Genomic DNA, 284,846 nt, shown 5'->3' with positions numbered 1-284,846 from the left:
TCGACTCTCCGATGCTTTCTTTATCTCTCTTTGTTTCTCTGAAATATAAAACAAAAAACTCTCCCACTCTCCTCCTCTCACTCATTCACATCTCTTTCTCTCTCCCCGTCCCTCTGACAACAGTGTTTTGTTTACTTCCTCTGTTGGCAGTGTACTTATTGTATGTGCTGCTCTGTAAATATTTTTCTCCTTCCCTCATCCAACCACCCCCCCATCGTCCTTTCTCTCTCTCTCTCCCTCTCGGATAAAGGGAGCAAACAGACTCCACCCCCTCTCTCACCCCCTCTCCCTCTCTCTCCCTCACTCTGTCACACACACTCACTCTATCTCCTTCTTTCATGCTCTCTCCCTCCCTCTCTCTCTGTCAGTGTCATTCTGTAGTGGAGATGTGGAGTGTCTTTCTGTCTCTCTGTCTGTTTTTTCAGCCCAATTCAGCTGAGGAAGGTAAGAACTAAACTTTAAACTTGATTTTAAACCTGCGATTGCATGTGTGTGTGCGTTTATGTGAGTGTAGCGGGATGGAGACTTTGAACAGTGCTCCCATCATGTGCTCATAATGAGCCCACAAGTGAAGGATGGACACTTGGTATGCTTCTGTAATAGCTCTCTAAGAATGTGGCTCTCTGGGAATGCTGGGTACTTTGACAATGTGTGAAACTGTGGCACCAAAGGCCGCAACACCACGAGAAAGTCTGATTAATTCTTCAATTTTTGGGGCCCCACCTCCAGCTTGGGACCCCCTAAATAATTACCACCTTTTTCCCTCTGCTCACACAGCCCTGTGTGCATTGGTTCTGTGTCTGAGTGCATCTGTGTCTATGCATATGCATGCAGATGCTTGTGTGTGCCACTGTGGCAGCACATCAGATAGGACTTTGTTGGCATGGAGTTGCCAGGTGCGTGCCGGGGCCTATCAAGCTCCTGCAACAAAAGAATATGGAAATGAAGCTGGAGACAAATGAATAATAAGTTGCATAACCCTTTTCTCTTTGCCTATGTATTTGGTGACCCCCCCTTCCTCGGCTCCCGTGTCACTCATGATCTCACTGATGTGACAGCCAGAGACCCCTGCCCCCTCTCCCGTACTGTTGAGCCCCTTGTCTGCACAGTCTCCTCAATGAATGTGCTCTTAACTCTCCAGACTTTGTCTATTTACATGGAAATGTTACATGTCTTTAAAAGTGCTAGAATGAGTGAGCAGGCCATTAATAAAAAGCGAGTCTGTCTGTAAAAGCTGATAGTTAACTCCATCTATGAAGTGTTCTGTCAGATCAGAGTGGGCTGAAGCCTGACATTAATTTAATGACTCAAACTGCTGTTAAATGTGTGTGTGTGCGTGCGTTTGTATTCTTATAGGTGCGTCTGCCTAAACATAGCTCCAGCTCCTACATCCAGTCCCCAACACTTGACAGGGTTTCAGCAGTCAGCACGCAAATTACTTTCAAAGGATTTGGCTGCACGTTGGAAAAAAGCTGCACCTGTTCACGCTCATCTCCCAATGGCTTTAGTTTACTGCGAGGTGTGTGTCAGTAAAAGTCTATAACAGAGGTAACTTATATGTCAGCCTCATGCCACAGCTTCGAACTGCATTTGTAACAGATGGCCTGGACTAAGATGAGACAGAATGATAGAGAGCGAGAGAGGCTGCACACACAGTGTTACTGGCCTACTGACTCTGTTTGTGTAATTGAAATAGAGCTCTTGGTAATACAGTATTAACCCAATAGCATGGACGTCCATATAAATCCACATAAATTGAAAAATAGTTATGTCACGATGGGAGGATTTGGCGTCTACCTCGACTTTGATCGCAGTAAATGCCGTGTCTGTCTGGACTGACTGTTAACTGATATGTTTACTGTCTGTCTTTTCTATTGTTTATTGTCTGTCCACTGCTTTTGAAGTATATCTGTGTATCCACCACTAACAACCCCTATTCTTGTCTGCTTTCACACCACAAACCATAAAGAAATGTCGTTTTAGCCTTTGTTTTTTTTTTGCAGTTAAGACTATAAAAGCTATTTTTCTGCCTCTTTGCATGCAGCAAACTACAGAGCGTGTGAGTGACAGGGTGTTTGATTTATCACTCTCGCTAGCTGCCTGTGTAAGTGTTGGTGCGTTCGCCCACATGCATTGTTGATGTGAGGTACTGATGTGAAGCCACATGGCTGGCTTCTAAATAGTTGGATCTGTGTCGAGGATTGCGTGTTCACATTGAATCTACACAATGCACTGAAGGGAAGTCTGTGGAGGAGGCACACCTGATGCCCCGCCGGCTCTTCTCGTCATGGATGAACGGTGATGCTTACTGGGCTATGCATTTGCAGGAATTAACCTTGTATCATTAGTGGAACTTATGTCATACCCTGAAAAAGTAATCTAACTTGATTTTGCCAAAAGGCAACAGGCTGCAAAATCAGTGACTAAAATGTTTACCAGTACAGAAAGATATTAAAAGGACTTTCTCTGTATAAAAATAAGATCAGTTGAAAAGTTTTGCAGGTGTTGCAGTGGTGTTAAACCACTAAAGACTCCAGCACGGCACTTATGTTGGCTATAATTATATATATTTTGAAACATTTCTCTTTCCCAGTGCTTTGTACTTGTAGCCTATTTTCTCCACTACATTATAGAGGGGAATACTGTACTTTTTTTTTTTTACCTCACACATTTATCTGACAGCTTCTCGTAATTTTCAGGTTAAAACTGTACATTAACGACATACAATGAGTTAATAAAATACGATACATTATTGGAGATTAAAGCAGTGGACGCCAGTGTTGGGCAAAACCTCTAGCCACGCCACTAATGACATAAAGCAGCAAAAGTAATGTTACGTTACTCGTTACTTAACTTTCGTTACTCGGTTCAGCACTGTCAAAGATATCTTTATTTCTATTTGAAAGTTACATTTAAAAGATGGGGCGTGTTTAAAAACATTTAACCCATAAGAACCCATGGTGACATCCGTGTAACAAACACTTTAAATCTTCTGGACTCTCCCATATTCAGCTTTATGCTTCACATTAACTCTTTAAATCCCTAAGCGACACATACTCAACACCCTGGTGTGGTGGTCATGTGACTTTGACAAGAAGTGTGTGAAATGTGGGTGTGACTGGAAACAGAAATGTGAAAAAGTAGCTAATTTCAAACAGCTTATTTTTTGTTATGAGGCCAAGTTTAAACCCATTTAACAATTCTAATTCATTAATAGGGTGTCCTGTACTGCATTTAACTTGTTCTGACCATATTTCCGGAACAAATGAAAGTCTCAATTTTGATATAGCCTATGTTATGGAGATGCAAACAAAAAGGCAAATAGTTATTTGTTTTTATTTATTATTGATGTATTCTTATTTTGTTACTTAATAACAAATCTGACAAAAAATTAGTTGTTAAACAGCACTATTAATGTCACAATTTTGATACATGTTGTGGAGATGCAAAAAAAAAGTCAAATTTGTGTTTCTGTAAGCAGAAAATGTGTCTAGTTTAAAAAAAAAAAAAAAGAAATATCACCCAATGTAACATTTATGTCACATCACAGATCTTTGACATTTAGGAGTAGATTTAAAAACAAAACAAAAAAAACCATCATAAATGTGTTCTATGTGGTCCACTTGGTTTGTGGTATATGTATCCCCCATAATTTTCCTTTAAGAATCACTGGGTCTGGGTTCTTATGGGATAAATAAATAAAAAAATATATTGTGGTTTAACAAGCAGCCCTACGAGGTTAAACTGACCATCCAAACGATGGTTTAGTCCCGGTGACAGCACGCACAGCTCCCGGGAAGTTCCGACCTAAGCTTGGCGGTTACGCCCTCCAACTAGAAACTAGGCGACTAATGTAAAATGCCATACCGTTGGCTAACGTTAGTATGCCGGCTAAGAACACATAACATGTGAAAAAGACAACTTTGGAGTTACCTGGAGGCTTGTAACTGGAGAGTCGCCGGTTCGAATCCCAGTACTGACAGGTCATGGACTGACGTTCCCTTGAGCAAGGCACTTAACCCCCCTGCACAGCTCCCCGGGCGCAGTAATGTGTAAAAAACGATGGTTGAATTTCCTCATTGTGGGAAGCTAGCATGTTCCGGACCAGTCTATCAACTGAAGGCACCCGTCTAACTCCCGGTAAGACAGCAAACAAGCAGACGAAAAGTCAAAGTAACTAAGTGTTTCTAACTGTAATGTAACTGCTAAACTACAAATTCTGCGTCCACAATTTATCTTGAACACTTTAACTCTTATCTTTTTACTTACCTTAAACGTATTATTACTGGGAATAGTTTTCACTTTACAGTAACCGTTACAGTCCAACACTGGAATTAACTTGGGGCTTCTTGTCATGTTTCAGATATTCACGAGTTGTGCGTTGTTCCACAACTAATTTAATTTAAATATTTGTTTTATATTTAAAGTTGTTAAAATAACCGAATACATCACAAAACAAAACAAAGACCAGATAGAAGTTTAAAAGAATGAATACAAATGTGAGTAGCAGTTAAGAGTTAGCCCAACTGATTCAGGTCAATACTGACACCTATGTTTGGAAGTTTTTAAAAAAACTGATAAGATGACTCATATTTTTTATTGATAACACTTAACATAAACAAACAATCTTGATATTTTTTATTACATTAGCTGTACTGTTAGGAGTTTTTAATTGGTTATGAAACTCTGTCTCAATTTATGGGTTATCTATAAGCAACTAGACCTTAAGCAAGAAAATTGACTGTTTCTATGTAGTTACTTTAAATGCCTCTCACAGTGCCACCGGGTCGGATTCCAATAAAATCATGCAGCATCACCAAAACCTCCTTCAGCCCAGACTCCAACAGGGCCTTGGCAGCTGCCATACTGCCGTGGACTGACTCAGATCCGGTGTAGCAGCCAACTTTAACCCCAGGTACAGTCTGGGGAGGGGGGATATTTTTGGCTGTCACACCAGTTTTGCTGCTGTCTTCAACCTGCAGCAGGAGCTCTTGTGTGAGGCTTTGGGTTTCCAGCCGAAGGTGGCCCCAGCCAGCTTCCTGGTAGCCAACACTGACACCACGCTACTAGAGGCCCACACCGTTTTGCGTGGCTGACTGGAGGAAAGTAATGCACTGGAGAACCAGAACTAGGACTTATCGGGGCAGACTGTCAGACCCTGCTCTAGTAAAATGAGAGGTTTTCTAATGGCAGTGTGGTGCACATGGAAACACTCGCTGTTGTCCACAGAGGCAGGCAAACTCAGCAGAAAATAAAAGGTCCTTATAGTTTCCCTAACCCTAAGTCATATAATAGTATTGTGAAAAAGATACATGTATCTTTTTCACAATACTATTATAAGGGTATGTATACTGGTGTGTATACCTAGTATGTATACTAGGCTGGTCAGTGCTCTCTGGTGGACACACTATGTAATGGAGAAACTTAATTGCCTCAAACCTGGTTTGGCATTTTGTCAATTTCTTTTAACTTATTGACCGAAATATATACTGATACCAATAAATCATATACCGGCTAAAAATATTGTCCAGGCCAGGTTATCGTTCTGGCTAAAATTAAGGATCTATTAAAGTTGTATGTATAATATTACATCACATATTACATCACAAACAGGGGCCATTTTTAGTGATTACACCACTTAGGACTGAGTATTTTTACATTAAAGTACTGGCACTTAAATTAACAGATGTGAGTACTTCTTCCACCAATGCTTATGGTACAAAAGTATAGAACCCAGACTCTATAAACTTTCAGCCTTGTTGACATTCTCACTTTAAGGTCATCGGGGCCATCTTTCCTGCCGTCACTTGTTTCTGGCTTTAACTGGGTATCAATTAGGCAGATTACTATCCTTGATCCCGCGTGTAGTAAGCCGCCTTTTCAGGACATGATGAATTAGAGAAAGTGTGATAAGAAAATAAATGGCATGCTTGTCACAGTGGGAGTGCAGCAGGACGGATGCCACTAACAGCCCTGAAAAGCTTCCTGTTCTCGTCCCTCCTGCCTGTATGAGCACCAAGCTGCAGAAAGAGAGAAATCACATGGTGCTGTGAAGTGGAGGAAGCAGCGTCCCCATCATTGACACTGCAACACTACACTGTGACCAGACGTTATTTTTAGCAGTGGTTTTGCGTGTAATTTTAAAAAGCAACATCATTTTCTGCATCTGTTAAGAGCTCTATAATTCCTTATATGAATCACATATCTGCCATTTATGATATGAGAGGTTGAAGCCGTCAGGTGGCTGTGAGCCAAGACTGTCTGTCATGGCAGATAATGTCACAGATAATACGCCTTAGCAGACAGGCAATGAGTTAGAGCCAAAATGTAATTGAAAGATGAACGTCTGGTACGGACTGCTATGACAGAGGAATGTAGTTTGGCGTTTTGAATTTCACATTAAAACTGCACTTGGTCGTTTGTGTGTTGGCATTGACTAAACAGCGTGACAGCAAAGTTTGATCGGTGAAGGCTTCACTATTCAAAAATTACACAATGAGATTACAGTAAACTGATCCCTTCTCAGATTTACATTCCTTCTTCTTAGTGGCTGTTGAGGGTGGAGATGGTGATGAAAATATGTTTGAAGCAGGTTCTGTCTCTGATAAGGAAGTCTAGATTTCTTTTGTGGGAGAACTCAGTGCTGTTTGTATTCAGCTTGTATTTTGCTTGGTTGCTAGGTTTTAATTCGACATTTCCACTACGCAAACATTAGTGAACATTTAAGTAGAGGGGGAGAGACAGACTTCACTGCCTCGTACCACCATTGGGCAGTATTTTTCCACAGTCTTTATTGGATGTTGTTAAACTCAGCTTCTTTCTTGACAAATCCAAACATTCCTGAGCCTAAAACAGAAAAACAAAATGTGTGTGAACTGTTTTGAAAACAAGTGTCCTCTGTTCAAAGAAGAAAGCTAGGAATATTTAAACTGATAAAAGAGTGGCTTGATAATATATTTGTTAATAGGCTGTTCTAATAGAGAGTTAGATGACAAGATTGATGGTAAATATGAAACCACAACTTTGCTAAGCATAAAGAAGGAAACAGCTAGACTGGCTCTATAGCAAAAAACACCTTCCAGCACCTTTTAAACATGTCATATATAATTTGTTTGATAAAGAAATACTCAATTTAGCTGTTTTTATGGATTAAATACACAATGTAGCACTTCATTTATGAAATTTAGAGGTGCTGGTAAGCAGATTTTGTTACTTACTGACAGAGCTAGGCTAGCTGTTTCCTGTCTTTATGCTGAGCTAAGCTGACAGCTATGAGCGGTGGCTTCCTATTTAACCAACAGAATTTAAAGTGGCATTAATCTTTTCATCTGAAGACATAAGTTTACTTTTCAAAACTGCTTCTCAGACGATGGATACACCCTTGTACGATGGGTTGACCTTCTCCCTCAGGTTCCCTTTTAAATTTGTAATGATGCAACCATTGCTTTCACTTTTTGTGTGCACAACCGGGTGTAACACTATCAAGGAGAGACTGTTATATGTGTTGACCCCATATTTAAACCATGTCGCGTCTCCCCACTCTCTATGATGACCAACTTTTCACTTTGCCTTTCGAGGGCAGCCGTTCGGAACAACGGGGTCAGACAACACGTCATATGCACTAGTTCTTTCTAGTTTAACCTGACCCTAACTTATGCAAACGTGTGAATAAGTGTCTTTCCAAAATGTTTAGCTATGCTTTTAAGATGTAGTTCCTCAGAACCATCTTCCGGATGATAACCAGACTTTTTTTTGCAGACGTCATGTAATCAAGAAAGAATTGTGTGAAATGTCTTCCTACCTGTGCCTGTTGCTGCCTGTTTAGAGATTATTGGAGACGTTGCTCTGTCATCTAACCTGGCTTTAAGTGCTGTTTGCTGCAGCTGCACTTTCATTCAGTTTAACCGCCAGAGAGTTTTTGATAACTCCCTTTGACATGTGCATGCTTATTTCTGGAATCGCGTTAATCCCCCTCTTTCCTCGCTCCTCGCTCCTCCACCCTCCTGCTCCCGCTCTGTCTTGGCGTATCACTCTCTCGTTGTGGTTGTTTGTAATGACGGTTTGGTGTAGGCCTTGTCCTTGACTGACTGTCTGTGGGTGGGAGCATCTGGAGTGTATAAAGAATGGGTGGAGATGGGTGGATGAGTGGACAAAAGACAAAACACGACCTGACCACTGCTGAGATCGTTTGCAGGCACTGTGGGAATGTTTGGGTGAAAATGTGTCTACATGTCTACATCTGTACTCTTTCCAGGTGCATTTACCTTAGTGTTGAAGCATATTACACACTCACACCACTCTAGCCTGCGTTAATATTAACACAGAAATTCTTTGCTGGGTGTCAGGGGGCTGTTTTACCTGGAAAGTGTGTGGTAAAGTAGCATACATGCACCGTCAAAGAGGCGTGACATGAACAACAGCACTACACTTAGCGCTGGAGAGTGTCGGTGCATGCATGGCCACACAGAGAGGCAAAGTGTTAGGCAAAGAGAAATGCATGGGGAGAGGGTCACTCAGCTGAAGTGAACACTTCAGCGGCAGAGGGGACAGTCATGAACTAACGCAGGTCAATTCTGCACAATGGAGAAAAAGCATTTGCACCCACGCCACAAACAGAAAGAGAGGGGGAAAGCATGAAAGAAGCACATTCATATGCACAAACGCAATCCTATCATCCTCTTCTCATTCCTGTCTCATAATCCTGCCTTTTTTCATTCTATTGTCTCCTATTTCTCTCTCTTCGAGTATCAAAGCAGTTCCCAAACAAACAGCCGATCTGGCATCAATAATGGAGCAGAGACTTTTCTCCTTATTTAACGTACAGAGATAGATGCCCTACCCTGCTGTCACTTTTTTGATGAATAATACACACATGCAGAAAGGGCGGAGATGAAAGGGACAGGGGACAAGATGGAGGTAGAAAAGCAGGAAAGGTATGGAGTAGAGTGAGTAAAAGACCAGAATGGAGCAGGAAGACGTGAGAGACGGCGTGCATTAACACAGCACTCAAGTCCAGATTGCAGACTCAGCACTTCTCCAAACTGTCAGGGACAAACTTTGAGTGTCTCAGCCCCTCAGATGGACCAATAACAGAGATGCTGTAGCGCAGTTGTTGTCCGAGAGTTAAATAAAGGGGCTTTTACTGCCAAGTGGACCTGCCAGCAAATGTCCCTCTCTTTTGTTCAACTCTGTCCCTCACACACACACACAAGATCCGGTCATGATGCCTCAGCTCAAGCTAATCCTTGAAAGGTGTGTGTAACACGGCACTCAACGCGTATCTTAGGATGTCGAGGTGAATTATTCAACATGCTAATGTCACGCAATGAGACATGCATGAAGCTCTTTGAACACTCTTCCATGTAATCCTCATGTACAGGTTCGCTGCAGAAAGAGCGGAGGCAACGTGAGGACCTGGGGTCCCCAAGGCCTCACGACAAGAAGTTAAATAGTAGAGGCATAAATATTAATGTCAAAATAGTTTGCTGTATATTATTTATGCATGACTCTGCCCCGAAGCAGAGGGTTAATTGAATTTGGGACGACATGTTTGCTGCATTTGTGTGTGTGTTCTTATCTGATATAAATAGGATGGTGCTTAATGAGGTCAGAATGTATGATATGTGAGTGCATGCGTTTCATGCATGACATGTTTGTACATATAAAGACAATTATATATTTCGACAAATGAAGGATGATTCATGACAAGAGACAGATAGCTTACAAAGCGAATCAATAGGCTGTTTCCATGTGATCACATAAACTGATGTTATTATTTCCTCCTATTCTATGTATTTATGTTAATGAGGGCAGGTTGAATAACAGATACACCTCTTTATATAATGCACTACAGTCCACCACAAACTACATCCTCCATAATGACCATAAAGTTGAATCATCACCTGTCTAATGCTCTCTCGTGTGTAATAGAGTAAGCTCCTTGGCATTTCCATTAGCTCCACCCCCAGACTGCTCGGTCTCATTCGAATGAACAGAGGAAGGAAAAAAAGTCTGATTTAAATAAAGGCTATTTTTGTGTTTTTGAAACTTTTCCCTTGCAATGAGTCGGCTCTTTCCAATGTGAGTCTATGGGGAAAAGTGTTTTTGGGCCCAATGCCATCATGTGATGGACCCAGAAGTTGTAATTTCACTGTTTGGCCAGTCAAATTGCCTTCAAAGCATGGTGCTCTGCCTGGGGGCTCGGGGAGCAACCAGTCAATAAATACTGCATGTCTCAGGTTTTAGCTACCGCTAACCAGAAGCAATGAGTCAACAAGCAAAATTGCAAAGAAGATTAAAGCTGGTCATGAACCGCTTTCCGGCTGCACAGTCCCACTCTGAGCTGGTGTACCACCAGAACTTTGTTTTTTAAAAAAAGGAAAATATCAGCGAAATGGAAATCTCCATTCTTTTGAAAGGCTTTAAATATCCTGGCTTGTTGGATTTAGCCTTCTCCCTGTTGCTGATTTTATCCTGATCGGCTCTGCGATTCCAGTCGCCAAGCTGTCCAGACATACGCTGCACTAAAAACTATTTATTCTGATGCCTGTGGCTGCATATAATCCTGAGCTGTCACAGTTCATTTGTATTCTTTTCTTGATACAATTCATATCACTCAAAATCCTGGAGGACATCCATGGAAAATGTGTGAATTTAGAAAGATTGACATAAAGACAAGCTAGTGGGTGAAAACAGATAGACAGACTGGAGGGGAGGGGGGCTTGTAAACGGAGAAAAAAAGAGGAGCGAAGTGAAGGATTGGAGGACAGATTTGCAGGGTCTCCATCTGTGAGTATAATCCTTAAAAAAAAATCTGTTTACAGCACAGTCAGAGAACAGAGAGGTAGGGGAGAATTTATGTCATAAGCCACAAATGATATCAGTTTCTTGTTTGATTTTTCAAGAAGACAAAGGGATTCAGCGTGTGTGCACAAGCCTGTACACCTGAGAAATAAAAATTTAGCTATCTCAGTGAGTCACTGGTGTGTTTTGGTGAGAGAGGCCTTTTCAAAGCCCATCCCATGTGTGATGATTATTTAGATAATATATTTCTGTCGCTCTTTGTCTGCTTGTCAGAGGGAGAAAAAGCGAACCTCCTTTCTCTCTGGTGAACGATTGTGTGACGTGAAATGGAAACGAAAGCATAAAAATTGTATGACAACAATGAGAAGAATTATTTATCTGTAAACAGAGGCGGATGGCTGCTGCCTCCCACAATGCTGCTTGTGTGTCAGAAGCCCTTTAGGTGATTAGTGCTGTGCTAGATGAAATCAGGCGCTGTGTGTTTTTCTCCATTAACTCAGTCTCTGCGAGCATTCAAACCTGAAGTCTGATGTTTTTGCCACCTCTGTGTGCACGAGAAACTTTGGCCTGCGTTCAATCGGCGGCTCCTCAACAGAACCGAGCGCAGACTGTGCCAGACTGAAGAAACGGCAGCCACCACAGTTTTGGAATACTAATGGAAAATTCAAGGGTTTTGTGTGGGAAGCTGCCGTGTGTCAGCATGCAGCACTCAGCAGTAAAGTCACATTGTGTGTGTGATTTCCTTGCCAGCTTGCTTTTTAAAGCACTTAAACCTAAAAGCAAATTATGGGGAAATACACTCCAACATAAAAGTCTATTCTCATGCTTTCAGTAGATCTCTGCAAATGAGAAAATGTCTGTTAAAACCTGAAACAAAAGGGAAACCAACACTGAACATATCGCCCACCACAAAACGATGAGGGTTTCCTTCGGGCTACACTACAAAAAGCATCAGCACGCAAAGTTTCAACAAAAAGTGACAGTAACTGTTATGGCCTTTTAAAGTTGGAAAATTTGACCTTTAATCACGGTGCCCCATCAGGTCAATCAGTTTAATTTTTTAAACACCAGAACATTGTGCCAAAATGCATCATCACTCAGAATCAGTTATTAGGTTTGACAGATGCACACAGCTGGAGCACTCCCCGATTTTATAGCATGGGGGATAAAATCAACCGAGGCATGTTCCTCCACCAGTAGACCGGCTGCCAACTACTTGTGGTATTTAACAAAAGAATAAAAGACTGTTTGATTGTAAAAGCTCCCCCAGACAAGAATACCTCACAAAGTTTATCTCAACTTCAGCATTACTGGAGCAGATCCAAGTTTAAGCCCTTGATGGCAACACACAGTCTGTGATTCAAGCCTTGAGAGAATATCTTATTAATTAGAAATTCAGTTTCACAGTCAGTTCGGTTTTATCACTCACTCTGTTCAAGTTTAAACATTTCTCAGTTAAGTTCTCTTGAGCAGCAATCAATAGAATCGTGTTTGTCTGTTTTCTAACATCTTGTCTTTGTCTGTGCTTCCTCACCTGCCAGTGATGCTGCTGGACACAACAGAGTCTACCTCAGAGCTGGGCTGGACCACCTATCCAGACACGGGGGTAAGCAGGGAACTCACTCTCTCAATGTGCTTTCCAGCTGTTGGCACATTAAAGCAGTCATGTTGGGGGGGCAAATGTGTTGCACACATGTTACACATGGGTATGTTTTAGGTGTAAGGTTATAATCACATTGTTTGTTGGACTTTGTGGTTTGACTCTAACGAGGGATTTTGCACAAAGAATATTCAAAAAATGGCCCTGTTTGGTAACTGATGTTAAGGTAAATATTCAACATACTTAACATAATATTCTTGATTAATCAATTTATTGTCTTATATAATAGGAAGAAATGCTCATAACCATTTCCGGGAGCTCAAGGTGACTGATTCAAAATCTGAAGTTCCCCTTAAATGCCACTTGAGGCTGACTCCAAGAACTTAATTGACCTATGGCTAAGCCCCGCCCCCTCCACTCACTCCGACAAACAGTCAACACTGGGTGACAGGCGCTATGGCAGCTGTCACAGTGGGAGACATTTCACAGGAGGCAATTGATTATTTTTGATTTTGATCAGAAAGATTATATATCATCTCGAAGTCACCAAAAGGGCCTTAGCTATGCATTGGAGGGTTATATTAATAATTTTATTGTTGAGAAGGTCGATGAAAAGCTTCAACTCCAGGCAAAAATTTACTAGCCTAACGTTAGAAAGGATTAGACTAACATTAGCTAACTTTAGCCTAATGTTAGAAAGGGTTAGGCTAACGTTTTAAACTTAAAATGTCAAGAAAAAACATTAAAAAATGAATGAAAACTGACTAACTCTAATGCATTTCAATGGACGTGGAAGCAGAGAATGTCCAAGTGTATTGGGTTAGCTATGCGCATTGTGATTGGCTCATCACGTTTAGGGGCGTGGTTTAGCCATAGGTCAATTCCTTTTGACCCCCATGTTAAAATGTCCAACTTTACAGCAGAAATGCTGACAGGGACTGGAGCCACCACAATGACCTTCACTTTTGCTCTTGAGACACCTATGGGGGAGGTCACAGAGACAACTTCCTTTTTTTTTATACAGTTGATGGTCCGACCAACAGTCCAAAAAACAAATATATAAGAAGATATAAGAAGTTGAAACCATCATGTTTGACATCTTATCTTGAAAATGACTAAATCCTACCTATTACATTATAGTTACAATGTAAGGATGTTGGTTTTGGAAAATAAAAATAATTTTCTTATCTACCTCCACAGACAGTTTTATCAAACCAATCTAAGGTGGGCTGCCAAAAAACACAAACACATTTACCGTGCCTAGAGATCTCTATACTCTGCTCTGTATGTTGATTCAGCTCAGACGTGTCCAAGCTCTTAAAGTCTGTTTCAAATAGAGACAGTAGAGATATTTAAACATCAAAATAAAACATTTTGATGCAATTATACAAATAAACCACATTATTTGACTCTCATTCTCATAAAGGCTGAAAATTACTTTCATAATAGATTCATCTGCCAACTATTTGCTAGATTCATGTATTTTTTTCTTCTACAAAAATGCCAGAAAATTGTGAAAAATGTCCATCACAGTTTCTGAAACTCCAAGGTGAAGTTGCTGAACAACTTGTTTTGTTGGTCTCAAAACCCTGAGGTTATTCAGTTTAAAATGATATAAAACAGAAAAGCAGGAGGTCAGGATTATTATCTTGCAGGATGCCTGGCATCTGACATTGATTGGTGGAGCTTTTGTCAAACACAGTCTGAGAATAAGCAAAGTCTCACCTTGTCTTCAAGACATCCTTGAAGGCTAAAATGCTTTTTTCCATTGGTCTCTACTGTGTGTTTTCATCTGTGATGATGAGATTGCAGTGATTGAACCATAGATCATCCAATCTTGAGCTGCTTTTTATTTAAGGTTGTCGCATCGCCTTGAGCTCTGTAAATATGTGCCTCTGTGTGTGTGTGTGTGTGTGTGAGGAGGGGGGCGCGGGTTACATGTGTGAGTGCATGTGTGCTTGCGTGACTGTGCGAGGGTCAACTCCCGGGTCAGTTAAATCCATTCATCTGTGAGTGATTGTGGCTCAGTTCTAATATGGCTCATAATTACACACACACATCGTCTTCATTGTCATCATCTTTGAGATATTCAGTCAACCTTCATGTGAGAAATTTGAGGACAGCACTTGTTACTGTGGAGAACATTCCTCTGCCAATTACTGGAGCAGCACAGAACAATATTATCCTTAGCCGCAGTCCATACATGGACGATATGTGAAAAACATCTGATGTAGAAATTTAGAGTATTATACAGTGCATGAAATGAAAACAAGCCATAACTAGCTTAACGCTACATTTATACACACTAGATCTGGCAACGAGTGAACAGCCACCACCAGAATTTCACATGTTGGCAGCTGAGAAAGTAGCAAATGAAAATACAGTAGTCTCAAACCAACATCTGGTGAACACACACCCTTTTATCTCACTTTACATTAAAGTTTAGCTTTACATGCTGTCATTATCACCCCAGTCTGGCCTCCATAATTCTACATGATGCTTGATTAATTAGGACCCCGTGTGTGTTAGGAATTTGTGAACCATGATGGCAGCTGCTAATAGGAGGCCATTCATGTGTGGGTGGGTGTGTGTGTGTGTGTGTGGGAGGGGGTTAGTGTGTGTGTGCGTGCATGAGTAAGTCAAGCATTTGCATGAGGGCTTTTTTTTTTCTCTTTATGGTCCCTGGATGAGAAGTGCTTCTGAGATGGAGATATGGTTATTTGACCCGGGGCACCAAGCTAAGAAAAGTAGAAAGACAGACGAGAGAGGGGGAGAGAACGAGGAAGGTTGTGTGTGTACGTGTATGTGTGTGTGTGCGTTCTTTTTTTAACCCTTTCCTTACTTTTCTCTTCCTATTCCATCTTTTCTTTCGCTTGAGGCTCTGTGGATATTCCTTTCTGTTCTCTCCTCCTGCTTCTTCTTGACGTCTTTCCATTCTTTTAATGTACCGACAGGCAGCCCCTCTGCTTCTTTGTCTCTGCCTCTCTCTCCCTTCTTTTAATCTTTCCTCTCTTTGCCCTTCACAGTCCCAGAGCCACTGGGTCTCTGCTTCATAGTCTTCCTTTTATCCCCCAACTCAATCTCCACTCTGCCCCTTATTTCCCCTCAGTGTCAAACCAGCAGACTCTCGACTTCTTACTGTAGACTTTTTTTCCCCTCGCTGTGTTTTCACACACTACTCCTCCATTGTGTGTTTGCTCTGTGTGTGCACATGCATATGTCTTGGGGTATCTGTGTGTGCCTTTCTCAGCTCCTACGTGTTCGTGTGTGTGTCTGAGGCCTTGCCCCTCCCAGTGCTCTGTCACTGGAGAGATTGCGTGGCTCTCTGGCAATTCGGTTCAAATTAAATCACAAAGATGAGTCGTCCCTATTTTTTTCCTTTCTTTCCAACGCTTCATCCACCCCCTCCTCCCCAATCTGCCCCGTTTTTTTTTTTTCATTCTTTCTAGATAAGGGAGGGAAAAAATGAGACAAGGAGAAATAAGGAGGGGAGAGGAGAAGAGGGGAGAGGTGGGGGGGTTGGGGTCAGAAAACAAATGAAAGCTGTGTTTTTTCACAAAGCTACAGAAGCAAACTGCACGCAATGCCACACACGGGTACCAGTGGCCGCCTGCTCTACCTGAAAGTCCCCGCCTTTTGCCACATGGCCAGGCTTTTGCTGCAGCCACCTGACCTCAAACACATACACTCTCCTCTTGCTACTCTCCACTTTTCTCTCACCCCCCTGCTCCCCATCTGATTCCCTTCATCCCACCATGTGCTCTCTGTTGTCCCCTCCATCCGATTCCCCTCATCCCCATGTCTGACAGAGAGTGAATCACGGCCCGGGAGAGAGAAAACTGTCCTTTCACTCCATTAGACTGACAGCGCCTCAGACTCTTTCGATCTGCTCACTGATCTTATCATTATTCCAATTGGACCAAATATGAATGCACTCCCTCATGTGTGATTCTACAAAGGTTTTTGTTCATACTGGCTGTCAGAACCACACAGAGAAAGAGACATGGGCATGCAGAGATACACAAATACAGAATCACACACTTACACACCCTGATAGGGTGTCAGGACCTTTTGTCCTCTTGCCATTGTTGCACAGAGAATAATGATGATGAGGCCTAATGCATAATTCCTCTGTGTTACAACAGAAAAGGGCCTGCTTGTCACTTAGGGCTACACAGGCTTAAAGCAGAGCCTTTTCATCCTCAGAGGCACCGTACTGTATAATTGGTGAAACTAAACCCCTCGCCTACATTTACATTTTGACTCATCTGACAGAGTCTCATTCAAAGCCGTGTCTCTGCGCTGCTTGTTTTTCTCCCTATGAAGCTACAAAACTCAAGCATTCAGATTCCCTTAAATACGACAAAATCTGCTCGTTTTATTACACAACAGCTGCCACAAGTCAGACACACAAGTGTTCGCCACCTGTCACATGGGAACAGTGATACATGCTAATGCCAAACGAGTGCAAGACAAAAACTAACCACATGACACATTATGAAACTGAATTATTGTTATTATAATACATTATTATACTGCTGTAACCATGTGCCATTTCTCTTTTCCTTCTAAACCTACTTTTTCACATACTATTTTTTCTTCTCGAACCATGCAAACAGGTTTGGTTTTTTTATGTGCTGAGAGTTTGAAATATGTGTCTCTGATATGTCTGCCTCCATCCTATTGTAATGGACGTGAATTTTGTTTGTGGTGTTCAAAGCTTGAAAAATACATTTAAGAAACTCAATATTGAAATTTCTTTTCAGATGTGTTATTGTTGCCACAGAAAGTATGGTGAACACCCATTATTTGTAGTGAAGAATAGTCCCTTTGAAAACCACCAACATTTTATTCTGTGTATTATCCGATCAGTAATCAGGACACATTTCCTGAAAAGACACACACAATTTCAGCTTTGAAGATGGCAAAGTCCATCTGTTTGTCAGTCAGTCCAACACTTTCAACAACTGTTGGATGGATTGCCATACATTTTCATACAGGCATTTAATTATAAAGGCATTCATGGTCCCCAGAAGATGAAACACTTTGGCGATCCCCAGACTTTTCCTCGTAGGCTTTTACTTGAGACAAGGAGAAATAAGGAAGGAAGGGGAGAGGAGAAGGGGGAGGGGAGAGGTGGAAGATTTTCTAGTCATAAAACACATAAAAGCTGTGTTTTTTAACAAAGGTACAGAAGCAAACTGCACGCAATATCACACATGGATACAAGTGGCCGCTTGCTCTACCTGAAAGTCTCCACCTTTTCTGTCTTCTCTCTCACCCCCTGCTCCTTATCTGATTGATTCCCTTACTTTTCCTCCAACCCCAAGCAAGAGAAAGTTTTTACTTCTACATTTCAATATTTGCTTAATGGATTGTGATATTTGATACAGGCATTTCTGGTTTCTATGTATCCTTTGTTTGTGATGAAAGTGACTTTTCCTGTAACACCACCGTGAGCCCAATGTCTTGACAGCTATCGGATGGATTGCTATGAACTTTGTTAGAGACATTAATGTTCCCCTTAGGATCAATTGTAAGAACTTGATACTCCTCTTGACCCCTTCCTCTGGCAACATCATCAGGCCAAAAATTCAGTTCGTTCAATACTTAAGAAATATCACACAAGAGGGAGTGATGTTGTACTTTATATCATCACAGCTGTGATTCGTCATAGGCACGAGGCAGCAGGCCAAGTGCCGAAGGTAATCACAGCATTTAGCTCAAAGGACAGCCGCACTAAGCTCCTAGAATGGATAAAGACTCCTGCACCATAAACAAAAATCAATTTGCCTCCATTGTACAGGGTACAGAAGAAAATAACTAAAATTATCTAAATGGCTAGCTTCCAGTAGAAGTGGGAAAATGTGTTTGTTTTTGTCTTCTTTTTGACAGAAATTAATTATCTCTTGATCATTACAGTTTTGTCTGCAACACTTGAAACGTGTTATGCTCTAAGCGAATGGCTCAAGTGATTTAATTAACTACTGGTTTAATGATCATTGATTACCTAATTAGACAATGGAAAGTCGACAGTGGATAACTAGGACATAGAGACGACCTACATCTTTGGGGACGGTAAAGAACAGTGTTTCCCATGTGGATTCAATATCGGTGTGTGTGTGTGTGTGTGTGTGTATGTGTGTGCATGCGTGTGTGCGTGCGTGCGTGCGTGTGTGTGTGTGTATGTGTGTGCGTGCGTGTGTGCGTGTGTTATATCAGAATAAATCAAACATCAGTGTGTGATGATAGTAAAGGACATGACCCACATGTCAGCAACACCAGCAAAAAGCTCAATATTTACCTTGTAACATGTAAACCATCTTTTAAGATATAAAGAAGATTCATAACTGTGGACAAACCATAAACACACCAGTGTTCCTACAGTTTACACAGAGCTTCCTGCTGAAGATCATGTTTCTCTTAACAAAGCTGAGTTTACATAAGCTCATAATATTGTTTCTGTGTCTCTCAGTGGGATGAGGTCAGCGTCCTGGACGACCGGGGGAAGCTCATACGAACCTTTGAGGTTTGTAATGTCAACCAAAATCCCCGACTGCAAGACAACTGGTTGGCTACGCCCTTCCTGTACCGGCACTCTGCTCCACGGGTGTTTGTCACGCTGCGTTTCTCTGTGCGTGACTGCGCCAGCCTGCGATCACCATCACCCACCTGCCGGGAGACGCTCACCCTGTACTACAAACAGGCTGACTCCCAGAGAGAGCTGGAGAGGACATGGGCTGCTGAGGTGAGGCAGTGTTCCGTATTTTTATTTTAATAACACATAAATACAAATGGTTGTTTAACATTGTTATTAGGAGCAAGTTACACATATAATCATTTTATTTTGATGAATGAACCCAACAAGAATCTGACAGATTCTCTGACAGAAACTGGGTCAACACTATGTGGTATAAAAGCAAAGCTGTGCATAAGACTCTCTTCTCACAAACACAGATTAAACATTTTCCAGCTTTTTGCAAAACAACCGCCCCAGTTTGAACGAGTACTGCAGTATAACAGACCCTTAGTCCCATTGGTGAACATGGAGCCATCCAGCTCTTATGGCGCAGGAGTCCAGCTGCTGTTACACTGGCTCTTTGTTACTAAATGAACTTTCATGTGTCACTATATTAAATAGTACAGCACCACACAAACTAATTATTAGGTAGAGATTTAGGTGTTAAAAAAGATTTACACCTGGTAACTGACAATGGTTGCTAACAGTTGCATAGCTAACTGAACTATGTATATCTGACCTGACAATGGCATGATTTTAAATTGAATTTTACCAAAATAATACAATATCAATATCTGAGTCATCGGCTATCTGTCTGACAACAATTTAGCCTTTGGGGGCAACAGCCAATATTTCTGGAGATCTTGTGTAGCCAAGAGGAACAATGAATAATGGACATTGGGGCCAAGAATTCCTCTTCCATTAACTTGAAGCAAGTGAATGGAGTTTGAGATGAGAGACAACATCTACAACCAAATTGTTTCTCACATATGAATGCAGATACATTTTAAAAAGCTAATAAAAATAATATAAAAAGAAATATAAACTACCTGACATTACAACAGGTTATGGTGATTGAGACAGACTTAGTAACTAAAAAGCATTGGTTACTTGCCAAACTCTGAACTGTTTGAATAAACAAACAGATGAATTGGACATTTTAAAGGTTGATTGAGTTGCATTTGATCACAACCACATGAAATGAGAATTAATGTCTTTCATTTTTTAGCTGTTTTTTGTCACCGCTTGAAGCAAACAACCTTCAGAAAGAATTATTAAGCAATTTAAAATACTATTTTTTTTTTGCCATGCTCATGTTACACCAAAACAGCAAGACCTGTCATCATCTCATCACAAGGAGTAATTGTATAATCACCCTGATTATTGTTGGGCTTGTCAGTGAAAGCTGCTGAGAATAACGGCCTGTTTGGGACACACTGGTGTGAAGCACATACTTGTTGATGACTGTGGTTTACAAAATGCAAAAATGTGCAACTGTGGCCTCCAGAAATGTCACTTCTGTCCCACTAATTACATCTTTAAGACATACAATTTACAACAGTGGCCATTTTACACTCACTGTAGGATATTCTCTGAACCTCATTTGTTGTCAGCGGAGTGCGTTTTTTAGTGACAAATACTGTCCAAAGATGTTTTATTTATTTATGAATGTAGTTGTTCTTTTTTTCCTGTGACATTTTGAGCTACCGAGTCTGAATTGCCTGAGCTACATGTGCAAACGCAGTCACAGTGGGAGGGATGCAGTATTTGTATAGATGAATGCATTTCTCCTGAGGGAAGTGAGACGCTTTTTAAAATGCAAATCAAAGCCTGATGAGGAATCAGAGGAGAGTCACAGAAGAGTCAGGAAGCACTGCAGCGCTGAAAGTCCTCACAGGGACTTGAGCACGAACACCTACTGAGACCTGCATACATCCAAGTCAACGTTTACGCTTCTCACTAAACCACTTCATATTGTACATGTGCCTGGGAGAAATACAGCAAAACTCATCTTGTCTTGTCTTTTAGTTTGCCATTTTCCATCTTATTTCTGCTTTTTCTCTTGATTGATGCACTGTATATTTCCAATCCTCATCCATCTATCAACCAGCTTATTTTAACGCCCATAATTTTACTCTTGTTTACTTGTTTCCTTCCTGTCAACCACACATTCTCTCTATGCTATTTTGTTCTTGTTGACCACTAATTATCTTTCCTCGCTGTCCACTCTTTTTTTTTCATTTTCACCACAGCCATCCAGCGGAGAGAAGGATACCAGGGAGGGCTGGGTGAAGATCGACACCATCGCAGCTGATAAGAGTTTCTCCAAGGTGGAGCCCAGTTCACCTCACCAGTATCAACCCAACAGATACAGCCGAATCAACATCAAAACACGCAGCTTTGCCCCGCTTACACGCAATGGGTAACCGTCAATGTCAATGTGTTGCTCATGTTTGACTAACACCATCACTCCCCAGGGTCTGAATGTCCTCCATCTTGACATTTGACCCCCTTTTCAGATTCGTTCTGGCCATCGTCGACAGTGGAGCTTGTGTTTCCCTCATGGGCGTGTCAATCTTCTACCGGCGCTGTCCAGCCACGAGCGTGTACTTGGCATCCTACCCAGCGACTCCCTCGGGGGCGGAGCCAACTGCCTTAGTTCCCCTGAGCGGGACGTGTGTCCCCCACAGTAAAGCTCAGGGAGGAACGCCCCCTCGAATGCACTGCAATGCTGAAGGGGAGTGGATGGTTCCTGTGGGAGGATGTGTCTGTGATGAAGGCTACGAGCAGAACCTCAACGGGTCTGCCTGCTTGGGTAAGTCTGAGGAAAACAGCTAAATGTCTATCTCAGCATCACGTCCATGTATAATTCTCCATGTATGCAACAGGCAACCCGCAGGTCACATAGTAAGCCTAGCAACCTCCAATTGGCCCTGCAGAATCAGATCATTTATATCATATATTATATAGGTTATTCTTTCTATCATTTGTAATAGGTTATCAGCGTCCTGTCAGATTTGCCTGTGGCTTACACAGAAAATAGACCAGACCCTGAAATATCGATGCAGATTGCGAGCCGCATCCTGTCTGAGCAGCCTGATTGGTTAACACGGGCGCAGAAAGAAAGCTGGCAGCGCCTCCCAGCCCTACAGGCACCTCCGCCTCCTGTCTGCAACTCCCATGATTGTGTTTTTCAAATTATGTATAATACCACATATTTGTCAACTGTGTCTAAAGATGGCAAGACAAATGAGCAGACACTCGCACGCACACACACATGTCCAAACACACAAGTAGACAAGTTTTAAATAGGCTGCTGAAAACTTGGTCTACATTTTGACGTTTAAAATCTGGCCAATTAAATAGGGATAGCCCTGATGTGTAGTAGCTACAGTATTTAGTTTACTTATGGGGCACCATTACCTGCTGTGGGTCAGCAGACATTTTATGAATGACAGGCTTGTTAGGCACATGCACTGTGAATTCCAATACTTTTCCTGTTAACTGACTTTAATCAGTGAATTCCCCCTTTAAATACACAAAGAAGTAACTTTCTTCTGGAGAACTCATTTGAACTCAGATGTCCAAAAACAAACAGTGGTAATCAGTCAACTTTTTGGGCCAATCTTGACTTCCTGTCAGTTCTCTTCTTGGTATTTGCTGAGATACGAAGCGTCTGGATCAATACTGAAAGGAGCTGCTGTCACTCTGATACACAACTGTGTTTGATGTAGAGAGCAGAGGGAAACGAGGGCGGGTAGGGCAGGTCGGGTCGGGTTGTGATGAGAAGCGGAGAGGCAGTATTATACCCATGCAGTGCCTGTAGTGATGTAACTTTTTGCATATATTCTAGTCATAAATAGAGTTATACAGACATACCTTCAGGAGTACAGAGCTGCTATATTGGCCATTTTTGTGCGAGGAGAGGAGAGGAGAGGAGAGGAGAGGAGAGGAGAGGAGATGAGATGAGAGGAGAGGAGAGGAGAGGAGAGGAGAGGAGAGGAGAGGAGAGGAGAGGAGAGGAGACGAGGCAATGGTCAGCAACTGCAAAACTGGACTAAAAAAAAATTCACTCAAAGTGGGTGTGAATGGGGGGAAAAATGAAGAAGCAGAAAAAAATTGAGAGCTGTCCAGACGGACAGGAAAGGATATAAGGAGAGTGCAGAAGGAGGGAGAGAGGAAGAGAGGGAGAGAGCCATAGTGAGAGGGATGTGACACATTTAGGTCATGGCGATGTAATGGCCACTCGTCTGTGAACAAGTGACAGAAACCGCAGGGGGAGAGAGGGGGAGTGGAGGGAAAATAGGGAGCAGTGGAGGCAGAGTGAAAGATAGGAGGATGCAAGTTAATGACTTAAAGAACTGATCAGGCAAAAAATTCTGAGGGCACAATGGCAAAAAGAGTGGATGTGTGTCTCTTTGTGCGAATGTGTGAGTATGCACAAGTGTATCTTGCTACTGATATGTGCTTTCCACATATGTCTGTAAATGCTGGGATTACAGTAAAAAAGTGAAGTCCAAGAGGAATTTCAATGGCCATAATTGCTCAGTTCCCTCGCATGGGGGCCCTCAAAGTCTAACTAACTCCAGCACAATTAATCCTCCAATCCTGCCAAGTCAGCTGTGAAATGCTCTTTTGCTTTACATCTGCACTCTGCACGCCACTTGTGTTTGTCTGCATTTGATTGATATTTACTGACAAATCACCCCTTGAAACAGCTCAGCTGCAGGAGCAAAGGCTTCCAATGACTGTGTATGAATGATCTAACACATTGCTGCCCACGCTGCTCCGCCTTTTTGTTCCAACTCTCATTTGATTATGTTTTGTTGATCACTTCACTGACTAATGATGTGGACTGGCATCATTACATTGTTGTCCTCACTGGCTCCCTGGGAATGTTGAGAAAAGAGGCAGATGGTTAACTGGCGATGGAGTCGTCAAGAATTATTAACAGTAGCCGATCCTTATTCTCACCAGAAAGTGGAGCACTGAACTTTCTTAACTATTGGAACTTGTACATTTTGTTCTTGTTTGAATTAAGCACCAAGGACATTTAATAATAGCACAATGTGAGCAAATGATAGGCTGTACTGCACTCAACTTATATATTAGTTGGAAGATGTAATTAAATACACGACATTCTGCAAATTGTTAGTTTTTCTGGCGCCAGCACTTGGAACAGAGAAGGAAAAAAAAGTGAAATTACATTTATTTCTACTTAAAAGTGTGTCATCTTAACCTGTATGCATTTCATTAAACACATTATTAAGCATACGAACCAGCACCCTCTGAGAATGCATTCTCTTCTTTTTTCATTATTTCATTGAGTTGTTTTGGGCTTGTTTAGTATCCATGTGAGAATACTGCAACATCCAGCACAGCTTTGTCCCCTCAAGCAAGACATTTTTTAGGGACAAATAAGAGACTTGAGATACCTCCTCCTCTCGGTCTCATGTGAAAATGGACGTCAGAGTTAAATGATTGCCTTTAACTACACACAGCTCTAATAGCTTTCTATTTTAAGATTCAAAGGGCCCATAATGTATTTCTTTATTTGTGAAAATGGATTATTACAGCAAGGATTTAAGACTCTTAGACAGAAAAAAGGTAGAAACCAAGTGCACAAAAAAACTATCATTTTGTTTTGTACATTACTTTCATTCAACATCAACATGTGACGCATTTGTCCAAAGGGAATTATTTTTTTAACGTCGCTACTGCCGTGGCTTCATGGACGTTTATGTTTGGTTTTCAGTTGGTCGGTTGGCCCACTACATCTTAACAGCTATTAGATGATTGACGATGAAAAATATATTTTATTCCATATTGTTTGAAAAAAAAAAAATGTAGTACATGACCACAACTTGCTTGAAACTCCGAAACATATATTCAACATTTTGGTAGATTACATCCAACATATTCCAGGCAGTAACTCGGCAAAAACGGGTGAAGATGCACCGCTGTAAAGGAAAGCTGCTTGTTTTGTCTTATGACACAAGACCAAACAAGCATGCATTCTGAAACAAAATGCAGCACAATTATCATATTTTTATGACTATCTTGTTTTCATAATAGTTGGAAGCGAAAATTGTAGTTGAACATGAAATTTGATTAATCTCCCATGTCTATTTTCTAGTGAGTGAGTCCGCTGAATTTTCCTCTCGCATCACAAGGACCCTGTGTCTGTAGTTTGATCAGATCTGACTGAAAGCAACATTAAGGAAATAATCTCATGAATGCAAATACTTTAAATCATGTTTTTCCTATGGAGTCCCACCACCATCTAAGACCTATTGCTCATAGTAAGAAGCTGATTGAAGAAGAAACTAACACATTTTTTTACTTTAACTTTAATGTAAAAACATTTAACATGATTACGTCATTTCCTATTTTCATGTTTTGGATTACAGCGCAGAACATACTTGTTTTCTTAATATCATTATGTTAAACATTTGAAACTACGTATTTCAGAAAAGAGCACAGTTCAGGTTGGAAAGAGGTGTGCGTGTACTCTTCAGTTTATAGACCACCTCACATGGAAGACTCCTCTGTGGCGATGTGTTTCACTGCTTTTTTCACCCGACTGTGTCCGACGAGAGGCGACAGAATCGTCGGACAGTGTGTGGGGGCCTTTAGACTTCAACACATGGTTAATGTTGGGAATTCATACAAAACTATTTGGTTACGTTTCGTCAACAAAACTACCTGGTTAGGGTTAGGAAAAGGATTGTGCTTTGGGTTTTACAGTGTTTATTTGGACACATCCAACCAGCCTGCCCGACTCACTTCTGAACTTTCACGCTCCCCCATACTGTCACCCGTCTTCCTGGCAACCTCAGTGCCACCAAAATATGGCGCTAAAGACATACCCGGTGCATTAAAAAGTGATGCCAAGAAGGTTCTGAACAAGTGTTCACATGTGACGAGTTGGGTGTGAGAACCAGTTGATGTAATAATTTTTACTTTCAGTTTTTCAGCCACTGTAAGATCAGAGGATCTCATCTGTTTGAAATGAAAATGAATCACTAGTTATGACAACAACACTTGAGAGGAACAAGTGTGAAAACTTTACAGTCGCCTGTTAATCTACGACATGTGTGATGCCTGTTTATTCTGATAAATCAGACTCACCAAGCAACACTCCACCATTTGGACTGATGATAAATTAAATAGCCAAGTGAAACATCAAACACTCACAAAAACACAGCTGGCATTTTGGCAGACAGACATTAAAAGATCATTCCTTAATAATTGATAAAGCTGTTTATCACAAGCAAGTCTAAAAGAACATCCAGCTTTAAAATGATCGCTGTGACATTCAAAGCTCAGTTTTGGATGAAACCCTGTCTTCAAAAATGATAAGGACAAAGGCAGATGACAGGCAGCAGCTGTCTGATGTTTTTATCCTTTGACATTTGTATCCCACAAGGGATAGGCTAGGCACAGAGAACAAGCGGAAACACGGCCGAGCATGAGACACAATTACACCTGTTCAGCCAAACATGAAACAGTCCTTTAGTTTTGGGCTCCTCGAGCAGGTCCGAGCTGGCAGTACATCGTCCCCAGACAAGCTTCTTCACTCTGTTTGATTCCTCTCAAACATTAAGCCACCGTCGAGGATTTGGGACAAGGATTAGTGCTGAATGCTCAAATGGGCTCTGAGTTAATTTGGACCCATGTTGGTGTTTTGTGTGGCGTGCAAGTGACAGTGAAATATTCAACATGTCAGATTGTCCTGATGTATCTCCCCAAACACTCGCTCTCAGCTCAGACACGTCCCCTAACTGTCCTGCGGCTCGTTGTGGTGGGAAACAAGAACATTTGGCCAGGGGAAGAAGTAAAAGAGCAAGTGTGATATTATTTTGAGTGTGATAGGTGACTGTTCTCTGAAAGCAGACACAACTAAAGCAGAGTTTAGGCCCGGATTTATTTTTCTTTTCCTTTTCTGATTGAAATATTCTACTTTTTCTTCACGGTCGTTTCACACCATGATATTTCAAGTGGACACTCATTAGCAGCGTTGACATTCAGTTGCTTTTCCAGTCTATTAATAAGGTCAAGCTGAGTGAACTGATCAATGATAACCAGTATTGACTGTTGGCTGGACCTCGCTGTGAGGGAGTAGCCAGGCGATGATGACGGATGAACCCAATCACACTCCACTACATCAATATATATTATATAAATATATAGCCAAGATGCTTAAGGAAAATATTTATGTAGCCAAGATGCTTAAGGGAAATATTTTCAAACCCCATCACCCCCCTCCCTCCCCATTTGATACATTATTATTGATAATAGAAATACATCAATGACATGTGAAGGTTTGATCTTTGGCTCTTTGAGTCTACAGAGAATATCACCTGACTCTGCAGTTTTTCTGTGCTTTACAGAGATTTATAGTAAATTTCAGCTCTTCTTTAAGCTGTATAGCAACTTCACTCTTTTGGTTCACTCTCACTGTTCTCATAGTGTTGTTTACTGCAGCAGCAGGCAGCTGTTTTTAAAGAAAAAGCTCTAAAGACCCACTGTACTCTGCACCAACCAACCAAGAAAATAAGTTAAAGACTAATGGAGCATTGAGCAGCTAAAGAGTCAAACATTTCCCTCAGGAAACCGAGGTCAGAGCTAAAAGAGAGTGAATATTGGACTTTAACACCAGAAGCATGACTCCCATTGAATGATAATAATTGTTTATCTGTAACTGCTGGAAGTGTGGATGGTTTTTATCTGAAAGGGTGAATAATGTGCTTGCAGACTCCAGCTGGGCAGGTGCAGCATATAAAGGATAACGAGAAGAAGTCTGCTCACTGAAATAATCAGAAAAGTTAAATAATGTATAAGGTCTTAGTCAGGCAAATATCCAAGAGAAAGAAAAACAGCCTATCTATATACATAAATATTTCACAGCTCCCTCTACAATTAGTATAATTTGCGTTATGTAATCTCCTTGTTGTAAGTGGAGATGTAATTTTTGTCCGCATAGTTTTTTTTCACGGTGTTGTTTTCCTTACAAAGGCTTTGCTGTTCAAAAAGATGCCTCATTAAAACTTTTGGGAACTTGAAATATTCAGTGTGCTAACTACAGTATGTTTAATGAACAGTTAGGATTTGTAGGATTTGTCTCAAACATGCTGTAAATTTAAATATTATTATAATATTATTGTTTTCAAAATATGTGCAGGAGAGGAAACTATTTTCTGTTTTAATAATATCCACACTCTGTTTTTGCTTTGCCTTAGTTCATGTGTTTGTTGCTCGTTTATTTGAGATAATCAAAGAATTTCTTGCTTATACATGCAGCCTTGCGCTGTCGGAGCTTACATAGAAATGTAAGATATTACAGAACATGATATGATGAATAACATATCATTCAGTAATTGTTTGTTGTTTCCATCTGCACGCAACAACAGAATGTAGAGAAAATGATGGACGGAGAGACGCAGAGGAAGATATTTACAGTTGGAACTGTGTGTACTCATCTATTCTGTTGTGTGGTCGCATCTGTGAGCTTATGTGTGTTTGTGTGTGTGTGTGTGTGTGTGTGTGTGTGTGTGTCAGAGAGGGAGAGAGAGAGAGATTATGCTGCAAGCCAAAAGAGGGAATGAGCGCATGAAACAGGGAGAGAGGAAGAGAAAAAGAGAGAAATTGGGTCAGTGATCTACAAACCAAAGTATTATGCTAACATCACATTACTCACCTCATGGCTGTCTTTCCTAGTTTTGTTTTTCTCTTCAGAAATTCATTTGAATGTTCAAGTGTATTTATTATTTTCCTGACATGATTTCATTTTATATTCATCTATCTATATATATATGTTGTGTTATCGTCTATTTTATTTTTCAAAACCATGATAATGTTGATAAATTATTGTTGCACATGCCATTTTTTCCCCAATTAAGTGATTTATTGTCAAATGCTTATTTTCATTTCTGGAACCAGAGATTTTTTGGAGGCATTTTGCTTGAAATATCACTGAGACTATTTTTTTTTCACAGTTTTGTTTATTGATTTAAAAAAAATATATAACTCTATTTATGAAGCGACAGAGTGATAATAAATATTAAGATAAAAATGAATAATTCAAAACAATTAAATTAAAAATAATAACGAATGCATAATTCAAAGGTTAAATTAAGATGAGGACATGCAAAAATGTTAATTAATAGACACATATAATTAAAATAAAAGAGAGATAGCTAAAATGGCAAAACAAATAATTATAAAGTAAAGTAAGTTGATTCAGTAAACATGAATTACAACCCCTAATTCCAAAAAAGTTGGGACAGTGTGAAAAACATAATAAAATCAGAATGCAATAATTTGCAAAGATCCTTCAGGACCTACATTCAGTAGAATACAGTCCAGAGATAATTTGACTATAACTTTGTTTTTTATAAATATATACAGTCATTCTAAATTTGATGCATTCTGTTTTTATTTATATTTTATAGTCCTAACTTTTTAGGGATCAGTGTTGTACTTGTATCTGTCATTGTTTCTGTAACGGTAACTCCTCTGTTCTCTACTTCTCCTCCTCCCTGTCTCCTGACTTCCCCGAGTGTACTGATGTATGATTTAAAGCCATCTGTGTCTCTGCTCATCATGGCCATGAATTGTCTACTTTATAGCAGGGAGATGGGTGGATGTAGCCGGCTGGGGGGGATGGGGGTTGCAGATCAAGTAAGAGGGCAAAGGACTCTTCCTCTCATTGGCTGCTGTAATCAGGTGGATAAAGACGGGAGGAGGAGGAGGAGGAGGAGGAGGAGGTTAGTTGTTGCCGGAGCTGGTAACGGCGATGAGAGGCTGTGTAGCAAAGTCTTGCTGCGTGTCAGAGCTGTAAGAGAACACGTCTGATAATGTGCAGCGGGGGCATAAATGATTGAGGAAGAAGGATATTTTCTCTTCTTTCCCTCCCTGTTTCCTCGTTTTTCACCCATCATCTGGCGCTCATATACATAATCCCACTGTTCAACCTACAACGGTCCTGGGCCATCCATCTCCGTGTTCACTTCTTCCCCTTCTCCGGTTTATTCTCCCTCTGTGGTCTCTCAACATCCTTTTACTTCCCTCCGTTTCCCTTTTTTCGCCTCTTCACACCTGTTTGAAAGCAAAGTCAGCTCTCTGAGACAAGTGAGAACACAGAAAGCCTTTTATCTGTTTATTCCTTACCCTCTTACGCTTCTTACTTCTTATCTCCCCCTCCCCGACACCATCTAGTATACACACATGTATCCACACACACATACAGCGTGTCAGCTTTAATAGATGTTCTTGACAAGGTTATATAAACAAGGTGAGGGGTTCACTCCCTCTGACCATGAGGCACACACACACATACACACACATATATCCTCTCTCATCCTGTTTAAAAACATATGAGAGGATCCTTCTTTAAAGCTGCTGGGTCAGGTGTTATCATCTGTGCCATTTACACTCAGAAATACAAGAAAGTCTCACTGTATGAGAATACACACTCTCTACATTTAGCTCACAGACAAAGGGACCTCTTTTTGAACGATGCAACCTTTAGTTGACACTGCTGTAGGCGTCACACACACACACTCAGTGTGAAAATGGCAGCAGACCAACACGGAGGCAGCTCTCTCAATGTTCTCATAGTCCGGCTCAGGACGAACACTCTGGGCTCCGGCAGGCAGCAGCAGGAAGTGTGCGTTACCTTGACCTCAGCGCTCAGCTGTCCTGCTGTTGACATTAACAATTGGCACATTTCACAGATTTTTCCACCGTAAAACACATCGGTTCAGGATAACAGCCTGCAGGTTCAAATGGTATTTTCAGGGTGTGTGTATGTGTGTGTGTCAAGTGACAGAGAGCGAGAGAGAGAGAAAGAGAGAGAGAGAGAGAGAACTATGCATGCTTTGAACTTAAATTGATTTTTAATGGATTTTATCACTTGATTTCAGGATAATCATACACTTTATTATTACTGTATTATTAATATGATCCCTATTACGTTTCTGCTCCATTTCCTGTTTTATGAGGAAGAAATTATACATATTCTACAGTGACTATAATAGGATTTGGTGAAGATATGTTTTAAAATTTAATTAAAAGTTTCCTTTATGGGTTGAGAAAGTTATCCCACATTTTTCAGATCTTAGTTTTACATTTTGGGAAATATGATTTCTCACTTTCTGGTGTTTTATTCTATTATCATATCCGTGCACTAAATGTAAGGCTAAAGCCAGCTGCTAGTTAGCTTAGCAAAAAAGCCTAGAAACGGCTAGTTGGCTCCCTCCAACACAAACAAACTGCCTACCAGCACCTCTAAGCTCTAATACTAATTAACAGGTTGTTTATCATAAACAGTCATTCAACAAATTTGTACAAATTGCAAAAATGTCGTCCAAATGCTGTTCCAATTTCTGTGCTAAGCTAAGCTAACCAGCTGCTGGTTTAAGCATCATGTTGACTCTATGCACCAGAGATACATGGATCTTCTCATTATTCTCTCTGCAAATAAGTTTATTTCCCAAAATGTGGAGGTTTTTCCTTTGAAACAGTGATACAGGGTCAGAGTGACCTTTTTTCAACTTGTCACACAGATGTTCAAAATGGCCACACTGACCCTGGCTGGTGGTTTTGCTGCTGTCTGCTTACACAAGCCACTTCCTCTGTAAACAGAAGTAAATGACTGTGCAGGACGAAGCCACCAACAAACAACAGGCCGCTGTGTTATAGATGAACTTTTGACTCAAAGGGAACCGCAAGCCAAGACCAAATTGATGCTTTACCCTAAAATAGTTTGTGGTGTTTGACTTTGTCCCCGGACCAAAACAATAAAACGGGACAAATTAGAACTACGCAGACACAAAACATTGTATATTATTCATGAAGCTCCAGTTTTTATATTAGGTCTTCTGGGCTGAGAGGAAAATACGGATCATCTTCATAAAACTTGACCTGAAATACCAGTTTACAGAAGTTAATTGATGCTTGGATTTAAAAGCTATCTTTGGTTACAAGTTCAAAATAGTTATTTTATGTAAAGTGGAACTTTAAAATGTTTTGTTTATTCAACTATTGTGCTTTTTTATGGTATCCAAAATATTTTCTTCTTTATACATTTATATATTCATAATCAATGAATCTGTGATCATAAATCAAACTTAATACTGATGATGGACAAAATTATCTTATCTCCTGGTCCACATACTCACTTGTTCTCAGGTCAAGATGACGTGGAACCATAGATCCTCAAACTTTCCATTATCTACATTTCTATGACAGCTTTCATGAGATTTCCTTCAATTTTTCCCAATTAAAGTGGTTTTCCATGTCTGGAGCAAGGTTGAAAAGGACAGAGAGTGATGTATTCTCTATAGATTGTAAAGTCCCTTGAGCCAAAATTGTAATTTGTGATTATGGGTTATATTAACACAATGGTCCTGACTTGACAACTGAGCAAAAGCAAGTAAGTGGACCTTGAGTTAAGATTGTTTTGTCAGCGGCTGTTTCCAAGGTAAAGAATTAACTGTCAAGCTCTGATGCTGATAATAATGCTAATGTGTTTCTGCTGCAAATGACGGTACTGGCAGTTTTTGTTTAGCTTGAACTTTATAAAGCTTTTCGTTTTGTTCTAATCTATTTTCTGACCCTATGCTTTATAAGTAAAAAAAAAAATCACATCTTTAGTTAGATGTGATACCACATTTATTATTTTTGTTTTTTGCTCTGCCCCACTTTTCAGTGTTCCTTCTAAGCCTTTCAGACTCTCTGGGGGAAGACGTGTTACAGTAATCATTAAAACCAGAAAACAGAGACACTGTTATGTAGCTTTCAAACCCGGCAGACTCCTAATTGGCATAGTGGACACCACAAACCACAGACTCAGAGTGAACGCTTTTATTTATTTATTTGTCATCCATGTCTCCCTGCAGCTTGTCCGGTGGGCTACTTTAAGTCTGTTGCGGGCTCCGTACCCTGCTCGGTGTGTCCCCCCAACAGCAGAACCAGCCAGGAGGGATCGAGTGTGTGTGAATGTCGCAGCGGATTTTACCGAGCGGCCAATGACGCCAACGCTTCTGCCTGCACAAGTGAGCTTTGTTGGTTTGTTTGTTTATGCCTCGCTCTCTGGGAGGTGTTCAAGGGGCCTCAGTAGTCATTTGTCATCTACTCAGACTGTGAGAATGCTCAGTCACTGACCACAATCTTTTTTTTATCACAATGTACTGGAAATGTAATTCCACCAGCAGAAATAAAGCTGTTAAGTTTCTCTGCTCACTAAGCATAAATTGTATCACAGCCAAACTTTGTTTTATAACTTTCTTCCATTACTTAACTTGCTGAAATGTGTTTGCCAGCTTCTTTCATATCTTAAACTTTTTAGCAGATGCTTCCATCTAAGTGACCACCGCTTACATTATGTATGTCTAACCCCTCCCTTCGCTCTGTCCCCTTCACAGCTCCTCCATCTGCTCCGGTCTCTCTGTCCTGGGAGTATGAGAGCGGTGACGGCGGGGTGTCCTTAAGGTGGCGCCCTCCAGTGGACATGGGAGGCCGCAACGAAGTGTGGTACGGGGTGGTGTGTCGTATTTGCCCCTCGGCCACCTTCACCAACCCAGCAGCGTGCTCCTGGTGCGGAGAGGGCGTCACCTTCAGCCCCTCCCAGACCAACCTGAAACAAACCAAGGTCACCCTCAACAACCTGCTGACGAGAGTCACTTATCTCATACAGGTACTGTTGAAAAAACTGTCTGTTGAAGGCACAAAACACCTTCTTTTATCACCTTTAAAAAGTTTTAAACTCTCCTCAAGAGCTGGCTTCTGAAGAAATTACTGTTTTTTTTAATTTCTTGCTTTTGTGAGTTAAAGTGTGGATTAAATCGATCGACCCAGTTGGAAGTTGTTTTTCAGAAATTTTCATGGATGGTAAAACATTTCAAGGATGTGCAACATTCACTGAAATTAATAAAAGAAAAACTGTGTCCTTGTGAAACAAACATGTATTATTTGGACTCAGCACCTGGTCACTAATAGCTGAAATATTTCCTGGAGCCACAGATGAGGCAGCTCCCCTGTGCTGTATTATTCCATAAGCTCCACATCAGCAAATACACAGTAACATTTATTATTTATCTCGGGGAAACTCTACTAAATCATAGCTTATTTCTTATTCATATTGCTCAGATATTTCCCATTTACTGGTGTTTGTTGACGGGCCTACACAGCTGCATGTGTCAGGCTTTGTTTCTCAAACACGGAAGCACGCCATAAAAGTAAATAGAGAAAAGCTTTGAATGTCATGTCTGTGTGTTCTTCTTATTGACAGGTGCAAGCCATGAATGAGGTGTCAGCTTTGAGCCCTTTTCCAGCTCGATACACGAGCATCAATTTCACTACGAGCCAGTCAGGTGAGCACGGGATGAAAAGATGAGATGAAAGAGAAGAGATGCTCTGATGTTGATGTTGTAGAAACTGTGTCTCTCTCTCTCTTTCTCTCTGTGTCTCTCTGCTCCATCTTTTGTCTTCCTGCTCTCTGGACAGGAGGTTGCTCGGGGTTATAATATCCTGTCACATCCCATTATAGTCAGTGTGGAGGAAGAAAGGGAGAAATGAGAGATGGGAAGACAAAAAGACAGGCAGAAAGAGAGATGACAGTAGATGAGTGGGGAGAGGAGAGGAGAATGGAGCATTGTGCAGACTAAGTACACCATTATGAGATTTTCCAAGAAAGTGATCAGGATAGATTAAGAGTCTGTGATCCTAAGTCATCTAAAACGTTCACGTGTCTGCTCACAGAGTTTATTGATTAGATGAAAGGAATGCCGGAAAGTTCCCTTTAACTGGTCTGTCCAGGCAGCACAGTGACTGTAACTAGATCCTGCTTGGCGCTCCATAAACACGCCACTTTCATGCTCTACTAAATGTCTCCTACAAGTTCTGTAACACTGCCCCCTTCTGGTCACCATCACTTCAACACAACTTTGCTGTTTCATTGTGATGGGTTGAGGGGGTTCAAACATAACATCTCCCGCGGGAAACTTCACATCAGCTCATGCATCACTCCATCTGTTCTCTCCAACAGTTCCCAGCACAGTTCCCATGATGCACCAGCTGAGCCGAGCCCCAGACTCCATCACTCTGTCGTGGCCTCAGCCTGATAGGCCCAACGGAGACATCCTGGAGTACCAGCTGAGATACTATGACAAGGTACATTCAGCAAATAGTCGCATGCAAACATGCTGGGCGGCCACCTGAAGTGACACAAAACAGAGAGTGAAAGCGAAATGTCCTTCTGTGTCCCTCAGGGTTCAGACGTGGACAGCGCAGCGAGCGTGTACAGTGAGACGAACACGGTGACCGTCAGCACTCTGATCCCCGGCTCCATCTACGCCTTCCAGATCAGAGCTCGTAATGAACGAGGCTACGGCCCCTACAGCAACACCATCTACTTCACCACACTGCCTCTGGGTACTTTTACTGTCATACCACTCACATCCAATAACACACGACTGAGCTGGGGGAATAAGTATACAGGCTTTAATTATGTACAGATGATCATCATGAGAGTAATATGAATATTAGGACAGTGTGATCAACTTGTTACTTGTTATTAGAGCTATTTATTGAACAGGGAAATGAAAATAAATTACATTTTGCTGTATTTGATCTGCTGAAGATAAGTGGCTTTATAGCTTTATTGCAGTGTGTTTAATTATTGCAGCCAGCTCTGGCTTCTGATTGGTTAAAAGGTAAAATGCTTGTTAGATAATCATGGAGCCTTGAGAGCACAGCAGTGTCGACTGTTCTTTACATGCTAACTGTTCTTGTTGGTTTTGCTGCTTATGATGCTAATTTAGTACGTTTTTAGTGTTTTGTTACTATTATTATGTATATATGAAGTTTTCCAGTAAACAGCTGTAACGACAAACATGAAGTACTTCTACAAGTTTTATTTTCTACTATTTCCTTAGACTCCATAGCTCAAGTGAGCATTTTCAAAACACTTTTTGATTTAAATCTTTGCTTCTGAATGATCTAAGGAGCATGAGATGCAGTAGTTAAGAGTACTAAAATAGTACCATATACTACTGAAGTGGTTGTTCAATGCAACCTAAAATTATAAAAGTAGCTGTATTAGAATTATTAAAGCTGTATTAAATGTTGACCCCCCCGATATGAACACGCAAAGTAACGATTCAATGCTCTCTAAAGTGGTTTGATCATCTTTTATTATTAGAAAGCTTCCTGAGTTCAAGTCAGTTCACCTCAATTATCTTTATTTCACCAGGATAATCTGCTCAATATGAATCCTCAGAGATTACTTTACAAGGGCAGAGGTTCAGAGTAAAGCTACATTTCTAACTGGGTTGAGTGCGACATTCACTCCAGATTCTACTGCAAGTGGAAAAGATAATAGCTGGTTTTAGAGTTTACTCATTAAAAAACAAATGAAAAATATATCCAGTAATAGCAACAACAGTGTTTGTAATTTTCTGAAAACAATAAAAGATAAGAACACAATCTCTATGAGGCATCAACAGCTGATGGTTTTCTCACTTTCTCTCCCTCAGAGGAACATTCACAGCAGATCCAGAATAGACTTCCTCTGCTGGTTGGATCAGTGATGGGTGGAGCAGCTTTCCTCCTGGTGGTGGCAGCCATTGTGGTTGTGGTCGTATTTCGAAGGTAGGCTGTCAGAAATTTGATTACAAAACAGAACAATATGCGTAATAAAATAAAATAAAAATGCTAAAATAGCATTACTTATGAAGACATTTTAATTAATAAGTATTATTTAGGATTTCATTGGTATTTTGTATTAGTGATAATATTCATCTGTTACATCATGGTAGATGCACACAGAGGCGGTCTATTTCTGTCTTGGTTGTGTTTTCTATGTGTGTATTATTATGTGTTATGATAGTGTATTATACTGAGCCCCAGAAAGAAAAGCCGGGGATCTTTATAAACAAACACATGAGCATAGAGTATGATCTATTATTGAATCATGTGCAAATGTATGCATTTTGTTTGCTTTTACATGGCAGTAAGAGGAGGGAGAGTCCGTACAGCGACAGACTGCAGAGATACATCAGTAACCGAGGTCAGTATCTAATTTAATGAAATTTTATTCAGTTTAAATTGTATTTAATTGTTATTCCGTACTGCTAAGTGAGATATTTACTTTGAGCAAAAGGTCACCTATTATAACATTATTTTATATGATTTGGAGGTATTGCACATAATTAAGCTGTGTGACTAAAAAGGTTTGGTTTTAATTTGTTTTGTTTATTTTGCAAATGTATAACCAATGGATGTTGTGTAGATGTGAAATAATTGAGATTTCTATAGAAACAGTTCTTTAACCCAAGGTCTTGGGTCTTTTATTTCCAGGTGGAGTGAAGTATTATGTTGACCCATCCACTTACGAGGACCCCAGTGAGGCAGTCAAAGAGTTTGCCCGTGAGATTGATCCCACTCATCTCAAGATTGAGGAGGTGATTGGAGCAGGTAAGCCATTACATTGTATTACACTCTCTTTTCTTTTAAATATTCCTGCAATTATGTGATAATGATCAACAGAGTGTGATCTGTTCCACCTCCTCTCTACTCCAGCCCAGTTCGGGGAGGTTTCTCGGGGCCGCTACCGTCCGCTGGGTCGCAGGGAGGTGCTGGTGGCGGTGAAGACTCTTCGCTGGGGGGCGTCTGAAAGAGAGAGGGGGATGTTCCTCAGCGAAGCGGGCGTCATGGGACAGTTTGACCACCCCAACGTACTGAAGTTGGAGGGTGTGATCACCCGTACCCCCCCAGAGAGGATCGTCACTGAGTTCATGGAGAACGGGCCCCTGGACGCCTTCCTCAGGGTGAGACAACAACACGCCGTCCTTATCTTTGTTAGTGACCATACACGCGCATCATTCACTTGATTATAGCCCAAAATAACCTTCTCATTCTCTCCCATCCACCTGCCTCCATCCTGCCCTCCTGTCAGGAGAACGAGGGCCAGTTCAGCATCCTGCAGCTCATCGGGATGCTCAGAGGAGTTGGTGCAGGGATGCGTTACCTCTCCGAGAGAAACTTTGTCCATCGGGACCTCGCAGCAAGGAACGTACTGGTCAACTCCAACCTGGTCTGTAAAGTGTCAGACTTTGGCCTGTCCCGACTCATGAGGGGCCTCGACCACAACATACCTACATACACTGCCTCACTGGTACGTACTGGAAGTTTTTGTTGATGTATTTTATTTTTGAGCATCAGTAGGGATATTTTTGGCTTTTTAATAAAAATTCCTTTGATCATTTTGAATGTTTCAATGCACATAACATACATTTTGTAGTTCTTGGGTAAACAAAATTATTTATAAGTCTATAGCACAAACTGTGTATCCAAAGTACAGACACGTAGACCCTCAAGGACAAAAATTTCCCCACTGAAACCAATTAAAACCACATTTTTTGATCCTGTGGCCATTTCAGCATGAAATCATACATTCTCTTATATCACAACTTCAGCCTTGCCTTCAAAACTGTAGTTTTTACTATTTTTCACCAGAGTTGAGTTTCCACTAGGATTTCTGCTGCTGTATTATGGAGCACTGCCGTGTTTGATGCAGTGCCTCACGATCAATGTTGTCGGCATTCATTGACATTTCTCACAAAATTGAATCAAAATTGATTGATTGAAAAATCAATCCCCCTAGTATTTCGCGGGGGGAATAAACACCATTTAATGGGTTAAACATCTGAAAGCGAATTAATATTTGGTAGTTATGACCAGGTATTTAACTCAGTGAAAGTGGGAAATAATAATATATTTTAATGGTAGACTTCTGCTTCTGATGCAGCATTGTTCACTGTCTGTTCTGGTCGTCCATCAGGGCAGTAAGATTCCTGTTAGGTGGACGGCACCGGAAGCCTTTCAGCATCGCAAGTTCAGCTCAGCGAGTGACGCCTGGAGCTTCGGGATACTTATGTGGGAAGTGATGTCATATGGAGAGCGTCCTTACTGGGACATGAGCAATCAAGAAGTGAGTATGTAGAAGAAAGTTGCATGAGCAGAGGAAGTCGTGATCAATTAGTTGTGGAAATGCACTCATATCTTTTGCTTAAGTGCAAGTTTTACTACTACAGTGTAATAACACGGCATTAGAGGTCCTGGAGCGCCCTGGTGGCACCAACCATGAGCCGCAACGTCCTCTGTTTGCATGCAGACGGAGACCTCTGCTGCATCTCGCAGTCCAACTGTCTCTTCTCATATTATTTCAGCCAAGAAATAATGAAAAAGTATAAGTCCTGCACTCAACATCAGAGTTGTTGATTAAAGAAGTATTTGATGGTGCAACAGTCCAACACTTTACTGAACACCTTCACACTTGATCTACACAGATGACTACGACAAGTATCACACTGATCACTTGCACGACCTAAAAGCACTTGTGTCCTAATGGACTCAAACTTAACCCACGGCACTTACTCTTACTATGTTTCTTGACTTCATCTTTGCTTGTGTTGTATTAACTCTCATTTGTACGGGCGTTCCCGGTGGCACACCTGGTAGAGCGCATACCACAGAGGCCCAGTCCTCGTAAGCGGGCGGCCCAGGTTCGAATCTGGCTCGGAGCCCTTTCCCGCATGTCTCCCCCTTTCACTCTCAATATCTCTCCTGTCAATAAAGCTACAAAATGCCCAAAAAAATATCTTTAAAATAAACAACAACATCGCTTTGGATAAACCCGTCTGCTAAATGACATTGTAGAATTGTAGAACATTTAGTCTTAAAGTCTTATAACACTAAAGGAAAGCACCAGTGCATCAAAGTTGCAGACAGCTACTTAAATAAATGTACTTCACCATCATCATCCCCCTCTTCTTGAGTTAACAGACACATTTAAGTGGTGACAAAATGCCAAGCAGTTGGAATTTGCATAATTTTCTCTTAGTCACTCTTTATGAGCCTTCAGTGGTCTGTGACCTTTTACGTAAGATAATTACACAAGACTTCTTCTAACCATCTGGCCCGCTTATGTCTAACGTCTTGCCTGCTCCCTGTGCAGGTGATGAAGGCTGTAGCAGACCAGTATCGTCTCCCTGCCCCCCAAAACTGCCCCGCTGCCCTGCACTCTCTGATGCTTCAGTGCTGGCAGGCTGATCGAGGGGACCGGCCAGGCTTCGACTCGCTCCTGTCCTCCTTGGACCGGCTCATCAGGCACCCCGCCTCCCTCAAGGTGGAGCCAACTCGGTGAGGCACCAGCTTCTGGCAAAGAAATATCAGAGGCAGCAGGTCATGAAAAAATCTGCTGTATTTATGGATTCTCATGCTCTCGTTTTTGACATTTTACTCTCCTTTTACAGAAGCTGCTCTCAGCCGCTGCTCAGCCCCACCCCCACAGACTTAACAGCAGTGGCAACAGTCAGTGATTGGCTGAAGGCGCTGAGGATGGAGAGATATCAGGACGAGTTTGATCAGGCAAACCTGGACACATTAGACAGAGTCAGCATGCTCAACATGGAGTGAGTATAGATGGCCATTACTGTAACATTAAAGAACACTGGTTCTTATGATCCGCAGCAGGCAGCCTTCTGTTTTTTTTACACGGTTATGTCACAGAATTTGTGAATGAAGCATTTTTTGGCAGTTCTTAAATCTTAAATGTCAGACTATCCTGAAAGGTTCAACCAAAAATAGAGTCTCAAACTGACTCTCAAAGCATAGCAATAGATGTTAAGTATGCACAATTTGTATGTTGACATAAAAACCAAAGCTAAAGGGATAGTTTGGATTTTCTTTTGAAGTGGGGTTGTATGAGGTACTTCTCCATAGTAAGGATTACCTACAGTAGAGGGCAGCTGACATGCCGCGGGTTGGAGAAGCAGGCAGGAGTACTAACACAGACGCTAAACAAAGTACTACTGTGGACGGGGGCAGCAGTAAAAAGTATAAAAAAATCAACATCAGTTTGGTTTTTTGCTACATTTATAATATTTTCATTGCTTTGACCTTACTGACAGTCCTGTTTAAGTCCACACAAAGTGAACTGAAGCTCTGATCTCCCTTGAAAGCTACTGTTCCAGACTACATTGACAAAAACATTAATTTACTTTGCAGACACAGGAGTTGTCAGTCAACCGCTACCATGCTCATTTAGTTTGTTTGTGTTATCGTCTGCCTTAATTAATCCAAACAAACCCTTTAAAACACCAAAGTCACACAATAACACAAACAAACTAAAAGATCGAGGCAGCGCAAGACCAGCAACCCTCATGTTTCTCATGTTGCATAAAAGACAATAAAACAATGCAGGTAACAATAATCGAGAGAAGCAAAGACTAAAAGTGCAAACCTAAAACAACTTGAATCATAAGATCATAAGTTATACAACAGGAAATTTGGAAAAATATAATTAAACCAACAACAGATTAGAAAAGAAGGATGATGTTAAAAACAAGTTAAGAAATACTTTATGGGGCAGCCTCAGATTGAAGTTAATGCAAGCGGGGAAAAATGGGTTTTTCATAAATGTAGTTTAAAAATGAAAGTGATGGATGAAAGGCTATTCCTGAGCCTGGGGGCCTTAACAGAAACAGCTTGTCGACCTTTGGTTTTGAGTCATGCATGAGGGACATTGAGGAGTGTGACCTGAATGACTTCAGGACACATATAGAGTTAGCAGGTCATTATGTATTGTGGAGCTAATCTATTTTATACATTAGATATAAATAGTAAGTTTTTAAGATTTATTTTGTATTTAATTGGTAAGCAATGCAGGTTAGCCAAAACAGGAAGGATGTCTTTCCTTTGTTACAATGAGATACTCATCCCTGTTTCTGCTAAAGCATATTGGGCATTATGTCTGTGGATTGAATCTATTTATTTTTTTAAGTGAGATATTAAAATCCTTTCATAAGTAAGTCTAACTATGTATATGGCAAAATTTAATAGTAGGAAAGCGGAAGTAAATTACAATTTAAATAAATACATACACGGTTGCCCATAAAGTTGGAATAATTTTGTTAACTGTTCATTTTATTTGTGATATGTACGAAAGAGATTGATTAATACAATTATGAGAAGATATACAGTCATGGAAAAAAATATTGGACCACCCTTGTTTCCTCTAATTTCTTGTTCATGTTAATGCCTGGTACAGCTAAAGGTACATTTGTTTGGACAAATGTAATGATAACAACAAAAATAGTTTAATTTAAGAGCTGCTATCTAGCCATTTTCCATGGTTTTCTTGATAATGATTTTGGTTATTACCAAGAAAATTACCAAGCTCTTAAATTAAACTCTTATGAGCTATTTTTGTTGTTATCATTATATTTGTCCAAACAAATGTACCTTTAGTTGTACCAGGCATTAAAATGAACAAGACATATTTTTTCCAATGACTGTATTTGTTATTAGTCAAGAATAAATCACATTGTCACAATCATTTCATGGAAACAGGTAAAAAAATATATATTTTATTCCAACTGTATGGGCGACCGTGTATATAAAGGTAGAGAGAAGCGTATGTGTCTCACTTTAAAAAAACATTGCTCTGGAGTCCTTGAAGGACAGAAATGTCCATTTAAAAACACAAACACACCCTGCCAGAATGTATACCATATGCAGTAACACAGCCAAAATTAGTGAAAAGCTAAAAAAAAAAAAAAAAGTGAGGCACAAAGGTAAAGACAAATCAGCGTGAGCATCAATGAAATGCCTGAGCTTCCCACCTGCACTGTAGAATATCAGGTAGGACAAAGAACATCTGAAGCGTTGATCTAAACCTCCCGCTTCATCTGCTCTCTCCTTCAGCGACGTCCAGAATCTCGGGGTGAACCTGCTGGGACACCAGAGGAAGATCGTCAGTGCGGCCCAGCAGCTCAGAGCCTATCTGACGCAGGGGCAGGTGGAGGTGTGAAATCCGCCTGCAGAACAACCTGTGCCATGGATCTCTGTGGTTTTCACATTCCTCTGCTTGTTGTGTCCGGTTTCATTCATTTTCATGGAGCACTTTTTAAACCAAAACAAAAAAGAGAATCAGCTTCTGTTTGAAGAAGAGCATTGAGTGCCACTCCGCGTGCTCTTCCACACTTCAACCGACACGACAACCAGAAGGCGTGAAAAAGACGATCGGACTTCCTGCCAGTCACTCACGACAAATAACAGAGGAGAGATGCACTATGGGAGCTGCAGTCCAGGTCAAAGTGAGGTTAGGGAGTTGCTGAGGAGAAGAAGGACTTTAAAGATTCCTCAATGTTTTTCCACTAAATTTCACTTTGTTGTTGTCTGCTTTCTTCTCTCCTCACCCATCTGCAATCCTACCTCTCACCTTCTCTTCCACTACTGTCCCTCCATGAAACTTTTCAATTCCCCACCCCCATTGAGTACAAAAAAATACATAAAAATGATTTTGTTAACATTCTTCTGGAGATCTCTCCACACAAAGAATTGCGTGAAGACAATCAAAGCCTTTTTCTATTTTTTTTAGTTGTTTGTAAAGTTGTATCACTTCCTCTCTACTTAAAACGCCAAATGCTTAAAAAAAAAAAAAAAAAGGAAATGGTGTACTACCTAGCAGCCCACGGTTTGCCTCATAAGGCATTAGCTTTCAGAAAAATGTACAGTTTGATCAATTGTTTCAACAAAATGCTGTAAACCACCCGTCCAAGATAATCAGTGCTCCAAGCCCTGAGGTTAGATATGAACCACTGCCATGAAATGTTTAAAACAAAAATGAGAAAAAAAACACCCTGTAAGCCATGTTTTCCCCTCTATAAAAGACATATCCAGGGTTTGAGAGCAGCCCAGTTGGTACAACTCACTCTCACTCTCGTGTCTCTCAGCGACAACAGAGCTCATGTACTGTAAAACTACAAACTTCACCTCAGCTGCAAACACAAACGTCCATCTGCGACGAAGATGGAACCGAACAAGCACCCACCTTTTATGTGTACATTTCACACTTCACCTCTTTTTTTTGTTTGATTGCTAGAGTAAAGACACTGAGTCATTGAAGCGTTGTGAATGTGTGAAATGGGAAAGACGGACAAAATCGGATCTGATTTACACTTGAAGGAAGAAGGCGAAATGCTTTGTAAGTATGTACCCGCGTGTCTGTGCTGTAAATGAGGCTGTTCATGTGTACATCAGGTATACGCTGTACATGACGCTGTGTGAGTGTGTGCGTGCGTGTGTGTGTGTGTCTGTGTGTTTGAGACAAGTGTGTCAGGCTACACACATTATTAGCTGTGTTTACTTGTATGAGTGTTCACCACTATTCCATAATTGTGCAAATTTGTAAAATAAATGATATGATTTTATTTAATATATCGCTATTTATTTCTTTTTTTGTCCGCTATCCACCCTAATCAGACTTAAGTGTTTTAACAGCTGCTCGAGTGTGGAAGAAAGGTGTAATTCCCGTCAGTATTTGTGGATAAATTGGTAAATGGTAAATGGACCTGCACTTATATAGCGCTTTTCTAGTCGCTTTGCGACCACTCAAAGCACTTTACACTACAGACTGACTGATTCACCCTTTCACACACACATTCATACTGGTGGCAGAGGCTACCCTAAAAGGTGCCACCATTGGGAATTCATTCACACACCAATGAACAGCAATTTGGGGTTCAGTGCTGCGACGGTCAGGGATCGAACCACCAACCCATCGGTTGGGGGCCAACCAACTCTACCAACTGAGCCACAGCCACCCCTGCATCAACTGCGTCAAAGGTGAAGAGGACCAAGAGTCCTACAGCCACGTTAGCAGCTCTGTGAGGATTCACTCAAACACTCGAGGGATGGGAATCACTAGGCTCCACGATATGATTTTATCACGATACTTAAGTCACACTACAGTATTAGTGCCATTGACAAGTAGTATTGTGATCATCGCAGTATATGATGAATTAATACCTTTCCAATCGGACATTAAATCACCAATGGAAAAGGAAAATGTTGCCATCTTTATCCAGTAAGATAAAGTTCTGTTCATCTATTTTTGTCGCTGCAAAATGACATGTTGAGCAGACAGACTGGCCATCACTGTTATAATAAGCTTTCACACATTTTCCACCTGATTTCACAGATTAAAAAAAAAAAAATAACTTAGTGACATTATCCTGGCAAAACTTTATTTTTTCATTTGTTTTATGGATGAAAAAACGAATGAAGGATTTTTTTTAACCTGGTAAAAACGTTTTCCCTCCATCTGTTTCAAATGTGGAGGAACTAACACAGTAGAGTAAAAGATAAATAAATGAGACTAAGAAAATGGAGATGTTTTTACTTCTCGCCTTCCTCTCAGGGCTTCTGTAGCAATGTATCATGGAGATCCACCCAATACCTGTTGAGACATTTCACATAAAACCAAAAATGCCAACCTCATGGTGGCGCTACAGGAAAGGTCAGTGGACAACCAAAGTAAATAGGCCAGACAGACTTTTTTCACCATAGACATTTTGAAGGTAAAGCACAGATGAAAGTGATGACCTTAACGATGGCTCAGTGTCAGTAAGCTTCTCCAGTGAGCCAGCAGGCAGAGTTACTATTATTAATGTTCTTAAAACCTGTTCTGTTTCTACTGTGACAAAATATCTGCTGTGAAAAAGGTCTGTCCTCTGGGGACCAACAGCAACCATCCAATGATTGTTGAGATATTTCAGTCCGTACCAAAGTGGCAAGCTACTCTTATATGCAACAAAGGATTAATATATATATATATATCAGTGGTGAAAGAAGTATTCAAATCCCTTACTTTTTCACTTTTTACTTACTAAGTAATTATACCACACTGTGAAATTACTCCTTTACAAGTCCTGCATTCAAAACCTACTGAAGTACAAAAGTATCAGCATGAAAATGTATTTTAAGTATCAAAGGTAAAAGTACTTGTTATACAGAATGGGCCCACTCAAGATTGTTTGAGTATATTATTTGTATTGATGCATTAATGAAAGCAGTGTTTTAATTTTCTCAAGGCAGGGCTCATTGTCATAATAGTCATAATACTTTAAAATTAATCATGTTTCAACCTTGACCTGAAAAGTAACTAAAGCTGGCAGCAAAATGTAATGGAGTAAAAAGTTCTACTTAAAGTTCTTACTTAGTACTTAAAATGTAGTGAAGTAGAAGTATAAAGTTACATAAAATGGAAATACTCAAGTAAAGTAAAAAATGTAGTTTAGTACAGTACTTGAGTAAATGTACTAAATTACATTCCATCACTGCTCTTTATGCTTTTGTATTGAACACATTGAGGAAACACATAGGTTAATGAGGCCCATTTATCACTTTTAATGTCATCATTCAAAATAGTTATTTTAGCAGTAAGCAGATTGGTGGATTATCAGAAGAATGAGACATTGTTTCAGGAAAATCAGTGGTAAAAAGAACAATATTTTTTATTTATTTTGCTCATCTAAAAGGTTACAAAGTGAAAAATATGAGATAAAATTAAACATTTTATTTATTTATCAACACAACCTGCATTTCTATGTTCAACACTTAATAAAGGACAACATACAGTAGAGTTGGAGCATTTACAAATGAGCATTTCTTAATAATTAATATATCTATCTTGGCTTAATGGCTTGCATTTTAATAGACAACAAATGAGGAGATCATGGTTCATAAACATTCTGTAATGTTTAATAAACAGGTTAATGTGGTTAAAACCATAAATTGATGCAGTGTCATCTAATTCTGCTTACATGTCTTTTTATGCCAACCAATTCTCTATGTGGAAGCACAGCACCTCAGAAATATATGAACTTTTACAACAGATTCAGCTTTAACCCTCTAGAGTCCATGAAAGCACCGGCACATGACTTCTTCATGATGTGAAGACATAAAAATGAAGCAACATTGAGTCTCTCCATCAGCTTCCCTCTAAAGTTCTGGCTTGAAACTCCATACCAGATTTTTTTTGATGATATTCAGCCGAGTAAAACCAGAGATAATGTCAAATATATTTAGTATAAAATATAGAACTAGAGATTATCCTCATTTTACCTGTTATATGTAATATTTGGAACCTGTATTATATATATATATCATATTTGCAACATTTAAAATTCTGTGTTTTGAAATATAATTTTCAAGATCAGATTTTATGTTTTCCTTTGTTTCTTTTGGGTTCAACATTGTTATAAAGTAAGTCAAAGTTAAAAATATAGGTGAGGTAACGCTGATAAAACTGATGCTAACATGGCATGGTAAAGATTTTTTAACATATTTTTTAAAGGAAAGCTACTAGACTAATAGAAATGTATTCACCTTGATGTGCTGATATCACCTTCAGCGTGTTACAGAGTGAACTCCACGTACTTCAGGTTCCACAGATCAGCAGGTTTAAGTTAAATCTGAGTCTGGGATCTGCTGGGATCAGCAGCGGGACATGTGGGAAACCAGTGTCTGGACTGCTGCTGATATCACAGCAGATCTGGACTGATAGCAAGACCGCTTACGTATTATTCTGCCAGTCTGATCCCGCAGGCACAGTGTCATAGTTTACTGCATCAGGCTGCAGTGTATTAACTCAATGTCACACTGCTGGGTCATTTTTACAAAGGAGCAACTGTATTTAATATTTCACTCCAGGGAATTAAGTTTCCAAACACAGAAAATATCCAATGACTGAAAGCAACTAAGAACATCTTCTAATAGTAATGCTGGGGTACTTTTTTTGTGCAAAGATAACATGTTGAAATATTACATATAACACTTGCAGATTTTTATTTCACTTTTTTGGACGATTACAGACTAAAGCAAGAACTAAGTACATTTACTCAAGTGCTGTAATAAAAACAGCTTTGAGGCACTCATACTTTACTTGAGTTTTAACATTTAATGCATTTTATGAGGCAAATATAATAATAATAATAATAATAATAATACATTATTGTCTCAGCCTGAGCTACTTTGCAGATTGAGATTATTAATACAAAGTATAAATCAACTAATAACATATGACATATTATATTGGATGAGGCTACCCTGCATTATATAAAGTAATAAAAATTAGCTCCTTAAAGTGATGAACATGTCAACACATCAATAATTATATTCCAGTAATATCATAAATATTATTCTACATAACGAGAATTTTTACTTGCATCTTTACCCTGTTGTATTACTACTTTTACTTAAATAAAGATCTGAATATTTATTTCACCACTTACAATTTATTATATGGAGAAATATAAGAGTTATTTATAAGATGTGGAATTTTCCATTCAATATTACTGTGTATCAGAAGAAAAAATACATTTTAAAATTATTTTGTTCTACAATTTCAGTAATTTAACCTTGATATAAATGCGTCGAAGGATAAACATTAAGAGTATTATACACTTAAAGGTGTATTAGAAAAACAACTAAAGTTATAAAAGTGCTATATAAATCTTATCAATCATTACTATTATTATTATAAATGAACAATCCACGTTGAACCTCTTGAACCTATGATGTGTGCTGCTTTTGTTTTGAAATAATAACTGAGCTGTATTGTGTTAAGTCACTCTGAATAAGAGCACCTGTTCGCCGTCATAAACGTCCCCGAGCCGTCTGTAATAATTGTTTTCTGTGGTGTCCCGACTCAAATTAACAAAGTGTTGTGAAAGAAACAGTAGACACACAAACCACAAAATCATGTTTTTATGGTGTTATTGTCTCTCTATAAAGACATTAACAGAGTGGAAACCACCGGTCTTTATGACACGACTTAAAGATGGTGCTCTCCGTCCGGTAAACAGCTATTATCTCCACAATACTAAATGATGACCACGTCGGCAGCCATCATCAGGGCCTCCTATAGAGTCTCCCTAAACCTGGTTCATCCTGTGGCTGACCGGCCTGTTAGTCATGACCTATAAATGGTGCAGCAAAACACCTTCGACAAGACATCTGAGATAACCAGAGGGGTTTTAAAACTTTACTGATTCAGCAGTTTACAAATAATTCACATGTCGAAGTGGTAATCTGTGATTCAGGTTCAATCAGTTGCTTTTTTTTTTGCCAGGAATAAAAGATTATCATTTCACAAAACAGAATTCAACATGAGCTTTGTTTTCAGCCTTGAGAGGAAAAGTGACATGATGTTTCCAGCCTCCAAATGCTCATTATGGTCTTTGTAATGTGGCAATTACTGTGTTTGTGATCAAGCCTGTTGACACATCAATGGTGCTCAACATGTTAAATCATTGTGAATGAAAACTAGCTTTTCTGTGCGTGTTTGTTCACAATGCAGAGTGTTTGGAAATATCACACATCATGTCTGTATTCACTCCAAATGATCCCAGTTTCACCTGGAGAAATCTGCCCTCTAACAGAAGTCATGCAGCTAGGATAAAATCATGCTTTAATATCAGGTTTGAATTACAAACCCGGGTTCAGACATACAAGCTTGCAATTTCCAAACAGGTTTCCTTTAACGGTTCACTAGAAACAATGTGTTGGCTGTCATGATGTTGCAGAATTTTTATGGTGGCCCTGCAGGTTTTGGTGGTAGTTGGTGGAATGCAGACAGGCCAGGGAAACATACTGGGATTAGGGACTGGACCATTGTACACTTCACTTTTAAGGTGACAGAATACAGACAATAATTTCAGATCAGCATGATAAAGGAGTTCACGGTCCAACTGTAACTTTCCCTGTGGGATTTGTGACCTGCGGTGAAAGTGTACCTGCTCATTACCGCGTCACTCTCGCTGTCTTACCTGCCGCTGCTCACTCATCCTGCCTCTCCGCCCATTCATCCTCAGGCATGTCTCCTCCCCTCGTGGCCGGGGTCATATATAATGGTGATGCCACAGGGATTTCACTTCTCCTCAGGGACATTTCACAGGTGTAGTTTCAAACTTTGACAGAGTGTTATGAGTGAGGATCACCAGAAGTTGAGGAGCGGCGGTTTTATTGTTTAAGGGTAAGATTTACACACTTTCTTGTCCTTTTTAGATTACATTACATTACATTACATGTCATTTAGCAAACGCTTTTGTCCAAAGCGACTTACAATAAGTGCATTCAACCTGAAGGTACTAGACACAGGAATCAAGTAAGTGATGTATTTTTTGTGGATTTTACTTTGAAAAAGGTACAGCAAAATAAAACTCAACACCTAAATGACACCTGTCTGATTCTATTGGTTTATTTTGTTATTTACTGCTTGTCTTTTATCTTTCATGTCTCTTCCAGTCGAACAACAGGTGCCAATGTCTCCATCTCTGGCCAGATCTGCTCCGAGTGAGCTCAACCATTGGTGGAGCCAGCTGAGGTTTCGCCTTCAAAACAAGAAAGGATGGAACGAGATGTTGGATGAGACGTTTCTGCTTCACACCAAATAGTAAGAAATTCTTATTAGATTCAATTTTACACTGCTTCCAGTCATAAATTAGATTAAATCTTAATGAATCACATGCTGGTGTAAAGCATAAAAATAATAATGTCCTTTTTCTTCTTTTCTCCTCAGCATTAATGACATTCCTCTCTTCTATGCGGCTAAAAAGAACAGTGTCGGTTGTATTAAGAAACTGCTGAGTTGTGCATCCACTAATATCTTTGAGAGAGGTAAGGCCCTTTCTTGTGAACTGTGAATTTTGTTATTTCACGGTAGTGCCGTTATAATGTGTGAAAAAAATTAAAAAACGTATAATCCTGACACTCAGGAGCTCTCGGTGAGACGGCGCTTCATGTTGCTGTGATGGCCGATAACCTGGAGGCCGCTGTGGCTCTGATGGACGGAGCTCCTGAACTCATCAACGAGCCCATGACTTCTGAGCTCTTCCAAGGTTCACACACACACACACACACACACACACACACACAGCATGCGGCTTAAATTTTATTCTCTGTGTTCACAGGTTAATGTTTCAATTTTATGTGCAGCAATGAAGAAGATTAAAAAAAAATTAGATGTGAGAGACAAAGAGGAAGCGTTTTGAGCTACATCATTTATCAGTCTCTTAAAATCTCTATTAGCTTCAAATATGGACGTATTGCTCAGTTTTGTTTCATCAAACCAGAAAGTGCCATTTTAAACTTAAGCAACATTTGATGTGAATAGTTAAGCATTTAAGATTTAAGATTATCTGTAAAATGTAGGTTTGCCTCAAAAATCTATTTGTATTTATTACAATTTTAAAGGAGTCAAATATGATAACTGTTCACAGCCCGTAATTCAACTGATTAGAAAATGTGAGGTGTTTGGGTGTGAATGACAAAGTTGCAACAACAAACCTGCCCACAGAGTAGCTTTTACTCAACTTTTACTCCAGTCAAACCACTTTCTCACTTAATTAAAAGCTGCATCCTCCATTTTAGGAGATTACATTGGTGCACACATGTTGTTTGGACAGCCAGTGATGGAAAGTAACTAGCATATATACATATATAAATAGTATATATAAAGTATATTTGCTCAAGTACTATATTTAACCTTAAAATGTTTGCATGTTTTAGATCCCTCCCTGCTCTGACAGCTGGTTTAAATGATCAGTTTATCAATCAGCTTCAGGGGTTCGTAACGAGTTGATCATTTGGATCCGCTGTGATTGAGCGCAGAGAGTTTTTAAATCATGCACGACAAGTGGTGCTCCAGGAGGGGTTTAGGAAACATTGCTCAACAAAACAAAAAAAACACCTGCCAAAGAAATTGTATATTAATATTATGTTCAACTCCAACTATTCATAATTTGCCACTGAAATAATGTGAAAAATCAAATTGGGATAATTGTGAAAAATCATTTTTGCCGACCTATATCAGTGATTAGCAACGATTCATTTTGATGCATTGTGTCAAACACTGCAGTGCTCCTTAATCCAGCAGCAATACCTTTAGTGGAAACCAGTAAAATAGCATGGAGTTGCATGATGTTATTCTTTAATTGTGGTTTTAGACCTAATATAGGAGCTGAGGCTGAACTTGCCATATGCCATATGCATTCACATATTCAATGTGTTCAAAAAAATAAAAAATGTGCCTTGTAATATACAAATTTGAATTACTTTATTGCTATTTTATGCTACTTTATACTTTTACTCCAATTCATTTCCAAGGAAAATACTGTACTGTATACTATACTGAATTTATCGGACAGCTAATGTTACTTTAGTGTAGTATAGTATTGCTATGTTTACTTGAGTTAATCATTTTAATGCTTCTTCCACCACTAGTTACAGATAACTTAGAAAAAAGACTTGAGAGATGAAACTAGAAACAGTTCATTAACAGTGGGTTGATGCTCTCCCTGCTCTGTCTCAGGTGTAACTCCTCTCCACATCGCCGTGGTGAACCAGAACATAAACCTGGTTCATCATCTGATCAGTCGCGGGGGTGACGTGGCCACGCCTCGAGTCACCGGTCTGTACTTCAGGAAGAGGATCGGAGGACTCATATATTATGGTGAGGAGGTATAGTGGGGCGGCTGCAGCCACAATGAACCCCAAGTTGTTCCTCATGAATGTGTCAGAAAAAATGCAAAAAGTGACACAAAACAGATGTTTTGAAAACATACATTCAAGGAAAAATTAGACTATCCTTGTTTTCTTGATTAAATTTGTTCATTTTCATACCTGGTACAACTAAATGTACAATTGTTTGGACAAATATAATGTTAAAAACAAAAATAGCTCATAAGAGTTTAATTTAAGAGCTGATATCTAGACATTTTCCATGGTTTTCTTGATGATGATTTTGGTTATTATCAAGAAAACCATGGAAAATGTCACTATTTTTGTTGTTATTATTATATTTGTCCAAAGAAATGCACCTTTAGTTGTACCAGGCATTAAAATGAACAATAAATTGAAGAAAGCAAGGGTGGTCTAATAATTTTTTCCATGACTGTACATTTGTTCAACAGGTGAGCACATCCTGTCTTTTGCCGCGTGTGCTGGGAACGAGGACATTATCTCTATGGTGATTGATGCAGGTGCCAGCACCAGGGTGCAGGATTACAGAGGTATGAAACATATCCTCCGGGCTTATTTTGCATCTGTCTGACATTTTGAATATTAATGGTCTTCTTTTCTTGCCTGCACACTCTTTTGTTTCCTATTTAGGCAACACAGTGCTTCACATTTTGGTTCTGCAGCCCAACAAGACGATAGCGTGCCAGGCCATTGACCTCATTATGGCACGTGATGTGGAGCTGGACCAGTCAGTGCCACTTGACATGGTGCCCAACTACAGAGGCCTTACACCTTTTAAACTGGCTGCCAAAGAGGGAAACATTGTGGTGAGTGAAGCCGGCGGGGAGGTCGGGGGCTCACAGGGTGAAAGCCAAACATGAAAGGTGGAGCAGATTATTCCACTAATCCCGTCCTCACTGCTGTTCTTCCCTCTGTCTCTCTCAGGCGTTTCAGCACCTGGTTAACAAAAGACGTGTAGTCCAGTGGAGTCTGGGCCCGCTGACCTCTAACCTGTACGACCTGACGGAGATCGATTCATGGGCAGACAACATGTCAGTGATGGAGCTCATCGTGGCCAGTCACCAGAGAGAGGTACGACACAATAAACAGTATTTTTGTCAGAAATAATGATGCAAATGTTGCATACAGTAACATGAATCTGATGTGGTTTAGTACCAGTAGGTCCTGATGTGGTTTAGTACCAGTGTCAAAACCAATGTTTGACTTGTGCTTTTTATTATTTTATCTTATTTGTATTTTTATTTCCATTTCCCTGTTTTAATTGACTGTTTTTACTGTTTTCAATTGTGTCTTGTTGTTTTTAATGTTTATGTAAAGCACTTTGAATTATCTTGTGTTGAATTGTGCTATACTAATAAACGTGCCTTGCCTTGCCTATACAGTAAGAATTTAATTTTGTTTTGTCCTTCAGGCCAGAAGGGTCCTGGAGGTGACCCCTGTGAGGCAGCTGGTGAGTCTGAAGTGGAACCTGTATGGAAAACATTACTTCAGGTAAAGTTTGATGTCTGAAGTCAAATATCTGAACTGAAAACACGTCCAGTCTTGTTTAACAGCATTTTTTTCTCTCCTTCTGTTGCATCAGGCTGCTGCTCTTACTGTATCTCCTGTACATCGGGACCTTCACACTGTGTTGTTCATATCGCCCTCTGAAGGACGCTCCGGAGAACTACACAGAGTCAGAGATGGACAAAACCATCCGGGTCCAGAAATCACTCCATGTGTGTAAATATATAAATGATTGTTATGATATATACAGGAAAAAAATATTAGACCACCCTTGTTTTCCTTAATTGCCTAGTACAACTAAAGGTTGTACCAGGCATTCGTTTGGACAAATATAATGATAACAACAAAAATAGCTCATAAGAGTTTAATTTAAGAGCTGATATCTAGACATTTCCCATGGTGCTCTTGATACTGATTTTGGTTATTATCAAGAAAACCATGGAAAATGGCTAGATATCAGCTCTTAAATTAAACTCTTATGAGCTATTTTTGTTGTTATCATTATATTTGTCCAAAACAAATGTACCTTTAGTTGTACCCGACATCAAAATGAACAATCATCTAATCACTTTTTCCATGATTGTATAATACAGGATCATAAACAGTGGGAATTATAACCATATATAAATACTTAACTAAACAACTGAAGCACACTTTAGTTGAGTACTTCAATTCTATGACTCTTACTTGTAATGGAGCATTTTTCTGTGGCATTGCTACTTTTACTTAAATAAAAGATCTCAACACTTCATCCTTCACTGGACCCCAAAAGGCATTTTGCCTCTAATTACATTTGTGATAGAGAACCCGTTTATGCATAAACATGTAAAATAGTAAATAATAAATAAATAAGAAATAGTTCTTATGATAAAGATGAAGTACAACCAAAATCTAATCATGCAAACACTCTAAAACAACAACAAAAAACTCTACAAAACTGTATATTGTTCATGTGTAAATGTCAAACTCTGCACCTGAATATGGCATGAAGTCTAATAATAATGTGCTTTTAATATTAATGCATTTATATTTCCCTGCTGCAGGAGAGTTATGTGACACATGAAGACAGCCTGCGGCTGGCGGGCGAGATCATCAGCGTCCTTGGAGCTTTTGTCATCCTGTTGCTGGAGGTGAGTTTATGAAACATGCTTCATCTTCTTACATCCTGTATAAATATATATATAATATATATTCACACCCTCCTGTACTCTTCCAACAGATCCCTGATATACTGAGAGTGGGGGCAAAGAGATATTTTGGCCAGACGGCACTGGGAGGCCCGTTCCATGTTATCCTGTGAGTAGAAAACACAATTTAGCAGAATAATGATAAAACTGGTTTCTAACCTCGGGGTCACAGCCCCCAATAGAGGTCGCCCAAGCTAAACAGGCAGTTGTAAGGCCTTCTTAATATTAAGGCAACTAGAAATATAGTCTCTCTATATACAGTATGCCTATATGTTGGCATTACATTCATCAGCTCTGAGAATGCTCCTAAATGAAACGGTTACTTTTGAAGATGATTATTTTTTAAGATGTAAAAAATCTTACAGCATAAGGACTTTGGAGATCTGAACACAAGTTTTATTCACAGAGCCTTCTCTCTCTGCTAAACAGCCTCGTCCTGCATCAGAAAAGCATGCAGACAAAAACAACTAAAGAGCTAATTAGAAGAAAGGCAAAGCGTCAGGAAGAGCGAAATACTGAATTTTCCAAAACAAAAGAAGAGTATAAAGCATGTATAACTGTTAGAAAACGTTTTAGTTTCCAAAAAATGATTTCAGCTGCATTTTTCACAGGAAAATTTTACTCAAACTTCCTGCAGTTTTTGCATTTTGTATCAATATTTGTATCAATATAATCAATATTTGGATTTATTGTAAAGTTTTCACTGGTTATGTACTGTTCTTGTTATGTAATGGATTTAAAATGAATTATACATATAACATATCTCTTTGTCAGGGTGTGTCAGTTACCTCGTTGATAGAAAAGGGCTCCCTCAACCTCTTAAAACCCACTTGCCATTAGAGGAACTGTTAGGCCAGTAAATTATGTAGAATTGGTTCGTTTTAACCAGATACTGAGAGAGCAAACATTTGCAGAAGCTAGATGATGTTACCTTTCAAATAAAGCCTTATAACTGCATTTTTGCCTTTCAGTTCTTCTGTTAAAAGCTTTGGCTCAAAAATATTTCTTTGTTGAGCCAACCCTAACCCTGCCCCTTTACTTACTCCCTTTAACCTCTGTGTTGTTGTTCTGCACAGTATCAGCTACGCATGCCTGGTGGTGCTGCTGTGTGTGTTCAGAGCCTGCGAGGTGCAGGGGGAGGCGGAGGTGATGGCGGTGTGTTTAGTCCTCGGCTGGAGCAACGTCATGTTCTTCGCCCGAGGTTTTGAAATGCTCGGCCCTTATGTCATCATGATACAGAAGGTAGGACACAGACACTGCGGTGCTCGCTATAGAAGCTCATGAGTCATGTAGGAATAGCAGTTTGTTCTACACACACACACACACACACACACACACACACACACACACACACACACACACACACATACAAACACCTGTTAATGTTTTTGAAGCAGATGTATTGAGTTGTTGTTTTGGTTTTTGCGGTCCACCTATTTGTGTTTGCAGACTGACCCGCCATGTGTCTCATTTCCCTCTAGATTATATTTGGAGACCTGACAAAGTTTATGTGGCTGAGTTTCATTGTGCTCATTGGTTTTTCCACCTGTGAGTATATTCTGGGTGACATGTACAAACAAGTATTTAACCCTCACATAGCTTGTAAGAAGAAGAAATTCATAAAATAACATGATTTAGCCTTTCTGCTCCCTCACACACGTATTTAATTATTATTTTTCCTCTCAGCCCTGTGGATGGTGTATATGACCCAGGAGCCGGAGTCCATTCCTGCGTATCGCTCCTTCCCCATCACCCTCTTCTCCCAGTTCGAGCTGAGCGTGGGCCTCATAGATCTGCCTGTGGACCACACCATCGCCACCCCTCCGATAGTCCACGTGCTGCACTGCACCTTCTCCGTCGTCTCCTACATCCTCCTGCTGAATCTTCTGATTGCAATGATGAGTGACACACACTGGAGGGTGGCCCAGGAGAGAGACGAGCTCTGGAGGACTCAGGTAACACATACATTTAAGAACTTGCACAACAAAAACGCAAACATAAATGTGTAGAAACCCCTCATCATCATGTCCCTGAGCGCCCCTGTCTTATGGATGATGTTGTACAGGTGGTAGCCACAACTCTGATGCTGGAGAGGAGGCTGCCCCGCTGCCTGTGGCCTCGGCTCGGAGTGTGTGGGCTCAACTACGGTCTGAGGGAGCGCTGGTATCTCAGGTGAGACACTATTGCAGCCACAGGAACAGAAGCATTAAAAGGGACATATTTAGGTCATTTTCGGGTTCATACTTGTAGTAAATGTTTGTATATGTATTTTGTATATTGTACGTATTTTTATTTTTTTGTTTGTTTTTGTTTTTTGTTTGTTTGTTTGTTTGTTTGTTTCGTAATTCTCTGCTTTTTTACATCATGGACATGGGACTACAGATGAAAACTAGCCTTCTGGCTAACTCTGGCTTTTTTAACCATGTATAATCATGTGTTTTAAGAAATTGCACTGTCCCCTTTTAAATAAACTAATAATAATAGTTTGGGATTCTACTAGAACATGTTTATGCACCTTAATAAGTTCAAAAAACACATTATTTTTCTATGGTGTCCTTCAGGTAAATGCCCTCTCTAGAGCCACTGTTTGGTTTTGTCCATTCTGTGCAACTGTAGAAAAATGGCGATTCAGCATGCAGGTTTGTATGCTATGTAGAAATAAAGGGCTCATTCTTGGCTAACAAAAACACAACCATTCTTAGTTTCAGGTAATTATACAATCATGAAATATTCACAGTTATGAATTTTATATTCCATTCCTGCCAATAGATTTCCCTAAAATAACCAAATACTGCGTCTGGATATTTTACATGCAGTGACATCACCTGTAAAAGCTTTTTTTAGGCTTACTATTTTTGCTCAAAATAATCATACAGAGGGAGGTTTGTCCACGGACCACAACCTAAGTAGTGTTAAATGCAGCCACAGGTTATGTTGAGCTGTGAGTAAGAAGCCCAACTCTCACTCTCACAGATCTATTATTATCACACCTCCTCCAGCCACATACAGCTTCTCACATGGTATCTCATGCGTGCTACTGAAAACCATATCATAGAGGCACTCTGGTAATTTTACATATCAGTTTACAACTCATGGGCAGTAACACTCAGCCTGTGAAAACAGCTGTATAATGTCTTGACCTGATAAGGATTTTTGGAAGGTTTTTGGAGAGTTTTGAGTTCGAAACATGTGAGTATTTGATATTTAAGACTGCATAAGACAGTGTTATCCAAACTGGAGTACCAATTGTCCTGCATGTTTTAGATCTCTCCCTGCTCCAACACAGCTGATTCAGCTTCAGGAGTTCCTAACGAGTTGATAATTGGAATCAGCTGTGTTGGAGCAGGGAGAGACACGTCACCAATTTATCTCTGAAGAGTCAAAATGAAGCTCGTGTGGGGCCAGATGTACCCAACTCTTAGCTCATGGCTAATCCAAAAATGGGTAAAAAGATACCACCTGTAATGGCAACCTGTACCTGTCACCAGCGACCATGTCCTTTGTTTTACATAACTTTAAGCTTTAAAGCTTAATATAATTAAAACGGATGACTTAAATAAATAAAAAATCACCTTCTTTGTTGTCACAAATGGGCAAATTAACTGTAGAGATCAAAAAATGCGTTTTGTACCAGGCTGTAAACATGTTTATTTCTGCTGTAAAGTTGGTCTTTTTTTTAAAGATAATTTTTTGGCATTTTACTGCTTTATTAGATAGTGACAGATAGAAAGGGGGAGACAGAGGGGAAGACATGCAGAAAAGGTAAATCAGGTCGGGTTCAAACCCGGGTCCGCCGCAGCAAGGACTCAGCCTTAATGGTACGTGCCCTACCAGTGTGAACCACCAGGATGCCCCAAGTTGGGCATTTTAACATGGAGGTCTGTGGGGGTTGACTTGGTGTTGGAGCCAACCTGAGGTGGCCATTCGAGGAACTGCAGTTTTTGGCATTTCTGGTAGTCTGCATTTTTTAACCTTGAACAACAGAAGATGCTATTTGGTTACATGGGAATATGACCCATTCTAGGGACCAAAAGACAGGATAGCTTGACTTTTGCTTCAAACTTAACCTCCTACTTTAGGAGAGCAGTACTAATTTAGAGCACCTCTTTAAACATCATGTTGATAAGTAAAATAGTAAAAAGTGAAAGTACTGAACTTGTTTTTCACTCTACCATCTTTGCAGAGTTGAAGACAGAAACGACCCAATGTTGCAAAAGATGCGCCGTTACGTCAAAGCTTTCTCCAAAGACGAAGAAAACGAAAAGGAGGGACTGGAAAAGACTGACCCAATAAAAGGGTCCATGTCAGGAACCCCCAAGCTCAGACCTAAAAACAGAGGAGGTTATAACAACAGGAGGTCTCTCACAGGGTGGCAGATGATTCGCCACAGCGCTTTGGGTTTGGAGATGGAGCCGGATGAGCTGGAGGAGGACCAGGACATTAAATTTGTTTAGGAAGAGATTCTGCCTGAGCCTGAAGAAGCCTGAAGAAGCCTGAAGAAGCCTGAAGAAGCCTCAAGAAGCCTCCTCGAGGGCGATGAACAAACTTTTGAGACGAGGATGCAACCTGCTCAATCTGTATATGTATATATATATAACGGTGCAATTGTTCCTGCAGTATTATGCTATAGAGAAGAGTGAGTTATTTTTATAGCAACATAAAAAATGTGTAACAGTAATGTTTGCTAAGATAGAATAAAGTGAAACTTAGACATTCAACTTATTATGTAGTTGCATGAACTTTTTATAAGAGAATAAAACCTTGTTGAAGCAAACAAACAAACTTACTGGCCCTCGTTTTTTAAAAAGTCAGACAGCTGTTATTTGAATCATTCAGTATATAAGAGGGAAGTTCTCTGATAAGAGCTTAAAGGCATAGATGTGACATGGTAGAATACAAATAAGGCAGCACAGTGCTACAAGAAAATATAATATATATATAATAAAATAAAACATGAAATCTGCTCTCAAAGCATCAATATAAAACTATAAACTATTACAAATACAACTATAACTAAAAAGCTTTATTTTCTTACTTGCTGGATATTATTGATTGGAGTGTAAAGTAGAAAGAGACATGATTTTAAATGTTATGGAGGAGTTGATGCAGAGTATTGTTTTGCTCATTATTCTGATGAAAAAGAGACAAAGGCTTTCAGAGATGCAGCTGACAGATGAAGTAGCTGGAGAGTTCACAGGAAGCTCTGTCCCAGTTCTTCTCAGGTGGACTCTCAGTGTCGAGTACCCCACAGTTCCCTTCTGATGTAGGGTCTGCCCAAAAACTGCAAACAAAACGGGATATTGTGGTACTCATTTTTAGATTGAATTCAAGACAAGAGACCTGTCTTTACTAAACTCAAGCTGCTTAGTTATTTGGGTGACATTTTTGGACATTTATAAATTCAGTTAACTTAACACCTTAAAGATAACGTCAGTAATAATCAATCAATATAATAAGTCAATATTCACATTTTTAGCAATGTCAATAAAAGCTGAACATTATAAACTTCACAAATGTAGAAGTGCCATTAACTCTCAGAATTCTGAGATAATTATTATTCTAAAACTTTTTTTCCAAGCCAATGCCTTATGCTTCCTTACAATACTTGAAAAATATCTATATCATGTATACACATCTAAATCTATCATTTCAATGGTCTCTGTTTAATACTTTCACCTATATATCTTATCTGCATTTTTTATGATCTAATTGTATTTTTATTTGTCCTTGTATTAATATGTTTCATTTTAATTCTTATTGGGAATCCCTTCGAGCTTCATCTCTTGTAGGAAAAGTGCTACAGAAATGAAGTTATGTATTATTATTTTTAAACATCACTGGCCCAAATATAAATGAACAACGATGAAAAAAGGGACAAGACCTCCAAAACAAACAAAAGAACAAACAACCAGACTACATGGATAAAGTGTGGTAACTACAGCTGAGCTGATTAGTTGATTCCTTAAATTATTCATCACCTCTCTTGCAGCACAGCGTTGTTGACCCAGGACCATTTGGCTCCTTTCTGTCTCAGCCCGATCCAGTATTGCATCTTCCCTTTAGTAGTCAGGAAACTCTACAAGAGAGAGCATCAATGACATTCTCAAAAAAGAAACATACAGTGCAAAATATCACTATTACAATGAAGTGCATGATTATTGTTCATGGTCAGAAGAAAGGAAATGATATTAGATCCACCTGAACTCTCTTGTTGCTAACAACAGCCAGAGCTCCTCCTCTGGAGCTGCAGTTCCTCTGGCTCTCGTCCCAGCTCAGCCTGAAGGTGGACAGGTAAAAACAGGACGTGCCAAAAGTCAGCCACCCATTAGCACACTGCCGACAGCCGAGATCTGTTTGGAGAGAGGGACCAGTGCAGTAAATACTCCAACAAGAAAAAACAAAAGGTCACTCTGTAAATATGGAATAAATTGCAGGATGGCAGATTTCCTTATTTTTCTCTATATTCAATTAGTTTTGGGTTGTAGAAAATGCATACTGTGTAAAGCTGAAGGAATGTAATGTTACTTTAAAGAGAAAGTTTTTAAAGTGGGGTTGGATGATGTGCTTATTCATGGTCAGTGTATTACCAACAGTAGATGGTGAGCGGCACGCCCCATGCCCTGTTTACCCAGGAAGGAAGTGAAGATTTTATCCATGTCCTCCTCACAGCCACCAGAATTCTTCGACAAAAACAGTAATTTTAACTTTCAGAACATGAGGGTTGCTGGTTTATCGCTGCATTGATTGCGTTTGTTGTGGGACTTTTGGTAAATTCAAACTAACCCTCAAAGCACCAAAGTAACAATAACACAAACAAACTAAGTGGCTTAGGCAATGATAGACCAGCAACTCCTGTGTTCTGCAAGGTAAAATGACTGTTTTTGTCAATTGAGTCTGGTGGCTTTAAAGAGAGCATAGCACAGCTTCATTTCCCCGTTGCAAAGGCTGTCTGATGACATGGAAAAGAGGTGAAAATATTCTAAATAAAGCACACACTTAAACTTTTTAGCTTTATAATGTCCTTTTTGCTGCTGTTTTTTTGACAAAGAGGAAACAATAAAGCTGATTAAACTGGGTTGATTCTTGGCTTAAATTAAATAAAACACTCTCAGTTCTCGAAAAACACAGCACATGAACAAACTTCCTCTGGAGCCTATAAAAAAAACTGTTTGGTCAACTGTGAAAGCAGAACTGTCACCAATAACAAGAAAGTAACATTTGGGGTTTTTCTTTTTAATGATTCTTTGACTTTTCTCACAGGCACTAGCCAGGATTACCCACTGGGCCCATCACCACCCGATAAGAACTGGAAACTAGATTTGTTTGTTGACTACCGGTCACCACTGTTGTTTTGATGATGTTAATAAATACACATAAACAACATATATATGTATGCTTAATTAATTGAATGTATAATGTAACTTAGTTTCTTTAATAACCCCTTTTCAAGTATTTTCACAGTTTTGTTAATGGATGAAGAATTTACCTCCATATGTTAGAAACTTAGTACCAAAACAAAGTGGTACGGAAATAAGGAAAATTTATTTTTATTTTATTTTATTAGCTCTAAATAAAAAAAATTGACATGCACTAAAAGCAAGAAAACATGTGTTTAACATTTGAATCATCTATTTCATAACAAGTAAAAGCAACGATAACATTATTTTTGTTTTAACCATAGACTGTAGGAAAGTAGAACAAATCGCGTTTCCGTTTCCGGTACAGATCTGACAGTGACAGTTTTTTTTTAAAATTCAAATAAACGGATTTTAAAGTGTTGAAATACGACCAATCGATACAGCGTTATTTTAATTTTAAAATCTGATAAATATTGTGATTGGTTGCTGGCTGTGTCTATCGTGATGATGCCCAGAGGTCAGAGGTCAGGTGACAGGGAGCTTTTTGGATCGCGGCGTGTGAAAACTTTTGCCGGTGCCAAACTGCTGATGGAAGCGCTGAATTTTAAACGCGGCCAGGATTAAAACTGAACTGATGAGAGAAACCCTTCCCATAAAGTAGGCATGTGTTTTCATAAGTTTTTATAGCAGCAGCGTTGGTATGCTAGCTGGCTTTGTTGTTTCATTTGTGGTCTCATTTTAACAGCGAATTCATCCAATTCAGTGCCTCATATCCAAGCTACTGTTGGTACTTGTCATTACTCGCTAGTGTTTATTTGGTCGTCATGACTTTGTGAGTGATTGAAGTCCTGTTACTGGCCCAGTTGCTCCTCCTCAAAGTAAAAAAAGAGTTCAGAGGAGAGAGTCCTTCGTGTAATGGCAAATTTATGATTTATGATATTTTGTAAAATTCTTAAGCAACTGCGGCATACAGACATGGACAAAATATTAGACCACCCCTTTTCTTCAATTTCTTGTTCATTTTAATGCCTGGTACAACTAAAGGTACATTTGTTTGGACAAATATAATGATACCAAAAATAGCTCATAAGAGTTTAATTTAAGAGCTCATATCTAGTCATTTTGCATGGTTTTCTTGATAATAACCAAAATCATTATCAAGAAAACCATGGAAAATGGCTAAATATGAGCTCTTAAATTAAACTCTTATGAGCTATTTTGTGATCATTATATTTATCCAAACAAATGTACCTTTAGGCATTAAAATGAACAAGAAATTGAAGACAAAGGTTGGTATATTAGCTATGTTTTCCATGACTGTACACTGGCAACACTGTAGGATTTCTCTCATATTATTCGCACACTATGGTCTCTAATAATTCGGCCTATTTATTTGTTATTAGCTACAGTGGGAAGTAGTCTAGTTGACAATGGTTGTTTTGTGAAGACATAAGGCTGTTGTATTTGCAAGCATGTATGATAGGTTATACAGGTTACATAGAAAATGTTATTTGGTATATCTATGCAGAGAAGTATTAATTGATCATTTTGTGTATGTGTGAGTATGAGTGCATGATGAAATTATTCTGAATCATTAAACTGTATTGGGTGAGGTGGGGAAATATCTGCATGCATCATTGAGCTAAACATTGTATGCTAACTTGATATTGTTGCCACTGGCCCAGAAGTATTGTTGCAATCAGGTGGTGTAAATCCTGTGAGATAAAAGATGTTGACCTTCAGGCTGTTATTATGGACTATAGTCAGTCTAAATCATTTGTGATAAAAGATATCTACAGGTGTTTATATTGTCGTTCAGAATGTGATCATGGACTGTAGGCTGTCAGAGTAAATCATGTGTAAAATACGGGTGTTTCCAGGCTACACTAAAGACCTAGCCTAAAAGTAAAGTTAGACTACTGAATTGCAGTGTTTGGATGTAGTCTGGGGGGCTTCCACCACACTCACGTTGGGGTTGAATGTTGGGGAAGAGAGCCTGGCACTCCTCCTGGCTGCATGTTGGAGCAAATGGAGAAGGTTTCCTCTCTGCTGGTGCAGTTTCCTCTCTCTCTGTGCAGACTGCAGAGCCAGTTTGGATTAGAAAACAAAGCACAGAGTGGGAGGAGTTGTGGGTGAAAAGAATGATGCCCGCTGGGCGCAGCAGAGATATCAAGACACACTTTATCCCGTTTTGGTCGGTTGTTATGAGCAAAAATAGAACACAAGTAAAGTGATTCTGACATATTTTTCTTATGTTTCTGCACCGCTAGTGGAATTTACAATCATCTCATAATCTGCTTCAGTGTTATAAAAATAATCCAGCCAGCAGTTTGTTTTTATATGATCCATGGCTGCAGATACTCACGTTTCGTGCTGAGGACAATGACGACCAGCAGCAGGATCAGACAGATTATAGTGAGGAATAAACACACAGCACGGTACAGACGTATGTTTCCCTCGGTCTGTTTGCCTGAGAAGGTGTTTACCTCGCTCTGTTTGCCTGAGGAGAAAGAAATCAGCTGGATGTTAGAGAGATATTTGAGAATAGGCACAAACACAAAGCACCATCAAGGCTGCGGCCTACCTTTTTCCCCCTCCAGTTCGACAGATAAATCAGAGGACAACTTTCCATTGGCTTCATCCTTTTTATCCTCGCCATAACTGCGCCAAAATTTGATATACATGGAGAAAAATGCCCTAGGATCTGTAAGGAAGCTTGTTTACCCTGTCCTGCTCCGAGCGTCTGTCCTGCTATCTTGCTGACTCACAGCTGAGTGCAGTTAGAAGACGCCCCCCCCCCCCTTCCTTTCTTGTCTTGTCGCTATAGCAACCTGACATTCACTAATTCCTAAATTATTCATGGAGCACAGTGCTCCGCTTGTCCTTGAACTCCTAAAACTTTTGGTGTGTGACGGAGTGGCAGACAACTTCTGGAGACGCTGTGCTCCAAAACAAAAGATAGGACTTGTCTCTTGAGGTCATTTGAGGTGAGTGTTTGTGTCAAACACAGTTCACAGACAGAACATACAGTCCCCACAGATATTAGGGACTTTAGATATGCGATTAAAGTGCAGGATTTTTTTCAGTAAGGAACATATAAACGGAGAACATTTAATTTCACCCAATAAAAAAAGAGAACTGTGCTGCAGTAGCTTTAGTCAAGTCAATGTGAGTTAAATTAGGCACAAAAACTACTTGGTTTGTTCCAGAAAAGACATGAGATTGTTTGGATTAAAATTTCTGCATACTGTCTTTAGGGGTGTGTTGTGTAGTTGCTCATTAGGGTATATAAATTTGAAAAAAATGTTCACCCCGGCCACATTAAAATCTGAACCGACCTACTTGAAATAGATAAATAGATAAATGTAGGAATTAGAGAAAAAGGATTACTGCAATGATTAATGAAGGCTTGTTTACTTACTGCCAGGGCTTCTGTTAATTCAAATTGTCTAAACTTTTCAGTACTAGTTAATAATTTGAGTCATTAAGAAGCAAAAGTGCCCAGAAGTCACTGTTTTCAGTTTGTCAATATGAATATTAGCAGTTTTCTTACTTTTCTAGGATGGTTAACTGAATATCTGTTGTTTGACGAAACAAACAACTTTAATAAGTCAACTCGGGCTCTTGTGGGGACCATGTTTTCAAAATTTTTTATAGAGACTTTAAAATGAATCAATAAACACTGAAAAAAAAATCAGCAGATTAATCAATAATAATAAAGAATGTTAATTGCAGCTCTGCTTACTACACATTTGGTTTGTTTTGATGCTGTGTTGCAAATATACAGTAATAGCAATTATTTAAAAATAAAAATAGCATTAAAATTGTGAATGGAGAAAGGTAATCGGGGGTGAATTGTTTTCTACATTGTGAATTTCATTTCATTCTTCTTCTGAAATGGTTAATTGTTCATACAATGCAGAACAAATACCTTTTACAACTACACATTATTAAAGCTTATTCTAAAGGTGGTTGAACTCTCTAAAGGAAAAGAAAGGATGTTGGAATGAACGATAAGCCAGATCTGCAGTCAGTCAGTAAACAAGTCTCTAGAGCCTAATTAAGAGTCAAACAATAATGGAAATTATCACTCTCATGAAGATGTTATCGCTGATTTGGTTTTAAACTGTCACACCTTTGCTACTGCTTTCTTCTTTTCCATCTGTTTCCTGAGAAATACTTAAGTCATTCTTCTGTATTGTGTTTTTTTATGTACAGTAGCATGACGATGATAATGATGAAACACATCAGAGATAGGGAAGTTGACTTTTATGCTTTTTTTTCCCTTTTTCTTCAAGTTGAAATGTAGAGTGTGGGCCATATGATGAAGCAGTGCTAAAACAAAAATGTATTATAGAAAACCTATGAAGACATTTTATTTTTTCACAAAGACAGGCAGGTGTGATTGGAGGCATGTTGACACTTGCTGTGTGAGAGCTTCAGCAGTACATTAAACAGCGGACACACATTTTATGATAAATATGTACCTGCTGTTGTTTTACCCGCAGCGCCGCTATAAAAAGCTTCTGAATAGACGTCCTCAGCTGGACTTTGTAGTTTAGAGTAGTGGTCTGGTTCTGCTTCCTCTAAAGCCACAGAGAACAGAGACACAATTAAACAGACATAAAACATGTGGAATTTACCTCTAAATATTAAATGCATTGTAAACTAAAATTTTAAATATCTTCTTTTTAATTACAAAGCAACAGAAAAAAAATTATATATAAATATTCAGCAAGACAAGTGTAACTGAGAGTACACAGAGGCTGACACATCTACACTAAATGCATAAAACTGCTCTATAAGCTAAACCGAATAACAATTAGAACATGATGAATACGTGTATGTCTCAGCTTCATTTGATTCCTTGGTCCAACTGTATTCCTAGTCTAATATGCAAACAAATCTAGTGTTTGCATCACAAATGTGATTTTTTTTTTTTTTTTTTTTTTTTTAGACCACCCCGCCCTTTAAATTTTTTTCCATTCGGTTGTATTACTTTGTCTCCATTTGTTCCCCTGTTGCCGTTACAATCACATTTTTTTTGAGTAATATTTTCATTGGGATTTTTGAATATCACACATCACAAGTACACATGTGGGAACGATTGGTAACAAAGTGATATTCAGACTCGTATACAGAATGTAAGCAGTAACATATGTTATGCAATGCTTGCACTCCAGGAAAATGAGCAAAACAACAAAGAAGAAAAAAAGCGAGATGAGAACAATCTAACAAATGATAAAACAGCACGACGACAACACAATAAAATGAATTAGAATAAGAATAAGAATAAGAATAAAAAAAAGAGAGAAAAAAGGGAGAAAAGGGGGGGGGTTAAAAGAGATCATATGTTACACATTTTTAAATATCTTAATAGTAGCTGTAGTATATTTTTGTGCCACAAAAAATGGTTCATGTTACATGTGCCAGAGGAGATTGGAGCCGGTAAGGAGGGGCCTCTCTGACCCTTTGAGGCCAGGACTATCTGGGAGACTCTGGGGACAGGTGGAGATGTTGGGATGTGAACAAAACAACTCTATAGATCAGATAGGAGAAGGGTTGGAATGTCGACCTAAATAAAATTAAAAGGTAAATTTAGTAGTGTATTTGTGCCCCTGGAAGACACGCCCATGCGTTGAGCCATAGAGAAATTTCAGAGGAGAACAGGGTGACATTGGGTACGGGACATCTTTCATTCAGCAGCCTTAATTTGACATAGTTCTCCTCCACTGTTCCTAGTGTATTTTTTGATGAGTGATAATAAAGAAAACTAAAAGGAACTTCAACTTGGTCTTCAATCCATTTTTTCTCACTCAGAAGGGTAATGAACTTACACTACATAGCACTAATGTCAGAGTTTCAATCGGAATATTTGTCATAATGGCCCATAAAGACCATTTTTGTAAATCAACTTATACAGTGCTTAACAAATTTATTAGACCACCTTTGATAAAAACGAGAAAACATAACTATTTAAGAAATCTTTAAAAAGCTTGTTTGAAAATAAAAATGTTATTGTTATTTATTTGTCAAATAGCAAACTGAATTCACCCTTTTATACCCAAATTTGAGCCAGCTCACTGGGATTCTCTGAGAAGTCAGAAATGAATCAAGCTTAACACTCAACCACTTAAACAAATTTTTCTGCTCAGGAATGCAAGAAAATAACTATAATTTGACATTTTAATCAAGAAACAATGATGCCCTTTATTATTTTTAGGTTTTTTTTGTAAAGCAGTAAATTTGAAAATTCATGCATACAAAAATTATATTTTAACATGAAAAAATATATTTTGGGTTATTATTTGGGTTAAAGAGCTTCAACATACTGCTGTATTAACCATTACAGCAACATATAAAATGATTTTGCTAATTACTAATGCTGTTAATTTAGGACAGCTGTGGAACAAACCTGTGGTCTAATAAATTTGTTAAGCACTGTCTATAATATAAGCTTGTGATTTGTTATCTTGTTATAGAGTTACTAATTTAATTAAAGTTTTAGTACCTTCAGTTTTGACCTCCAGCACCGGTTCACTTGCTCCTTCATCCTCGTCGTTTCTCTCCCCCTCTTTGCTGATCTCCTGCATCTCCATTGCGCCTCTCTTCTGTTTCTCTAACTTTCGATTTGCCGGGGAAGTCTTTCAGACCCAGCCAGTCATCTGACAATTGAGTTATGTAACGTTTTGTCATGCAGACACAAATGCAGATGAATTGTGTCAAGATGTAACTTGTTTCTTTTGTTGTTTAAAAGAACCACAAATGCTATAAGTACAAGGTGGTATGACTCATCTTATTGGTAAAGACGGAACACTTCCCCATGAAAATTTTCCTCCAGTCTTTGTGCTTCCCCTAAACCTTTTATATACTATTTATACAAGTGGCTTTCAGGAAAAGGACTTGTGTGCGCGTTTATTGTCTCAACATCCTTTTTTGTTAGCGTTACACTCTGCAATGACTAAGGTTTTTCTTGTAAATGGTACAATTCTATAATGTGAAAAGTGCAATAATAACTTTCAGAAATGAAACTGATGTAATTTTGACCAGATTGAGACATGCAAACATACAGGAATAATATAAAAAGACTGAATCACAAATTTGCATCTTTTCCATCTTTTATTTTCCACAAAAGTTTATGATATTAATTTACAAAAAAAACAGAAAAACACTATTTGCATTAAATACAGATGACTGAGAAAGATAATGAGAGATCTCGCAACATAATTTCAATAACTTCCTTTTGCCATGCATTTATTCTTTCTTTCTATTACACCCTTCCTCTTTTCACCAAATAAGGAATCAACATAACTTGAGTAAAATGCTTAATGCTCATCCCGAAATACTGATGAAGGTAAACCCTCAGCGACCCTTCTGCTTTGTGCAAAGCCGTTCTTCCACCATGTACTGTAGTTACTTATCAGAACTAATATAGAGAATAATAGTGGTGTGAAGCATTACAAACTCTTTATTCCTCAGTCTCATTCTCTCTCTGTCTCTCTCTCTTTCTGCAGTCTTTTTCTCAAGCACCGTACACACTCTCATTACTGTAGGTCATGTAGAGAAACAGGTCCTCTTCATGATGCTCCTGGAACACAACAAAGCAACAGAAAAAAATATATATATAAATATTCAGCACGACAAGTGTAATTGAGAGTACACAGAGGCTGACACACCCACACTAAATGCATAAAACTGCTCTATAAGCTAAACCGAATAACAATTAGAACATGATGAATACATGTATGTCTCAGCTTCATTTGATTCCTTGGTCCAACTGTATTCGTAGTCTATATACTGTATGTGTGTAAATGTTGATATGTTTATGTACATCTGTTTAATGGTGCCTATGTGAGTATGTGTATGAATATGTATATGCATCTAGCTGTTGTAGTTTATTTATTTTTTTGGGTTCGAAAAGAAGAATTAATAAAATGAAAAAAAAAAATGAAAATGAAAAATATGCAAACAAATTAGTGTTTGCATCACAAATGTGATTTTTTTTTTTTTTTTTTTTAAGACCACCCCACCCTTTACATTTTTTCCATACATGGTTTCACTTTCAAAATGACATGCTTCAAAATTATTTGCATTTGTTTTTTTACGTGCATTGTGTTACTGGTAGGCTGTTACTGAGAAAAGTGAAGCAACATAACTGTCTCAGCAGATCTATTAAGCATGGCTCAGCTGTGATGACATTTTGTGATGTTGTGCAAAGAGAGGAAGGGTGAAAAATGTCTGTGTGTAAACCGAAACTTTGCATTTATGTAGCTGTGAGAAGGCAAAGCCACAAATAGATTCATAAGGGGTGTATGGTGACCTGCAAATGTTGGTAAATTGTGTGTGTGTGTGTGTGTGTGTGTGTGTGTGTGTGTGTGTGTGTGTGTGTGTGTGTGTGTGTGTGTGTGTGTGTGTGTGTGTGTGTGTGTGTGTGTGTGTGTGTGTGTGTGTGTGTGTGTGTGTGTGTGTGTGTTGGGGTGGATTCTCCTGTGTCTGGATGGGTGCAGTTACCTCATATACAGCAGAGAGAGGGGAGCTGGATGGGGGAAGGGAGTTGTTGACAAAGAAGAAGAGCGCCTCCTCCGGTCTCAAAGACACACGCTGACGGATCAGGAAGCACAACTGGCCAACTAAAAAAAGGAAGGAGAGAAATGGAGCGAGATGGTCGGCGAGGGTCAGTCTCATTTCATATAAAGAGGAAGAAAACAAGCAACTGTGGGACATGACCAAATCAATGTTGAGACCGAAAACAAAACCGGTGTTTGACCAAGAAATCAGATTAAATTAGAAAGCCAAACAAAGCTACAAACTATAATTTGCACTCACACTAGCCAGAAGAGTCCTGTAACTGTCATTTTGACTTGTCATAGCAGGAAATGCACATGTGGAATCAATATTATTAACAATGACATCTAAAATGTCAAGCTTTAAAATTAAATAAGACATGTAAATCTCACTTTTTACAATATAGGCTCTTTTAGTGAGCCAGTAAGACAGTGAGCCGGCACAGATAATAACAGGAACTCCTCTAAGTGGAATGCAGTCACCATTAATGTTATTGATACACCTGTGCTTTTCCAGCTATAACATCTCATTTATACAGTCTGGGCACAAGATGTTGTGTACTAGAAGCCTCAGATAATAATAGCCAAAACGGGCGTCGTTCAAAGAGAACATTTACTCTCCAATATGCTGCAGTTTTCCAAGGAAGAATGTAGAAAAGAAGACAAACGGGAAATTATGTCAGAAATCGTGTGTTCACGTCAACAATCTCGTTTTTCGACCTATAAGGGTTTGGATGGCGTGTCCAAACCTGATCTCATATGAGTCACAGGTGCCTTGTGTAACTGCTGATATTAGCTTTAGTATAAATATATCAATATTATTTTGATCCATCATTACATAATTTATCCACCAGAGGGCACTGACTGACTTAAAAACTGTGAAATGTCCTTTTTAATTTTTATCTTGGTCATAATTACTTTTTAAAAAAAAAACTATTTAAGGGGTTCATAGCCACATCAGTGTTTTTTATGTTGCGTTTTTTGTTTTAAAAAATTACTGTTTATCAGATTTTTTAAACTTCCAAATATCAATATCATATGAGCCTCAAAAATAAATTGACCAGGCTGTAATAACCATCAATAAAACGGTCAGTGTTTGAGCTGTTCGCATTTTAATCAAGGCCACATTTTCTTTATAGTCTGCAAGGTCTGAGACGTCACATTTTTCTTTTTGCAATGTAGAGATTTGTGCTTTATTTGAGAGAAAAAAAACTGGACGTGTATTTTACCTGTTAAATCTGAGGGCACTAGATATTTCTTCTTGTCCAGTTCAGGAGCTCGTGACCTCGGGGCCCTCTCCACAATGATCTGGTAAAAAAAAAAAAGACCCGAAAGTAATCAGTCATCACTAACAGAAAAATAATGTGTTCATGTGCCAGAATGTAAAAAAACAACAAATAAAACTACACTATAAACAGTTGAAATTAGTCTTAGAATTGATAGTTCTAGTGCTTTATTTGGAGAACTGGCTTTAAATAATAGTCTAAACAACTTTGATGAAATCATGATCAAAAAAACATTCTGACCCAGTTTAATTGACTGAAGGTCACTAACAATAAATCAGTAACACACTATCCAACTGACCGGTATTTTGTCAGGATGTTTGGCCCGGACTCTCTCTCCCTCTGCTCTCCTCACCTCGAGTGGTACTGTGCGCTGGTACTGACTGCCCATCTGAAAACAACAGGAGGAAACAAACAACACAAAAAACATGAAGTCACTTACAATAGCATTATTTACCAAGCAGACAAAGGAGAGAGAGCACAGGCTGACTTCACCAACCAGTGCACTCAGTCAAAGAGTGATATTGACCGCCTGAAGAGCCCGGCATTGTTTACTGCAAGATGAGATGTAGGCCTCTTTTAATCAAGTGTTTTGTGGAGGATATGTTGTGGCTGAGTGGTATGACAATATATAGAGAGAGATATAGAGCATTTCACCTTTTTTACTACTTTTATCTAAAATGGCTTAAAAATGATTAGACAGTGATTAAAAGTGTGGGCTTTTTTGTTGATTGATTCAACTGACTTTGATTGAATCAATTAACCTTCAGTGTCAGATCTAGCATCTCTGAGTAAGACAGGATTTTAGCACCAACTGAGACTTTTATACTTTTTTAATACTCTGATAACTTATTAACAGATTAAGTCAATTTTAAGCCAAAAAAATATTGCAAAACATTTTCTGATATCAGCTTTTAAAATTAGTGGTATCCTGCTTTTCTTTGTCAGACAACTTTTTCAACTCAACTGAATATCTTTATGTTCTAGATATCCAGCTGAACAAAAATAGTCATTTTAAGACATCTCATTCAAGTATGAGAAGGTGTAATGGACATTTTCTCCACAGTGTTTACAGATAATCTAGTGGTTAATTTATCAATTGATAGATTCTCAATTAAGTTAACAGAAAATATGTGCTTTGTATTGAGTGGGTATGATGATATTGTGTTTAGTGATCCTTTAACATTCTCTAAAACACATACATTTTTAAATAATAGTTTACAGGCAATTATTCGTAGCAAAAAGGCTGCTATAATGTTGGATCTTATGGACTGCGAAAATGCAAATTCTTGAATAATGAGTGCATAAAAAGTCAACTTTTTACTCAGTTTTATGCATATGGTGGTATGTTGTTATACTGCTATTATATACTTAGTTATGTTATCAATTTTCCCAGAGTTACATGCAAAATGCAATATATCATAATATACCTATCGTTTGGTCAATGCACAACCCTAGGAAATATATATAACATTGAAATTTTAACAGGTTATAACACGTTTACAGATTTTACCCATATTTCGGATTAGAATAGAACCTTTGTAAACAGAATAACCACAGTTTTCTCTTAATATCAAGAGCCCCAAATATACCACTGTTTACAGCAGAGCTGTCTGTGGGTGGAGTAAACAGAGGTATCGTTAGGTAGAGGGTGACGCTACGACGAAAACACTCATGTACATAATGTCCCCTGCTAAATCAGCCACTACTGACAGCCAAACAAACAAGCTCGTCGTTTTTATTTTAGTGTATGGCTCGTTGTGGTCACGATGACACCAGTTTCTTGGTTCACGGTGGTTTGGGATAATCGTGAAGTGGCCACGTCACTCCTAACAGTATCAGCTGCCTCGCCTTCATCTTGAGACTGATATTGCAGTAAAAAAAGAACATTGCATACATCGTTTGGATTAACAACCTGTAAATGTATCTAGGGCTATAATAAAACATGTAGAGGGTGTTTTTTGCTAACTGTATCTGAAATCAGCTGTTTTGGGTGCTAGCTATCAACGGTAACGCTAACCGTTAGAGCTAACGGCTGGACAAGACGTTTCTGTTCACATACCTTTGAAAAATACAAAAAACAAGTTTTACTCAAAACACGACAAGTTCGGATTTACTCCACTGGTCCACTGTTGCGTCAGGGTTCTCCAAATAATGCCCCGGAGTGACGATTATTAGCTTAAAAAACAGTCATAACCTACGATAATGCGATCGATTTCAAAGATGTCGACTCTTCTGTTCTGCTGAACGAAAACAACAACAAATGCTGGAACGCCCGCCCACCACATCTGCGACCAATCAGAGACGAGTGCGTTGATTGACAGTGTAATGTATCCATTCAGAGGGAGGGAATGCCGTTTTGCAGTGTGTTCATTGGATAAACACTGCAGTCAGTCTACGCATGTTGTTGCCCAGTTTTCTCTGAGTGGGCACAAAAAACCAATGGCAGGTCGTGGAAACTGGGCCAGGCCTACAGGGTCACGCCTTTGGTCACGCCTTAGTCAGGCTACGTGTATTCTCTGTTCTGTTCTTTTTCTTCAGTAAACAGCTCGTGGCAACCGATGCCAGGAATGTAATGCACGTCGCAGTGTAAGCTCACTGTGAATGTGCAAAATTGCTGCTTTTGCACAATTTGTCACATTTATATCTATAAAGGCCCATATCAGCTTTGATGATGAAGAAATAAAAAGAAAGAAAAAAGCCATGTATACATTCAAAAGTGATTTTATTCCACCGATCTGAATTCATTGAAATGTCCTCACTGTTTGAGCTCTGTACAACTTTTAACCATCTTGTACATTTTTGCATGATTTCCGTCAGGTCTCCTACATGCAGGGGCCAACTTTTTAGTAGACATGCACCACACACACTCAACTGTTAGATTCTCTTCAATATACACAAATAATAACACATTTTCCAAACACAGCATTTCTTGGAGAAGGGTGGTTTCCCTTAAAAAAACATGTTCTCTTAAAACACCAGTCTAATGCTGCCTTACAGCACACACAATGTATGCAATGTACTGTATAAAACAGTTAATAGAGTCACAATGTCCTTAATGTCTTTCAGGCAGGCCTCAGCTGTTCAAGCATTGCTTAAGGCAATATATTGTTCCACTGAGCGAAACAACCTAACGCTACATTGCAATGCATTCTCACAGCATTTCAGTTGCTGCACTATTGTGAACAATTCAATGACAGAAATCCCCATTCGGAGCAGTGAATGTCCATAGTCCATTTTCCAGCAGTTTGAAACAGGCAACTGATCTTTCACGGGGCATCCAGGGCGTCCCTTTGTTTACTCTGAGTGTCCTAGTCAAACAGCAGCAGTGGCTGTCGTCAGTTTGAGGGCATCTGACAGGTTTCGTTGTCTTATTTTAGAGTTGGTTATGGTTTCCAAATGCGACTCGGGAATCCATCCACGATGCCGGTCGGACAGTCTGGTCCCCTCTACCCAATCTGGAAGGAAATAACAATGCAACAAAAAGTAAATCAATGCTCATTCTCTTGTAATACCAGGTTGCATATCACACTTTTCACAAGGGAATGATGGGAAGGAAAGTGTAATGCTCTTACGGTCACTGCTTTGTTGGTGCACCAAAATTATATCAGCTTTTTCCAACGACAGCTCATCAGGCTGCTGGGCAACAATAGCTCGGATACACTGCATCTGTGTGAAATCTGTACAGACACAAGAGGAGAGAAGTCAAACTTACTGTCAGAAAGATTACTATGTAATGCTCAAACAGTGAACAGGACTGTCTGGGCCTGCAAAAACTGCACTTCGCTGACATTTTCCTCACTCTCCTGTTATATTTATTTTTTATTAGTACAGTAGTGACATCATGTTATTCCCAGCACAGTTCAACCCAACTTCACCATGACTCCAAGTCTAATCATGCAGGGAAATTGATTTATTTGCAGTGATAAGTGAGACAGGGAACTAGTGTAGCCAAGTACTCCTGATTCCCAAAAAGTTGGGACATTGTCTAACACGTAAATACAACAGGAAGGGTAATTTGCTCACCTTTTGTCACATATATTAAATTGAAAACTGTACAAAGATAATATATTATATGTTCAAACTTATAAACTTTTGTTTTTGTAAATATACACTCAGACTTTGGTATACTCTGTCTTTTTTATATGTTTGTTAGTAGTTAAACAAAGAAAAAATGTCACTGATTTTGCTTTAAAAAATCCCACAATCCTATAATTCACTTTGTCTAATTTCATGTGATAATGCAGCCGTCATGAGGATGCAAAATGAGTCTCTAGTGTTCAGAATCTGAATTTACACACACATTGAGTGTGTATTACGTAGCGAATAAATGAACGAGGCAGGGATTTTAAATGCACAGCTTAACACTTTGCAACATCTAAACCAAGTCGCATACTTTACCTTGTGCAGCTGAAAAATCGATCTCAGAATGCGGCCGAGAAAGAGCGGATATCCAGCGTAGCTTATCACTCCTGAAGGAAGAAAAAGCAAATGTGGGTGTCTCTTCTGCAACTTTTTCCACTTTGTAACATGACATCTGATAAACAGAAAGGCTGTAACTAATGATTAATTTCATTATTAATTAATCTGCCAGTTATTTTCTTCTTTAATCAATTGATTGTGTGCTATAAAAAAGTCAGAAAAATGGGCAAAATGTCTAAATCACCTGGGATTTTTTCATGGAAAGTTACTTTAATGATTCATAGATTATCAGAATCGTTGGCAAACTTATTTTCTGTACATCAGCTAATCACCCTCTTTCTTCAATTTTTTGTTCATTTTAATGCCTGGTACAACTAAAGGTACATTTGTTTGGACAGATATAATGATAACAACAAAAATAGTTAAGTATTTAATTTAAGAGCTGATAAATAGCCATTTTCCATGGTTTTCTTGATAATAACCAAAATCACTATCAAGAAAACCATGGAAAATGGCTAGATATCAGCTCTTAAATTCAACTCTTATGAGTTTAACCAAAATAATAATATAATAGTAATAAGATAATAACCAAAATCTAATAATAATAAGATAATAACCAATATCATTATTAAGAAAACAATGGAAAATGTCTAGATATCAGCTCATAAATTAAACACTTATGAGCTATTTTTGTTGTTATCGTTATATTTGTCCAAACAAATGTACCTTTAGTTGTACCAGACATTAAATGAACAATTAATTGAAAAAAACAAGGTTGGTACAATCATATTTTCATGACTGTATACAGATAATCCCTGCTGTCTCAGGCTCTTACTGTGTGTCAGTCCGTAGCAGCAGGGCTCTTTGTGTCAGGTGCAGGCGGAACAGGTTCTTCTGGAGGGAGTGAAGTTTGACACGACAGTTCTCGGCACGCAGGTCTGATACAGGAGCGTGGTCTATGACTGTGAACCTTCCCCCTCTGGAAGAAGCAAAATCACAAAAGAGAAATGAGACGGAGGAAGGACAGATCGCAGGGGCGATAAAAGGCTGCAGATACCAGGAAAACAGGATGCAACAAATGGAGATTCAAACATTACATAACATGCTTCTTGACTCACTCTTTTTGTAGTGAAAGTAGCAAGTAGTCATTGAATAGGTGCAAATAAATATTCCTCTCCGTGTCCTTTAGAGAGAAATCCATCAGTTCAGTGACCGGGCCCTCCCGCACCAGCCTCCGAGACTGACTGATCAGAGGAAGAGTCTGTAACACACACACGGAAAACAGAGACAAAAGACACATTGGATTATTTTTCAGTGTAAACGTTTTTTTAGGTGTCTTTTTTTTTCAGTGGATATAGAGGTTTGACAAATAATCTTAACTCAGCTCCTTTTCTGGGGCTTTCAACCAGCTCTTTGTGTTCAGTTGTATATTTGTCATATATATGACCACCTGTTATCACATGACTTTATTATAGATCATATAGACCTCAATGTAGTTTAAAAAGTTGGTAAGTGGAACTTGAGCTAAGATCATTTTGTCACATTATTTATTTTATGTGGATTCCATAAACATATTTCTACTACTACTACTACTACTAATATTATTAATAATAATAATAATTTCAACACAAGGAAATGTTGTCATTATTGCTGGAAATGATATTTAGAATCAATGGCCTGATGCATAAGAATCACAATATTGCACAAATTTGCTAAGTAATATGTTAAAAAATTGTATTTGTCACTCAAAACTGGCAAAGCCTTCTTTTCTTAGTTTTTAATTACTGTTTTCATAAGGAGAGAGAATTCCTACTGTGCAAAAAAAATATTGTTATTAATTAATTTATTATTGATTTGTTCAATGTTCAGGAAGTCTCTCTTCTTTTCCCTAAAGACATTTGTGTGCAAGAGCACTTACAGTAAAATTACAGTTTGTGTGAGATCAGTAATTTGGACAATACGATTTAGTAGAACAATAACATGTTATGATGACATCATCACATTGTGATCCCGGTGATTTTCTCCCATCCCTCGTTACTTACCCTGCACTCAAAGTCCACCTTGGCACTGAGACACACCAGCGACTCGATGCTTTTCATTTGCGTGATGCTGTCGTTACTCTCTTGAATCAGCTGAGAGATGAATCAAAGAAAAGAGCAGATTGTCACCAGGGAGTTTAAACACATCCAGGAAACACTGTTAGATATTGCAATCCCATATTAATAAACAGTGTAAAGGAGATGTTTCTGTACCTTCTCTAGAAGTTTCATTGATTTGATGGCCTGAGTCGCCTCGGGAGTACCAGGAGTTGTTCTCTTCACAATGTTCTGCACAGAACAGCAACATAGTGTTATAATGTGATGGACAAATGTTGTGAACCATCAACCTTTGCTGCTTTATAAATTGACACACACCTGGACCAGCAGCTTAATTCTTGTGATCCTCTGAAAGGGAAGGACGAGGAAGGAACGAAGGGGAAGCCTCTGACAGACGGGACTCCTCTCCAGTTTCTCCACAATCCGCCTGAAGCCTTGATTCTCATTCCTGATGGAGAAACAGAAATTTAATGTGAAGTCACATAACAATAAATACAGACAATAGCTGGACTCAGAAGCTTGACTGAGTGTCTCACATGAGTCTCTGGTAGGTGGCGTCCTGATACGACTGGTTGGTGAGGTAGGGCACATAGACCATTTTGAAGCGCTGACAGTGGCGAGCGATGATGTCACACACGGTGAAGTTTATGATGTCTGTTTCCACCCGCTCCTCCAGCTTCGATAAGAAACTAAAACACAAAACCATAAAGAGTTACTCTAAGTGCATTTCTCCTACAGACACAACAACAGACGAATAGGGTAAAAATCTTAACTAACAGAGAGTGTTTTTAAAATATCATTTTATTATTAAATATGTGCTGATTCCCAGAACAGAAATCGGAAGCCTGGAGAAAGCCAGGTTCAAAATGATTTGTTTCATTTTGTTGAAATATTAGAATCATATATTTTTTTGTGAGGGAAATTTGGATATTTTCCAAATTAAATTCAGAATATAGATAGGAATGATGCTACTGAAGTGGAGATTTCAGCTCAGAGTTTGAGAAAAGAAACAACTAATTTGAGGAAGCAGCCTTCAAAAATATGTATTGTCAAAGGGCATAAGTTTTAACAGTTGAACAGGTAAAAGTAATAATAATAATAATAAACACCATCATAACACCTTATGAATACTTACTAAAATTTTATATTCAATTATGCAACTGAGGCATTATCTAATGCCAACTTTTTGTGAATTTAGCAGAAATCTAGAGATGCAAATATACAAAGTTTAGTAAATAAACACCTAAATGTGGTTCTTGGATGTTTTCTTTCCACTAGTCTACAAGAAAACAAAGAAGCAAAAAGCCCAAAAATGTCAAAATTGACCAATGCATGAAAAAAACCCTTTTTTCCTCTAATGTTTCTCTTTAATGTTTGTTTCATGTCAGTATATATCTAAATGTAAATGCACAACATGCTCTTAAGCCCTGTTTAACATTTCTGACCTATGACTGATGGCTCGAACATCAGCGAGCCGTGAGAAGAGCCAGTTCCTGTCCTGAGTAGTCAACAGCGCCCCCAGCTGTTTGGATTTGACAAAGTGTTCGACAACAATGTCCAAACTGCGGCAGTAGGAGGCCTCAGAGGTCACCACCTCAAATCTCACCTAGGAGGAAAAACACATGAAAAAACATCCAGTTAATTATAGCCAATAAACATAGTGTTTCAGCCCTCTAGAAGGATGTGACCGGGGAGGAAGATTTCACAATAAGTAAAACAGTTCCAGCTCAGGCACATCTGTGGTTTTATAGTTTAGAAGGAAACTCCTCCAGTACCCGGGAAACGCAACACGCTTACGCAATCACATCTTCTTGTGAGAGACACTCCTCCGCCAAAAAAAAAAAGTGGATCAGCGAAAGGGTTATTCTGTGATGTGGCAAGTCTGTATATGTCACACTGTTGCAGTTTAAGGTGTGAGGTAATAACAGGGAAGAAAATATGATTCATGTAAGTTGGGTCGATTCACAGAAATCACTGTGTCAAGAAACAATAAAGGAGTTGTTGATGTGACATGATTCTCAACAGTCAGGTCACTGTCACTTTACTGGTAAATAAACACGAGGAGGTGAATCACTAAAACTGGAACAAAGGATTTAAAGCTCTGGCAGTTACATATACAGTATAACCTGTCCTTCCTAGTTTGATCTGCTACATATTCTGCAGGGTGTACGTTTAACATTACATGTTTCTTTTTTTAATTCTATTTAATTTCTTCCTAATGTCTTCTTTAAATCTTCCTCATGTCTTGGTTGATTATAATGTGATTTTTTTTCTTTTTTCCTATTTCTTTTTTGTCTCTTCGCCTCCCCTCTATTGTACAACTTCTTTAGCTGTGATTTAGTTGCAGCCAAACAAAAAAAAAATCTGGTGTTATGCAAACATTTGAAATTATATACTTTACTGGCTCCGACCAATAAGAAAACAATGCATGTCAGAGTAATCAGATAGGTGAAATATGACTGACTGGATTTTCCTGAATTGCACTGATGCGGGAATGTTGTGGCAGCACTTCACGGAAAATGAAACAGAAACAGTGATTCTAACTGCTTAATTTTAAATTTTTAACATCAATGGAGAAATGTAGCTGCTTTATTTAGAAATTTCCACTTTAACCCAGATCAAAATCAGGTTGAAGTAAGTAAAGCTGTGGGAAAAGTGAAAGAGGATCATCTTGCATTTAATTGCTCCAAGGATTCTCCTGAATTCCACTGAGGTGGGAACGTTGTTGTTGTTTTTGGCAACTTTGGCAAAGAATGAAACATAAGCTTTTCCACCTGATATCCTACTGCGTACACCAAAACCTCTGTACATGCACCAACAGGCTCAGGGACGGCTTCATCCCACAATACTTTATCTTTGTATGCATGTATTCATTACAAATATACATGCACTACATTCCTGTGTAAAGTCAGGTCATTTATTTTTTTGCAAATACTGAACACATACAGTATCTACCACAAAATACAATATATATTATTGTATACTATATTGTACAGTATATGTGTTATATTGTATCCCTCTATTGTAATTTTAACTTGCACTATTTCACGTCCAACCTACACTCTGTGAACCTGAGTGAAGGAGCTGCAGGCAAAGTAAAAGATGATGATCATGCATTTAATTGGAGGATTTTCCTGAATTTCTGTATTTGAGGTGGGAGTGTTGCGTCAGTACTTTTCCAAAGAAGCACATGCATGATACATACAAGTTTGTGCAGCTTTTTAGGAGTATAATTCAAGCACTTTCAAGGTACCTAAACCACAGAAACGTCTCTCAAAGCCTTTATCATGACATATCATATCATTAACCACAGCAATCAATTGATATTGACACTGTTTATTTAAGCAGCTGTTCATTTAATCTTTGTATGTTGTGATCATGATTATTTAATGAGTTTGGGTTAGTCTGGTGGGGGAAAAAATCCTCAGATTATGTTGAATATCAAGCATTTTTCAAGGTTTAATATTCAAAATTGAGCATATTTCTAATCTTGAAAGCATGGCAGTTACATTTTTCCAAACTTTTAAAGACTTTGTAGGAAATCTGTGCTTAGGTTGCTTAAAGTTTTTGGCGAAATGAATAAAAATCAGGGAATCAGAAGGCACAATCATGAACTGAGGACTTTCTCCCATCAAGTACTGACTAGACTTTCACACAGTCATGGAAAAAGTGTATTTGTCCACCCTTATTTTCAATTTCTTGTTCATTTTAATGCTTGGGACAACTAAAGGTACATTTGTTTGGACAAAATAATGACAACAGCAAAAATAGCTCATAAGAGTTTAATTTAAGAGCTGATATCTAGACATTTCCATGGTTTTCTTGAAAATTATTTTAGTTATTAACAAGAAAACCATGGAAAAAGTCTAGATACCAGCTCTTAAATTAAACTCCTATGAGCTATTTTTGTTGTCATCATTATATCTGTCCAAACAATTGTACCTTCAGTTGTACCAGGCATTAAAATGGACATGAAATTGAAGAAAACAAGGGTGGTCTAATATTTTTATTCCATGACTGTATGTGCATTAAGACAATGTTTTACCTCCTGTAGTCTCCTCTCGTCCTCTGAGAGCACCTCCAGCTCGGTGCTGTTCCTGACGCCCGGCAGTTCTCGCCACAGTGTCGCCGACTGTGTGAGAGCGATGGACAGACGTGGAGAGGAAGGCCTGCCTTCGCTCCTGTGTGGCTCGGGGAGCGGTAAGCTTTTGACGCTGGTGAGGGAGCAGGTGTGGGAAAGAGAGTGGGGATGCGGGACAGGAGGAAGTGGAGGAAGAGGTCTGCGGGCGGGAGGCGGTGAGGGGGCGGGGGACGGGGTGTTGTCCTCGCACACAGAGACGACATCGGAGCGAGCCTGGCGCAGGATCTCAAAGTTCTGGGCGGCCTCGCTGTACTGCTGGTAGAGCTGGGCGGCATCTGGGAGAAAGAGAGCAGAAGAGACGAGGGGACGACAGAGGAATGAAGTTGAAGAGGAGAGGAAGCAGAGGAAAGAAGACAGATAGAGACAGGAGTCGAGTTAGCCAAGAGGAGCTGTTTGCATTTGACATTCCTTTAACACAAACTTGTCGGAATGCAAAGTCGCAGCAGCAGCTGTTTTTCTCTCAAGTTTGGAAATATGAATACTTGCAGAAACCTGTCTCTGGCTTGCACAGACTCACACACAGCACACACACACACTCCTGCCCAATTTCTCGCAACATCCATATGAATCATCGGTCAAAGGGACGTGCTGCCATTTTAGGTTGTTTAAAGCATTAATTTAAAATGGTGTGAGTCTACACATCCTTTCTGTTTGTGTATTTAATTTAAAGTCCAAGCCAACAGAGTGAGACATAAACAGTTAGTGTGTATTCACACACAGATGAATCACACACACACACACTGAAAGGAAATGCTCAATGGCGTCATGCTTTTCCCACCACAAACAGAGGAGATATTATCACAAGACACGTCACTGAGTTGCCTACAAAGTTTTCTTATTATCAATCATAAGATTTAATCAGAAAAAAAACGGACATGCCTGCTTTAGAATAGGTGTTAATGAAGTCATTGGTTTTCATTTGTTCGTAAGGAGTTCATAATATACCTTTAAGCTGCAGGATCTGAATGAAGCAAAAATGAAGATTTTAACAAAGATACTCACTGAAAAACCTTGAATTCCTTTTCCGTCTGTCGATTGTGTCCAAAACGTTCCTACAAAGGAGCCACAACAACAATTTATTTACAACTGTACAACGATTTTTAAAAACAGTTGACTGCTTTAAGTACAGAACATTTGCACTGAATATACAGAAATATTATACAATATACTGAGTAGTGGGGAAGTGTAACTAAGTACATTTACTCAAGTATTGAACGTGTACTTTACCTAGTATTTTTACTAGTTTACTAGTTTTTACATTTTGAGGCAGATATTGTACTTTTTACATTTAGCTGCCAGCTTTAGTTACTCTTCAGGTTGAGATTTAACATAAAAACATTTAAAATGATTACAAAGTTTTTAAATAAATCTTCATAACAGTTTATTTAACAGTTAAAATTAGCCCTATATCTACAAAGTTAAAACACTGCTTACAAAAATGCATCAATCCAATAATCTTATAATATATTTAGAATATATAAACAATCTGAGTGGGGCCATTCTGCATAATAAGTACTTTTATATTGATACTTTAAGTACATTTTGATGCTGATACTTTTGTACATTAATTTAAATTAATTTTGAATGCAGGACTTTTACTTGTAGGAGTCATTTTGCAGTGTTGTATTTGAACTTTTACTTAAGTAAGGGATCTGAAAACTTTTCCCACCATTAAAGTTTTTAATATCAAGAGCGTTCGATCACATACTTAACCTTTTAATGCCTACTTTTCCCCCCTTTTTTTCTTCTGCTAATTTGGCAAATAGGTTAAGTTTCTGAAAATGTGCTTGTTTAGCATGTGGCTAAACCACAACCTTAACTACATCCGTTCATACATGGCTCAAAAAAAGTTTGTTTCATCACGTCTTTAAGTCATATTTGTAAGACAATAACTAGGAGAAGCTTTATGCCAGAACTTTGCAAATCACTGCATGCCTTCTTCATCTTGTCAACCACACCTGAATAAAATCCCAGACCTCTATCCATGACATTACTGGAGCTGAGAGTTTTTAGTTTAGTCTTTACAAAACTATAAAATGTGTATTAAAAAAGAGAAAAAGGAGGTTTAAGTTAACTAAACAGTCATAGCATGGCACACAGGTGTGTTTTAAGAGTTCAACAAAACATTTTAACACATCATGACTTCTACTGTATTTTAATATGTGTTATGTGTGTGGCTGTTTCACTCACCTCAGCTCTACTTCTCCCCAGCTTTTACTGCGATCCTCCTCATCTGGAAGAAGAAAGTATCCATTCGACGCAATATTATACAAGAGCATATCAGTGTACTATATTCTGATTAACTGACAATGAATTTCAGGAACAGGTATGAATCAAAAATAAATATTTTGGTAATAAATAAAGTAAAGAATTGTTGATTGAGTTAGTAATCCGGTTTAGAAAATCATGACAGGAAAAAAATTAGTGTGTTTCCAAAAGTCTTTCTTCTCATGTTATGTCTCTAAACAGTCAACCGGAGCCTTTTAACTCACACTCTCTCCACCTCCACCTATCCCCGCCCACTACCTGTACTCTCCCCACAACACCGTGACGCAGTTTCCAGATTAATGCAACATAGAGGGGTCAGATCACTGCACTGATAACGTCTATTGGTAGAAAAGAAGTCTGTATCGGATCTCCAGCTCTGTGGTTGAAGTGACATTAAGAATAATAGAAGAAACTTCCAAAGAGCAGAGCAGAGGATATGACTAGAAGATTGTGTTTGATTAAAACTGTGAAAAATCAAGAAATGATGACTTCATTTAAAGGGAAAGTTCACCCCAAGTTTAAAAATACACATTTTTCCTCTTGCCTGTAGTGCCATTTATCAAAAAAGATTTATTTTGTGTGAGTTGGTGCAGAGTGTTGGAGATATCAGCCGTACAGATGTTTGCCTTCTGTTGGATATAATGAAACTATTTGGCACTTTGCTTGTGGAAAAAATTCCATTTGAAAAGCTTGCCTAGTTTCTTATAGTCCGAATATATACAAAGGAAGACATCTCTACAGCCACATCTCCAACACTCAGAAACAATCTAGACTGATAAATAACACAACAAGTAATGTATTTTAGATTTGGCTGTGACCTTTCCCTTCTAGCTTCCTCTTTGGGCAGTCTAGTCTGAAAGAAGTCACCTTGATTAGATTTCTTTTTTAAAGGCTGATTGATTAGACCAAAATTGTCTCCTGGGAGGACCATCGTCTGTCTTTACCTGTTGTAGAGAATATTCTGGTTCTGCGATCCCTTCCAACACCTTCTTCTTCTTCCACGTCTACAAGCCCTCCTTTTCTTCTTTGAGTGGTTTTACGGATCCCCCTTCTCCGAAATCGAGCCTCAGGACCCAAATCTCGGAAACTGCAGCTGCTCGTCACTGTCACCGCTCTCTTTTCTACCACCACCTCTACCTCCCCGCTATCCACCTCCGTCCCCTCTCCCCCCTCCCCTGCAGCGCCCCTGTCCTCGCGCTCCTCTCCCTGCATCTCTTCTTCACTCTCACCTGTTTCCACGTCCTGGCCCTCTCCCTCTTCCTCTCCCCCTCCCTCTTCCTCTCCCTCTTCGGGGCGACTGTGGAGGTCAGCCTCATAATTAAGAATGGGGCAGCTGCTCGGTTTGTACAGCGTGTTGCTCACAGATAAATACATCTCCAACTCCTTCTCGCTTCTTGCTTCTTTCTCCATTTCTGATAATGTGACCTCATCTCCTGTCTGCTTGCTAATCGTCACCTCTACAGCTGCTTTTTCTAAAGGAAGTTGACCGGACAGCTCAGTCTCTTTGTCCATACTGTGATCCTCCTTCCCCTCTGTGTCTAACTGTGTGTCAGCATGAGTGTATGTAGGTGTGTCACCATGCATATCTTTAAACTGGTCAGCATGCATGTCAGCTTTGCTCTGCCTCATACCTCTCAATCCCTCCACCTCCAACGGCTCTTCCTCCTCCTCTGGATCTGTGTGCTCTTCAGGCACCTCTCCAATCTCTTCCTCCTCCTCTCGTTTGTCGTTTTGGATGGCTGCGTCAGTCCGTTCGACCCCTTGTTCTACCTCTGCATTAGGTTCGTCAACAGTATTTTCCTCGGAGCGCCCCAGGATCTCCCGCACCACATTTTTGGCCCATTTAAGGTGGGGGGCTTGGGAATGGCGCTTAGGCTCCTCGGACATGCTCCATGCCCCGCTCATCCGGATCCGAATGGCCTCCACCTCCTCTGGGCTCATTGCTCCGGTGTTAATCCCTTCCAAGAGGGGTTGGATTTGTTCAAAATTCACCTGAGAGCCAACATCACCATAAGGATTACTCGGGAGTGTCTCTCCTTCCAGCGGTTCTTTATTTTTCTCTCTCCACTGTGTGAGGAGTTTCTCAGTCTGCGAGTCTCTTTTAACCGTCCCTATTTCGGCGTACGGGTTCTCCGCTTTGCTCTTCATGCCCTCTGATCTGTATCTGACGTCCACCTCAGATGTTTCTCCTGGCACATCACACTCGCTCTTCCTCTCCGTGTCTTGGTTGCTGATGATCGGCTTCTCGTCATTTCTACTTCCTGTCCCTTGCAGGTCATCATGAGGTTGCTGTGTGGCCTCATCCCTGCAGCGATGACGGCTTTCTACATCCTGGTTGTTTCTTTCCACTCCTCCCATCTGCTCAACTTGTGACTCTGACTTCTTGCCGGTTGTTGACCTCGGGAGCGTTTGCCCAATCACACAATAGACTTTAGGCCTTGGCTGCTGGCCATCTTCCTCTTCTTCTACCGCCTCCTCCTTTCCCATCACCCCTTCCCCTTTCCCCTCCTCGTCTCTCCTCACTGCACCAGGTGAGGGCTCATCACATGCACCTTCCCAGGATTCCTGGCATTCCATAAACTTTTCTTCGTCATCCTCTCTTTCTCCGCCGCTGGACGCCGTGTTAAAACTGCCCTCTTGAGACAGCATTCTGTCTCTCTCTTGCCTCCACCCTGTACCACTTCCTCCTTCGTTTTCAGAGCGGCCCGAATAATCACTCCCAAGCTCTTCCTCTCTGTCACTCTCCTCTGTGTTATCTGTCACGTTCTCACCCTCTGCATCCCTCCGCCGGCCTCCCTCTATCCCTCCATCGCTGTCAGACAAACGTCCTCTAACTTCTTCTCTCCAGACTTCACCCACCTCCTCCCCATCTACACTTACACCCTCCGTCTCCCTCTCTCTGTCCCCCCTGTCCTCATGTCTTCCTCTGCTACTGCTTTCGCCCAAATACCTCTCATCTGGTTCCTCTTTTACCCGCCGCCCCTCTCTTTCCCACTCGGCCTGTGACTCAAATCTCCTCTCGTCTTCTCCTCTCCTCATGTGTCTCTCTCTGTCTTTACTATTCTTGCCACTCTGTGGCGGTAACCACATCCTCCTCCCCTCCGTCATCTCTGCTCTGTCTCTCTCACTTCTTGGTTGACTTCTCGCAGCAGCTGGGTTCCTCTGTTCTTCTACACTCTCTTCATAGCTGTCCCTGCCTCTTCTATATCTCGTCTCACTGTCCATGTCGCTGCTCCACTCTCCGCTGCTCTGGGCTCGTGGGGGCACCCTTGGAGCCGTCTCGCTCTGGGTTCTGCCTTTTCTGTCTGTCTTATCATCCCTCCTCTGATCTGGCCCTTTTTCCTTAGTTTCCCCTTTGCCTCTCTGCTCATACTCTCTGTATCTGTCTGCCTCTCTCCTGTCTCTCACACCCTCCTTCCACCTGTCTTCCTGCCCGTCTCCTCTCCTGTCTCTGTACCTCTCACCTTCCTTCCTCTTGGATCGGTCCCCGTCTCTGTACCCCTGTCTGTCCTGCTCCCTGTGTCGCTGCCTATCTCGATCTCTCTCCCTCGTCGTTCCGCCCTCGTCCCCCTCACTTATGCTCTGTTTATATGTCAACTTCTCTTTGTCCCTCATTTTTTCCCTCCTCCGATCTCTCTCGTCACTATCGCCCTCACTCCTGGTGTCCCTCCTTCCCACTCTCCTTTTCTCCATCTCTTTCCTGTCCGGGTAGATCTCTTTGTCTTTTCTTCTGTGTGGAGAAGGCCCCCTGTCCTCCCTCTCTCTCATGTTGGGCCTCAGTGTGTCTCTTTTTCTACCTTCATCCCTCTCTCTTCTCTCCCGTGAAGCACCCCTTTCTCTTGTCCTGTCTTTAGAATCAGGCTCCAGATACCTTTCCCTCTTCCTTGATTTCTCCTCTTCTGCAGATCTTGTTCCAGTCTTTTTCCACTCTTCTTTTCCTCTGCTTCGGATCTCCTCTCTGTCCCTCTCTCTGTACCAATCCCTCTGTCTTGTCCTCTCTCTTTCTCTCTCCCAGTCCTCTGGGGCCATTCCTCTGCCTGGACGTGGGCTGCCTTTTCTCATTCTGGGAAAAGTGTCGCCTTTATTCATCCCGCTATTTACGTCTCTCATTGGCACCTTCTCCAAATTCGACAGCGGCCTCCCGTTTTTGCTTCTGTTATCATCCTGCCGTCTTTCTCTCTCCCTCCACTCTCTTTCCCCCTCTCTGGGCCGGGGTGCGGGAGCTCTGTCTCTCTCAGGGTATCTATCTCGTGGATCCGTATCTTTATATCTTGCTTTTTCCCTCATTTTCACCGTTTCCCTCTCCCTCCAGTCTTCCTCTCTTGCTCGGTCTCTGTCTCTGTCTCGCTCCGACTGGGCAGTCATTGCTGGCCTTGGACTGGGATCCCGGGAGATTTTTCCACCTGGCTGAAGCTTGCGGTCAGATGTGTTTATGTTAGGTAAAGTGTCAAAGAGGGTGCCGCTGGGCCTTTTAGTCCCCATTGTAGCATAATTTGGAGAACCTAAAAGACAGCAACAGTTCAAATCAAACATTAGGTGTCATGACAAAGCACTGAAATGAAGGCCAAATTAAAGAGAGTTCACCCCAAAATCAAAAGTAACTATTTTTCCTCTTACCTGTAGTTTTATTTATCAATCTAGATTGCTTTAGTGCAAGTTGCAGAATGTTGAAGATACCGGCCTTCTCTCTAAAATAATAGAAGTAAATGGCACTCAGCATGTGGTTCTTAAAAAAAATACATTTGAAAAACTCAACAGCAATATGCATTTTTTATGCAGTTTATTCTAAGAAACACCTAATTTCCCCAAATTTTTATAGTGTTTTATAGTGTAGGAAAGATAGTAGTTGTTATAATGCCAATTTAAGGGATTTTTTTAGCTCCTATTTTAGAATAGGTGCTCTTCCAGCACAAGAGGAACCTTGAGTGACAGAAGTGTAATTTGATTGGTCGAACACAGCCAATGCAGCACCGACAATGGTAATTTTTAAAAACCAACACCAGAAAACACGAATAATGTCTCTGAACTCAGACAAATATAGCGACAGTGAAGTCCAAACTTTACTGAGCATACTATATGCAACAGTGGAAATACAACATATTTTTGACTCGTCAACAACCAACCGGCCTTCTTCACTTTAGCATTCCTACTTGTGGTGTGAATGCAAACCGAAGAAGAGCCCTTGTAGTTCTTGGGGGAGCCCCCCAGTGGGCATTGCTTCTCGGGGAGTTCTGAAAATGTGTGGTCCGAAAATGCCAAATATCTCTTTCCAGATATCATTACTCAAGATAACCCATGTACCCTATTGTGCAAAGTTTCGTGCAGTAACTATACAAGAAAGTTAAAAAAAATTCCAACATGAGACTCCCAACGTGGTCCACAAGGAGTAACTGGGTCATGATTTCTGGGAAGAGACCTGTTGAGTTTTTCAGATACATTTTTTGGTGCTTTGAGGACCACAAGCCAAACGCCATACAGTCCCATTATATTCAAGAGAAATAAGACATCTTTCTAACTTAGATTGATAATAAGAACAACAGGTAAGAGAAAAAATAGGTATTTTTGATTTGGGGACAGCTCCTATAAGCAAAATGTAGAGATCTGCACATTTTACATACTTAATAAATGCCACAGAGTCTGAATTGTCTGATTTTTAAAAAAAATTGCTAACATATTTTACAACCTTTGAAAAAAAACAGATATGTGCAGCATTGTAGCTGTGTTTTATTCTCTTATTTAGTTCGTCTAATACACTAAATTGCAGCACTTGTACTTTGGAGCAAATAAAATATTCTACGTTAGAGTGGTTATTTAATTACTTTACAGTACAAAGTATGTCAGATAAAAGGTGACACCCTCTTACAGTTCCCTAAGAATGCAGCATAGACTTGTAAAGCACAGCATACCAAAAGAAGTCTTTGAGAAAGCAAGGGCCTGTGACACATAGGCACGGCATGTAACATGTAAACCACAAGTAGGCTGTGTTCAAACTCTGTTCAAACCAGGAGCAATTTACAGAGGAAGGGTTCATCTGAAATATATGGAGAAAAAATGAAAAAATAAAAAATAAAGCAACTCACCTGAATGCTGTATCCTGGGGAGATCTGTGGTCTCCCCTCTAAGTCCAGCTCAGCTCAGAAGCATGAGATTGCACAACACACAAGAATGCATTCCCTGTGTTCACGTTGTCATGCTGACATTACAAATGTGCTGCTTTAAAATGAATCAAAACTGCCTTTTTTCTCTCAGTTCTTCAACTCCTGTGAGAAACTTAATGTTTACGCCTGAGCTCGCCTTACTTTTCCCTCTTGCTGCCTCTCTCTCCCCACCTCCCCTCCTTTCTCAAATTCCCAAACAAGTCTCAACAGATTGACACTTATCTTTCCCCTCCTCCTTCTCTCTGTCTTGTCCTCCCAGTGGCTGCTGCCGAACAGAAGGATCTCTAATAAATCAAGCAAAAGTCCGTCCACGTCTTTCGCCCTGTTCCCTCCCCTACACTGCCGAAGTGACCGCCCGCATGGACCCCCCTCTGGCAAAATAAAGCACAAAACTCTCTCCTCTCTCCTGCCCCATTCTTCTCTCCCGAAACACAGGAAGTACACCTCTTTGGTGTCTCTGTCCTGTAGCAGCGATTGGTTGATACGGAGCAACCGGGTGTGTCTGCACAACACACACAGCCAGGTAAGGTAAGGGCTGTGATAACACAAGGGAGTGTGGGGGAAGGGAGACAGAAAGTGAAGATTGAGAGTACACTCACAGTTTGGACAAGAGCTCACTGAGGCCTATAAAAACTTCCCTGCATTCCCCCGGGAGGTAGTAAAGAGGAGAACGAAAGAGAAATACAAACTGTTTCTTATGATTCGAATAAAATACAAGATTATGCAATCACAGAGGAGGAAGCAAAGGGAGAGGCATGACCAAGGGTGATCTGAGAGAGATTTGTTTAACAATGAAGGCCTTACTGCTTTGATTGTGTGCTAAAGTGACCTGAGAATAACCACAACTCAGTCATTAACATGACCAAATAAAGACAATAAGACCTGCCTGTGATCACATTTACCTGTTCTTCTGTTTACTTGCACTACTCAGGTTTTACTTGACTTTGCTTTCACCCACTTTCTCATTCTGATTAGTGTCTGATTTCACAAATTTGTATCTCAAGCTGCAAGTTTATGAGTTATATATATATACATCTGCAACAACACAGCAGCAATAAATCCTTCCTTTATGAGATGTATTACTTGGTTCAGTTTTATTCAAGTGTTAATAACATTTTGTGGTTATTTTGTAGGTTAGACTTTGTAGTTTGTGGTGCTTTTGCATTGTATTCAGAGGTGTTTCTAAAACTTCTCAACATAACCCCATTTATAACAGTAATAAGAGCATTAGTGTTAGCAGATCAGCCCTGTGTTCCCAGTCTCTTTCTATGGTTCTTGATATTAAGTAATATTGTATGAGATAAGTAATCTTCACAGCTCACACTGCAAACGAAAGAAGCGATGTGGGCATTTCAAATGTGGTTTGAAAGGTAAAATTCTTCAACCATTGTGATAGAGATATCAATATCAAAATCAGGAAGGGAGTATATGTTTCATCACATCAAAGTTGATTTCAACATAACTTTCCAAGGAAAACATGAATTAAACAATTGTCCTTGTGAAATACATGTTTCAGAACATGAAACCCCTTGAAAGGTTACCTTAATGATTCTTATTAAAATGATATTGAGCTGGGGAACATAGATACTGTGCATAAACTGTTCTTTTAGGCAAGTAGACTGACTGTGGTTGACGTCTCATTGTTTAAAGGTTGTTTAAAGTTCAACATTTTGAGAAATCAGCTTCTCTTTCCTGTTGAGGGTTAAATGTGAAAATTGATACTGAACAGCATGTATACAGTGGGGACATAGTATTTTGTGAAAACATTGCGCCTTGAACTTTGGCCCTGTTGCTCATATGGGCAGAGGATTGTGGGTTTAGAATAGCTAGAAAAGCACAAAGAGTAATGTTTGGCATAATTACTACATTTGCGGTACTTTGTAATGGGATAAACTACATTTTTTTCTGACATACAAAGACTGTTAGTATTAGTACTGGAATACACCTACAGAGATTGAAGCCTATTCTTGCTCACATTATGCACATTTAGATATATTTTGCTTATTTCCTTTACTTATTAGGGAATTACAAACAGTGTTGTTGCACTTAATACAGTAATTGAAATGAACTGAACTGACTTATCCAGTCTTCTTCTTCCAAAGCACATATTTTAGCTTCTATGGAGGTAAAAAAAAGTTAACTATGATGACGAGCTAAGCTGTTGTAAAAATCAGTTAAATGCATTACAAACTACTATATCTTCCAGTGGTGGAAAAAGTATTCAGATCCCTTTCTTAAGTAAAAGTATCAGCATCAAAATGTACTTAAAGTATCAAAAGTAAAAGTACTCATTATGTAGAATGGACCCATTCAGATTGTTAAATATATTACAAATATATTATTGGATTATTATGATTATTGATGTAAGCAGGATTTTAATTTTCTCAAGGTAGTGCTCATTTTAATTATCTAATATATTGTTATGAGGTTTCATTTGTAAAAAAGAAAAGAAAAAAAAGTCTAATAATTTTAAATTGATCATGTTTTTATGTTAAATCCCAACCTGAAAATTAACTAAAGCTGGCAGCTAAATGCAGTGTGCAATAAATGCAATATTTGCCTCTAAAATGTAGTGAAGTAGAAGTATAAAGTTTCATAAAATGGAAATACTCAAGTAAAGTAATAACTTTACTTAAGTGTACTAAGTTACATTCCATCAATGCTCTTTATACTTTTGTATTAAACACATTGAGGAAACACACAGGTTGATGATTTATCACCTTTAATTTCATCATTTTAAATAGTTTTTTTTAGCAGTAAGCAGATTGGTTGATTATCAGAAGAATGATGCTTTGTTTCAGGAAAATCAATCAAACTTTTAATAGGTGAAAGGTTGTTTTGTGTTTACAATCGTGATGATTGGTTCAAAGGAGGAGATTGCTGTCTAGGAAAATAGAAACACTGAATATACTTGCACTGTTCTTTGTAAGGCCTAATATGAATGTACCCTGCTAAAATGTAATTAATACCAGAGCAAAATTTTAAAAAATCACATTACTGTAAATATTTCTAGTTGAGCACACTTACTTGACTTCTTAAATTGGTGATTATCATACCGATTCTGTGACAAAATACACTAAAACGAATGCAGTTTAGCTCAGTGTTCCTGCAATAAATCCCACTATCATGAAGATTACACGTTTTGTTTTTGTTAAGGAGTGGTTTAGAGAGGTATTGAATCAACTTTATGGCGCCTTTTGCAGGCTGTAGTTTAGTTTAGTGCAGCTGACATTAAGAGAAGAGAAATTAAATCACAGTGTGTAAAGACAAGGATTAAACAGTCTAATTCCAAGACTTGTTATGGTCCTTAAAGAGAGTAAAGATGAAGGAGTTAGTGTGACATCATGACCAAAAACACATTAAAATAAATACATTATCATCAATAAAATTATACACTAATAAACAAACAATATTAAAAGTACATACAGCTTATTGCTAGAATGATTACGGGACACTTCCAAGTTCAACATAAGACATAATTAGACATTTCTTTCTAAAGTTATAGAGGTTACCTCATCAGGAGCCCTGTTAAACTCTGCTGCATTATACTGAGTGATGGTGAATATTAATTCAACCTAGTTATATCTATAAGGTGAGATTGAATATGAGAAGTATCTCTCAGTATGATGCAATCAACGCCTCTGAAGGTACTGTATAGATGGATTTTGTTGCAGGACTGTTGTATTGGTAGTTTTAGCTTGGTGTTCCTAATAAACTGGCAACTTTGAGTGCATGTTGGTACACTGTTAAAAAGATGATGGCAACAGTTTCGGGGGGACCATTGGAACATTATAAGCTACATGATAAGACTAATAAAATAATACGATTTAGATATAGACTTAGATAGTTGATTCCAATGTGACTCATAGTTAAGCTTTTTTGCATTTGCATTTCACTTTTTTTTTCAATAACCTTCTTTACTTATTCGAATGGACCTGATGCATGCTATCAAAAGATGATTTAATATTTTTCCTTTTTTTAAAATAGCCTCCTGCATTAAATGAATTATCCTGATGCCTGGATGATTAAATATTTTTAGATTTTTTTTCCCCCCATTTTTTAAAAATAGTCTCCTGCACTTACATGAACAATCCTGATGCATGGTATTATAAGAGGATTAAATATTTTTAGATTTTTTCCTTTTTAAAAAAAATATATCCTCCTATATATTGTGTGTATTTACACAAATTATCTGGATTCATGTTAACAAAACATAATTAAATATTTAAAAAAATGTCACATGTCTTTTTTTAAATAGCCTCCTGCACTTAGTTGGATGATCATGTTGTTATTATGCTTTTGGTTGTTGTTTTTCAAACAGCCTCCTGTACTTACACAAATTATCCTGGTGAATGTTATTAAAAGATGATTGAACATTTTTAGACCCCCCCCCCCCCCCCCCCCCCCTTTTTTTTTTAAAATAGCCTCCTGCACTTAGTTGAATGACCCTGATGCATGTTATTAAAAGATTATTTAATATTTTTAGATTTTTATTTTTTTATAAATGGCCTCCTGAGATAGTTTTCATATGTTTACTTTTTTTTAAAATAGCCTCCTGCACTTAGTTGAATGATCCTGATGCATGCTATTATAATATTAAATATATTTAGATTTTTCTTTAAATAGCCCCCTGCACTTAGTTGAAACACCGTGATGCATGTTATTAAAATATGATTAAATATTTTTAGATAAAAAATTAAAAAAAGATTGCATTAACATGAATGATCCGGATTCATGTCATCAAAAGATAATTCAATATTTGATTTTTTTTCATAATGATCCAGATGCATGTTATACTTATGCTTGTGCTTGTTCTTTCAAATAGCCTCCTGTACTTACATGAATTATCATGATGCATGTTAATAAAAAGGTGATTAAACATTTGATTTTTTCCCCCAATTTTTAAAAATAGCCTCCTGCACTTACTCGAATGATCCTGATGCATGATATCAAAACATGATAAAATGTCTTAAAGCTATTTTTCATTTTAATGTTTTTTTAAAGCCCCATGCACTTAGTTAAATTATCTTAATTCATGTTATTAAGAGATGATTAAATATATTTAGATTTTTACTTTAAAAAAAACAAAAAACAATAGCCTCCTGTATTTACATGAATGATCCGGATGCATGATATCAATACATGATAAAATGTCTTAAAGCTATTTTTCATTTTAATGTTTTTTTAAAGTCCCATGCACTTAGTTCAATTATCTTGATGCATGTTATTAATAGATGATTAAATATTTTTAGATATATTTTTTAAAAATAACCTCCCTCATGCATTTACATGAATGATCCTGATGCATGTTATTAAAAGATGCTTACATGTCTTTATATTATTTTTTATTTTCACTTTAAAAAAAAAAAAAAAACCTTCTGCACTTAGTTGAATGATCCTGATGCATGTTATTAAAAGATGCTTAAATGTCTTTATATTATTTTTAATTTAACTTTTTTTTAAATAACCTTCTGCACTTAGTTGAATAATCTTGATGCATGTTATTAAGAGGATGATTAAATATTGTCAGTGGTTTGTGCGGCACTGACAGTCACCTGGATGTGTCCCCGGTCAGCTGATGCGGGTGTGATGCGGCTCTCGGCTGCAGCTCATTGGCCACGCATCATCTGGACAGTCACATGCGCGTTTGTGTTTGGTTTCACTTCCGCACTCCGCTGCTGTCACTAGCCTGTTAGCATCTTCCTGGATCACACCCAGCACATTTTGCTGCACAAAGCGCCTTTATTACCCTGAACAGAAAAGGCGCGCAGCTTACAGAGTTCCTGTAAAACTCCAGAGTGCGTGCACGTTTACTTTATTTTATCTGTGAAACAAAACAGCAGCTTTAACAAGTCAACCAGGAAGCGACGTTAGCGAGAGGAAGCTCACTGCATCACCAGCGGGCTGCATGTTTAAACAACTGTTAAACTGTAACTAACAAAAGGATCTCTGCGCCTCAACGCGGCTGGAGAAGTCATGAAGGTGAGTGCATGATGTGGCCAGAAGTTACACTCTCAAGTGTCTATAACTGCGCTTCCTCTGGAAAAGTTGCTGCCTCGTGTGGAGATGAACAGACATTTTGCATGCACACACTTTAAAATGTGCTTTTACAACTTCCTTTTTTCACAATCAGGCTACACGATGTTCATACAATCCCTTTCCTGTATTTATTTCTTTGAGATTGTAGCCTACGCTAAAATTAGTCATTGTTAAATAAAGTGGACGGGTAGTTTCCTCATAATTGCGGGGTTTTTTATTGTCCAGGAAGCAAATTAATGACAAAGCAAGTCACTTAGCCCTTTGATGCACAACATATATACACCTTCTAATGGACAACGTGGGTCAAAAATGACCCGCATTCATTTCCCATGTTATTTCATGCTGGCTGTGTGTTTGAAAATCTTCATAGATCATTATATCCTTTTTTCCTTTCAAACTTTATGACAAACATCGGTCTTTATTACACACATGGGTCAAAGATGACCTTGTGCATTAGAAGCATAGTGATATAAAAAGGGGGTTTATTCAATAAGTAAGTAAGTAAGAAAATTGAAAATGAGGAGGTATGATGATCAAAAACAAGTTAATTGAGGAAAAGTGAATGATGAAATTAATTTATTGCAAAGATAAAGAATATAAAAACTCAGTCAGGTCACGTTAGACCCATGTTGTGTATCAAAGGGTTAAAGTCAACAGGAGTTCTGTAATTCAAAAACCCTACAGATTAATTTAGAATGATTTAAAAAAACAAAACAGAAATAGAATAAAATTGTCTCTTTGTATATCTGTAACATTTAGATATAAAGAGCGTGTTTACTGAGAAGTTAATTGACAAATAGTTTATGGAAGAAAGAATCAGACACTTTAGTTATGACGTGAATTAAACAAAGTGGTAGAAGATTATTAGCCAGTGAATCAAGCTAATTGATGCGGTTATGAGATGATCAGCTAATGTCTCTGCTCAAGAAGCTGATTATTTATTTATTATAGTATTTCAACACCAAGGCTCAGAAGGCAGCTACACAAACAATGTTTATTATATTCATTCAAGTTTACACATTTTCTTTTTTCTTTCTGGCTCAGAAGAGCTTGCTGTGATCAAGTGCACTTGCAAATTCTATTTATTTTTAATTCATAATTTTACAAAGTTTTTTTATTAGGTTTATGTAGTTCATACATTTAAAAACATACAATTTGAAACGGGTGCACTGCAGACAGAGTGCTACTTAAGTAAACAGAGAAAATTAAGACACAAAAGTGTTAAATTAACATTCTTTAAGTTCAGCAGTTTAGAGTCTTATTCATTATGACTATTAAATTGTACTTTATCAGATGCAATGATGTATGTACATATAGGCGTGTGTTTGTGTATACGTAGTGATATAGTGACAAATCTGGTTACTTTTTCACATTGATGCAGTCTTATGAAACCATAAAAAGTGCTGCTCCTTGATTTGCAGTTTTGCTCACATCACATATGTCGAAAGGATTAGAGCTGCAAAACTATTTTTATTATAGATGTTTCCGCCTTTTAGCTTCTAAATTTATTGAATAATCAATGTATTTGTAAAATAGTGAAAAATGCCCATTTATTATTATACCCTAATGTGACATTTTGAAATAGATTGTTTTGTTCAATCAACAGCCTAAAACCTAATCAATCAATCAGTCAATCAGTTTAGTGTCATATTTGAGGGGAAAAAGGCAGCAATTTTTTTGTATTACTGATTTTTTTTTTTAAATACTTAAGTGCTTAATCTGACTGATGGGCAAAATAGTTGCCCATCAGTCTTCTGACAGTCGACTAATGAATAAATCTCCAACTCCTTCCAAAAGTCTCTAATGGTGAACATAATGTCTCACATTATATAATTTTCAAAGTTCAACAGTCATTTCGAATGAATGATAATGAAAGTGTAATATTTGAGAATTGATTTTATGTTGATCTATGGGTTTTTTTTTCCAAGTCCAAGCACCAATCATTTCTTGCTGTGACTCCTGTGCCAGGTGGTCAACTCTCCCGACGGAGGGACCCTCCTGGTGTGGACGCTGGTTGTCCTGAGTGTGAGTGGGGTGCACGCCACTGATGGCACCAAAAGCTGTAAACTGTTGTCTGAGTCTGTGTCAGAACGGAAAGTCCTCAGTCGACTAGAGGGACTCGCCCATCAGAAGTAAGAAGTGACTCAACTCTGTAGCTGCATGTTCAATCACCTGTTATCAATCAAACATCAGCACTGATTGACTGTAAACCAGCCATGACGGAGGAGCTTTGCTTGATTTTCCTTCAGATTTAGGGCTGTGCTCTCTGTTTTTACCACTGTCTTACATATTAACTATTTGCTCTCATGTGGACAGCTTCACAGCTGAGACCAAGAACGGATCAGAGGTTTACACGTATGTGTTCCAGCTGTGTGGAGACGCAGGAGGTGTTCCAGGAGCCGGGGTCATTCAGTACGACAGCAAGAAAACGGATAATAAACCAACAGTGATCGGCATGTATGATTCAACAAAGGCCATTGGAGGAAGTAAGTTTCTGCAAAATTTCCCACTTATTCTTGTAATGTCATAAGCTACAACCATTCTGGGGCTCCTTGTTTGAGTTCTTCACTAAGGCCCTCAATCATCCATGTAACCCAGAGCCATTCACCGTGTTGTTCGGGTTGGCCAATCCAGATGGTGTGAAAAGTAGTTGTGAAGCTAAGGCTATCTCCCTTTCAACATTGTTAGCCAGAAAGCTAATTTTACAGTCTTGGAAATCTGAAAGGGCTCCTACATTTGAAATGTGGTTGAGAGAGCTGGGAAATGTATTACACTTACACAAATCAGGTACATCATATCTGCTAAAGAGGATATCTTTTTTTTTTTTTTATCTGGCAATCTTTTCTCGATTTAATGTCTAAAAACTGAATTAGTGCTATTCTGTTGCTGGGTCATTTATTTTATACCTATGTTCTGTTTGTCTCATGTCAAAGACTGTAAAAAAAAAAAAAAAAAAAAAAACTGTACGGTTCTGTGTAGCTCCACCAACTATTTCTAATTTGTATATATTTTTCTGTTATGAAAACAATGAAAATAAATACACAAAAGTGTCTGCAAAATATAACAACTTGAATCTCGTGTTTTGAGACCAATTCTGAGCATAATGAGGTTAAAATGTGATAAAATTGTTTACTGCCAATTCTTGAATTATATCTGAACATTAATTTATCATTCCATCTGGTGCTTTAGTTCAGTTTTGTGTTTACGTTCTCTCTTTTAAAACTCGCAGGTGACTGGGTGTTGCTGATCTATGAAAATGGTGAAAAATACGATTTGCACTGCTCCCAGGAAAAGAGGAAAGCCATGATCATGATCTCTTGTGACAGGACAATGGCAGAGGTAAAATAAACACAGACTTTGATTTCATAAATTGAAATGCTGACTTCATAGGTGTTTAGGGCAAAAACCGCACCATGTTTAACCCATTGAACCCCGCATGGTTTCAAAGCGTATTTTCCCCCTCACATTTTACTCACTGTGCCCTCTTTTTTGTAAATAATATATATATGTCCTGTACCTCTATGGAAACAGTACAATCATGGCTAAAAGTAGGAAACATCATAAATGCCTTTTGTGCAGTATAACATAGTCTAATGTCAAAAATCATAAGTAAATAACAGATGAATTGTTAATTTATCTCATATAATTGGAAAATAAAACTATAAGTTCCATATTTTTCAGGTTTCCAAAAGTGTTACCAATATTGGGGGGAAAACAGGGGCTCCACATGCTATACATATAAAACTATTTACATTTTTACACACTCTTTTGTACTATTTTTGGTGAACTTTTAAATGAAACATGTAGAATTTTAAGCTTATATTTGATTTTCCTGACAGCAGCATCTTTCAAGAACCAGTGGAAGTTTGAAAATCAGACGATAATACTGTTTTTATAGTTTATACTTTACTAGTGCAGTGCCCATAGGAAGTATGTATTCGTATAGTGGGAGATTAAGTAGATTTTTTAATTATGGCCAAATGAGGTTGTGTGTGAAAGTGGGATGTACAATGAGGTGTAATACTCTTGCATAGTGTTAATACACAAAGTGTATATTGGGTATTAAATGGATGTACATTAAGATATAAAGAGACACAGAAATAGTTATTTTAACAAAAAGAAACTTAATTATTCAACATGGTTGCAACTCCATAAAACACTTACTTTTCATAAGATACGACCACCATCCAGCACATACACATTGAACATTGATATTCACTGGAAACTATTTGGATATTATTGGAAAATCGAACCTTGTAGCGCACTTTAAAACTCCCAAAGAGAGGTAGGTTAAATAGACTTCCAGATGAGATGAGTCAGGGTGGAAATCCAGAGTGAATTGTGTTACTGACCAGGTGTAGGCCTATCACACAATGGGGCGGAGCTACACTAAAAGGCGTCCAATCAGAAACAGTGCAATGCTGCAACACGTCCTACGTAAATAATGATATTCTGAAAAATGAATACAAAAATCTTCAAAATTGAGGATGCACACCTTCGTGCCATGCACAAGCCACATACGAAATCTGAGGTCATTCTGACTAACGGTCAGCGGATATGCCCTAGACACACACACACACACACACACACACACAGAGACACTTCTTGCTTTTAAAGATAGATGGCAAGTTTTTTTTTGTGTGTGTTTGAAGAAAACATGCCTGCAGAGGGGTTCAGAGGGTTTAAACAAAAATGCATTAAGAGGGTGGGTACATGTTGCTTCAGGTATCGGTGTGAAGATCACATAAGATCCAAGAAGGTATTTGAGTAACATAGCCACAAACTCTGCACAGCGTCATATAGTACTACGTCATAGGGTTTTACAACTGTGGGAGTTATCAGTCATTTTATTCTTTGTCTTAATGGTTACACAGGAAACTGTAGGAATACTTCATTAATGTCACAAGTAATCTACTAGAAATGTACCTTTGCAATGCAGCATATTGCAGGATGAGGGTCAACTTTTTTTGCACTAGCAGGAATCTCATTGAAATGAATGAAATGGTTCAGTTTTCACTCAGGGCTAATGTAGGTCAGTACGTGGCCTCATGTTTCCCCTTTTGTGAAATGTAGTCTTGTGCTCTGCGTTTGTGTTTTGCTTTGTATTCAGCTCAATTTCTCTCCGTCTCACTCCCAGGGCAAGATGAAGGTGGAGCTGGAGGACCGGGACAGGAACGAGGGATGTTTCTACCTTTTTGAGCTGGACTCCAGTGCAGTCTGCCCAGCTATTGAGACCCACATCAGCACTGGCTCCATCATACTCATCATGTGCGTAAAGACAGTCTGTAATAACACACATAACTCTTAACATTTAAGGATAAACAGGTGCATCTCAATAAATTAGAATATCATAGAAAAGTGTATTTATGTCAGTAATTGAATTCAAAAAGTGGAAATAACACATTATATAGATCCATTACACACAGAATGAAACATTTTAATGTCTTCATTTATTTATTTTCTTCTAATTAAAATGATTATGGCTTACATTTAATGAAGACCTAAAATTCAGTGTCTCAGCAAAAAGTTTATTACAAAAGACCAATTTTAAAAAGTATGTTTAATATGGAAATGTTGGCCTCTGAAAAGTATGTCCATCTATATGACTCAATACTTGGTTGGGGCTATTTGACTTGAACTACTGGAAATGGACTTTTCCATCATATTCTAATTTGTTGAGATGCACCTGTACAGTTATATTATGAATGATCAGTCATTAAAGGCCCTTTCTTCCCCCAGTGGTTTCTGTCTTCTGGCTGTTTATCTGATTGGAGGTTTCCTCTACCAGCGACTGATTGTTGGAGCCAAAGGCATGGACCAGTTCCCAAATTATGCTTTTTGGGTGGAGGTTGGCAATCTGACAGCGGTAAGATTAAGATTAGGATTCGCTTATTAATCCCACAACAGGGAAATTCAAACCCTGCATTGAACCCGTCCTTTAATACGCACAAGTGAACACGACATGCTACACGTGAGCCTACTGCAGTCGATGAGTAATGTCATTCATTCGTCTTGTGGCTTTCTCTGGAAATAAATGACAAATTTGCCCCCCCCCCTCTTTACAGGATGGATGTGACTTTGTGTGCCGGTCACGAAATCGTGAGGAAGCCCCGGCCTACAGGGGAGTGGCCTCCGAACCTTTAGAAGAAGAACAAGAGGAGAGAGACGACCACCTACTACCTATGTGACCTCAAAATGTCACAAATGGGAAAGAAACTTTCACTGTGTGACACAGTTTATTCTCTCACAGTTTGCAGGTTGCTGTTAGACACAAGCCTCGTTTTTCTTGTTAAATTTCGACACTTTGCGTGTATATTCCAGACTTGTGCCTGCGGCATCACTCTGATCTGTTTACTGCTGTAGAGGGTATGTTACTCATAGGGCTGACAGACCTGACTCCTCCTCCTACCCCATGCATTTTCATTCAGCGGTTCGATGTCCAACGAATGGGTGATATTTCCGTGTTTAGAAAGTGACAATAAAGACTATTCTTCCATAGAAACACAAAAAGGAAAAAAGATATGATAATGGATTTCTACCCGATTTAAACCTAATGACGTAATGCTCATCTTTTTCTGCATAGCTCATGATTCATTGTTTGAAGTTGCTGCAGGTTGCAGCAAGCTGTTTTCCCCCAGGACCTGGGCCTTATTCCAGAAGCCAGCTTTACTTTGTAAGCCTGACTCATATTCACTTGAGTCTGTTCCATAAAATAAATTGGAAAACGTCAAGCTCAGCTACTATGACGAATTATGCTGGAAAACTAGTTGAATTTGCTTTATGGAACTGGCTTCTTCGGTAAACTCACTTCATGGACCAGGGCTGTGGTGCACTGATGGTTGCAGTTTACAAAGCACACACGTGTGTTTGATTGTGTAATTTGGCTTTAATCAGTTTGTGTTTTTGTTTTCAGAGTTAGAAAAGTAATTTGAGAATGTAAATGTTTAATTTCATTTTCTGTGACTGTGCCTACGGTCTTGTTAAGAAATCACTGGGAAAAAACCATTGCTCAACTGGTTTTAATTTTACTTTTTTTTTTTTTTAACCTCTTTCCTTTCTCCCACATCATGGGGAAAAGCTTTACATCAAACCTTTTTTTTCAGTACCGTCAACAATGCAGTTAAATTAATGCGCTAAACTTACAAATTTGGTGTAAAAAAAGCAAAAAAAGCATTGAACTGAAATTGAAACTGTATTATGTCTCAAATCACTAATTTTTGCTTTTCACTGCTAATTCACAGTGTGATTGCAATTAGAAGATATTTATATATGAATTCTGCTATTCATAATTTACGATATCGATAAGGATTAGGTATATATGTAGAATATGTACTTGTATTTTCATGGAATATGTTTGCAGCAAAATACCAATATGCAGAATCACTAAACAGATAATATTGATAATAACTAATAATATTATGATGGCTGAACTCACACTAACACTCTGGTGAAGAGTCGAGTGTCTTGACCAAATATTCAGGCGGCTTCATGCCTGATGCTTTGCTTCTTTAGCAGAATAGAGCTGCAATGAAAGCACTTAATTTCCTCTTTGTATCAATATATTATTGTTGTAAAACTGTTACAGCTTTGAGGATATAAATAATGAAGTTTGTAATATTTTTAGAAATTTCAGATGCGATGCTAAAGATTAAGGCAGGAATTTGACTGTGATGGCAAAATTATGTAATTGAGTTTAAGTTGTGAATGAAGTTACTGTATTATTGTCAGTGTGAGCACTTATGTTTGTTTTTGTTTGTTTCTATCACTTGCTTTTTGTGTTTATTAGGGTGAAATTTCTTTCATTAGTTTAGAGACTCAGCTCCCGGATCATGATCTGGTGGTTGTAATGAATTGAACAACCTACACATTAATATGACACCCTGTTTGGTTTGAGGATGATTTCATTTCCCCAAATGTTTTATTTGTTTTTTGATTGCATTAAAAATAAATCATGAAAATAGTTTATGTATGCCCATTGTGGTGGTGAAATCAGTACACACCCAAGTGCACTCATCTTTGGAGATTTAATGAATGTAAAATGTTTTAATAAAAACATTTCATGCATAACTTTTTTTAAATTAATAATTTCAATGAACGATATGTTTTAGATATTTTTTGTTAATGTTGAGTTGTGTTTTGAGGTTTTTTATTTGCATTTTAAGTTGTTGCAAGAAACCTTATTGAAAGAATACATTGGGAAAGAGAAAAATAAATAATTCTAATCATAAATTATTCTCCACTTCTACAAAAAAGAATCCACAATTAAACTTGAAGCTTGAAAAAGAAAATAGGGATTTGAAAAAACACATTTAAATTGTATAATGATACTATAAAAATGTAAAGTGGCATTAACAAGTTGTCAAATGACATTTAAAAAGCAAAAAACTTAACTGAAAATGCTTTGAAAACTGAAAGCTTAAACTGTAAAGATGAAATTATTTTTTAAATATTGCATTTGCACCTTACTATTTTGCATTTACTAGTTATAATAGTTAATTGGTAGTAATAAAATAATCTTTTTAATTATATTTCCCTTTTTTTTATTTCAAAAAGGACCCCATGACATTAGACTGGTTTTAGGACATGTAGAAAAAAAACATTAACATCTTTTGTTCATCATTATTGGTCAATTTTAGTCAAATATTTACAAAATTAGGGCTCATCTCAAGAGAAAAAAATAATGAAACCTGAAAAAAAATTTCAATTGTTATAGTGAAATAATTTCTTGATGGGTATGCACAGAGTAGGTTATGTCAAGTTTTGGTCATGCTTTTGTTTTGAAAGCATTGTACATTTTTGGATGGCAGCAAAAATAATAAAAGAATCACACCCATGATCCTCAGGGGTCAAAAAGGGCCCCATGACACAAGACTGGTTTTAAGACGTGTAAAAAAAATATTAATGCGTATCCCTGGGGGTACGTGAAGGGACTCCAGGGGCTACGTGAGATTTTAAAATATACATTTAAAAAGTAGCATCCATGCAAAAATCATTATAAAAAAGTATGATTTAATAAATATTTTTGGAAAATATAAGTATAAGTCCATAAAATGAATTTAATATTCAGTAGGCTATTCAATTTCATTATCCTAAAAACCCAGAGTGCCCCCCATACCAGGATGGTTTGACCCAACCTGTCTTATGACACCTGGCATCTCCTGTCAATCACTTGAAAACTCAAAGATGGAGTCGACGTTGAAGCGTAGCAATTTTAAATGGCTATATGGTCTGATATGGTCTGTTTTTACTACATTAGTTTGAATCACTACATTTGAGTGATGAGAAATATTTGCAATAGATTTAGTCATGGATTATTAACATTTAAAATGTTTGAAATAGTTGTTGTTTTTCAAATGTTTGTTTTTGTATGTGTTTATCCGTTCCAAAGTTTAATAAATTGGACACTGATGGAACAGCGCTTTGTTTTTAACTCTCTGGAGTCTCCAAAAACACCAAAGAATGACTTCTTCATGACATCCAGACATAAAAACAAAGCAGCGTGGAGCCCTACTGTAAATTTACCTCTAAAGTTCTGGCTGTAAACCCAATGAGGCCAGTTTCAGTTTGATGATGATATATCAAGTAAAACTGGAGACAAGGTCAAATATATTTTGTATTAAATGATAGAACTGGATGTAACCCTCTTATATGTTATATCTGCAACCTTTGTTCACATTTGCAACATTTCAAATTATTTATTGAGCATGAAAGTTCTTTGAAAGTAAAAAAAGATTCAAAATCACATTTTATGCTGGACTAAAGGACTAAAAAAGACACAGAATGACCAAAAAAGACACAAAATGACCCCAAAGAAGACACACAATGACAAAAAAAGACACAAAATAACAAAAAAAGACACAAAATGACAAAAAAAAAGACGCAAAAAACTTACAACGACACAAAATGACCAAAATTGTTATGCTAAACACACAAGACACAAATAATATAGAGTCTCACTAGAATAAAAACCAGAGTTGGATGACAGGATCACACACAATCACAAGATCACATTTATGTTGGTTTTTCTTTGTTTCTTTTTTGTTCAAAATGTTGATCCAGTAAGTCACAATAAAAAAACAATTATTATTAGGTCATATAGGTGAGGTTGTGCTGAAATTTTTTTACCAACACGGCATGTAAACATTCTTTAAGTGGTGTATACAGGCAGGATGAAAAGGATTAAAAAATGGATAAAATAGCCCAAGACTCCAGAGAGTTCGGTCTTTTTTTTTTCAACCAAAAATACTTTGCCCTGGTTAGGGGGTAGCTGAAAAAGTATTTCACAGCGGGTACATCTCTGAAAAAAGGTTGAGAACCACTGCTCTACAGCAGCTATTCTCAACCTTGGGGTCGGGACCCCAATTGGGGTCGCGGGATGATTTCTGGGGGTCGCCAAATCATTTTGGAAGTCAGCTCTGTCTCCACTGTGTTAAAGTGTTCATGTGTTAATGTGTTTTAGTCTTTTTGGTCATTTAATGTCTTTTTGTCATTTTGTATCTTTTTTGGATCATTTTGTGGTCAATTTGTGTCTTTTTTGGTCAATTTGTTTCCTTTTTTGGTAATTTTGTGTCTTTTTTTAGTCATTTTGTGTTTTTTTTGGTAATTTTGTTTCTTTTTGGGGTCATTTTGTGTCTTTTTTGGTAATTTTGTGCCTTTTTTTGGTCATTTGTGTCTTTTTTGGTCATTTTGTGTCTTTTTTGGTCATTTTGTTTCCTTTTTTTGGTCATTTTGTGTCTTTTTTGGGTGATCTGAACTTAGCGTGTGAGATTCTGTTCAGTGAGCGGGGGTCGCGGACAACATGGATGTTAAATTGGGGGTCGCGACTCAAAAAGGTTGAGAACTACTGCTCTACAGTACACAGTATGAACCTAATCATATTTGATACATAGGGGGCGCTATGCGTTATTTAGTGTTGTTTTTTCAGCCGCCTGCACAGGACGACGAAGAAGAAGAAGAAGAAGAATAGAATGTGAGGGGCGGGGCGTCGTTGGAGGCAAAAACCCTGAAAAGGGATTTCGTTGTTTGCAGTAAAAACCAAGAGCGCAACATTAACTTGAGAGTGAATTTAAGTGTGAAAAGGACATACATTACGCGGAGAGGTAACACAAAAGCACGCCGAAAAACACTAACTGTTGACTTCTTGCCAGGTAGTTAGCATTCTGCCTGCAGTGAGAAGCTAGCAATGCTAGTTAGTTAGCATATCTAGCTTATGTTAAACTAACGCTGCATCTTTTCTAGTAGCACCAAACTAACCGCTTTTGCCACTTTTATTTAATATGCACTGTTTTTTCTAACCCGGTTCCTAACGTTAGTGTGTTTAAGTTATAGTGTGTCAGACTTTTTTATTTGGAGGCTCTGCTAACCAGTAAACTCCATTGTCGTTAGCAACAGCTGGCTAGCTTTTTTCTTACTTGGTGTTTTCAGCTTTCCTCCATGTTGTTCTTTCTCTCGCATTCATCTATCATGTTGACAACTGGCCTGCTAATGAAAATACCTCGGTGCTCATGATTGCCGCTATTAATTGCAATGTAATGTTGTAATAACGTCTTGCAAGCACTTAAGTAGCCATTCTGTTTGTACATGGGTGAAGCGAGTTGTGATTTATGGATCTCCTGAATTTTTTATTACAGACTGAGTTGACACTTGAGTTTGGTTGAAATGAACTGAAGCTAATAACTGATGATGGAGTTTTCCCATGTGCATTTATTTATGTTTTTCTTATCATATGGCCCCAGTAAAGAGTAATAAATTAGCTGCGAGGTTGCAAAGATATTTACAGCTACAAAGTTTTGGGATCAATAGAAATATTTGTTGTGTATACATCAAAAGTGTTTGTCCCCAGCTACTTTTGATGAATGGGTTCTGTGTTTTGAGCAGCAAACATGGATGCAGGTGAAGACCAAAACACAGGCAACACCACCAATGGAAATCCTCAGCCAAGTGGAAACTCTCGTGCGCCCCAGATAGCCCACATGTCTCTGTATGAGAGACAGGCTGTACAGGTGTGCATTAACGACTGTTTACCGGTAATCAATAATAACATATCAATTTAAAGACTTTTGGGTCAGCCTTGAAACATGTATCTGTGTGCGTGTTTTGTTTAAGGCTCTCCAAGCACTTCAAAGACAGCCAAATGCAGCTCAGTACTTCCAGCAGCTCATGCTGCAGCAGCAGATCAACAGTGCCCAACTCCACAACTTGGCTGCTGTGCAACAGGTAATCAAAATTATAGCAGGAAGTTGTAGTCAGGAAAAAAATATTATAATCAGAACCATTCAACCCTATTCCTTTCATTCCTCTCTTTAAACCAGGCCACACTTGCAGCTAGTCGTCAGTCAAATACCCCAAGTAACACCATGACCCAGGCGACCACCACTGTAAGTTTTTAGTTAGTACTATATTTTACATGGCCATTTTTTTAATGGTATGGTAGTTTCAACAAAAATTTACAATTTTCTGTTCCTTTCAGGTCAACCTAAGCACCACATCAGCAGGAGGTACTATGACCAACCCCCGTCCACACGGTCCGGCTACCTCTGCAACAACAACCACTCTCAACCAGTCAGTGTTGTTGGGTGGAAACTCTGCAGGACAGGGACAGATGTACCTCAGGGTGAGTTAAAATCATTATGCAATGTATTCATTTTAAAGTATAATCAGTTAAATTAATGCCTGTTGTGCTTGTCTGTGTAACCTATTATTATGATATATTAATTCAGCATCCATTCAGTGTTTGAAAGGTTGTTCATTTGATGTGCTAAAGATTTACTTTTTATCGTCATGCATTCTACATCTCTAAAAGCAGGTACAGGAGTTTTCTTTGGCACAAAAGTAAAAAAAAATATGTGTTGTTGGCCTGAGCAGCGATAGCCACTTTACATAAGATATAAAAACCTGCTTAAACTGAATTACATCAACAGAAATTCCAAGATGTTGTGGTACTGTGTAATCACTTGAAGGTGGCACTTCACACTTAGCATCCAGAAATGTTGGCAAGTCATCAAGCATTCCATGTAGTTAAGGAGTCATACATTGAAATATTTTTCATTTTATAAAGTGGACCATCTTTCTTACTCCTCACATAGGTCAACCGCTCTCTCAGGGCTCCCCTTGCTTCTCAGCTCATTTTCATGCCTGGGGGAACAGCAACAGCTACTGTAGCAACAGTTGCCCAAACACAGCCCCAACAGCAGCAGCAACAACAACAGCAACAGCAGCAGCAGCCGCAACAACAGCATGAAGTCGCTCCAACCACTGCCACGGCCCAGTCTGACAATGATCAGGTTTGAGCACAATTACCTACCTGTAAGGTGAAGTCTAAGCTATTTAAATACATGTGTGATAGTTTTCAGAGACATGATTGTCATGGGAGGACTATTGGACTCCACCAAGCACACTCCTGTATAATCTGTCATGCATTTCACCACAACCTCCTTTCTTTATCCTACAGGTGCAGAATCTGGCCCTACACTGCGCTTCCACTCCCAGAGGCGTTGCTGTCAAATCTGAGCTTCCAGAGAGGAAAGATGTTGCCAGCTTCCCTCTTAATCAACAGCAGCAGCAGACTTTTGCTCAGACAGCTCAGCAGCAGCAAGTGCAACCACAGCAACAAATGGCCAAACCCAACTTTACTCAGCAGTCCAATGCCAACACTATGACTGTGAAGACTGTTACTCCCGCTGCTTCTGTAGCTCCTTCCTCCACCTCCTCTACAGCACTCCCTCTCTCCCAACTCCTCCTGTCCTCCTCTGCCGCCCCCATGATCCTGGTGCCCACCTCGAATGTTCCTACCACCACCCAGGGCTACTCCATTGGCTCTGTGACGCCAAAAGCCAACATTAACACTCAGACTCTGGTGGTGCAGCCCCTACAACAAGCCAGCACTACTGCAGAAAAAGGACCTGTGCCAATCCAGCCCAAGACGGCTCAGGGACACCGCTTACCTGTGCAGCTGCCTCCTCGACACCCACCTCCCATTCTCCCAGCGCCACCGAGCAACAGCCAGCACAACTCTCCCCACATCCCTGTGCAGCTTGTGGGAGCCAGGCAGGGCTTAGCAGGAAACACACAGGCTGTGGCCCTGGCACATGCACGAAGCAACGCGGTGCAGGAGAGTACAACTGGTGGGAACGGTAACACAGTCTCCAACAACAGTGCGATGGTAAGATTAACCTTTGAACAGACAGGCTTGGCGACACTGACACTTTTTTTTATTAGGTGTATGATTAACTAACGATTAAAAGGAATTGTAACAGTATTTTTGCCACATACCTTCAGATAAAGCCTGCCATTGGCTCTCTGAAGAGAAAATCTGACTGTGATGCATCAAATGAGATGGCGACAGAATCTTCAGACTGTGTACCCATGAAAGATTCTGCTCCTCCCTTATCCCCTGCTCCTACAAAGGACTCAGGTATGTCAGGTTGTCCTCTCGAAATCAAGCATCGATTATAGGGAGCTGTGTGTAAGTCAATAAGTCATGTTTAAAGCTCATTATTTTCCCTGTTTAATCCAATCCTCACTAGCTCCTCCTATCGCAGCGGCCTTTTCATCTCCTCCCACCCTGTCCTTGCCTCTGCCCCTGTCAAGAGTCGGGCATGGGGACAAAGACAGAGCGCCTGTTCCCCAGGCAGTGGTCAAACCTCAAGTCCTCACCCACCTCATAGAGGGCTTTGTCATCCAGGAGGGAGCTGAGCCCTTTCCTGTAAGTGTGCTCTGATCACATAGGTTTCATATTAAATCAAATCTCTTATTGTAAAATACATATGCTCTGGTCTTTTACGTGTGAAAAAGTTCCTGACTGTTAAGTTTGTAATTGATGCAACAGGTTGCTGGACTCCTCAAAGACAGAGATTTTGTCCTGGTTGGCCGCTCAGAGAATGGACCTCCATGTAAGTGGTAGAATAACTCTTCTTTTTTTAATGGTTAAGTCTAAAAGCATGGATCTGCATGTTCATGGTCACTATTTTTCCTTCCCCTCTTCAGTGTTAAAGTGTGAGTACTGTGGAAGTCTCGCTCCTGCCAGCCAGTTCAGAGGATCAAAGAGGTTCTGTTCCAATACTTGTGCAAAGAGGTATGATATCTATTTCTGCATTGTTTTTCTTTTGGTTTGCTGTTTAGTGATGTTTTGCTGTACTTTGCGTTAATGATAAATTATCTACATATAATAAAGAAAACGAGCCAATACCAGGAGATGCCACTCGAGTAAAATCCATGAAAGAACAAACATCTAAGAAACATCCTTCTGAGTTTTGACGGTGCTCCACGATCCACAGGTATAATGTGAGCTGCAGCCAACACTTCAAGACAAGCAGAGTGAGGAGTGGTGCAGGGCTGGCGCCGCCTCCAGTACCTGCTGACGGCGCTGCGAGACGAAGGGCTCCGTCTCGCAGGAGCAGTTCTAATATCAGCTGTAATAAAATGCCAGGCAGGCATCTACCTGTTAAGGTAAAGTCTATAGTTAAATGGATGAGAATGGTGATATTCCATAGGTTTCAAACTGTTGACAAATCACATTAAAAGTAAAAAGTGAAGCCACTTTAGAAGTACCTTAAACCTGCATGCTTTCTAATAGTCAGCAGGGGGCGACTACGCTGGTTGCAAAAAGCTTGACTGTATAAAAGTCTATGAGAAAATGAAGTTACTTCTCACTCTATTTATAACCTCAGTAAACATTTTTATAATGAGTTTATGTTCTCAACTGCTTATTGCAAGTCTTCTTCAAGACTTGAAATAAGCAGTAAAATGGCTAATGTATCCACTCTTGATTATCCAGCAGTTGTTTTTTTTTTTTCTCCAAATGAAGTATAGGATAGGAAACATCACCTGTACAAGTGAAAGCTTCAAAGCAATTTGGTTGTTTTTAACACAATAACATCTAAGTTAATGTGATGAAGAATTGTAAGTAGAGTAAATGTAATTTACCACAGCTGTAATGTGCTGGAAAAAGCTAAGAATGTACATTGAAAATGCTTGTAAAGAGCTTTAATTTGACTTTGTAAATGGTGTAGGAACATTGTTTAGATACCTCCAAAGAAGTATTCCACTTGAAAATGAAAAAGATCATTGAAGGACTTGTATAGAGTCTATGAGAAAATTACACTACTTCTAACTTTATTTTTTAAAAAAAATAATTATACAGTATACCAAATATATTCTGGTTTATGGTCTCAACTGCTAGTTTCAAGTCTGATTGAAAATAGTATTTTGTAAGTTATGGTCCCATTTTGAGTAAAATAGCTCATGTATCTCCACTCTTGTGCGTAGTGTCACTCAGAGTCCAGTCGCTCAGAGGACTTATCCAGTGACGGGGAGGAAGAGGAAGAGGATTCTCCTTCACTGTCCCCGAGCTCTTCACACTCCTGCTCAAGAGCCGAGCGCAGCGTTCCTCCGTCTGACAGCTCGGCTCCCGGCAGCCTCCCACTAGAGGGGGCTAACTTCCTCTCATCCACTCCTGCTCAGTGGAGCGTGGAAGAAGTCTGCAGGTTTATCTCTTCACTTCAAGGTTGGTGTTCAGTGATTATCCAGCAGTTTTCTTACAAACATTGCCACGTCTCCTGTTCTCTTTCTATACTAATTCTATCTTCGTGTTGCATCCAGGCTGTGAAGAGTTGGCTACACAGTTTCTGTCGCAGGAAATAGACGGGCAGGCTCTGCTGCTCCTGCGAGAGGACCATCTCATCTCCACGATGAATATCAAGCTGGGTCCCGCTCTCAAGATCTGTGCCTCCATCAACACCCTGCGTGAGTGATGAGAGTTCTTCAAAGGGACAGCAGGCTTGTTTTCTCACTGGAATCAACACCTGCTCCTGAGTAGAAGGAGTTAAAAAGACTAAGATCAGTGAGGACGGCGTTTACAAAATAAAGGTTCACCATCGGCCATGTGGAGATGTGCAGATGGACGTTTTACTTTCTGGACATTGAATGTGCAAAAAAAAAATTTGTATGTGTACTTTCATGAGTGAGTGGTGAGCATGGACAGTCTGGTGTATCCATGCCTGTAGTGTTTGTCAGTATATTTTCCTGTTGTGAGTAGAAGCCTTTTGTATGTATACTCTATTGAAACTGTGCAGATGTGCCGGCCTGCAGTAAACGATGCTCGGCCTGCTAACTACACAGTTCAAAAAGGAAAGAAAAGAAATGTTGCCTTCTTGCTGTATTTCAGATGGTGCTTTAACTTTAGTGACATGATTTGGAGTGATGTCAACATCAGTCCACTTCATTTATATATTTCAGTCTTTTTAGTTATTTGTTTATTTACCGTAGATGTTCAATCCAGGCTGCAATCACATCGAGCAAAGGACACTCAAAAAGCCTGGTGTTTTTAATTAGTTCACTTTAGCAGTTATTAAAAGCTTAGTTTTGTATCTTTTCCATTTTATACTACAATCAAAATTATTTTTTCATGGATATGATATAGTCTTAGTAGCTTTAATCAACTTAACTACCTGAAAACAGGTATTCCCAATGGTTTGCTCACTCAAGGGCTGAGTGGAAGTGCTCTGTGTACATGTATGCAGTACTACCAATAAACAATACCTGTTCCCAGACCTGTGTGTGGTTTTAATAGGGTTCCTATGGGTGCTCGAAATCCTTAAAAAAAACGTACATTTTAATGTGTTTTCATGGTTCGAGAAGTGCTTGTATTTAAAATAAAGTGCTTGAAACTGCTTGAAATGTTGGTTTAATAGTAATTACAAACAGGTGACACATTTTGAAACATGGAAGGTTGTTTTTTCTATTACGTTGTCACCTTTCTCAATTCAATAGAATGCTTTTGCAAACATACTTTAGATTGTCTTTAGTACAATGACTAATTTAAGGTGATGAATTACTGTAAATGTAATTTACCACAGCTGTAATGGGCTGGAAAAGGCTAAAAATGTACCTTGAAATTGCTCAAAAGAGCTTAAATTTGACCTGTGTAGTAACTTTGTTTTAATACTGAAGTATTACACTTGAAATGAAAAAGATCATTGTAGGACTGACAGCATTTTTATTCACATTTCAAATTGTGTAAACATTTTTCCCCCCGTGGATGTTCACATGAACAGAGCTTACAGAGAAGACAGTGAGTGCAATAATAGCATAAATATATTTGTGTTCCCTTCATTTCCACAACTCTGCCAAGATATAGACGCATACAAAAAATTGTAACATATATTAGGTCTGTTACTCTACATTTGGTTTAGGCTATAAAGATCTGTAAACCGTCATGAATTAACAGTATTGTTCTCCAAGTTCATGGTGCAGCAGCTGTACATTGGTCAAGTTTACAAAGTATTCAAAATGACTGGTTGTATTTCCCCAACTGAACCTCAAAAACAGACAAAGACACATGAATGAGGAAAATGAATGATACCAAAATAAACAGTGGATAGATTTTTTGCATTAATGTTGAGTGAACCTGCAGTAGGATAATACATAGAACAAAGGAACAATTTCAGTGACTAAAGCACTCGTAAACAGAGTTTTGAACACTTAAATTGCACCTGAAAGATATTGTGTAAAAGTGCACTGTTGGGGAGAAAAGTGCAATTTTTTTGCTGGCACAGGCAGTGATCATGGATGGATTACGAGACAATTGGCCCCCGGGCACAGACATGTAAGAGGAACCCACCCTGTCTACAGAGAAACAAGACACCCACACTCAGTGTCTACTTTTTGCATCTTTATTAAGTCATTTTGCAATTTTTTGGTAATTTTGCATGTAATTTTGTGGTTGTTTAGCTTGCTTTTGCAGTGATTTTGCACCTCTGATTTTTTTTGCATCACTTTTTAGTTATTTTGCATCATTTAGTTGTGGTTTTGCATCTACAGTCATGGAAAGAAAATTCTTGATAATAACCAAAATCATTATCAAGAAAACCATGGAAAATGGCTAGATATCAGCTCTTAAATTGAACTCTTATGAGCTAATTTAGTTATTATTATATTTGTCCAAACAAATGTACATTTAGTTGTACCAGGCATTAAAATGAACAAGAAATTAGACGAAAAACAAGGGTGGTCTAATCATTTTTTCCATGACTGTCAATTTTGTGTTTCTTTATGGTTGTCTTTCATCTCTGTAGTCATATTGTGTCGTTGTTAGTTGTTCTGTATTGTTATTTGTATTGTATTTTTATGTTCGTGGTCATTTAGTGTCTCTTTGTGATCCCTCCTCCTGACCTTTGACCCCTTGGGCCCCGGGCCTGTCTCTGGTTGGCCTGTTCAGTAATCCATCCATGGTGGTGATCAGAAGACAGTGTAGCTGTTAGCTTCCCCGTATCCTGCTTCCTGCAGGTACTGCTCAATGTTAACTGTCCCAGGCGCCTTGAGGACTTTTTCTGAGGCACTTTTCTCTCCTGAGAGGAGTTTGCGGTTCACCTCAGCCAGGGAGGGTCGATCTTGATCCTTCCACTGGCAGCAACCCTTAATGATGGCGTGTCTGAGAGAGAGATTTACAGCACATTTGTTAAAGAGGGAAACTGCATTCAGCTTCAGGTTTAATTGTGTTTTATGTGAATCATGCAGTGGATACTTACAGCGTGTTGGAACAGTTGGAAGGTTTTTTCAGACTTTTCCCTCGTTGATGAAACTGAAGAAGCTCAGTAACTGGGATTTCTGCAAATGGAGCTTCACCTGGAGAGAAAGGAGTAAATGTATGAAACAGGTAGAAGCAGATGATGTGGTATCAGGGTATACAGTCATGAAAAAAATATTAGACAACCCTTTTTCTATAATTTCTTATTCATTTTAATGCCTGGTACAACTAAAGGTACATTTGTTTGGATAAAATATAATGATAACAACAAAAATAGCTCATAGGGTTTAATTTAAGAGCTGATATCTAGCCATTTCCCATGGTTTTCTTGATCATGATTTTGGTTATTATCAAGAAAACCATGGAAAATGGCTAGATATCAACTCTTAAATTAAACCCTATGAGCTATTTTTGTTGTTATTATTATATTTGTCCAAAAAATGTACATTTAGTTGTACCAGGCATTAAATGAACAATAAATTGGGGAAAAACAAGGGTGGTCTAATATTTTTTTCCATAACTGTATGTGCTTGTACACTCAATTCAATTCAAACAACTTTATTTATCCCAAATAGGGCAATTCAGTTTGCAGTCTCCAGTCAGACAGCACACGAGACAAAGCAAAAACAAGACAACAAACAAAACAAACAAACAAAACAAAAGCAGGACAGCACATAAACCAAACAATTCCCTCAGTGCCAGTGGCAACAAATCAGTGTGAGGGTAGCAGCAATATCCAGTCCCCAATGGACCACAGTGCAAACAATCTCTTGACAAAATGAGGGGAAGAGTAATACATAAATAAATACATTTCCACCTTATGGCTGGAATAAATAAAAAAGCTGTCATATGAATATATATTGTGTTATGTAGCAGCTCATTCTTCCCCTTCAACATTTAGAACAAGTGCATTTGTAGCAGAGGACTTTTATTTTGACGGACTGCTAGAACGCAACTCATAGACGTAAAAGCAACACTTTCAATCTGCCATAAAACAGAAAGAAGATTAATCAGCTGTGCATGGTTACAGCAGAAGGTATCATGACATTAACACTAGTAACTGGTGCAAAAAAGGCACAAACTGATGCATAAAACTTTTTGGAAGTTCAAAGTTTTAGGGAGGAGGACCCCTTGACTCTGGCTTAATATGTGTCCCCTCCAAATGTTGAAAGAAAAACTTTTCACCTTTGTGCATATATCTTTATGTTGCCCAACCCAAGTAGTAGCTGTTTTTCATTAAATTATCTCATAAAAGCTCTTTTTTTAAGGTTAATGCATTATTTATGACCCATATTCCCCAAAACTAAAATTCCACTTACCCATTGTTGCCATTTCATACAGTAAGACACCAAATGACCAGCTAAAGAGGAACAAACAGAGATAAATAAAAGTTAGAATCTTTCTTTCAGTAATTGCTCTCAATAAAACAGAATAGCATTTAATTTAAAAAAATGTTTATGATGCCACAGCTTTTGTATCTCTATTCAACAGACAACACCACAGTTGAAACTAAAGAAACTCACATGTCGCTGCTCTGACTGGCAGGTCTCCTGGCCAACAGCTCTGGCGCCTGCCATTTCTTCATGCTGGGATCTTCTTTCTGAGTGACTCCCTGGTTCTTCCTTGTGTAGACGCCGTGCAGGCCCCAAAGCTTGGCTGTGAACTCCTTGCTGACCAGAATGCTGCGTGCACGAATGTTTCCGTGAAGGAGATCTTTGCTGTGAAGGAACTCCTGATTGGGCAACAAGAGGAGGGGGTGTGTCAGGGTTAAACACAAACCTGTGTAGTAATCTATGCTGATATGGCATTATAGCAAAGTGCTTGGATGGATCCAGTAATTCAAATCATGGAGAAAGAACTAAAAAGTTGATTAAAGATTAAAGCAGTTTTTAGCAGTTTGTGAAGAATTGTGCTAAAGAGATGGCAGTTTCAATCTTTATGGTGATGATGAAAGAGTCCCTGCTGGGTTGGGGTCAGGACAGGGTTGCTGTGTGTCAGTGATTTGAAAGTCAAATATGTGGACATACTGTATGTGCAGTGTATAGGAAGGGGAGAACATACAGGCCATCACTATGATCCCAGGTTCCTATGTCACGTCACATAAACACATTTTTTATTAAACTGGAAAGGGCTAACTTAGCCATTTGATTGCAAAAGCATAAAGGGATATTGATGTTTCAATTCAATGAATGTTCAGCCACTGTGCAGATATCACCATCTAGAGTCAAGAAAACTGTCTTGCACACAAATTTGAAGGTCAGTAGAGTCAGTAGGCTATAAGCTGTGGGCAGATGTTTTCATATTGACCGACGGAAGCATGTATACATTGTTCACTGGAAAACATTGCTGATAACATTTAAAAGCCCCCCCTAATGGGTCATATTAAGAGGATATTGATCTATATAGCATAGGACCCTGGAAACATAGATATGCTGTGTTTATTAACATACTGACCAGGGCAGAGGCCACCTGTTTGGCCATGGTAAATATTCTTCTCTCAGTCATCTCACATGGAGGATCCACATGATCCTGGAAAAAAACACACATAGTGAAGTTATTTGTTGTTTTTTTTTGCTTTAAATGGCAGCAGTGTGGTATCTGTAAAAAAAACTATACCTGTCTGCATCGCCACAGGAAGCTGAGCAGGTCTCTGTTCTCCAGCTCTTCTACAACTGTAACCAGAGGAGCTCGAAGTGACACCACACCAAGCAGCTCTGGCAGGAAGGGGTGTGGTCCCAGCTGGGCCAGGAAGGACGCAAAGCCCAGGAAGTTGTGTCTCTCTGAGGCATCTGCTGAGTCTGTAAAGGACAAAGATGAGAGGGAGATGAGAGTGCAGTTACAGAAACCAGCTGTTTAAAATCAGATGAGGCAGTTAAGAACCTTATTGAATCAAAGTTTAACCATCTCACCATTTAGGACTCGCAGCACCACATTCCTGTTCTCCATGCGGGCCCTGTAGAGGGACACCGAGGAGTTGGACTGCAGGGAGAAGGCAGTAGGCAGAGGGGTGACCAGGTTGAAGGACTCGGGCAGCCTCTGACGGGGCAGCTCTCTGGGCTGCACGATGGGAGTGAAACTGGCCTTGACGGGCTGGGGTGCAGGGCTGGCCGGGAAAGAGGGTGTGGCCACAGGCGTGGAGAGGGTTTTGGAGGGGTAGGTGTTTGGGGGGTGGAACGTGGAGTAGGTACTGGGCATGTCCAGAGCGATGCTTTCATGCTCCAGGACATTGATACCTGGTGGAGCTACGGACAGAAAGTCAAGGGAAAGACAGAGACAGAGAACAATGAGAGATTAATACAAAGACTTACATGAGAGCAAGTGAACAGGACTATTTATCTTTTTGTAGGGCTGGGAAAATGTCTGACTGAAACTGCTTCATTTCCTTTATTTATGAAAAACATGATTACCCTTTAACTGATTAATCTGTACAAAAAAGTGAGTAAAACATAAATTCCAAGAATATTAATAATTTGTATGTTTAAAAAAAAGAAGAAAAAGGAATAACAATAATAAATGTACAACTTTTGCAGCTAACAAAGTCATGGAAAAGAGAAAAAAGGAGGTGATTACTTTTGTATTTCAATCTAGTATCATGTATTTAGATACAATTCTGTAGAATATAATGTAACTGCAAACTCATATAAATGTTAGACAAAAAATAAGTTTCTTGTTTACAGTAAAAATATTTAAAAGATTTTTGAATGACTAATATTGTCAGTATATAGAGGCAAACATTGATTTAAATTAAAAAGACAAAAACAATTTTGATGACTTTACTATTCATTTTCCTTGTATTTTGGGTACCTAGCTGCTTTATAATTTGCTAAACTGACTATATTAAAGCAATTTAAATGGGCTACAGAAAGACTAATATGCCTAAAATGATTACCATTAAGCAAAATCAACCTGGACTCTTGACTAAACCTCCTAGAAAAGCAATACAATACAAAATTGAACATCTGGAATCATCTTACTGACTGTGAAGATCCAGTCTGATCTGTGATTTCATTGATTTAAATCAACGCTAAGAAATGTGTGTGTATTCCAGTGTCTTACCATCGATGCCATGCAGAATTCTCCTGGTGGTCGGCTTTGAGGACTTCGGCCGGACTCGGTCAACTTTCTCTGGACAGTATCGCAGCAGGAGAATGAAGACCAGAGTGACCAGGAAGCTGGCGAGCAGCAGGATGGGCACAATGATCACCTCCTGCTCGTACACACGGATCTCTGGAGTAGACACAAGGAGACAACAATCACTCAGCAAGTCTGATGAAAAGTGATCTCAAAGTGGCAGATATGTTTGTCTGGGTAATCTGTGCTGGTATGTCATCTTTTCATCTGCTCACAATACTTCTCATGGCCAGACCAGGTGAGAGGCCACATTCTTCAGCTGCTGACTCCGCCTGCCACATGCACAGGGTGCTTGAGCTACTTTTATCAAGACATATTTCATTTCATTTTATTCTTTTGTGAAGGCCTGGAAAAATATGAAGTTGACTATTATTAATAATTTTGCTATTAATTATATTCAAAGTGCCCTTTCATCAAGACATATTTTTATTTATTTTTTATTTTTTACTATTATTAATAATTTTGCCATAAATTATGTCTAAAGTGCCCTTTTATGAAGGCATATTTTATTTTATTTTATTTCTTTGTTGTGAAGGCTTGACCTTGGCCATTATCAAGAAGAACGTTAGACTATTATTAATAATTTTGCTATAATTATGTCCATAGTGCCCTTTCATCAAGACATATTATTTTAATTAATGTATTCATTGTAATTTAAATTAAATTAAATTAAATTAAATTAAATTAAAGGCCTGGCAAATGTTTTTGACTAGGCCTGGAAATGTTTTTTATTTTTTACTATTATTAATAATTTTGCTATAAATTGTGTAAAGTTTTCATTATTATTTATTATATATATATATATATATATATATATATATATATATATATATATATAATTTTATTGTGGAGGCCCTTATCAAGAAGAACATTTATTAAGTTATTAATAATTTAGCTATATAAGCCTATATAAAATCTAAAGAACCTGTTATAAACGTATAACAGGTTCTTTAGATTTTGATAGAGTCAGACGCTTAAATAATCAAAAAGCTAAAAAATAAATGGTTTACGTCACATGATGACCTGCGGCAGGTGAAAGGTCATGTGACGCGCCTCCGTTTTGCTCACGTGCAGCTTTGACCGAGGACGGACACAGCGGGAAGTTTAGCTTGTGAGTTTTGTGTGATTGATCATGATATTATATTTAAAGTCCTCCACGCTATATCCAACATGAATAGTTCACCTGTATTTAACTCTTCACTGTGCGGTGGTTAATCTTATCGCTTGGTTTGCCTGAACACTGAAGCTGCTGTGTTGTTGCTGATGTTACACTGCAAAAAAGGTGTGTCTAAAAACTGAAAACAAGATAAAAACAATATATCTGAGGGAAATCCTCTTGCTGCATGGAAAGATAATTTCCCTTGACAAGATTTCTTGAATTAAGATTGTAAAATCTAGAAAAGGCATGTTGAACGCTTAACACAATAAATTAACTCTTAAAACAAGATAAATTATCTAACATTTCTAAATCTAAAACTTTTTTTTATCTTGGTAACAAACAAATAATTTGCAGTGCACTTTGCTCGGGCCAGTTCATCGCTGCTTGCAGCTTTAATTTAGTTAATTTCTTATTTTAAGCGTTCAACATGCTTATTTCTAAATTTAACAATCTTAATTTAAGAAATCTTGTCAAGTGAAATTATTTGTCCATGCAGCATTATAATTTCCCTCAGATTTAGTGTTTTCATCTTGTTTTTAGACACACCTTTTTTGCAGTTCACAGTGAGTAGAAACCTATGGTAGAGACAGAGCTGCACAACTCTGAATCATTTCTTGTTTGTTCAGTCAGCTGTTGATCTGTATGAGCTGAAGGAGTCTGTGCAGGACTTTGGTCTTCCTGGACTTAAAGTGAAGTTTTGTTGTATAATGATTACATTTACATTTACATTTAGTCATTTAGCAGACGCTTTTATCCAAAGCGACTTACAGGAAGAGTAAAAAGCAAACAATCAAGGTATAGTGCAATAAGAGCTATTAGTGCTAGTGACAATTCTTTAAGGAGTAGACTTATCAAGTGGTCTAGGAGAGAAGATGCTCTCTGAAGAGATGGGTCTTCAGGAGTTTTTTTAAAGGTAGAGAGGGACGCCCCTGCTCTGGTAGGAACTGGTAGTGTGTTCCACCAGCTGGGAACAAGAAGTGCAAAGAGTCTGGATTGCCTTGGACCAACGGGGGGAAGAGCCAGGCGCAGTTCATTGGAAGAGCGCAGCGGTGGTGAGGTAGCATATGTCTGAATCAGGGCGTTCAGGTAGGAGCAGTACCAGAGACAACTTTGTAGGCCAGCATTAGAGATTTGAATTTGATGCGGGCTGCAACAGGTAGCCAGTGGAGCTCAATGAGCAGCGGAGTAACATGTGATTAATTAGTTGTAATAATAATAATTCTTTATTTCAGACCCAGGGGGGTCCATATCCCAACAAACAGCAAAAGAACAAACAGACAAACAACACAGAGCAATTAGACCACATTACATGGTGGAATGTGTTTACGTTTATTTCCTCAAGTACTGTACTAAAGTAACATTTTGAGCTATGTGTACTTTACTTGAGTATTTCCATTTTATGTAACTGTATCCTTCTCCACTACCACTTTGAGGGAAATATTTAACACCTTTAGTTACTTTTCATGTTTTTACATAACATTACATGATTATACATTTAAAAACCAAGATCAATTTAAAGTGATTAATTTAAATTAAGTTAAATTAAACTTAAATTAAAATGAGCCATATTGTTACAAAATGAAAACGCTGCTTAATAGAAATAATTTGATAAAATATTTAGAATATAATAAACCATGTGTTTGCTAATTCATGTGTTTGGTGTTTTCCAGCAAACTTTATTTTCATATATCATTTATTCTGTGTGTGTGCGTGTGCGTGTGCGTGTGCGTGTGCGTGTGCGTGTGCGTGTGTGTGTGTGTGTGTGTGTGTGCGTGTGTGTGACTAAAGAAAAGGCAGTCTACTATATCTGACATCAGGTTTTTAAGTTTGGGATGTCATTTAAATCGGGAAGTGTATTCTGTAGCACTTTCACTCTTTTTATGAGTGTCTCTTTACCTTGGTTGCTTATCATATTTTGGGTTATCCCATATTTGGTGTATACAGCATCTATTATGCCACAAGAGGTCAGATCAGTGAACAGGTTGTGCTGGTGTTAAGTGGCGGTTAAGAAATGTATGCTTCATTATCCAAAATATTAACTTTGTAAGCTGTTAATATCATGGCATGTTTTACTAGAATCAATTATGTCGACTTGACTTGATGATTTCAAGTTTTTACAATAATGATAATTATAAACACAAACAGGCACTACAAGTAGTCTAACTATTAAATTAAGAGTCTGGCATGTATGGAAAGTTTTAAAATATTGTTCCATGTGCACTTTAAAAACCAAGTTTAATAAAAAAATGTATAAAACGTACCACAGATCGTGTCTCCATGTTTGCATTGGTAGTCTGCATCTGATAATGAAGACATCCTGCCAAATGTAAAAAATAGATGCAGTTAAAGAAAAACATTGTATTCACTTCACAGCACAGTCTAACTATATATCCAGTAGGTTTCTAACTCCTCCATGTGTACACAGTTGTTAGCTAACAGCCTGAGGATATTTTCTATTTACCAAAACAGCACACAAAGTGACAGTGGCCCTCCTGAAAGCTATTTTGTCTCTGGGGCTGAATCTGTGAAGAGTAACACGACTCTTGCAGGTATCCAGTATAAGAAGGTGTCTGATCTGATCGAATGTGTAACTGAGACCTGAACCTCAGATGTTGTATCACCGCCAAACTGTTTCTTCCTTTCCTTTCTTTTCTTTCTGACACCTCACCAAACTGCTTTTGTTTTACTCATCATCTTTTGTAACAAAAATGTTGCTACTTTAAGACTTACAAACCTCCAATGCTGGTCAATCTTAAGAATTACTGTATGAGTATATAGAAATGAAAATGTTTCATCTCTAACAGGAACCTTTAAGATGTATGTGTTTTTAAATGTCCAGGAACAGAAATGACAGAGACATTTTCCATCACATGATCTTCATTTTGCGTCAGGTTAGGATCTCTTAAACCTGTTCAGCTGCATTTCTTTGAGACATTATTGGCAGTGTTGTACTACACACCCAAAGGGCACACGAAGCTCAGGTTTGGACTCTCACACCTGCTATATATGTCACAGTCATCACAGAAAGACTGTAACCAGAGTGAGATATTCAATTTTTACATTAATGTCATGCAGTTCACTCTACCTCAGAGCTACCTGAACAATATACTGCATGTCTTAAAAACAGTGTAAAGGAGAAATAATGCATAAAATCCTTACCTCAGCTCCTTAAATTGAGTCTTATATCCCAAAAGAAAATGTTAAATCCAGTTATTCCTGGCTCATATTTCCCTCCTTCACACACTCTTGTCATACATCCTCTGAGCTGACTGTGTTGTCCGGGTTCAGCTGTTCAGATCTTTATTGTCTTGTTTCTCTGGTGATTTGTCTGGCCCCAGAGGATCAATGCGCTGCTCTCTGTTTGTCTATGTTCCTCCTTGTGTGTGTTTTCTTAACTCCACCCTCCAGTCCCCACCTACACCTTTATCACTCTTCTCCTCTCTTCACCTCTTCCTGCTTCCTCCTTCCTCTCTCTCTTCAGGTTAAGGAGTGATGCGTCTCTCTGATATCAGATTCATGGAGATCCCAGTCTCGCCCTGCCTTTCTTACAGTTTGCTCAACTACATTTTCTATCAGGTTGACATATGTCGGCTTCTTCTGGCCCTGCCTTTCTCCTCTTTGTGTTGGAAACTGGTCCTGCCACTCTTTGTCATTATTAGCTCCTTTGTTAAGCATGTTTGGCTTTCATTACTGGAACTTGTGTGACAAGCTTTGCTTGCTCTGGAGTTTTTAGTTTACAACAACAACTGCATTTCTTTCCAGGTACAGCCATTAGATGTAGGTGAATAACTCCAAATCATGAGAAAAAAAGTCATGGAAAAATGATTAGACCATTGTTTTCTTCAATTTATTGTTCATTTTAATGCCTGGTACAACTAAAGGTACATTCGCATGGACAAATATAACGATAACAACAAAACTAGCTCATAAGAGTTTAATTTTAGAGCTGATATCTAGACATTTTCCATGGTTTTCTTGATAATAACCAAAATTATTATCAAGAAAACCATGGAAAATGGCTAGATATCAGCTCTTAAATTAAACTCTTATGAGCTAGTTTTGTTATCATGATATTTGCCCAAGCAAATGTACCTTTAGTTGTCCTGTAAATAATTGGATTTAGTGTTTTCCTTGGTCCGTTTCATGCTCGTTAGTACATCTGACATACAATAAAATAAAGACTGCACTGAAATAAAATACAAAAAGCTTTGTGCATCGTGTTATAAATGTAACTAATTAGTTGCCATTCTATTGTAACACATTTGATATTTACTAACAAAATATTTTTAATCCAACCATCCGTGATCTGTAACCACATCCTGTTTAGTGTTGGCGGGGGGTGGAGTATATCTCAGCTCTCATTGAGAAAGAGGAGGGTTACACCCCGGACCACAGAGCAAACACAGAAAGCCACATAGAGTAACTTTATTACCTGTTACTGCAAAGTGCAGTTTAGTTTCTAATCCACCAAAGCTGCATTTATCTGGGCTGTGAACGGAAACCTAAAGGCTACTGAAAGGTCTCTGCCTCATATTGAAACTATGAGCAAGAAGGTCAAAGTTTTACGACGTCGACATGTAAACTCATATTGATACTTCACAATGAATGTACCACAATGTTGTAATGCTGGAAAAAAGGAAAATTAAGTCCCAATTGTGTACATATTGCATGCAAGAGTTTGTACTTTGTAAGGCCAGCTGCAGTACGTACTAAGAGTAAAAAGCTCAAATGTATGTCCATCAAGTAGTAACAGAGATATTTTACTAAAAAACAATCATTAACCTCACTAAAACGGAACACCAAAGTCATCAGTTTAAAAAAAAATTTCACCATCCATAGAGCCATGCCACCAGCAGGGCCAAAATATTAAACTCTGTGCAAACATTGCAACAAATGCTTAACAGCATCCTTTCTGCACCTCTAAATTTCAATAGAAAGGATTGCATAAGCTGTCAATGCTCTTCTTAATACATGTATTAACAGCACAATAGCATGTGGCATTATTTACAATCCCATTTGTTACTGAAGTTCATTGGATATATGATGCTTTCCTTTTAAAAGGCACATAAAATATTACATTTGAAGGATTAGCAAAAATCGAAGGCATTATTAAAAGTAGAATCTCTGAGCACACAGACTGTGTGTGAAGGCAGCTTCATATCTCACAGCTTGGCAGCTCATTTGTCGGGCTGAGGTCCGAGCCACTTCTCCCCTGCAACAGAGAACTAAATTAATCTCAGACAGTTTCAGCTCGAATCTCTAACAGGATGCTGAACTTTGCACAAACCACAGACACACAGAAGGAAAACCTCAACAACAGCCTGCATGTAAAACTGTCTATTGTATATAAAACTATGCATATTATTAAGTATAGCTTGCGGTGAGTGAACCAGCAGATTATGGCTTTATTAGTGATATTTTAATCTTTCTGTCACTTTCACATCATGTGTGTTGATGCACAGAGCAGTAGATCTCTCACCGATGCAGTGGGCCATGAGCTCAAATCTGTCAGATCCAAAAAACATCTCCTGCTTTCCGTTAACGTGACACACCACCATGGGGAAGCCGAACGACTGGGAGGATGAAACGGGAGAGAATTTGGTCATTACACAGAAATGTCTTGTCTCTGCTGCCTGAATCTACAACACCTGACGGACAGCTGACCCCGTGATCAAGTGCCTCCTGCGTTGCCGTCTTCAGCTTGTCTTTGATCTCCTTTGAGGTGGACAGCTTCAGCGCTTCTTTAATCTCGCTGTCAGACAGTCCGGCTTTCATCGCTGCCTGCACGGACATGAAAAAAAGTGACAAACAGAGTGAAAACACTAAACGCTGCTTCTTAATCTGCTGAAACACAACATCCGGGGAGGATAAACTGCTACCTCAGACAGTGATGCAGGTTCAGTGATGTCTTTGTCCTCACTCCAGATCCGTCTCCACAGCTCCCGGGACACCCGCTCCGCCTGCTCGTCTCCACCCGTCTCCCTCTCTTGTACTGCTGTCACAAATCGCATTGCATTCAAGGAGCCTGGAAGGAGAAAACAGAAGAACTATTAACTTTCCTCAAGGAAGAAACGGCACCAACAGTGTCTGGTGCTAGGCTGAATAAAAGGATGGAAACTGATTAATACCAATGACTGACAATTCTGTTTATTGTCGGACTGATTCTTTATAGATACCCATTTTGATTTTCAAAGACAGTGCAACAGTTTAATTATCTCTGAGTCTGAATACAGTGTAGCTGCATGTAGGGGTGGGCGATATTGGCATAAAAAGTATCACTATTATTTTTCTAAATTTTCCGATATCGATAATCTGCTGATATCCTTTGAAATTTGATTTCAGTTGTCATCTTTCTTTGTGAAATGAAGCTCTGATTTCTTCTTGTTGCAAGTTTCCAGCAGCAGCACAAACGCACCAGTCTGATGTAGGGCTGGGCGATGTGACCCCGAGGTGTGGACTTGAGTCACATGACTTGGACTCGAGTCAGACTTGAGTCATGAATTTGATGACTTTTGACTCGACTTGACAAAATGTAAAGAGACTTGCAACTCGACTTGGACTTAATAACTTGTGATTTCACTCGGACTTGAACCTTTTGACTTGAAGAGACTTGCTCCTTTCCCTAAAAACCCAAAGATTACAAAGTATGTTACTAAGCAGCGCTTTATCTCTCTTTGTGTAAATGTGTGCGTCTCTCACTGCGTCTGTCTGTGTCTGACGTGTGCTGTCAGCACAACATCCAATCAAATTCGATCCACGTTATTTTGCTTTCGCCACAGCATCCCTCCAATCAAATTGCAGCACAACCAATGAAGAAGAACTGTCAAAAAATGGCTCCAGTTGGCAAAAATGGTCCAAAAGATAGTTTCGTTCAGGTATAAAAATTACAAAGTAGTCAACAAAAACGAATTGCAGTATGCAAAACATGCGGGTTGAAGATTATGCAGCAACTTCCAACTTCATCCGACATTTGAAGTTGCACAAAGAACAGTAAGTTTTGAATGAATGCTAATGCTAGCTCCTCGGCTAAGTAACTTTACTAGCAGCATTGCTAAATTAGTGACACACACACACACACACACACACACACACACACACAAAATGAGATGAGAAAAGATAAGACAGAAACTGTTGTGGAACTAGCTATAATGCAATATGCTCTTGTTATGCACTTTTTCAAATGTGTTTGAAGAATGTTCTTGCAAAAAATGTTTTGATAAATACATACAATACAAAAGCATACATGATCCGTGTAAATGTTATTACTCTGTTGTTAAGAGAAACTCAAACTGTAGGACTTGGGACTTGACTTGAAACTTGTCGGCCTTGATTCGGGACTTGAGGGCAAAGACTTGAGACTTACTTGTGACTTGCAAACCAATGACTTGGTCCCAACGCTGATGTGACCATAAGTCAATATTACAGTTAACTGAACATTTAACTCGATTACAATTAATAAATGGTTATTTTGTTTTTGTTTTGGCCCTAATAGTTCACTGACTGTAAATACTCATACATACTCGACATACATGCTCGACTATAGAAGCTGGACTATTTTTTCTAAAGAAATCTTTGCAATTTTAGGGAAATTAAGGAAACGCACAGATTATTTTGTGGTTATTTATTGAATATTTCAAACTTAAATCTAAGCATAGCTTGAAATGAAAACGTCACATTTTAGTTTTAAAGTAAACCAACTTCTCTCAAACAGTAGAAAGTACATAACTTGCATTTGTTGCAGACTGTTTTTCCGCAGTGTTTACATCTGACTTATTTTTTGTCTGGTGTTTTCCCTAAAGCCACAATGTGTCCAAATGTCAGACGTGGCATTTTTCTTGAGTAGAACCAGCTCAAATTGCTCAGATGACTCAGTGTTTTGGTTCTCCACCTCTGTTTTAAGTTTATTACCCAGCCCCAGTCTGATCTCAGAACTTTTCAGAGAAAGTGTGCTGGCATCAATAAAAGTAATTTATAAGCTCGAAGGCAGATCCTATTATTTAGAACCAGTTCTAAACTGGACCCAGTTCTTGATCCCTCATCCAACCACACCCTGCTTGTTCGTACCTTTTTTGAACACGACTTCAAAGGGGTCCGCTGGAGCCTGCATGGGAACACCAAAATACTCTGACAAGCGGTGCAGATCCTTCGTCATGTACATGAATTTGTTGGGAACCAAACCAGGGGCCTTGTTGCCTGTCATGAAAGATAAATATTGTGTGACATATAACAGAAATCACAGAGTCCACATGGATATTAGTAAAATTCCTGCGTTCAGAATGTTACTTAAAACTAAAAGTACAAATACCAGCATGAAAAAGGTACTTAAAGTGCCAAAGGTAAAAAGTAGTCATTATGCAGATTAACATGTGTTATTGGGTTGTTATTATTGATGCATTCATGTGTAAATCACTTGAATGTTGAATGTCAGTTTCATTACTTTATATGAGAGCTGCAACACATTCAGTCAATTCTCAGGAAATGGATAAGCAACTATTCTGATGATCAAACACCTGTTTCAACATGTTCTGGTTTCATGCTTCTTAACTGTCAGAATTTGATGTTTTTCTTTGTCATACATGAGAATCAGTGGTGGAAAAAGAATATTCAGATCCTTTACTTAAAAGTACTAATACCACACTGTGAAATTACTCCACTACAAGTAAAAGTCCTGCATTCAAAACTTACTGAAGTAAAAGTACAAAAGTATCAGCATCAAAATGTACTTAAAGTGTCAAAAGCAAAAGTACTCGTTCTGCAGAATGGACCCACCTCAGATTGTTAAATATATTATTATATTTGTATTGACGCATTTATGTAACATACCTTACAGTACTTACTTTACTTACTTATGCCTACTGCCCAGCTATGGGCACAGGCCACCACAAACAAAGGCTCTCCAGTTGTTTTGGTCCTGGGCCAACTTCTCCAGCTGTCTCCATGTATGGCCAGATCTCTTCACATCTGCCTCCAGGTCACGCCTCCAACTGTTTCTTGGTCTGCCTCTCCTCCTGTTTCCTTGTGGATTCCAGAAGAGGATGTGTCTGGTGGCATTAGATGCAGGCTGGCGAAGGGCATGGTCAATCCATTTCCAGGATCTTCGCATGATCTCCTCCTCAATAGGCTCCTGTTCTGTTTGATGCCATAGCTCCAGGTTGCTGATTTTCTTGGGCCAGTGTATTTTAAGGATTCGTCTGAGACAGGTGTTTAAAAAAGACTAGATTTTCTTTGTAATGGTGACAGTTGTTTTCCAGGTCTGATCCATACAGAAGAACAGGTTTCACCATGGAATTAAAGATCCTAATCTTGGTTCTCTTCGGCAGCTCAGAGGATCCCCAAACATTCTTCAGCTGATGGAAAGCTGCCCTGGCCTTTCCAGTTCGGACTTTCACATCAGTATCTGTCCCTGTCTGCTTGTCGACTATACTGCCAAGAGAGGCGAAGCTTTCCACTTCCTTTCGTGCTTCTCCCTCTGACCTAGTGTGTTGTGTTATTGTCGATTTTGAGTATCTTGCTCTTCCCTTTGTGTATAATGAGGCAGAGGCTTGCTGACTGGGCTGAGGTGGTGGTAGTCTCCTCCTGCATTTGTTGCTGGGTGTAGGAAAGAAGTGCTAGGTCATCATCCAACTGTGTCCAAGGTGTCCAGTGGATGCCATTTCTCTTCTGGGCAGTTGATGTCTTCATTGTCCAATGATGCAACATAATAGCATTTTGATTTGGGCTTTTAACTACTTAATAAACTGTCATGAGGTTTAATTAAAAAAAAAAAGTATAATCACTTTAAAAAAATGTCATGTTACTTATTGACCTAAAAAGTAACTAAAGCTGTCAAAAAAGTACAATATTTGTGTATAAGTATAAATTAACATAAAATATAAATACTCAAGAACGTCAAAAATAATAGTTAATAAATATAGTACTTGTGTAAACGTAATTACATTCCACCACTGATGATAAAACAGTATTTAAAAAAATATATTTTATTGACAAAATGAAAATAATCTCTAGTTGCAGCCCTACCTTATAGTGTTTAAGTGTGAATACTCCCCTTTTATTAGCCTTTATTAATACGATATATGTTATTTGTTGATTGCATCTTGTATTATTAATCTGAATTATCTACCTGCTCCTCGCATGATGCCTCCCAGAAAGGCAGGTCGCAGTTTGAGCTCGATATTCCACATCTGTCTGTAGCGGCACATAACCTGTAAACACAACCGATCCGGGTAAAGATTAAAAAACAAAAACAAACAACTCTGTCATTGTGTTGTTGCAGCTGACAAAGTAAAGAAACAAACCTCAAAGCCGAGCCAGGAGTACGGAGACACCACGTCGTAGAACAACTCGATCACTTTCTTGGATGTCATCTTCAGCTCTGCAGACGTCACCTACTCACTTTATCTTTAAATGAAATGAAAAGTTAAAACTGACAGCGTCTCTTTTCCTTGCAAAAAGTGCCAGGGAGTCAAAGTTCAAATAACCTGACGCAGAAATCTCTTCAGACTTTGACTTTGACAGACGCTTCAGCGCAGACGGAGCTGCCGCCCAGCAGCTGTTAGCATTTAATGAATTAAACTTATCTTTGTCACAATAACAGTGACAGTCACCGCGCAGTTATGCCTTTGAATTAACCAAACAAACCGCGTTACATTAGCGCCATCTAGTACTGTGGCGGCGCAGTGCATGACCAGTGAAAAATTACTTTTTTCCTCTAATACTTTTTTTCTTTTGAGTAGATAATTAAATAGACATTTTCGAATGTATGTATATTTTTTTAACTTTTATATATTATTTTTTCCATTCCTCCCTACACTTTAATATATGCAGTTTTCTAACAGCTCAAATTTGTACCAAATTCAAATCCCTTTATTTCTGTATATTTTGTTACACTTATGCCCATCTGCAATGCCTTTTTTTGCACTTCATACCATTATACCAACAAAAAACAAACAATATATTTACTTATACTCACATCTAATATTCCTCCATTTTTGCACAAGTTCCATAAAGTCAATCATAAAGTTGTAATGTTGGAAAAAAGGAGAATGAAGTCCCAATTGTATACATATTGCATTTGTACTTTGTAAGGCCAGCTGCATTACGTACTAAAAATAAAAATAAACGTTTGTCCATCAAGTAGTAACAGAGATATTTGACTAAAAACAATCAATCTCATGGTAGCATGAAAGGAACACTAAATGTATCAGTTTTTTTTATTTCACCATACACAACAGCATCCTTTCTGCACCTCTAAATTTCAATAGAAATGATTGAAGAAGCTGTCAATGCTCTTCTTAATAAATGCAGCACAATAGCATGTGACATAATTTACAATCCTATTTGTTACTGGTGTTCATTGGCAATATGATGCTTTCCCTATATATATATATATATATATATATATTAGAAAACATGAAATTTGAAGGATTAGCAAAAATCGAAGGCATTATTAAAAGTAGAATCTCTGAGCACACAGACTGTGTGTGAAGGCAGCTTCATATCTCACAGCTTGGCAGCTGTTTTGTCGGGCTGAGGTCCGAGCCACTTCTCCCCTGCAACAGAGAACTAAATTAATCTCAGACAGTTTCAGCTCGAATCTCTAACAGGATGCTGAACTTTGCAAAGCCTCAACAACAGCCTGCACATAAAACTGTCTATTTATCTGTATATAAAACTATGCATATTATTAAGTATAGCTTGCTGTGAGTGAACCAGCAGATTAAGGCTTTATTTATTATTATCAAGATAAACGATAGTATCGTATCAATGTTTTAATTTTATAATGAAATTAGAGCATAATAAATACATCCTTTTTCACAACAATTAATTTTTTAATCTCGAGAATATTAAACATTGGAATTGAAATGTGGAAAAGACATATTAAAATATCCCAGATAAATAAAACAAATAAATAAACTACAACCAAAACAAATAAAATAGACTTTCAGGCTCTGTTAACAAAACATTGCAGTGAGATAATCATTATATATTACAATGTTTTATTATTAAAATAACATAAACAGCTGGAATGGCTGCTTGGGTAATATAGTTTTTTTTCGGCAATTCGTACTGCCTGTCAGACATTTGCAGCATTACTTTAAACACAACACAAAAAAGTACATAAAGTCATGCATGTAAAGGACAATATATTGAGTCCAGAAAAAAACTATTGTGTCCATTTTTATATATTGAAGGATAAGTCGATATAGTAATTATCGTGACAGGCCTACAGAGCAGTAGTTTTCTCACCGATGCAGTGGGCCATGAGCTCAAATCTGTCAGATCCAAAAAACATCTCCTGCTTTCCGTTAACGTGACACACCACCATGGGGAAGCCGAACGACTGGGAGGTTGAAACGGGAGAGAATTTGGTCATTACACAGAAATGTCTTGTCTCTGCTGCCTGAATCTACAAGATCTGACGGACAGCTGACCCCGTGATCAAGTGCCTCCTGCGTTGCCGTCTTCAGCTTGTCCTTGATCTCCTTTGAGTTGGACAGCTTCAGCGCTTCTTTAATCTCGCTGTCAGACAGTCCGGCTTTCATCGCTGCCTGCACGGACATGAAAAAAAGTGACAAACAGAGTGAAAACACTAAACGCTGCTTCTTAATCTGTTGAAACACAACATCCGGGGAGGATAAACTGCTACCTCAGACAGTGATGCAGGTTCAGTGATGTCTTTGTCCTCACTCCAGATCCGTCTCCACAGCTCCCGGGACACCCGCTCCGCCTGCTCGTCTCCACCCGTCTCCCTCTCTTGTACTGCTGTCACAAATCGCATTGCATTCAAGGAGCCTAGAAGGAGAAAACAGAAGAACTATTAACTTTTCTCAAGGAAGAAACGGCACCAACAGTGTCTGGTGCTAGGCTGAATAAAAGGATGGGAACTGATTGATACCAATGACTGACAATTCTGTTTATTGTCGGACTGATTCTTTATAGATACCCATTTTGATTTTCAAAGACAGTGCAACAGTTTAATTATCTCTGAGTCTGAATACAGTGTAGCTGCATGTAGGGGTGGGCGATTTTGGCAGAAAAAAGTATCACTATTATTTTTCGAAATTTTCTGATAATGATAATCTGACGATATCCTTTCAAATTTGATTTCGTTCCCAAAAAATGCTGTTAAAATTTTTCCTGAGACCTGACATTCCTGCATATTTCCTCCATGTGAGACTATCCATCATCAGTGTGTTTTGTTTCTGCGGCACTGCTTGTGGGAGGTCACGTGATTGTCACATGACTGAATCCTGCCCGCTGATTGGCTCCTGAGGCCCGGATTCGGCGAATGAGGACTTTCATGCACCTCTTCTCCACCTTCTTTGCACCTTTCGTTTGTTTTCTTTTTGAGATATTATAAATACTTGATAATGTAAAATTGCACAACATTAACGGATAATATGGTAGACGATATATATCGCCCACCTCTATTTTTCAGACACAATCCTCTGTTCATTGTGGTTTCATTTTCATTGTGATATGTTTGGAAGAGATTGATTAATAAGGTTTTGAGAAGATATACACTTTATCCGTCAAGAATCACATTGCCACATTCATTTTATGGAAAGAGCCGAGGTATAAAATATTACAACTTTATGAGCGACTTCGTAGTTATATTAAAATCTAGGACATTTACACTCAGTAACAGATGTGCTGCTCAGTTAGTATCAATAACACTGGTGCATAGAGTGTAAAACACACAGCACTTTTGGGATTTAAGCCCATGTTGTGTAGTAGGAGTTTTTCGATGCTGGTGTTTCCTCCCTTACTTGAAACTATAATTTTACAGACATTACAAGCAGCACTGTTGTCATCTTTTCAACTGCCAACTGTTTTTCCGCAGTGTTTACATCTGACTTATTTTTTGTCCGGTGTTGTTTTCCCTAAAGCCACAATGTGTCCAAATGTCAGACATTGCATTTTTCTTGGTTTTCTTGGTTCTCCACCTCTGTTTTTCGAATGAACTATCCAGCCCCAGTCTGATGTCATTATTTGCAGCACACAACTGTCAGAAAAAATGTGCTGGCATCAATAAAAGTCATTTCTGAGGCAGATCCTATTATTTGGAACCAGTTCTAAACTGGACTCAGTTCTTGATCCCCGCCCCTAACACACATCTCATCCAACCACATCCTGCTTGTTCGTACCTTTTTGGAACATGGCTCCAAAGGTGTCCGCTGGAACCTGCATGGGGACACCAAAATACTCTGACAAGCGGAGCAGATCCTTCGTCATGTACATGAATTTGTTGGGAACCAAACCAGGGGGCTTGTTGCCTGTCATGAAAGATAAATATTTTGTGACATATAACAGAAATCACAGAGTCCACATAGATATTAGTAAAATTCCTGCATTCAGAATGTATCAGCATCAAAATATACTTAAAGTGCCAAAGGTCATTATGCAGATTAACATGTGTTACTGGGTTGTTATTATTGATGCATTCATGTGTAAATCACTTGTTGCAGCCAGGCAAAGGTGAATGTCAATTTCATTACTTTATATGAGAGCTGCAACACATTCAGTCAATCCTCAGGAAATGGATAAGCAACTATTCTGATGATCAAACACCTGTTTCAACTGGTTTCATGCTTCTTAACTGTTAGAATTTGATGTTTTTCTTTGTCATACATGAGAATCAGTGGTGGAAAAAGAATATTCAGATCCTTTACTTAAAAGTACTGTATGAGCCATATTTAGGGACCGAGCACTAATGGTGCGAGGACCCTATTGAAATTGGTCCGTTTATTATTATTATTTTTAGGGAAAGTAAATCGCTTATTTGAGGCCTTTATCATATTCAAAAACTCCCCATATTTGGAATATACATAAATCAGATTTGAAATGTACGTATTCTGGTATTCGCGGGAATGGACCTTGCAAAATGACTCACTAGCGCCCCCTCAAAATTTTCAAAACATCCTCACAATATAGGTTTTTTTCACGTAGACACACAAAAGTTGGTACATATGTGTATCATGGGAAGACGCACCAAAAAGCCTCAAGAACCCATACCCGAAAACGTACAGGAAGTCGGCCATCTTGGATTGAATATTGCACTTGTCATCGTAAAAGTATGCGACCTGGAAATGGCGAAAAACGAACTCCTCCTACAGATTTTGTCCAATTGACTTCAAACTTGCTCAGTACCATCACAACGACTTTGGGATCACAAGTTGTATAAAGCTTTACCGACGGTCACACTATGTGGGCGTGGCATGGCGGCAAAATATGGCGTCTCGCCATAAAACACGAGATTGTTATAACTTCTCCATTCTTTCTCCCATCGGGTCCAAACTTCTCATGCTTCATCAGAGTCCAGCCCTTAACACTTCTATAAAACAATAATTCATAAAGCCCCGCCCCTTATTTTTTTCCATGCCCCCTTTCATCACATGACCACCTTGCATACTTTACATAACTCCTCCAAGACATTTCATCCCATTGACTTCAAACTTGGTCAGTAGTATCACAAGGCCTTTGGGATCAAAATTTATATAAAGCTTTACTGACGGTCACACTATGTGGGCGTGGCATGGCGGCAAAATATGGCGTCTCGCCATAACACACAAGACTGTATAACTTGACCATACATTGTCCAATCTGTCGCAAATTTCACACACGTGATTAGGGTCCAGCCCGGAACACACCCACATGTCAATATTGACACACAGTCATAGCGCCCCCTGCTGGCTACAGGAAGTAACATGTTATACACCAACCCCGAGCACAGTGGTAGGAGACATGCAATTTGGTACGCATAGGGACTGAGCCAACAGCGTCGCGTCCGACGTGCCCTCCCCCGACGGCGCCTCCCCCGACGGCTCCACTCTGCGAGGGCCCGTTCAGTACTGCGCGCAGTCCTAGTCATTTTTTGTATTTCATGTCATTGTCATGTTCATTTCAATTTTGCTCCATGCCACTGGGGGGAGCTGTGTTTGCTGTGTGGCTCAGCTGACCTCGGGTCAGCTGGGTTGGGCCATTTAACCTGGGAAAACCCAGACACCGGTGTTGCTGATTTGGGAAGCAAACAGTTTTCGACTGTGCCCAGTTTGTGCCCAGTTTATGCCCTGTTTATGGCCAGTTTGTGCCTAGTATGTATTAGTTGTTTGGTCTTTGATATAAGGAACAATTCGGTTTGTTGTTTTTGTTACATTTGTATATTATGAGTTAAAGTCATTGCCGCTGTATGACGGGAAAATAAATCAGCGAGATATTATGTAAACATTATTGCACTTTCTGTGTTTTATACGTTCGGAGCGCACTGGGCGCACGTCTAAACTAGATCATCTTTATTAGCAACCAGTACTAGACTTTTTTTAGGAATTAGTCAGTACAATTAGGTCGAAAACTGCTTCGTTTCGGATCGCCGTTCATCAAGAGGACACGGACCTGTTACATTGTGTTACGTGTTCGTTTGGAAACCACGGAGGTGAGGTGGGCAAATGTTTGGAGTTGCCGGAAACTAATTGGAGGTACCGGAGCGAGCTACAGGGCCAGCCGAATTCCAGCATCATCACACCGGGACATCATTCATCAAAGCCGGCCAACGCTCGATTGGGGTATGTGTTGATCAGCGCTGATGTTATGAATGGCCATGATTATTTGTGTGCACACATTCGCGTAAACCCAATGCATTGGTAGCAGACTCGCAACCGTCTAAAAATAACTTTGCGCGTCTAGACGAGTTGTTGCGCAACAAAAACGCATATGCGGGCTTCTTCATTAATAAGCCAAATCACGGTACGTGGCTATTATGGCCGAAGAGGAAAAAGAGACTGAGCTTGGTGTGGGTGCTGGGGCAAAATCTGTTACTGAAAAACGTGTGGTTAAATTAACATCCAAAGCTTGGTTGGAAAAAATAAGCATTTTAGAAAAGGAAAGAAAGTCTGAATTTGGTAAACTGTCTAAAGTAAAGGGGTATATTGCCAAATTGATGAGTGATAAAGATCATGTAAATGAGGTTGAAAATGAATTTAACAAGTTCAATGGGTTGTGTGACAAAATACCGCAGGTGCATACATCCTTATTGGATTTATTGCCTGCTGATGAAGCAAACAAACATGAAATATGGTTCCAAGCTAAAATGTTGAATGTCAATGAGTTTATTGTGGGTACAAAACAATGGTTGTCTGACACTAAAGCTTGTACAGTTACCAAGGTGGATGTTGATGATGATGATGATGATGATTTGCCGGGTCAAACTGAAACTCATACTGAGCAATCTCAAACTGTCCAAAGTGAAAATGAAATTGGACCAACAGAAACAAACAGGGTTGTTGACAACACCAAGGAACATGAAAGGGATGATCAAACTGTTTATGTCAATGCAAGAAATGGAGCTGCTTTTGGAAAGGATGAGGAAGAGGAGGATCAGATTCAACCTCAAGACAGCATTTCAAATGTGCTGTCAAAACACCATGGCTCAAGATCTTCAAGTAGCAGATCCTCCACTTCTTCAGCTAGACGCAATACAGAGGCAGAACAGGCTGCGCTCTTGGCTCGAGCTGCTGCTTTAAAGGTGAAGCATGCTTTGGAGGAACAGGAGCTCATCTTGAAGAGAAAAAAGGAACAGCTTGAGCTGGACACTGAGATAGCTGCCGCTTCTGCTAAGCTAGCAGTGCTACAGGGAGGTAGCAGCCTCCATTCAAGGCAATCAGATGGAATGTCTTCCTATGTCAGGAAAGGGGCTAGATCTAAGCTCCCGCTCACCTCTCACAATCCACAGGCCTCAATATTTGTGCCTCCGCCCTCACAGCAGCATGCATCTCTACCACTGCAAAGCAATGCGTCACCATTGGTAGCATCAACTATCATGCCAAGTTTGGGGGGAAAACCCACTCATTTTGCATCACAGCCAAACCCAACTGTCAGTCAAGGCTCTCAACCCCCTCAGTTACAATCAAAGACAACCTTCAGTCAAAGCTTTCAAACTACTCTAGGCCAACAAGTGTTTCAACCCCTTCAAGGCCAAAATCAGACAGCAGGTCTCTACAATCTGCTGCAACAACAGAATGACATAACAGCTCTCCTTGTTCAAATGCAAACATCACAACTGCTGCCACGCCGAGAAATTCCAACTTATGATGGAGATCCTCTTCAGTTCAACACATTTATGAAAGCGTTCGAACACTGCGTGGAAGCAAAGACCAGCTGCAAAGGAGACTGTTTGTACTATCTTGAACAATTCACTAGGGGGCAACCAAGGGATATTGTACGCAGCTGCCTTCATATGACTGCGGATAAAGGATTTGCTGTTGCCAAGAAGTTGCTCAAAGAGCACTTTGGTAATGAGTTGAAGATAACAGCAGCCTACATGGAGAAGGTCACAGGATGGCCAAGTGTCAAAGCTGAGGACACCAAAGCGCTCAAAGCTTATGGACTCTTTCTTCGCGAGTGTTCCAACGCTATGGAAGATCTACAATACTTGGAGGAACTTAACATGCCAGCAAACATTAAGATTCTGAGTCAGAAGCTTCCATACAAACTCCGAGACAAGTGGAGAGCAAAGGCATGTGTTATACTGGAGAAAACTAGTCGAAGAGCACGATTCTCAGACATTGTGAAGTTCATCGAGCACCAGGTCAAAATCACTTCAGATCCAGTCTTTGGTGACATACAGGACACTTCACCTGTTATCAGAGGAGCTACAAAAGCTAGCAAGTTGCAGGTGAAACCACAGCTCAGAAGAAACAGCTTTGCAACACAGGTGGTCATTGAGGATGGATACAAAGCAGTCGGTGACAAGAAGGAAAGGATTCAGAACAAAGTGACATCCTATACCAAGACTGATTCTATTTCCTGCCTGTATTGTAATGCTGTTGGTCATGTACTGGAACAATGTTTTAAACTGGGAAGAAAGCCACACAGGGAGAAACTGGACTATCTAAAGGAGAAAGGTCTGTGTTTCAGTTGCTTGTGCACAGGACACTTGAGCAAGAATTGCGACAGGCGCATCACTTGCAAAAAGTGCAACCGAACGCATCCCAGTGTTTTGCACATTGGAGAGAAAGAAAGGGTTACTCAGAAGGATCAGAAGGATGGTGAGCAGAAGATTACTGAGCAGTCCAAGGCTTCTGACAGCTGTACAACATCCTCCGCTTGTGGTCTTACAGGGGCTGGCCACTGCAATGGAATTCTTCCCATTTTGCCTGTTAAGGTGAAGTGCTCAAAGGGAAACAAGATTATTGAAACTTATGCTTTTCTGGATCCAGGGAGTACAGGAACCTTCTGCACCAGGAAGCTCCTTGACAAATTGAACATGGAAGGACGCACATTTAAGATTCATATCCGCACCTTGGGCCATAATAACACAGTAGAAAGCTCCGTTGTTGACAATCTGGAGATTTCAGGATTTTCTGGTGAGTGCTTCTATCCACTTCCCAAAGTGTGTACCCAGAAAGAGATGCCTGTTTCCACAGCCAACATAATCAGCGAAAGGGAGCTGAGAAAATGGCCTTATTTAGATAATGTAAAGATTCCTCACATAAACGCTGATGTTGACATGTTAATTGGCACAAATGCCTCCAAGTTGATGGAGCCTTGGGAGGTGGTTAACAGTCGTAAAGGTGAAGATGGACCCTACGCGATCAGAACCCTACTGGGGTGGGTAATAAATGGTCCGTTACGGGGAAATGGCGACTGTGGAAGTGACCAACCTGCAGTTCATGCCAACAGAATCGCCATTGACAGAATCGAAGAACTGCTAACCAGCCAGTATAACTACGACTTCAATGAGCGAGCTTCTGCAGAACAGGAGGAAATGTCAAGGGAAGAAAAGAAGTTTGTGGAGATAATGGAAAGCTCTGCTCAGCTTCAGAACGGACACTACACATTTCAACTGCCTTTCAAAGGGAAAGATGTTTCGATGCCAAACAACCTCTGTGTTGCCATGCAACGTGTTCGTGGTCTGAAAAGAAGACTTCAGAAAGACTTAAGCTTTCATGAGGAGTACAAGAACTTTCTTGCTGATGTTATTAGCAATGGCTATGCTGAAGAAGTGCCGCAGCATCAGCTCGAAACAGAAACAGGAAAGGTGTGGTATATCCCGCACCATGGCGTGTACCATCCACGGAAGGGAAAGCTACGAGTTGTGTTTGACTGTGGAGCAGAGTATAAAGGGGTCTCTCTCAACAGTCAGCTCTTGCAAGGACCGAACCTCACCAGCTCGTTAGTAGGTGTTCTTATGAGGTTCAGACAGGAACAAGTGGCCATAATGGCGGACATAAAGGCTATGTTCCACCAGGTTAAGGTGACAGAAGAACACCAGGACTACTTAAGATTCTTATGGTGGCCTCAAGGTAACCTGGAGCAAGATCTTGTAGAGCATCGCATGACTGTGCATTTATTTGGAGCGGTTTCATCTCCCAGTGTTGCCTGCCTTGCTCTTAGAAAGACTGCTGAAGACAACCAGGCCAACTTTCCAACTGAAGTGATCGAAACGGTCAACCGAAACTTCTACATGGATGACCTACTGAAGAGTCTGCCTTCTGAAGAGGATACAGTCACCATGGTTAAGAATCTTACAACCATTTGCAGCAAAGGAGGTTTCACCCTCACTCAATGGATCAGTAACAGTAGAGAAGTGCTGCAAAGCCTCACAGAGGATCTCAAGTCCAAGAACCTGCATGAACTTGATCTAGACAGAGATAAGCTGCCTTTGGACAGAGCTTTGGGTTTGCAGTGGTGTATCGAGACGGACACTTTCAAATTTAAACTGAAAGTCAAGGAGAAGCCGCCAACCAAGCGAGGCATGCTATCTATCATCAGTTCCGTCTATGATCCATTGGGATTCCTGGCACCTCTAGTGCTCCCCGCCAAGCTGCTGTTGCAGGAGTTATGCAGGACAAAGTGTGATTGGGACGATCCAATACCTCCAGCTTTCCAGCAGAAGTGGAACAAATGGCTGACAGATCTTGAGAAGGTGGCAGATTTCAAGATTCCCAGATGTGTGAAGCCTGAAGGATTTGGGAGGACTGTCAGCGCCCAATTGCATCACTTTGCAGATGCGAGCGAGAACGGATATGGCACGGCTACTTACCTGAGGATGCAGAACATGGATGAGAGGGTTCATGTTGCCTTCCTGTTTGGCAAAGCCAGAGTGGCTCCCCTGAAGCCTGTCACTATTCCCCGTTTGGAGCTCACCGCTGCCGTTGTTGCAGTACGAGTGGACAAGATGCTTCAATCGGAGCTCCAGCTTCCACTGAAACAGACCTGCTTTTGGACTGACAGCACATCAGTTCTTAAGTACATAAAGAATGAGGACCGAAGATTTCAAACCTTTGTCGCAAACAGGGTAACTACCATCAGGGACAACTCAGAAGTTGAGCAGTGGAGATACATTCCCACTTCCCTGAACCCTGCTGATGATGCTTCACGTGGATTGAAGGCAGAAGATCTTGTGAAGCAAAGATGGATGGAGGGCCCAGAATTCCTACGGGAACCTGAAGAAGCATGGCCAACATTTCCTGTGGATACAAGTGTCACTGCCGACGACCCAGAAGTAAAGAGAAGTCTGACGGTAAATGCAGTACTTGTTGACACAAACACCACATTGCAACTGATGACCCATTTCTCTGATTGGCAAAGACTGAAGGTTGCAGTTGCATGGCTCATTAAATTGAAAAGGACTCTGCTCAAACTGAGTAAGAAAAGAAAAGAGTTGGAGCTTGCAAACACCAGTGCTACTGGAGCGCCAAGGTTAGATGTACAAAAAGAGATGCAAGCTTTCTCAACATCGCTTGGGAATCAGAAAGTGATGCTGGAAGATCTCTTGGAGGCTGAGATCTCCATAATTGCTTTTTGCCAGCAAGAGAGATTCCCCACTGAATTTGCTGCACTAACCTCTAGCAAGCAACAAGTGCCGAGAAGTAGCAGCATCTTCAGATTGGATCCGGTTCTAGAAGGAGGACTTCTACGAGTTGGGGGACGGCTGAATAAGGCAGCAATCCCTGAGGATATTAAACACCCCCTCATCTTGTCAAAAGACCAGCACATCTCCGACCTTATCCTCCGTCACCTCCATCTACAGCTTGGACATGGAGGTAGAAATCATGTTCTTTCTGCTGCAAGGAGAAAATACTGGATCACAAATGGACCTACTGCGGTGAGGAAGATCATATCAAGATGCCTCATCTGTAAGCTCCATGGTGGAAAAACCGGTGAGCAAAAAATGGCAGACCTGCCAGAAGAGAGAGTGGTTCCTGATCTACCGCCATTCACTAATGTTGGTGTAGATTATTTTGGGCCAGTTAACGTAAAAAGAGGGCGTAGCATTGTGAAAAGATATGGAGTAGTGTTCACTTGCATGACAAGCAGGGCCGTGCACCTGGAAGTGGCCTATTTTCTTGACACAGACTCGTGCATCAATGCATTGCGTAGATTCATCTGTCGAAGAGGACAAGTCTCACACTTGAGATCCGACAATGGCACCAACTTTGTGGGTGCGGAAAGAGAGCTGCGAGAAGCCTTAACCTCTTTAAATCATGACCGCATTGAAAGAGCCTTGTCCAAGAAGGGAATCAAGTGGAATTTTAACCCTCCAGCTGGGTCACATCACGGTGGCGCTTGGGAGCGCATGATAAGGATGATCAGGAAGATTTTGTGCTCTGTGCTGCGTCAGCAAACCTTGGATGACGAAGGGTTCCATACTGTGCTCTGTGAGGTTGAAGCTATGCTCAACGACCGCCCCATCACAAGGCTGTCAGAGGACCCCAACGATCTTGAGGCTTTGACACCAAACCATCTGCTACTCCTCAAAGGAAAACCAGTTCTCCCACCAGGATTATTTGACAAAAGGGATGTTTATGCAAGGAGAAGGTGGAAACAAACCCAGTACATCTCGGATCTCTTTTGGAAGAGGTGGATCCGTGAGTACTTACCGCTTTTGCAGGAGCGTCAAAAATGGAACCAGGAGAAGAGGAGTTTTGTTCCTGGAGACCTGGTCATGGTTGTAGACTCCACTGCACCACGTGGGTCATGGATGCTAGGAAGAGTCCTGGAAACCTTCCCTGATAAGAGAGGTCTGGTGCGTGTGGTTAGTTTGAAGACCAAGACAAATATCATTGAACGACCCATAACCAAAATATGCTTGCTTAATGAAGCTAAAGAGTAATTTATTCCCATTTAAAATGGGCTAATTTTTTTGGGTATTTATGTCTCATTTGAATTTGGTGTAATTGGCAGATGCAATTAGGGGCTGGTGTGTATGAGCCATATTCATTTTTTGTATTTCATGTCATTGTCATGTTCATTTCAATTTTGCTCCATGCCACTGGGGGGAGCTGTGTTTGCTGTGTGGCTCAGCTGACCTCGGGTCAGCTGGGTTGGGCCATTTAACCTGGGAAAACCCAGACACCGGTGTTGCTGATTTGGGAAGCAAACAGTTTTCGACTGTGCCCAGTTTGTGCCCAGTTTATGCCCTGTTTATGGCCAGTTTGTGCCTAGTATGTATTAGTTGTTTGGTCTTTGATATAAGGAACAATTCGGTTTGTTGTTTTTGTTACATTTGTATATTATGAGTTAAAGTCATTGCCGCTGTATGACGGGAAAATAAATCAGCGAGATATTATGTAAACATTATTGCACTTTCTGTGTTTTATACGTTCGGAGCGCACTGGGCGCACGTCTAAACTAGATCATCTTTATTAGCAACCAGTACTAGACTTTTTTTAGGAATTAGTCAGTACAAGTACTAATACCACACCATGAAATTACTCCACTACAAGTAAAAGTCCTGCATTCAAAACTTACTGAAGTAAAAGTAAAAAAGTATCAGCATCAAAATGTACTTAAAGCGTCAAAAGCAAAGTACTCGTTCTGCAGAATGGACCCACCTCAGATTGTTAAATATGTTATTATATTTGTATTGATGCATTTATGTAAACAGCATTTAAATTTGGTAAAGGTGGGACTCATTTTAACTACTTAATATACTGTTATAAGGTTTCATTTAGAAAAAAAGTGCAATCACTTTAAATTGATCATGTTTTTCATGTTAAATCTTGACCTGATTAGTAACTTAAGCTGTCAAAAAAGTATGATATTTTAGTACAAGTATAAAGTTACATAAAATGGAAATACTCAAGTACCTCAGAATTGTAGTTAACACATACAGTACTTACTGACGATAAAACACCATCCTTAAAAATGTTTTATTGACAAAATTAAAAGAATCTCTAGTTGCAGCCCTACGTTATAGTGTTTAAGTGTGAATACTCCCATTTTATTAACCTTTATTAATACGATATATTTTATTTATTGATTGCATCTTGTATTATTAATCTGAATCTGTTAGATTTTAGTAAACAACCTTGAGAGTAAAAGTACTTACAGGTGCATCTCAATGAATTAGGATATCATAGAAAAGTTTATTTATGTCAGTAATTCAACTTAACTCTAAATCAGCTGTTAAACTTTTTTTTGTTGTAATCATTCTTTTTGTCCAAACAAATGTACCTTTAGTTGTGCCAGGCATTAAAATGAACAAGAAACTGAAGAAAACAAGCGTCTAATACTTTTTTCCATGACTGTATTATGTACTCAATACTTGGTTGGGTCTATTTGACTTGAACTCCTGGAAATTGACTTTTCCATGATACTCTAATTTATTGAGATGCACCTGTAGTTACTTTATGTTTATCTACCTGCTCCTTGCATGATGCCTCCCAGAAAGGCAGGTCGCAGTTTGAGCTCGATATTCCACCTCTGTCTGTAGCGGCACATAACCTGTAAACACAAACAATCCCGCTGTTATGTCCTTACTGGTTTCCACCTTATTTATATACAGTCTATGGTTTCCACACTAACTGGTTGTCATACTTGTGTGTGCGGCTGTGTTTTGCCTCGGCTAGCAGATTCGTCACATATTTATTAAACATATAACTGGCGATTTCCAGGTTGCATCTCCTATCTACTGTGGATAATATTGTTGTTGTACATCACTGCCACCTACACATAAAAAGAAAGCATGGAAATATAATGTTTGCAAGTTTGGTTAGAGTTGGATTCCAATTCACTACGACACAATTTAATTGTTCATGAACCATCGCCTCTACAGTCAAGAAACAAATTAGACCACCATTGTTTTCTTCAATTTCTTGTTCATTTTAATGCCTGATACAACTAAAAGTACATTTGTTTGGACAAATATAACCATAACAACAAAAATAGCTCATAAAAGTTAAATTGAAGAACTGATATCTAGACATTTTCCATGTTTTTATTGATTATAAGCAAAATCATTATCAATAAAACCATGTTAAATGTCTAGACATCAGCTCTTAAATTAAACTCTTATCAGCTATTTTTGTTGTTATCAATATATTTGTCCAAACAAATGTACATTTAGTTGTACCAGTCATTAAAATGAATAAGAAAGCAAGGAGAAAACAAGGGTGGTCTAATAATTATTTCCATGACTGTATATGTGTATTAAATATGTGACGAATCTGCTAAATGAGGCAGAAAACAGCTGCACACACCAGTACGGGCACCTGTTAGTGTGGAAACCAGTAAGGACATAACACAACAAAACAAACAACTTTGTCATTGTGTTGTTGCAGCTGACAAAGACAAAGACAAACAAACCTCAAAGCCGAGCCAGGAGTACGGAGACACCACGTCGTAGAAAAACTCGATCACTTTCTTGGATGTCATCTTCAGCTCTGCAGACGTCACCTAATCACTTTATCTTTAAATGAAATGAAAAGTTAAAACTGACAGCGTCTCTTTTACTTGCAAACAGTGTCAGGGAGTCAAAGTTCAACGAACCTGACGCAGAAATCTCTTCAGACTTTGACCCTTCAGACGGAGCTGCCGCCCAGCAGCTGTTAGCATTTAATGAATTAAACTTTTTAAAATTAAAGCTTTTATTTAGCTTTAGTTCCTCAGAGCTACAAACAACCAACACGGATTGACTCAATAACAATATCAGACCGCGCAGTTATGCCTTTAAATTAACCAAGCAAACCACATTACAGTAGCGCCACCTACTGGATTGGAGGGTGGCGGCGCTGTGCATGAGCAGTGGAAAACTTGGAAAAGGTCTTTTTCTCTAATAAACTTTTTTTCTTTTAAGAAGATAATTGATAAATTGATATTTTCCAATGTATGTATATATTTTTACTTCTTTAATTTATTGCTATGAACCTGCTTCCCTACACTTTATGCAGAGAAATATAGTATATAGTAGTTTTTTCACAGCTAAAATTTGTACCAAATTCAAATCCCTTTGTTATTTCTGTATATTTAGTTACACTTACATCTGTTTAAAATGCCTCTTTCTTGCACTACACAGAATATTTAAATATATGACCTCTTTAATTCAACTATTATATTTATATATAATATTTATATTAAATAAATAATAATGATATATATTAACTTCTTATTTTCACCACTTATAATCAAAAACAACACTTTTGTATATTATGCACAAATACTCATACAAATATGCAATATCTATGTAGTTCCATATTTTCTTTGGCTTTTTAAATTGCCAACATCATCTGCCTATTTAATAATAGTGTTTTACTGGTGTCATTATACCTATCGTCATCATCATCATCATTCTTCATGTTCTAATAAACTAAATTTAATTTCCTCTGCTGTTCCACAATGCTGCCCCCTCCTCCACTTCCTCTACTTAAATCCCTCATTGAAGTAAAACTCTTTTACTGACAATAAAAACACAGAAGTGTAAACTCCAGACATTTCAGCCTCACCCGAGTGTTTAATTTCTTAAACATTTCACTGAAATACAATATTTAGCATTTCATTAATGTAGAATATCACTGCTATGACAGTAAAATAATTATATTCTCAGAAATTCTATTTACTTTTACTCTCTATTTACATTAAAGCATCCAGCAGGATATAAAGTAGTGACCATATAGCGATGTCTATAAATATATTAACATTTAAATTTTGATCTTTTCTTTTATGTCTCTTCTTGAGGACTTGCTTGGTCTCTGAGTTCAGCCGGGCCCAAACTGTCAGCAGGAGATTTGTCACTAAAAGGCAGGAAAAAATACACAGAAAAGCATCTGTATTTCCAAGTCATCCTACGAAAGATCAAATTTTCACCTGTTTTTATAAGTCTTACCCGTCTCCATCTTTCTCCGTCTGTAAGGGAAGTTAGAAAATAATATAAGCTCAAGGATTTTTATTTTTTTACATTTTTTATTTTTATTTATTTTATTTTTTACTGCATGGCAAGAAAAAGGGCAAGACAATAACAAACAGGACAAGGACTGAAATAAAACAGTTAACAAAAAAAATGAAATAAATAAATAAATAAGGTGGGGATGAATAGAGGACAAGCCGAGGAAATAGCAGCCTAATAATAATAATAATAATAATAATAATTAATAATAACAATGAAATAGTAAAAAAGAGTGAGAGAAATACATTTTTAAATTAATTTTAATCAAACTAATAAAAAAGATTGATAATACATAATAAAATAATTAAAAAACTGCTAATAACTATAATAATATAATGATGATAATGATAATAATAATAATAATAAAGTAGTAAAATAAATTGAGGGACATTTTTAATTAATTTTAATCAAAAATAATAAAAAGGTACATATTGAAATAAGAAAAACTACTAACAATAACTATAATAATAATAATAATAATAATAATAATAATAATAATAATTAATAAAGTAGTAATAGAGAGTGAGAGAAAGACATTTTGCATTAATTTTAATCAAAATAAGAAAAACAACGACTAATAATAACTATAATAATAATAATAGTAATAATAATTATAATAATAATGATATAGCTCAAGGATTTCAATAAATATTTATTGTGTTAAATTCATTTGATGTATTTGTACCTTTGGCCTCTGTGATGCGCTGCCCCCAGTCTTCCTCGGCACGCCAAGAGTCTCGAAAGAGTGACTCCGCACTCTTATGGCTCTCTGGTGACAGAGATTCAAGAGGATAAATGGTAAAATAGTAAAGTTAAGTTTGGGAGAATATGTCTAAAACTTACCTTAAAGTTTTCAATGAATCCCCCGCTCCCCTCAGACGCCCCCCGAGCACCCTCAGCAGACGGCAGAGCTGACAGGGATGGATCCCCCATCATGCACTGGGAACGGGTGGAGAGTTCAGCCTGCAGGCTCTCCAGGAGCATCGAACGAGTGCGCAGCTTCGTAAGAGAGGAGAGACAGGTGAGCAGACATGGCAGAGAGAGCTTGGATATACACAAATATAAATAGTTTCCATCCTCCACCTCCAGTCTGCTGAACCGCTGAGCCTTATAGCAGGAGATCTCTGCATTGATGAGTTTGGTCAGGAGGAAGTCTCTCAGCAGGGACCGCTGAAAGACAGGACAGAGGAAGACTTGTGAAGCATATCTGTAATAATTTTGTACCCTCGTGATTGAGGTTAGAAAGGTTTGGACTCAGGCAGGACAGGTGGTCATACAAAAGTTAACTGGATGGATGAACAAAGCAAGGTTTGTTAAAAAGGGCCCTGGGGGGCAAAATAAGGATAAAAAACTCAGACTGGGCCAGAAGACAAAGACAGGACTGTGTCCCATAAAATTGTACAGCTTTCTCAAAAATTATTAGACCACCCTTGTTTTCTGCCATTTTTCATTCATTTCAATGCCTCATACAACTAAAGGTACATTTGTTTGGACAAATATAATGACAACAACAATAATAGCTCATAAGAGATTCATTTAAGAGCTGATATTTAGCCATTTTCCATGGTTCTCTTGATAATGGTTTTGGTTATTATCAAGAAAACCATGGAAAATGTCTAGATATCAGCTCTAATATTGCTAATAATATTAATTATTATGAGATATTTTTGTTGTCATCAATATATTTGTCCAAACAAATATACCTTTAGTTGTACCAGACATTAAAATGAACAGAAATTGAAGAAAAACAATGGTTTAATAATTTTTTCCATTATATTATATATTATATATGTTATATATTGTACATATTCATTATAACATTTTTCATATTTTCATTTTAGTTCTCATCTTAATTTGTTTATTGTATGCACTTAACACAGAGGCAACATTCCTTGTGAGTGAGAACCTACTTGGCAACAAACCTGTTTCTGAATGCACAAAGGAAATGAGGGGGCTGCTCAAAGCTGGAGGAAGTTAAAAAGGTTGTGGCTGGTTGTGAAAGAGCTCCAAAAATTATGGAAAGCAAAAAATAAGTAATCAGTCTGGGGAAAACATTTTGATCTCCATTTGAGAAGTGTGCTACTTGTAGATGACAACAAAGAAACAGAGACTGAACATTAAAAGTTTGGCTCTTGCTTTGACACACACAGTATTTCTTAGAGTATTTAATGGAGTGAAAACAGCTTTTTGTGTCGTTTCTTACATCTGTGAAGATGGGAGGATCCGGGAGGACCGGACCAAAGGGAGGAACATCCTCTCTGGCTGTGACAGACACCTGTGAAGAGGAGAGACAAATATTAGACATGGACTGATGAACTATACAAGCTGTAATTATCGAGCAACGATAGCTGATGACGGATCAGGATTGTCAAATGATTGACTGATTGATTGATATTATGGATAGTGAAGACAAACAATCCCAGGGATGACACGTGTAAACACTTTCCAACATGGTCCACGGTGTCATTGAAATCACACCTAATATGCACAGAAACCCTAAAACAAACAACAAACAAAATCATTCTACAAATTAAAAACAAAAAAAAAAACTTTGAAACCCTGTCCTAGTATGTTCCTTTTCCTCTCAATATATATCAATCAATCAAACTTTATTTGTATAGCACTTTTCATACAAAAGAAATGTAACACAAAGTGATTCACATCAAAAAGGAAAATCAATAATGATCACACAATACACAAACTGAGGAAGAGCCATCTCAATGTCGAGCATTGAGGAAACACTGGAGGCAGGTTAGAAATTAATTAGATAAAATAAATAAAAAATAAAGTAAAGTAAGATAAAATAAAACAAAAGTAAATATTAATAATAATAATAATAATAATAATGGCAATAAAAAGTAATAAAGCTAAAAGAATAAATAATTAAAAAGTAAAGCATGATAATATATATATACTAATAAATGATAGTAAATAAATAAATAAAAGTGTTGTAACACTAAGATGCATTAGCAGAAAAATATTTAAATATGGTTCAAGTAAAAGCCAAATTAAAAAGATAAGTCTTAAGTTTGCTATGTCTGTATAGCATTCACAAAACCATTAAAAAGCACCAAAAATTGGATTTCTATCAATAACAAAAATCTGTGTGCAGAAATGACAAGGTCATCTAGAATTGCAGAATCTGTCCACCAGAGAGCAGTGACGAGTTTATTTTTCAACCAGAAAATGTCAGAAGAGGAACATATTTTGATCCAAATTTGAATACCCCTATCCAAGAGGTTTTTGAGGATGAATGTTTATGTATAAAAAATATCAGCAGGCATATTGGATTTTCTTTATCCTGAGATAACAGGTACCAGCCTCAAAAATCCAGCATTTATTGGGCTCTAGTCTTGCATGACCAGACCTGCCATTTCTGCCAATAGATCCCCCCCAAACCCCAAACAAGATGCCAGTTACCCCACTTATGATAGGGACGACAGATTCACCTGGTACGTAGCTTCACCTGTCTCCTCTGGACCCTGAATCCTCCGCACCACCAGGAAACAGTGCAGGAAGTGAGACTTAATAACATCAGAGAGAAACGGGGTCTGGCCCTCCTGGTAGACCAGCGCTACGATGTCATTACCAATGTGTCTTTTTCTCTGTAACTGTGTAGACAGAAAAAGTGAGTCAGTGTGTCATCTAGAAACTTGTTTCCCAACAAAAAAATCTCTGAGAAACTGTCTGAATCACCCAGCTGATACAGTAACTGACCTGCTGCGGGTCGCCCTCTGTGAAAGGCAGCTTGGTTGCGACATGGAACATGATTTCTCTTCCGTGAAAGGAAGTGAAGACGGCTTCGCTTCCTGTCTGACCATGACACACGTCCAGGCCTCCTCTGAACCTGAGAAAATGCAGCGAGAAGAATAAATCATGTGATTTTACACATTCATGTGTCATTCGTCCGGCGAAAACAACATCAACATGATGCACTTTACCCTGTGAAGCCCTGCAGCTGAATCGTCTCTCCCAGAATAGAAAGCAGCTCTTTGAACTCTTCACTTTCCTCATTGTTACTGAGTATGTCCTCCTCAGTGAACTGCAGAGAGATGGATGTGGTTATGATTTGGTGCCATATTTCACTCATTTGTGCTAATACAGGACATTTTATGCTCAATTTCTTACCTGCCCGTCCTTTTGGTACAAAACACCAAACTTGAAATTAGGGGACACTCTGTGTTCATCAAAGGTAGTTATGAGCTCTGGAGCCTGAGGGACGAGCGATAGGGAGATAAGCTTTGGAAATATTTGTCTACAGTAAATGGTCATTTATTTTTAGTTATGAAAGTCTTTTTAGAGCGTTACCTTGAGGTAGCTGACCGCTTCAAACTTTGAGACAGTCACTCTGTCACAGAGCATCTAGAGAGAATACGAGTCATTTTTTATTATACAGCATTAAGTACTGTACTCAAGTACAATTCTGTTATTTTATGCTACTTTATACTTCCATTTCGATGTGTTTCTGAGGGGAATATTGTACTTTTTACTGAACATACAGTCATGGAAAGAATTATTAGACCAACCTTGTTTTCTTCAATATTCTGTTCATTTTAATGCCTGGTACAACTAAAGGTACATTTGTTTGAACAAATATAATGATAACAACAAAAATAGCTCATAAGAGTTTAATTTAAGAGCTGACATCTAGACATTTTCCATGGTTTTCTAGATAATAACCAAAATCATTATCAAGAAAACCATGGAAAATGGCTAGATATCAGCTCTTAAATTAAACTCTTATGAGCTGTTTTTGTTATCATTATATTTGTCCAATGAAATGTAATTTTATTTGTACCAGGCATTAAAAAAAACAAGAAAATGAAGAAAACAAGGGTGGTCTAATATTTTTTTCCATGACTGTATGATAAGTTTACAGCTTTGGAATATGTTCACTTACTGAAATAGTGTATTTAAGTAAAACTTTTCAGGTGCTTCTACTTTACTTGAGTATTTCCATTTTATGCTATTTTATACATCTACTCCTACTTATACACTATACTACATTGCAGAGGTTAATATTATATACATTATATACATACATTATATGTTGCATTACTAAACTACCACTCTACCCTGTAGTACACAATGTGTTTAAAAGTGTCTCCACGTGGACAAACAACAACATTAAAACGATCATGCATGTATTAATTAGTGTTAAAATCAGAATAATATAATATTCTGTATAATAAGTACTTTTACTTCTGATACTTTAAGTAGATTTTGCTGATAATACTTTTACTCATGTAACATTAGAAAAATGAAGGATTTTTACATGAAGTATTTTAAGACTGTGGTATTTCTACTTTTACTGAAATGAAACCACTTTCAGTTTATAAAACATGATGAATTATTATCAATTTAACAGCCCCATTGTAATAAAGTACATAAATTTAGCTCCACCTCGACCAGCTACAATTGAAATACTTCATACATGTTAATACATAAAAAAATATATATATAATAAAAACCTTTGCTAATTCAACAGCAGATGGGATGTTTGGGAAAAGAGAGACAGAGAAAACTCCATGCAGAGAGCACTCCTTCATTCTGTGACACAAGAAACAAAAACATTCATGAAGCATAACTGCGACTACATAGAAAGACAATTTTAAAAAAAATGTCTGGAGTGAAATGCATGCATCTTTCTGTACAATGTAGGTCAAACTCCCAGCTGAAGTTCTGGGAAGTTTTTCCCACAGTATGATTAGCTGCAAGCAACAACTCTCCACAAAAATGTCCCCGCCCTCTAGAAACCACTCTCTTCAGCCTAGGTGGCTGTATTTGGCCTGGAGGTTAAGTGTGTATGTGTATGTTTTCATGTCAGATAGATAAACGGGAGAGTGACGATCGAAGTGGACTGTCACCAAATGACAGCTGATGAACTGCCAACTGTCAAAAAGCCCTTAGACCCTTGTGTGGCAGTGGCCAGCAAAAAGGTGCATTACTTCTAAACAGTTTCACTACCCTGGCCAAACTCATGAGCTGTTCCTTGTTACTTTAGCCACGCCCCTTCAACTCATGAACTGTAGAAGACACTTGTAGGAGGCATCACCAGTAGTTCCCCTCGGCCTCTCTTCCCATATAGGTACTTTTGTAGCGGCTAACCAACAGAGTCTGAATGTGACAACAGACCGACGCGGCAAGCAGTGTTGCCAACTTAGCAACTTTATATTTAGTGACTATTCAGACCCCTCTGGCGACTCTTTTTCAAAAAAGTGACAAGCGACAAATCTAGCGACTTTTTCTGGTGTTATTCGAGACTCGTTCCTACTCTTCTTAACGAGTAGCGCCATCCCAAAGCACTCACAAGCGGCCCAGTCCTCCCGCAGCAGACTCTCCCTGCTGCAGTCAGGAGAGCAGGAGCTGTTAACCCCTCAGCGTCCAATTTGCACCAGTCTGCAAATGAATCAGACATGCGCGAAAACTACGCTCAGTAACGGTTCAGAAAGTACCTACCTGAGGCAGGTACTTTCTGAACCGCTACCTGAGCTGCTAACCGGTGAAGTTGGGCAGATCTTGGGCGGATCCTCTCTCCCAAGTCACACCCATAGTGGCTCACTAGAGGGAAAAGTGCCAAATTGAAACACGCCTACTGATCTTGGCAGTTCCTTTTCCGTAGTGCGAGGTAGCCCAGTCAGTCCACAAAGCTTTGGGGGGGTCACAGTTTTTGCCCTAAGAGACTGAAATTTAGCCTGTAGGTCAAGTGTTTGTGAGGTTGTGCATGTGTGAATGCATGAACACGTGGATGCATGCACTTATGTGGTTGCAGCTCTTGTGAATTGTAATTGTGCTTGATTATGCAAAAATAGTTAATAGACCAAGATCTCAACCTTAGTATCACCCGCAGCTTGCTCTCCTCTTCCTCCAAACACACAGACAGAACCAGAGGCCCCAAGCTTGGGTCCACCGCTGTGAATGAGTGATGGTACTAAAGGGAACAAAAGATTATAAAATATAAGTCCAGGAAAGATAAGACATTCCTTGGGACTTTAGATAAAGTCGGCTTACTCTTGAGCGAAAGAACTCGTGGTAATTTCTGGCCTCCCCGTCTCTCTCCATGATGTCGTAGCTCTCTGGATCGAGGCCATAATGGGAGGAGGTGGGACTCACATCTACGAGCCTCTCCAGAGGGGGGTCTACCCAGTACCCCCCCAGCTTGGGAGGGAGGATGAGCGGCAGGTCTCCACCTATCATAAAAAGCTGAGACTAAAATAGACACAAAGGAGCAGCGGATGATGATGAGGGCCTGTCGTTACTGCTGTTTGGGGAAACAAATGTTGCGGCGTTCATAGAAAGGTCAGTATCAACACACACACACAGGATCAAACCCGCATATAGAGTCGACTCTGTGTGTTCTTTATACTCAGATTGAAGACTCACCTTCAGAGGAGGAGGGAATTCACACCGCTGTTCATCGATCCTGCTGCCCTGATGGACAAGGGGAGTATTGATAAGACGATAAGAAACTTCTCCTGCTCAGACACCACTGAACACTACACAGGATCAATGATGCTGTAACTCACCTGCAGCTTTTCAATGATTTCAAACAGCTCTGTGTCCTGATATGAACAACAGGCAGCAGACAGAGATGCAGACAGAAAGGGAAGAAGAAACACGGGGAGGAAGAGGAACATGACAAATTGTTCAGTTGCGAATGTAAACTTCTCAAAAATGCTTTATATGGAGATACTTTAAGTATAGTCAATTAAAATAGAAAGGGTAGTTGCACGCTGGACATGATAATGATATCACCCTCTGGTTGCTGCTGGCAGAGAGGAAAGGCTTTCTGTCACTGGCAGGAGAGTCCAGGATGTCCAGTATGCTGTCCTCTGCAGAATCAGGTCTGCAGCAACAGGTTAATTTACACAATTCATCCCTTCTAATTCTCATGTAATGACAATACATCTTGAAAGTTAGCTCGAAACAGCTGCAATAAGATGGAAAATAAAACCCTTACCTCGTCTCATCCTCACATGTGAATCTGTCCACACTGTAAACAAGGAAGTGAGAACTACTCGAAGAAGAAAACGGATCATCTTACACAGACAGGATTGCTTAAATCTAAAAATAATGTCATTTATCATTCAGTTTATGTCGCTATAATGACTTGAAAATGTCAGCCATAATTTGAGACAAACAGAGTCTTTACTCACCCTCCATATGCCCCAAAAGTGAAACTTCTCTTTCTGGAGAAAGACATGTCATTCCTCTTTTCTCTCTCCATGGCTTTGGTGTCACTGTGAATGTTTGTACATGCCAGTTTGCTACCGAGTCAATCAGGGCTGGCTAAGGTTGAATTAATTCACTCTATCATTCTGTCACTCCTCCTCCTCGCTGCCCCCTGCCTCTCACTCATTTAAGCTTCCCTTTCCTCCCTCTGTCCTGCTGTCAGCCAGACATTCAGCATTAACCCGCTCATGCCTCACAGGTGTTGCAGCTGCCACGAACTATGAAGCGGACACGGTCTGGCTGCTTCACGCCGTCGTTTCCTCCTGCTGGAATAAAACACTCGTAGCAGTTTCTCAGACTGACTGAACTTAAAGATGGACTTGTAAATAAATAAATAAATGGGTGAGACATTTTCCCCCAGACCTGTTACCCTTTGAGTCAGTAAGGATCATCAATTATTGACAGCACACACAGTGAGGGTGAGGAGAAAGACAGCAGGGGAGGGCAAAGTGAGACGAAGGATAGAGAGAGAAAGAGAGAGAGGGAAGTCAAAAAGAGAGAGATTGAAAGAAAGAGAGAAGCAGATAAAGGAAGTGTGGACATTTAAATGGTGTTCAACATGATGCAAATTACATTCCTATTAACTCTTTATCAGATAATGTTTGTATGGTTGTTAAAGAGAGGATGCAGAGTACGTATTAACCAAATTGATAAAAGTTACATTTTGGACTTGTGAATAACAAAGTAAAAATGCTTCACTTTTAACACTACTTAGAAACTTTAAAGAAAGATCAAATTTATTTTGCATATCTTTTGATCAGATGTGGAAGAAGTTTTTGTTTGTTTTTTAACCTTTTTTGTTAACAGTTTTGTTCATTGAAATTTTCAGGGAATATATATTAATGAGTTGTTCAGTTTTGATGCCTTCTTTTTCTAAGTTCTTTCTAAGTTTCTACACATTAGACACATTAAAAAACTGCTTAAAATTATAAATGAATATATAAATAATAAAATTAATACATAAATTATATGATTAAATAAAAGAGAGATAGCAGTAGTGATATTAAATATCAGATTTAAAAAATAATTTTTTTTTTTAAATGAGCACAAATCGTTTAAATAAAGAAAATTGTATTTAAAGTAAAAAGAAAAAGAATACAGCAAATAACAGTAAAGGAAAAAGACAATATACCAAAACCATATTTTCCCCCAAAAGTTGTAAACCCTGAGTTAATGTTTCTTAAAAAAACAAACAACAAAAGACAAAAAAATGGTCTGTTCACCCATCATAGACAATGAAGGGATAGATATTTATTTTTCCTAGACATTTTTCCTAATAGACATGTCAAACAGGCCCAATACTTGTCTGTATTGTTAATTTAATTTTCAATAAAAATACCACCAAAAAAATACTTTTATTTCAGTAAAATCTCATGATACTTCCCACCACTGTACATTAGGTCATTACATATCATAATGAAATGCTGTTTTTTTCTTTTCAGCCAATAACAGACCATCCCCTTCGAGATAAAGGGCTTTCTATTAGTTAACTGTTTGTGTCGATCTCCAAAGTGCTCCTTATCAATTGGCTACTTATTTACAGAAAACGGATTCAAATTCAAAATGCCCTTGAAGTCCATATTTTTCAGTAGTTTAACGGTAGATGGCACCAGTCTGTAATAAACCAGCTGATTGGACACTTGAAACGCCACTCAAACTGTAATCTACTCTCATTGGTCAGAATCCCAAACAACGACTTTGTAGCCCCGCCCATTTCCCTTGCAGCTCTCATACCCCGCGGAAGTTGGTTTGTGGAGTGAGGACGGGATGTTGTTAATTTGTCTGAAATAGTGTAACACAAGTGGATATTTTTCTCCAGTTTTTCAGCACGGCTTTGACCTTCTGTTGCAGAAGCAGAGAAACGGTACGAAGCTGGTTGGGAAGGAATTCAATTTCGCTCACGTTAATGCAAGAAAAAAAAGGCAATCCGAAGTGAGCTAGCTAGCTAGTTAGCATTGATAATTCGCAATCAACGTTTAACTGTCATTACAACTTTCCTTTAGTCTCTTGCATCGTGACGATCTGTTAATATGATAATATATACTATAGCTGTACGTGTATCTATTGTCTTCGCGAACTCATAAGATAGTTTTACCTTTGTAAACACCTGCATTGTTCAGCTAGCACTGGTGGTCGTTGTATTTTTGATGGCTTTAAAAGTATGTAATTACTTATGATCGATAACGTTGAGTGTTTTGTGATGATACGCTAACAGATGTATAATTTAATTATAGCAATTTTGCAACATGTCTGATTGAAAGAGCGCAGCAGCAGCAGTGAAGTGTACAACGATACTGTGTCGCTGCTGTCTGAAGCGAGGCATTAAAATACTACACATTATATCCCTCCCTTGTAGGAGTTGTTGACATTAGCGCTGCAACAAATATGCTGCTTTTCTTGGTCATGCATTTAAGTAAATGTAATATATCGTCACCATGTTAAAATAATCGCCTGACTCATTTTTTCAAGTTTTGCAGGAAATATAAAAAACTTCACCAAAAGTGTAACATATGACATTTATTGATCATTTCTCTCAAAAAGGATGAAGCAAAGGATGACTATTGGCATAGTAATAACACTGTGTGTAAATTAGATTACTTAAGAGAAATATATGACTTAGGCAATTTTTTGAACATGCCTTTGTGACTTCAGCAAGATATGTTAACACTTTATTCTGAAGGTGTCTATATAAGAGTCACACAAGCCTGTCAGAAACATGACAAGTATCATGAGCATTAATGTTCATGACACATCCCATGTCATGTTTATGACACGCTCATGTCACTCTTATATAGACACCTTCAAAATAAAATATCTTGCTTAAGTCACAAAGGCATGTTCAAAAAATTCACATTTTATTTTGACTTAGGCATAATAAATCCGCTTAAGTCACACACTTGACATAGGCCATTATCTTAAGGGGTAAAATCACATGATCTGATCAACTGACGATGTAGGCGATTTTACCATAGGTGGACGGCGTCATGAGGAGATGATTTAGGCAAAAAAAAACAATTTTGACAAAAAATGACTTGGGCGATTATTTTAACAGTGTGACGAAATGTAATATATTTAGGTTTGGAAATATTGGTTCTACAAAACAAGACATTTAATGAGGTCACTTTAGGCTCTATATTTTAACAGTAGCAGGCTTTTCTCGCAGTGTCTAATGTTTAGGAGATCAAACAATTAATTGTCAAAATAATCAAGATTATTCTATAAAAAACCTTGTCGTTAGTTGCAGCCTTGGTTGACATTGCCTGCCATTCCTTATATTGTGGCAAAAGGGCTGCAAATGATAATTGTATTCATTATTGTTATCTGCACATCATTTTCTCGATAAATCGTTTGGTCTATACAATGTCAGAAAATGGAGAAAATGCAAACATTCCAGTCTTTCAACGACAAAGACTCTTTAATGTGTTGTTTCTCAGTTCAAAACCCAGAGATATTCCATTTTAATATAATGTAAAGCAGATAAAATCAGGTGATCTCCATTTTAAGAGACTGAAAACTGCATTTTCTGCTTTTTTTCCATGAATAATTACTTTAAGGATTTATTTATAGGCAAAATACATGGGGATTGTTTTGCTTTCAATCAATAATTGATTATTTAACTCATTGTTGAAACTCTACAGTGCTCTAACTTCTGTCTTGTTATTGTTATTGATCATGTTCATGTGTCTTATTACCTGTGCTATACCCAGTTTGTTGAAGCAAAATGTTGGAGTGTGGCATGTTGGAGCAGGACAAACGGGCTCTTCGGAGACGCTCTGCTATTCTCTGCAAACAGCTGGTGGTGGATGAGCTCCTCATTCAGTCATTACAGGCAGATGAAATCCTAACGGAGAGCATGGCAGAGAGCATCATGGTATGTGAACACTGATAAATCATTTCATTTAGGACCCAAGCAATAAACCTTCTGATTCTCAACATATGTGCAAATATAACATATGTCAGCTACTTACACCTGCCTAACTTGCTATAAATAGGTGGCTGCCAGCCACTTTATTAAAGGTTATGGTCAAGATTAAGCCCAACCTTGCAGTCAGAACCACAAATGTGTCACATGATAAACCTGTGAGGTCAACAAATGATAACAGGGATCATTAAATGTAATTGTATTGTTTTTATTTAGTAAAATATAAGATATTTTTACTTTTTTATACCTTCAAACATGTTATTTTTTTTTCAAATTAAACTAAAACAATCTTTGGCCAGAATGATTTCCATTCATGTCGACACTATGGACTTAACCTAAGATGAGAGGCCACAAGACAAGACATTGTTGAATTTTAAAAAGTCATTAGCCAAATAGGTTGTGATCCACTAAGTTATGCCCTTCAGAGAACCTTTAAAGTCAGATGTGAATTGGGATGAGTTTGATGTTTGGTCTGGCACAGGTTTACTTACAGAAGACAAAAAAATTAAAGATTGGCATTGAGAAAGCCCTCTGATTTGGAAACAATTACATGTTACATGTTGTTTTTCTTTCTTGTCTGATCTCCTTGATTCCAGGCCGAGCAAACATCTCATAAACGAAGCTGGCGGTTACTACTACTCCTGCCAAAGCGGGGGCCCAGAGCCTTCAGCAGCTTCTGCTCCGCTCTGCGAGAAACTGAGCAGCAGCACCTGTGTGAGCTACTCGCACAATCACCAGAAAAAGACAGCAGAGAGACACCTGTAGAGGTGAGTGTGCTCTCAGACATCACACACCGAAGGGACACAGAGCTGCAGTATGCACAGCAGATTCTTACCAGACTTAGTGCAGTTTTAGACTGTTTTCTGCTCACAGACTATTCAGCCTGAGGAAGAGCCAGAGGGAAATGCAGGGCGAGTAGTCAGGCAGACAACTGAAAAGAAGAGAGAGGTGAGCAGGATGAGCAGGATTACTGCAGTCATTGTCACTGTTGACATTCTTACAAGACCTAGACAGAACATAAGATAATGTCTGGGGGAATAATGTGTTTTTTTTAATAATTGTCAGCTCAGTTGTACATGCTCGCAATTCAAAGAAAGTTACACATCTCTGACAACAGTATGCTCAAGATAAATGGTCTTCTGCAGACATCTTCAGTAGACAGAGAAGAAGAGAGAAAGGTGAGCAGCTCCTCATCAGGCCCAGTCCAAGCCTCAGATAGCTGCCGGCCCTCAGAGTCACCAATCAGAGGATTGATCCCAGTCAGGGAGGAAGATAGGAGGATGAAGAAAAGAGGAAGAGATAAGCAGACCGATGTGAGAATCACAAACAACATCCATCTTTTGTTAGACAACCAGATGGCCCGCTGAGGTAGTTAGACAGCAGGCAGGAGGTTCCCCTAATAGTTAAGTTCAGAGTGCAGTTGTCATTTTCCAACAACAAACAACAGCTGCTGCCACAGCGAAGAACAAGTTCTGTCATTATCTGTCTTTTGTTTGTATTAAGCACCTATTGTTTTGTCATTAATAATTTCTGTATCATTTTGAATTTCAGAGGTTTGTGGAGTCCTCTTATCGACTTCCAACTCAGGAAGGAATTGCTGCCAAGAGAGCAAGGACACACGGTGAGTGTTGCTGCTGTGTGGCCTGCATTCAGGTTAAAATAGGTTTCTGTCTCCAATGTTGTTGTCAATATTTTTCTGTTTCCTTGGAGACAAGGAGTGGTGTCTGGAAAAAAAAATTGTCAATGTTAAATAGAAAAGTAACTGAATAAAATGCAACACAAAAACATTTTTTAGCCATCAGCAGCTTAAGAGAATTCAGTCTCAGTGAACTGTTTCTTATATAATAATCCTATCACTAAGAGACGTGTAGGAGTGTCGTTCCTCTAGTTTTGAGTTACTGTCTGTACCTACAGGCGCCACGCCCCAACAGTGACTCATTCACAGCATTGTAGTACAAAGTGTGTTGTCACATAACTGCTGCCGGCCAGCGGGGGCACACAATGATGTGAAAGCTTGGCATCAGCAATTCATCTTGTATCAGGCAGAGTTTAATGTTGTGATCATATGTGTCTGTGTCTGTGTGTGCAACAGAGTCCATGGAGTTCAGTCTGGATGCTGATAGTCCCATCAACACTCCCGTGCTCCCATGCACTCCCGACTTTTACCTCTCTCATTGCCAGCAGGTAAAATGCTTTTCTTCACAAGGTCAGGTCAGGTTTGCAGTAACTTACTAGGCTATGCTTATTTATTTATTTGTCTTTTATTTATGCAGAAAGATCCCATTAAGATACAGCAAAATGGGACAGACCTCATAAAAAACATTGCAAAACATTACAACAGACACAGAACAAACCAGAATCAGTGGCCTAAAAATGATGGCACTTGTCAAAAGCAATAACATTGTTCTGAACCCTTACAGAATGTATTATTCTTAATTAGGTTGTTTTGGACTAATTGATCAATTCCTGCCATCTGCAAATCTTAACATGTTTTTCTTCCTTTCCACACTCCAGTCCTACAGAATGACTTCATCCCCTCGTGGTCTTGCTTTAGTGATTAGTAACGTGACCTTTGATCCTTGTGCTGCGACTGACCTTGACCCTAGGAAGGGGGGCGAAGTGGATGACGAGGTCCTCAGGAAGGTCTTCACAGAGCTGGATTACTCGGTGACAGTCAACAGAGACCTCACTGCTCAGGTAACACACACACACACACACACACACACACTCAAAATTTATTTGAAACACAAATCATTAACCTTATTTAGTTGCCAAAGCAAGAAGAGTAAATTATAAAAGGGAGAGGAACAAACTTGGCAGGTTTGTTTAGCTCATTTCCCGTTTTCAGTGGCAGTGTTATCATAAAGTAAACACACTTAAAATTTTAGTAATTTAGCTTATTCTGCGAAACTTGGCATGAGTAACCATGTTGGCTCACAGTGTCTTCCTCAAAGACACTTTAGAAGAACACTTACAAAGGGTGTTGGCAGTGGGAGTGAGGAGACCTTGACTTTAAATAGATTTCCAACTCAAAACCAGAATGATCAATGTAACCACATGATTGCCTCACCAACCTGTCCAGTATTTAAAAAGCAACACCCGCAATTTACCAGATTTTGTGTCCTCTGTGCAGGGCATGAGGACGTGCATTGAGAACTTTTGCCGTCGGTCAGACCACCGGACAACAGACAGCTGTGTGGTGTGTCTGCTCTCTCACGGAGTGGAGGGAGCTATATACGGTACAGACGGACAGCTCCTGCAGGTGTGTTTGTGTGTTATTTTTTATTAGTTTCTGCATATGATTTTATTCAAGCGTAAAGATGCAGTCCACTTTCAGATGTGTAACTTTGCCAATTGTTTAATTTCAGCTGGATTGGGTGTTTGAGTCCTTTGACAATGCACACTGTCCGCTGCTGCAGAACAAGCCGAAGATGTTTTTCATCCAGGCCTGCAGAGGAGGTAAGACTCTTGATCGGATCCTGTTCATCCCTCTATTATCATTGATTTACATACACAGGAGCGGTTGGGTTAAAGGGCATCATATCTTTGGGCATGCACAGTAAAAACTGGTCTGTCCTTGTGGAAGGCTCAATAGGTGGAGCACGATCTTAGACCTTGGTTCTGTCAGTCTAAGTGCACCCAAAGAGTACCTAAGCAGAAATCATTCCTCTATTTCAAGCGCAGTCTGCTGCAACCCGCCAATATCGCAGCTCCAGATTCATTGCATGTGTGTTGTACCTCAATGATGTGACGCCATTTGACCCCTTGACATCTCCTCTTTTTTATTCTCCTTGGTGGAAACAAAATTCCAAACTGAAGCAGTTGTTGATTACTTGCAGCTGGTTAAGTAGAGCGAGGAGGTCGCAGTCTATGAAATTATATGAGGAATGAATTAAATAGGTTTTTAAAAAGTGTCTTTGAGCAAACAGTTATAGTCATGTGCATCAAAATATTAGGGAGATAAGCTGCAGACCCACGGATACATGCAGGCATTCACGCGCACACACAAACACATAAAAAACTGAATGAATTAATTATCCCCTCCAGCCTTATGCTGGGAAGAGATAAGTAATGTAACAGTCACAAGTTTTTTGTAGTGACGTCATGAATAAAAGTGGCCAAAACAAGTTTCCGTTTTTGGTTTTTGGGCTTACTTGAGCTCTCCCATAGAGTGAGGAGTTTATATGTCCAGGAGGATCTCAGAGCACAGGCTTCACATGTGAAGAAATCAGTTTAGAGGTTGGGGTCTCTGGAGCAGACACATAGATCATGATACACATATATTAAAATGTATCAATGACTTACAACATGTGTTAAGACCCCTGCCACATAATTAGACCTTTTACTGTAAGGGAAAATACAGATGTGTCACTCCACATGTCCAGATGTTGTTCTCTGTCACCTTCCTGCTCCTGTGTGACAGTTACACAGGACCAGAAGCTGTGGATTGTGCCATGCTAAGTCATATTTAAGTGTTTTGTTGGAGCCTCGGATAAAAGGTAATATAACAGAAGCGCAATAATACTCCATAAACAATGTGATTAATCTGTGACATAACCAGGCTCCCAGCAAATTAGTCTGTCTCTGTGATGGAGGTTATGGTCTGACTATACGGCTGATGATGCCCCTGACAAAACCTCAGACCCCTCAGGAGCAATCGTAATTACTGTCGAACACTCCCTTGCTCCACCACAGAGCCAACCACCGGTGTGCTGCCATTAGATCTGTTTGGCCAATTTCTCTCCTAATAGCCTCAGCAAAAACCAATAATAATAATAACTGTTTCAGGGTTACATTGATTATGAATGTGTGTTCCAGGAATTTAAAAGTTCTTGAACTAATTTGGATAAATGGCAACTAAGTTATGAAATGCTATAATAGTATGGCTTTTGTTAAATGTTCTTGTCATGCAAATAGGTCATGTCTAGGGCTGGGCGATATGGATCAATATCCCGATATATTTAGGCTGAATATCGATATGTGATATATATCCTGATATTTTTATCGCAAAGTGAGAGCAAATGTTCAGTCAAAGTCAAATGTGACATGTCACAAGTAGTTTTACTGAAACCGTTTATTTAAGTGAACATAAATACTGTATAACAGGAGTACCTTTTTTAAAAAAAATCAAAGCTCCATAAAGTGCACATTTAAAAAAAAACCTATCTTAAATAAAAATAGCCTATGAAATTAAATAGGCCATTTTTTCTGGAATAAATAATTTATATGAGAAAAGAATAACAAATATTACAAACGAAAAAAAAATATATATATATCCACATATGCGATATGGTCTAATTCCATATCACATTAAAAAATATATTGATAGATTTTTTTTCTTAGAGTAAGATTTCCTTCCTTCCATAGTTATAACTCAAACAAAACTGTTGGTGCCATAGAAATAGAATGAGAGTAGAAGGGACATTGAACTCTTTGCTGTGGTCAGTACACGGACCACAGACCACTGTGGTCAGTGACTAGTTTTGAGTAGTTCAAAAGAAAATGGCGCGCTGTGCACTGACCATGGAAAAATAAAATAAACAGTCAGTTACTTGTAATGACAAATGAAAATAACGGCTACTCCGACCATCCTGCAAGGTGGATTTGATTGAGAATGCCTGTTATACGGATGGTCCCTTTTGTTTGATAATTTGTTTTTCAGCTTGTGGTTTATCACAGAGTTGCAGAAAATGCGTGAGCGACCATAAGCTTGACATTTAACACCAAACAGCTTTGTGTTTAATTTGCTCAGAAGCAATTCTGTATGTTTTGGCAAGAGCTGTAATAAAGACCACTGAGGTTGAGTCAGATAAGTCAAAGTCTGAGCAGTCTAAATGAGGGTTCAGCATGACTGAAGACAGAAAGGCTTTAATTTAGCTCTGCCAAGTCAAAACACCCACAAAACTGATGGAAGTATGTGGCAATAGAAAAAACATTTTTTTACTTTGTTTGCTGAAAATGTTTATTAAAAACAGTTAGTTAGATGTTGGCTGAATTGAACCTTTCTTGTCTTCCAGAGGAGATGGACTGTGGAGTGGAGCAGATAGATGGACCAGCAAGGACCTGCTCACCAAGCTGTGAACAGAGGGACGCTGGCAGAGAAGGACAGGGGGATGCGACCTCCAGGCAGCGAGGGGACCTGGGGAGGCCCAGGATTAAACTGCCCCAGCGGTCTGACATGATCTGTGGCTTTGCATCTCTCAAAGGTCAGAGAATTTGTAAGTCCTTCCCTTTTGCTATTCTGGGGTGGATTCATCTATGAAATGTGCTATTAAACTGAAGTGTAAAAGATAATTGAAAAACAGTGATGTGTGGGGAAAATGAATGAGGAAGTGGAGATGTGCAGCAACCCATGCAATGAAGAAATATAGGTAGCAACATTTCAACCAGAAAAACCAACAAAACTCATTTTGTGGGCTGTATGTTTTTATTCTCTGCTAGTTTTGTCCTGCACTTGTATGCATTCAATTATGGTTTAATGTGGACTTTTTTCTGCCAGTGATGCATGCAGCCTGTACATGAACTAACTGCAAAAAAATACAGTATGGGAGGATGTAGGTGGCTTTTCAGGGGAACTCCACCAATTTTACACATCAAAGTCTGTTGACAGGTTTGGAAAGTACACAACATAAGTGAAAAATGTTGTAAAGCCTTCTGTGGCTGCAAAGGGACCCAGAGGGAGGTCTGATCAGGACGTAGCCTGCTTCTTTTCCCACTACTAGCAGAACACAAACTGTGTAATGTAGATAGCAGGGAGTTGCTGCTCTACCACTGCCTCCATCAATTATTTTGGTGCTGTTTTGTGATTTGGGTGGCTTTGATGGCTTTGAAGAGAGCATAACGACTTCAGTTACCCATTGGAAAGTGTTGTGCATATAGCTACACTTGAACAGATTTTGTTTTTGTTTTTGGTGACTATTATACGTTTACTGTTGCCCTGTCCACACTAGTACTTTGCTTAGCTTCCATGCTGTACTCCTGCCTGGTTAGAGGCATGCCAACTGCCATCAACTTCAAAAAAATCTAAATTATCCCCTTAAGAACTAAAGTGCCCGGAGAAAAACATATTGGTTGAAAAAGTTTCTTTTTTTCAGCTCTCCTTCAGCTTAGACTGCTTTTCCCATGACAGCTATCGCAGTTTCGGATGTAAATGTGTTTTTTATGACTTTAGACGATCGTTTCTGTTTCTAGTCATCAAGCTACCAGACACCTCGTTGGTTCTGTGTCCCTGTATCTCATCTGGTTGTATTAAGGCTGTATTGTTTGATCTCTTGCTCCTCAAGGCACAGCCGCCATGCGGAACACCAAGAGAGGATCCTGGTTTATCCAAGAACTCAACACAGCACTGCGCCTCCACTCCAGAGACACACACCTTGCAGACATCATGGTGCAGGTGAACATAAATGAGACCTTTACTGCATGCACAGTGTAAAATAAGCCTTCGTGTTTGGTAAATGTGTTTAAGACATCACTGTAAACCTTCTGTCTCTTTTTACTCCCGTCTGTTTCCAGGTCAACGGGCGCATTAAGGAGCGAGAGGGTTACGCTCCTGGCACCGCCCACCATCGCTGCAAAGAGATGTCGGAGTTCACCAGCTCATTGTGCAAAGATCTCTACCTTTTCCCCAAGTACCAGCCCCAGTATTGACATGCAGATATGCACATACACAGATTAACACACACACACACACAGAGCATTCCTTAAAGCCTCTCCGCAAGGACACGCAGCAGTTCATTCCACTCCAGTTACTACCACACACTCACACATTGCTCTGTTACAACTTCACCAAACAGAGGATTTATTCATTCATATCGTCTGTGTAAATACTGCCTCCTCAGACACACACGCGTGCATACACTCGCACAAATCTTGGAAAGGAAAAAAAGGAGCGGGTTTATGTTAATCTACATGTACTCGGAAATGGGCAACGTATTAGCATACAACTTACTTGTGTATTTGTGTGTCTGTGTCAATGCCAGTTAGAGGGTTTAGTTGATAATCCTTTTTTAGTCGAAGACAGAATTTTTTTCTTCCTGCACAGCTACTTTGAGGTTTCACTCTCTCTCTTTTTAAAATGTATTTTGTACACAGATCTATTTTTGTGGCTTTATTTTGTATGAAATTGTTTTTATAAGGATTTTTAAGCTCAATTTCTTTATCTGTATATAATGTTTGTTAAAATATGTGACCATTTCTTGTTTTTCATGTAGTGACAGGCAGGGGGCAGCACAGCAGAGACGAATGCATTTCATCATCTCTTTTTCATCAATATTATTCATGGTCCCAGTTCATAATGATCTTTGCTGTCATGACAGCTTTCATTTTAGACGTAGTCAGCTACAGTGCTGATTAAATGTTTTTTTCTCTATGTTTGCCTTATGTAGAAGAAAAAACCTACAGCGCAGCTTTAAAGGAAGATTATATCAAAGTTTTTTTTTATCTTTCATTTGTGGGTTTTCAATCTGGAAAATATTTTACCTTAAATTTCATAAAGGGCACCCACTTTAAATTGACCTAGTAACATCTCTGTTACTGTAAATCTGTTCCCGTCAGGGTGGTGGGCTTCCAGGGGAATGTGGTGCTACTTGTGGGGTCATACACCTACAGTGTGAACTCTGACCTTTACGCTAACTCTGACTCCTTAATGGTGTTTCTCCCAATGTGGGTGCTGCATAGTTAGTTAGTCTGCCTACTGTTTGGTGGTGTTTTTCTGTATCTCTTGCAGTATGGATGTATTTCTTTGTCTTCCATAAACAATATGCAGTTTTGTACAGCAGCCTGTGCCATATGAGGATGATCTATCCAATGAATTTATGACCGTTGAGCTTTCACAGTATATTGTATCTCTTTGGCACCCCCCCCCCCCCCCACCAAGATATCGATTTCTCAAGGGTGTGTGAGCATTGATGTTTCCCAGAAAAGCCCCGATCAGTGTGTTTTGTTACAACAGTGTTGTAGTGAAGAAAACATATTATATGGTAGAAACAGTATTGATTGTTAAACATCTGAAAACAAAGATGCTTTAAAGCTGTGTGTGAAGGGCTCAGGGTGGAGGTTACCCAGGTCTGGAATAGGAATGGGGCCATTAATCAGATTTTATCACAGATTACAATATGCAACACTTGCAATAAGTTGATCTCGGTGAATTTCCATCATTGGGATAATCGTGAATATTGTCACAAGTTACTTGAAAAAGCTGTCTAACTCATTTACTTACATTTTGAGTGACACAAACGTTATAACTCATCTTATCCCTTCTGTTCTCACCAAAGCTGAATTTCTGCTGCAGTTTCAGCGTTGCTGCTGTCTCCAGCCAACTGACTGCAGTTTACTACAGTTTTTCCTCAAACAGTAGTTTTGGTCACAGCTAGACTTTGACCATTATGGGACTTTTGAGACCAATTCTGATTTTAGAGGGCACTTACCAATATGGTGGCCCATCTAATAATTTTTTTAACTGGAATGAAAATAAACCTTTTCTCACTGATATGACTATGAAAAGGTACTCAGAAGGAATCTTTCTTAAAATAATACATTTCTGAAAGAATATTTAACATTATTGTACATACAGTGTATAACTTCACAATCACAAACGCATCACAATCTTTGAAGAAGTAGTCCCACACTTTACTGCCTGTTCAGCCTTCTATAGGTAACATTTAATTTTAATTCCACTTTTAAGCATATGATGATCATTATCGGAATAATATTGTGAATCAGAGACAGGACACACAGGAGTGTATTTTCACTCCGGTCCCATCACAATACCACAAATAAACCATCACATCTCAATTCCAAGACAGTAACAATAACATTCCTGACTCCTGTCCTACCCTGTTTTCTTGTTGAGACCAAAAATGCCCTCAGGAAAGATCACAAAAATATAAAAAACACATTGGCCAGAGGTTCCGATACTTTTACTAATGAGGACCAGCTGTTTATTGTTTATTGTTATTATTAAAAAGATCCCCATTAGCTGTCACCAAAAGTGGGACGAGCTAGTCTTCCTGGGGTCCACAAGACAAAACAAAAATCACTTAACAATTAAACATTGTAGATATTATTATATAGCTGTTAGATCCCTGTTGCAAACGCTTTAAGAGGGCTGGAGTCTATATGTTTAAAACCCATTGTTATTATCATTCCCGTCCTGCCCGCTCCCTTTGAGTTGTTCTCCTGTCCAGCCCAAAAATTTACTGTATCTACTGTAAATTGCAGCTATTTGGCTAGGATACATTTTCATATCGCCCCACGCCTGCTCTGGAAGGTGCTCAAACTTCTCCTTTTGATTCTATAATTATTTAAACAGTGGTATAAAAGGGTTCGTCTCCTGCAGGATGAGACATTTGCTAAGTTGATGTGTGCTGCCAGGCTCTGCTGAGGTGCTGTGTTGGGGGGGGGGGAGTCGGGAGAGATTTTATTTCTGTCAACACCAATGACTGCCAAATGTTCTATACAATAAACGGGACATGGTTTTTAAACCAGACAAACTGTTGTTGTTTTCTTCCAGCTGCACCTGCATTTTCCTGTGACCGCATGGTTTTGTGCATATGTTGTGCTTTAAGCTGAACCCTGCACCATGTACACTTGGCCTCTGCACGAATGTACACTCCTGTGCATGCTCCACTGTATTTGATCCTCCTTGTTGCTGTGTTTGTGTGTGTTGTTCCCGGTGTACAGCCCGTCCTCCCTGTTCTCAGGTATAGTATAACTGGCTCCCCACTATTCCGCTGCGCTAAGGTCTCCATGCTGTGACTGGGACGTATGTATCTCTCACACTGCCCGCCGCCCTGTGATAATGTTCTTCGTGTATCAGATAGAGGCCCAGCCAGCTGTCCACAGTCATTCTCCCTTGACACACATACATACACACACACACACACACACAGCGGCGATCAGAGTAACACATTTCTCGCTGGCCTCCGGTGTAGCTGTGAGATTAGGCTGTTATGCGCTGGCGTGTGGACCACAAAGCAGGGCGGGGTTAAGGGGGATCTGTGTGTGTCTGTGTGTCTTTGAGGTTGTCATAATGGCCGCCTGTCTCATCAGCCTGAGAGCAGGAACCAGAGGACGAGTTAGTTTAGATTAACTTGTCTGAGAGGGATGTTGTCTCTACGGGGGTGCTGAGCAGTGGTGGTCTACCCCGATGGCCTGTGGGCTTTTCAGCTTTTAGTGAATTACGTGCAGCACATGCGCCTGGCTCCCTTCCTCTAGGTGTCTGAAGCTGCCGGGGAGGTTAAGCAACATGGAGATCACTTTACCGAGCTCTGCAGTGGGTCCTGCAAGCATTTTGGGGTGTGTGTTTTACCGTGGGAGGGCGGGTGATTTTATTTTCCCCTAAGGAGGACTGCCATAGCATGTGAGTGTTATGGGGATTGCCTTGCATCATTGGCTGATTAGGTGTGAGCTGTCATAGGGGTGTCGTGTGCACCTTCCTGCTCACGTTGCAGGGGCAGCCCTATGGGGGGTGCCCTTCCAACCCCCACCACCCCTGTCCAAACAAGAACAGTCCATCCAAACACACACACACCTAATGGCCGGCTGGCAGGGAGCGTGAGTGAGTGAGTGTGTGTGTGTGTTATTAGGTGTCTGCAGTTCTAATAAAGGAAAGAGCTGCGTCCTTCACTGCCTCATCAGATGGCTTTGCTCTGCTGTGTCTGCCTGTCTGATTTCCGTCCCGGTGTCTGTCAGGTCTGCAGTGGAGCTGGATGGCTCGCAGCCTCTGGATCATCTGGAGAAGAGCGCGTGCGGGAAGGACTTTTTTGACTTTCTGTTTGTAACGAGCGTGTTTGCGACTGAGTTTATAGGAAAGTGAGAAACTTTAGAAGATGTTTGTGTGTTTGTTTGACCTTGTGTAAAGTGTGCACGTATATTTATATATAAAAGTGAGAGAGAGTGTGTGTATGGTGTTGCCCACGCCACTGGAAATGCTGGGGTGTCCAGCAAGGTTATTTTTGGATCAGTGACAGCGTGTCAATGGCTGCAGATGCGTCGCAAAGGAAGTCTCTGAGATACCAACAGACCCTGGTAGGTCTCTCCCAAATGTTCCTTTACTTTACCTACCTGCTGTCTTTAAAAATGTACTTTCTCCTCACTTCATTTCATTCCACTCCACCTGCTTTACCCTCATCTCTCCATCTACCCAGCTGTCAGTCTTTTCCAACCATCCGTTACTTTCCCTCACTCACTTTCCCTAATTACTTCACCCCTACCTTTCAGTACTTTCCTTCAACAACTACCTTCTGGTGATTTATTTCCATCTGCATGCTGCATCCTTTCCCTTCCACCAGCAGTGCTCTCTGCTAATCTTCTCCTAATGCCCCTCTCTTGAATCAATACTCTCAACTATCTTCTTCCTCCTCCTACGTTCTCTTTACTTCTTGAACAAAATTTCTGCAAGTTAATGTCAAGTTTATGTGCACAGCCCAACCCAACACATTCACAGGCTCCGCTGGTTTCACACCGCCCACGCCACCAAACACTGAGTGAAGGCGATAAATGGACAGTCATCCCTGCAAAAAATCAAGGATTTTTTTTCGCCCTCCTGCATTTTTTTTAAAGCATTGAGCAGATTCTATCTGTAAATATATTTCTTCTTTGTGACCCTGTCTGTCTTCTATCTGTACGCCTCCTCAAGCTGCCGCCTTGTAAAGTCATTGCTTCTTTTCATGTGTTGGTGGATATAAATACCTGTATACAGGAAACCTGAGCAGACAGGTTAGATGTGCATGTTGGGAGGAAGTCATGTCATTATATCCTTGGGTTCATCTGTTTAAATGCTCATATGGGATGAGGGTCATTCCTCTCAGGAGCATCATGTCTGCCATTGACTCATGTTTTCATCCAAACACACCTGCTCTATAGACACAAATGACTCACAGCATCATATTGTGTTTTTTTCCAGCGATTGATTTGAAGCCTTGTGTTAGCATCCGTTGTTTTTAAAGGTTGTTCTCTGCAGAGCTGAATGTGAATTATAAGACGAGAATATGACAGATACATGAGCAACTGAGGTTAGAGCAGCTGGCGTGTGTGTGTGTGTGTGTGTGTGTGTGTGTATGTGTTAGAGCAGCCTGACAAAGTGAGTTGGAGCGGAGACAGAGCGTCAGTGTTGTTCCTCTTTCTCCTTCTCCTCGAAGACGATGGATGGTTGCCCAAAGCAAATCTCTAGTTCCCAGCCCCTTGTGGAGCCCCTCAGGGGGCCGACAGGTCAGATATAAATAAGAAATCTCAATTAATCACACTATTTACAGGCTTAATGTCGCTCTGAGAAGTCTCGCATCTCTCAGGTGTGAAAGTGGCGATGGCGTCTGTGTGTGAGTGGGAGAGAGAGGAAATTAGAGCCTTGAAGGATTGGAGGAGTTTATGTGTAGAGCTGTTAATAGATCTTCCTAATGTGATTTATTGATTGATCAGCAGCAGGATATGGCTGAGTATATTTTCAGATTGATGGTTTATCTGGTTTAATCTTCACAGATGCACACCGGCGGCTGTGTTTTTAGTGTTCTCTGCATGTGTTCTGGCTAAAATTGGGTTAAAGTGTTGAGGTATTTAGATCTTATGTTAACAAATAACTTGTTTCAACTGCATTTAAATAAGAATTAAATAAGTATCAGCAAATTAACAAAATAAAACAAGTTACGATGGGAAAAAAACATGCAAAACTTTGACAGGCCTGTAATTTCCTCATCATTTTCTAGCTAAATTCCAGGAAAGAGCTTTTTAATTTCTCAGTAATAATAGTGAGAATATTAAATTGCCTTGAAAGAAAAGGGCTTCATTCAAATCCAACTTATTATATATTCATTTATTATTTAAAAATGTATTCTCTTCGTGTATTTAACATTTTTTTGTCTGTCTGATCTGCTGTGCACTGACGGTTAGAAGAAGGAGGTTACATTAGTAATTGTAATCAGAAAATATAAGGTCTACCAATTAAACACTGCTTTTATTTTCCCCTTTAGTTCAAATTTTATGTAATTTCACACCTGGTTGACAGGTGCAACATTTCAATCATCTTTCATTTCGACTCGTTTGTATCAAACTTGACAGCGTGTGAGTTCATCGTGTTCTTCTCACATAATTACTACCTAATTGCATAGCTCTTTCCAGAAAATGTATTTGAAATAAGTAAGAAATTATGGAAAAGTAAATTTAAAAAAAGCATTACAGCAAAACAACTACAGGGGATAGATTGTATATTTCAAATGGTTTGTATTGGGAACTCACTGAAAAAAAAACAGTAATTTTACCTCACAGAACATTGTGAACACACTGCCTTGATTGGTTATTTTGTTTGTGTTACCGTGTATTTTGTGTTATTGTGTGACTTTACTTCGTTTAAAAGTTACACAGTAAGAAAAAATGAAACAATCGAGGCAGCGATAAACCAGAAACTCCTGTTCTGCTGGGTAAAATTTCTGCTTTTGTAAATGGAGTCTGGTGGCTTTGAAGAGAGCATAAAGGCTTCAGTTCCATCCATCTAAACTTAATCTGACAGCAAGGTAAAGCAGTGACAAAAGTCTAAATTTAGCATAAAATGTAGTGGGGGTTTTTATGTGGCTAAAATACATTTTGTTGCTGCCCTACAGCAGTACACTGTTTAGCTTCTGGGCCAGTAGGCAAGGCAAGTTTAAGTTCCTCCAAGATTTCTTACATGCAGAGGTCAATTTATTGTTCAATTTAAGGGGACCAAATTATGGAATACCTTTTCCCATCTGGCAAAGAACTCCATCTCTATAAAATGTTTCAAAATATGTCTAAAAGCTCATTTAACTGCTGTTTTAAAATTCTGATTCACACACAAATACACTTTTATGACATGTTCATTTTGTTTTTTATTGTTTTTGATATCGTTATTATAACTTGTTGATGTTATACATGTGTTTTTTTCTATTATCAATTTATTACTTTCTAATAACTATGGAATTTTAGGTGGAGGCTTTAAATAAGCATTTGGGTTTTCTGCCTCTCCCTGCAATTTACACTATATGTTATCTTTCTCATTTTATGTAATTCTAACTGTGCAAATAAAACAAACCTAAACCTAATTTGTATAGCACCTTTAAACAACAGGGCAATTCAAAGTGCTTTACACAAAACATTAAAAGCATTAGAAAGAAACATATATAAAATGAAATTCAAATATACAAGTTTAGGACTAAAAATAAGCAGATAAAATATTTAGGAAAAATACAGAAGTACATTCAAATATAACAATTTTAAATTGAAAGCTAGCTGATAAAATATATATTTTTTAAATATCAAATTCTCTACTCGTATCGCTAAACGAGAGTACTCCTGCCTCCTTCTCTAAATCTGTAGGTAATACACGGACTATGGATAAGTGCCTCATGCAACCCACTTAAAAGAAAATCCGAACTATCCCTTTAACGAGACTTATACCCAGTTTTAAACTAGACATCTTGTGACCTGGAAATCACCGAATGATTGCTTGCTGGGTTTGTAAAGTTGTGTTAATTACTTCCAAGTCACACTGCTGTTGTTGACCTTTGACCTCAACAAAGAGGAAGCACCCTCGGTTGACTTGTGCCACACTGACCGACACTCCAGCAGGGTGGCGAGAACACATAGCTGTGTGTGTGTGTGTGTGTGTGTGTGTGTGTGTGGCATACTGTATGTTTGTGCTTGCTTTGATACAGCTGGTTGTGTGTTACAATTTATTTGATGGATGTGGTTAAAAACGAGGTTGTGTGAGGAGACGGGTCTCGATCTGCGAGAATGTCAACAGCAGTGAAATAGATCTCATAAGTCTCAAATGTTACAGGCTACTAAAAGGGATAATGTTCACCTGCCAAAAGTCTCGCAGACTGGAATGACTGGGATGCAGACGATTAAGCCATTAAACTTCATATGATATCGCAGTCACTTGATGTGTCATTTCAATTACAGAGGTGGCTATAATGTAATAATTAAACTATTAGTCGTTCCATCAGTGGTAACAACATGAAACGCCATGTTCACGTCGCGAAATGATGTCAATAAGGTGTCATTGTTTGTGTGTAGAGGTTAAAGACCTCCATCTGTCTGTACAACAGGCCTCCTGGGAGAGATGGGCAGTGGGAGAAGACAAACAGCGTGAGAGAGGGAGAGGTGCGGAGAAGTGTGTCAGTGAACATTGGGTCACACTGCTGCTAAATTTATCCACGAGTAAGGTTTCACCTCAGGGGTGGGGGTTGGATGGATGGGGACATGGGGTGGTGAGAGGGAAAGTTTCAGAGGGAGAAAGGTGAAAGGCTGCACACAAGAGTTCAGTCATAGGTGAGACGGGAAAACAGTGCAAGAAATCTGTTTTTGGCAATTTAAGGAGAGAAAAATAGGATTTCTAGTGTGTATTTGTACCTTACGGAGTTGCACAACAAACAACACTAAACTGAATATACAGTAGTGGGAAAAAATATAAGACCATCCTTATTTTCTTCAATTTCTTGTTCATTTTAACGTCTGTTACAACTAAAGGTACATTTGTTTGGACAAATATAATGATAACAACAGAAATAGCTCATGAGAGTTTAATTTAAGAGCTGATATCTAGCCATTTTCCATGGTTTTCTTGATAATAACAACAATCATTATCAAGAAAACTATGGAAAATGGCTAGATATCATCTGTAGGAAAGAGCTTTTTAATTTCTCAGTAATAATAGTGAGAATATTAAATTGCCTTGAAAGAAAAGGGCTTCATTCAAATCCAAGTTATTATATATTCATTTATCATTTATCATTATCAAGAAAACTATGGGAAATGGCTAGATATCAGCTGTAGATAGAGGTTTTATTTCCCAAAAGCATCTCAAGGCTGAGGGGATTTTAAGACAAATATTTACAATTGGACAAAGTTTATCTTTGCTTTTTGACCCACAACACAAGAAAATGGAATTAGTTAGTTGTGTTGTCTCAAAACATCCTAATAAAATGTGTTTTTCTTGCTCGTAATTCAATTTCTAGCCCAAAACTTTTTAACTACTAATTATTCACAATATGTAAATAAATTAGATCTATTATCTACTAATGACCTATTCAGTGTGACCTAACAGGGCATTGGTTTTAAATTAAGCTCAAACTAATTTATTCAATTTTGTTTAAAATTATTGCAGCAATTGCATCAGGTGCATTGAAAGAAAGATTTTTGCAAGATTCAGCAAAACAGTCACTGTTATCATGAACTATCATGAAATAATTATAAAGCCAAATAACAATAATGTAAGAATTAAAACTGATATTTTTTGCAGTCATTACGGTGTCTACAGTGCTGACCATGTAACAAGTGCGTAATAAAATATCTATGCACTTGATGTTTTGCGATTCAGTGTCATTTCTAAAAAAAACCCACTATTAATTAATAATTTACCTGCACATATTCATGGCAGTCACTGGTTCATTTTGATTTGTTTTAAACCCCTGATCACTTGAAAGCACTGTTGTAATCTACAGTACATTTGACTCTTCCACTTTAACGTAACCTGAGATAGAAAGTTGCACACCATGGCTGCATAAAGAGAAATATATATCGCCTTACTTGCAGTATTGCAATATATTGCAAGATATAAAATCGTAACTCTTATACAATTTGTATGGACAGATTCCTGCAGATATACAGTTCTACCATGATGCAATAGATCTTTTTTACAGCAGACATTTCATCATCAATGTTATTCATTACACATGGAGCAGGAAAAATGCATAATTAATAAAATTATTGATGGCTAGATTCCATTTTGTTGTGCAGAGTTCAGGGCATGTTTGCTCACAGGTTTTATTTACTGGGACACACACAGTCATGGAATGAATTATTAGACCACCCTTGTTTTCTTCAATTTATTGTTCATTTTAATGCCTGGTACAACTAAAGGTACATTTGTTTGGACAAATATAATTATAACAACAAAAATAGCTCATGAGAATTTCATTTAAGAGCTGATAAATAGCCATTTTCCATGGTTTTCTTGATAATAATCAAAATCATTATCAAGAAAACCATGGAAAACAGATAGATATCAGCTCTTAAATTAAACTCTTATGAGCAATTTTTGTTGTTATATTTTTTTCCAGGACTGTAGGGAGAAAACTTTTAAAACATGCTTAAATTAAATCCATAACATTTCTCAGGTCTGTTCTACTTCCTCACTGTAAAGAAACTGAATGTTCTTCCTGCTTGGCTCATTATTGGGTGGAGAGTTTCCCAACATGCATCAGCTAAAAGACAGGAAAACACCCTGTATGCAGCCCCAGTCCTCAATTTGTTGAAATTGAAATCAAACTGTTATTTTCCATCTGGCAGCAGCACTCTTGATCATCCAGGGCCGGTGCACGCTGCAGGTGATGAAGTATCCAATCCCAACCTGAAGTTATATAAAACGCTACAGTCGCCTGAACTCACTGACTCCTTCTGTTTCTCATCTGATAAATGCAGACAGAAAACCAGCAGCTTTCTGCTCCCCAAAGACCCAGAAAGCACGTGAGAACTACTGGGTCACAACAGAACAGTCAGTGACCCATTTTAGGTCCCACAGTTGGAGACTAAATAAAGGTAAAGAATAGAGTCCAGTTGATTTAACAGAAAGCCGATAATACCTACTAAATGAATCAGTGTTGACTGGCATAGAACTGCTTTAGTGGCTGTTTTTTCTTAGTTTAATGTTACTTAAATGTTTGTTGTTTTCATCCACTGTTTACAAGTAAGTTTAATGCATAAAATGCAGTCATTTTTCATGGTAAATTGTATTGCCTCAGTACACATTTTTACATACTTGAAGTCTTAAATAACCCAATTTGAGCAATCACTGCCAACATGTTTGTCAGGCTTTAGTAAAGCATGGCGTCTATGTTGAAGGCACTTTAAGTACAGTACAGTATTATCCACCCTATCCCACACAATGTTGATATGGTTATGTCCTCCACTCCGTCAGCAGGTATTATTTTCATAAGCTTGTGTCCTGCCTGCCTGCTATCATTTATGATCCGCTGCTGGAATCTGCTGGATCGGCCGCCTGACTGCCGAGACTCTACCCCTCTGAATTAAGAGCTGATGACAATTTATTGTCAAGCCCCAAGTGTCTGTATTAACCTCTACTGCTTTCTCCATTCTGTGTGTGTGTGTGTGTGTGTGTGTATTTGCGTGTGTGTGTGAGAGTGCTGCTGTGGTCATACCTGTCAGTCATGGGGCTGGATGGAGGCAGGTAGTAGGTACGGTCTGTGTCCGTCACAAAGACAGGAAAGGACAGATGTAAGACAAAGATATCCAGAGAGGGAGGAACATTTTAATAAAAACACACAAGAAAGTGAGCAGCGACCTGCAGGAGGAATGGCTGGAAAGATGAGGGAGCGGATCAACACTTTTGAAACAGTTCTGAATATTGATCAGTTTCTGGTAAGGTTTATTATCTTGAATATTGAAGTGTTGTTTTTTTTTTCATTAAAAAATAGAGCCATTTTTGCAAGGACGGAGGCCTTTATTCATTTTTATTAGTGGTTCCCAAACTTTCTGGTCTGAGGGTTGATTTGGTCTGTAATCTACAACTACCGGTACTACTTGTGGAGCTGAATGTTTCAACCATTAATCCATTAGTTTTATCTAACTGTTTCAACTGCTTTCCTGTTACTTTGAGCTATTTCAAACATTTAACAACTAACATTTCTTTTAGCTAATCATTTCAACTGTTTAATGTGACTTTAAGCTAATTATTTTCACCATTTCTCCATTACAAGTTTTTTTAAAACTAGTCAGTACTTTTAATAACTGCTTTAACCTTTTGCATTACTTTTAACAATTTTAACCGTTTACCCATTACTTTTTGCTAATCATTTGCTAATCAGTGTTTGAGACTTTGCTTTTTGCTATTTCTTTCTAACTCTTAGCTACCTGCTCTGAGCTCACATGCCAAATAGTTTTCACTATGGATGTATTATAATGACTGGATACCTGACCCGAAGATGCCGCTTATTTAGTTCAATGAAATTTGCTCGCCCGGTGCATAAGTCAAAAAAGTTTTCTGGCTTTCAGGTTAACTTCTTCTTATGCTGCAATGCACTGCAGTATTGTTTTACCTGTTGGCCCCCGTGAGTTCCTGCTCGGCCTATAAACTTTGCATTAGGATGTCAAAGATTTTTACTTAAGGAAAGTTTTGCAAATATAAAACCTTCCTGGATCAAATATTATTGATGGAAAGAGTGAAAACTTACCCTATTTGAAATTATATGTGTCCTGTCAACATTTTAACAGATGTATCTTTTATAGTGGAGGTCAATGGGAAAAATTCTTGTTGGGCCACAGGGGGATTTTTAGCTGCAATACCACAAATGGCCACTGGGGATAAATTAGCTATAAGGCTGAGCAGCTGCAGCACCGTATCCGGTTCTATAATACATCTATGGTCCCTCTTACATAATTGCAACATGTAGTGTTCAGGTATTACCTGTTGACTTAATAATAATGATAATAACAATAATAATTGTATTTATATAACACCTTTTAAAAACAGCAGCTTACAAAGTGATTCGACAGAGAGCAGTTAATCACAATGAGAATGATGCCATAAGGCTAAAAACAATTCTTACATTAAAAGAAAAACAATAAAAGACAGAGCCGGAACAATCACAAGACATTCTCAGATACATAGAAAATAAAAAGTAAAAGGAGAGTTGAGATAGAAAGCATTACATAAAAGCAAGTCTATAAAAGTGTAAAAGTTTTAAGAAGTGATTTAAAATAAGTTACTGACTCTGCGCGCCTTATCTCCTCAGGCAGATCGTTCCAAAGTTGGGGCGCTCTGGTGGAGAAAGCCCGATCACCTTTGGTTTTCAGTTTTGACTTTGGAACAATCAGAAGTGCGCCACCCGAGGATCTAAGGACGCGGGTCGGCTCATGTGGAGTTAATAATTCTCTTAGATAGACTTGTTAATATGTGGATATATTCTTTTAATTAAATTCAATTTTCATGTTTTCTACTCTTTCTGGCAGCTGCAGAAGCATCCCTGGCTGGGAATCACTTAGATAAGAGGTAGAGAAAGGCCACTATTGTCCTGCCCCTTACTTGTTTATTGACTAAATCCTGACTTCATGTTTTGACATAACTTATTACATGTAAACCAGCATTATGGAGGATAAAATGGCCTCAACAGTTGTTGTTTTTTTCCTGGATTACTTGGTGCAAAGTTGACGCGTGTGCTCATAAATAACACAGTTTACAGTTTGGTTTATTTTTCCTGTTTGGCCTCACTGACATGCTGTAATTAGAACATGACAGCTTGAACAGTGTTTGGACGAGCCATGGAAATGTTATTGTGCTGGTTAATTAGTATATGCATATGGAGACGTGTGTGTGTGTGTGTGTGTGTGTGTGTTTGTGTGTGTCTGTGTGTGTGTGTGTGTGTGTGTGTGTGTGTGTTTGTGTGTGTCTGTGTGTGTGTGTGTGTGTGTGTGTGTGTGTGTGTGTCCGGGGGGGTAATCTCTTGATCTATCTGTCAGTGAGCGGGTCAGATTTTATCATTAACCTTGTGCTATGGGACAGGGCTATATTGTTGTAAGGCCTCGCCACACACACTTGCACAAGAACACACACACACAAACATTAATTTAGCACACTCATAAACACACACAAACACAAACTTTGCATGCTTAAGAGGCCACACAAACACACGCACACAGATATTTATGAATATGCAGTGCTGACTCTCTCTCATGAGGAACGCAGGAATGTGCTATTATTTTTTTAATTAACTCTCAAAGTCACACTGCCCTTCAACCTCGGCATCTATTAGCAGCTCTCTCTAAGACTCAAGCTCTCTCTCTCTTTCTCTCTCCCTCCCTCTCTCTCTCTGCAAAGCTTGTCTCTGATTTTGTTTACACTTGAAGTTCCTCCTGGATTCCTTGTGTTTTACAGTAGTATCACCTTGTTAAAGCTGGCTCATGGAGGGCAGATCCATGAATGAATTCAGCGCTCTCGACAGCAGCACAAGCATAATTTAACACAGGCTTTGTGTTCCTAACAAAGCCGAGGGAGGAGTGGTTTACATTTTCCCATTTTCTTCATCTCAAGAGACTTGCAATAAGAACAACATTAGAGCCCGAGTTCTTACAGTAGAGCACAAGAAACTAATAATGAGGGGTGCGAGTGTCAGAGTTGTACAGTAACGCCTGACTACTTTCATGTGTCCGCAGAGACAGAAAAAAGTGCAGGAAAATAATAAGAGCCACGGGGGGAGGAAGAGGGAATCAAGCTACGAGTAAATTAGTGAGACTAAAGGAGGGAGAGCAGAAGAAGGGCATGATCTATCCTCTGTAGTTCAGGACTTGCAGAGAGAAGGTCATTTCACTGTTGGAGAGTCAAACAGCAACAGCAGTGGTGCTACAAAGCGTGTGAAAGTCGTGGTTACTGATGTCATTGGCTGCACAAGGTTACATGGTGACACAAATGTAAACACAAGGCTGAGAGATGAAGACAGGAGTCATTTGATATGAATGAATCGCAGCTTCTAATGTCTCTCTCACGCTGTCAGTCGCTTGTCTCTCTTTGTCTGCCTCTTTCAGATTTATTTCTTTTTGAGAAATCAGTGGATTTTTTCAGGGCTGCAGCTTAGTCCAGCAAAGTTTAGTCTAAGGTCAAAATTCAAATTATGATGATATAGACCAATTATTTGTATACAAGCATTGACAATGCCCTCACATGCCAAAAAAAACAGACCACCAATAAAAAATCCTAAACTATTATAACCTTGTTGCAGACGAGACAATTATGACTAATTCCAGTATTACAGGATAGCCAAGCTAAACTGGTGGGGCCCTTTAATAAACGCCTCTAAATCGTGACCTCTTTTCAACAAAAGTTAGATGTTTATTGACTTTCAAATAATATTTATCATAAAATGCAGCTTTACATGATCAAATCAAGTTCAAACAAAAGCTGTAAACAATGCTATTCTCTATAGATTTATAAAAGCACTGACTATTTTTTATGTTTATGTTGCAAAACTGACAAGCAAGTTGAGAGCACAATTTCATTAATACTAATAATTCCAGCAGTCTGAGACTGTTGGCCCCTCAGAGAAAGCTTTACTGACTCATTACTTGAGTTTAGTTGCTTAGTTTCCTATAATTCCTGGACGCTTATGGTATCATGGTTATATTTGATCCCACAGACACTCAACAATTGAGCCAAGATAGCTTAATATTGCTGTTTGACATAACCTAAGACACCAAATGCATAAAAAAGGGTCTGTCTTTAGGCATTTTCTGACTATGTGAAAGTTGGAGTAAAATTCCACCAAACTATTATTATATATCTGAACTATGTTTTATTTAGGCTTTTCCATTTGATCTTCTTAACTAATGTAATATCTTTTTTTTCACTGATCCTCCCCTGAAACAGTTTGAAGCCCCTCTTGGGTCCCCGCCTCCCACTTTGAAACACTCCAAATTAAAGCTAAAGTTACTCGAGGATAATAATAGCAAGATACAATATGGATTCCTGATAATGCATGAAATACACAAGTTATCTGCAAAACAAAACTCACAGCAACTGTTGTTAAGCTGTTTGACTATACAGGTGCATCTCAATACATTAGAATATGATGGAAAAGTCAATTTCCAGTAGTTCAAGTCAAATAGCCCCAACCAAGTATTGAGTGCATATAGATGGACATTTTCAGAGGCCAACATTTCCATATTAAACATACTTTTTAAAATTGGTCTTTTGTAATATTAAACATTTTTGAGACACTGAATTTTAGGTCTTCATTAAATGTAAGCCATCATCATTATAATAAGAAGAAATTTAATAAATTAAGACATGAAATGTTTCATTCTGTGTGTACTGGATCTATAAAATGTGTTATTTCCACTTTTTGAATTGAATTACTGACATAAATAAACTTTCTATGATATTCTAATTTATTGAGATGCACCTGTATATTCTTGTGGTCGTCCTTTTCGTTGTGGGAAGTGAACTGTTTGAGTAACAAATGTGAGCGGTGCACAGGTTCCTCTTGTTGCTGTCCCTGGTTTTGACGGCGCCTGGTGCCAGCGTCTGTTTGATGATGTTGATGGATTAGTGCTCTGGTGTTAATGTGTAGAGCGGTGGAGGTGGAGGTGGAGGAGGTGGAGGTGAGGTCGTCTGCAGTGTAGGACAGGAGACAGAACCGGAGCAGAGCTGCTGTACACATGATGGTGAAGACAACTGATGAGGAACAGGTAAAGAAGACCTGACGACCAAACGCTGGTCAGATGGTGGACAGGATTTTTTTCTGCTGTTAGTGATTCAGTGACACAGTCCAGTGTCTGTCTGTTTTCTTTAATCACAAATTACTTAAGTGGATCTGTTTACATATTTTAATTGGCCTCTCATTTCCTCTTATTCTAGCTTTAATGCCTCACATTAATTTGGCACAGCTGTTTATTCTAAGAATATTATACTAAATATACTGAAAAGACAAGTGTAAAACGTAGTGTTATATTTGTTTAAAATTGACTTTTTATAATTTATTTTAATAAGATTCTGCCTAAAATGTGCAAACCAACAAAACTTAACTTAGTTCCTGGATAAATCATTTTTAGTTAATTCTAACTCCAAAGAAAAAGAAAAGTGCTGTTTGTCTTTATTGTGATTTGTCTTGAATGTCAAATTGAAACACAACAAGACATTCAAAACTTCCTAGCTTTTTTGTTGTGGTCTTATTTTTTAAAAATAATTTAGCTTTAATAATTTGTGTTTTAGCAGATGAAAGGTTAATGTGAGGTTCAATTAAAAGGATCGAGTATTATACATTTGTTTATATTCACATATATTTTACACAGTAAAGTTTGCATATTATACTATGTGCCTTTGTCACATTTAGCCATTCATATTTTTTTGCAAATATTTAATTTATTTTATGAGGAAGAACCAACTGATGGCATTTAAAATGTGTGGGTAACTCCGGTTATAGGAGGTGAGTTTTCTATCATAAAAACTTGCATCGCTGCGTTCATGTGCTTTTGGAATAATCAGGAAAATTAGTTCCGACCGGGAAAATTCACCTGAACGCCTCCAATCGGAGCAACAGGTAAAATAAATGCATCTTCTTTGTAGTGTCCATGTTGTTTCCACATTTTGACTTAAAGTTCATAAACACACCGATGTGGGACGGAACGACTTCCTGGCTGGGGAGATGAGGCGTCCGAGGGGCATGTGAATGCAGCATTAGTAGCAAAGCCCATTATTGTGGCAGGAAACCAAACAAATGATTTATAGAAGTAATATTAAACCAGGTCTTTGCATAATGCCAAATAATTAAAATTGAGCATAATGGTTTGCATTACTCTGTAGAACTCATCACTGGTTTGCTTTTGGCTCAGACTTTAAACTGTTAGCAGCATATTATTGCTCTGAAAAACAGTTTTCAGTGTGTGGTTTTAATGAGGTTTAAAATAAACCCTTGATCATTTCAGGACATCAAATAGTTTCAAAAGCCTTTAACAGTGTAACTGCTGGCCACCTGCTATGTGGTGCATCAATTATAAACTTCTATATCAGTCACTTTGTCATGTGGTTGTAGTGACTCATGTATTATAGTGGACCGCTTGTGTAAAGCAGTTTTGGTGCAGACAGATTGCACCAACTTGTGTGTGTCATACTGTAATTAAAGTCAGATGAGATTGTAGATTGTTCTCTTAAGTATAATGGACTTTTTACTCTGACAGCTTTAGTTTATTTTCATTCACACAGTGGACCTTTCCTGTCCACTGAAAAACATGTTTTCCAGATATTGATTTAGTATTTTTCTGCTAAACTGAAGGATGAAGTGTTCCTTTATGTGTTTGAAAAAAATCTCCCACTTCTACTTGGATCAGCTGTGAAATGTGGAGTATTTTCACAGTATGGCATTAGTACTTTTACTTTTAAGCAAAGGATTCGAATACTCTGCACTACAGTAGTGTTTCACGTGAGTTCCCGATCGGCCCATAGACTTTGCAGTACAATGACGTCAAAGAGTTTTACTCTAGGAAAGTTTTGCAAATATGCAACTTTCTGGATCAGAAATGAATGATTGAAAAAGTCAAAACATACAATGTTTGAAGTTATAGGTGTTGTGTTAACACTTTAACAGATGTGTCTTTTATAGTGGTGGTCAATGGGAAAATTCCATTGGGGATTTTTAACTGCAATACCACAAACGGCCACTGGGAAATATTAGCTATAAAGCTGATCCGGTTTGATATTACCTACATGGTTTTCACATTCTCTTACATAACTGCAACATGTAGTGTTCAGGTACTATTATTGGCTAAATGTTAATATGTCGATAAATTATTTCTTTGAAATCAAATTTCTGACAGTTGCAAAATCATTCAGAATCATTGGCTTAGATAAGCGGTAGAGAAAGGCCACTATGTCCAGCCCCTTACTTGTTTATTGATTTTAAATGCTGAGTCATGTTTTGACATAACTTATTACATGTAAACCAGCATTATGGAGGATAGAATGGCCTCCTGTTTTCTTGGATTACTTGGTGCAAAGTTGATGGAGTGTAGTATTTTCACAGTGTGGCATTAGTGCTTTTACGTTTAAGCAAAGGATTCGAATACTCCTTTCACCATGAGCTTTCGCTGTGGTCCTCAGGTTGTGGGCCTCATGTTCGGTTGTGCCAGCTCTCCTTTCCTGTGTGAACATGAGACAGTAATGTGTGGCAGCCAGCACTGCTTATGATTTAGCTTCTTGGTGGGATGCATGTGATCTGCAGGTTCCAGTTGCACGCGGTAGCCGCACCTGGATCTGCAGTATTTTACAGCCTCTACGGTTTAAACATGTGCAGTGCAAACTGATCACACTGGATTATAAGGTGTCATGTTTTCTGTGTTTGTGTTATTGTGTGTGCGGTTGTAGGTGTGAGGTGCACACATGGTCGGAAGGGGAAGATGTGGAATGTCCTCTCTTCCAGGATCTCTTCCTCTGGCTCCCGTCCAGCCCCTGTCTCCTCTCAGGGAGGGGTTTTTCCGATCTCTATGCCCGTTTTGTCTATTTCTGTCTGCCAGGGTATTCAGGTTGGTGTGTATCCCTTACACACACGCCGCACATTCCCCATCTCTTTCTCGTTATCTCAAGACTCTTCACACTGGATCTAGTTTTATCCTTCTCCCAAGTCTCAGTTGTCAGAGGCATTTCTCCTGCTCTTCACTCTTCTTCTCCCTTCTCCCCCTCCTCTCATATATCTAAAATATTGTTTCCTTCTCTGCAGTCCAGAGAGGCCGAAGAAACATCACAACTTCTTGGTGCCTTTTGTGTGATTGTTGTTGTTTTTCTCTGTTTCAGCTGTACGGTGAGTACAGGGAGCAGCTGGGAAACTTTGCCCGACGGGAGGCGGCCCGTTTACTGACAGAGAGACAATGGAGGAGACAGGCAGGGGACAACGCCACCGGCCGCAAAGGCCACGGCCGGCGGCACCATCATCACCACCCGACCAGCCTGGAGTCGCATCACAGCCACGCCTCTTCCACCAAGAAGCCTCGCCCCTACTCCAAATGCCAAGGTGACCGGTTGTTCTGTTCAGACTCAGTTTACAAAAGGTTTTTCTATAAAGATGCAAACTGTGTTGATGCTTTTCAAGGTCATGCTGCAGCAGTTGCCATGACACCGCATGTGGTAGCCAGGAAACAGAGCTGGAAGTCAGCAAAATAACCTGAACTGAATACAATTTTTAAAGTTCTTGACACTTCAATTCACTTTTTCCTTCTTGTGAAACTTCATTCTTTCATCACGCCACATTCCAGACAGAGCAGCGTTTATCTGATGGCTTCAGTTACTGATTACTTTGCATGGCATGATTTTACATGCAACACGATGAGCTCATAAAATATGATGCACAGCTTTAGTTTAATTGGGCTGAACATGACGGAACATGAGGCGGCCGGACTTAGTCAGGATCTTAGACTAACTGAGGTCATGAGTCTCTTAATGCAGCACACCCATACAAAATAAGTCTCTAAAAAAATGTTGTGTTTTTTTTTCATATTTTATATAAGTTTTATTCCCACACAAGCATCTAACTGCCCCCTCCCTATCCTGCAGGAATAAAATGTATCTACAGATTTACATTTATCTCTTTATGTCTTTATTTTTGGCAGCCTGCAAGTATTCAAATTTGAATATATCAAATTTAAAACATACTGGAGTCTGCATATAAGATTCCCAGCATGTGTCTAAATTATAGAAATTAAACTTTCCCCCCAGGTTGCTAAAATGTTGACAGCTATAATCACTTTTCATATCAATATTTTACATAAAACATGAATGACTATAAACTAAGATGCATTGTTAAACCCACCAGCAGTGCATAAAATAAGCTCCAGCTTCATCAAATGCACCAGTAGTTGCTGCTTACACATAAATAAATGTTTCACTGGTGATATAATATATAATTAAACCCACACAGGAACCATTTTCTGCATTGTTCACTTCTAATACTTGAACTATTTTTTCTAAAGATATTTACTGACTTATTTCTGCACTGTTTATGCAGAATGTTTATATTTTATTGAAAATGTTCACAGCGTTGTAAAGCTTCTTTTACCCAAGTAGAAGGGGTAATACTATAAGAAATACTATAGTGTTTATTACACGGTTGCTCATAAAGTTAGAATAAAATATATATATATTTTTAACTCTTTCCATGAAATGATTGTAGCAATGTGATTAATCCTTGACAGATAAAGTGTATATCTTCTCAAAACTGTATTAATCAATCTCTTTCAAACATATCACAATGAAAATTAAACCACATTTAATAGAGGATTGTGTCTAAAAACAAAATTATTCCACCTTTATAGGCAACCTTGTATAACTCTGCCGACAATAAAACATTGTTGAGTTCATCATCCACATTAATGCACCTAGTATAGGTCAACACTGTGGAAGAAGGTTGGCCTTCAGAACAAGCATGTTGTACTTGCTTCTGTTAATTACAATACTGCTCTACAAAGCCTAACTGCAGTAACTACACAAGGAGTAAAACTGAGAAAAACTGATTTAAAGTTTAAAAAAGCCAACTGGGTTATAGGTAGGTAAGTGATACAACACTTATTTCTACATGTATATACGTGTAATTTTTCTGCTCAAAAATCATGACGATTTATTTGACCTTTGACCCCAAAAATTTAGTTACTGCACTCTGGTTTTGCATTGCTGTAAAAGGTTCTAAAAGTAATGCACAAGCACAGTGCACTAACTACAATGTTGTTTTAAAAGCGTTTAACATCTCTTCTCAAATATTTGTGTATTTTAGACTTATTATTATAAACAAATGTTATATTTTAGTCTTTCATTCGGTGCGGAGAGGACGCTGGCGCGTTTGGCTGCCGCTTCTCCCTCCGAAAAACGTTTGCCCTGTTTTCGACCCTCGCCCGAGTGTGTCAGAAACCCTTACCCTGTGCCACTGGAGGCTACCCCCAGCTCGACCACTGCTTGTCCCGGTGTGGCTGACCATCGCCTGGTACGACAACTAGCCTCCAGCTTTCTGCCGTCGCTGCGACCACCGCCGCTGCCGAAGGCATCCACGGTGCGGTTAGCCCTTAGCCCTTGCTGGCTAGGACCGCTGCCTTCCTGCATCGAGCCTGGCTCCCAACCAGGTCCAGGCTCGTCTTTCTATTAACGATGCTGCGGTTGGTCCTGCTCTACCTGCTGTCTTCTCACCACCTGTCACAGCCATCCACCGGCTCCTTCAACCCGACCATGGCTCAACGCTACACAACCACGCAGCTCCTCCGGCTGAATCATCAATCGCCTCCCGCTACGGAACTCATCGCCGCAATAAAACACTTCGGACTTCTACGACGCCGCCACTACATCCATAGAGGCTCCCGTCGCAAGTTTCTCTACAACTCCACTGCAGCAAACAGTATCCCATCTCTCTGGACCGACTACAGCTCCCGCACTTCCGCATTCCGTCACCACAACAACTCACCACGTCATCAGGAGAACCACCACGTACATGCCTTCAACCTTCGCCCGGTAGCAACTTCCTCCATGCAAACTTCAAAACAAAAGCCTCTGAAAATAGCCCTGTTCAACACAAGATCCCTCAACAATAAAAGCCTCATCTTAAATGAATTCATCACTGACAAACAACTGGACTTCCTCTGTCTGACCGAAACCTGGCATAAACCCTTGGAATATTTCACACTCAACCAAACCACACCTACTGGATATTCATACATGGACAACCCACGCTCTAAGGGCCGAGGAGGAGGAATTGCAGCCATACACCGTCAAGACCTCAACCCTCGGCCACTCTCCATCACTGCTGCACCATCTTTTGAACATCTGGCATTTAAACTCCCTGGTCCAAAACCCCTCATCATTGCTATCATCTACCGTCCACCCAAACCCAACCCAAACTTTCTGTCAGATTTCTCAGAATTCTTCACACAACTGTCTTCACTCTCCCCATCCATCCTACTCCTAGGTGACTTTAATATCCACATTGACTCCCCTGACTGTAAAAGTACAACAGACTTTCTGGACATTCTCAACTGCTTCAACCTCACCCAACATGTAAATTTCCCCACCCACCGCCGTGGGCACATTCTGGACCTGGTTTGTTCCACTGGCCTCAATATTGACAACCTCTCACACACTGACCTCACCATCTCCGACCACCTGACCATCATCATGGACATCAACATTCCCAGCCCCCAACCCAAACAAAACCGCACTATAACCTTTCGCAACCTCAAGTCTCTCTGTCCAACCACCCTCTCCACATGCATATCCAACACCATAGCTGACTCTACCCTCCCTGAAAACCCAACTCCAATAGACCTCGTCAACCTGTACAACCACACTCTGTCCACCTGCCTCAACCAGCTTGCTCCCATAAAAACAAAAAATGTCTCATTCACTCACTCTGCCCCCTGGTACACTCCCGAACTTCACCAACTAAAGAAACAGCGCAGAAAACTGGAACGCCTACACAAGAAAACTGGACTCACTGTACACTACCAAGCCTACAAAGACCATATCCACCAATACAAGTCAGCACTAAACGAAGCCCGTTCCACCTTCTACTCCGGCATCATTCACTCTGGCTCCTCCAACCCCCGCACTCTGTTTTCTACAATAAACAAGCTCCTCAAACCCATGGACCACATCTCACACTCCTTCACCCCGGAAAAATGCAATAACTTTCTATCATTCTTTCACTCAAAAGTTGACAATATACACAGCCAGCTTGCCACCTCCTCCTCCGTCAGCCTCAACCCACAACTTTCATCTCCTTCACTAACAGACCATTGTCTTTCTTCCTTCTCACCCATAACAGCATCTGACCTCTCCAATATTTTCTCAAGCATTAAACACCCCACCTGCCCCCTGGACCCCATTCCCTCCATCCTCGTCAAAGCTTGCCTCCCCTGTCTCACCCCACTCATAACCAACATCATAAACTCCTCCCTCACCTCTGGTACGGTTCCCTCCTGTTTCAAGCTTGCTGCCATCACACCCATCCTCAAGAAGCCCGGCCTGGACCCTGATAACCCCGACAATTTCAGACCCATTTCAAACCTCCCATTTCTCTCAAAAATTCTAGAACGTTCTGTTGCCGCTCAACTCCAGCACTACCTCCACTCCAATCAACTCTACGAAATATTCCAATCTGGCTTCCGTACCCACCACAGCACCGAAACCGCTCTACTCAAAGTGACCAACGACCTCCTGCTCGCCTCTGACTCCGGCTCCCTCAACATTCTCCTCCTCCTCGACCTCAGCGCCGCTTTTGACACCATCAACCACACCATCCTCCTCAGTCGTCTGCAATCATGCATTGGTATCACTGGCTCAGCACTCTCCTGGTTTAAATCCTACCTCTCTGATAGATTTCACTACATCTCCATCAATAACTGCAAATCCCATATCATCCCTGTCACACATGGTGTCCCCCAAGGCTCGGTGCTTGGTCCCCTCCTATTCATCCTGTACATGCTACCCCTCGGGCACATCATACGCCACCATGGACTACAATTTCATTGCTATGCAGACGATACTCAACTCTACCTCTCCACAAAAACCATCACTCCCGCCACTCTGCTCACCATCACAAACTGCCTCACCGACATAAAAACCTGGATGAACAGCAACTTTCTCAAACTCAACTACAACAAATCAGAAATCATCGTCATTGGCCCCAAATCCCGCCTCCCCTCTTCCCAGGACTTCTCACTGAACATTGATGGACACACAGTCACCCCCTCCCCCTCTGTCCGAAATCTCGGCGTCACCATGGATCCAACTCTCTCCTTCAAATCTCACATCAAGAACATCACCAAAACATCCTTCTTCCACCTCCGCAACATCTCACGTCTTCGCCCAATCCTGTCCTCCTCCGCTGCAGAAACATTAATTCACGCTTTCATAACCTCCAGACTGGACTATTGCAACAGCATTCTCTACGGCCTCCCCTCCACCAACCTTCAAAAACTGCAATATGTCCAAAATTCAGCTGCTCGTTTACTCACCCACTCCCGCTCCAGAGACCACATCACGCCCATCCTTCAGCACCTTCACTGGCTCCCTATCCAGCACAGAATCCACTTTAAGATCCTGCTCATCACCTACAAAGCCCTCAATAACCTTGCTCCCCCATACCTCACAGATCTGCTCCAACGTCACGCCCCCACCCGCAACCTCAGATCTTCAGACGCCAACCTACTCACCCCCATCACCAGGACCAAGCACCGCACCATTGGCGACAGAGCCTTCTCCACTGCTGCCCCAACCCTCTGGAACTCCCTCCCGACTCACATCCGCAATTCCGACTCCCTCCATGCCTTCAAAAACCAACTCAAAACCCACCTTTTCAAAATAGCTTACAATACCTGAACTCATAATCTCTCATCTCTGTTTAGTTGTTTTCTTCTGTATTTTTGTGTTTGTTTGTGTCTAATTTCCTGTCATGTAAAGCGACTTTGAGTGCCTTTAAAAGCGCTATAAAAATTGAATGTATTATTATTATTATTATTAGTCTTAATATAATTGTATCTCACCTTTTTACTTAATCACTATCTAGATAATAATTTTCCTATCAAATAAACATATTATTTCTATTATTCTTGTCTTCACTATTCAACACAGTGAAGAAATACAAGGCTACACTGTATCAACGTCAAAGTTTAGCTTCAGTTTTGAGTTGGATTTTGATGTTACTGCTATTTTTACATTTTTATTTCTCTGAAATAAAGCAAAATTTAAACCTAATACATTGTCACAAGATAAAAGAGACATAAAGGAGTTCATTTTTAGTTATAACTCAATTTCAGCCAAAAATGTAGTTACTGCAGTTAGGCTTTATAGGGCAGAATAGCTGAGCCTAATATTGTGTACAATCTAATGCAAACCTGACACAACTACTACTTACTTGTGCATAATATCTTTCCATTAATGTTGATCAACTCTCTGCTGTTCATGCAATTTTGTTACCCGTCCTATGATATTATGAATTACTGGTACCTTGTTTGATGATGGGATTGCATTACACTGTACAGGTAAACTTAAAAAGGGGCACTCCACTGACTGAAAATCAATATACTCGTCACAGGGAAAAGTAGAAAGCCTGTGGAGGTGTTAGATAATGCATGTTGTTGCTCAGTGGAGCTCTGTCAAGAGTGAGAAAATTACTCAACTGATGTCACTTAAGTCATTTTGTTATCTGCAGAGCCACATATTCAGCATCAAACTTTTGCCTCTTGACTACGCAGTTTTAACAAACAGTGTTTTTTATGAACTTGGGGTTTGAAGTTTGAAAGACATCCACAGGGAAGTCAGACAAAAGATGCCATCAAGGCATCATGGAGCATCTTTTATGTTTTAACTTGCCCCATGCAAGAAGGAAGATGCTGCTTCTACACTTCCATGTCTTCACTATCAGTGAAACACACGCATCCATTTGCAAATGTCAGAAAAAGCACAAACCACTGAGATCATTCTGCACTGACATTACACGTACTGTTATGATGAGCTACAGCATCACCACCGTAATCACACTGAATGATTCCCGGTGTAACAATAACAAACTGTCAGTAATTAAGTCAAGTGATAAATGTATTCGATGTGAATCATTAATTTGATCTCTCTGTCTCAGATTGTTTTGCTCGTGTGCGGCGGTACATGGTGACCAAGCTGGGGGAGGACTGGATATTCCTGGTTCTTCTGGGGCTGACCATGGCTCTGGTCAGCTGGAGTATGGACTATGCCAGCGCCAAGAGCCTGCAAGGTACCACAGAGATTATTACTGTCAAATCTGCAGTTTAATGCAATTATTTATAACCAGGTTTTTTTTCCAACAATTTGCACAAATAATAACACAGAATTCTGTCATCCCTCCAACAATCCTCTATATAATATATACATTACATAAATAAAAATGACCAAAAAACTGTAAAAAGGGTATTACAGGAAATCAACATGTCAAGCTAACCTTGAAGTTATAATATGTAGAAGGTATCGGTTGGTGTTTCTAAATACACAGCATTCAGAGAGAGAAAGAGAGCAGTGGTCGAGCGAGCTAGACAGCGAATGAAGAGAGGGAGCAGCGTTAGCGAGAACAAAGCTGTAAACCAAAAGGAATAAAACATTATTTTCTGATAGTTTCACACCGGTTATGTTGTAAAAGCACAAATAAACACCCACACCTCCGCACAGCCCTGCAGGAAGGTGCTGCGTTGTCGGATTTTGTGTGAATAAAAGCTTCATGCTGTGGCTTAGTGTGTGTATGTGTGTATTATAATTGCATTGTTCTGTCTGTAACTTTGTGTAGCATTGCTGTATGTTCTCACCTGGTCTCTCTTGAGATTGAAACTGTCTCAATCAGATGACCTGTATAAATAAAGGTCAAAGAAATAAATAAAGTGAAAAGCACACAGCGGCGACACTGTGGCACTCTGCACACAGCTGGGGAGAGAAGTGTGGTGCAGGGGAAACACTAAAGCAAGGTGACAACCTGTTTGTCATCAAATAATACCACCTTGTATCATACAGAAGCTAAAAATTGAGCTGAAAAAGCGGCGATTTTTTGACGACTTGGGAATTAGAACAGGCTCCACATCCTGTTATTAACTGGAGGTTACAGTCCCTGCATAGAGTCCCAAAACTCTTTGTCCTGCACACAGCAAAAATAATAACAAAAGAGAAAATACAGTCTCTGTAGATACAAACACTGAGAGGGACTATTTCTGAGTCCATACAATGTTTTTTTTAGGGATTTTCTGCAGTACCTACAGTCATGGAAAAAATGATTAGACCACCCTTGTTTTCTCCTTGCTTTCTTCTTCATTTAATGCCTGGTACAACTAAAGGTACATTTGTTTGGACAAGTATAATGATGACAACAAAAAAAGCTGATAAGAGTTTAATTTAAGAGCTGATATCTAGACATTTTCCATGGTTTTCTTAATAATGATTTTGGTTATTATCAAGAAAACTATGGAAAAACGGCTAGATATCAGCTCTTAAATTAAACTCTCATGAGCTATTTTAGTTGTTGTCATTATATTTGTCAAAACAAATATACCTTTAGTTGTACCAGGCATTAAAATGAACAAGAAATTGGAGAAAACAATGGTCTAATAATGTTTTCCATGACTGTATATACAAACAGTTACATGCATTTGTGTGTATACATCCCACTGGAACAGTCAACAGTTATCTACCCCCAACACTCCAGTCCAATGGGATAAATTGCATTGTTTCACAGTAAGAGATGAGAGCCAGTGTTTATTTTGAGCCAAGGACAGTGAATTTGATCTTTTTCCCATTTCAGAAATGGCATTAAGTCCCACAGGACATTTTTCCATAAGGGAACAATTAAAAAGGCAAAGGAGATTACATTAGTTTGTTTAGCAGTCGTTCTAACACCCTCCTCAGGGACACCAAAGATAGCCATCTGAGGCGCTGGCTTCAGAGTCAGTTTCAATTATTACGATATAAATTCAAAAGAGGACCTCCAGTATTCCACTAAACTCGGCCATTACAACACAATATGTTGTCTCTTATTATTCCATTTGTACTCCAATGTGTAACACACCTTCGTGTCTTCTTTTCTCTGTTGTTTGTCTGTCTTTCAGCCTATAAGTGGATGCATGGGGAGCTTAAGGGCAATGTGCCACTCCAGTACCTCGCCTGGGTTAGCTATCCCATGATCCTTGTTATGTTCGCCTCGCTCTTTTGTCACCTGGTTTCCCCACAGGCCATCGGTAAGCTCTCCATCACCTGTCAGCTTCTCTTATCCTCTCCCACCACCTGTTTTTTTCCCGCTTTTCACCTCCTTTTGTGTGTTTCCTTTTGCAGAATAGTGGCACCATAACCATTCTTTCTTTATTGACTACAGCCACCATCCTTCAGTCTCCATCTTTGTTATTTATTTACAGGTTCTGGTATTCCTGAGCTGAAAACCATCCTGAGAGGTGTAGTGCTGAAGGAGTATCTGACCCTCAAAGCTTTCGTAGCTAAAGTTGTCGGGCTGACTGCTGGTCTGGGCAGTGGGATGCCAGTGGGCAAAGAGGTAAACAAACCCGCTTTTTAAAAAATCTCTTTACGGTCTTTTTCATCCATTGATCATCATCCTCCTTCCTCCATCACTCTATCTGCTCCTTCTCCGAGCTCGGTGGATAATAAATCATCTTCTGTCATGGTTTTCCTCTCTCCCTCCTCTCACAGGATTGGAGCAAATTATTCCACAGCAAAGGAACGCTTTCATTTTCCCCATTACAGTAGCAGGGCAACTGTCACATCCACCAATTACACAGTGATTTATCTCTTCTGATACAACATGTCCTAGTTTAGACTCCCTGTTTAACACACAATAGTCGGTGTCTATGTGTGTAGCATTACGTGTCGCTCATCTGTGCCATTACGTGTCACCTCCAGGGTCCGTTTGTCCACATCGCCAGTATCTGCGCCGCAGTGCTGAGTCGATTCATGTCCATCTTCTCCGGAGTCTATGAGGTAAGCTGAGGCCCTGACAAAACAGACTACATTACCCATAGTCCTCATCCCCTCACTGACTACAGTTAATGCATTAAATGAAGATGTGGAATGCAGTTTTTTTACATCATAACTTGCTTTGTTGTTGTCTTTGGTGTAATCACAGTGTTCCCACAGGCCCTTAAAAATCTTTATTTTTTAGGTTTGACAAAAAAAAATAGTATTTTGATTTTCAGCCATGCTAGCGACCAGTTAGTCGGTCAGTTGAGCTATGGACAGGAATATGTGTCACTAGAAACTAAATTTGCGTCAGTTGAATTTGAATTTCTAAACTTGAATAATCGCGGTAATAAACTAAATTTAACTTGAATTTTTATATTGTTTAATTTGAATAACTACATTGGACAAACTCAATCTGAATAACACCATTTTATTTTTTATTTTTTTTATTTTGGAATTTATTTCCATGGCTGTAACTGTATGATTCTCCCTGAAAATTGCACCGGATGACCTTGAAAATATTTCACCTAGTTCTACACTTTTAAATTATTCAACTATATATTTTTTTATTACAAATTAATCTTCCATAGAATTTGCCAATTTTAAGTCCTTGAGGTCCTTGAACTTGACGTTAAAGAGAAAGTGGGAGCCCTGTGACTGTTGTCCTCTCCCATCTGTCTCTCCCGCCCAGCTCACGCCCTCCCCTCCCTCCCTCTTTCTCTTGTGTCTTTGTTTTGGCTCGCCCCCTCGCACCTCGTCTGTGTTTGTGTCTCACTGTATTAATAGTGTGATGATAATGTCTGGCATGTGTATTAACAGTGACCTCCCATATTCCTGTCTCCCTCTTCCCCTGATCTCCCTGTCTCCACCTCCCCTCGGCTTTCTCATTCATCCCCGCTCGTCTGTGACCCCTAACCCCAGAATGGCACCCATAAGCAGGACCTGTTGGTGTGTGCGTGTGCAGTGGGAGTGGCCACCTGCTTCGCTGCCCCCGTGGGAGGCAAGTCCCGCCCTGCTCCCCCCCCACCCCCACCTCGCTCAGGCACAGGTCTCTGGTCAGCTTTGTCCTCCAGAAATAACACCGGCAACACAAACGAGGAGGATAAATCTGACCTCAGGCCAGTGCCAGGCATTATTAACCGATGAATATTTAAATATGCAGATTTGCCTGTCAGTAAAAATGGAGCAGAGCCTAAAGATGGAAGGTTTTGTCCACTTTAAAGGAACAGTTATGGGAAATACACTTATTTACTTTCCTGCTGAGAGTGAGATGAGAAGGTCAATGTTAATCTCATGTCTGTAAATATTAAACTAGAGACTGCAGTCAATTAGTTTAGCTTAGTATTAATAGTGAAAGCAGATGAAAGCAGAAAGACTGCTTCTGTCCTGAGGCTAAAAAAATAATGAGAAAGGGTTATAGCTATGGCTTTTGTGTCTGCTAAACCTGCACAAAAAAGAGAAATAAAACCCTCTGTAATTCTCAACTATCTAACTATGCTGCCAAGCAAATAGCATCTTGGTGCTTCTGTGCTCTTTGCATGTATTTAAATGAGGTAATGTGCATACATATCGGGCAAAATTGGCCCATTTCTAAGCAAATGAACCTCACTGTAAAAACAGTCAAATTCACAAAGATCAGCACAAATATTCACATGCAGTTACAGTGATATTATTAGCGTCTTTAGAGAGTTAGTTCTAATTGAATGGTACAAACGGCACTGATGGACAGTTTCTCCCCGTCAATGTTTTACCTGAAGTTTTATGGAATGCCTCTGCACCTGAAGGACCTTCAAATTTATTTTTTCATTACCCTCTGCTATTGTTCTGCCTATTGTTTTCTCGATGTACACGATGTCACATTGATAACTGCAATCAGACACAAAAAAAGAGAAAATTACACAAAGCTGCAAAACTTAATACGTCCGTCTGTGCAATATCTTGTGTAAATCTGACCTTGAGACGGGGCCATTACAATAGCCATTGCAAGTAATGTGCAATTAATTTTCTTAATTTTTTTCTAATTGGTTTCAGCAGCAACATTTTTTGAATACTACAATATCTCCCATTTGCAAAAAAGAACTACAAAGTGTCAGCGAACTGGCTGCAAAGCAACCATTACCAGCAGTTGCATCTAAATAAAATCCAATATTAACACTAATATGATAATTCCAGCTGATTTAAAAGAAGCCATAAACAGCTTTTATCTGCATGAACTTGTTAATAAATCACTACAAATATATAACACAACATGAGAAGCTAATTTTGGCTATTTATCTGATGTGTCTACAACTGTGGCTTTAAGTTTTTATATTTCTGTTTTTATATGGATTAAACAATGAGTTATACTTTCAGAATTAGTGATCTTTAGAGCTGCTTGTGAACTGATTATTTCTAAACCTTTGGACAGAGTCTGGCTAGCTTTTTCCCTCTTTATGCTAAGCTAAGCTAACTGACCCATTAGCCTATAGTGTTTATATTCTGCATATAAACATGAGAGATATCAATCTTCTCATCTAACTCTTAACAGGAAACAGGAAAAATAAATAAATAAATAAAAATCATAATAATAATATATTTCCCGAAATGTCAAACTATTCCCTTGAAACTGACCTCAGTGATGAATTCAAGGTGAATTAATATTTATTGCTGATCACCTTGATCATTGACTTATATGGTTCTTTGCCTTTTCTGCGATCTGACCACTTTTTAGGAAATCACAGATTTAAAAAAAAAAAAACATTCTTCTTAAAAAAAGTTTTTAAAAATAATGCAGCACGGATCACAAAAGACATTCTTTAACTCAAACTGTGATTTAAAAAAATACACAGAACCTTATAATTCAAGGTCATAAATACTCAATAGAAATATTTCATGTCTGCCATTAATTTTCTGCAATCAGTTGCAGGATGTGTCCCTAAGGACGATGTGACCACTCGGTTTGTTTCCTGATTGCTTAAGTGCTTCCTCTCATTCTGATTACTCCCATTAGCACGTGCATCCTCTGCTTTGTATTCTCTTTGTGTGTTTTTATCTCTTTTTTCGTAACCACGCTCCACTGAGCATTATTTATTCACTTTATTCCATTTTTGCTTCCCCTCTGTCAATTCTCCCCCGTCACTCCCCATTCTGTCCTCTCCACCTTGATCTTTTATTCTCTCTTTCTCTAACTCGCTCTCCTGTCTTTCTGTCAACGATCTCGTTCCTCTTCACCTTCATTTTCCACCTTCATCATCTCACGCCTTTCATCCCTCATCGACACTCTCAACTCTTTATTTCCCTCTCGTTTCCTCCCTCTCCCTCTCTGTTTTCTGTGTCAGTAGAACCCTTATGGTTACACAGATATTCTGACTGTTGGCTGTGCCGTGGGGGTGGGATGCTGTTTCGGCACTCCACTTGGAGGTACTGTACAACTTTCACACTGAAACTACTACATCAAACATCCCCTTGTTCTGGAACAAAATGCTGTACTGAGACTGTACTTCACATTTTAAGTACCAACTGAAATGTGTCAGTAGAACAGAGTGTAGAAAACAAGCCAGTGTTAGAAGTTGGCAGTAGGGCTGGGTGATATGGACCAAAAGTCATATCCCGATATATTTAGGCTGAATATCAATATATACGATATATATCCCAATATTTTTATCACAAAGTGAGAGCAAATGTTCAGTGGAAGTCAAAGCTAAGTAGTTTTATTGAAACCGTTAATTTAAGTGAACATAAATACTGTTTAGGAGTACCTTTTTTAAAGTCAAAGCTCCATAAAGTGCACATTTAAATAAAGAAATATCTTAAATAAAAATAGCCTATGAAATAAAATAGGTCAACCATTTTGTGAAATAAATATATTTATATGAGAAAATAATAACAGACATTACAAAAGAACTAAATATGACAACCCCTAGTAAGGGCAGCATTTATATACTATAAAGAAAGAAAAAAATTGAACTTTATCTGTTATAAGAATTTTTCAGAGTGACCCTTCAATAAAGACAGTTGGATTCAAAGTATCAAAGTTTAAGTTGAATTTAATTAAAGTCTTGTACAAGAGGAGCGTTTAAATCATGCAACACAGCGAGTAAGGTTACAGAGAAAAAGGCTCATATGATAGTCAAAACTGTTGGCTTATATGCCTCCTATAGTGGGAGGTTTCCAACGCCTAGCTGACCTGTCTGACACAGATGCTGTTAGAAAGGGATGTATAATATGGAAACGTTGGCCTCTGAAAAGTATGTCCATCTATATGACTCAATACTTGGTTGGGGCTATTTGACTTGAACTACTGGAAATGAACTTTTCCATCATATTGTAATTTATTGAGATGCACCTTTACACGTTTAATTATACAAACTACCATATGAAGCATTAACACCAAACATTCATAAAGAAGAAGTCTTCCATTTTATTCCAGACGTTTTCATTCATAATATAATGTTAAGTTGCTTTTTAAAAATGTCTATTCGTATAATGGCATGTGTGTGTCATTTGAACACAAAATACCATTTGGAGAAGATATAACATTGTTTAGAAAGCAGAGCTTCATTTTGCAGAACATTGTTTGTTTTTTGGATTTGTGTAGATTTGTTCTGAGAGAGCTCTTTCAGAAAATGTGTATAAACAATTGAGAGAAACTGTGATATCTTCTGAAGCCAAAATAAATTCTTCTATATAACATGAGCCTAAGCAGCCATGTTAACCATGTTTCCAAAAATAATCATAGAAAGAGAAAATTCACTAATAGCATTATGAGTCCTTAAATATATATTTTTTCATGCTTATCTTCTGTTCAGCTGCTTTCATCTTGTTCATAATAGTGTTTCTGATGTCTCTGATGTTTATGCTATTGCTCTACATGCTGTGAGTGTGTGTTTGTGAGAGAGAGAGAGACAGAAAGCGTACATGTACAGTGTGTGTGTGTGTGTGTGTGTGTGTGTGTGTGTGGTTGTCTTACTGTGTGTGTGTGTGTGTGTGTGTGTGTGTGTGTGTTAACTCCCTGTGGTTCTCCTGCTGTGTATAATTACACCCTCAGCTTCAAGTGTTTTTTGGACTCATTTTGCTTATTTTACTAATTTCTGTCTCTCTCTCTCTACCCCCTCTCTTTCTCCTCTCACATTTCTCACACTATCCATCCTCATTTTCCTGTCCTCTTTAATCCCTCCTCTCCCTCTGTCCATCTCCCTCTCTCTTTCTCTCTCTCTCTCTCTCTCTCTCTCTCTCTCTCCCTCTCTCTCTCCCTCTCTCTCCCCCCCTCTCCCCCCCACTGCCACCAGGGGTGTTGTTCAGTATTGAGGTCACGTCTACCTACTTTGCGGTGAGGAATTACTGGCGGGGATATTTTGCCGCCACATTCAGCGCCTTTATATTCAGGGTGCTCTCTGTTTGGAACAAGGATGCTGGTGAGAAGCTGAGCAGACACACACTGAACACACACACACACAATGAACACACACACACACACAGAGAGTTGTAAAAGACCGCTGAGCTTGCATTTTAAGGAAAGTAGCAGAATATGACAGCTAAGTAATATTTGCCTCTTTAGATAAACCAGAAATGTTTCAAGTCATCACCTACAGTATATCCACAATCCACCAGCTGCACCACAGAATTAAATGCTCACAACTCGGATTTAAATCCCTGCGCCCTATCTATATGCCTTCTTTTCATTTATTATGTCCACTCCCTGCAGTTTATAATCATGTGTCTTCCACATAATAAGTTTTAGATGTCACATTAAACTCACAGAGGGAAGTCTTTCAGATTGTCTTTTATTCAAACAAAATTACTTCTAAACTCAATCAGACATCTAATATTCATCTTCCCAAATATTCAAGCATTTGTCTTATTCCATCGTCTCACAGTTTCTGTTGTATATTAATATTTTCTAAATTTGTAGTTTTAGAAACAAGATGCACATCAGTCACTGGGTTAAGTCTTTCAGATCATTGCAATTTATTCTCAAAATACTGTATTCCTACAGCTCTCATCAGTCAAAAAGCTCTGATAAACCCACTGTACACGACCGGCTCAGCACTTAACAGCAGACAGACACAGTTAGTGAGTAACTGGTGAACACAGTGGAACATTTAACAGTTAAAGAGACGGATATTTCCCTCAGGTGTCATGGAGAAGCAAAAGAGAGCGAACATTGGACTTAAATTGAGCAGGTGGACACGAACAAGACTCCAGTGGGACGATAAAGATTCTCCATCATGTTGGATGTATAAATAAGCTGTTTGTGACCATTTTTATGTCCTGTCTTTGATTTTAAGCAGATAAATGAAACTCAAACTCAAGTTCATGAGCATAGAAATAAGAGATGGAGCTCACATGTTTGTTTAATGTTTATAATTTTCTTTGTTACACTTTTTTCTCTCTTTTTATCTCAGTGACCATCACAGCTCTCTTTAAAACTAACTTCCGGATGGATTTCCCCTTTGACCTGCAGGAGCTGCCCGCATTCGCAATAATAGGGTGAATACGTGTGTGTGTGTGTGTGTGTGTGTTTGTGTGTGTTTGTGTTACTTAAGTAAAAGTACTAATACCACAGTGAAATTACTCCACTACAAGTAAAAGTCCTGCATTCAAAACTTACTGAAGTACAAAAGTATCAGCATCAAAATGTACTTAAAGTATCAAAAGTAAAAGTGCTCGTTATGCAGAATGGACCCACTCAGATTGTTTTATGTATTACAAATATATTATATATCATTATTATTATTGTTATTGATGCATTTCTGTAAGCAGCATTTTACTGTAAAGTTACATATAATGGAAATACTCAAGTAATGTACAAGTATCTCAAAATCAGTGGTGAAATGTAACTGAGTACATTTACACAAGTACTGTACTTAATTAAAGTACACCAAAAGTCCCTCAAAATTGTACTTGAGTATTTCCACATACAGTATGTAACTTTATACTTCTACCTCACTATATTTTAGAGGTAAATATTGTACTTTGAATTCCACTACATTTAGAGATTTAGCTTTAGTTACTTTTCAGGTGGAGATTTAACATAAAAAACATGATTAATGTAAAGTGATTAGACTTTTTTTTTTTTAAATAAACCTCATAACAGTATATTATGTAGATGAAATGGGCCCTGCCTTGAGAAAATTAAAACACTGCTTACATAAATGCATCAATACAAATAATCTAATAGTATATTGAGAATATACAAAACAATCTGAGTGGGTCCATTCTGCATAACGAGTACTTTTACTTTTGATACTTTAAGTACATTTTGATGCTGATACTTTTGTACTTCAGTTTTGAATGCAGGACTTTTGCTTGTAGTGGAGTAATTTCACAGTGTGGTATTAGTACTTTTACTTCAGTGAGAGATCTGAATACTTCTTCCACCACTGCTACACACACACACACACACGTTTGTTTGTTTTTTAAATAAATCTCATAACAGTACATTGAGTAGTTAAAATGAGTCCTGTCTTTACAAAATTAAAACACTGTTTCCATTAATGCATCGATACAAATAATCGAATCGAATGTAATAATACATTTAGAATACATAAAACAATATGTGTGGGTCCGTTCTGCATGACGAGTACTTTTACTTTTGATACTTTAAGTACATTTAGCTGATACTTTTGTACTTTAACTTAAGTACGTTTTGAATGCAAGACTTTTACTTGTAGTGGAGTAATTTCACAGTGTGGTATCAGTACTTTTACTTAAGTAAGAATGAATACTTCTTCCACCACTGCAATACAGTGATACTGTATAGAAATAGTCATACAGCATCTCATAGTGTTTTTCTCCTGTTTTAGGATCTCTTGTGGCTTCCTCGGTGCGTTCTTCGTCTACCTGAACAGACAGGTGGTTCTCTTCATGAGGAGGCCGACAGCGCTCACACGCTTCCTAACCAAACAGTGAGCTCTCACACACACACACACACAAACACATAAAACAGAGGCATGCACTCCCTGCTGCTCTGGATTAATGTGGCACTGGGCTCTTAAACCACAGTGATTCTGGTAGCAGACAGTGTTCCCATGAACTCGAAACCATTTGCGCATTCAAATCCAATTCCTCTTAATGTATCTCAGCTCCACTCTCTGAACTCATCAGTCTCACAACACTGGCCAGGACAGCAGCAAAGCCTTAACAACCTTTCAGCCAGTTATTCACTCAATGTGGAGATTCACTTATCCTCTGAGACTCAACAGTCAGGGAACATTAGTCTCCACCATTAGAGAGGCGAGCAGCGGCGCCAGGAGAGCCGTACAATCAGCAATGGTACACACTTCTACTGACACAGTTATTTCTGTTGCAAGCACCACTTATTGTGCCGTGTTGTTGGTGTCTAAGAATACATTCCTGTTAATGGCTGTGTTTGTTTTTGTTTTTGTTTGTGTTTGTGCGTGCGCCCAGTCGACTGATCTATCCAGGTGCAGTGACGCTGATCATCGCCACCTTAACGTTTCCTCCTGGGTTCGGACAGTTTATGGCTGGAGAGGTTAGACTGAATCAACCTCACACTCTCTGAATCCTTTTTGATGTGTCTGCATTAATATTTATGATATATTTTGAAAAAAGGGGGTCAGTAGGGTTTCGACTGTGTGGTTTCCTGATGTTATGCTGCGTATGGAAGCAAAAAAAGGACGTAATTATGTGAATTTTATCAGCATCTTAAAGAGGAACTCCATAGATTTTACACATCAAAGTGTGTTTACAGGTCCCGGGGAGTACCAATGCATATGTGAACAAAGTTGTATAAAACCTTTTGTGGCTCCAGAAGGAGCTGCAAGAGGTCTCATAAATTGCCTCGAGGGAAGTCATATGGTTGGGTCTCAAAACTGCGAGACTGAAAATGAAAAAATGAGCTCTACGCTTACTGGCTACAACAATCAAGTAATGAACACATTAATGCATAAATCATTATAATCCAGTAATATAATATACTAAAGGTACATTTGTTTGGACAAAGATAGTGATAACAACAAAAATAGCTCATAAGAGTTTAATTTAAGAGCTGATAACTAGCCATTTCCCATGGTTTTATTGATAAGGATTTTGGTTATCACCAAGAAAACCATGGGAAATGGCTCGATATCAGCTCTTAAATTAAACTCTTATGAGCTATTTTTGTTGTTATCATTATATTTGTCCAAACAAATGTACCTTTAGTTTTACCAGGCATTAAAATGAACAAAGAATTGAAGAAAAAGGGTGGTCTTATAATTTTTTCCATGACTACATCTATACTTTCTCATTTGTCATGTGGGCCTTTTAGCTAATAGAGTTTGTTTTCAGTTTGGTTTTCGGAGCATTTTCCTTTATTGAATCTGTCATCTTTTACCTGGAGGTTTGCTGCACACTACACTACTACTGCACTTCTTAAAAATAATCAAGTAATAAACTGTGCTCCTGTGTGTCTGTCTCCTCTGGCAGCTGATGCCCAGAGAGTGCATCAACTCCCTGTTTGATAATTTCACCTGGACCAAAATCTCAGGGCCGACTGCTCCGCCGGGCCTCGGTCGCTCCTCTGCATGGCTTCATCCTCACGTCAGCGTCTTTGTCATCCTCCTCCTCTTCTGCGTCATGAAGGTATCTCTCAGTACAGTTAGTTGTGTTGCCTTTTAAATATAGGAAGCCCCTCTGAGACTGGGTTTTTGATCCTGTTTTTGTGTTGCAGTTCTGGATGTCAGCAGTTTCCACCACGATGCCCATCCCCTCGGGCGCCTTTATGCCAGTGTTCATATTAGGTAAGAGGATTTTGTAATGTGAGCACAGCATCTCCTGCTGAGCTTCAGTTCAATTTGTCTTTACCAGCGTGTCTTATCTCCCTCCTCAAGGAGCTGCTTTCGGACGCCTCGTAGGCGAGATCATGGCGACTCTTTTCCCGAATGGGATCCTGTTTGATGGGATCGTGTACCGCATCCTGCCGGGAGGTTACGCCGTCATTGGTCAGTCTGCTTAACTTAGTGCTGCGTTCAGGCTCTCACAGGCCTTGAGACTTACTGGAGACCTAGATTGGAGAACATTTGATGCAACAGTGCCTTGAATGAATGACTTTGAAAGTGATAGATTTTTCTAAAGCATTTAACCTTCTGCATGCCTTTAAAAAAACTCCCTTTTGTTACCAGAGAGGATAAAAATGTCCTTCTTCTAAAACTGCTATAAAAATACTATATATTGATAATATTTTTCACTTTCACTGAGTTACATTTAAAAAAATATTTTAACCAAGATTAGTCCTGATCATCACTACCAAATATTTATAATTTTCACACTTTCAACCCTTTAAATGTCAGTTTGTTTACATAATGCATCTGGTTTTTTTAATGAAAAATACACAAACATTGTAGTGTTTCCTGCATACTAGACACAAGGGATAATTTTTTTACACAGTTTTGGATATGTCAATGATAACCAACAATATTGATTTCGGCGCATTTTTTATTTTATCATTATACAGCAGCAATAACCATAACAGAAACCAGGAGCATTTATGTTTTACTGCAAATTTGAAATTCCACCTTAACTGAAGGTTATTGTGATTATAACACTTTCTGCCAGTTATGTGCTGGGACAGGCTCCAGTGTCCTCTGACTCTCCTCAGGACGAACAGGATAGAAAATACATCTTTTTATTTCTGCCTCCTAAGGACTCGCAACATTGTAAAACTATCTTTTTTTAATTTCTATTTTACTATATTGTTAAAAGTGCAACATTTCAAGCCTAAATTAGAGGTTTGTCAGGTACAGAGGAATCAGATGGAGGAATCATGATTATAACCTGACATGCCAGATGGTTTGTTACACAGAACCATCTGAGAATCTGTGATTGGAAACTGTTTTTTAAAGGGCAGACACTTTATTAAAATACTTGGCAGGTGACTGGATAAACCATCTGTCCATCAAACTTTTGCTGAAGCCAGTCAAGAGAAGAGAACGAAAAAAACTTTTCCATCGAGAAAAGCCTTCAGTGCCATATTTTTCTTCTTCTTTCAATAAATATATACTCTTCAGTTCTGATGTAATTGATGCTTTTGCAGCCATTAACCTTTTAAGAAATAGCAATTGTTGTTTTGACAGTCACCTCTCCATGTCATCAGCCAGCAGCTCATCACAAGATGCTGATTAGTCCGAGCCACTGCTGGTGCAGACACAAACACTTGAATCATGGAAAGATTGATTCTAGAGTGATCTCATGTTTTCACAAGAATCCAGTTGCCATGAGGGTGCAGACAAGGTGGAAAAACTACCACTTAAGCTCAGATATCTTGACATCTGTAGTAAGGTGCTGCAGATGTTTTATCAGTCTTTGGTGGTAGTGTGTTGTTTTATGCTGCAGTCTGCTGGGGAGGCAGCATCACACACAGAGATGCATGGTGGTTGGACAGACTGGTCTAAAGAGCTGGTTCTGTGGTTGGAGCCAGGTTGGACACACTGGAGGAGGTGGTGGAGAGATGCACTGTCAAGATGTTGGAGGCCATCTTGAAATACCCGGATCATCCGCTACACAAAGCCTTTATGGACCAAAAAAACAGCAGTGGACCGCTCCTTTATCTCCGTTGCAGGACGGAGAGCTACAAAAGATCCTTCTCTCCTACAGCCATCAGGCTGTCTCATTCTAACAGAGCTAACAGTCTAACTGAATTTCCCTTTGGAGATAAATAAAGTAATTTTGTTTTGATGCAAGGCAAGCTAATTACAATGGAGGGATAAACTTTACCCCTCAGACTCTAACTGCCCTCTTCCTTCTACCAGGTGCAGCAGCGATGACGGGAGCCGTCACACACACGGTCTCCACCGCAGTAATCTGCTTCGAGCTGACGGGTCAAATCTCCCACATCCTGCCCATGATGGTGGCGGTCATCCTAGCAAACATGGTGGCCCAGGGTCTGCAGCCTTCTCTCTACGACTCCATCATCCAGGTGAAGAAGCTGCCCTACCTGCCTGAGCTGGCCCTCGGGCACATCAGGTAAAGTTAAAGAACTCTTAAATGGTGTGTTTGTGTTTTCCACACTGCTGTTATTGTCAGACAAAGGGTATTTATTGTGGTTTTCTTGCATCCCCAGCAAGTATAACATCTTTGTGGAGGACATCATGGTGCGAAAAGTGAATTTCCTGTCTTCTCAATCCACCTATCGGGAACTGAACCATCTGCTAGAGACCACAACTCTGAAAACCATCCCCCTGGTCGACTTTAAAGGTAGGATTGTGCATTAAATGCTTAGGTTTAAAGAAATAGTTAGACATTTTTGGGAAATAAATACATTTTCTTTCTAGCCAAGAGTTAGATGAGAATATTGATACCACGTTTGTGTCTGTTCGGTCAATGTGAAGCTACAGTCAGCAGCTGCTTAGCTTAGCTTAGCATAAAGGCTAAAAACTGGGAACAACTATCATAGGACCGTTCACAGGTAAAAGTGCCCAGTGAAGCTCCGTTATTAACATAAGTATCATTTTTTTGTTCAAAAGTGCAGTAGTGTGCATCAAACCTCCAGGTGCAGGATGACATCACTGCTTTAAGCCAAGAAAAGAAAACTTGGGGCTCCCACACAAGAAAAAATGTATAACCACAGAGTCTACTTTTTTTTTTACTCCTGTTTTTAATACAGATTTAACAAACAAGATATAACTTCAGAGTTGCTGCTTGGCTTTGGACTGGGTCGAGTGAGCTGTTTCCTCCAGTTTCCAGTCTTTATGCTCAGCGAGTGCTGTGTTTTCCCTGCATGGTACGGCTCTGCTTGACTCAAATGGACTCACTGTTGGTCCTTTTCTCTATTATATTTTCCACTGCGGATAGTACCCACAGCATCATGGTGCCACCATGTGAAACTGCAGTAACATCACCTTCGACCTGACACTGGCTGAATCCTTTTATCTGCAACCAAACAAAAAACTGCACTTTGTCAACTGTATGGCATAATGTGAGGCGTAGGTTAGCAGACTGCCATTTCTACAGATCTGGGGCGAATCAGTGCTATCAAAAAAAGTACCAGGTACTACACAACCAAAAAACAGCCGGTCAAGTTGAGCCGCACCACTCAGTAAAAAAACTGCATTCCAGACATGAAAACAGTGTTGATCTTGCCATCTAACTCCCAAAAAAGAAGAAATACAGTAAATGTATTCTCTGAAACTACTCCTTTAACTCTTTGTTATGCAGAATCCATGATTCTTCTGGGCTCCATCGAGAGGACGGAGCTTCAAGCCGTCTTCGACTGGTGGCTCTCCCCGGAGAGGAGAGTCTTTGAAAGAGGGCAGAGCTCACCAGGCCAGGGCTCTAAAGTCAGCTGGGAGTCCTTCACCTTCGTGGACGAGGAGGGTGGAGAAGAGGGTGCAGACAAGGTGGAAAAAACTACTACTCAACTTACAGAAAATAGTTTATTTTTTAAATAAATTACGATGCAGTTAATGACCATGTTGTTTCCCCCGCAGACTGCTCCAGTTCAGGAAGAATGTAACGGTCCGATCCCTTCCCCCAAACCTCAGGAGCCCTCCACCAACCACACAGGCTCAGGTAACATTTCCACAGCATCGTAAAGACAAGTCCGCCCATCAAATGTCACTTCCTCTCTCCTCTTACATGTGTTGCCATACCATATCCTCAGACAAGCGTAAGCTGCCATCTGTCAGGAGGACTCTTCAGAGACTCTTCTCCTCCACGTCTCTGTCAGGCCAAGCTGAAACTCAGGTAAGATCAACCTCACGTACTCATCATTTTGACCCCTAAAGCTCAAAGGAAGCAGCGCTGATCTGCTGTCGAGTTGGCAGCGACAGCTCAGACGGGGGGCATCAGTCCAACATGGCAGCTCGAGCCAACCTCGCTAATGTGACGGGAGGGGCATGACATGATGCATACATAACGGGGTTGACATGTTGTGCAGTTTGTGATGCCATTAAACCACCAGGGGTCATCTTATCATCATCTGTGTAGCTTTTCAAACTAACTGACTGCCCATCCATCTGTCCCTCGCTCTTTCCTCCCTCAGGAGACCACGCCCCCTCCGCTGACAGACACCATGTCCCCAGAGGAGGTACGGTACCTTATCGATTCTCCAGCCACACAGCCAACAATGAGACAACCAAACCATCCAAATCAATAATTAGAAACTCTGTATACTCTGAGTCCATCTCTCTGCCTTGTGATTGGCTGATGCAGATCAAAGCCTGGGAAGAGGAAGAGCTGGATAAACCAATCGATATGGAGCAGATACGGATAGACCCCTCCCCGTTCCAGCTGGTGGAAAGGACTTCTCTGCACAAGGTGACCACAGCAACACCTGCGAGACACATGCAAGGATCATGCACACAAACTAATTATGCAATTATAAGTCATGCACAGTTATCATTTCATATACAGGAAAAAATCATTCAATTTCTTGTTCATTTTAATGTCTGGTACAACTAAAGGTACATTTGTTTGGACAAATATAATGATAACAACAAAAATAGCTCATAAGAGTTTCATTTAAGAGCTGATATCTATACATTTTCCATGGTTTTCTTGATAATAACCAAAATCATTTAAATGAACAAAAAACTGAAGAAAACCAGGGTGGTCTAATACCTTTTTGGTAGGTATTTAAAGCATGAGATTTTACAGAAATAGTTTGACATTTTGGAAAATACTTTTGTACTTTAGTTTAAACAAACACGAATTGTAAAATTATGTCTGTGTCTGTGTTTTAAGCCTGTTAAGTGTTGTTAAGCCTTTCTAAGACATTTTATTTCATTGTCACGCTGGAACCTAATATTGTTTAGTGTTAACTCTCAGCAAGATGATAAATAAAAGTGCATCACAAAATTTTAACTTATTCCTTCAAAACAAGTTCATTTTTACTTTTATACTTACATGCCTAAATATTTTTTTGCTCTGTTTGTAATGTTGTTGTAGCTTTCTTTTTTGCAAAGGTTTAAAGGGGCATTTCACTAAATTTCTACATTCACATGCCCCTCACATGGTCCCATTTCCTAAATTGAGAAGTGATTCTTCCGACTTTGGTGTGTTCATGAGTTTAAGTTGTAATGTGGAAACAACATGTATATTACAAGAGGAGTTGTGTAGCTGTTAGCCACTAAAATGTTGCTTTACCTGACCTGTTATCAGGTAAATATAAATGCCACTAAGTAACTTTTATAACTAATTTAGGTAACTCTAAGTGAGCAGCAAATGTGAACAAGAAAGTATATGCAGTGCGTAAATCTGTCATGTTTCTGCATAATATGACATAAACTCTTAGCAAACCTTGTGCCGACACGTAGCTGGCATTAATGTGAATTTTCCCACTTTTGTACGAATTTTTCCAATCCGACACCACATGATTGCAGCATTGATCTAGTAAAAGTCAGGATGTCTCGGCCTCTGCTGCATCAATTTCTACCATTCTTTAAAGTCTATATTTGGTGACTCCGCCAACTTAAAGGCCACCATATAGATGTATTACTTCAAGGTTTTTGTGTTTTTTCCATACAGGAAATGGAGTTTAAATCATGATTTTTCTGCTGTGACTCATGCTATATTTCACTGTCTTTCACTTGCGGGACAATTTGTTTACGAGCAGTGCATCCATGCACACAGAACACTGTCACACTACAATACATTTAACGCTGACTGGATCGTGTCCTCCTCTCTCTCTTTGCCCAGACCCACACTCTGTTCTCTCTGCTGGGTCTCAGTCACGCCTATGTCACCAGTATTGGAAAGCTGGTGGGTGTTGTGGCGTTGAAAGAGGTAAAGTCAATTTTTTTTCACTTCATTTTTTTCTTTATCTGCATGTTTTTGTCACCTCTGTTGGTTAATGCGGCATGACAGCGAGCTGCGATGATCTCATGTTGTGGGCAGTTGTTCTGTCACGGGGTGCATCATGCTTTACGCTCTGATTCATGCAGTTATTCTATGAAGCGGCCTCCACTCCTCTCCCAGGATGTTCGTGAGAGCCCATTTGTTTGTTTTCTTTGTGTGTTTTAACTTCTTTCTCTCCTTCAACAGTTACAGAAAGCTATAGAGGGCTCGACTCGCAGCGGGGTGAGGCTCCGTCCACCTCTGGCCAGCTTCAGAGACGCCAGCAGGAAAACCAAGAAGCACCAACCTCCCCCATCCACTCCTTCCTCCCCCACTCGGGACAGAGCCCTGTGGGGAGAGGGGAGCAGGAGAGACGGGGAGCTGGTGAGGAAGGAGTCGTCTTCCAGGGGAGCTCCTGGGTGTGACACTGCTCCCTCCTCCCCCAGCAGTGTGGAGAGCAGCTCTGCCACCACGAGAGGAGCTGACGGTGCTTCACAGGAGCCAGCGTCTCCTTCTACCTCCTCCCCTACATCCCCTTCACCTCCTGCCTCCCCTGTGTCACCCACCAGCCCTGTCCTCACACTGTCCTCCCTGCAGGAGGACAGGGAGAGCGAGGAGTCAGATGAGCCCATATAGACAAGAGACAATGATTTCACTCCTTTTTTCTCCCAAGAGACAGAGCTGCTGTGTGCGGGGAGGAGTCACCTGCACAGACATTCAGCTCACAGCGAGCAGGACGAGCTTCTGCACACAAAGCTCCTGAAACTTTTAGTACAGGATTTTTTTTCTACTCTTACGACAGTCTCACTTTTTCACTCAAAATCTCAGGTGCCTTCCTGTGTCTTCTGAACTGCAGACGGACAAACGTGTTCAGTCCGACATATCACAAATGTCCATCCGTATCTTGGAAATGTTGAATGTAGCTGTACATCATATATCAGTGTCTGTTAATTTCATTAAGTACCTTTGATCAAACGTTAACTGACAGCAATGAATTGTATGATAATGAAATAATATATTGATGAAGACTTAATTAATTTGACCTAATGGGTCAAAGAGATCATGCATTTAAAGTTTACTGATTGAGGTTAATTTTAAATTATAACTTACATTTATCAGATATTTGCTGTATGGTAAATATTCAAATCATTATTACCAGTCTGTGATTTTTAAAAATAATAAATATTAAAATTGTCTACTAGTTCATTTTAGATATCAACATTAAAACTGGCAATTTATAGATAAAACCACATTCACATTAAACACTATGTGACGCACAACGCCTGTGATTTGAGCTAAATGCTAAAGTCACTGTAAGTCACAGTAAATTACACTTTTGCATGTTAGCAGAATGATGGGAATGTGAATTTTGATTTAAATGGAGCCAGTCCAGTGATGCACCTGACACAGATTTATGGCAAAAAATAAATAAATCTGGCTAAAATCTGGCAAGTCAGCGTAGTGGCCAATTAAATACATGCAAGCCCACATTGCTGATTGATTACTTTGAATTGTTGCCATGGTATTTTCAAGAAAATGAGCCTACACAAGTCATAACCATGTAACGAAAAAAGGCACATATGTGTCTATTTACACAACTTTTGGACATGCCTACAAGGGAAGAAGGCTGATTATTATGCAAATATTATAATACGCCTGCTTACATGTGTTGCTACGTACTATAGTACAGTGATTGAGATGTAAGATTTGTGTTTGGCTTCAAATTTACTTATTTGTTATTCAAAAGAGCCTTCCTAAAAATGTTTTATATCTTCACCAACACAGCTGTTTTTAGTGCAGAATAAAGTAAGTAATAAACAACTTACTATATATTTCCTGATGGTGGAACAAATTAATAGTCAGGAGTTGGCCGAAATGACTGGAAAGTGAATGTATTTGTGCATCAAATAACATTGAAATCCCACAGACTGTATAGAAGAAGTGGACGTAGTCTGAAAAGTGAAGCCAATGCAGATGTTCTAAAACCCACATTTTTTCTACCAGCCAGCAGGGGGCGACTCTACTGGCTGCTAAAAGAAGCCTGATTGTATAGAAGATTTTGAAATGATGACCCTTCTCATTTAACTTATTACCTCAGTGACTATTTTTCCTAATGAGTTTATGGTCTCAATTGCAGGTTTCAAGCCCTCTTCAGAACCGCATGATGTTAATTTTGTAAATTACAGACACATTTAGAGTAAAGTAGATGATAAAGCAGGTTATGCTATAAGGCGGGGCTACCTTGTGATTGACAAGTCATTACCAAGGTGATCTGTTAATCAGGATAGATAATTGTATCTACAACATTTAAAGACCGTAAAATTGGTTTTGGGGTTGTTGTTTTTTGTCTTAGAACTTTGACCCTTTTACATTGAGTTTTCATTTAATCAGAGTTAACTGTAACATTTGGTTGCCTAAAAGTGTCTTGTTCACTGTCAGCTATTTCAATTTTTCCAGTGGGTAAATGTTGTTTTAATGCTGTTTTTAGCTAGCCAGAATTAGCATCCCAATTAATATCAGTCAACATGAATTATGAATGCATCTTGCTAACAAAGCTAGCTTGCATTAGCTGATAACTTAGCATTTGGGTTGTCAATCAGATCCACTCTTCACTCTTCTCCCCAACTCCAGCCCATCCAAATATTGCCACATCTGGCCCAAAAAAGCCAAGATGGTAACGGCCATAATGCTAACCTTGAGGCTTCGAAATGGAAAACCACAACAAAATCCGCCACGGTGGCTACGTCCACTTCTTTTATATAGCGTGGGCTATCCATTTGATAGTTACTGAGATATTTTAGTCGGTATTAAAGTGGTGGATTGACAGACTAGACAGACACACCACCAGCGTTGGTGGATAAAATCACTGTATCAGAGTTCTAGCATTCAGGCTTGAAAAGCGAATATCTCTGAGCATACAAACATTTTTTCAGCTGTGAAGGTCAACAGTGTGTTTCAGTCTGTGATTCCTGTGTGAGCTTGAACAAATACAGTCTATGGTCCCCACAGAGGAGGCCTGTCTCTGAGAATTTACATTAATATTCTCCTGTCATAAAACCCCTGGTAAAAAACTGGAGAGGGATGTGTTTGGATAAAGCACAACAGGCTGGATTACACCGCTGCCAGATTCCTGGTGATTGCTGTTTTGTCTGAGCAGCAAGCTGCCACCAAAAGTGGTTAAAAAAAGACACATCACATGGTGTTAATACTCCAGAGAGAAAAAGAGGTGAACGTGTTAGAATAAAATTATTTACACCTGGAAAAGATATTCACACGTAAGCACGAGAAATGCCATTTGTTGGTTTGTTTATTTGCTCTTTCTCCACCAGAGGAAAAGAAGAGGAGACAGGTAAAGGAGCCGGAGGGGGAGTAGGAGGTTCTGTCGTGCAGGAAAAAGGAAGAGAAACAGGAAGAAACGGAGAGTTGTTGACAGAAGAGGAGAGAGAGAGAAGGGGGGGACCACGTGGAAGAACCATCCTGTGACAACCGTCCAACGAGCATGCATAGGTGTGAGTGTACACTGGTATCACAAGTCACACTGCCTCTTTTCAAACATATAAATCCAATTTAATACAGACTTTTACAGAAGCCATCCAATTTTTTACAGCGTTTTTTACAGCAGTTGCTCTTTTTTGCCACACATGTCCAAATTATATTTATGTTACATGTCTGATTGCCACTAATCCCCTTTGGTTGATGTGAAAACTTTTTTTTTTTTTCTCAGGCAGTGATTCTTCCAACAAGACAGCTTACTGTACACTGACAGACAGACATACAGACAGACACAAATATACAGAACAGATACAAAGAGATAGAAAGAGAGAGAAGGAGAAAGGCAGAGGACCAGAAGCAGATTTTGAGCGTCATGCCTGCAGACAAGTTACTGTACGTCTTGGAAGATGGCAGTAGAATTATACAAAAAGAGGAACTCAACTGCAAATTGGTCAGTTAACAAAGATGTGATCAGTAAACCTTAACATCCACAGAAATATATTTGGCTTCTTGTTATTTGTTTATTCATTCATTGAGACTTTGATAAACAGAAAAGAAACGTGGAAAAAAAGCAGTAAAATAACCCAAATCGAAGCAGTGTCTTTTCATTAAGCCCATGCATGTTTCCTTACAAACTAATATCTATTTTTTTAACCCGAATTAGACTCACAGATGTTACCATCAACAAATATAAAGCAACAGTCTTTTTCACCACATGATGCCTTTAAAATTGACTCATAAAGAACAAGAAACTGCTCCCACAAGGGTTGGTACCTACATGAAATTATAGACTCTGTACAAGCTGTCACATTATTCCTCCCCACCAAGTAATTGTTCAATAAATAAATGAATGTGTGCCACTGTGTAAAGACATTCTGTTTGCAGTTTTGAGCCCTCTTGTTTTCATGAGTCACTAAACAGGGATTTTTGTAGTGAAATAAATTTTCTTTATAATTAAAAGCTGCCAAACTATCCATCTCTTATCTCTTAACAAAGTGTGTTTTTCTCAGTGTAAAGTGCTCAAAACCAGACCGAAACAAGACTGCTTTTACAACCATGACAACTATTCTAACTTATACTGGAAGGGATTTCAACGAGTCAGTAGAAAAATAAACATTGTCCCCAACATTGCATAAAGAAGCAATCAATAAATAAATTCATTCAAGTCAATAAACCGCTTTTTTTGTTGTTGTTGTTTATCTTAAAAGTTTCTCACACAATCATCAAAGTGAGAGGAGAAGGTGCTCCCCAACAGAGAGAAAAAAGGTGGAAACAGTGGCTGTGTGTTGTTGTAAAGTTCGTCATGCACAGAAAGTCTTCGCTGTATGTTAACTCCCCTCCTCCGCTGGAAAACACCCATTCTTCCTCAGGCAAAAAAAAGAAAAAAAATGAATGAAAACGTCCTCAAACATCATCAGAATCACTATCACACTCCAGGCAGCTGCTTCACAGTAATCACATTGAGCAGGAAGACACCGATCTGTTCGGCTCTAGTGTTCACTCTTCTGTTCTATTCCCTGATTGGCTGATTGAGCAGCACACGGGCTGTAATTTCCGCCACTACTGTTCTTCTTCGTTTCCCCCACTGATGGAGTCGCCGGAGGATAAAATACTCTCCAGTTTGAACGATATTTACAACACAAACATTCCTCCGTTTCATTTGTCTTTGTGTGGTGGTAAGAAAAAACTAAATTCAGGCGTAAGCTTGAGCGCAATCCCAAAATAAAGTGGGACTGAGAGGTGTAAAAAAATAAAGAAATCATACTGTACTAGAACAGTTAGTGACTGTGAGTGAGAGGCGACTTTTATATACTCAGACTATTTACATCTATACGACAGAGCGGACACTGGTCTGTTGGGAAGCCAGTGTTTTGTCTGCCTATTGCTGGTTACAATTTAGATATTCGTGTGTGTGTGTGTTTGTGTGTGTGTGTTTGTGTGTGTGTGTGTGTGTATGTATGTGTGTGTGTGTAGTGGTGGAGCCAGCAGTGAATCCATTTTCAACAGCTCCCTCCCACACGTTTGAAAGACTTGTTTATCTTTGTTTCTTAGGAAAGACTCTCTCCCATGTGGACCGCGAGGAGACATCAAAAACTCATGCGCTGCCATCTGTTCTCGAGTACATTCAAATAGTGGTTATCATCCTCGATTTATCGCGATGACTACGTCTATTGAAAGAAATCAAAAAGCAGCTGAGGGTTTGTGTTGTTAAGTGGCTCGGTTTTGGTTGTCAGAGTGGGAACTGGGTAACGTCAACAGTCCAAAGGCAACCTCTGATCTGTTGGATTGCATCAGTGCAAAAGAGATTCGCTCATGCAACTCTGTCTTTATTTCTCCGTCATGATACTCACCGCAGGCCCACTGTGGCCCCACCTGGGATACTATGGTTCAGTGCAAAGTCTATACAGTGCTGTATAGTACAGGTACTCCATAGTGCTCAGAAGAAACATGCATACAGAGAGACAGTAGGAAGCACACTATCTTACAGTACAATCCTTATCTGTGCAGTTTAGTGTGTGCAGTCAGCAGGACAGGCCTGTCCCTGGGTTGTGCCTCAGGCAGCCTGGTGCCACAACGTTATTTATTTTCGAGGTTTCATCTGCATTTCACTGAAATGCTCACATTTTCTGAGCCTACTCTTAATTACACGTGAAATTGTTTTGGGTTGCCTTTTTTTTAAAAGTTGTGTCTGATGCAACAGGGAAAATAATTTGATTAAACACTAATATGTTGAGTAACAGCTGTAAACAGAGTAGTTCTCCAATAGGAAAACTCTTATATCTTATCATACACTTAAACATAGATTTGTTCTCTTTTTTTTGCTTTATTACAAAATTATTCTTATTATAATGTTTTATTATGATAGATTTTCATTATTATTATAAGACGATGACAGGGTCGAGTTGCTTGTCTTCATAAAAAGCATGCATGTTTCCTTTCTCCCTCCTCTTCATCTTAACGTGGTTTAATTTTCCCGATAGAAATGTCCCGGTCAGTTGGTCCTCCTCCTCCTCCTCCTCCTCCTCCTCCTCCTCCTCCTCCTCCTCCTCCTCCTCCTCCTCCTCCTCCTCTTCAGTTTCTCCGTCCACACACTCCTCTCTCCAGTTACCTTTGGGATGTAAGGCTTACAAAGAAATAGGTGTCCTTTGTTGCATCAGCTCTCGTCTCATTGTGAGTCCACCTCTGAATCTGTTTCTCACCATTTTTGAAGAACTCATCTCGCAACCAAAAAAGTTTTTGATACCTGAAAAGGAACAGATTAATAGATATATATTGTATTATTACGCTCATCCCTCGCTGACTCCCTGGTCAGTTTGTAATAAGGAGTCTCCTGATGAGCCAGGTACTCAGTTGGTTGCCATGGAAGCGGCAGGCCCCTGCCCTTCCTCCTCTTCCTTCTCCTCTCGCGTCTGAACGAGGCTGGAGGTGACATCGGAGGATTTCCGCTCTGTGATTGGCTCTGCCGGCGGTTGCCCCGGACTACTGCCACCAGAGGCATCCCCTTGTTGCGTAGGCGGAGTCAACGAGGCTAACTCCGGCTCCATGCACAGTGTCACCTCTTCCTCCTGATCAGGACAGACGGAGACACACAGAAGGTTCAGTCAACTTAATCCGCTCACAGAAGCTGTTTCGACAGAAGTTAACATTAATAATTAACCACTGACACATAAATAAAGGTCCGTACTGGTGATTGTGCAGGTTTTATCCTATTAGCTACAAATCTAATATGATTTACATTACTGCAAACTGACTTCCAAAGCTTTATAGACTGATTTCCATTCTTACAGACAAACAACATAAAGGTCAACTGAAAGACTTCCTAGATTTGCTTTAGATTTGACCTCCAAAAGATTACAGCGTCAGAATTCAACCCCAAGACCACAGAATAGACTGTGTAAAAAAGTACAGGTTACCACCATGGCGTCACTAGTTTGTGGACTACTGGTTTTGAAGCCTTTAGTTTGGCATTTTGACCGTTGCCATCTTGGCTTTGTGGAGCATGAAGTTACCATATTTGGAAGAGAGGGTGGCTCTGACTGAGAATTTAAGGACACAATGTCCACCTATAGCCGACTACTGTCTCCTGGCTATGAAGTGTGAACTCACTGCTAACAAACTTAGCTTCCATAAGTCAAGGTCAACCAAGTTCACGGCTATTTAAATGTACACAGTGCCATATCCTGACTGACAGGTTGCCATAGTAGTGACTTGTCAATCACAGGCTAGCAATGCTCTAAAGTATACCCTCCTTTATCGTCTATTTTACCCTAAATGGGACCATAATTTGACTTTAAACTGGCGACTGAGATGATAAGCTCATTAGAAAATTGTTTACTGAGGTAATAAATCAAGTGAGAAGGAGAGTCATTTTTTCATAGACTTTCTTTACAGTAAGGTTCATCCACTTCTTTTTTAACATGTACAGGTGCATCTCAATAAATTAGAATATCATAGAAAATTTTCTTTATGTCAGTAATTCAATTCAAAAAGTGGTAATAACACATTATATAGATCCATTACACACACAGAATGAAACATTTCATGTCTTAATTTATTTCATTTCTTCTAATTATAATGATTATGGCTTACATTTAATGAAGGCCTAAAATTCAGTGTCTCAAATTTTTTTTTACAAAAGACAATTTTAAAAAGTATGTATAATATGGAAATGTTGGCTTCTGAAAAGTATGTCCTCAATACTTGGTAGGGGGAATTTGACTTGAACTACTGGAAATGTACTTTTCCATCATATTCTAATGTATTGAGATGCATTTGTACAGTCTTTGGCCAGGACAATTACACATGGTGTTCATGCCTGCTGTTAAGCAAGCATCAATAATTTTACAAAAGGGTCAAATAGCCTGATTAGTTGTTGTTTTTTTACATCCTGGATTAATATGGAGTATTTTCTTTAATTATGTGATACATTTATTTAGCCTATTAAATGTGCGGAAAATGTATCTGATTCTACAGTAACTAGTTTGTTTTGTCTAGCTAGCACAAACCCCCAAAGATGTTACATTTACAAAGATATAAATATATCGGTAAAACTGAAGGATTCAATTGAAAAATAATGAATATAAATGCTACATGATTTGTAGTTAAAAGTAGTTTTTTTCCAGTGCTCTGGCACACTAAGGACACTAAGGATGTCATTTTATGTAATGTAACCCTGTGTTCACCTCACCTTGACCTCCTCTTCCTCCTGCTGCTCCAGTAGCGGGGAGTGTTCTGTTCCCATCTCCTCTGCAGAGGGGACACAGAGGCTCGGCTCCACCACCGCCGCCACACCCATGTAGCCTCCAGCGTCCGTCTGATAAGCCTCCATCTGCCCCGTGTTCCACAGATCCACCAATGGTGGGTGAGCAGCATGGACCAGGCTGTGGATGGTGCTGTTGGGCGTTGCTTGCAAAGAGTGGTTGGCACTGTGCAGCCTGTGCTCCAGCGACTAGAGACAAGGTGAAGAGGAAGAGTCAGAGGCAGATCTGAAGGCCGTAAAGGACAGACGGTGTCGTATGCTGTACAGACGGTAAAGGCCTTGAGGCAAATTTGTGATTTGTGATATTGGGTTATATAAACAAAATTGACTTGTCTCGACATGTCGTGTCAAAGGTGACACAGCTGCAGGCAGCTGACAAAATTCACAAAGCCTCATGTCGACAGTTTAGGAAGGTAGCACAGTGAACTGTTTACAGTCTCTGACTGTGACGGTGAATGGAGGATATGAAGAATGAAGAATGCTGCTTTTCTTTGTGCACAGAGATCTGGCTTCTTGTTACAACTTGAGGCTTTTTTAGTCATGCTAAGTTTATGATTATCTGAAGAATCAACACAAGAAGATAATTTCTGGAGAGCAACTCTCCATTTAAACCAAATGAATTATTAATCTGCTTTCTTCTCCATATTGTTTGTGTTAAATTGTATGATCCATTTTGTACACACATTCTACATTTCTCATATATTGTGCACTTGAGGTTATGCTCATAATTAATCTGAATGTATAATGAATACATTAGTGTCTAGTTATTGACAAATGTTTCTTATAATTATTAGTAGATTATATTCTCCTTTACAGGAATATTATTGTCAATTTAGAGTAACATATCAGTTCTTTCGAAGGAACTATGAACCTGAAAAATCTTTATGAGACAAAATATCAAAGTAGACTGGAAACTGCTAATGGTGATAGTGTCTGCACTAATCAAGTAGACAGTCAACTGATTTTTTGTTTCGTTTGTCATAACCATCTAATAGACATTTGCATTTTTATGAATATAAAGTAACTGCCAATTTGTGTGTCTTTTCTCTCAACAAGGGTCCATTCAAAGTGAAACTTTACCAGTTTTTAACCGACTCTGTGCCACTGCAGCTCGGGCACCTGCCTCCCTCTGAGCTTGTTGCTCATTATCCAGCAAAAAGCCACCCATTTTACCCTCAAGTGAGGAGCTCTGTGCTACATTGACACAGAGCTGGTTGAAAACCGCCACAGACTTAAGGGATGCGTCACGTGCCCTGGAATCACTAATCCACTTGAGAACGATGACTTAAGTACAGGTGCTGTCTCTGTGGACTCATCAAGTTTGCCATATCTTATTGACTTGTTTTTGTCAGTGTGTCATAAGCTTTGAGGAGGAGGATCAGTATCTTTCTCTGCCATGATTTCAATGTCGATGCAGCACTAACTTTTCCACTCAACATTACAATGTTTCCTTTTAGCTGATTGATCACGTCCATCTTATTGGTTTTCCAAAAGCTTTATAGACCTCGGAGTTACATAGTTTTCTAAGGACAAAGACAATCATGAAAATAACCCATATTAGCTGCAGGGGTTTTACACAGCAACAACGCTCTTCTGAACCACCTGATTCTTAGGGACTGCTCAGGTTTGTGGAGTGATGTAGAGCAACAGTAAACATCTCAACTCCATCATGTATTTCACCCGAATGCCACTTCACCTGTTGTTGCTGATACTGCAGGAGCTGCTGTTGCTGGTAGTGCTGGATCTGTTGGATCTGCTGCAGCTGTTGTAGCTGGTTCTGCTGTTGGAGAGTGAACTGCTGCTGCTGTTGCTGCGACAGGAAGCGTGCCGCCGCCTGCCCGTCATACCCATCAGTCCCCATAATGTAGGAGCCAGCCGGAGGAGACGCCACGACGGAGGGATCGTTGTTGATCGGCTCCCAGGCGTCAGAGGAGGAGAGGCAGTAGTGGCCCTGGGAGACGTACGTGTGAGGCCACACCTCCGCTGAGGAGTGATGCAATATCTGATCTGGAAGACATGAAAAGGGGCGGCCGCTGCTATTAGAGGTACTGGTGGATGTCTTGATAACAGGAAGATGATGGGATGTATTTTGAGTAGCAAAAACACAGCAGATTGAATCATCCTGATAATATAATCTTTATAATATTAAGAAAAATAAAACCAGGGCAATCCTGATGTCATGCTGCTATGTCTTTGGCCTTGACTCATAACTTTGCAAGAACTAAACTCCAAATTCATCACTGTAGGTCTGTACAAGTAAGCACAGTTTGACTAACTCAGTTTGCATTTTGGCTTTGATCTGACGGAGGTCCAGAGTAAGGAGGTTTGACTGGGAGCTAAATCAAAAAACTCGCTCACAGCAGAAAAAAAATCTCCACTTTGGCTGAATAAGTGTTATGACAGAAGCTCTCCTTGATGTACAGCTTGAACACTGGCACACCCTCCACTGTTGATTCATCACTTGTGTCAAACTGCATAATGCAGTCGCAGCTCTGGTTTTGTGCAGTTTATCTTTCTCTCAAGAGAAAAGGTATAAATTGGGCCCAAGAGTAAACACAGGCATGCATTTTCACCCTGTGCTAAGAGTTTATTTAACTAAAAAAGGGGGTTCAAATACATTATTAAAATGTCATATCCTTAAGGACGTTTATCCTACAACAACAAAATGGCGATTATAATAATCTGCACCTCTAACTTCATAAGAAGAAGCTTGTGCTGTGGACTAAAAATGTCCAAAATCATTATTAATACAGATGCAGTGTCCAGGTTTACCTTTCAACAGTCCATGTTGGGAAGTGTGAAATTAATAATGAGTTTCCTCCCAGCCTGGAGAGAGGAACAGTATGTTCTCATTACTAAGCAACATGACACATGTTAGGCTGCATGCTGCTTATCTGCACCTACACAAGCTCTCACATTGGACACAGCTGCTTAAATGCTGCCCATGCATGTATTATAACGTACACTAACCCTTGGGCATCCTTAGGGACATTTTTGACTTTTCAATTTTATATTTTTCAAAAATTCTGGCTGTGTAAATGCATATGGCATACATTTTGGCAAGAGTGGGTTTTCTTTTCATAATACTGCAAGTTCAGCTCAACTCCTATAATAATTCTATAATAAACTGTGCAGCTATAATTCAGTCACTCAGACCCTTAAAGACCAAAATGTTCTCATTAAAACCACAATTTCTGATCCCATGGCCATTACAGCATGAAATCATGCATTCTGTTTTATCAGACTTTCAATGTAGAGCCCTGGCTTCAAATGTGTAGTTTTTATTATTTCACACCAAATTGAGCTATTTCCTCATGCCCCTTTGGGGCAAATACATGCCATTTTCCTGGTTTCCACTGGGGTTATTGCTGCTGTATTATAGAGCATCAAAATTAATGTTGTTGCTAATCAGTGGCATATCCTATTAAAAAAACCCCTAACCATAGTAACCATTTACTCACAACACTATTAGAGACTTTTTCCTGTGAATGTCTCCATAGAAAACCAGTTCATAATAATGCAAATGCAGGGATTCCACCACCTGTGTTATCTCATTCAGCATTAATAGTGACTTTTAGTGACTAAAAAGATTTTTGGGATTTTTTCAATTAAAAAAAAAAAAAGAGGTCAGTCCTACACATAGTCTGTATGTGACTGACTGACTGACTGACTGACTGACTGACTGACTGAGTTGACTACTTCTACATTTGAAGCGTGCGCCTGTTTTCAAACATGTGAGTGGCGCATTTACGTTTGTGCAATCCACACTGACTCCGTCTTCCGTCGCGTTATTAAGTGAAGCATAATCTGCATAACAGCTGTCTATGTGTTTTGAAGTTAGTAACCACGTGTTAACTGATTAGGCTCCCAGTTTGCGGTGGTGGCCGGTGCCTGTCTGTCAGCAGCAGCTCAGAGCTGAGCCAGCAATATTTTTCATGTCGGCTTCATGGAAAGAAATCAACAATGTTTCTATGTATTGATTGATTGATACATTGATTGATTGTATATCCCTGCCCACTGTAGTGAGTGAGGGGAATCTTCGTGGAGTGAAACAGCAACACAAATTGGGAGCAATGTGGATGCAATTAATATGTTGTAACACATATACAGCAGGTTATATGTGTGATTTAAACATATGTCTATGCAAAGAAAACACTTCACTGAATGATAAACTTGACGTGTAAAAGAGTCCAGTTGCTCATAGTATAGTCTCAGTCCGTAAATACATCTTAAAAATCAACCTTTTTTTAACTTCTATTTATTTTGGGAAGGTTCCCCCTCTCTTTTTTCAGGAATGCTCTGATCATATTCACACAGTTGGAAGCCACTGAGCAGTTGATCGAGGGCATCTCAGTGGTCGTAATGAGGGAGGGAAAATCACTGCTCGTTCACTTTCCCCACCTAGATTTATCCTGCCGATCAAGGGATTGGACCGGCAACCTTCCAGTCAAGCTTGCTTTTCTACCCTTTAGGCCACCACTGCCATTTAGCTTACACACACAATCTTAGCCTCCATGTAGAGATTGTTCTGCAACACAAGCCACTTTGGGTTTCAGCTGCAGTCATAGTTCTTTGTAGTCCTTTACCTCGACTGGTGATGCTCTCCTGGTTGACCTCACTCAGATGAGCCACACTGCCCTGGTTTGATCCTGACCGCGGGCTATCTCCATCCATCGATGACCATGCCATGAGTGTCGCCTCCGAGATCGCGAACTGCTGCAGGATACCTGAGGTCATGATTCAAAGGACAAGCCAGGGTTATTATGAAGACCTGCAGTATAATAAATTAGCTGAATAACTGGCTTAAATCCCACAAAGTGAGGTGAGGAGCACATAATTCTGCTGATGACAATTAACAGGCTCTGTGGAGCGCCTCCCCCCGTCTGTGTGTGTTTCTGACCTGCAGTGAAACGAGCCTCCTTCTCTCCATCACTGAGGTCGCTGTAGGCGTCGTTCTCCATCCGCCGCTCCTTTTCCCGTTGCTCGGTACTGATGCGGGGCATGGGGACGCCCCCTGCACCAACCGTGCTCATGCCCCAATTTTGCCACTCGATCATGTGAGCGACGCGACCCTGGGCCATGGCTGTGGGCTTGGTCACTCTCTCCTTCATTGTACGGCTCACACCTGGTGGAGGTGAAGGCGTGGTACCGAGGAGGGAGCGAGAGTCAGGGAAGGAGGGAGGATGAGGATCGCAAGAGAGTGAAGTGAAAGAAAAGAGAAGTAAGAGAGGAGAGGTTGACACGGGAGTGATGAGAAGAGTTGAAAGATGAGGACCAAGAGGGAAGTGAAGCAGCAGGTTTGTTGTTTGGAGATATAGTGGAGGATTGACAAACAGAAAGAATGGGAAGAGACAGACAAAAGATCGAAATGTTATCATCAGGTATATAACTGTTGTTCAGTCGTGGATGGTGTAATGAAACTACGGATGGACTGTAGGATTAGACTGAACTGGTGTTGGAGGATCCACGCTGTCTCCTAAAGATAACGTCTGGGGAGAAATAAACTGGGTTGGTGTTGTTCTCCTCAAAGGTGATGCCATTCATTTAATTATTTCTTTACAGTATGATTGATAATTACCACAGAGGTGGACTGGAAATACTTAAACTATACAGTCATGGAAAACATTATAAGACCACCCTTGTTTTCTTTAATTTCTTGTTCATTTTAATGCCTGGTACAACTAAAGGTACATTTGTTTGGACAAATATAATGATAACAAAAAAAGAGCTGATATCTAGTCATTTTCCATGGTTTTCTTGATAATGATTTTTGTTATTATCAGGCATTAAAATGAACAATAAAATGTAAGAAAACAAGGGTGGTCTAATAATTTTTTCCATGACTGTATATAAATATGTATGATTATCAGTGTTGGGGAGTACAGAACAACATGATATATAGTTATATATCATATAATATAGTTATATATAGTTATTCAACTATATTATTATTTGCGTTTCAAGTAGTTAAATAAGTAGTTAAATTACTTTTGCGTAATTTTGTGCACTCCCTAAACTATAAACAGAAAACAAAAGCCTGCTGTGAAGGCATGCTCTGATGCCTGTGTCAGGCAGCTACCACAACACATTTGACCTTTCACCTTTGTAAAAAGGAAGATACACCTGCCAAACATTTATTAACAAATATTCAGAGAAATTTTGCATGCTATTTTACAACCCTAATTACCTTTGTTGTTGTTTTTTTAACAACGTAGGTTGAACTACTTTTTTTTAAGTAGCTTTAGTTAACCAAACTGGATATCTCCCTGGCGTAGTTCAACCTCTCCCAGTGTGAAGTAATTGGTAGCTTGATTGATAACTCATCCAAAGTAGCTTTCCCACTCTGATGATTAGTTTTTGCCCATTTATCCTTTTTTGGAGGATAAGAATATGAATACCTCTGGGATTTTTGGAGCACAGAAATGGAACTTAAAAAAAAGAAAGAATATTGACTATTGGCAGCTCCAACAAAGATAAACCAGTCAGTCTGATCCTACTATTAAAATGCCTGAAGTTTAATGAGGGTCTTCATGAACATGGATTATGAGAATAGCTAAATGACGAAAGGTTGTGGAGGTGACATTCGTGTGTTTAATGAGACTAAACCATCGTCTGTACGCACGACAGGGAGGAGAGGAGGGAATGGAAGTGTCTTGTCTGACAAATGTGCATCATGGCATGGAATAGGTTAATTGGGGTGAGGTGGCTATGTGGCATGAGTAATGAGAGGTTGGCTTGTTGACATGATAGCTTTCACACTTCTGTTAAACTGTGCTGGCTAAGCAGAAAAACTGCTGTCTTTCTCCTCACTGTCAGTCTGAGAACTTGACTTAAAAACGCTGCAAAGCATACATCTTTAAAAGAAGAACTTTCCTGCTACCACGCTGACACCAGCTGATATCTGTTAAGTGGCTGCGCTCCATGTTTCATTGGACCAACATATGATGACACATACTGTAAATCCCTTGTTGTATGATTCAATCTGATGGTGGCGCATGGAGATGGAATTTATGAATAAATTATATGAATAAATTACAGGACAAATCTGTACCACACCACACAGTGCAGCAGCTACACTGCACTGTAACACATTAACTGCACTGCACAAAACAGCTGGATGAAACCAAAAACACTGCACTACACTGCACTGAACTCTGTTTAGCACAACACGGTTCAAAACATCCAGACTTATCAACCACATCCAGACTTCACAACCACTTAACATATAAAAAAACTACACTTCCCACTCACCACTCACCTTTTCTTACAGCAACAAACTGTGTGATGATGCACTATGTGTGTGTGTTGTGTTTTCAGGCTGAATTCATTCCATCAATGACTCAGGAGGAGCCATTGACGAGTGTTATCACAGTGTGGAGAGGAAGTGATACAGGGGAACCCGTTTCGGGTACCATGCTGACTCCAGCACCCGCTGAGGGCCGAGCCAACATGGGGTCGATTTACCAGTTACAGCACAGACACACACCTGACACACCTGACAGAGAAGACTTAGCCAGAGCCCCGATGCCATAGGCGTTTGAGTTCCTCTTGAGCCGAGGCAGGATTGACGTGGTGTCTTCCATAGACAGCTAGAGGGAGAGAAGAGAGAGGAATGGAGGAGGGGAAAAAAGTGTGGAGAAAAGGGAAAGTATGGGAAGTGTGACAGGGCACACACAGACGAGATCGAGACAGTGTGTGTTAGGGGGGTGAGTGGAGAGAAGTGATGGAGATGTTGGGTTAATACAAAAGATCAAATCTGCATTACCCAAATCCTGATTCCAAGTTAACTTTTTTTATTCCGCAGCAATAAGTCATTCTGATTGTGCTCACTACTGTGTAGGATAAACCGACTGTAAGGCAGAGGTGGAGGAGGGGGGGTCGTGAGGGGGGAAAGAGGTCATGGCTGAAGGGTGAGTTAGATCAAAAACAGGTGACAGAAACAAATAAATAGAGGAAGAAAAGTAGTAGTAGACGAAGGAATGGTGTCACAACACTTACATTGATTCCTTCCCATGAAAATTCTGAACGTCCATGCTGAGGAAGAGAAATAGGAGGAGGGAGGGATGGGGAAAGAAGGAGCGGGAAAGAGTAAGAGAGTGACAGGACAGAGAAAACATTGACGTGCATGGGAGGGGAAATGGGAGACGACACAGAAAGGAGGGACAGAGAGGAGGGTTTGCACATCGGACATGCAGAGGAAGAGAAGAAAATTAAGGAAAAGAAAAAGGAGAGACAGACAGGATTTTCCAGGGACAACGAAGGCAAGAGTCAAGGACCGGAATGACAAGGAGAAGGGAAGGGGATTAAACAGGGATCAGTATATTTGCTTAGTTATGTATAGCAGAGTGAATACGCTACGGATGAATGAGTCTCCTCTCTGGTTACATGTGCTGCCAAAAACACTGAAAGCCAGTGGAAAATCGAGTGTGAGGGAGAGAGATGTCAGTGCTGTGTCGAACGGTATCTGATGCTGCAGACAGACAGGGGACTGGGGCTATCAGGAGGAAGGGGAGGGGGTGTGTTTATTAGTGTGTGTTTGTGTGTGTGTGTGTGTGTGTGTGTGTGTGTGTGTGTGTGGAGGCAGATGCTAGGGACAGAGCAGATAAGCAGCAGGCTCCACCAGCATTCCTCTCTATCAGACACTAACTAGACTGGGGGACACTGGTGGGTTAATGGCTGTGGTGAAATGTTTTCACCTTCCTGCCATTCTGCCTGGACAGTCAGGGCCTTAGGAACTTAGTAAATAAACAAGACATTTATTACACATACAATCATGAAAAAATATATTAGACCATTTTTCTCTTCAATTTCTTGTTCATTTTAATGCCTGGTACAACTAAAGGTAAATGTTTTGGACAAATATAATGATAACAACCATAATAGCTCATAAGAGATTAATTTAAAAGCTGATATTAAACTCCTATGAGCTATTTTTGTTGTTATCATTATATTTGTCCAAACAAATGTACCTTTAGTTGTACCAGGCATTAAAATGAACAAGAAATTGAAGAGAAAAATGGTCTAAGAAAACAATGGGTGGTCTAATCATTTTTTAATAACTTCTTCTTTCCAACTATATTTTTCTTCACTATTTTGTGTCTCCATTTTTATACATTTGAAACCCTCCAATGTAAACAGCAGTGGTAGAGAAAGTACGCTGATCCTGTACTAAAAGGAATAGTTTGGCATTTTGGAAGATATGCTTATTTATTTTCTTGCTAAGAGTTGGACGATAGCCGTCTTGAGTTAATGTGGTAAATATGAAGCTTGAGCCAGCAGCTGGTTAGCTTGGCTCAACATAAACAGTGGAAAGAGTTAGCCTGTCTCATTGAGTGTATAAAAGAAGTGGATGTAGCCTCCGTGATGACCTTTAGTTTGTGGACTATTATTTTTTAAGCATTGAATTTTTGCATTTTGGTAGTTGAGATTCTGGTTTCTTTGGAGCCAGAAGTGACCATAGGCACGTTTCCATTAGGTACTTTTCCCTCTAATGAGCTGCTATGGGCGTGGCTTGGGAGAGAGGAGAGTTAGCGGCTCAGGTAGCGGCTCCAAAAGTACCTGCCTCAGGTAAGTAATTTTCTGAGCCGCTACTAAGCAGCGATTTTGCGCATGCGTGATTAATTTTCAGACTGGTGCAAACTGGACGCTGAGGGGTTAACAGCTCCTGCTCTGCTGACTGCAGCGGTAAGAGACCGCTGTGGGAGTAATGGGCCGCTTGTGAGTGCTTTGGGACCGCGCCTGCTACTCGTTGAGAAAAGTTGGAACGAGTCTATACCAGAAAAAGTCGCTTGATTTTATCGCTAGTCACTTTTTTGGAAAAGAGTCTCTCTAGAAAAGTCTGTATCGCTAAATACAGCGACAAAGTCGCTAAGTTGCCAACACTGCTCACCCAGCAGTCTGTTGTCACATTCGAACTCTGTTGCTTAGCTGCTACAAAAGTACCATTTATGGAAACAGAGGCCGAGGGGAACTAACTAGTGGGCGGAGCCAAAACCGCTTTCTAAAAAGTATTCAGAAAATACTCAATGGACACACTTCAAATTGGGATGAGAGGGTGGAGCTGGGGAGCTTCATCAACAGAACACTTTTTATTGTTGGACTTTGTGCACTTTTCTACTAATTTCTCTTTGGAAACTAGATGCTTGCTGTTACTTAATGTTTTTATTGTTTTTTGTCAAATGTACAACCCATATTCCAAAAAGTTTTAACAAACAGAATGCACTGGGGTGGGTTTGTACAGTAGGGTTTTCCCAGGTCTTATTTATCTTTATGTTGCTCTCAAGAGACAATAAGAAGTTACTGAATTGAATTCCTTCCATCCCTTTAATAGCCTAGTATCAGTGCCTTAAAATCGTACTTAACTTGAGTTATGGATGTACTTTGTTGCTTATCACTGCTGGTGAACAGACAGTTAAATGTAAAGAACAGGTAATTTAATGCTGGATGACATAATGAGGGAGCGACCACCAGGGTGTTGTTCACTATCTCCATCATGCAGCATGTATCCAGATAGCTCAAGTTAATCGATATCAGCCTCTTCCCGTCCTTTTCTTCACTCCTTCTTTTTCTTGTAATTCTATTCTGTGCTCTCACTTCCTTGCTCTTCTTCGACTCCCTTCCTCTCTTTCTTCCTGTCCCTTCACAGGAGTGGGTCTGGTGAGAGATTTACCACACTTGAGTGATAGAGCAGGTCCGCTTGAAGCAGCTGTCTCTATGTTGCTGACAATGTGTGTGTGTGTGTGTGTGTGTGTGTGTGTGTGTGTGCGTGTGTGCGTGTGTGTGTGTGTGTGCGGTTGTTTTTTTTCCGTGGGACCGAAGGGCATTCTGGGGCACGGTGCATAAATAAATGATGGAATCAGTCCACAGTGCATTTGGTGAAAAAGTAGAGTTCTCTGCATTTAGTCCAAAATGGTTCCCTCTCCTGTGTCCTGTCTCGGAGAGGGATCAGTTTTAGAGCACGGGATCAGTAAAGCAGCAGGAGGGGAGAGGAAGCGAGGAAGAGAGGAGAGGTAAAAGAATATAAGGATGTGCAAGAAGTTGAAGAAAGAAAGAGAAAGTGATGCCTCTGCTGTTTGGCTTTGAACCAGCACTGAGCAGTGACTGTCAGATGGACATCAAGCAACAGACGTCACAGCCACAGCAAACCAGCAACTGCTCGGTCTTCCAGCGACGCCGCCCCATCTCATGAGCAGGGAGGTGTGGTGGAAGTTAAAGGGATAGTATGACTCTTTTGAAGTGAGGTTGTATGAGTTAGTTATCCATAGTCAGTGTAATAGCTCCAGTCGATGACAGTCAGCATGCAGGCAGGATAAACTGGAATGGAAGCAATGAACTTTTTCAACGTTACCTTGCCTTCAGACAGCCCTTACCGTTATCTATGCTCTTCAAAGCTGCCAGACTCCACTGACAAAAACAGTAATTTTACCTTGCAGAACACCATTAAAATACATTGCCTACCTTCCATGCAGAAGTCCCGCCTCCTTCAAACTGACCGCCATCTACTGTCGGTAATAGACTGACTATGGACAAGTACCTCATACAACCCCACTTCAAAAGAAGTCTAAATGATCCCTTTAAGCGACCAACACTGACATGATGTGCACGCTACTACTACACTAATCTACTAGCATAAGCACTGACACCGTGAGTTACAGAGAGCTAGTGGGTGAGCTGCTGCCGCTCATCATGTAGCTGCCTGTGAAACTGGTTTTTAACCAGCAGCCATGTTGTCTCCTCAGGTGGAGTGGCAACAGCCCACTGTCAGAGGAAGTCAACAAGAGGGCTGAGCCAGAGGTCTGGAGACTTACCTGCTCCCCATCCTTCTGGACCGGCACGACATCCCCTGCTGAGAGAGATGTAAAGGAAAAGAGAACAGAGAGGGACAAGGGAAAAGGAAAATATGTTTAAATTCTTTGTATTTAACTAATTTCTCAATCAAACCACAAACCACTGCACTTCTACAAAATCTTCACTAACCAAACATTTCTACCATTCACACTGTTTTGGCTTCAATCCAGAAGATCTTTTCACTCATGTTCTACCTTTATTCCTCTATGGGTGACTCATTTCTATCGAGCTCCTTTTCTCACACTGTCAGTGTCCCTACATTCACAATTCTTTTCCCCTCCTTTATTTAACTAAAAAAAACAAAAACTATATATTGCTCCCCTTAACAATTATGTGACCTAAGTAAGTTTAATAGGGTGTCCACTCATAATAAGAATAAAAGACAAATATAATAACAGTTAACTTATTCTAAAAACTAAAAACAACATGAAAACAAAAATAATGTACAATAAATAATAATTATAATTATAATACTTTTATAATCTAGCTGGTTACCCACATTTTAAAAAATGTTTTTTTTTCTTGGATTATATACAATTAATTTTTTATACTAATAAGAAAAAACAAGATAACGACTCATTAAACCACACTGATAGAGAGGGGGGTTTACTGTCTTTCAAACAAAGTGCAATTCATTTTATCGCCTGCTGTTATTATTATTTACAAGATTTGGGTATTATCATTTTGGTCAAGGTTTCTGGTGTCTGGTTTCTTCAGTGCATGATATGTTTGTTGTTTCCCCCCCCCCAGAGCTTCAGTTCCACCATGCTAGAGAATGAGAACAGGTTGCAGCGGTTCAGAAACGTTCAGATTCACCATATCTGTGATTCAAAAACATTGAAATTCAACGTATCTGTATCAACATTCATTCTAGTGACTGGGTTTCAAGCCTAGAGTTAAGTTCCTCTCAGCCTCTTTAACTCTGATTCATTTACATTCACAGTTCTAACACCACCAACCCACCACCTCCGCATGACCTTGAGTTTATTGTGATCCACCTTCACTCCTCCACCACCAGCAGCATCTAGACAGTTTACATACATTTTTCCTATCAATGGAGTCGAATTGAGAATGCCTTTCTCTCCTTAATGAGCTTCCTCTTACTGACACCTGAATTTAAGTTAATAATGCACTACAAAGAGTCGTTGGCAGATCATAGACAAAGCCAGCCACCCAGCACACTGTCGACGGGAGTCATCTTGAATAGACGCTCTCTGTTGGATAAATGAACATTATTATCCCTCCTCTTTCCTAGCCGACCAAATCCTAATTAAAACATTGGTTTAATTAGAGGGACTGTACTGGTAATTGAGTTTAAACACAGCTTCAGTCTCTAGGTGTCTGCTCTCTGTATCAGAGGGTCTGTGTGTGCAACTCTCAGAGGGGCTAACTCCTGTATCAGCACTCTGTGTGTGTGTGTGTGTGTGTGTGTGTGTTTGCATGCATGCTGCTGAGCCAATCACGTTTTTTTTGCAGCTGCATTTGGCAATCATGAGCGATTCCTCAGCAGCTCTGAGAAAACACAGAGTTGTTGGCTCTCTGGATGTCCAGTGATGTCTGTGACCCACTGACCCAGTGATTCAGAAACATCAGCTCCACTCTGTCTCTGTTGGGCTCTCAGATATTACCCTTCCCTCTGAACTACATCCAGTCGCATCAGATCACTGCGAGGGCAGGAGACGAGGGACAGACTTCATTTCAGAAATTGACCCCACTTTACCCGCACAGTGAAGGGCGTGCCAGATACAAATCAGGACCACCTCGCTTCATTTGTGCAGTTATTACAGATCTTCTCATTTCAGTGGTCCTCTGTAAAGACTGTAGAAGTATCATTATATACTATCTCTGATACATCTAAGGAGTTCCAGGAGTGATCGAGTGTTTCATTTCCCATTTAGTACGACCCAGTTTCCCTCAACCCACTTTGTGTTTTTCCTTCTATAGTTAGTGTTCCTCCCTAAATACCTCTCGACATATACACAGAAAGTACATGAGGTTCCTGTGTGCATAAATAGCTGTTTGGTTGTACATTGCAAGTAGAGCCTGACCAATATGGGATTTTTTAGGCCATTATCGGTTTTATCGAGGGAATTTCTGAACTGGATTGATGGCCTTTTTGACGTGAATTGTATGTCAATTTTACACCAATTTGACATTGCAAAGGTCCTACAGTTGCTTTTTTAAAACATTACTTTTATTAAAGAATATTTACTATTCCTAAACATTATACATATAATTCTAACATTGTCAACTAATACTGGAAATGAAGAAGAAAATATAGAATAAATAAATAGCTAAACAAATATCAGTACTGTATGTTCAGTATCAGTCAATTGCTGACCATTTAAAGCAAAATAAATAAAATAGCAAACTAAATATCTGTGTATGTTCAGTAAAAGTAAATTGCTGAGCATTTAAAAAATGAATAAATAAATAGCTATGTGACACTATTTTTTAAAATTACATTTCCAATAATTTTGTCGGGATCAGTGTAATTTGACCTTAAAGGGACAGTCCACTAATTGTATGTGTCAAAGTCAATATCCTTGTCACAGGGGTACTGCATAACTGCACCAGTAGTAGCTAAATTCTCCCAAATAAAGTCTTCCAGTTTTATGTAGCATGATACAAAACAGCTAGTGTCCCTTTATAAACTCCTAATTAACTTTAACTGGTAAAAATGAATGGCCTACGTCTAATATAAATGGTATTTTACTATTATTATTATTATACTTTTTTAATAATGAGGGTTTTGAAGCATGTGTCAACCTGTTCACATAATATATATACTTTTTCACAACACTTTTTTAGTGTGGGACTGATGTAAAAAAAAAATATATATATATATATAATTTTTTTTAAAGGAAAAAAAGTGAGCCAATCACAACTATGCTCACTGATCTAAAGGACCAGACAGAGGAACGTGAAAGTCTTTCATAATGAAACTATTTCTTCCTGTCAAATTCAATTTGGGCTGTTTTGGAAACATAATGTACTCAAAGAAAAGCACATTAACTTGTGACAAATTAAAATACACCATTCAAGCGCAAATCCCAGCCCCAATCCCAACAAATGCCAGCTACACTGCCAATTGTTGTTTTTTACATTCTAAGTGTTTTAACCATGTTAAAGGGCACTAACAGCTGCTGGTGACAGCACTCGCTGTTCTGCTGCAAATCCACCTTTTTGCTGTTAAACTGTGAGAGACTGTGTGAGTGTGAACAAAGCGTTCCTGAAAAGCAAACAAACAGAAAAACTAGTTTGGATCAGCTGATGGTCACATCCTAAACTGCAGGAATGAAGAAACTACTTTGCATCATGACTTGCCATTGTCACAGAGGGTGGACACATTAATATTCAATCGCTTCTTTCACTATTAAAAATGAACTCTGTGTGACCTCGGAAAGATTTGTCAGGCGTGTTTGATTTTTGGCACTGTGGAGTGTGGTGTGAGGTGGTTACTTATGGGCTCATAGCAGTTAGACAGAGAAATGTCTCGTTTTCTGCCTGGGCGGGAGAGAGTGTCCCAGATTTCTTCCCCATCTGGGTTAAAAATCTGCCCAGCAAACACAAACTGTACACAAACATACAGTATATGCACACCCACAAACATCACAGCAGGCCTACAGCAACATACCATGTAATACACAGAGACACACACACAATGACACTCCCTCTCTTTCTCTCTTTTTCTCCCTTTCTGTAGCTTTCTCAGTCTCACCCCTCTGCATCCTTCAACCTTGTTTGGCCAATTAGCAGATTAGCATTCACTCTCCCCCCACATGAATCACAGTATGGCTCAAGAGTTTTCTGGACTGCAGCAGTACAAACCACCACTGGGAAGCCCTCCAGCCTTTACACAGCAATGGACCAGAAACATTAAGTACAGTGTGTGTACCTTTGTAGCTGTATAATCTAGTGTTTGTGCCTCATATGAGATTACATCAAAGCATGTGCTATTTGTGAAGTGAGCCACGAGGGCTGGATGTCTATATCATGCTATGATTAGTCAGAGTTGCTTATAGTTCTCAGCATATCTGTATGGATGATGGGTCAGTAGTCATCATCCAGGATCTCAGTGGTTTCTTAAGCCGTGGCACGCTCTGTATTTCTGCACCCGTGGAGGTGATGCTTTTGAGCTCTCAGCAGCACAGTAAGCGAATGCGTAATTCTGCTTCTGAGAAGGCAGGCAGGATTCCTCCTTGAGGAAACAGCAACAACAACAGAGCACATGACCAGAGCTCTGAGCCAGCTTTTCCTCCCCTGGCTCTCTCCCTCCTCCCCCGCACACACAGCGGTGCAGCGCTGGATACCCCCCCTGCGGTCATAGGGGAGCAAGGCTTAGCTCAGCGGAGGAGAAGGAGCGAGAAGGAGTCAGAGAGGAAGGGAGGGAGGGCGGGGAGAGATGGAGGAGAAAAAAAGAGGGTGCTGTGCGGCCGTGCGTAACGAACAACCAAAGATCTGCAGCGGCTGCACTGTCAGCTCCAGCTCCGACTGGAGTGGCTTGACGGCTCCTGCTGAAGTGGGAAGCGTTTGAGCGTCATCTGTCTTTTTGTACTCCCTGTGCCCTGCAGCTATAACGCCGAAGAACCAGGGGCGCTTGGTGCTTGTTTACCATGACAGCTGCAGCAAGGCAGGTTGCCACGATGGGGCACCGGCTTGGATCGCAGCCCTCTTGCAGCGGTATGTGCAGATGTCGGGTTACTGAGCTCCAGAGTTCAGCAGCTGAGGACCAGAGCCCAGATGGTTGAGAGGGTACGGTCGAGGAAAATTGAGCTAAGTGAGTCTCAGGACATAATCCACATACACATGCAGGGGCTCTGACATACACTTAAACAGGCACTCCAGCACAGCATGACTTACTGCCATTAACTTGGTGGAATGGCATTCCCAATCTACAAGCCCCTATCGCTGGCAGGCCTGACACAGCTCATTAATCTGTTCTGGCATTAATGTGGCTGCCACCCAGTGCAGATCTCCATCACTGATGCTGGGTAAATAGGTTACAGCAGTCACTGGCGCACTACCTAAAAATCAGCATGGACCGTCTTTGCAAAGGCAGCTGCAGCCCAGTGTCATCAACCTGATCACCTCCATAAACATCCTAATGGCCTGCTAAATATATGATGACTATTTAGACTTGAAATGGAAAAATAATACTGGTATCTCATTCTGTTTAGATGAAGGGAAGAAAACCTGCAGTGGCAGAGAAAATCAACCAGTTCGTGTACAGCAGACAGCATTGTATATGCAGGAAATCTTTATTTTCTTGCTATTTGGTATTCAAAGTAGTCCTCCCGTCTTTGAGAACATGGCCCTTTTCTTTATCAGCACTGAAGTGGTTAGTAGCTTCAGATAACACGGAGACAACCGGTTGCACACTAATGCTGAGTGCACCCACAAATGCACATAAATTCATACACACTCTCTCGCACACGGATCAAATTGTAGAGATGAAATTCTCTCTCTCACAGCATTATGTTTCAATTTCATGACACACTCTGTGGCTGAGTCACATTGTTTACAAAAACGCCTGCCATCATGTGCCCACACACAGGCCTCTTACTTTTGATCTGTCACATCCACGTACAGGCTGAAAATGATATGTGCAAGGGCGAGCGCACATACACGCACGTATATACGTTTCAATCAATTCCTCTTCCATAATGATCCAGCCTTGCAAGCTGGCACCCAGCGACAAGGCAAACCATAAAAGTACACAGCAGAGAATATGACACATAGGCGCTCACATAAATCTGTAGGTAAAGACCGGATGGTATTAAAGCTACAGTGGAGTCCTTGGGTGTATACACACACATATATGCTGACACACACTCACACAGGTAAGGGTCATCAGGTCCCAACTTGTCTCTGAGGCACTACATCACTGAGTCATTCACCTTGTTCATGTGTACAAGGCTTTTCCAACCTGGACAGAAGCCAATCAATCAGCCTCCACCTCAGTCTGCCACATTTGCCAATTCACTGCAAACTGACAAATGCAGGACATGGTATCAGGTGTTTACTGGATGTGTGTAAGGGTAAGGTGTTGGCAGGGGTGCTTTAAATTTGACGACAGGGAATCCCTCTCTGAAATGGAGCAGCAAGAGCAGAGTGATGGGACAAAGTGGTGAAGCAACAGTGGTGCCTATATTATATTCACACCCACACATGGGCCTACATGCATTTAAATATAGCAGCAACACACAATCATATAAGAGGCGGATGTAAACTTGAGGTCAAACAAAGGTCCATGTATGAAAATATAATGTATACACATGAACATACAAGCACTGAAGCTGAGGATTGCACTGAAATTAGCTATATGTTCATCTCTTTTTTTCAATATCTCGGCAAATAGAAACATGAGGAAAAAGTCAAGTTCTCAAATTCTCTTAATGTCTAAACACACATTGCCGCACAAGAACTTAAAGGTTTAATATGTAACTTTTAGACCGATGTTGTACATTTTGTTGAGTTGTGCACTTACATTATCTTATATGTTTCCAACAATTTTTAAACCCAGAAAAATCTGCAATTTTAACAGTCCATTTTATTTGGTCACCTGTCTATGGTATCATATCCCCTTTGTGCATTAGTGTTGCAGTCATCTGCCAGAAGCTGTCATAAATTGACCTTTTATGCAGTTTTAAGCCACATTTTCATGATACATTTTTTTAGATCCTGGTTGTTTCCTAGCTGTATATTTAAACTGGATAAAGGATTTTAGTGATTGGTCGTCTGCAAGTTATCAGAATAACAAGCAGACCAAATGGAAGCAGCAGGTTGGCCCGCAGCCCCTCCAGAACATCTGCTGTCCGCCAAATGGCATCAGAGAAACACTTGTTTTTAAAGTGAAACTGCTTAATTCAGTGTTTTTACCTGTTTTAATCACCTGGTCTGTATGCTCTGCAGAGGAGGAGACTTCCATGGATAATTCGGCTCATGGGAAAAACCTCCTGAATGATGAACACTGAAGGAATCTTAACTGGAGACTGCAATGATGGTGAAGACAACAACTCCCATGATCCTATGCTACTTCACCAAAACCACCAAACTCTGTTATTATACTCTTTTGTTATTATTTGATTGAGAGACCCCTAGCAAAAGAAAAGTACACATTGTGCTTTGTACATCAAATAACCTAAAATGGGCAAAGTTTATACTTTCAATCCTCTGTGCTACAAACACATTTCAGTCAGTAGATACATACGTACACACACACACACACACACACACTAACACAATTGGCTGTTGTGCTTATTGAATCAGTAGGAGGTGTGTAAGCAGTGGCATCTTACCAAAGCTAACTTCGAGAAAGTGAAGGGAAAGTCATCTTCGAGGTGGCACAAACAGGTGAGAGTTGTCATAACGTCCCACATTCATATCTATAATTTCACCACTGCTGCCTGACCCACAGCAGTTATCTTCACACTGCACACAATGCCCTAAATTATGCCGTGATTAATGTTTCCAGCACTCACAGGTATAGTGTGACCTGGTAAGTGGATCCAGAAAAATGCTTCTGATGTGCTTTTAGCACAATTATGGGTAATAGCATTATCAACACTGCATCTAGAAATGTAATCAACATCATGGTGCCGTAACAGAATTACTAACACTGTGTTTGGCAGCTGTGGAAATTTGATCTTAATGAAGCATATATAAGCTGCACTGCACACACGAGCTGAGTCACTGACAAAAATATAGTATGTGGTTATTTTGCAGTAAATCTTGCTGCCTTTTCCTCGCTGATGAGGTGAAGAAGAATGTGCACCTCCCATCGACTGCTTCTCAAGGCCCTTTGCTCTCTGAAGGGGTGATGGATGCAGACATCTCATCGACTGTACATCACTGTGTGTATTCACCTGAACCAGTCAGGGTGGTGGTGAGAGCAGCTCGGCTCAAGCAGATGTTAAAAAAGTCAGTTTAAAACATAGCACAGTGAGATAAGGATTTATTTTCAACAGTTTGAAAATGCTGAAGCTGAAATTGAACTAACCATGGTATTGATGCCAGCCCTTATTTTCAACCTGTGTCCAAATTAACATGCTCACCAGCCACCATGATGCTGCTTTTTTGGCCCATGGTTTCTAGCTGTTGTTGTTGTTGTTTATGTCTGGGTCTGTCTGGTTTAAGGCCAGACACGGCAGGCAAAACATCATTTTTTAATGCACTGGTCAATTTTTAGATTCCGTGCTATTTTGTTCCCATAACATGTCTTCTTTCAGACTAGTGGAAAGAAACATCTAAAATACACATTTAGGTGTTTATTTTACTACATTTTGTCTATTTGTATCTGCAAACATACATGCACATAAAAGGCAGTTTTCTCAAAATCAGTTTTCTCTCATATTCTGAGCCAGAACTCTCAACTTCAGTGGCACGTACAAACACAAAACTTTTCTATCTATATTCTGCAGGTTTTTGCAGAGCGGTTTGTTCATATATCATTCAAAGCCTGATTTATATAACATTTTATTCTGAAAAATATTGATTTCTTTTATTTTTTTATGGCTGTTGGCAGTGTTTTGAGATTTCTGGAGTGATAAAAAAAAGATATTCAAAATTCCCTCTGGAAAAGCCTTTGGCTCTGATATGTTAAGAAAATGAAACAAGAATTTTGAACTTGTCTCTATCCAATGTTCAGATTTCTGTTCAGAAAATGTATGCAAATTAGTACATAATATTTGTTAAGATGCAGGCATGTTTACAAAGACGTCGCCGCTAATTGGGTGACGCCTCTGACACACCCACCAAATGAGAGAAAACGCTGGAAAACAGTGCACACCATTATCAGATTTAACCCTGTATTGTCTCCCCTACAATACATTAAAACCATCAGACCTCTGATAACAAGTATATCTTGGATAATATGTTTTCCCTACAGGGAATAAGACAGGTTTCTATTAGTATTGCTATCACCTAAAAGGTACCACTCTACTATATTCAGGGTCACATCCAAAACAAACCTTGCAGTATGTACTTCCTCTACCTGCTGGGTACAGATGTATTACACTGTGGCATGATTTCTGCCATACTACAGAAGTGTGTGGGTACAAACAGATATCTGGGCCTGACCACGGAGCACACTCCCAGATATGATGGAGCTGTGAGAGATAGTGTTACCGGAGGGCAGACAGATACATCAGGGCTACTCCCGTACAGAGACAGATCCAGTCCTGCTGCTGCTGCTCCTCCTGTTGAGCTCTGTTTGGCAGCGTGGACTGCAGTTGAGAAGGACGATCAATAGCACACACTAAAGCTATCCTCGCCCAGGATAAACACAACCACGCCTCGAGACTGCTGCTGCTGCTTCTTATGCTTGCAAGAGAATCCCAGACTCAGGCACACAAGCTGCTCTGGAAATCTTCCTTCTCTTAAGTACTGTTTATTTACACGTTCATGTTAGATTACAGTGCACACAACTCAGGATAACATTCGTATTCCCATAAGCAGATGTACAATCTTGACTACATGTGACTGTCAGAATAGGTTGTACTTTGGATGTGTACTGCATGTTCTTCTTTATCACATCACTTATCCCTGATGAGAAACTCCTATTACTGGAGCAGCCTTAGTGAAATCTTGAAGCTTCTCTGATCACTTAAATATAAAAACAAGCATCAGTATTCAGGTGGCTCACAATCAGATTAATGTGGCACCTTTCCAAAGCCTCCTGTCCTCTTCAATCACATTATTTTCAGCAGCTGGAGTCGCTGAGCTTTGTAAGGTCTCCTGTTTTGACCTGTGTGTTGACAGAGGATCCTCACTTCCTTTCCCGTTCTGTAACGTGTCAAATACTGTAATGTGGACGGCCCAAGCTGGCGTAACACTGTTCCTGCTGTATTCAGTTCACACCTGCCTTCCTAAGTGTGTCACATGCTGTAGTACTCCTTCCTCTGCACTTGCATAGATATATTTCACACTCTGAACCCCACTACCCGCCACTGGGTTTGAAAGGCATGTTTTCTTTTAAAGAATAGCCAAAATTACACCATTTATCACAGCCAGAAACTGTCAAAATATAAATTATTATTGTTGTTTTTCAAATTTCTAAGAAATCTAAATAGAACAATCTAGGAAATAAAATAAAATTTAAATCAATTTTAAGCTTAAAATAGTGATATTTCATTAAAATCACTTTAGTCTATATGTAACTTTAAATTATTTTGCACAAGCCAGATGCTGTTATATAAAAAAAACATTAAATAGCTGAGACCAACAGTCATGTGACAATAAACTGCAAAACTTCAACTGAACTGCAGGCTGTTTACACAGAGCAGAGAGGAGAGGACAAGAGAGGTCATATGTGAAGGTTGTAAAGTTGTAAAGATGGTTGTCAAAGAAATTCAACTTGCGGTTTTTCTTTTGTGATTGATGATGATTTATGGTTCTGAAAAAAGACATGTGAATGTGATTCCATAGAGGTGCAGGACTTTTATATTGCAGTAAAAAATGAGGCCATAGTGAGTAAAATGTGACAAGAGCAAAAAAAGGCAGTGAGAGTGCTTGGGGTTCAGAGGGTTAAAATCCTCTTCATCAAGAATTTAAAATTCTTTTAAAAAAGAGGGGAAAAACCTGCACAAGCACACAGGAGATTCAATCTGAAACCTAGTTTGACATTCATGACCCCTGGAAAGGTTATGCCCTTTTCAGAGTGACGTAAAATATGTGTTCAGACCGATGCTTTGCCTCGAAAATGTTTAAGAGCCTGATGTGCTAAGTGGATCATTAATATTTAACACCAGCGGAAGTCTGTGTTTATTTTTACCTTTAGAGCGTGATTCATGCTACATACCAAGGCATGCAGGACCTGAACATCCACTGCAACGTATCTCAACTACATTTACGCAAACCACCGCAAGAAAAAATGATTATTTATACAATCCCCCTCAGGCTTTCCCCACTTAAAAGCAGTCTTTACTTAACATGTCATCTACGGGTTTATCTGGGAGAGCCCTCACCTGAAAACTCCCATCAATCCCACAAACCCTCGCCTGCACGTATTCGCCCCTCCCTCTCCCCCTCTCTCTCCATCGCCATCCGTCCGTCTCCCCTCCTCCCTGCCTGCAAAGAAATTCTTCCTTAGCTGCTCGTGTCTTTATCCCCCTCTATCCCCTATTATTCATGCAAATAATAACAAACTGTGCAAACGCCCCTGACAATGGCATTACCCCATGTCTCTTTTTTTTCCTTTTTTTTCTCCAAGCCATACCGCCCTATAAATAAGCACTACAGCGTTTCCTTCTCCTGCCTCTCTTCTCCTCTCCATCCCTCTCTGCCTCCTACTCACACACATATACATACTGCCAAACAGCATCATAAATCAAGGGATGGGAGGAGGGAGGGAGGGGAGCAGGGAGGTGGGGGATGCAACCACACACACAGTAGCACATTTTAACACATATTGTCTCTGACATCTTGCCTGTATTCTGTGCATACACCTTCTGTAAACATAAATCTACACACCTTGCTTGCACTGAAAGAGAAGCAAACACCTCACACACACACTAGACACACTTATATACATTGCCGGTCTATACATAGTCTCCTCACACGAGCCCTGGCTCCTTCAAGACCCCCATCCTCCTCCTCAGCCTCCCCCCGCCCCCCCACCCAAACCCCCCTCTAGCCCGCAATGAGAGAGAGAGAAGAGAAGCGGGGCTTACTCAGTGTCCTGGAGCCGATGCATCCCATGGTGTATTCACAAAGGCCCTGGATACAAGCGTGGAAGTGTTACCCAGACACCGCGCATTCTCCCTCTTCCTTCCTGCGACTCTCTCTTTCTCTCAGCTCTAGCTTCTTTTTCTTGCTCTCCTGTGCTCTCTCTTTTTCTCTCTCTCCCTCCTGCGCTTGCTCGATCACTCTCTCTCTCTCCCTCCCTCTCTCCCTCCCTCTCTCTTGCTCTCTCTCTCTCTCTCCCCCTGCTCTCTCTCTCCGGTGCAGTGTCTTAGAAGAGATCCGGTTAGTAAGTCAGTATGCCTGGGGGAAATAGATTGGGACTAAATAAAGATGCGAGGGGGCATTATTATCATTATTTAAACAGATATCTTCTTTTACTTAATAAAAGGTATCAATATCACCTGTAATATGAGATAACCAGTCCAGTTTGCAGCTGTTAATACATTTATCTTAACAATTTGAGTTACTGGGGCTGACAATGACAGTATGATTGGCTAATTTGTAAATGAGAACGATCAAAACAACTCCAGGCATTAATCTAATGAGAGGTTAAAACAGCAATTAGATTGACTGTGTGTGTATTGGGTTGCCACTACAAGATCAATAGCACGGTGCCGAGAGTGCCGGGCTGCCATTGTTGTAGATATCTCTGCACTGCCGTAATATTGTTGAGCTAAAATGGGGGATTCTCTCTCTGTCTCCCTCTCCTGTGTGCGCTCAGCCTAACAATGCACTGCAGCGGTTTCCTCTCCCCTCTCTCCTCCCTCCATCTCCCTCTCAATCACCCTCCTCCTCCCTCCCTCCCTCCTTTACACTGATCACTCAAAAAAAAATGCACACACATACACCAATATTAAACAATCCAGAAAAAACAGCAGAGGGTTTTCCTTCACAGTCAAGCCGCTGCCGAGTCTCCACCTCTTTCTCTGTCGTCTCTCTCTATTGATCCGCCCCTCAGTCGTCTCTGCACCTATTTCTTGCTTTCTGATCACTCTGAGTCACATCCCCACATTTTCCTCTATTCCCTCTTTTTGAGTTTGCTCCCCTTGCCTCCTTTCCCTCCTCTCTTCCCTGGAGAAACAAATGAGAGGAGTGGCTCTTTTATCCACACCTCTCTCTCTCATTTGACATGCATCTTTATCTCTAACACCCACCACACCTCTAAATCTCACATCAAATCTCTTTCACTTCAATTTCATATCAACAATTGCTCTCTTTTTTGCTTTTAAAAACACAATACCTCACTATCTTTCTTTCTCCTGTTCTGTCTGGGAAGCCCCCTGCTCCTCTCTCTCTCTCGGCTGATTACAAATTCATGTGAGCTGTTTCTATAAGTGTTTGCCCAGCGAATGACGCAGGAGCAGTCTGGACAGTGAGGAGGTGCATGTGTGGTCACTCATGTTTTGTTGACTTTGGGGCGAAGAGGACGGAGAGGACGACAGATGGAAGGACAGAGAGACAAAGACATGGGCAGATGGGGGGAGTGATGGGAATGGAAGCAAAGAACAGTTGAGTCATGTGCGGGAGAGGTGTGGAGACGATGCTGTGTGAAAAAATTAGCACTCCAGAATGGACTGAGGGAAAAAGACAACAGTCTAATCGCTTTGTTTAACAAATTAGATAGAAAAGAGATGCAGAGGCATGAATGTGATGTGGCAATAAAAAGTAAAGCCAGACATAACAAGTCATACATAATCCAGCCAATCCCTGCACTGTGGGTTTATATATAGCTGTGTGTTAGCTCTCTCTGTTGGTCCCACTGGGGCAGAGGAGAGGAGGCTATAGGCTGCTGCAGGGGTCAGCTTTACTCTAGGCTTTTGGCTCACATATCCTGAAGCTGGTTGGGATAAAAAAACATACTCCCCTCTGATATGTATAATTGCAGACTGTGTGTATTGTCTTTGACCCTCATCTCCCTCGCTCAATTCCCCCTCCATCTGCCCATCACTGTGTGTAAATCACTGTCTGGAAGTGTCTGTAATCCTTCACTCAGTCTCTCTCTTTGCAATTTATGCTTTTGTTGAAACCCTCAGTTTATCTAGGTGCATATATCCTGCTTTACCTGTCTTTCCTTGCCAGCATGATTCACATATGGTTCTCGCTTTATTTGCACATTCTTCTGTATCAGTGGTAGGATGTATTTAAACCCTGTGCACAAACTAGGTACTGAGAGGCAAACACACTCACACACACTATACACACACACTAATTGATTTATTGTTTATTGTTATATAAAAAGACACATATGCTTTTTTTCTCAATGTCTGACATGAAATCAGACAATCACTTTTCCTGTTTTAGGTCCGTTAGGATTACCAAAATTATTTCTATTAGTCAATAAATCAATTAGTCGAACTATTTTGATATTTGATTTACTGTTTAAGTCAATTTGCAAGCAAAAATGTCAAACATTTGTCAGTTTTATCTTCTGAAATGAGAGACTTTGCTGATTTTCATCCTCTTACATCACAATAAATTGAATATCTTGTGGTTTTGGCCTTTTATGATGTAACCTTGATGTAACCTAGAAAGTCATGACCAGCATTTTTCACTGCTTTCTAATGTTTAATAGACTAAGCGATTGGAGGTGTAGTGATAAGTCAACTAATCGAAGAATAATGGCTAACTATTTTGATAATTGATTAAGATTAAGTTATTTGTCATGTAAAAAAATGCAGAAAATTCTGTTTTCAGCTTCTGAAATATGGAGATTTCTGCTTTTCTCTGTCTTTCTATTAAATAAACTGAATATCTTTGGGTTTGTACTGATAAAACAAGACATCCCTCTAGTCTCAATAAAATAAAATAACAATATTTCTCATAGCCAATGCCGATGTTTTTGGATATTGTTGATTTTGAATATAATCAGCAGATTCACCAATAATAAAAATAAATGTAAGTTGCAGCCCAATCACTCACTCGAATGCTTCATATATATACAGGACACCTGTGACAACATCGTGATCTACTACGTGGACTGTCAGTGCGAGACAAGGTCAACCACAGAGGGAAGAAACCCTTGACACTAATCTCACTCATGATGCATGAGCCATTCAAAGAGATGACTGCCTCTCACCGTCTTTGTCCGCTCCTTTCTAACTCTTACACACACACACCCATGTTTCTACACCCATGCTAACAAAGCATGTACAATGACATGAAACCACCTTGCAACATACAACACAAATTACTTCTATCATGTTCCTGTCAGCGCATCTCTTGTTTTCCTATCTAGGGTGATGCTGCTGATCTGAATTCAAATGCAGCAGCTCCTATTTAATTTTATCTCAGGAACCCACACACACACCTCACTCCTGTAATCACTGACTTTCATGTACCTGTCACTATCTGTCTATCAGCCCCTGGCTGTTCTGTAGGTTGCACCTCACGGATAATGAACAACAGCTTTAAGACTGTCTCGTTTGAGATGCTCTTTGGCGATGAATAGAAATGCCTGTTCCAAAGTCATTCTAAAGATTAGCAAGCCACTTCCTTAATAAATGGTTAAATTCCTCTAACAAATGCAATTTTCCCACCGTCCTCACTTCACTGCCCACTGCTTTCCATATATCCTTGTCTTTATTCTGCGCTCCAGTGAACCTAACTGCTGCTAGTGTGTGTTACTATATGTGTTAATTGGAACCACATGTTACGCATCTGCCCTCAAGGAGCCACCAAGTTAGTTAAACGAGAATGTGTGTGTGTTGAGGAAGAGAGGAGGATGTGTATCTGACAGCCAGCCTGCATTGCGTTTCACATGTGAGGAAGGAGAGAAAATATGTGTGGGGAAGGAGAAGTAAAAGGAGGGAGGGAGTGGACGGAGAGAGGAGAAGTGAGAGAAAGGGGCAATGCTCAGTGGTTTTGGGCGTAGGAGATGGGTGTGGACGAGGGAGAGATATAAATGTTGTGATAAAAGAGGCAGCCTCTAATAAGGTGTTCTCTAACAGTCATGCTTATGTGATTAGCTTTATTTTAGCCAGTGGGATATAGAATTTATGTGTATTATTAGTTGATGCTTTGGGCTGGCAGTTCTGCATTTCTAGCCTCAGCACACTCAGTTTTATGCTTGTGTGTGGGTGGCATGGAGTCTGTGTGTGTGTGTTTGTGCACTCCAGTTCTTACACAATGCAAAACCTTGCGTATAAGGAGTTCCCAGCTCTCCTCTATTATTTACTATTCTCTCTCCTGCTCTCCTGCAATCACCCTTCATTCTCTGTTGCTCCAGCCCTCCTCATCTGGATCACCACCACTCCTGCACTGTCTATGATGCTTCTGTGTTTGGCCTCTCGTGTGTCCATTCTCCTCAACGAGCCTATCAGTCTCTTTTAGAGTCATGTCACTATCTACACACCCTCCTGTCCTTTATCACATCTCAATCTGATGTGGATTTGCTTGCTGTCAAGAGATTCTGAGGGAATCTTCTTGCTTAAGGCATTTTAGTCTGGCTGTGCAGTCCCCAGTAATGTGTATCAGCCTGACATCTGCTGGAGGGACGGGGGTGCTGCAGTCTGACACTGGCTTTGAATAGGAGCCAATTTGGCAGCAGAGAGATTTTTCCTCTGGGTGCTGAGTGAAAAGACCATGTTCTGTCTCAAGTATGCAGATTCTCATCCTGTCTAGAGTACGCCTGGAATTTCATCTTGATCTCTTAATGGTTTTTGCTTTGATAGCTACCGCTATTGACCTTGCATCAGGCTTAACTTTATAGTTGTTCTATGTGAAAGAGGATTTGTACATGCTACATTACAACGTCCTTTATAAACCTTATCTCATGTCCCAAACCTAAAAGATATCTGGGAAAAAAATGGTGATTGTTGTTAGTTGTGGTGACAACACACATCAGCGGGGCCATAAAGTTTGTCAGCACATTTGGATTTGACATTTGGCATGATTTAATGCTGCACTGGCTACATCAGTGGTTTTCAAACTTTTCTGTGTCCAAGGCTCACCAAACTACAAAGCCAAATTCTCAAGGCACACCTGTATTCATATTCTTTCAGTACTACTTCCAGTAGTCATGTTGACCTTGTAACTTCTTCACTTCCAGCATTTATTTACTGTCTTCTATAAAGCCTTACTAGGAAATGTTTTGACTTAAACCTAGATCAGTGGTTTTGTAGCCTAAATTCAATAAAACTGCAGCCTTTTTGTTAACACTGCAACCCATATGTTTATGTATAACTACTAGTTGGGTTTTTTCGAATGCTCAGCGATATCGGTCATTTTGACCAAAGGCTCATACGGGTCATTATTGGTGGTTTCAGCAGGTGCAAGTGATGTCGATCAGCCAAGCCACAGCACCTCCATCTAACTTTTTTTTTACCTAAAGCGAAACAACCTGCGACCGCCTGACAACATTAACCACGTGTTTAAAATAGAAATTATTACATTTAGGTATGAGGACATGATGATTTCCTGCTGCCAGTAGCAGGCACTCATTTTGGTAATACTGCTGTGAGTCATTAATAGTGTATAGTTGTCACAAAATTCCATGGCACACCTGGACTCGTCTCGCGACACACTGGTGTGCCACAGCACACCATTTGGGAACCACTGGAATACATAAAATGAGCCAAACAAAGTTGTCCATCATCTGGCATTAGTAATATGCTTTCCTATGCTGTGCCAAGAGTGTCTGGATGCTGAGGCTGAGAAGCTGATCAATTTCAATCATTTAGAAGCTGGCTCTTCGTGTTTCATAATACTCTGCTGTATACTATGCTGCTCGTTACTGCAAAACCTCACCAGAGTGAGTCTCGGCTTGCTGCAAGTAAATTGTTATATCTAAAAGAATGTCCAAAAAGGCCTATAAACATAGAGCTGTTTGTGTTGGAAAAAAGTGTATAGTGATGACATGGGAGTCTGACTCCCCTTTCTCTTTAGCTAAATGATTTTCTGAACAGCTGGGTTCCCCATGAGACCATGACCTTATATAACTGATATTTTAAAATGTAACTGTCTTTAACACCAAAAATCTTGGTTTATAGTTCTTTGTGGTGTTTTTTTCTCATTACCCTTGTGTATGGTGGGGTTTGTGTGGGAAGGGCATTGAGCAGTGTGTGTTTATTTGTTTTTTCTAAAAATTTGAAAGCTTGAAATATATAGATTAATTGTGTATCATCTTGTGAAAAGCAATATAAAGTTCTAACTGCTCAGATAGAGCACAAATCATTAGTTTTATACAGTCGTGTTCTATGCTGTCAAAATGCATGTACTTGGGTGGGAGCAATAAAAAAACATTTATCTTTCATTCAAGTGGCTTCCCACCTTTCCTTTGTGTGGCAAATGAGTGTGTTCAGAGAGAGAGAGAGAGAGAGAGAGAGAGCAAGAGAGAGAGAGAGAGATTCGGAAGTGATCCAAGATCAGGATATGAACTCTGAGCTCTGAGGTATTATGAGGCAGGTACTGACTCACATGAGCAGTGGGAGGTGGAGAGGGAGGAGCGGAAAGAAAGATGGGAAGGGAAATAAGAGCGCAGCGTATGGAGGGCAGACTGAAGAATGGAAGGATTGGGGGTGAAAAGCGGGGGGAAAATAAAGCTGCATGAACCAGAGAGAGGGGGAGAAGAGAGAAATATGGCACTTTAGAGAGGGAGGGGGAAAGGAACTGTTCATTCCAAGGTTTGGCTGCATTCCAGGCTGTCTGGCTCTGATTCTGACGGCCTCCTGTTTTTCTTTTTTTTTATCTTACCTCCAGACTGACGGGACCCTGGAGCTGCCCTCTCCCTGCCTGATAGAAACTTCAGTCACCATAGCACCACTTGATGTTTGCAGCTGGCTAAAAAGGGCAGAAAAAAAGTTGCATATGTGTCATTTCAGCTTCCTTACTTCCATCACTACTCAGACAGAAAGCAAGGATGTGAACTGGCTGGAATTTAGAACAGCAAACAAACGTTGGCCTTTTTCTCACATGTCACCTGCCTTAGAGCCGGCATTTCAGGATAGGGGGCACATTTTTTTCTTAGTACAACACCAGAGTTGCTGAGGAAATCTCTGAGTGGAAATTCAACACATTTTTGTCCCAGTGGAAGTGGGGAGAGACTGGAAACATTCCTTGCGGGACAATGGGCTATCAAAGACCCCAAAGACCACTCCCTGTAGTTCACATACATGAATCAGGCAGCAACAGGTTACACAACAGCTACTGCAGAGGTTCTGTGGAGGAGAACTTTGCCTGGTTTCACAACCTGAATTAAGTTTAACTCTGCTGTGACTCAGCTGTGAACATCATATGGGGATCTGAGAGTTGGTGGCAATCTAACAGAAGTGTGAGATGAGTCAGAATGAAAAGTGCACCCGAGTTCACTGGAAAAACATCAATTTTAAAATGTTATTTCAAGTGCAGCCCATGGTGAAGACAAGTCATGGTCATTGCCACTAGGTTGGAATAACAGCAACTGTTTCCCTGATTTTCTCCATTAATATATAATGTTGGGTCTATAAAATGTAAGGAAATAATGTGAAATTTCAGTTTTATCCAACCGATACTCTAACACTCTAAAAGATGTTCAGTTTATTATCACATAAAATTAATAATACAATGAAATAATGAAACCACCAAATCTTTGATATATTTTCTTGAAAACATACTTTACACATGTATAAGTTACTAAAATAGTTAATATTTGTCTGTCATCTAACTTATCAATGAATTGACTAATCATTTCAGTGCAAGAAACATAAAAGTGAGACTTAATTCAAGTAAATTCTTCAATTCTTGATGTTAATTTGTATTGAAAAGAGGTCAAACACTGGATTTCACTATACACTGTACCTGTGTTAAAATCATAAAATAAATTAACAATAACATTTTCAAAATGTCAGAATTAAAAATGTGACAATAAATGTACATAATATGATAATAAATATCTTATAAATAAGACTTGATAATAGATTTGTTATTAGAGATTTCTTTCGTTGTAAAAGCAATGACAACATCTGAAAATGTGATAAGACTGAAGGGTTTGGGCGCCATGAGTCACTTAGGTGTTTGACGTGTGTGTGTCTGTGAGTGTTGTGTGCATGTGTGGGTGTAACATAAAAGGACATAAGTCATAGAGGTGGCCAATATGCAGGATGGGAGGTGTCATTTAACACCAGGTTGTGGGCGATCACATCCTCATTGTCAGGAAGAACAGCTGTATGATTTATGATAGAGACCAATGTGTATTTACTCTCTATAATCAAGCATACCAATCCTGTGCAGAGAAGCAATCTAAGTCTTTGCAAGTTTACTGCCTTAGAGCAAAGCAAATAACGATGTGGCAGCGCACTTGGCAACAGACAAAATAATGCCTTTACAATCTGATCCTGAGCTTTGCCTGTTGAGGCAAGTGAAAGAAGGGCATAAAACCAGACTTTTTTCTCCTGATAGTAAATAAAGTTATTCCTATTCCACAAACCAGCCCTGTTTGAACAAACTTTCTACAGCCATTCTACCTTCTTGTGCTTGAAACCCTGGCCGCTTTTAGTATCTGTATCTAATCAAGCCTCTAGCCCCATTATCTCTCCCTCCCTCTCGCTCCCTCATTCCCTCGGTCTGACCTTACAAGGAGAGGCAACAGGGTTGATGTCATTGAATGAAGAATGCTACAAGAATCCAGAGAGAAAAGAGAGCAGGGGGAGGAGGAGGGGTCTGACTGGACAGTTTATGAACACACGCACACACACACACACACACAGGGGAGAGAGAGAGAGAGAGAGAGAGAGAGAGAGAGAGAGAGAGAGAGAGAGAGAGAGAGAGAGAGAGAGAGAGAGAGAGAGAGAGAGAGAGAGGTGCTGTTTACATAGTAATACACAACTCCTGGGCCAAAGTAAAACGAGAGAGAACTTGTTTGGAAGGATGGTGTCATTCCTTTTCCAGACTGAAAAGCACAGGGGGAGGGTCTAATAGCTGGAGAGGGGAAGAGAGAAGGAGAAGTTACCATTACAGTCAACTCTTACTCAGCCTGGACCAAGAGGAAAAAGAAGAACAAAAGGAAGAGAGGGAAGCAAAAGAAAGACACACATAGCAGCTGTTTTTACAGGGTAAGTAATTGTATTTGTTGTGAATCAATATAATAGCAGATGTTGCATGTGTTACTTTCTGGGGGGGTAGGCTGCCACAGGTTTCCTAATAAGGTAAAGTCTTTTGTTAGTGCAAATATCAAGTTAGCACTGATTTACTGCTTACTCAAAGAGGTTTGTTGTTAACACCTTAGGTAATGGCATCTTTGTGATGTGACAACTTGTATGGATCTGTCACATGGCAGCGTTTTATATGGCATATATGCAGACTCTAATAGAAAGATACCTCTCGGTGGGTGGTGTTCCGTTGCTTCTCTAGCTGAGGGGCCGTATAGTGTATGTATGAAGGTGCTGTAGGTTGCTACACCAGCTGATAAGGACTGGGCTATGCGGAAGCTCCTACAGGAAGTCCAGCTAAAATGTTGGCCAAGCTAGCTAGCTAGCTAGCAACGCAGCTCTTCTCTTTTATGCACTTCGGAGAGTAGGAAACATATTAAACTGGATGACAACACAGTGATAGAGGCCGTCTGCTTTGCCATATGAGGTAAGAAAATTAATGGGGAGCGTGAGCCACCGAAACGAACTGACCAAAGCGTGTAACGGTAGGAGTGGTAACCTAGTGGAGCTAGCTTACTTCACAGTTGGTGTGATTGACTGATGATAAACCAGAGGCGTGTTAACGTGGATCACACAAGGCGGCTGGTCACTCTCAGGTTAGTGTCGGTTGTCATTCAGATGTTAGCCGATTTCATTTCTGAGGTGAAATTTGCTGAAGCAATAACGGTAATTAAGCTAACGTTAACCTTCTGAAATCTTCGGCTACTATGTCTGTTAAAAAAATATATTAAAAAAACTATGCCATGCCATGTTGGTATCAGTTTTTTCAGCGTTACCTCACCTATATGTCCTGATAATTATTTTTGAACTTTGACTTACTTGATCAAAATTTTGAATCCAAAAGAAACAAATGAAACATAAAATCTGATCCTGAAAATTATATTTCAAAACACAGAATGTTAAATATTGCAAATATGAATACAGGTTGCCTATAACAGGTAAAATGAGGATAATATCTAGTTCAATATTTTATACTAAATATATTTGACAATATCTCCGGTTTTACTCGGCTGAATATCATCAAAAAAAATCTGGTATGGAATTTCAAGCCAGAACTTTAGAGGGAAGCTGGTGGCAAGACTCAATGTTGCTTCATTTATATGTCTTCACGTCATGAAGAAGTCATGTGCCACTGCTTATGGACTCTAGAGGGTTAAACTGATTTAACGTTTTCGAACCTCGATCATCAACGTCGAAACTCCAACTGCCAACAGTTGAAGTTCAGTTACATGTTAACGTGGAACTGATTTGCTCTCTTAGCAACCTAGCTAGCTATCTGGTTTATAAATATGTAAACATTTGTTCCCATTCTGGATATTGCCAGTAAGTGAATTATTATTATTGTTAATTTACTAACCTAACTGTCTGCCTTCATTTGCTATATTAGTTAACGCTCACCCATTACTGTCAGCTGTCAAAGCAATGGCTAGCAGTTGGCTAACCCTATCTTATCAATGGGGTGCCAATGTGGGTGGAGCACCAAGGTACACTGCGTTTATGCTTGATAGTTCCAAGTAAATATAAATCTGTTTTCAGCCGGCATACTTTGCTTTTGTGTTGTGGCACTGTTGTGAAGGCCTGCTATGAGTATGGCTCTTTCAAACGTCTTCACCATTGAATGGCCTATATTTGTAACCTAGTTGTGTCTCATGTCATGTATGAGAGGTTTTGAAGAGATCTGCCACAGCTCTGTGCACTAAGAGATGCTGGGAGAATACATGAGAATAAGGGCTATTTTAGCATGGCATTTTCTACAACTTTGAGAATGTAAAATCCTGTCATTATCGGTGTTAGCCGCACAGCTGTGCCTTGCCCCTCTTATTTGCCTTTTCATCAGCTAGATAGCAGGGGAGCCTCAGCCCAAGGCCACAGTAATCTATGTTTAAGAATAACTTAAAGCAAGAAGGCTCTGGCTTGGCTTAGACTGAGGTTAGTGCGGTGCTTCTGTTAGAAAAGACTGAGATTATGGTCACTGACGCCTCAGTAAATTGGTGAGGCAAATGAAAATCTTTGAATGAAGATGATCTATGAATGGCTGTATGCTACCCTTTATGACTGGGGTTTTGAGGAATCCTCCTCGATTGTAGTCTCAATGAGTCAAGACAGACAAGCTATTTAATGGCATCCTTTGCTCCAAATAACTGCATGTCTAGCTCTTTGATTTTGTCTCTTGCAGTCTTGTGACTCTTGTTTGGCCTACATCATTCTACTTCATGTGCAAACAGATTGGGTGAGAGCCCACTGGCTGATGTTATTACCAGTTTTGAAATGTTGCCTGCTCAACCAGCCATCTAACTGTAGTCTGAGAGGGAGCACAACACTGGTGCTCAATGCATGTTCAGTGACCTGTAAGATTGGACTCAAAAGGATTGTTTGTCCCCGCATTAGTGACCCCCGGCCTAGACACGCTTTCCCAGAAACTGGGTGTGCTATTAACATCAGAACAATAGAGAGTTTCATCAACAACACACTAGTCACTGATATAATGACTGACTAGACATGGAAGGAGTTAGTTACTGTCAGGAATCCCTGTTCTCTGAACTGTTAGCGTGTCTGCCTCTTAAAAGTGGAATAAACTTTTGGTTTTTATTTTATTTCTTGATTTCTTGGTATCATTATTTGTTTGCTAAGCAGTAAGAGCTTATTAATGATTTGGGACATTTACCTCTACTAGTGTTTTGTCTCTTTTAGTAGGAAAATGATGGCATGTGAAGCATATGAAGTGAGAAGAAAAACTTGTATGTGTTTTTATTTATTTATTTATTTTTTAGAAGATTAGGACAAAGAAGATTCAGTTCAGTGAGGCACCATGTTAAAACACTTCCATACATGACCTTTTACAAAGCAGTAGCATAGTATATAAACCAAATTTAGTTCCCCCATAACCTCAAAGTAATGAACCACTGCTGAGTTAAACAGTTTTCCTTTGAAAAGTGTGGTAAAAACTTCCTCTTAACAGCTACTGCATCACATAGTCTGTTCCTTAACAGGAAAGAGAGTCTCCATGTGCAGCTTATCAACACTGAGACAAAACACAAAAGTAATACAAAATATGCCACAGAAAGAGTTTTTTTTTTACCTTAGTTTGTATGTGTTGTTTAATAGCCCATATGACTTTAAATGCTGATTCTTAAGTCCCTGTTTTACAAGTCCAGTAGAAGTCTCCCTCTTCTCTAAGGCAACGATTATACAACCATGTTGATTAGTGCAATAGCCATGCTGCTTTTTATATCCTTCAAGGTTGTTTGTCTGGTTACATTCATCCTCTGCCACATGTGTAAATAAGTCTCTGATAGAATGAAATCTAACTGGGCTGCAGTACCCAAACCAAGGTTGAGAACAGATTTTCTAACCTGTAAAAGCTGTTCAGCCATGTGGAGTTTATATGAAGTCAAAAAAACTACACAGTACAGTGTGTGATTGATGCTGGGGCCCTGTCTTAAGGCTATGCCATCCTCTCTCACAACTATAAAGTAGAAGTGATTAAATGCAGCCTGAACTGATGTCATGCAGTTCAACCAGTTGGTGAGGGATGAATGAAAAGTTGTGGAAAACACAAGAATAAAGGAGATAAAAGTTGTTGTGGTCCATCACAGAACACAAGACTGCATCAGCATGTGAGAGTGAGCCAAGATTAATTCTGGCACTTGATCCATCAGCAAAGATATATAAAAAGAGTGGCTGTCTGGAGGGAAACAAAAAAGGGAAAAAAGGTGATGTCATTGAGTTGTAGTGCAAAATATGTTCCTCAGTTGAAGGTCTCTCTCATCTCAAGGATCAGGTTTCAAGATAGATTTGCAGTGGGACGTCTGGAGCTCAGTGTGGAGCTGATCTCACCATATTCAATCCCCCAGGACCATATCAAGGACCAGATGGAACCTGACCACAAGTTATCATCACTGTTGAATAATTGAGGGGGGTATTGCATATTGTCTCCCAGAGAGAAGGTAGCTAAAGCATGGTAATGAAAAGACTAAATCACAGTCTTGTCAAGCACTCCTTTTAGAAAGCCATTATAAATCCAAGTGTTCTGTTTAGAGTACTTCAGATTTGCACACCTTATTTAAAGCCAAGAGCTTTATCTTCATTGTAACCAGTCAATCTGTTCTTACATAAAGTGTCCACTTCATTCAGCCTGAAGTAGGCTTTGATACCAGGTTCATGAGTAGCCAGCTATTTTCCAAAAGACTAAAGAACAACCTGGCCTTTGTTCCTTGCCTTTGGTTTGTTATTTAATTTTTCCATTAGTGCAGACTGCTCTGCAAAATGTCCCTGCAGAAAGTTGGCAACCAGAACACTTTGCATCTCCATTAGAGCCTCACCATCTCCCCTTATTGATCCATGCAGCAATTTTCTGAATTATTTACGTGGGATAGTGAAGTGGAGCTAAAATCTGTGTTTGGAAGTTTTTGGAACTTGCACTTTAAGGATAGTGAAATTTGAGAGGGAATCTCATGCCTTGACATGTTTTTCCCATATTCATTATTGCAGGGATGCACAATATATAGCATATTGATAAATTGTTACTGATAAATTATTGGTTGATAATGGAAAGTGTATAGTATTATGTATTAGTCCGATAATCTGCCTGTTTTGACAGTTTTTTTTATGTACTTTACCTTTTGAAGAGTCAGAACTGTTTTTTATGTTTCTAGATTGTTTCCTTGATGAGACAGATGGTTAATACGAGTTGTGTCTTGTGGTGGCTTTGCACATTTTAATCTGGTGATAAACTAATAACGCTGTTGCAGTAACATGTATCATAAGGAATTATTCCTCTAATCAAACTTTTGTCTCATAAACATGGAACATCTGTTGTTTTAAACTTGTAGTTGTCTCAAACATACTGTCTTACCTTTTTGTCCTATCACATATGTACACTGTAGCTATAAAAGAGCTATAAAAATGCATATATACAAAAAAAATTAGGATATTCTAACAAAATATGATTTATGCATGTGTAGTCAATAGGTTCAAAACATCAGTGGTTCATAATTGGATGCATTGGGCTAACTGATAATACAGAGTAACACATGCCTGAAGGACATATATGGTTAAAACTGTTCAGCATCTATAAATACTAATTCAAAGGAAGCTTATCCAAAAAGCAGAAGAGAACATGTCTCACTGCTTCCTCTTCTTCTAAAGCTGGTTGTGTCATGAGCACCAGAGATACTTTCACAAGCGCTTAGGATTTTTTGTCTTGTTAGAACTTGAAGTGTTGCCTGTGTGTCCCAACAAAATGGAATGAGGATGAAACAACTCAGCTTTTTTACTGGATAGTTTAGCTTTTACCGGCAGCTAGGCCCAGGCTGCATATTTATTTACAAGGCTATGTTGGGCTTGATCTCTTCCTGGAAAGGTTGTTTGTTTTCCCCCTATGCAAACACAATTATATCTAAATGATCTAAACAACTGATTTACATTTTGCCCACGATACAAACAGTTTTCAGGGACAGCTGGCACCTACTCAGCATCATGTGCACAGGACATATGTGAGCATAACAGCTTTAAAAAGGCAAAGATGAAAAGTAATAAAGAAATGACAATTAAAATATTTGATACTTTGGGGATTATATTTATGTAGTGTTGAGAGGGATCTTTAGTAACAATAATAAAATAAAATTTGTTTTCCATTTTCATCAAACTCCTGTTTCAAGAAACATAAGTACAACTTTTATCACTGTTTTCCAGGCTGACTGGTTTCAGTCTTTCTTTTTGGAAAGAGCTTTAACAGAGCAGCCACGAACAATGATTGAGCATTTATTGAAATACTCTTGAATTCTAGATAACTGAGAAAATAGCCCCACTCTCTTAGTAACTATGACATTTATGGAGGCATTCATGGATGCTTTTGTAATCTTCATTGGGAGGTAGAGGACAAATGCCACACAACAAGAGATGATAATTGCATATTGTTTGTTGGCTGGAAAATGTTATCTGCAGTTAGTCTAATTTCTTCCACCTGTGACTCATTTTGTTACAGGTTACGTGTTGTGGCTGCATGACATTTATCTTTTACAACCTATTTAAGGCTGCATAAAAAGTCCCAACACTTATGGGTTAATCACTGCCAGTGTCACAGTTGTAATCATTGTTATTGTTAATATTAGGAGTGTGGAACTATTTCATTTCTTAGGGGTAGAATAGCAACATAGTGTGAGTTAAGACAGCCAGTGTGTGTACAGATGTGTATGTTTGTTGTTGGTAGAGGGGGTCAGTAAGAACAACCGTGCTTTTGACTAAAGTTCATGTTCGAGGGGCCGGTGGTCTTCAGGGAAATGTGTTGAGACTTTGCAAAGAATTTCTGTAGAGACACTAAAGTAACATCAACATTTGTTTAACCACCAGCATGTGTGAGGTAAATATTTGAGCTCTCCCTCTTTTTGACGCACCTCACATGAAAATGTTATCATAGTTGCTCTCGTCTCTGCTCCGAACGTGTCTCCCCCTTTTAAAAATTTTGCCCTTAGCATGTTTATGTCACAGTAAACAGCCATGTGTTATATATTGTAAATCGTCTCTGGCATCTGGGAGTGCCACTCTGTCTGCTCGGTATACATGGCCTGAGGAAATGTTCACACACTTTTCTCTCATTCCACTGTGGAACATTTGCCAAAGCTTTTGTGTTTAAAGAGACACGCTGGATTTGCAAAATGCCTAGTGGTTATTTTCTTTTTTTACTGCCATTTCACTAAATCCCAAAATAGTCAAATTCTAAACTACATTTTAAGAGACACTGCAAGCCACAATAAACATGAATTTTAATTAGCTTTTGTCAGGGTCGAGACAGCTGTGTTCCGTTTATAAAGCGTACAATAGGTACCAATCTGCATAGCATACCGTTTTGGCAGTTGATATAAGAGAAGTTGTGAAGTGTTTTGTGCAAACAGGAAATGCAAAACAATCTGCACAGATTGAATCAATCAAACTGCAACCTTAGGAAGCAACTGCCAATTATAAAGTTGGAAACGTAACAGAGTAAGAGAAAAATGTTCTCCCAAAGATTTATTACTCTTGTTCCTGCAACCGTCTTACCAGTTTTCCTCTGTTACCATTTTGCAGTGCATTCAAGGACAACTATCAATCACTCATCAACAAAATGTAGTCTGCATTCTGATTTATCTGCATGCCTTCTTCAGTGTAAATGCACTACATAGTCGAAATCTGGTTGCAATTAGTGTGTTAGGCCAAATGTTTTGTTGATGTGTCATCACCACTAATTCTCTAGCAAAAGACCTGACCTGATTGCGCTGCCAAGGAAAGCAAGGCCTTTGACTTTAGTCAGCTGATTAATGTTGGTTCATCATGTGGGGTGACAGTAAGACTCCTGAGTCCTCAGTTGCTTGTATATCACTAAAACCTGCTTTCTACCTTTGTTATAAAACAGCCGCTCGTATCAGAGTTAATATTTTCCAACTGTTATCCACAATGTTTCTTCTGTTCTTCCTCAGATAAAAACACAAAAATGGAGGACTCCAGCAGCAGCAAGCCGGTCATGGTGACATCCTCTCTGAACTTCAAAGTCACCACCCCGTCCTTCTACAACCAGCCAAAGAAGTTTGCCTCTGTGGCACCACCACGGCCCAAAAGTCTGACACCTCCCTCAGCTCCATCACCGACACCAATAGGCACAGCTGTGATTGGTCGAGTGGGAGATCTGCCTCCACCGCCCCCTTCGCTCTGTGATGGTATGTACATTGTTTATGCCATTTTGTGACTGTTAAGTTATATCCACTCAGTCAGCAGCCCTCCCCTGCCCCACTCCCTGCTGCTTTCTACACTAGAGCATGCAGAGGTGCACAGTGGAGTATATAATAGAACACTTCAGTTGGTGCTGTTGTTTTAATGAGTTGGCTTTTAATACAAAAAAACATGAGGGATGTATGATAAGGTTATGGATACCGATAACTGATAATTTATAATCTTATAATCTCTCTTCATCATTATCATTATCAAGAAAACCATGGAAAATGTCTAGATATCAGCTCTTAAATAAACTCTTATGAGCTATTTATGTTGTTATCATTATGTTTGTACAGACAAATGTACATTTAGTTGTACCAGGCATTAAAATTAACAAGAAATTAAACAAAAAGGGTGGTCTAATAATTTCTTCCATGACTGTATATATATCCATCCATAAAATAACTTAGATTGGGAAACTTGCAGGACTTAGCTTTACCCATTGACTCACATTCTCAGTAGACCAGATACATTCAGACACCATCAGTGGACCAGCTTAATGTCAAAGACCTCACAAACTGGCCGAGTCCTCCCCACAGTTTTTTTTGTTTTGTTTTTATTGTCCTGTTTATTTGTTTTTGCTATAAACGTATGATGTTTAAGCACTCAGTACTGGATTGGATGACTACGACCCTGTTTCCATAAAAGTAAGGACGCTGTCTAAAATGTAAATAAAACAGAATGCGATAATTTGCTAATCCTTTATGAAATATCTTCATTGTAAACTGTACAAACACAATATATGAAACTGATAAGTTTTTTCTAAATGAAACAAATTTGATGCATTTTGTTTTTATTTACGTTCGACACAGCATCCCAACTTTTTTGGTATCGGGATTGTCGTACAAACTGAACGATTCTGTCACAGCTTAACCAATCAACCCTCCTCGTTTCTGTCAGACTTCCCGCCCCCTCCTCCTCCTCCACTGGATGATGATTTGCCAGCCCCTCCTCCCGAATGCCAAACCACACCCACTGCCACTGAGGCCCCCCCTCCCGCCTTCCCCGCTCCACCTCCAGTGGCAGATGACCTGCCCCTCCCAGCTCCCCCTGAGGAGAGTGCCTGTCCTCCTGCGCCCTCCTGCCCGTCTCCCCCTCCTCCCCCACCCCCACCCCCTCCACCTGTCCCTGCTTCCGGTACCAGTTTTCCCAGTGCTGCTGGACACCCACAGGTGAGTCATAAGGCTTAAGTGGCTTTGCCTGTCTGCATGTTTTCACTTTTGGCTGCATGTAACTGCACTCAGTATAATTTAATCAGTAAGGACACTGGAGGACATTGTTGTGGGACCATAGAGAGTCCATGGAGTGTTGGCAGGAAATACTGTCTTTTGAGAATTTCCCACAAATTGTATTAGCATTAGTCTGGGGTAAATCACCCTGTTTCATGCATCTAATAGGATTATTGCCCATTTATGCAACTGAAATAGTTTTTGGACGTGCAATGAAAGTTTTAGTGTAGAGATGTTTATTGTAGGAGTGCAGCTGGATTGTCTATAAACATACCAGTGCATGGAACTGGACATCGTTAGCCACTGTTAAAAAGTAGAACTTAAAAGAAAAAGGATTGTAAAGGACGATAGGAGTATACCTCATGTTTAAACCAGCAAGGAGTTTATGCTAAGTGTTCCTTGGCAAACAATCCTGTGAATTGAAAATTAAATAATTGAACGGTTAGTAGTCTCTTTAATCCAACTGGGGAAATAAAATAAAAAAATATTCATTTATTCATTGTAATCATTAATCACTTCATTAAGCTTGTTTGCTTATCATTCATTCTTTCAGTCTTGGTTTTCCACGCCAATAACTTTTGCAAGTGACTGTGTAAGCACCAAAATATTTTGATTCTGCAATTTGGAAAGGATCAAACAACCAAAGTCTCAAGTCTTAATTGAATATGGATCTGTAAACATAACCAACAGTGTGCAACAATTTGTCATCATCATTTATTCTTGGCTCATCCTGGCCTCATCCTCCTTTGCTTCATTGTAAGCAATTTATTTGTGTAAATAAATGCACTTTTTGTGACTAACTTCTCCTTCTTCCTCACTTTATCAGAGACTGGTGGAGAAGCAGACTAGCTTCGATAAACAGCTCGACTCTCTAACTGACCTGCTGTCTGAGATGGAGTCCAAGGGACCTTTCAACCCCAAGGTACAAAGCATGGACTGAAACAAATATAACATATTAGAATACAGATGGAAACACAAGCCAAAGGACAGATGAGAGAGAAAATGACAGCAGGCTTTGACTCACTGGAGCCTAACTGTAGAAAATGAGAATGAGTCAGACAGGGGGAAGAAAAGACAAAAAGAAAGGTAGGTAGGTCAGTGGAAATGGTTTGGAAAAATGCCAGGTTGGTTTCATTAGTCTCTCTAAATCTGTTCAGGTTGAAAGCTCAATGATAAGTGAACTGCACATACAGCAGACCACGCGAAAGAGAAAACAAAAAGTGAGGTAGCTGGTGATTCACACGGAGAGTGGAGACACTTGCTGAGAGAGGGAGAGAGAGAGGGAGTGATGCACACAGAAATGAGTGGAGAGCACGAGAGTGTGATGAAGCCAGAGTGTGCTGCCAGAGACCCAGTGAGAGGGCCATAAATGGAGAGTGTTTTTATCCAACTGGGAGGTACTGGATCATGGCAGAATAATGTTGGCTCAAAACTACAAAATAAATGTCAGAGAGATGAAGCACTTCTGATAAGCTCAAACTGTGGCGCGCCTCCAATGTTTACTTTAATCAAAGTACCTCATTCAATATAATAAAAGTGTCTACATGCAGCATTTCAGCATGCAATGCTATACACCAGATATTAACTTTCCTCTGTTGAGTAAAAGTTTATAGTAAATGGAAGTTTTATGTTGCAGGACAGATGTGTTTTTGTATAGGATAGACTGACATTGAATTTGCCCTTTTCTGTGTGTTTGTTCTTCAGGTAAAATAGATAATTATATTGTTAATGTTTTATCCACAGTTACCAAGCCAGTTTTCTTCCGCACCAGCACCCAAGCCTTCGGCTCCTCCTCCGACTGCTCCAAAACCAGCACTCTCCTTCCTCCCGCCTCCTGAGATGGGAGACCGCCCGCCTCCAGCACCCTGGGCGGAAGAACTCAAAGCCAGAACGAACCGACAAGCCAATCACAACTCTGCACCAAACCCTGCTGCTCAGCCGTTTGCTAAAGCTCCGGCTGTCGCCCCCAAGTCTGCCTTCGGAGGGAGAACGGCGACATCATCAACCTCTCTGGCACAAAAACTGAACCAGAACCTGAACCAGAACACCAACCCAATCGCTGTTGCGCCAAAACCTTCCCCTCCCTCCGCCACCAGCTCTTTCCCTCCACCTCCTGCAGCTCCGCCTGCTCCTCCTACTCCACCAAACAATATGGCGGCTGCCCCGGCCGCTAATCACATAAAGAGTTCTCCCTTTAGCAGTCAGGTGAATGCAAACATAAACCCTCCTGCTGCTGTGCCGCCGCCTCAACCCAAGATGATGACACCATCCCCTTCCTCTTTTAACCAACCAATGAAATCACCCCCCTCCTCTTTTAACCAACCAATGAAATCTCCTCCTTCATCAACGGTATGTCCTGCTTTAAGTTTACTTCAGAGACACGTAGGCCTGTCACGATAATTACTATATTGACTTATAGTTCGATATAGAAAAATGGACTCAATAGTTTTTTTCTGGACTTAATATATTTTCGTTTACATGCGTGACTTTTTGTGTTGTGTTTAAAGTAAATGCTTGACAGGCAGTACGAATTGCCAAAAAACCCTACTATTTCCCAAGCAGCCATTCCAACTGTTTGTTATTTTAATAATAAAATAATATAATACATAATGATTATCTCATTGCAATGTTTTGTTAACAGAGCCTGAAAGTATTTTATTAGTTTTGGTTTTAGTTTATTTATTTATGTTTTATTTATCTAGGATATTTGAATATTTCTTTTCCACATTTCAATTCCAATGTTTAATATTCTTGATATTTAAAAAATATTTTTTGTGGAAAAGGATGTACTTATTAGGCTCTCATATTGTTATAAAACTAAAACAACATTGATACAATGATACTATCGTTTATCGTGATAGTTTCTGAAAATATATTGTCCTTAAAAATGTGTTATTGTGACAGGCCTAGAGACTCGCTTTGCATTGCAGGGAGTACAAATAATTTAGTTTATGACCATCAGATCTACACTAAAGGGACACTGCTCAGTCATAAATAACAAAATGCTCTACAAGGTATGTTGTATGCAACAGTGTAAATAATTTATATGTATGTACTAATGGCTTTGTGTGTGTGTTTACATGCAGCCCTCCCCCCCTGGCCCAGTTCTTATCCCAGGTGGAGGTGTTCCTCTTAACATGAAGGAAGTGGAAGAGTTGGAGAGAATGACCAAGGACTTCATTAAAGACATGGACACACACGCACCGGTCATCGTCTCCCCTCCTACAGGTACATACACACATATAAACAGATGGGTAACTGTAATATTCATTGTAAAACTAACATGTATTAGTGAGAAGCATTTTATACCCTACACTGTAAATAAATTGTTCTGATGTTTTCTGGCTCAGTGCAAAACATTTATGGATATTAAAATGTTTTCACAGTTCATCCTTCAACAATGTATGCGTAGTAGGCTTTTATTCATTTTTAGCTGTTCTCTGTTGTGAATTTTTATGATCATTAAGCTGCCTGTGTTGCATGAAACTTGATGTTGCAAAAAAAGGCCAAATATAATGAACATTGAACATTATACAAATAAGATAAGACAGGACACTTTATTGTCATTATAAGCGTTCAACAAAATCACGTAGTAGCCTTTAGTGACCAGTAGAAAGCAACAAGATAAGAACAAGATGAGACATTAGAAACAAGATGGCAAGATAAAAACAAGATAATAATCAATGATAAATTATACAAATATTTGGGTGTATAATTTAATCTATATGTATTGACAGTAATATCTTCCCTAATGGGAAGAGGACGAGCTGTGACTGGGTTGGTTGGGTCTGCGTCTTGTGTATATTATCTCTGGAAATCACCTAGTTCAATACAATATAAGCTCACAATATTAACACAGAGCAGGACGAGTAAAAATATGTATGTATTTGTGTGTATTAATGTTTGTGTGTCTTACTCTTCCCAACTTTCTTCCCATTTCAGAGGTCTGTGGGAAGTGTGGGGAGGCTCTGTCTCGCACGCAGCCAGCAGTGAGGGCCATGGATAAACTCTTCCACTCCAACTGCTTCTGTTGCATGAGCTGCCATCGCCCCCTGCAGGGCATGCAGTTCTATGACAGGGATGGTGCACCGGAGTGCGAGGACTGCTATATGGTGAGGACACTGCATGATCACTTCAAAAGACCAAAAGTTCACAGATGAAAGTCAACTCATTATTGTGATTTTCAGCATAGCTACAACTCACTTTTAGTTATTTTTATGTGTTTCATTCAACGGGTGAACTCTTGTACTGTATTGTGCAGCCCTTGCACGATAGACATATTGTGGAAGACTGCAATGTTGCACTCTTTGAAAGAGAGTAACAGTACAAAACTGGACTTTAAAATCATTCTTTTATCTGTGTCTGGTGTTCAGTTTGTTCAATAAAATAATGCAATAAGCAATAAGCATCAGAAAGACAGAACTGAGTACACTTTTATTTATTGCAAACACCAATGGTATTGACTGATCAGTGCATTCCTATAGTGTTGAACAATGTTGAAACAGTGAATATAACATATTTCTGCTCCTCCTCAGAGTTCCCTGGCAGTGTGTTCCCGATGTGGGGAGAAGATCACAGACCGTGTGTTGAAGGCGGTGGGCCAGTGTTTCCACTCCCACTGTTTCCGCTGCAGCACCTGTTCCTGCACACTCGAGGGGGCGCCCTTCATCACTGATGACAACAACAACCCCTACTGCGTCCAGGATTACCACAGGTAGCTGCTGGCTGCTGATTCTTCAGTGATAAGGACATATTGCATCTCTAGTCGTTTCTTATGAGAAGTGATTGGTTTGCAGTGCAATGTATTCTACCAGGGACTTTCACCTACATCATTTCTGAATATAAGGAAGCATTAGCTGTCCATGCATGTGTTTTGAGGACAATTTTTAGACTTTAGCAGTGTTTGGATTCATCTATTTTTATGAGCCTATTCGTCGTACCTTTCAGGATTACTGATAAGAGTTATGGTGTTGGAGCAAGCAGGCAGTAAATGCAACACTTCTAAAACTTGTGTCTCCAGCTTCTGCTGATAAAAAGTTTACATGCTGAACTGTAGACAAATTAATACCAATGAATCCTCTCTACCACTAGTTGGCAGGCCCGGATGCAACTAATGTGATTTGGTGTCATGAGAATATATTGCTTTTGGTGTTCCTTGACTGTGAGTGTGAGTATGTGAGAATTTGCTTTAGGCCATCCACTAACAGCCAGTTTTCCACCCTTCTATTTCAGGCGTTTCTCCCCTGTGTGTGTGAGCTGTAATGAACCTATTATTCCAGCCCCCGGCAGCGAGGAAACAGTCAGAGTGGTGGCTCTCGACAAGAACTTCCACCTTAAGTGTTACCGTTGTGAGGTAAGACATTTACTGGTGCATTGTAAGATATGGCCAGAAATTGAGTTTAACACACAAAAATGAACTAACATTATCAACTAAATCAAGCAGCATCGAAGCAGTAGTGAGTCACTGTAGTGTTTAGTCTGACGAAGATGTACATACAGCTTCACACCAGTAACTAAAATAAAGACCTAATGCTAACATTACACCCAAACTTAGATTCTGCTTTTAACCCATTGAAGCCTGGAAAGCGGATATGTCGTTTTGTAGTATTTGTATAAGCTCTCAAATACTTTTTGAATTTCATTTCTATCTGCTACAGAGGCTGAAAAATCTATTATTTAGTAGAAGCGTTGACACTTCTGTTGAATTTCCAGAAAAACTTCAGGTTTTAGGGGCTTATTTTAAAATCGCCCAGAGGTTTTACAGGCGTTTTAGGCGTCAATGGGTTAAGAGACTGTTTGAATGGATAGGTCCCCAGAAAATCTAGCTTCACCCCAGTGGAGATTGCTCACTTAAGAGAGGCGTTGCATGAAGCAGCAGGAGCGAGGCAGGCAAACTGGAATGAGCGGCCCCACTCTTGTCAACAAGCTGGACAACATGTGACCACGGATTACCTGCCTGCATTAAAACATCCCCAATTTATTTTCTCCATGTAGCTAGCAGCTTGCATCATCTACGGTGCAGACCTCATACCCAACTCTGCATTGCGTCAGCCTGTGCCTCCTCTCTGCTGGGCTGTTGGTCTCTGAGCGCTCCGCTGAGCAACTAATCTCCACTGGGATAGAGCCAACCTCAGTTTTTGGAACATGTAGCCATATTTTACACAGTGCCCCTTTTAAACACAAAGTTTTATCAATATAAACATGATTTAGTGTATTAAATAATAAAACCAACATGAAAATGTAGGTAAAAAGTAAGAAAATACTAATAAATACATGTATTTATTTGTCCTGTAGGACTGCGCTCGCCCTCTCTCCATAGAAGCGGATGAAAATGGCTGCTATCCACTGGATGGCAAGATCCTGTGTATGAAGTGCCACACTCAGCGAGCCAAACAAGCTGCGCAGTGATTAGCTGGTGCAGCATGACTCAGATTTAACTATGAACCAAAATCCAAAAGCACAGGATTCATTCAGCTGCCGTTTTGCCTTTGCACCAGGGCTTCATTCAGTATATGTGCGCAGGTGTGAGTGTGAATGTGCTGTGTGAAAAGGTATGTTTGCATGCAAATACAGTGTAGTATTCCCCTGTCTTTGTTCACTTCAGTGCAGAAGTAATGTACTGCACTGAAATAAACTCCCCTCATCTTTCCTTCCTAATCTCAAGCTCTCTAATCTCTCATCCAGCCCTTGTGTACTTTTTTGTGCCAATTCCATGTTTACGCTAAAATTTCCAGCATAACTTGCACAAGAACAGTTTGGTCAAAAGAGCAGTCTGATGAATATAAAGTTGCCTTTCTTTGTCTGTTGCCTCAGTATTATTAGTAGCACCATTTACTGAGATATTTCCTTCGAAAGACTTTCACTGGTTGGTCTCTTTCCCTATGAGCATTGTGTCTATATCGCTGTTACTGAGACAGATTGTTACCACGGGGTGAGGAGTGCCTCTCATTTAACCACTCTGCAGAATTCACCACTCTGATTGGCTGCTGGTAGAGAAAATCTTTCACACTTTGGCAGTTGTTGTGCCTGCAAGCATGGTTAATTATGCTTTCCTGCCTAGAAAGTGCTTTATAACAGCCAATCTACTCTGACAGCATTTTAAAATTGTCTAGGGCTAAACGTTGACTGCAAAAAAGATAAAAACAGTGAATGTTGCTTTTTTGTGATGTGAATTTGATCATTTAAAGGCATGCTTTGAATAATGTCTTGTTGTTTTCTCTTCTTTGATCACACAGACTGTATAAGAACAAGTTTAGAACAAAATAAATCAGCAATTTTCTTCTCAAAAATAGTTTAGTGCTGATTTAACTGTGTATTTTTTAAATGCATGCTCTTTGAATGCACAAAATATGAACAAACAACAGCACAGATTCCATTCCAGGGATCTCATGATTAAAAAAAACAAAAAACACATGGTTATAAATGTCAGCTGCGTGGCTGAAACAGGACCTATCATGTGATTGTTGCACAGTTCCATAGTGAAATAAAGTAGCCTTTAAGTGTCACTTTGACTCTAAAGCCCCCGCACATCAATTTTGTATTAAAAGACACCATCTTTTTGATATGCATCTCTTGCTTTAAATAATATAATTTATGGACCATTTTTTAAATTAAGTATAAAGGATATATGTGTACCAGTACTAAAAAAGCCTGTGCTTACAGCAGGATAGTAGATCAGTAGAGGCATTAGCTTAGAGTTTTGAGTAACGGATGTTAAAACATAGTGACCAAATGTTTTGAAGCTGTTGGCAAGATTAGGGTTAATAAAACGTGTACATGAGATTCAATGTTTTGACTTTCATGCAAGTTTTTTTCTCACCTTAGGTGCGTTTGAGCCCAGTTTTTTGGTCTTGATCTCTTCTATTGTTTCAGTTAATACCACTAGTCTTTCCATTATTCATCTTTTGTACTTGTGTCTGTTCATGTCGGTTATATACTATTTTATCTTACTGTACTGTATTTCATTGATAAATGCTTACAATTATTTGGTTTCACTTTGAACCTGGAGATGTGCCTTCTCCACTGTTGTATCCCGTTGTTCCTTTTGAATTGAGCCTGGTTTGCAGCTACAGAAACTCATTCCACAATAAGAAAACAGTTGTTACTTGTGCTTGCATTGAGCCTGGTGTAAAGTAAAACACCAGAACGACTAACATGACAATAGTTACTCAGCGTTGCATGCTATCTATGTAGGTGGTGGCATTTCTTCTAGTATTATGTCTTTTGTTTGCACCAACTACTCCACCTTTGTGGCCCTGCCTTTGTCATCACTATGTGATATTAAACGTATGATGATGCCTTCACGGTTGCATTTATCTGGCGTTTTGTTGTGTTATGTCCTATTGTATTACATGCTGATGCCTTGTCTTTTCATATAACTTTTTTTTTTATAAGTTCCTGTTTGATATGTGTGAATGTGTATATGTTTAAAAACATTATTTAGCCCTACCCCTCCCTCTTTGGCTGTATCAAAAGATAAACAAACAAACAAACAAATAAAATGCGAAATACCAAATGTTTTTGTGTCATTTTATTCAACTGTCAACTGTACAATCTATAATTCTGGACCAAGCAGCAACCTCCAGGGCTGAGGAGTGAAGCAAATGTGAAGTGTCTTAAACCTGCATTCTTTCCTAATGGCCAGCAGGGGGCGACTCCACTGATTGCAAAAAGAAATCCATCTGTATGTAAGTCTATATATATGACCCTACTGCTCACTTCATTTTTAGGGGTAATGCAAAAAAAGTTTGGGAACCACTGAAATTGTGTTTGCGGTGGAAGAAGTATTCAGATCATTTAAAAGTAAAAGTATACTACAGTATAGAATGTTACAAGTAAAATTCCAGCATTCAAAACTTTACTCAAATAAGTTTATACGTATTAGCATTCAAATATACTTAAAGTACCCAAAATAAAAGTACTCATCATACAGAATGGCCCATTTCATAATATTGTATCCTATATTATTGGACCATAATCTATAATTAAATAGATAAATGCGTTTGATATTAATGAAATGGTAAGTACAATATTAAAATGCATTAGTCTAAAAGTATAAAATAACATACAATGAGATTATTCAAGAAAAGTAAAAATTGTTCTTAAGTTCAGTACTTGAGTATATACATGGTTACTTTATATCACTGATGAAATAAGAATTTACTATAAAGTTGCACACAATAACAGTTCGTCATATTTGTTTTTGCCACCATATTCTCTCTGTGGTCGGCCTCCATGTGACATCAATGAAACGTGTTTCCCCCAGCCTCTCAATGACGTGCTACACTGTTACGTGACCTTCAGGACGCCAAACTGCTCTATCAGTTGTTAACAGCCATGTGCTGCACTGATAATGACGACAGTGGTCGTGTGCGTGTGCATCTGAGAGTGTTTACTTTCCAGGAATGCTTGCCCTCATTCAATGCAACGATGTATGAGAAAAAGCTATTTGTTGGCCTCGACTTACTAACACAAGCCTTCTGTTCTCAAAGCTTTAACACTGCAGAAATTACACAAATAAGAGCCTAAATGTTTAGTGTGTCCTGGGTTCACAAACCACAAAACATCCACATGCATGTCCCAGAGTGGAACCATAGGCTTGATTATCTGCGTCCTGGAGAGCTGAGTAAGACAGCCTGCAGAGTTGTTTTTATCAGAGCGTCAGATGAAAAGAGAAGTGAGTGATGAAGAGAGATAGAGGGCTGAGATGACAGCTGCTTGACAGCAGGAGGAGGGAGCATATGTGAAACATCAGATGTAAAAGACAGAGGATGTAACACGCAGGAGAAACACAGAGCAACACATCCATATACTAAGAATGAGTGAAACTCCAATAGAGCTTGAGGTAGGACCTTTCAAAAAAAACCTTAAAGGTTTGCATGTTGTTTTGAAGCTCTGTTTACTATGTTCACATGGAAATGAGGCCAGCATAAGTGTTATTATATTAGTTGCTGGAAATGGAAGCAGAGCCAAGTATGTTCCTGGGAAATGTTATTACTTAAATAATGTGGTTTTGTGAAGTCTGCAATGTACTCAAATTATTTTGCCAAATGTTGGATGCCAAAACAAGAACTGATGTTTTTTTAATCAGCATTTTCTGGTAACTGTGGAAAACTCAAGTAAGACAGAAGAGTTACTGAAGAGTACTGAAACGGTATCTAAGTATGTGGTTCTGCTAATTTTTCTGGTCTCACTGTTGCTCTGATCAAAAAGTCAAATAAAATTGAAGCTCGAATTTGAAGATGGGTATAGGCTGTGTAGAAGGGGAAGTAGGGAACAGGCCTTCACAAATGTACGTGTTACGTGGGTGAATTTTTTCCACTTTTAGAAGTACATAATAAATGCACTGCTGACATGATGAGGCTTTAAAGTACAACCTTTTTTTTTTTTTTTTTACATAACTCTAACAGTTTTGTAAATATATCCAGACATTACACAGATTTGCATATTATTGAAGACTGGACTATTGTGCTCTCTGAGTTGATTCTAGTTACAAAACTGTTGTGGTATTTTGGTTAACCCAGTTAAATTCTTCTTTCACTTGCTCGCTTCCAGCCTCAGCTATCAGTCCAGCCATCGTCACAGCCAGAACCCGAGAGGGGGCTGCAGCCTCCACCTCTGTTCCAGCTGTCACTCCCCACCCAAGATCCCTCCAACACCCATCAACTAACCCAGCTCCAGCCTGAGTCTAACCCCGAGCACCAGCAACAAACAAAGCCAGTGTGGATAAACATTCGTCTGCTGCTTCTTCTTTTTGTGGGGGGTTTTTTATGTGCTGCCATTCTGGGACTTGTTTACTTATTTATGCATCGGAGAAATAACCAGGCAGACAAAGGTAGGCCTCCAGGGGAACACAGCAAAATGACTAATATATTCAGAGTTTTCTTTTTTTTGTCTGACTCTCCTTTCATTCTTTCCTGTAGTGACACCATGTTTCTCCCCGGCCTGTCAGTGGGCCTCAGCCCGTCTGTCCTCATCTGCTGATCCCTTCATGCAGCCCTGCGACTACTTTTTGTTCACATGTCGGCCTGACAGACTTTCACCAGACAGCGGGGGGAGGCAAAGAGGTCAGGGCATCCCTGGACATCCACAGAACCAGAAGGAAAAGGCTGTGTGGCCCCAGAAGAGATGGAGTGGAGTGGAAAAGAGTGGAGAGAGAGCAGTCAGAGGACAGAGAGAGGAGAAAATACTGGACAGAAAAGCTGCACTGCTGCAGCATCTCAGGGAGATTTTGGGTAATAGACTGCAACAAAATTAGCTTCTAATGTAGACCACTCTTTCTCATCAGAGGGTATATTATATCAACGTATTGTCTGAATAATGTTTTTCTTCTTCTGGTTGTCAGAATCAAACTCCAGACCGGGTAGCAGCAGTACAGCAGTGCAGAAGGCCAAAAGATTTTACCGTTCCTGTTTGGACACCAAATCCATAGAGACTGCTGGAGCAGAGCCGTTCCTTACACTCATCCAGAAAGTGAGATAATTAAAAATCCTTAACACGTGGGCTTCTGGCTGATAAATCAAAGGGAAAGGTTGTCAAACATTTTATTTTAACACAGTTTATTTTATCACCCCTCTTAAAGGATAGGGGGAATTCATTTTTTCTGTTATACACAAACAATTATGCATCCTAATACTAACACAGCAGGATTTTTAGCAGCAGGATGTTTCATTCATGCTGTATATAATGATGTATGGTTTTATAAAGGGATGCACAGATCTGACTTTTTCAGTCCTGATACAGACGCCTTGGTTTTGGGTGTCTGCCAGTAGAGACTACTGATCTAATACTAGTGTTTAATCAATGAGCTGTACGCCTCTCTGTGTGCAAGGCAAAATCAGGCTTGATTTAAAGATTACTTTTCTATATTTTGTTAATATTAATTACTGAATTGATATATATCATTAAAATATTAAAGTCTGCACCATCAACTTGGTAAAAATCTTCAACATTTACAGTCAGAGAACCAAATGTAAACCCTTTAAATGCACCGTAGCAACAAATTAATCAAAATTTTAACAGGAATTAAAATTTCAGCATAAAACTGCATTAAAAGGAGAACAAAATGTGTTGACTTGATAAATCTGAAAGATTCAAAATAAACAGGAATCAGACTTCTTTGTAAATGTTTAGTGCAATTAGGAATAAATTAGGAAAAGATAAATTAGTGCAATTAGGAATAAATTCCAGCATAAAATAATATAACAGCTGAAACTGAGAATATAAAAGTTAAATTCACATGTGGTGTAAACAAGTGACTCCATGAAAACTAAATATTCAAAAACAATGCATGTGTAATCAGATGTAAACATATAATTTAACTGATGAGATAGGCCCCGATCCAACTATTTGGTTCAGTATCGCCCCAATATATCAGTATCAGATCGGAGCATCCCTAATTTAATACAATCTACCTCTGTCTGTGTGCAGCTGGGGGGCTGGGCTGTATCAGGACGGTGGAATCCGACTGACTTCAACTCCACCCTGGGCCTGCTCATGAGAGACTACGCCACCTTCCCGTTCTTCAACCTCTATGTGGGCAAAGACCCAAATGAAATTGCCCACGGGACGACCAAAAGATACATTCAGGTCTGTATGCATTAGAATAATTGGTCCTTACATGCTGGTGGGAGCGCTGCCATCGAAGAGTAATCTTTGCCTTATTGCTTTAACTCAGCTCTCCTCTCTGTCAACAGATTGATCAACCAGATCTGTTGATCCCGATTGAATGGAACAGCAAAGCACTGAAGTCTCAAGTTAAAACTCAGGTTGATGACTGAGCCAGACCAACAATATTCATCCATTCCACTACTGCATTCCTTTATCATTCTCCTGTCTCTTTCCATCCAGACATTACGTCTCTTCTTGGCTTCATGTCAGAGGTACCTGGAAATGTTGGGAGCCCAGCCTAGCAACAACATGAACCACGTGGGCATGTTCATCTCTCTGTCCTCTGAGCTCGCAGTGGCTACTGCACCTCTGCACTACCGCCTGTCCAAAGGACAGCTCTATCAGCGCATTACCATCAGAGAGCTACAGGTACGCCGCAAGGTTATAAAATATATAACCCTGATTTCACGCTGTGTAAAATGTAAAGCAGTGTGTATATACGGTGTTACAAAAAAGTTTCCAAATTTGAACATTAAATATCTTGTTCTTTGTACTGTATTCAATTTCATGTAGGTTGAAAATGATTTGCAAATTATGGCATTCTGTTTGTATTATGTTTTCAAAAGTGTTCCAAATGTTTTGGAATTAGGGTTGTAGTTTTAAATGTAATTAGTTTTAACTGGTTTTAATTAGTTTGAGTGCGTTTGATAGTTTGACTGGGGGAAGGGAAGTTTACAGTATTTATATGGCACATTTTATATACAGATGCCTCAAAAGGTGCCTTACATAATAACATTTTAAATATAAATCTTTATATCCATGTTTATTTTTATTAGATATTTATCCAGGCAATATCTTTAGATTTTACTTTTTCCTGCTTATTTTCATTTGAGCCTTGTTTTATTTTCAGTTCACATTAGTAACCTGGGTACAGGAGGAGGAGAATGGCTTACCTTACACACATACTGTGTGTGTAAATTGGCTGTAAAATTTGAATTTCTTTGTGTAAATATGCCAACAGAGCCAGGCTCCTGCCATTGATTGGCTGGGCTCTCTGCAGGCAGCTTTCCATCCACTGGCTCTCACCGAAGACGACCATGTCCTTCTACATAACTCACCCTACATTGTGCAAATGTCCCGCGTCATTGGCAAATGGCTGAACAGGCACGAGCTGAGCCCCAGGTACTGTAAGTGACACAAAACATTGCACAATCAAACATGCATTTCCATTTTTGTTATTTTAATCTTGTGCTGCCACATATGAATCCACTCAGCGGGCCCGTACATACTTATATGGTCCTCAATCTGCTGCACACCGTGATGCCGGCTCTAGACTCCAGGTTTTCTGAAACACAGAAGAATTTGTCCGTGGCTCTGGGTGACACTGAAGGGGTGAGTCAACACAATCAGACTTCTGTACTTTTTTTTTGAAAGATGACATCTGTGAGTTGGTTTGGTGAGTCACATCTTCATTATGGGCCTCCTCACCAGGCTGCCCCTCGCTGGAAACACTGTGTGTTAGAGACTGAGAGAGGATTCCACTTAGTTCTTACACAACGTCTCAGTGAAACAACGGCACACACAGAGGTCAGTAGCTTTCGTGGGGATCTGGAACATCGATTGAATTTCAAGGCTGATATGTATTCAAGCTTTTATTGTTCAACAGGCTGAGGAGATCATTCAAAATATCTTTTCCTCCTTCAAGTCCAAATTACATGAACTCAAGTGGAACAATCAGACGTCTCTCCAGACCGTCATGAAAAAGGTAATAAGTGAAACAGTATTGTACTCATTGAAACTGCATTTTGCTGGAGTTTTGATGTTAATAAAGTCCTGTCTTCCTCCAGGTTGAGTCTCTAAAGGCAAGACTCTGGACGACAAAAGAGATCTCTAGTGAGGCTGAACTTGACCTGCTTTTTTCCAAGGTACATTACAGACCTCCACTGTAAGGCTGTATGGCCAAAATACTACTACTACTACTACTACTACTACTAACTTTATTCATATTGCTTCTTTTAAAAATAACAGCTTACAAAGTGCTTTGACTGAGAGCTGTTCATCAAAAGGAGAATCAAATCAATCAAATTAAATCAATATTACTTTATTTATCCCCAAGGAGAAATTCAGTTAGTCTGCTAGCTCTTCTGTAAATTATTGAAGAATTAGAGCCTGATGTCTGTAGGAGCAAAGGACCTTTTGTATCTCTCCGTCCTGCAACGGAGAGAGAGGAGCCGTCCACTGCTGTTTTTTTGGTCCATAAAGGTTTTGTGTAGTGGATGATGATTTCAAGATGGCCTCAAACATCTTGACAGTCCAACCTGGCTCCAACCACAGAACCAGCTCTTTAGACCAGTCTGTCCAACCGCCTTCATCTCTGTGTGTGATGCTGCCTCCCCAGCAGACTGCAGCATAAAACAACACACTACCACCACAGACTGATAAAACATCTGCAGCATCTTACTACAGATGTCAAGAGATCTGAGCTTCCTTAAGAAAAAGAGGCCCCTCTGCCCCTTTTTGTAGAATGATGCCATAAGACTAAAATGTTGTGTATGTGGTCGCGACAGAGACCCAGCAGCGCTTCTGCTCTGTTGTCTTCTTTTTCTATCTGATATAGGCTTCCTTATCTCAGTAATGATAAATCATAATAGAGCATGTTTGCTGTTAATCAAGAAATAAATTATCTATATGAAATAATCTCATGGTAAAACCTAGTTTTCTATAGTCCATGTTAGAAAAGCATGGACTCAGTGATATCGATCCAGTTTCACTACAACGTGCACAGATCAGAACATAAAGCATCATCCAAATAATTTAAATATTCTTGTTAAACAGCTTGGCTGCTGGTTTTAAGAAAGGATAATACATAAAAGTAGATATTTTATATCGTTTAGGGTTTGTACCGAATGCCATCCTTTTATATTTAAAGCTTCTACTGAGATATTTCAATGAATCCTTGAATGTCATGTTACATTTTATGACATAATGAGCCTGAAAAAATGAATCTCACTTTGAATAAATACGTTTTTTATCAGATATATTTGTAGTGGCCCCCACAATATTAACATTGGCCAACACATACTGATTTTTTGTTTTGTTTTTCACTTTTTAAAATAGTAAAATCTTATGCCATTGTAAAGCTGTGTGGAGTGCACTGATTCGCTTCCCTGTATTCAACAGACCATAAATGAGACAACAATTCTTGAACCCTCAGTAATTTAGTGAATGGTGAAGTCTCTTACCGGTTACCAAAATCTACAAATATGACAATACTAATCAGTGTTGCCTGATTTTTACCTGCAACTTTGCAGAAGTACTGGGTATAAACAGAATGGACAAGAAAAAAAAAAGCTGTGCCGCATTCAAATGTGGATTTAGAATTCAAATAGAGCTATTTCATACAGCCCTAATACTGTTTTGATAATATATTGTAATATCACCCATCTCTACTGCATTGTCTCTAACAGATTAGGTCTATAAAAGATGTTAATGTAGCATATCTGTCTGCATTTAATAAAAAAAAGACACTATAAATAATCAGTTTTGTTTCCAGGTGGCGGTCAGCACACATAGCTTCTTCTCCAACTACATCCAGCTTCTGTCCTTGTGGCAAAAGAGACGCAGTCAACTGTTGACTGAGCAAGCGGAGGCAGCTGATGTGTAAGTTTCTGCCTCTGTTCCTAAAGTTCAAACATTTGAGCATGTATTTATCATATTCTTGGTTCTTTCAGTCTGTCTGTCACACCAACTCTCCTCGGTAATGAGCTCCTCTTTCCCATGGGAATGTTTACCCCTCCTCTCTTCCATCACACCTATCCCAGGTAAAGTGTGCACTCATTTTAAAAGCACTATTAAAAGATTCTCATATATTATTGAACATTACAGCACATGTTTATTTTTTTACAGGGCGATGAATTATGGTGTAATGGGTTTCCTTATTGCCAAAGATATCCTCCACCTGATTCTGCCTGACAGTAAGAGAAGCTCATGTTTGGGTTACATAAACAGTAAATTACCTTAACCCTTTGATGCGCAACATATTGACCCCCCTTCTAATGGCCAACATGGGTCTAAAATGACCCTCATTCATTCCCCATGTTATTTAATGCTGCTGTGTGTTTCTGCGCTCTATCTTTTGATATGAACTTATTTTATGATTGAATATTCCAAGTATTCTTTATATATCTTGTTTTTGATAACAACAGATCATTATTTCCATTTTGCTTCTCACACTTTATGAAGAAAAAAAGGTTTTGTATTATTATATAGCTAACTACTTGGCTAAGTAGCTTGCTAAGCTAACTACTTAGCCAAGAAGTTAGCTTTGTAGTTAGCTTAGCAAGCTACTTAGCTAAAAATGGATATGGGTCATTTTTCACCCATGTTGTGCATTAGAAGACACACAAAAGGGATTTTGTTAAAGGAAAACATACAATTAGGATGATGATGATCACAAACAAACTAATTGAGGAAAACCTGCAATACTGAATGATGAAAATAATTTATTGCAAAGATATAGAACATAAAAACTCGGGTCGGGTCACTTTAGACCCATGTTGTGCATCAAAGGGTTAAAAATAAAATTTTAGAAACCACACTCCACTTACAGATCTTTTAATGCTTTGTCATATCTATCTCTCTGCCTTGTTGCAGTTCACTCTCAGAGTGAGACGGTGCGTGCTGTGGGGGAATGTGTGTGGGCTCACTACCTCTCTGTGGCAGAAAAAACAGGCCGAGGTGAAGCAGTTTCTCTCTTGCCAGGGCAGCAGCAGGAGGTGTGGGTGCAGTATTCTGCACTGCAGATAGCACTGCAGGTGAGCAGCCATCTTCAGGCTTCAGTCTCTGTGTGTATAACAACACATTGATTCCATACATCCACTTTTTCCCCCTTCAGGCTTACAATCAGAGTCTAAAGAACCATCCGATTGACACTTCCATCTCAGGACTATCACACACTCATCTGCTTCTCACATCTTTTTCTCAGGTACTGTACTTCTATTATTTGGTGACAATTTTCACCTCCTTTTCACCTCTGCATTTCCTTTACTATATATTTTTTTTCCAGGTTAACTGTGACTTGGATCCGTACCATGAATTCATGCCCTTGGAGCCCTCCTTTTTGATTACAGTGATTTGTGCCAAATCTGACCTGTGTCCTATGAGCCTGCAGTGTCCCCATAAAACCCTGCAGCGTTCATTACAAACATGCTGAGTACACTCCTCTAAACACCTGCAGGTTTTGTTTTTTTGTAGTTATTTATGATTATGGATTGTCTAGCAAAACTTTTTACATGGTGCTTTAGACATTAAGCATGTTTACTGTGATGTTTACAAACCGATGTTACAGAGATAATTTATTAATACAGACATTTATGGTGAGAATAGTTACAGTATGTACAAGTAAATTACATTTTTTTAATCAGTAGTTTGTTCTTGTTGATATGTTTAGATTTTCATAGATTGCACAAGCTGTCAAATGTTCATTTAAATCAAATAAACAGTTTTCACTTAATGTTTCACAGATCAATGTATATAATGCCATTGAAACACGGTTGGTTACAAAATGTAATCAGATTAAAAAACTTAAGTAACTATAGTCAACACATATTACATTTTGGGAAAAAAGTGAAATAAGATTAGTTACTTTGTTATATTATTATTGATAATGGTGACTTCATTTGTTTATTTTTCACTGATGATTTATGAAAAAAAGAGCTTTTATTTCTTTTGTTTTACATTGAATAATGCAAAAAAAGCATTTTATTTGGATCAAATGTGTTTTGAGATGTTTAAAGACTTTTTGTGGCTGCCATCATTTTATTAAGATACAAATTGCAGTATTTCCAATGCTTGATTTCGTAATCATCCAAAAGTAGCATATTAATGTTAATTGCCGTTTTGATTTTTTTTTCTTCTTTTCTGTTATCCAATGGGTTATGTTATTAATACATGATTTAATGTTTACTCTGACCCAACCATGCCAAATAAACAAAAACTGACTGATTTAAAATGAGCTTTTTGTGTCCTAGGTGATTGAAACACTCATCTCCAACAGCAACTAAAGAAGTGTTATTATTTAAAACTAAATTAAAATCAGGCCTATTTCCCTGTCAACCTTTCCGACAATCATCTGGGTAGTTATTTAGATTTCTTTCTGAAATATTAAATAGGCAAAAGGCAGAAATGCGGAGAAAGGTCACACCGAAAAAAGCCTCACCCAGGGGCGCTAAGGGAAATGCTAACATCAATATTAAAGCAAGGGGGAAAACACCGTTAAAGGCGATAAAACAAACAGGCAGACCTTCCCAAACTCCGACTGGGAAAGGCCTGGGGAAAGCAGGAGCCAAGCGCTTGGGTCGACTCCTGAAACGGGCCATCATCGTCCCGGAGGAGCAGCAGGAGTCCACCGGGAGGGAGAAGCTGTCCCTCCCCAGTGAGTAACTGACGATAAGGGCTGTTTTCATTTCACAGTTTAAAAATAAACCTTTTTATCTTGTGTTTCTTTTTTGGCTAACATTGGTCATCAAAAGGAGTACAGACTTGAAACTTTCTCCCAATTTTTGTTTGACATTCCGAGGTAATGTAAACCCAAAGATATGATAGTTTTGATAGTAATATTTGAGCGTTAGTGTAGCTCTCTTTGTAATTTAACACAGTTTTTTTTTTTTTTTGAAGAGTTGCAGCTAGCAAGGGGAAAAAAGCCTATAAATATACATGTTTTTATGGGACTTTTTTGTATATAGTTTTATTATATTACATTTTTTACCTTTTTATATGTTCATATTTGTATCCTATGTAAGTTCCAAAACAGTTCATTGAGCATATTTGTGCTTTTTATTGTAGTAAATAGTAAAAATTTTCAACTCGGATTTCATGATTTTTGCCTCAATATGTTGATAAAGTAGGTTAAAGTGAGAACTGAGACTGTCAGATCATATAGGTGAAGAAAAAATGGATACCAAATATGGGTATTGTTAGAGAAATGCATTGAGGAAACCTTTAAAATTAAATTATCTGACTCCAAAAGAAACCCCTCACCTATTTCTCTGCACAGATCGTTTGATGGGGAATGATGAGCAGGAGACGTCCAAATTCTTAGTTTTTACATTTTATTACAATACGTCAAGAAATGTGCAGTTACACAGATCTCTGGGTTAAAACATCACTTCCCTGATTTACATGATTAAGGCGGATCAGTTCATGAGGTCTGACCCCCCTTCTGTCCCTCCAACCCTTTTTTATAACCTAAGAATGTTTTACTAATCATGAAGGTAGATTTCTTCCAGGAAGTGCCACCCTCTTGATCTGTTGATTCGCCAGTTTTTATCAATACAGGGACACGTCATGTCACCAAGCAGAGAAGACCGTAATCTCCTCTAGCACACCGTGTCCATGACCTGGCCTACTTCCAAAACATTCAACACATGACTTACAGAGATATAATTGGAGACACAGATGTTGCAATGTGCACATAAAATACAAAGAATACCATATATATTTTTATGATGATAGAATCTTACTAAGTTTAGGCAGTTGGGATAAATGTATTTATAGTAATCATAGTTTCTAAACCAATATTAACACACGATCATAATCATTGTATCAAAAGCATATTGCATGATTAATCCATAATTGAGAGTGATAGCACAGACAAGGTTAGTGGATTACGCAT

At 39.5% G+C, this 284,846-nt stretch overlaps 17 protein-coding genes across 25 annotated transcripts in view; 9 read left to right on the top strand and 8 right to left on the bottom strand.

Annotated features, from left to right (window-relative positions):
- Window positions 1-327: 327 nt before the first annotated feature.
- On the top strand, window positions 328-43,362 carry ephb6 (eph receptor B6). The gene is made up of 19 exons (XM_059339525.1): window positions 328-444; window positions 12,345-12,409; window positions 18,879-19,151; window positions 21,176-21,345; window positions 21,443-21,738; window positions 32,828-32,983; window positions 33,353-33,624; window positions 34,219-34,300; window positions 34,975-35,099; window positions 35,198-35,360; window positions 36,464-36,578; window positions 36,941-36,996; window positions 37,287-37,403; window positions 37,509-37,756; window positions 37,885-38,103; window positions 38,770-38,919; window positions 39,946-40,130; window positions 40,244-40,402; window positions 42,696-43,362. Exons 1-19 carry the CDS (start codon window positions 339-341, stop codon window positions 42,799-42,801), a joined length of 3,063 nt encoding a protein of 1,020 aa, XP_059195508.1. The 5' UTR covers window positions 328-338; the 3' UTR covers window positions 42,802-43,362.
- Window positions 43,363-50,098: 6,736 nt separating this feature from the next.
- On the top strand, window positions 50,099-59,948 carry trpv6 (transient receptor potential cation channel, subfamily V, member 6). The gene is made up of 16 exons (XM_059339239.1): window positions 50,099-50,229; window positions 50,356-50,453; window positions 50,552-50,674; window positions 52,147-52,287; window positions 52,748-52,846; window positions 52,947-53,122; window positions 53,241-53,387; window positions 53,728-53,807; window positions 53,899-54,034; window positions 54,866-54,952; window positions 55,042-55,118; window positions 56,086-56,251; window positions 56,491-56,557; window positions 56,696-56,964; window positions 57,075-57,181; window positions 59,193-59,948. Exons 1-16 carry the CDS (start codon window positions 50,099-50,101, stop codon window positions 59,461-59,463), a joined length of 2,175 nt encoding a protein of 724 aa, XP_059195222.1. The 3' UTR covers window positions 59,464-59,948.
- si:dkey-26c10.5 (uncharacterized protein LOC563797 homolog) lies at window positions 59,723-65,139 on the bottom strand. The gene is made up of 6 exons (XM_059339240.1): window positions 64,952-65,139; window positions 64,733-64,867; window positions 64,336-64,446; window positions 61,208-61,359; window positions 60,988-61,085; window positions 59,723-60,290 (listed from the first exon to the last, which is right to left on the bottom strand). Exons 1-6 carry the CDS (start codon window positions 65,049-65,051, stop codon window positions 60,164-60,166), a joined length of 723 nt encoding a protein of 240 aa, XP_059195223.1. The 5' UTR covers window positions 65,052-65,139; the 3' UTR covers window positions 59,723-60,163.
- A 4,334-nt stretch (window positions 65,140-69,473) lies between these two features.
- zgc:92606 (uncharacterized protein LOC100000242 homolog) lies at window positions 69,474-74,476 on the bottom strand. Its single transcript, XM_059339241.1, has 5 exons — window positions 74,277-74,476; window positions 72,516-72,605; window positions 72,161-72,239; window positions 70,879-70,997; window positions 69,474-69,955 (listed from the first exon to the last, which is right to left on the bottom strand). Exons 2-5 carry the CDS (start codon window positions 72,603-72,605, stop codon window positions 69,890-69,892), a joined length of 354 nt encoding a protein of 117 aa, XP_059195224.1. The 5' UTR covers window positions 74,277-74,476; the 3' UTR covers window positions 69,474-69,889.
- Window positions 74,477-74,938: 462 nt separating this feature from the next.
- arhgef5 (Rho guanine nucleotide exchange factor (GEF) 5) lies at window positions 74,939-91,909 on the bottom strand. The gene is made up of 16 exons (XM_059338362.1): window positions 91,222-91,909; window positions 89,759-89,829; window positions 86,773-89,643; window positions 85,064-85,106; window positions 83,876-83,925; window positions 82,778-83,148; window positions 80,178-80,338; window positions 79,269-79,421; window positions 79,051-79,180; window positions 78,889-78,963; window positions 78,679-78,768; window positions 77,755-77,897; window positions 77,472-77,615; window positions 76,616-76,686; window positions 75,790-75,894; window positions 74,939-75,672 (listed from the first exon to the last, which is right to left on the bottom strand). Exons 3-16 carry the CDS (start codon window positions 89,621-89,623, stop codon window positions 75,530-75,532), a joined length of 4,530 nt encoding a protein of 1,509 aa, XP_059194345.1. The 5' UTR covers window positions 89,624-89,643; window positions 89,759-89,829; window positions 91,222-91,909; the 3' UTR covers window positions 74,939-75,529.
- Window positions 91,910-96,943: 5,034 nt separating this feature from the next.
- On the top strand, window positions 96,944-105,405 carry m6pr (mannose-6-phosphate receptor (cation dependent)). The gene is made up of 7 exons (XM_059340171.1): window positions 96,944-97,281; window positions 99,307-99,470; window positions 99,655-99,824; window positions 100,568-100,677; window positions 102,476-102,606; window positions 103,078-103,204; window positions 103,404-105,405. Exons 1-7 carry the CDS (start codon window positions 97,276-97,278, stop codon window positions 103,524-103,526), a joined length of 831 nt encoding a protein of 276 aa, XP_059196154.1. The 5' UTR covers window positions 96,944-97,275; the 3' UTR covers window positions 103,527-105,405.
- Window positions 105,406-108,321: 2,916 nt separating this feature from the next.
- On the top strand, window positions 108,322-114,887 carry phc1 (polyhomeotic homolog 1). Its single transcript, XM_059340227.1, has 14 exons — window positions 108,322-108,437; window positions 109,216-109,340; window positions 109,444-109,554; window positions 109,650-109,715; window positions 109,808-109,951; window positions 110,424-110,621; window positions 110,789-111,499; window positions 111,616-111,751; window positions 111,864-112,042; window positions 112,166-112,229; window positions 112,324-112,411; window positions 112,614-112,785; window positions 113,605-113,842; window positions 113,938-114,887. The coding sequence occupies exons 2-14, from the start codon at window positions 109,221-109,223 to the stop codon at window positions 114,087-114,089; spliced, it is 2,379 nt and encodes a 792-aa protein (XP_059196210.1). The 5' UTR covers window positions 108,322-108,437; window positions 109,216-109,220; the 3' UTR covers window positions 114,090-114,887.
- Window positions 114,888-116,574: 1,687 nt separating this feature from the next.
- styk1b (serine/threonine/tyrosine kinase 1b) lies at window positions 116,575-124,469 on the bottom strand. The gene is made up of 9 exons (XM_059338602.1): window positions 124,415-124,469; window positions 120,920-121,090; window positions 119,773-120,105; window positions 119,480-119,661; window positions 119,318-119,392; window positions 118,387-118,595; window positions 118,183-118,223; window positions 116,865-116,961; window positions 116,575-116,767 (listed from the first exon to the last, which is right to left on the bottom strand). The coding sequence occupies exons 1-9, from the start codon at window positions 124,467-124,469 to the stop codon at window positions 116,575-116,577; spliced, it is 1,356 nt and encodes a 451-aa protein (XP_059194585.1).
- A 2,094-nt stretch (window positions 124,470-126,563) lies between these two features.
- Window positions 126,564-132,892, bottom strand: LOC131975826 (glutathione S-transferase kappa 1-like). The gene is made up of 7 exons (XM_059338604.1): window positions 132,449-132,892; window positions 132,274-132,355; window positions 130,218-130,346; window positions 128,033-128,178; window positions 127,818-127,934; window positions 127,633-127,726; window positions 126,564-127,365 (listed from the first exon to the last, which is right to left on the bottom strand). Exons 1-7 carry the CDS (start codon window positions 132,515-132,517, stop codon window positions 127,331-127,333), a joined length of 672 nt encoding a protein of 223 aa, XP_059194587.1. The 5' UTR covers window positions 132,518-132,892; the 3' UTR covers window positions 126,564-127,330.
- A 457-nt stretch (window positions 132,893-133,349) lies between these two features.
- On the bottom strand, window positions 133,350-148,035 carry LOC131975825 (glutathione S-transferase kappa 1-like). Its single transcript, XM_059338603.1, has 8 exons — window positions 147,924-148,035; window positions 147,741-147,843; window positions 146,798-146,879; window positions 136,301-136,429; window positions 134,800-134,945; window positions 134,585-134,701; window positions 134,400-134,493; window positions 133,350-133,702 (listed from the first exon to the last, which is right to left on the bottom strand). The coding sequence occupies exons 2-8, from the start codon at window positions 147,807-147,809 to the stop codon at window positions 133,653-133,655; spliced, it is 687 nt and encodes a 228-aa protein (XP_059194586.1). The 5' UTR covers window positions 147,810-147,843; window positions 147,924-148,035; the 3' UTR covers window positions 133,350-133,652.
- Window positions 148,036-148,853: 818 nt separating this feature from the next.
- Window positions 148,854-157,543, bottom strand: rap1gapl (RAP1 GTPase activating protein-like). Its single transcript, XM_059338605.1, has 19 exons — window positions 157,473-157,543; window positions 157,277-157,330; window positions 157,072-157,162; window positions 156,843-156,878; window positions 156,700-156,747; window positions 156,328-156,525; window positions 156,150-156,247; window positions 154,788-154,866; window positions 153,625-153,678; window positions 153,445-153,528; window positions 153,258-153,358; window positions 153,034-153,163; window positions 152,766-152,927; window positions 151,520-151,591; window positions 150,400-150,486; window positions 150,160-150,315; window positions 150,002-150,085; window positions 149,257-149,276; window positions 148,854-149,164 (listed from the first exon to the last, which is right to left on the bottom strand). Exons 1-19 carry the CDS (start codon window positions 157,541-157,543, stop codon window positions 149,092-149,094), a joined length of 1,698 nt encoding a protein of 565 aa, XP_059194588.1. The 3' UTR covers window positions 148,854-149,091.
- Window positions 157,544-159,267: 1,724 nt separating this feature from the next.
- casp2 (caspase 2, apoptosis-related cysteine peptidase) lies at window positions 159,268-170,299 on the top strand. Of its 5 annotated transcripts, none has more exons than XM_059338598.1 (13): window positions 159,268-159,412; window positions 161,256-161,419; window positions 162,067-162,237; window positions 162,344-162,418; window positions 162,616-162,783; window positions 163,022-163,091; window positions 163,563-163,654; window positions 163,985-164,167; window positions 164,604-164,732; window positions 164,839-164,929; window positions 167,488-167,676; window positions 168,754-168,863; window positions 168,983-170,299. In XM_059338598.1, exons 2-13 carry the CDS (start codon window positions 161,270-161,272, stop codon window positions 169,115-169,117), a joined length of 1,563 nt encoding a protein of 520 aa, XP_059194581.1. In that variant the 5' UTR covers window positions 159,268-159,412; window positions 161,256-161,269; the 3' UTR covers window positions 169,118-170,299. The 5 variants fall into 5 exon arrangements, with proteins under 5 accessions (XP_059194581.1, XP_059194579.1, XP_059194583.1 ...); XM_059338596.1 differs by having other exon boundaries at window positions 167,488-167,688; XM_059338600.1 differs by lacking the exon at window positions 162,616-162,783.
- Window positions 170,300-188,419: 18,120 nt separating this feature from the next.
- clcn1b (chloride channel, voltage-sensitive 1b) lies at window positions 188,420-215,725 on the top strand. The gene is made up of 23 exons (XM_059338595.1): window positions 188,420-188,506; window positions 188,775-188,991; window positions 195,592-195,723; window positions 197,573-197,701; window positions 197,876-198,009; window positions 198,375-198,452; window positions 201,752-201,830; window positions 203,699-203,824; window positions 204,815-204,899; window positions 206,216-206,317; window positions 206,820-206,904; window positions 207,840-207,995; window positions 208,084-208,153; window positions 208,244-208,354; window positions 210,161-210,374; window positions 210,472-210,605; window positions 211,566-211,747; window positions 211,838-211,919; window positions 212,011-212,093; window positions 212,392-212,436; window positions 212,562-212,666; window positions 214,047-214,133; window positions 214,392-215,725. Exons 1-23 carry the CDS (start codon window positions 188,468-188,470, stop codon window positions 214,818-214,820), a joined length of 2,904 nt encoding a protein of 967 aa, XP_059194578.1. The 5' UTR covers window positions 188,420-188,467; the 3' UTR covers window positions 214,821-215,725.
- Window positions 215,726-220,711: 4,986 nt separating this feature from the next.
- fam131bb (family with sequence similarity 131 member Bb) lies at window positions 220,712-246,551 on the bottom strand. 2 transcript variants are annotated; one of them, XM_059339512.1, is made up of 8 exons: window positions 246,456-246,551; window positions 234,744-234,781; window positions 230,423-230,525; window positions 227,837-228,061; window positions 227,523-227,663; window positions 224,633-224,943; window positions 222,865-223,125; window positions 220,712-221,242 (listed from the first exon to the last, which is right to left on the bottom strand). In XM_059339512.1, exons 1-8 carry the CDS (start codon window positions 246,481-246,483, stop codon window positions 221,024-221,026), a joined length of 1,326 nt encoding a protein of 441 aa, XP_059195495.1. In that variant the 5' UTR covers window positions 246,484-246,551; the 3' UTR covers window positions 220,712-221,023. The 2 variants fall into 2 exon arrangements, with proteins under 2 accessions (XP_059195495.1, XP_059195496.1); XM_059339513.1 differs by having other exon boundaries at window positions 230,432-230,525.
- Window positions 246,552-255,354: 8,803 nt separating this feature from the next.
- On the top strand, window positions 255,355-273,080 carry zyx (zyxin). 4 transcript variants are annotated; one of them, XM_059339781.1, is made up of 10 exons: window positions 255,355-255,494; window positions 263,045-263,281; window positions 264,237-264,508; window positions 265,392-265,487; window positions 266,309-266,914; window positions 267,652-267,793; window positions 268,508-268,677; window positions 269,101-269,279; window positions 269,798-269,918; window positions 270,860-273,080. In XM_059339781.1, exons 2-10 carry the CDS (start codon window positions 263,059-263,061, stop codon window positions 270,971-270,973), a joined length of 1,923 nt encoding a protein of 640 aa, XP_059195764.1. In that variant the 5' UTR covers window positions 255,355-255,494; window positions 263,045-263,058; the 3' UTR covers window positions 270,974-273,080. The 4 variants fall into 4 exon arrangements, with proteins under 4 accessions (XP_059195764.1, XP_059195762.1, XP_059195765.1 ...); XM_059339779.1 differs by lacking the exon at window positions 255,355-255,494 and adding an exon at window positions 255,838-256,017; XM_059339782.1 differs by lacking the exon at window positions 255,355-255,494 and adding an exon at window positions 256,050-256,186.
- A 1,218-nt stretch (window positions 273,081-274,298) lies between these two features.
- kel (Kell metallo-endopeptidase (Kell blood group)) lies at window positions 274,299-283,173 on the top strand. The gene is made up of 18 exons (XM_059338331.1): window positions 274,299-274,409; window positions 275,120-275,399; window positions 275,488-275,799; window positions 275,910-276,037; window positions 276,995-277,153; window positions 277,261-277,332; window positions 277,415-277,603; window positions 278,196-278,356; window positions 278,449-278,566; window positions 278,666-278,761; window positions 278,841-278,939; window positions 279,022-279,099; window positions 280,728-280,834; window positions 280,906-280,995; window positions 281,081-281,148; window positions 281,828-281,988; window positions 282,069-282,158; window positions 282,240-283,173. The coding sequence occupies exons 1-18, from the start codon at window positions 274,383-274,385 to the stop codon at window positions 282,384-282,386; spliced, it is 2,382 nt and encodes a 793-aa protein (XP_059194314.1). The 5' UTR covers window positions 274,299-274,382; the 3' UTR covers window positions 282,387-283,173.
- A 111-nt stretch (window positions 283,174-283,284) lies between these two features.
- The window catches only part of LOC131975639 (histone H1-like), a 4,563-nt gene continuing 3,001 nt past the window's right edge, over window positions 283,285-284,846 (top strand). The window contains exon 1 of the mRNA XM_059338332.1: window positions 283,285-283,607. Within this exon, the coding sequence (XP_059194315.1) occupies window positions 283,358-283,607 (250 nt within the window). The 5' untranslated portion in view covers window positions 283,285-283,357. The remainder of the gene's footprint in view (window positions 283,608-284,846) is intronic.

Source organism: Centropristis striata, chromosome 8 (assembly GCF_030273125.1).
Source record: "Centropristis striata isolate RG_2023a ecotype Rhode Island chromosome 8, C.striata_1.0, whole genome shotgun sequence".
Classification (NCBI taxonomy): domain Eukaryota; kingdom Metazoa; phylum Chordata; class Actinopteri; order Perciformes; family Serranidae; genus Centropristis; species Centropristis striata.
The sequence above is the reverse complement of the archived record's forward strand: the minus strand, read 5'-3'. Positions and strand labels throughout refer to the sequence as shown.

Bases quoted from the DNA above. Each gene is read 5' to 3' on its own strand.
- trpv6 (XM_059339239.1), top strand. From the start codon at position 50,099: ATGTCTCCATCTCTGGCCAGATCTGCTCCGAGTGAGCTCAACCATTGG. The intron at 56,965-57,074 runs GTAACACATACA...GATGTTGTACAG, and splicing joins ACGAGCTCTGGAGGACTCAG to GTGGTAGCCACAACTCTGAT. The intron at 57,182-59,192 runs GTGAGACACTAT...CCATCTTTGCAG, and splicing joins AGGGAGCGCTGGTATCTCAG to AGTTGAAGACAGAAACGACC.
- m6pr (XM_059340171.1), top strand. The intron at 99,825-100,567 runs GTAAGTTTCTGC...TAAAACTCGCAG, and splicing joins AACAAAGGCCATTGGAGGAA to GTGACTGGGTGTTGCTGATC. The intron at 100,678-102,475 runs GTAAAATAAACA...TCTCACTCCCAG, and splicing joins GTGACAGGACAATGGCAGAG to GGCAAGATGAAGGTGGAGCT.
- LOC131975825 (XM_059338603.1), bottom strand. From the start codon at position 147,809: ATGACATCCAAGAAAGTGATCGAGTTTTTCTACGACGTGGTGTCTCCG. The intron at 134,702-134,799 runs GTAGCAGTTTAT...ATGTCCGTGCAG, and splicing joins AACCTGCATCACTGTCTGAG to GCAGCGATGAAAGCCGGACT. The intron at 134,494-134,584 runs GTCAGCTGTCCG...TCAACCTCCCAG, and splicing joins AGGAGGCACTTGATCACGGG to TCGTTCGGCTTCCCCATGGT.
- phc1 (XM_059340227.1), top strand. From the start codon at position 109,221: ATGGATGCAGGTGAAGACCAAAACACAGGCAACACCACCAATGGAAAT. The intron at 110,622-110,788 runs GTTTGAGCACAA...TTTATCCTACAG, and splicing joins CCCAGTCTGACAATGATCAG to GTGCAGAATCTGGCCCTACA. The intron at 112,043-112,165 runs GTAAGTGTGCTC...TTGATGCAACAG, and splicing joins AGGGAGCTGAGCCCTTTCCT to GTTGCTGGACTCCTCAAAGA.
- clcn1b (XM_059338595.1), top strand. From the start codon at position 188,468: ATGCCCGTTTTGTCTATTTCTGTCTGCCAGGGTATTCAG. The intron at 188,992-195,591 runs GTGACCGGTTGT...TCTCTGTCTCAG, and splicing joins CCCCTACTCCAAATGCCAAG to ATTGTTTTGCTCGTGTGCGG. The intron at 212,437-212,561 runs GTACGGTACCTT...TGGCTGATGCAG, and splicing joins ACACCATGTCCCCAGAGGAG to ATCAAAGCCTGGGAAGAGGA.
- rap1gapl (XM_059338605.1), bottom strand. From the start codon at position 157,543: ATGGAGAGAGAAAAGAGGAATGACATGTCTTTCTCCAGAAAGAGAAGT. The intron at 157,331-157,472 runs GTGAGTAAAGAC...TTCTTCGAGTAG, and splicing joins ACTTTTGGGGCATATGGAGG to TTCTCACTTCCTTGTTTACA. The intron at 152,928-153,033 runs GTCAGTTACTGT...CTGTCTACACAG, and splicing joins CAGAGGGCGACCCGCAGCAG to TTACAGAGAAAAAGACACAT.
- zgc:92606 (XM_059339241.1), bottom strand. From the start codon at position 72,605: ATGGGCAGTCAGTACCAGCGCACAGTACCACTCGAGGTGAGGAGAGCA. The intron at 72,240-72,515 runs GTCAGTTGGATA...TTTTTTTACCAG, and splicing joins AACATCCTGACAAAATACCG to ATCATTGTGGAGAGGGCCCC. The intron at 70,998-72,160 runs GTAAAATACACG...TCCTTTTTTTAG, and splicing joins AGTGCCCTCAGATTTAACAG to TTGGCCAGTTGTGCTTCCTG.
- ephb6 (XM_059339525.1), top strand. From the start codon at position 339: ATGCTCTCTCCCTCCCTCTCTCTCTGTCAGTGTCATTCTGTAGTGGAG. The intron at 36,997-37,286 runs GTCAGTATCTAA...TTTTATTTCCAG, and splicing joins GAGATACATCAGTAACCGAG to GTGGAGTGAAGTATTATGTT. The intron at 38,920-39,945 runs GTGAGTATGTAG...CTCCCTGTGCAG, and splicing joins GGGACATGAGCAATCAAGAA to GTGATGAAGGCTGTAGCAGA.
- si:dkey-26c10.5 (XM_059339240.1), bottom strand. From the start codon at position 65,051: ATGTATATCAAATTTTGGCGCAGTTATGGCGAGGATAAAAAGGATGAA. The intron at 64,868-64,951 runs GTAGGCCGCAGC...CTTTCTCCTCAG, and splicing joins CGAACTGGAGGGGGAAAAAG to GCAAACAGAGCGAGGTAAAC. The intron at 60,291-60,987 runs GTGATGAATAAT...TTTTGTTTGCAG, and splicing joins AACGCTGTGCTGCAAGAGAG to TTTTTGGGCAGACCCTACAT.
- arhgef5 (XM_059338362.1), bottom strand. From the start codon at position 89,623: ATGGGGACTAAAAGGCCCAGCGGCACCCTCTTTGACACTTTACCTAAC. The intron at 78,769-78,888 runs GTACAGAAACAT...TTCATCTCTCAG, and splicing joins CAATGAAACTTCTAGAGAAG to CTGATTCAAGAGAGTAACGA. The intron at 75,895-76,615 runs GTAAAGTATGCG...GTGTCTGTACAG, and splicing joins CGATTTTTCAGCTGCACAAG to ATTTCACACAGATGCAGTGT.
- zyx (XM_059339781.1), top strand. From the start codon at position 263,059: ATGGAGGACTCCAGCAGCAGCAAGCCGGTCATGGTGACATCCTCTCTG. The intron at 265,488-266,308 runs GTACAAAGCATG...TTTTATCCACAG, and splicing joins AGGGACCTTTCAACCCCAAG to TTACCAAGCCAGTTTTCTTC. The intron at 266,915-267,651 runs GTATGTCCTGCT...GTTTACATGCAG, and splicing joins AATCTCCTCCTTCATCAACG to CCCTCCCCCCCTGGCCCAGT.
- styk1b (XM_059338602.1), bottom strand. From the start codon at position 124,469: ATGTCTTCATTATCAGATGCAGACTACCAATGCAAACATGGAGACACG. The intron at 119,662-119,772 runs GTGAGATGGTTA...TGTCCTTTACAG, and splicing joins GGTGCTGCGAGTCCTAAATG to ACTCAGCAGATGCCTCAGAG. The intron at 118,224-118,386 runs GTGAGTTTCTTT...GTTCCTCTTTAG, and splicing joins GCCAGTCAGAGCAGCGACAT to CTGGTCATTTGGTGTCTTAC.
- kel (XM_059338331.1), top strand. From the start codon at position 274,383: ATGAGTGAAACTCCAATAGAGCTTGAG. The intron at 279,100-280,727 runs GTACATTACAGA...TTTTGTTTCCAG, and splicing joins TTGACCTGCTTTTTTCCAAG to GTGGCGGTCAGCACACATAG. The intron at 281,989-282,068 runs GTGAGCAGCCAT...TTCCCCCTTCAG, and splicing joins CACTGCAGATAGCACTGCAG to GCTTACAATCAGAGTCTAAA.
- LOC131975826 (XM_059338604.1), bottom strand. From the start codon at position 132,517: ATGACATCCAAGAAAGTGATCGAGTTGTTCTACGACGTGGTGTCTCCG. The intron at 132,356-132,448 runs GTTTGTTTCTTT...TTGTGTTTACAG, and splicing joins ACTCCTGGCTCGGCTTTGAG to GTTATGTGCCGCTACAGACA. The intron at 130,347-132,273 runs GTAGATAATTCA...CTTTCATGACAG, and splicing joins AGGCATCATGCGAGGAGCAG to GCAACAAGGCCCCTGGTTTG.
- fam131bb (XM_059339512.1), bottom strand. From the start codon at position 246,483: ATGGGATGCATCGGCTCCAGGACACTGA. The intron at 230,526-234,743 runs GTAAGTCTCCAG...CTCTCCCTCTAG, and splicing joins TCCAGAAGGATGGGGAGCAG to CTGTCTATGGAAGACACCAC. The intron at 223,126-224,632 runs GTGAAGTGGCAT...CCTTGTCTCTAG, and splicing joins TGCAGTATCAGCAACAACAG to TCGCTGGAGCACAGGCTGCA.
- casp2 (XM_059338596.1), top strand. From the start codon at position 161,270: ATGTTGGAGTGTGGCATGTTGGAGCAGGACAAACGGGCTCTTCGGAGA. The intron at 162,784-163,021 runs GTGAGAATCACA...TTTGAATTTCAG, and splicing joins GAAGAGATAAGCAGACCGAT to AGGTTTGTGGAGTCCTCTTA. The intron at 164,733-164,838 runs GTGTGTTTGTGT...GTTTAATTTCAG, and splicing joins CAGACGGACAGCTCCTGCAG to CTGGATTGGGTGTTTGAGTC.